This window comes from Vanessa cardui, chromosome 28 (genome assembly GCF_905220365.1).
Source record: "Vanessa cardui chromosome 28, ilVanCard2.1, whole genome shotgun sequence".
Lineage (NCBI taxonomy): Eukaryota > Metazoa > Arthropoda > Insecta > Lepidoptera > Nymphalidae > Vanessa > Vanessa cardui.
The window spans coordinates 1-284302 of record NC_061150.1 but is presented as its reverse complement, the minus strand read 5'-3'; the positions used below and the strand labels follow the sequence as shown (position 1 = coordinate 284302).

Here is a 284302-nt window from a genome sequence, read left to right as displayed (position 1 = left end):
GAGCCGGCCAAATCTTATTATTTCTTATTTTAGGGAGGAGGTCAAAACTAAGTAGTCTTACGTAAAAAAATGGTCTCTAAGTTCAACTTAACTTTGCATGTTCTTAAGAAAAAGTATCTAGACCATCGCTTCTTAACCCTTTTTGGCTGGTGACCCAAAATTAATGAAATATATTTTAAGGCTACGACCCTGGCTTTTTATTTATGTTCCAGTGATATTAAAATAATAGGAGTGTATTATTTAGTGCAAATATTCATATTTTTCAAGTGGTAGTGCCACACTGCATACCTCTCGGTTGCAGTCGAATGGGCCGGCACGCCCGGGGAAGTACCACTCTCTCACTTAAAATCGGCGTGAAGTGGTAGCTATGCTACCGCGTTTCGTCCGGTAAGTGAGAGTTCCGGAGGCCCGATCCCTCTCCCCCCAAAACATGGTTGTACAAAATTTGGTGACATTACCCCAGGAGGGTACCATCAGCGACTGCGATGGAGAATCCCTCTCTGGGCATCCATGCTCAGGACGTACACCGCCTGAGCAGGGATGCCCAGGCTGCCCTCCGAATTCTGGGGGGGGGGGGCAATTTTGCGCTCGCCACTGTTCGGGGCAAGCGGAGCAGGCATCATAAGGCAACCCCTACCACACTCGCTGTGGACTTCTGCAACATATGAATGCCGTTCACTTTCACCTTGAGACGGCGAAGCCGGCCTTGCTCTTTCTTACCGAGACCCAGATATCTTCTCCTACCGATACGTCTTTTCTCTCTTACCCCGGGTACAAATTGGAGCATACTTTTGTGCCACGAGCTGGGGTGTGCGTTTAAGTCAGAGATGATATCTGCTCTCGACGCCTCGGCAGCCTTGAAGGGCAGGACCTATCAATTATCTGGCTGCGCGTAGACTGCGACGACCATCCGCGAATCTACGCGTGCCTTTATAGGTCCCATAGCGGTAATGCCGAAACCGACCGACTGGTTGAGCACGTCCAATTGGCTACAGATTCCGTGCTGCAGCAGACTCCATCCGCAGAGATCATTATTCTGGGCGATTTCAATGCTCATCATACAGAGTGGCTTGGATCAGGCACCACTGATCATGCGAGTAGATCTGTTCTCGACTTCGCTTTGGCTTATGATTCATCAGGATCATACACCTTCCCTGTTGGACCTTCTGCTGACTTCGCATCCGGACGGCTATAAGATTGTCGTCGATCCCCCTCTGGGCTCGTCGGACCACTGTCTCGTCCGGAGTACAGTGCCAGTTACACGATACTCACGACCTCGTTTCGCGGGCTGTCGTCGCGTGTGGCACTACAAGTCAGCAGACTGGGATGGGATGCGGTCCTTCTTTGCATCTTACCCATGGGGGCGAGTTTGTTTCTCGATGGATGATCCGAGCGTTGTTGCTGACTCTGTCGCCGATGTGGTGCTTCAGGGTATGGAACTTTTCATTCCATGTTCTGCGGTGCCCACTGGTGGCAAGTCCCAGCCCTGGTTTGGTCGCCTCTGTAAGACGGCTTCACGCCGAAAATGGGAACGCTACCAAGACTGGGCTAACGCATCGGCGTCTCGTGATACAAACACCAGCACATTCAGAAAGGAATATAACTCTGCCTCCAGGTCCTTCAAAAACGTGATAGCTGAGGCGAAGTCGAAGTACATTGGCAGAATTGACGAGAGACTGGTGCGCTTCCCATCAGGAACACGTGCGTTCTGGTCTCTCGCTAAGGCTGTCCTAGGGAATTTCTGTCAGCCTTCTTTTCCATCTTTGCACAGGGACGGTGAGTCATTGGCCCATACCGCGAAGGAGAAGGCCGATCTTTTAGGGTCTCTCTTCGCGTCGAACTCGACTCTGGATGACCAAGGAAAGTCACCACCATCTATCCCGCGATGTGATACGACGATGCCGGAGGTTAAATTTCGGCAAAGTGCAGTTCGGAAAGCACTTCTTTCCTTGGACATTCACAAGTCGAGTGGACCCGATGGCATCCCTCCAATCGTGCTACGGACATGTGCTCCCGAGTTGGCACCGGTCTTAACGCGTCTTTGCCGGCAATCCTACGCATTAGGCGTCGTCCCGAACTCCTGGAAGACTGCTTTGGTGCATCCGATCCCTAAAAAAGGCAACCGCTCAGATCCGTCCAATTATAGGCCTATAGCCATCACCTCCTTGCTCTCCAAGATAATGGAGTCCCTTATTAACTGCCAGCTCCTGCGGTACCTAGAGGAGAATCAGCTGATTAGTGACCGCCAGTACGGTTTCCGTCGGGGTCGCTCAGCCGGTGATCTTCTAGTTTACCTTACTCACAGGTGGGCTGAAGCAGTTGAGAGCAAGGGGGAGGCATTAGCAGCCAGCTTGGACATAGCGAAGGCCTTCGATCGTGTATGGCTCAAAGCGCTTCTTTCGAAGCTTCCTTCCTATGGGCTTCCCGGGAAATTATGCAATTGGATTACCAGCTTTTTGGCAGATCGGAGCATCAAGGTCGTTGTCGACGGTGCATGCTCTGACTTAAAATTCGTCAATGCTGGTGTTCCACAAGGCTGCGTTCTATCACCCACTCTGTTTCTTCTGCATATCAATGATTTGTTGCAAATCGGGAACATTCATTGCTATGCAGACGACAGTACCGTTGACACCTTATACACCGGCCGCGCTAATATTTCTCGGGAAAACGTCGAAAAAAACCGAAACAAACTTGTGTCTGAAATCGAGTCTTCGTTAAACGAAGTCTCGAACTGGGTCCGGCTAAATTTAGTCCATTTCAACCCCAAAAAGACGCAAGTTTGCGCGTTAACCGCTAAAAAAACACCATTTGTCGTATCTCCACGATTTGAGAACATCCCGATAGCCGCTACAGGTAGTATCGGAATACTTGGAGTTGCTATTTCGAGCCTCGTTCAGTTCCGCGGACAATTGGAAGGCAAAGCCAAATTGGCTTCAAAGAAGCTCGGTGTGCTCAGCAAGGCGAGACAGTATTTCACGTCGGCCCATCGCCTAAAACTTTACAAGGCGCAAATTCGGCCTCACATGGAGTACTGCTCTCACCTCTGGGCGGGTGCTCCCCAGTACCAGCTCCTTCCATTTGACCGCATCCAACGTAGAGCGGCTCGAGTTATCGACGATCAAGCCCTTTCCGATCTCCTTGATCCTTTGGCTTTGCGTAGAGATGTTGGATCACTCTGCATCTTCTACCGAATTTTTCACGGGGAATGTTCCGAGGAATTGTTCGGATTAATCCCGGCTGCTGAATTTCACCTTCGGACATCTCGTCAAAATTCTAAGTTTCACCCGCACCATCTTGATGTCCGAAAATCCACAACAGCGCGATTTCTTAGACATTTTCTGCCTCGCACAACCACTCTGTGGAACCAGCTTTCGCCGGCGGTTTTTCCGAACCGATACGACATGGGAACCTTCAAGAAAAGAGCCTACTCCTTTCTCAAAGGCCGGCAACGCACCTGCAAGCCCCCTGGTGTTGCAGATGTCCATGGGCGGTGGTAGTCACTTTCCATCAGGTGAGCTTCCTGCTCGTTTGCCACCTATTCCATAAAAAAAAAAAAAAATATGTACTCAACTAGCTACCCGCCCGCAATACTGTTACTTGACATACTACAGATTTTTTTTAATTACGACCAGAGTCTGATTTAAAGGTGTGGAGGCTCCGGGGCCACAAAGCAGTGAGGGCCCTAGACAAACAGAAGCGTGAACACCCTAATAATTATATTATTATGAATTAATTAGTTTTTTTTATTTCAATAAGTAAGCTATGATTTGTTTCGTATTTGTATCGGTAGGTAACTTTTAAAATATTAAATAGTAACATTATTATAATTTGACTATATCTCAGTATTTGTTAACTTGCTGAAAACTGTGGCCCCTCTCATGTGGAGGCCCCCTCTCATATGGAGGCCCCAGGGCAGTTGCCCCGGTTGCCCTCCCCTAAATACGGCCCTGATTACAACATCACATTGGAAACTTCTAAAATTATCTGTGTTTCTTTACTATATTGTTCATGTTTTATATACACAAACCTTCCCCTCGAATCACACTTTCTATTTAAAAAAACCGCCTCAAATCAGTTGTGTCAATCATTTTAAAGATATAGGGATATAGAACAGAGAAAACGACTTTGTTTTATACTATGCAGTTATGGAACTCCTAAACGGCCCACAGTTAGGGTGCGATATGGGGCAGAAATTCTTACTGTATTTAATCAAAGTTTGTGTATGTGATGTGATATCATATGATGTACGACAAATATTAGCTTTTTGCAAAGTTTTTTTACTGAGATCGATTGCAGCTTTTTCGAAGGTGGTACCTTGTAATTTATGCCGCATGACGTATTAAAGCCGCATTTTCGAAAATCTGCCCCTGCGTTTTAAAACTGTAATATCTTCGAAAATATTCATTTAAATTACATGCTGTAAAGGGCCGTATTGATTTATATTGAATGCACAATTTATTTAAGGTACCTAATTGGATAAGGATTAATGCTATATTGCTTAAAATCGCTTCGAAAGTAAGCCATTATTTCTCGTAAAAAAAAAGTGTTTATTGTGGGTTATTTTTATCAGATAGACATATACCATCGCGGACGTTTTTGTAGATATTTTTGTGGTGTACAATTCTGTAGTACATTATTTTGATCCATCTAGTAGGATTCAGCCAGCGTTTACAATGTAAGCGCAAAAAAATTAAAAAAAATTACGACATCACAATAGAAACTGCATCAAAATCCGTTGCGTAGTTTTAAAGATTAAAGCGTACAAAGGGACATAGGGACAGAAAAATAGACTTTGTAAAGATGTGGCAAATCTTTCTTTCAAAAAGCAATTCTTCTTATAATCTAGCCGTATCTTAATACGTATCGCGTTCCGTTCCGAGTCAAGAATGACATCGATTACGGTATTCACTATGACTTTTCAAAATTTCTGGGGACAAATAGACAATATAGTGTTCAAGGGTTCCTATTTTTTATTCAGGGATACGGGGAACCCTAAAAATGAAACAAAGCTTTATTTAAAGTGATTTTTATTCAACTACAAAATCTATATTAGTAATAAATACTACAAAATAAGCCTTTGAACACAATTCTTTGTGAAATTATCAACTATATTAAAAAAAAAATTATAACATACAAAAAACATATAAATATCAATTACTTCCTTATATTATACATAATACACAAATGTCAACAATAACAATTTTTTTAAAATATATACATAAGTTATATCAGAGTGTCAAAAAAGAAAATTATTATCATGGCAAACAAAAAACCATCTGTAAATTAAATATGACATATCTGGACGAAAACCACCTTAGCTTCTAAATTCCGAACCGGTGGTAGATTTTTGACTATCAATAAACGAGTGTAAACACTATTTTGACGTTTTGACCAGTGGCGGATTTACAAATTTGCCGCTAGTAGGCTAGTAGGCTATTCAATTCTTCCCGCCCTTTCTGACTTTTGAACTTCAAATTAATTACCTTTATTTATTTGAAATTGCAACATTTATGATTTCTGTTCTATCGCCCTCATTCCATCGGTTTTTTCCTGTTAATAGTATGATTATAAACTAGGTGATATTTCTGTCAGACGTAATGTATTTACACATAGTTATAAGTATTTTATTATTTCTGTATGATAATATAATAAAATTCCGCAAACATTTTTAACTTTTCCGTTTCATACATTCAAATCGTTTGTAAAAAATTACATTGGTAAAAAAAGCATATTATTCGATACAAGATTTTATAGATGATAAAAAAGCGTGGAGTTAATGACGATTCAAAAGTACTTGTAAAAGCCTACTTAAATAAAGTTTATTTTGATTTGATTTGAATAACAAATTTGGGCTAAATTTGCCGCCCTAGGCTCTAGCCTACTTAGCCTTTTGGTAAATCCGCCATTGCTTTTGACTTTGACTTTTAAAGACACTGGAAACTCGAGTGGTATATCCACAATAATTACTTACAAAAGTCCTTATTATGTATTTATTGAGAATACATTGCAATCTGTCCGAATTACCATTAAAGATTCATGTAAATCCATTTTATAAACACGAATAAACTTGTCACTACTAAATTACAATAACACTTAATGACAAAATGAGATTCATACCTTAAAATTATTGTTAAATTATATAATTTCAAATGTACAACAGATTATACAATAATATTTTTTATCTGTATAGCGGCCAATGACGTTTTAGTAAACAGATATGTCATTAACGCGCAAAAAGTGAAGACTAGAAAACGTCCTAATTGGGACGTTTGCCATTAGTCGTTTTACGTAGGAATACGTTATAATACATCATAATTACGTAGTAATACGTTTTACGTAATTAAAACATCTAGTTGTCTCTTTTTTTCTTATTGTTTTTATCAAGCTATCCTTTTTTATTTGTAACGAAATGTAAAATAAACGGTCCCCGGCGCGGCACACTTTTCTGTTGTTTAGTATGGATATAACATATCTGTTTATTAGAATATCATTGATATCGGCCATTCATTTATTTCGTAAGACGTTTTAGGGAGGGAGGAGCGGACGACTCCTTCTAACGTAAGATAAAAAAAATGCACAAAGTTAAAATCATTTGAAAAAGACCGGGAAACCGAGCAATTGCCGAGATTGCGTACCTTTAGAATCTTTGAATTTACAAATAAACATTTCAAAAAATCGTTACTTCGAAAAACGAACATTAAAATAAACTAAATGTGTATTCATTTTTCCCTTTTAAGTGTGCCTACGTATTATCTTTCATTAATGTTAGCAAAAATCACTGTCCATAATGGCACCTAGAAACAAGTGGATATTCGATATGCTACATTGTCAATTAATACATTACTATATGTTCTGTGGCGGAGTCGCCATTCTAAAATCGAACTGTAATATCGTCGTAACAATTAAATATTGTAAATTATATTACAATACATATATCTATACCCAATTGCCTCTCATTACATGATCCACAAGACATTTAATGCAAATAAGTCTTATTTAATTTATATTATACAGAGGTTGTGCCTATTCTTATGTTTTCTTATTATAGGAGGGGGGGGGGGTGTCAAAATATAATGAAAAGTGTCAAACGTAATTAATGAATGGATCCTTATCTATAATTCGTCTATACAACGTCTGTGAAATGTTTTAATTGGATTTCTTATGTATTATAAGAACTAAAATACACACAGACAGACCCAAATAGGTACCGAGTGGGCACAATGTCAGCAACCATATATAAACATTTTCCTAATTGACACGGATTAAATACAACAACGTACAGTGCACTCTAAAATCTTTCTCACTCACAAAATCCAACGTACATATTTGAAAATGCTCACCAAGTCTTAAATTTAATTTCTAAACAGCACAATTACATAACTATACAATAAATATATATGTCATCGTAGGATTACAAAATTCGTTAGATTCAAATCTATCTCGTCAGATTGTAATCTGTCGAAATATTATATTTCGCTTAGGTAAGGGATTTATTTAATCATTCATTTTAAAGAGGGTTTTTCCTGTAAGAAAATGCTACTCTCATAGTGCATCAACAACAAAAAACAAGAGCCTGTAAATTCCCACTGCTGGGCTAAAGGCCTCCTCTCCCTTTAAGGAGAAGGTTCGGAACATATTCCACCGCGCTGTTTCAATGCGGGTTGGAATACACATGTGGCAGAATTTCTAAGAAATTTGTCACATGCATATTTCCTCACGATGTTTTCCTTCACCGCAGAGCACGAGATGAATTATAAACACAAATTAAGCACATATATATAGTGGTGCTTGCCTTCGTTTGAACCCGCAATCATCGGTCAAGATGCACGCGTTCTAACCACTGGGCCATCTCGGCTCCTTTTATAATACTGAAATTTATTTCGATAGAATGTAAACTACCGAATTACAACGGTGACCATATGTCACCGTTATAATTCGGTAGTTTACGCTTACGTATTCGCTTTTACAGTCAGGAAGAGCTTCAGGGATAGATTGTAATCTAACAGTTTAACTTAGATAGATTACAATATAGTGAAAAACAATACGTTAAATTGCAATCATATTTCACAGTTCACAATATTCCCACAATATATCGACAGATTATAATCTATGTCGTTAGAATGTAATCTAACGAATTTTGTAATCTTACGGTGACATGTATACTAGAAAAATCTCGCAAATATTGTACTGGCTGTGTATTTGAAGCGCTGCAGCGCCATCTTGTAATCGGTTGTGTTAAAATGCTATAACAATCAACTCCATGAATACATTTGTGCCATATAACGCCAAATGTTCGGTCAAACAGTATCGAAATCTATTAATATTTGAAAAACTTGTATCAATATTCATGTCATATCTATCGACCATGATGTACGAATCTCCTAACATTTTCTTGCGATATTGAGTTTCTTATACCTTTAGACATAAGTTTCAATTTCGCGTGCACTGGCCTGACATACAAGTGATTGCTATTCAAATAAAATAACCAATTTAAACTGATTAATAAAATAATTTTTCGCCTCCTGTAGATTTACATCTAAGTTAGATAGGAGATTAATTAATGAGCCGAGATGACCCAGTGATTAGAACGCGTGCATCTTAACCGATGATTGCGGGTTCAAACAAGCAAGCACCACTATATATAAGTCCTTAATTTGTGTTTATAATTCATCTCGTGCTCGGTGAAGGGAAACATCGTGAGGAAACCTGCATGTGTCTAATTTCTTCGATATTCTGCCACATTTGCATTCCACCAACCAGTATCGGAACAGCGTTGTGAAATATGTTCCAAACCCTCTCCTTAATGGAAAAGGTCTTATCCCAGCAGTGGGAAATTTACAGGCTGTTACTTTACTTTACTTTACTAGATAGAAGATCGTACATTATGTTCGATTTTACAAAAATTTAATTGGAAGGCAGTATTAATGATTAAGTGTTCACAGCTGATATTGATACTGTACCTTTTGTAGATAACAGTTCAATACATAAATATTTCCTGATTGATTTAGTCTAATATGGCCATTTTCAAGCTGTGCTGTGCTTATAAGTGCTCAAGTGAATAAACACAGTTAAACTCTCTATTGCACAGACTTGTGTCGTACTATAATCCTTTAAATTATCATGCTATCTAGGAACTAGGTGATTTTCTGTATGGTCAGTTTGGGGTCTAATCGGTCTTCTTGGCAGACTTCGAATTGGCCAGTTTCTCCTTACACTCCTGGTAGATCCCGTCGAGGTCAAAGGCAGCTTTCATATTGTCTTTCGAAAAGAGGAATCTGAAAATTCACAAATCTTAATTTTCTGTAAGACATGTACAGTCAGGGTTTTTTTTGTTTTATTCTTTTTTTTGTTTTTATTGTATAGGTTGGTGGACGAGCATATAGGCCACCTGATGGTAAGTGGTCACCATCACCCATAGACAATGACGCTGTAAGAAATATTACCTTACATCGTCAATGTGCCACCAACCTTGGGAACTAAGATGTTATGTTCCTTGTGCCTGTAGTTACACTGGCTCACTCACCCCTCAAACCGGAACACAACAATACTGAGTACTGTTATTTGGCGGTAGAATAACTGATGAGTGGGTGGCACCAGAAGGGGTAAGGGGTAAGAGAAGGTTCGTCATTTTAAGATCTAGTTTCATGTGCTCAGTACGAGCGATAATCTGCTTTATCGATCGAGAATGACATATTGCGTCGCAGTGATTCGATGTTTAGATTCAAAAGGTACTAAGAGTATAAGACTTGATAAAGGAATTAATTTGAAAACTGACGAAGGTTTTCTTACTCTGACTGTAGATGGTAATATTTTTAAAGACTGGACGTATATTGTAGAATTATACACTTTGTATATCACGTTAGCTTTCCATATAAGTATAGTACGACACAAATTAGATGTAGCATCGGAAAATGCAATGAAATGAAAATAAAACCGATTACTGCCGATTTACACAACCAATAGAAATAGCTTCCTATCACGCCATTCGACGCTATTCGTCGCTATAGATTCTCGCGTCAGAGAAAGCAAGTGCATGTAAATCGACGCGTCAAATTGACGAATATATTATGTCATGTGATATTACATGTTATAACGTTTGAGTAAAGATCATATTCGCATAAGAAATAAATATTAATAATTTGGAAGAGAGTACTAAATTTGGATGCGATCGATTTTACGAATTTTGCCGATGGTATATGTAAGTTGTGTCGTACTATAAATAATTAAATCTTACTAGTGGCGGATTTACAAAACTGCCACTAGTAGGCTAGTAGGCTATTCAATTTTTGCCGCCCTTACTTTTTTTCCCAACATTTATGATTTGTGTTCTATCGTCCTCATTACATCGGCTTTTTCCCGTTATTAGTATGATCATAAACTATGTGATACTTGTCAGTTACTAGATTATATTTCCAACCCGCTATGCAGTGACGAGTATACGGATTACGGACGTAATGTGTAAACATATAATTATAAGATTTTTTTCTGTGAAATAATAACAAATTTGGGCTAAATTTGCCGCCCTAGCCTACTTAGCCTTTTGGTAAATCCGCCACTGAATCTTACTAGTATATTATATATTTATTGTTACCTATATACTCTATTCCAATCATAAAATAACGTCAAATAAACAAAATTTGAGAGCAAATTGACGAGACGTCATTGGTAGAGCCTGTTTACTCTATGATATTCACTATGGATTTGAAAAAAAAATGGCGTTTTACGATAAAACTGTTATCGCAGTTTTGGACGTAGGATTAAAATAGGTGGGAATTTAAATAGGTGAACTGTGACGATAGGTATTAGGGGTGTATTATACAAAAATCATTCCATCACTCTATCTACCAAAAACAACCGCATCAAAATCTGTTGCGTTGCTTAAAGACCTATGCATACTTAGGGGTATACAGATGGACAGCTGAAACCGTTTTTTTTTTGCATATGGGCCATCTGAAGGTAAGTGGTCACCATCACCCATAGACAATGGCGCTGTAAGAAACATAAACCATTCCTTACACCGTCAATGCGCCCCAACCTTGGGAACAAAGATGTTATTTCCCTTGTGCCTGTAGTTATACACACTCGCCCTTCAAACCAGAACACAACAATACTGAGTACTGTTATTTGGCGGTAGAATACCTGACGAGTGGGCGATACCTACCCAGACGGGCTTGCACAAAGCCCTACCACCAAGAAGGTTTAGACAAGTTATATTCTAGGGAAGTATTCGGTCTGTTAAACTCACTTCTGTAACTTCCCGGTGGAGTCAGCGTGCGGTCTCCTCATCTTCTCCTGCCCATCTTTCAGCAGAAGCACGGTCGGCAGCTGGCGGCTGGTCGGGCCGTCTTGTATCCTGTACTTCGCTGCTGCTTCAGGATATCTGTATAAATATGAGTTTGATTTTAATTTTTAGGCATAATCCTGGTAAAGGCCACCTGATGTTAAGCTGTTATTACCGCCCCGACATTATTAGGTGAGAAATATTAACCATTAATATCTATGATACCGAGATGGGCCAGCGGTTAGAAAGCGCGCATCTTAACCGATGATTGCGGGTTCAAACCTAGGCAAGCACCACTGATTTTTCATGTGCTTAATTTGTGTTCATAATTCATCTCGAGCTCGGCGGTGAAGGAAAACATCGTGAGGAAACCTGCTTGTGTCTAATATCAACGAAATTCTGCAACATGTGCATCAGAGCAGCGTGGTGAAATATGCTCCAAGCTTTCTACTCAGTCAGAGAGAGCCTGGGCCCAGCTGTGGGAAATTTACAGCCTAGGAGAATTAATATTTCCTATTAGTTCAACTGACTGGTCGATCCTTCCAACTAGAACACTACCATACTAGGTATTAGCGCCTTCAAATCTCTAGGAAATCTTGAAAATCTTGGGATTTAAATACCTAGGCCAAATCTGTGATAGCCAGGCAGGCGTAGAGATGACTTTTGGAACATGTGAAATTTAACGAAATAACCTGAGCATGCATCATTTATCATCGGTGTTTTTTAATAATCGTGTGAGGCGTTTCTACTGGGCAAGAGAAATTCTGCGGAATGTACCAAATAACACTGGAGCCACATAGTTATGCATACACTTTCTGAATAACTCTCCAAGTCCAAGCCTTCTCATCAAATTGACACGCCTCTGCCCTTATTATTATTTTATATATAATTGTAAAATAAAAGCCCAAATTATTCCTTATTAGATAAGCTATTCCAGTGAAAGTCCCGTCAAAATCGGTCGAGTCGTTCCAAAGATTAGCCAGAAAATCTCCAATCAAAATAAAAAAAATCAAAATGTATTATAAACTTTATTCAAGTAGGCTTTTATAAGCACTTTTGAATCGTCATTAAGTGACAATTAAGTGAAGCTACCATCTTATTATATGTATAGATCTTACCCATTTCGAGGACTTCCTCGCACTTAGACACAGTCAATATAAAATGCCATAAATTATATTACCAACCTTCCAATATCGAGTTTCCCAAATTTAAAGTTATCAAGATTATAGCTAGCTGACAGTTCCGCAAAGACCGGCGCAAAGTTGACACACGCGGGGTGCCACGCGGCGTATAAACAGACCAGCCACGTGGTGTTCTTGTGATGCTTCAGTTCCTCCTCAAGGACTTGATGCCCTCGGAAATATATCACGTGCTCGGGCCCCTTGTAGGTTGGTTCGGGCAGGAGCAGAGAGACCAAAATGAGAATAGCCCCGTATGGAAGACCATATCTGAAAATAATTATCTGTTTTCATAATGAGCTCCAACTTAAAATTGATAATTACTTTAATGGCAGTCACCTACGTCGTCCAAATATGCCAAGCTATGGCTAACTATTTGTGTATTAATAGTTTCACCAAAATTGATAACATTTTTTGGAGTTCAGTGATTTTTGAGTTAAGAAAAAAATGCGATCAAGTAAATGTTTTTCTTCGGATTTATAAAAACGAGTAAACATTGGTTACTTCTCAATATTAAAACAATAATTATCAGTCCGAATTTAAAAATGCTAATACATAACAAAGGAAACCTGTTTGTGTCTAATTTCATCAAATTCTGCCACATGTGCATTCCACCAACTCGCATTGGAACAGGGTGGTGGTATATGTTCAAAACCCTCTTCTCAATGGAAGAGGAGGCCTAAACTCAGCAGTTTAGGGCTCCTCTTCCATTAAGGAGAAAACAACTTTACACTTTTTTACTAAATTAAAGTATATTTAAATAATTAATATGCAATTCAAATACAAATATCTTACCACCTTGTGTCTTCTATAACATTACAATGTTAAATCTGTGTTAAGTAACTATTTAAACAAATTATTATCAACAGACTTAGCAAAAGCAGTGGAGAATACACTTTACAAGCCGCATATGAAAATATAGCTGACAAATCAAACTGATCATTCTATTCTCAAATTAAAATGCATGTTAAATGCAATAGAGTTGTATTATAAATAAAAATATATCAAAAAAATATTCCTTTTAGTGTAAGATATTGTTAAGCTATTAGCATATAGTACATTAATCTATGGTTTGTTGTTTATCTGTTCCTTTGATTACAATAGATATAGGTCATTGCCTTTATACAAAGTTCGTCTGAACAGCTGTTTCAGTAAATAGACATATCATTCTTTATTTTTATTAATCTTTGATTTTCGTTGCTTAAACATATTCTTCTTGATAAAAGAACAAAGTAGTATGATGATTCAAAAATGTTTTTATGAGAGAGTGATTTTATTTGTCTTATAGAGTACTAGTCGTCACCCATTGCTTTCCTTGAGTTTTAGGGGTTCGGTTTTCATGTGTAGTAAGTAGTATTAGTGCTTCCTTGGAGTTGTATGAGCATATATATCATATGCTCCAACAACTAACCATTTTTTCATAACATTCAGTATTTTAATTCAAGCTCATGATTTAAGCAGGTCTCCATAAATATTTTAAACTAAACAGAGAAACTTTTAGTATAATTAAATACTCTATAGAATATACCCTACTGAGATATAATTTATTAAGAAATTGTAGTATTATTTTATCTTGTAGAATATTATATATTTGTCACTTTATTATGTACAATTCTTTTAGTTATTTAACGGTAAGTTATCTTACGGTTTTGTTATTAGTATGTACATGTATCACCTAGCATTATTCTATGGCGAATATTGAGTCAAAGCTTCAAATCATTAAGCTTAGTAGTGTTCGGTTGAAACAGAAAAAAATCATTTATTAGCTTGTTTTTCATTTATTTTATTTGTCACTAAGAATTAATTTTGTATTTTAATAATTTTATCTAAATTTATTAAAACGAAAATAATTATTTTCTATACGTAATATATTTTTATACAAATATTGGATGTTTTCAACCGACTTCCAAAAGGAGGAGGTTATCAATTCGTCTGTATTTTTTTTTTTTTTTTTTGTTTGTTACCTCATAACTTTTCACTGGGTGGACCGATTTTGATAATTTTTTTTTGTCTGAAAGGTAGTGCTTCCCGTGGGGTCCCATTTTTTTTTTAATTTTTTTCCGATGATGGTAGCCATATGAAAACGACATAAGTCTTAAATTTGCATTATGTATATGCGCGACAAATAGGTGAATAACTGAAAATCACGTTAACCAATTTTAATAATTCTTTTTTTATTATAAAATATATACTTCAAGGGTAATTTGGTGAAAGTTTGGTAAGGTTCTGAGCACAGGATCCATGACAAAGTAACGGAACGGAAGGGAACGGAACAATTCTGAGGAGCACGTTAGCGATACTCAGTCGAATATTTTATTTATAGGTTATTTGGATATTTGAGTCACCTTCCGTAATGTGGTTATGTCTATGTAATTATCATAGTCGAATATTATAATCAACTAGCTACCCACCCCGGCTTCGCACGGGTGCAATACTGATACTAAATATACTACAGAATTTGTTTATTTACGACATCACATCGCAAACTTCTAAAATTATCAGTATTTCTTTACTATATTGTTCATGTATTATATACACAAACCTTTCCCTTGAATCACACTATCTTTTAAAAAAACCGCATCAAAATCCGTTGCGTAGATTTAAAGATATAGGGACAGAGAAAGCGACTTTGTTTTATACTATGTAGTGATGGAACTCCTATACGGCTCGCAGTTAGGGTGCGATATGGGGCAGAATTTCTTACTATCTTTAATCAAATTTTGTGTATGTGATGTGATGTCATATGATGTCCGAAATATAGTTGGTCTTTTTCAAAGTTTTTTGCTGAGTTCGATTACAGCTCTTTCGAGGGATCCTTGTAGTTTACGCCGCGTGACGTATTAAATCCGCATTTTCGAAAGTCTATTTTTGCTTTATTCGTAAGTTTCCTTTGAAATTGTCCTCGAAGTAGTTTCTGACTCATATAAACGGAACGCTTAATCTATCCATATTAAAAAAAAATAGTTAGTCAACATCAGCTTCACTTAAAATCAAAAAATAAATAAAATTTTAACAAAAAGAAAAACCGACTTCAAACAAAACACTATTTTAAAACAAATGAATATGCACGATAAAGTAATAAAAATAATTGCGTATTCAACATATTTTTTAGAGTCTTCCTAAGTTAAATGAAATGAAAAATATTAGACTACTTAAAAGTCGATTAACGATTATATCATGTAGTTATAATTATTGTTATATTTGGAGTCGGTGTCAGCCAATAAAACCCTACAGTATATCTATCAAAAAACAATACGAGAATACTTTAACAAATATGTTTTTTACAAATTACCTTTTATACAATAATATACTGGATCAATCAAGGGGCTCGTATCGCTTCTTTCTTTTGATTGTTGGGGCAAGGGCACCGTGGCTGACACCGGCTCCAAATATACCAATAACTATAACTACATGATATAATCGTTAATCGACTTTTAAGTAGTCTAATATTTTTCATTTCATTTAACTTAGGAAGACTCTAAAAAATATGTTGAATACGCAATTATTTTTATTACTTTATCGTGCATATTCATTTGTTTTAAAATAGTGTTTTGTTTGAAGTCGGTTTTTCTTTTTGTTAAAATTTTATTTATATGTACTAACCTCACATCGGCGTATAACCAAAGTATCAAATTTGCTATCTTCGTGTAGACAAAAGACGATGAAAGATAATTGACCATAGTGACGCTGCCCGCCTTCCTCGTCCTCAGCATCACGACGATAATTAAGAAGAATAGGATTTCCGTTTCTCGGCTATCTAATTCACAATCCGAATCGGGGAATAAATAACTACATATTAAATTAGTTCTCTTGGAAACCACATATGAAATGCTGAGTATAATGTTAACCCAGTAATACGGTTTTAGTAATTGTCTTAGATCTTTGCTAAAAGACATTTTATTATTTCGTATTCAGATTATAAATAGGATCTCGAGATACGAACAAATTCGCACAGTGTCAAACTGTTCACTGGTGATAATTAACTTGACACTTAACTTTTTCAGCTCTTCGGGCAAAAGTCTTACACTAATCAGCTTCTGTATGTGTCACTGTTGTTGGAATTAAAAATAAGGAAACATAGTATAAAATGTAGTTATTATTAGTGGGATTAACAATGTTATGAATTAAATATATTAAATAAACTTCTAAATTACTTCGTATCTTCGTACCATAAAATCAAAATTGGTTTTCAAAATAATACAATTTTTATTCTTCGGTTAAAATTTTAATTGGAGAAGAATACATGATTTGTAAGCAATTAATCCCTTTTAAATAGCGTTCAAAATTGAATTGCGTTCCCAAAATTTAGAAGAACAAAGGTTGTTCAATATAATAAATGATTTTTTTATAAAAAGTTGTTTATTATGATTATTGAATTGAACGTAAAGCTTTCACGGGTTCGGCAATGTACTACTTTTCAGCTGCATGTGAGATGGCAAGCATTACCCATTATTTTTTCAGATTATTATCTGTCTCTAGGCCAAAGAATTTTTTTTAAATTCAATTTCAGAAATTCCGACGTGACTGAGTAATAAGTATCCATATAAACTTTCGTATTTATTATATTAACGAGAAATTTGCGAAAAAGCTCAAGTAACTATCAACAATTAAATTCATTGAAGCAACATCTCGTAACTAAAATATTTAAAGATAATATTAAAAGTTTATTGAATTAGAATTAAGTGGATATAAGCCATTGTGTGTAATAGTATTGTATTAAAAATAAAATTAATTACAATCGTTTAGCAATGCATGATATTGCTGAAATATTAGCAAATTGCATGAAATAAGTAAAGCTCAGGTTTATTTGTCTTTGTTTCTACTGCGACTGGCGTAGTCGATGGCTTAAAAGTTACTAGAAATAACGAAATATTTTGTAAATAAAACGCGAAGTCCAAAAAAGTAAAATTTAACACTAGCGAAGAAATAAAACAAAAACTTCCATTAAACATTATTAATGTATTATTTCCAATTAAACAAAACTGTAAACAACATATTACAATTTCAATGAACATTTAAAAAAATAACAGATAATTAAATTTGTCTATGAATACAGATAACTTTTTTATTTGGAGACTTAAAAATTCAATCAGTATAATAAAAAATGCATGTTTTTTTTAATATAAATTTAAACAAGTTTTTACATATAATATTATACAAAGCTAAAGAGTTTGTTTGTTACTAGGTTTCTGACGGTACGATAAAAAAAAAGTTTGTGCTAATTAAATTTATTGCTACAGATTAAACTCATTCCACGAATACTGTCAGCGGAGTAACGTTTAACGCTAGACCACTCAAATTTATTTAATAACCGATTAAATTAATTACACAATCGACTTTATTTGGTTTAATTTGTTGACAGCACATCACTATTTCGAATGTCCTGAATTGACACAGCACCATTTAAATGTATTGTCTATGGTATACATTTTAAAGCTTTTCAGTTTTCGTGATCGGGAAAAACTTCTCCTTTTTTATTTTCACCATCAAATGATTATCTGGATTATGTACTTTATCCATATGCTTTTTTAATTCATGATTCCTAACGAAACTCGCGTGGCACTCTGTGCACTGGAGCCGAGCGCCTCTATTGTGTCTACGTTTAGCGTGTTCCGATCTCCGCGACGACGATATAAACTTTTCGCCGCAATCCTGACATTCGTACGGCCTCTCACCCGTATGCCTTCGTCTATGGTACACGGCGGCCATCTTGGATACTAATTTCGCGCCACAGATATCACATTCGAAGTTCCTGACGCGCGTGTGCACAACCGAATGTTCGGCCAAACGCGCCGGTGTGTAAAAACGCTTGCCGCACCATTGACACTGATGTGGTCGTATATCCATATGTATCCACAGTATATGGTTCTTTAGCTGGGGGCGCGAGTGGTACGTTTTATTACAATAATCACAGGTGAACGTTGCCGGATCCCGAACGTTCGATCTCTTATTCCTCGGTATCGTTTTCAAGTCCGGTTTAGCGTTCGGTTCGCATTTCGACCTGTGCTCCCTGTAACAGCCGCGGTTCGCGAACTGCGCGCCACAAGCGCGGCACGTCCTCACTGCGTGCATTTGTAAGTGCACTTCGAACGAGCCCGGCCTCTGGAATGTTCTCCCGCAATCGGCGCACGTCAATACACCTGGCCCGTGACACTTCTTCACGTGTCGCTTCCGTTCCATCTCACTTTTGAAGAGCATTGGACATTCCGTACATAAGAACATATCAGTCTTATGGATCTTTGCCATATGATCGTGCATCTCTTTCCCTCTTATCACCATCGCGCCACACAGCCAGCACGCCTCTTTCTGGCCGCTGTTACGCAGATGCATATTCAAGTAGTACGGACTGAGAAAACTTTTCCCGCAGTCCGTGCAGCTGCACGAGGGTCCGGCCCGGGGGTGTCTCGGGTGACGAGGTTTCCTCTCTATTAGAATCTTCCTCGCTACGAATCTGTTCGTGAGATGGTCCAGTAGATCCTTCGCGTTACCCTCGAAGTTATTGACGGTGTGGATTAATAGGTTATCGCGTACGATCGCGTAGATAGATTTCTGGGACGTCGTCAAAGTGGGGACCGTTTGAAGCGACTGTACGCAGTTCGTCCACAGCTTCTCTGACTTTCGTACAAATACTCGGAACTCGTACGATGCGATCGCTACACTCGTACAGGATATACAAAAACCCTTTGGGAATAAATATTCTTCTTGCGGCTGAAACAAACGAAAATATATGTTATATTTAAAGTAATATTGAAACGTCTATAATAGTTGATAGAAACTCAATCTGATCCGAAAATTTTGGACGTAAAATTTGCTTTTATGTACATTCTATTCTCGACAAGAGTCGAGATGGCCCAGTGGTTAGAACGCATGCATCTTAACCGATGATTGCGGGTTCAAACCTAGGCAAGCACCATGATTCATGTGCTTAATTTGTCTTTATAATTCATCTCGTGCTCAGCGGTGAAGGAAAACATCGTGAGGAAACCTGCATGTGACAAATTTCATAGAAATTCTGCCATTTTTTATTCTTTATTAATATTCATTATTAATTTGCGAAAGAATTGTTTTTACATTTTCGTAGCTGATAACGAAACATTGAAAGTAAATTTAAAAGAGATATAAATAGTTTAGTGAAATAGTGTTGTATTATAAATCAAGACATGAATTACATCAATTAATGTTCGTAATGTAAAATATATCAGAGCTATTACCAAATCGCATGAAAGACTTAAATCTAATATTTATTTATCCTTATTCCTACTGTCATTGGAATACAATGCCTATGTATATCTAAGGGATATCCATAACGTAGCAGGGCTTATTGCCAGTATCATACATTTTTTAGTTATTGAAATTGTCGGCAATTCCTTTCGCTATATTATATCTGTATCGGTATACTCCGAACCGGGTATTAGAAATAAATATAAATAGAAGAAGCCACTTGCGTAAAGTTTGTCTTATTTCATCCCTATGTGACATTTATACCAACCTTCTTAAACCTCCTTAATTTGATTACCACTCAACAAATGCGCAGATTTGTAATGTTTCTTCAGTTCAAACGGCCTAACGAACCTAGCCTCGCATTGGTCACAACCGTGAGCCATCTCCTTGCTCCTGTGCCGTCTCTTGATGTGATCCAACCTCCTCGAGGCTGACAGGAACCTGTCACCACACACCCCGCACTCGTACGGCTTTTCGCCGGAATGTATCCTCTGATGCATGTTGAAACCGAGCTCTGTGAGCATCTTCGCGCCGCAGAAACATTGGTAGACCTTCCTCTCCGTTTTGTGGATGAGCTCATGGGCTTTGTGGTGATTTTTCGTCGAGCTACGTTTCCCGCATATCTGACAAACGTACGGCAGAACGTTCAAATGTTTCTGAACGATGTGAACTTTCAACGAAGGCTTCTTAGTGTAAATATTACCGCAGTCATTGCATTCGTATATACCCTCCGCTGTGTGTTTCGAACCGTCGCAGTGCTTCCTGTGATGAGTGTAACATTTCCTGTTTTCAAAACTTGCGTTACAGGATGTACAGTTGAACAGGGTGTGCGTGTACATGTGGGCACGGAGAGATCTCTCGTTTTTGAAGCCATTCTTACATATTTTACACTGATACGAGCTATCGCCGTGTAATGATATCTTGTGATTTTCCAATTCAAATTGGTCATCGAATAATTTCTCGCAAATATTGCAGTTCAACACAAACTTAGCGTGAGCTTTATTCAAATGCCGCGCCAAATGTTCTCTCGGCAAAATCTTCCCGCAGAGAGTGCAGGCGCGTTTTTTCGTACTCAGCAAATGACGATTCAAGAAATAGGGAACCGTGAAATCTTTGCCACAATCCTTGCAATTATAAACGTTATCGACATGATTTTTCTTATATTTCGATTTCGTTTTCTTTTTCTTCGAACCGATGAGAGAGTTGAGTCTATCGATCGCGTCCGTTGTGCGCTTGTTTTCAACACTATCCCTTATCAAGGTGTTACAGCCGATGTACAATGTCCTATCTTTGCTTGTCGGCTGAAATTTCGTTTTAGACAGTAACAGTGTCGTCTTTCTCCAGTGCTTGTTCGATTCCAGACATAGCTGTTTGAACTGCCACCCACAGATGGCGCTGTTCGTGCAGTTGCAGCACAGGCCCGTGGGTAGTTCAATTTCCTCCTCGACCTGAAACCATGCGAGCAATCAGTCTTCTTTCTTCTCTATCTTTGATTCTATTCGTGTTAAATTCTTCCATTTGTGGCTTGTTAAATCTTTTATTATCTCTATATAGTCAGTAATTAACAAAACAAAATTTCAGTAAGATTATTTTTTATTTTACATTTAATTTACATACTAGATAACAATTGACGTAACAATTTCAAGATTTCTACAACAGTTTGTAAGAATAGTTAGCATTTAAATAATTTCGTGTATATTTGTTTTTAACTCAAGCTCCACAGCTGCATATTAGTTTTATCTGTGATTGCACAGACTAATAATTTCTCAAGTCAATCCAAGTATAAGATCACTTTGAATTAATGTTTGTAATGATTATAAAAGTCACATAAATATATAATTTTTTATATGTAAACTTGCTACAATTTTCACTTATTAGTCAATTGCATAGCATTTTACAGCTTTAAAATAAATATATATACAATTTTGTGTCTTTTACCATTCTACAGTATACCTCAACATACAATAATATTTAAGTACAATATAAAATAATGAGGTTACACATATTAATAAAATTAATTTATAAATTTACATTTTATTCCATGTAATTTTATACACAATCTGTATTTAGTCCATTCAGCCAAATTAGTTCAATCGTTTTACAATTCTTCTATTAACTTATTTGGTTCACCACTGTAAACTTTGAACATGACCGATGGGTCTGGTACTGTTACATTTTGATGTTTCCGGCTATGATGTAGCAGCCCACGGCACGAATCGAATTTATCGTGGCACACTTGGCACTCAAACTGCGATTGTGTCCCATCTCCTTCATCATTGTGAACTGCTTTTAAATGCTTCTTTAACCTGTATGGCAGCCGAAACTTCGCTGGACACAAATGGCACGCTTGCTTCAATACTATATCCGAGCTTTTGTGGACTCTACGTATATGTTCTGACCTTCTGGAAGACGCTGAAAATGTTTCACCACAGATGTCACATGCGTACGGTCTCTCTCCTGTGTGGAGACGTAAGTGTTGAATGTATCCTAGTCGAGTCTTGAGAACTATACTACAATGCTGACATGTGTACGATGGATCTGACTCATGTTTTTTGACATGCTGTGTCATATGTGCTGCTGCGAGGAACTTTCCGCAGTAGACACAGGGTCGGTGGGTGTTCTTCATATGAACGATTTGTATATGCGCAGCGACAAACTTTTTCCCTGCAAACTTCTTCCCACAGTGATCACATATGCATTCCTTGGCCGCACTCCCACGGAGACCAACTTTTATGTTCCTCTTGCTGTTTTCATTCTTAACGTCTACGGTAACTTTATTCTTTGTATGATGAGTGTCTTCTCTGTTCCTGTCTAAATTACAACATTCCTTCACATGGTAAACATAGCAAGTTTGATTGCGGAACAATTTATCGCAGCTCGGACAACTTTTCGGTCTGTGTACTGAGACGTGTGCATGATAAGCGTTCGATGATTGGAAATTCCGTCCACATTCAATACACGTACATGCTCCTCGAGTGTGTGCCTTCGTTAAATGTCTAATATATTGATTATGAGAATAAAGCAAAGCCGGGCATTTTTTGCAATCATACGGATTCTTTTTATGAACATCTAACATGTGCGTAACCAAATCATTACGTAACATAATTTTTGAGCAAATATGGCAAGCACGTTTGAGATCCGTTGATTCTTTTAAGTGGTGACTTAATTGATGGCTATACTGAAATTCTTTCCCACAGTTCGGACACTTGCATAATGATAAATGATTATCTTTTTTAACGACATTCGTTTGCGGTTTTATGTGTGCGGTTAGTCTTTGAGCAGCTGAATTTATACCAAATGAATCTTCAGACATGTCATCATTAATGATAGTCATCTGGCTTTTGTCTATGATGGCAAACATTGTTTTGATTTTCTCATTACATAGCCCCGGTAAGTTTTGTAAGAGTTGAATGGTTAAGTCCCACTGGCTGATTGCATGGTGGCATAGAGTTCTGAATTCCGCTGCGTTTAAAGCGCATTTCGAGCATTCTGGACACACTCCGGCTGGCAGGTCTCCGTCTGTGTCCAGCTGCATCTGTAACCACCATTCTAGTCAAAAGGCCACAATATTTTCAATATCCCTCATTTACAATATAAGACTAAACTATTCATACCTTATTTTTTACTATAGTAACATTTATCTTTTAATAATAACATAGCTTTTTCCTAAGTGACACTAGATGTCGCTGATAATGTTTGACAGACATTGCGTACTATTTTTGCATTTACAATGTAACAATAATCTAATTAAAAACCTGTACACATAGTTAATATTATTTTATTATTTGTATAATTTCATTTGATATATTCAAGGCACTTACAAATAAATATAACTTAAATGCTATTAAATCGCAGACCGCCATTTTGGTAAAACGAAACACAATAGCGTTCCGTTATCCGCAGAAGTAATTATAAATATTATGATGGCATGTAAACATACCTGGATTCCGGTAACAGTCTCCAGGAGCTCGGAAAGCGTTACAGGTCTTTCACCGTCCATTATAACCGTGTCGTTTAAATGTACTTGTCCTTCTGTAGTATCTCCCATACATATTCGGCACCTATTTACACCGTCACCGCGAACTACGTGCGATACTAGGGCCTTTACGTCCACTTGTCGTGACATGGTAGTTGATTTTCACTTAAAACGTTTTATTGTCTTTCCAGTTTTCAATATAATTCATGAGAAATTACACATGCGGTAACCAATTCGGCAGGACAAGCGAAATATAAAATATATCATAATTGTCAATTGTCAAAATCAAATTTTACCGTCATAGACAATTAATCTACTCTATTTTTTGTCGTGTGTCACTTTGTGGAGTCTTTGGAATATCATGCAGAATCAATTTTTGTTATTATTATTGATATTTTTAATTTTGTTCGTTATTACTTTTAAAAAAAGCTACTAAATTAAACAAAAACATCTTATAAAAATCATCATCAATCAGTTTTTTTTCATTAATTTATTTTGAACAATTTTGCTCTTCATCCTACCTTTTTTAATCGATTATGTTAATCGATACCATCATAAAGAAAAAGTCATTTGACTTTCGTCACTTATAGTTGCTCTTTTAGTCTGTGGGTTTGTTTTGGTTTAAAAATAGAGAGATATTCAAGATGGTAAATTAATTTATTTTTTCTAATGTAATCGATTAACAATTTATCTTAAAAAGCATTTCATTTCATTTTAAGACGTGTTAACTTGTTGTTTATCAAATTATTTTCTTTATTATCATTGTACTTTTCGGTGAAATTTCAATCGAAACAATAGGTTAATTCTCGAGAAGTTTCAGTAATAATTTCGTTTTATTTAAAATATTAGTTTATTTCCAACAAAATTCGTAATAAACAACTTAAAAGATATAATCATAAGTAATATTTATATCTTTTATCTCCCTTTTCATTTAAAATACGATGACTAATTCGACCGTAAAAGGTTTGTTCTTTTGGAGTTTTACTAATTTTATATTAAAAAGCACTCTTTAAATTCATTAAATAATGTATTTTTCGCTATTGTAATTCGTATAGTGACAAATTTAACATTCATAATGAAGTAATATCACTATAAAATCAACTTTTAAATTCAGATGTTTTTTGACAATGATGGCCGATAATTATAAATACGAAAAAATTTAACTTTTATCCATACAAAATAAACTAAAATTGAAATGAACCTATTTAGGTATTTTTGTTATTCATTTAAATGTTTTATATATTAATAATGCATAGTTTTGATGTAAATAGTAATAACCTATCAGTCTTAAAAATGTATTTTTTTAAGGCGGTTGGCATGCTATTTTTACTAAGAGATTAAGAATATACTTTAAGTTATTTAAGTAACAGTGATGAAAAGAAAAAGAGGCTAGGTTGAGACCTTCCCTGTCGCGGTGCTTAATTGTAATTTAACCCATACAGGTTTCGTCATGAGGTTTTCACTACCAAGCAAACGCAAATTTTGTAGATGATGATTTGAGTTGCTTAAGATTTATATGTTAATTTTTTTATAGAATATACAAAAATGATATTGGTGTTATTTGATATTGAAAGAAATATTGTGTATAAGTATCTTGTTACTGCTTAAGTATCCTTAGTGTTAAATCACCATTATAATAGGAAATATGTTGATGTTTTTTTCAGCAACCACAGATCCTAGTGCTGAAGGAAGGGACGGATCAGTCCCAGGGCCGCCCGCAGCTTATCTCCAATATCAATGCCTGTCAACTCGTCGTAGATGCAGTAAGTATGTTCATTATTTTATTCGTATATTGTTGTTATGCCTGACTTCAATCTCACCTGATGTTCAATGCTTCTATGGTGGATTGATATGGTCTAAATGGTCATTCAAGTATTAAATAAGTATTAATGCTGTAAATAGAACATTCTCTTTAATTTGAGGTACATTTTTTTTTATATATCATGAATTGGGCAGAGCTCATCAACTTTCAGGCACTGCTTCCTTAAACAGATAGTATCTGTAATAGTGTTTAATGCTATTGCAATAATTTTGTTTGATAGATAGATAGTATTTTATGTTGATTGTTTTTTATCAAAACAGTTGTGGACTAAGTACATAACTATAATTAATATCAACAATTACTGCACATGATTTTGGGCAGAACTGTTTGATTTCAATTATAAAAGCAATTTATTTAGCAGCATGAGTCATAAGTATTCTTGAACTGTGTAGTAGAAAAATTCTAGGCTTCTCAAGTAATTATGTAGTCGAGAGTGCCGAGGGTCTTCACTTGTACCCATGTTTTGTGTTGGCTATTATAAAATGCTTTAATTTCACTGTCCCACTTGGTATTCATTCTACGATTTAGCTTATGTAATACTTGAATTATTAAATACTGCTAAAGTAATGCTGTAGTTTTGTCAGGCAACATTATATTGTAATTGTTACGTACAATGATTACATTCGTTCCAATTTCTGAAGCAATGATTGAAATTGAATGATATAATGAGACTGTGTGTATATTGCATTTCAATACATTACTTTGCCTATTTATAAACGAAATGTTCTTCACGTCCAGGTTCGTACAACTCTGGGCCCTCGTGGTATGGACAAATTGATTGTCGATCACAATGGAAAAGCAGTTATATCGAACGATGGTGCTACTATTATGAAGGTATGTTTAATTATTTAAAACATCATTATTCCTATTTTTTTACTGTATATGTCTATACTAATGCTATAAATATGAAATTAACAGTCATTCTTAAACTAATAAATAGATTTTTATGATCAAAATTGAAGTAGGCATAGTCTCTGGGTATTTTTTGTTGTCAGATTTAAATTTTTCACAATTAGAGTAAGTTGCATTATGTCTTAGACAACGTAAGTGGATAAGAGATATTTGTATTAAATAATTAATAAATAATAATATAATAGGGTTAGTTAATCAGAATATAAAAATAATTAAACTATATTTCATTGTATTTAGCTTCAATGCCTTTACCATACCATGTGCTTTATCAATTATATTAAACAAAAAATTTCCTTCCACAGCTGTTAGATATTGTCCACCCAGCAGCTAAAACATTGGTCGATATCGCCAAGTCTCAAGATGCTGAGGTAACTGGTGTTCTATTTTTGAGTATAATGTTATACATTTCATTACCCTTTATAAGTTTATTCAAAGTGAGTATCTTGTCTACTTTGCGAGCCAGTAGACGAGACAGCCAGTCTCTCTTGCTATTGAAATTAAAAAATAACTTCACATTCCCTCATATATGATTATAATAAACGGATCCAATTTCCGAATGTATTTGTTGACATAACGTTTAATGATATTCCACAATGATTATTTAAATATTGCTGTCATTGTGTAGATATTATATTTGGTTTCAATATTTCAGGTCGGTGATGGTACCACCTCTGTGGTGATTCTCGCTGGTGAGCTGTTGAAGAGGTTGAAACCGTTTGTTGAAGAAGGCAAGTGATGTTATTATACACATATAATGTAGGTACAATTAGGCTTAAGACGAGCTATAAGATACCCTCAGGTTTCTTAGGCCTTTTTTCTTCTGATAAATATCTTGCCAATGATTAAAAACAATGGATACGATTGCTGAACCAACTGTGTGGTTTATGATAGTAGACATGAGGCCCCTCATCGCACATCTTATTTATATTATAATTAGTTAAAATTCTAATTCAGTATGACGTATCAGGTGTTCACCCGAGGATCATCGTCCGCGCCGTGAGGACAGCAGGCCAGTTGGCTGTGGACAGAGTCAAGGAGTTGGCTGTCAAGATTGAGAACAGGTCCCCCGAGGAACAGAGGTAATATTGTTTGTGAGATTCATTCGATTCTATTTTTATACATATAGTACACTATTGTCGCACGCGGTTTAGCAGGAGTTTTAGAACTTGGCGACCATTCATTTATTACGTAAGATAATTGACACTAGTTTTTAGGGGAGGGGCCTTCTATAACAAGAAAAACAAATAATAGGCCTCCTCCCTCTCCCCTGTTTAATATTTATTACGTAAGAATTTAAGGGAAAAAAATAATACACCTTTGGTTTATTTTAATGTTAATCGTTTAATGTTACCATTTTTTTTAATTTTCATTTCTAATTTCAAAGCTTCTAAAGATACGGTACTCGAGCGAACCTCGTAAACCACACGGTTTGAACAATAATTTAAACTTGCGCATATTTTTGATCTCGCGTAACAACTATCGAAACTCCTTCCCACCCCCCTTTAAGATAACAGAAGTCATGTTCGAACCCCGTCACCCCTAAAACGCCTTACGTCATAAATGAATGGCAGATATATTATACACCTTAAAAAAAAGGCAGGGAAGGATCCCTGAGTTCAAACATGTTTTAAACCAAATTTCATCATATTTTACAAAGACCCATAACTACAAAAACGAATATTATCTATGATTAAAACAACGGATCCAATTACTGAATACTCTGTGGACAGACGAGGAATGAGATGATATCACCATAAATTATGCAAAGTTAATGTAAACACAATATGCTTAATAGTAAATGTTACTTCAAGGGAACTTCTGAGCAAATGCGCATCAACAGCGATGTCTTCAAAGCTGATCCACCAGCAGAAGGGTCACTTTTCCAAAATGGTGGTCGATGCTGTCCTGTCATTAGATGCTCCCCTCTTGCCCCTGGATATGATCGGTGAGTTTGATTAAACATTATAGTTACACTAATTGTTGATTGAATATGTTGCCGATGATTAAAACAAACGGATCCAATTTCTGAGAAGGCTGTGAGGATCATTGTATTTAAAATGAGGCAATGTTAAATAATAAGAAATCAAAACTAATAAAATTATCAAAGGGACATAACATCTTAGTTCCCAAGGTTTTTTTGGCGATGTCAAGACAGATTATGATGTTATGTTCATTAATGTTGTGTTGAGTGTCTGAACAAGAAATACACTTGTTACTAGTGCAATCTGAGATCAGTAATGGTAACTAAGAGATAGAAGTATCTACAAACAATATTAAATTTCGAGTAATTAAATAACCAACAAAACTGAAATGGTCAAATTTAATGAATCCATTGTGCGTGACCAGGGATCAAGAAAGTGGCCGGAGGTGCGCTCGAGGACTCGTTCCTGGTGGCGGGCGTGGCCTTCAAGAAGACGTTCTCGTACGCCGGCTTCGAGATGCAGCCGAAGAGCTACACCGACTGCAAGATTGCTCTGCTCAACATTGAACTAGAGCTTAAGGCTGAGCGGGACAACGCGGAGGTGAGTCGTTTGCTCACGTGGCTAAGCTTTCATATTAATGGTTACTGTGGGAAATGGAACTAAATATAAAAATGCCACCAGCTTTACCCCATGGAATCGCAATTCCTCAAATTTGACAATAGGCTATTTGACAATACGAAAAATTAATTGTGAATTATTGTAACCAGTGTATATTATGAGTTTAAAAATGGTTATTTACTAACGAAACTTGAAAATAATATTTAATTTATTGAAAAATCAATAAATAAAAATGCATTTTTTCAATCGTTTGTCACGTGACACAAAATGCTCCTGATTGGTCGGGTTTATGATGAAGCCACTTTCTTGTAAACCTTGCTTTTCTACTATATGTACCACGGATTAAAATACAGCAAAGTGACGTCACCAACCCCATTGCAGCGCCATATTGTCCAAGTAGCGTTTTCGCGCGTTATATAAATATGGAATTTTTAATATGATATTTTTCGGCAAATATGTACTAGAAATAAAAAAATCAACTTTTGCTGGGTTCCTTAACCTCTACTAAATAATATAAAATGGATTTTAAAAACCAGTCAAATAGCCTATTTTCAGCTCAATGTAAGAGATATTTAAACTTTAAAAGTGAATTATTATTCTGGAATCAGTGAAGTGAGAGATATAACGTTTCCAGGTGCGCGTCGACAACGTGAAGGAGTACCAGAAGGTCGTGGACGCGGAGTGGCAGATCCTGTACGACAAGCTGGCGGCGCTGCACGCGAGCGGCGCGCAGGTGGTGCTGAGCAAGCTGCCCATCGGCGACGTGGCCACGCAGTACTTCGCCGACCGCGACATGTTCTGCGCCGGCCGCGTGACGGACGAGGACCTGCGGCGCACGCAGCGCGCGTGCGGCGGCGCCGTGCTCAGCTCCGTGCGCGACCTGGCGCCCGCCGCGCTCGGCGCCTGCGCGCGCTTCGACGAGCGCCAGGTGGGCGGCGAGCGATACAACATCTTCACGGGTGAGAGCTAGCCTATAACCTCTCGTTTGTTGAAACACCGCCTCCCGGTATAAACACATTTTGGCCGCAACTGTTGACATACCGGGAGCCGGTGTGGCTAAGTGTGTTCTGTTATTCGCTCTGAAGTACCCTTTGTTGAAAGTTTATATATTAGCTATGATTGAGTATTTATATAGAAATGGTTGAAAGTGAATAAAGATTATTCAATTTACAATAAGATTCATAACTTGAATTGACTTGATTCGTACTAAATACGGAGAAAATCTAGTTACAATAAAAGTCTGTCTCAAAATTGGGCTGTCTGTTGACCATACCGGCTCCCGGTATAACAGGTAACACAAGGTGGGCTAATGTCATTTAACATACGAAAGGTTAACATACACTATGCTCCTTACCCCTCTATGTAATACCGTTTCCTAATCCCTTCCCTTTTTCTCCTATCAGGTTACAGTAAAGAAAACGCGCCCGAGGGTAAGATGTATTCCTATGAGATCATAGTAGTGATTGTTATATAGGCGTTATATTGCTAAAATTGTACCCATTTTCTATCTAGGCATCAATCCATCCATCCAACACATCTATGTTGAATTTATTTATTTTCTGAGTGTGACGTACAGTCGGGGTAAAAAAAGGTTTGTCAAAAGAAAAGGAGCTTGTGAAATATTTGAATGTTCTTGCTAATTATAAGAATAATTAGCAAGAACATTCAAACTCTGCCGTCTATTTCTTTATTCATAACAGATTAATAAATTGTTATTTACTACACCGAGAATTTCGGGAACTGGATTCGCTAAGACTGTTTGTTTTATAATCAGTTTTTAGAATTCATTCATCATCATTCATGTTCCACAAACAGTTGGTTAACAAAAGTAGCTACCAAAGACATTGGTCATATATTTACTTTCAGTAAATATTGTAGGTAATAACTATCGAATATTAATCATCAATTTTTGGTCACGTTAAAAGTTTTTTTATGCACACAGGTTGTCCCGCTGCCAAGACATGCACAATGATACTCCGCGGTGGAGCTGAACAGTTCCTGGAAGAGACGGAGAGGTCTCTGCACGACGCCATCATGATCGTGAGGCGTACCATCAAGAATGACGCTGTTGTCGCTGGTGAGTTGAGTGGCAGGCAGACTGCCAACAACTCATTAAATTATTTCCCACACAGTCTATGCAGCGAGCATGGTATTTGAAATATGTCTGTATTGCCCTTAATTATATTGAGTAATTGATGATAACATAACCAGAAAATGTCCAAATTCCCATACATAGATCTTAAAGCTTGTTGAACAAAATGTTGTACCGTGCAATTTGCTTGGGACTCAGTACAGTTGTGTACGGTCGGGGTAAGAAAAGGTTTGTCACATCAAGATCTATTTTCGTGTGCTCAGTATGAGCGATAATCTTCATTACCGAAGGCTTTCTTACTCTGGCTGTACTTAATCTATTGACGTAAAGTATCAACAATGTCACAAAACATCCAGCGATCTCACAAAGCAAAGCTGGTCCTGTAAGTTTACTGTTGTTATACAAAAAGTAAACCTTGTATGTCCAATCGCGTCGTCACTGGAACGTATGTCCGCAGGCGGCGGCGCCATCGACATGGAGATCTCGAAGCACCTGCGCGACTACTCGAAGTCGATCGCGGGCAAGGAGCAGCTGCTGATCGCGGCCGTCGCGCGCGCCTTCGAGGCGATCCCGCGCCAGCTCTGCGACAACGCCGGCTTCGACGCCACCAACCTGCTCAACAAGCTGCGCCAGAAGCACCACCAGGGTGAGCCTGCCCTGTCCGATCGTACCGCATTCGCTCGTTCGACAAAAAAAAATCCACAGATATTTTTAACTTTGCCGTTTGATAAATGTAAATCATTTGTAAAAAATACGTCAAGATTATGCAGACGATAAAAAAGCGTAGAATTAATACTTCGACGGGTCTCAAGAACAAAATCGTATCTGCGAAATTCCTACTTTACAGTGTGATGGCTTAAAGTTTTGTAAAACAATGTTTATGAATAATTTCGTTTGATGAATAAATTTCGAAGGTTTTTTGATCAAAGGTCATTCAATCAAATCAAACACACTACCGTGTAGTTAATGTTATACAGGTTAATAATTAACAATAAAGTCGATTTTGTCTTTCCATAAGATTTTGTTCTTGGGACCTGTCGACTTGTTGACTTCCAGGCAGGATATATTACATGCATACACAATTGTAATTAACTAACATTACTGTATTTGTAAATGTTGAAAAAGAGTAACTACTGAGTTTCTTGGCAGTTCTTTTCAGTAGAATCTATCTATAGTTGTTGATTCAAATGTGCTTGTAAAAGCCTTGAATAAAGTATAATTTGTGTTTGATTTTGACTACCTGGGTGACTTATGTGTATGTATGGGACGCTGTCCGCAGGTGAGGTGTGGTTCGGAGTGGACATCCAGAAGGAGGACATCGCTGACAACTTCGCGTCGTGCGTGTGGGAGCCCGCCATCGTCAAGACCAACGCCATCACCGCGGCCTGCGAGGCTGCCGCACAGGTACAGCTTAGCGTATAGCTTGGGAGTTGACACGTAAAGGCTTTAGTACTACTTCTAAACTTTTATTTTGTAATAAAATATTAAATATTCGCGAATATCGAAACCTACCTGTAAACTGACGACATCTTTTCGCATGTTTTACATTTAATTTTTTTATACAGCCAATTAATTATTTTAAATTGCAACAATTTAGCATAAAAATCTATTTTGATTTTCTGTACATCTGTGGCTGGAACTCTTGAAAATTTTCCTCCTATAATCAGTGGGACAAAAATTAGCTTACGCTTTTAATGTATGAGATTCTTTATCTAAAATTACCTCTGTTACCTTATTCAAAAAAATTGTTGAAGATTATTAGTATAACCGCCCGAAGCTGCTAATATTGTACATAATATATTGAAGTGCAATATTGTATGTTTAACAGATCCTCTCAATCGACGAAACGATAAAGAACGTTAAGGGCGGCGGAGACATGCCGGCGCCGGGACGCGGCATGGGCCGGCCGCGCATGGGATAACGCGCCCCACACACACACACACACACACACACACGCTGCGGCGATCTCACGCACTACTCTCGCTATCGCCCGTCTCGCTCACTCGCAACGTTTCATTAATAAACCGTGAATTAAACCTGGTGAATGTAACGTTTCACAAGGATGTTACATCAAGACGTTGCACTGTTACAACTCCAGTTAAATAGTTCGAGCGAGACAGAGCTAAACAAATATAAATAAATAAATACTAATTGTATTTATAATTCCAAACGACGTTTATCTCATCTCTTTCCCGTCTAATAATATAACCTATGTAAGAAAGAGATGGCAATGTCGAAGTATTGTTTTCAATTCTCATTTCATAACGCGTTAACTATATTTGTCAACAAATTGCTCTTATATGCATTTGTTGGCGAATTAAGATGTTACAGTAATATAAACGCATCTTTAATTTTACAAAATGACATTTTGCTTGGCAGTATTGATCAATCGTGAAAACGCGCCCCTGCATGTTAAATTAAATGTAACTTAACAAATATAATTTTATTTTTTTTTGCTGTCTCTACACACTAAGATGCGTTACTTTTGTACGAATGCAGTCGTTACTTGAACGCGCAGGGCCGCGCTTTCATGAGAATACATGTGTGGTCGAACTGTTATTTGCCTTATAAAGTGTGCCGTTGAGTCGGCGAGTGCTAGATTGCGCTAGTTTCACAAATAATACAACCACGCTTCATAAATATTAGACGTTAAGTTATTCTAGATATGGATTTACTAAATTAAAAAGTATTAACTGACATTTTTTGTTTTATTACTAACCTAAGCTATCTTTGAAGTAGAATGCCCTTTAATACTTCAAAATAGCTTAAAATATTTTTCTATGTTTGAAAAGGAACCCCTTATACCCAAGAAAATATATTTCGGTCAATCAAGCAATGTAATTTCAGTAGTTCGTGATGGCCAAAATAATATTATAGTTTTACAATGATGTCTCCAATCTCTATCTTTTGTACAGCTGAGTCATATTTAAAATAAGAAATAGTGTTACATGCCAGTATTAACATCGTGCTCCAGGAAAAAAGTAGGTATATTAAAATGAGATATAATTTATACACATTTATACACGTTCACTGCCACCTAAATTTTTCCTAAGCTCATAGCGATGCCGCCATACATAATGCCGCGAACACGCTAAGCGTGTCCCCGGCATCGCTAGATAAATTGTATGGACAAGCGTAGCGTGTCCACTGGCACAGGAACAAAAAAATGATAATTTTTTTGTTAAAACGGTCTTTGTTAGTTAATATTTCTTGTGTTATGCAATAATTAAGGTGTTTAGAATAATGTTGTCAGTGTTTTATCCTGGAATTATGACAAAAAACCGCTTTTATGGTAAGTAAACATCATAATGTAATCAGTGGTTGTAAAACTTTTTAATAAATTCCCACATATCATATTTATATTGGCGTCGAATTTGATATATACTTTTTATCGCGTTATGATTTAGTTCGTATTTCAATAAAAAAATTGTTCATGATATATACTGTTACCTGTTATCTACTGTTGTATCCCTGCAAAGGACGCGGGTCAGTTTGAAAGTAGCAAGGTATAATCAAATAAAATAAAATAGAACTTTCAATACAAATTAAAACAGAGTTTAAATTTCGCTTCATAAAGTGTCCATAAAAATCCACCTTCTTTTTTTGTTTTCTCAAATACATACTTATTAATTTCTAAAATCAATTTTTATCTCACTTGTTTCGTTCACTTTCTTATTAGTTGCTAGAAATGTTCAAAGGTCATAGGATATCGATTCGGTGCACATGTCTTGATATAATAATAAAGAACAATTAAATAAGTAATAATTAATAAACAAATAATTAAAAAATAATCAAGCTTCTTGTAAGCTAAACTTGTTTTATTGTTTCATTACTTCAATTCTTGTAACACGAATTTGAAGTTGACATGAGTTTACATTTTTAAGGTAAATCAGCCTTATTTAGTGTTTAATTTTATATATTTGGTGTATGTATGTGGTAGTTAATGATTAATCGAACTAACATATAGGTACTTGTAATACATAATCAGTATCAACATAACACAAAGTAAGACAATTTTGTATAAACTTTGTCATTAAATAGGAATGGCAGAATTACGGCTTATATAGTTTTCAACCGACTTCCAAAAGGAGGAGGTTATCAATTCGATTCAATAACTATAACTACATTATATAATCGTAAATCGACTTTTAAGTAGTCTAATATTTTTCATTTCATTTAACTTAGGAAGACTCTAAAAAATATGTTGAATACGCAATTATTTTTATTACTTTTTCGTGCATATTAATTTGTTTTAAAATAGTGTTTTGTTTGAAGTCGGTTTTTCTTTTTGTTAAAATTTTTATTTATACTACAAAGGTGTATAAATTTTTATAATAATAGATATTTGTACAAAAAAAAAATGTAACAAAGTTCCGCAAATTTGAGAAAACAATAACAAAATTAGTTCAATTTTCAACAAATTGGTAATAAGCCATAAATAAAATGTGGTTTGTTGCAAAAACAGTTTGACAATCTATGATTATCCTTAATAAGTGAACAAGCCTAGCGTGTCGCCGGCATTACGAAAGACATTTTTTTGTAAAATAAAAAAAATATATTATTTTTAACGGGCCACTTAAAAACTCAGTAGCTTATCGCTTGAAGATTGCACACAATTAGTTTGAATGAATAATTCAGCCTAGTTTTTAAGATATCACTGAAATTCTTAGAACAAGCCTAGCGTGTTCGCGGCGTGGCTATAGAAATTCGCATGAACACGCTAGGCGTGTCGCTGGCATTGAACGTGTTAAAAGACAACCGATGGCTTATTTTATGTTATAGGGGGCAAACGAGCATAAGGCTCACCTGATGGAAAGTGATTTAATGTAATGGGTAATGGGCACCCATGGGGGCCCATGACATCTGTGGGGCTTGCAGGTGCGTTACAGGCCTTTAAGGAAGGAGTACGCTCTTTTTTTTTTGGGTTCCGAAGGCGTATCGGTTCGGAAAAAACGTCGGCGAATCAGCATTCACAACCACTCTGTTGCACCAGCGTGCAACAGAGTGGTTGTGCAACGTAGAAAATGTATTAAAAATCGTGATGTTGTGGTTTTTTGAACTTAATGTTGGTGGTGTGGGTGAAACTTAGAATTTTGACGAGTTGTCCGAAGGTGAAATTCCGCAGCCGGAATTAATCCAAACAATGCGTCCGAATATTTTCCGTGAAATATTCGAAAGTAGAAGTAAGTAGCAGGTCGAAAAGGGCTTGATCGTCGATAATTCGAGCCGCTCTGCGTTGGATACGGACAAATGGAAGAAGCTGGTATTGGAGAGCACCCGCCCAGAGTTGTGAGCAATATTCCATGTGGGGTTCAATTTGCGCCTTGTATAGTTTTAGGCGATGGGCCGGCGTGAAATACTGTCATGGCTTGCTGAGCACACCTAGCTTTTTTGATGCCAATTTGGCTTCGCTTTCCAATTTTTTTTGAAATAAAATACTGTCATCTACATAGCAGTGAATGTTACAGATTTGCAAAAAGTCACTGATATGCAGAAGAAACAGAATGGGTGATAGAACGCACCCTTGTGGAACACCAGCATTGACGAATTTTAAATCAGAGAATGCACCATATAACGACTTTAATGTTCCGATCTGCCAAAAAGCTGGTGATCCAATTGCATAATTTCCCGGTAAGCCCGTAGGAAGGGAGCTTCGAAAGAAGCGCTTTGTGCCATACGCTCGAAGGCCTTCGCTATGTCCAGACTGGCCGCCAATGCCTCCCACTTGCTCTCAACTGCTTCCGCCCATCTATGACTAAGGTAATCTTCTATCACTGGCTGAACGACCCCGATGGAAACGAAACAAAGAGGTGATGGCTATTGGCCTATAATTGGACGGGTCTGGGTGGTTGCTCTATTTAGGGATAGGATGCACCAAAGTAGTCTTCCAGGAGTTCGGCTGCTTTCGTAGTCGGCGACTATTCGGTAAAGAGCGCCGACTATCTGTTTTTTAATAATATACTATGAATATTCTCAATAAAATATACAGCGCTATTGGTAATTCCGTATATCCGTTAGGAGGTGATAGGGGTGACTATTTGGACTATTGAGGAGGATTTCATATGAGGATATTTTTGTACACTTTTTCACTCCAATGAACATGTAATTATGATAGTTAGTAATCCCATCTTGATAAAGTGTAGCTTCTAATGGTTCAGAGTTATTTTCTAAATAAGACTGAATACGCGTTAAGCTCAAATTTATAAAAAATAAATTACCTTTCAGGAACTTCTGCGTGAGAATAGTAAGGATAGAATTCTGCATTATACACTGTAGAACATGCTGTTTGTGCTGTGCTCTTTTATAGAGAGTTTCTCGGATTCGATTATTAATACTTTATTTATTTTTGAGGAAAAAAAATCAAAAAAATATTGAAATAATTTCATTTCCGTTTTGCATTTTTAAATTTGGACCAATAATTATTGTTTAAATATTGACAAATATCTAGTGTTTAATCGTTTTTGTAAAACAAAAGAAAAAAAATAGATTCTAATTGATACTTTTTTAAATAAATTGAAAATAGCTAAAAAACACGATAACCGAAAATGGTTCACTTTTGGATTATGCATATGGCGGTTAAAATAATTTCAAATAGTCACCCCTATCACCTCCTAACGAATATACATCGAATTACCAATAACCCTGTACATAGAATGTATCAGAAATGTTACAATCTGTCTTACACATTTCAAAATGTAATGGCACTCTGTAAAAGGTCTTCTATAGTATCTAAAATTACTAACGTGACATTATGACATCAAAAATTAGTATTTTAATAAAATGTGAATAAGGGTATGATTATTATTGCCTCTAGTCTTTGCGTAAAATGATTCATTTTGTTTAGATTTATTGTCGTATCTAAACAAAACGACTTAATTTTCTGAAGAAATCAATAAATACTTACGTTTTGTTTGTTTAATTAGCTTTAAATTATTTTTTGATAATACGATACCGGTTAGCGAAAAAATTTCGGGGTTTGAACCCCCAAAACTCCCGCCTGCCTACGGCCATGTGATATTACAACACTAAAGAATTTCTAGTTGAGTGCACACATTGGGAATGAAATGATCGCCTCCAGGCTGTTTCCAATAACAAAATATATTTGTATTACAACCAATGATATTCTAATAAACAGATATGTTATACCCATACTAAAAAACAGAAAAAAGTGTGCCGCGCCGGGGACCGTTTATTTTACATTTCGTTACAAGTAAAAAGGATAGCTTGATAAAAACAATAAGAAAAAGGGATAACTAGATATTTTAATTACGTAAAACGTATTACTACATAATTATGATGAAAACGACTAAAGGCAAACGTCCCAATTAGGACGTTTTAGTCTTCACTTTTTGCGCGTTAATGACATATCTGTTTACTAGAACATCATTGATTACAACAGACAGTAAAGCAACAGACATTTTCTTCTTATTTATTATTTCTTATTTTTGAATTATGAATTGATTAATGGTGCTGCCATCGCTGGCTTCCGCTATTCCTTATTACTTGTTTCTTATTCCTTATCTCTTATATCTTATTTTTTTCATTCTGTAATGGGCCTTAATGACGCGATACCATTAGTCAAGGGCTCGATTAATGTTCACTATTGGTTTTACGAAGACATTGCGTTTATAAATTTTTAAACGGCGAAACTATTAGAAGTAAAATTGAAGTATATATAAGTAATTCAGTGTCACAGTGTTGATATTATAGATAAAGATACATATATTAATTATAAACTCTTAATGCACAATATAGCTGAACGAACTCGACAAATGTTATCGCGTCTAGTTGCTGTCAAATTATGTTTATTTACCTTTTTCCTGCTATGACTCGAATAGAGCATATTATGTAAGTAAAGGAATCATTAAACGTGATAATTACCCAGTTCGTAGGCCAAATTAATTTGAATCTTAGACCACTTATCAAGCACCGATGTCAATACAATACTATGGTACCATGAAGCCGATGAACGAGTTTGGAGGCGAGAGACTTCACCCTGGAATGTCAACTGGCAATCCCATCGAGTTTCAGATAGTTAGACTGTCTTAAAAAGGCCTCGTCTCGTGAATGTCCTGTTCACAAGTCTCGTGCACAAAACATTCATAGATAATGTCGAAATAGCGAGCTCTACTGGATAAAAATAAAAAACATGGTAAATATCCCGGAATTAATAACTGTAATATTAAAAATAACCATGTTAATTTAAAAAAAAAGTCTTATTATGTTTAACAATAATTGAGTATAGACTCATCTATATATTTTAACAAATTATTTGCATTTTTATATATATATATATTCTTTATTGCTTGCTTTATTTATATATATATATATATAAATGCAAATAATATATCTGAACTGTCATGTAATTGAAAAATATAATACGTAAGGCCGAATATATACCCAAGGTAGAAAAAAACCGATCTCGCGATGCCCATTGGTTTTTAGTGGGTATTCCAGTGTAGAAAACGCTAGGTATCCTGGGCACCGGCGAATTCCTCGCACCCAATATGGTTAAAACGCATAACGCGTTTATAGCAGCGAACATATGGATAAACACGTACTTACAAAGTGTGTTTTGTCAAGTATTGTAAACATCTTATCAAACCTCTGATCATTTAAATCCCGGATATTGTTCCGTTTGCTACACGCAATGATATTCTAATAAACAGATATGTTATATCCATACTAAACGATGTTTTAATTACGCAAAACGTATTACTACGTAATTATGATGTATTATAACGTATTACTGGCATAATTATGAGGAAAACGACGAAAGGCAAACGTCCCAATTAGGACGTTTTCTAGTCTTCACTTTTTGCGCGTTAATGACATATCTGTTTACTAGAACATCATTGGGTACACGTTAATCTACGCTGAACATTATCAGGGAACGTCTATTTGGTGGTATCAGTTACTGTTTAGGATCCCGTATTGAAGATGGTCTCGGGCCAGTAAATTCCGAGAATGCGGCGCAAACATCGGTTGACGAAGACCTGGATTTGGCGTGAGATGTCTTTTGTGACCTTCCACGTCTCGTACCCGTAAAGCAGTACGGCTTTGACATTGGACCCGAAGATTTTGAGCTTGATCCTTCGGGTCAGCTGTCGTGACTGCCAAACAGGTCTCAACTGCGCGAAAGTAGCTCGGGCTTTGGCGATCCGTGAGGCGATGTCCTCCTCACATCCCCCCGTTTCCGACACGACCGATAGATCATCTAACTTTGCTTGCATGTCGGCGTGGGTGTGACTCAGCAGGCAGAGATCGTCGGCATAGTCCAAATCCTCTAAGATATTGGATAATCCCCATTCTATCCCGCGGCGCCGTTTATCTGTGATGCGAAGCATTATCCCGTCAAGGACGACCAGGAAAAGAAGAGGCGATAGGAGGCAGCCTTGGCGGACACCTGCATGCACTGTAATGTCTTCCGAAATGAGGCCGTCGTGAGTAATTCTGCAGGAATATTTTCTATAAATACTCTCCAACAAGCGCCCAATCTTCGGAGGCACCCCGATGTCCAGTAGACGAGACCAGATGCTTGACCACTTCAGCGTATCGAAGGCTTTTTCGAAGTCAACAAATGTAAGATAAATCTGTCTCTGCCATTCTGTTGCCTGTTCTAGTATGATACGCAGAGTGTTGATCTGGTCTGTACAAGAGCGATTTGACCGGAAACCAGCCTGCTCCCTGCGGAGGAGAGGATCTACAGCCTTTAGCAACCTGCCCAGGATGATCTTGCAGAAAACTTTGGCGAGGATTGAGAGCAATGTAATACCTCTCCAGTTGTCACACTCACTAAGATCTCCTTTCTTTGGTACTGTTATGATAAGACCTTTGTTCCAATCATCCGGGAGCTCTTCTGAAGTCCAAATCTTCTCGATTAGAGGCGTCAGAACATTGACTGTGGAGGTCAAGTCTGCTTGTAGCATTTCCGCTGTAATCAAGTCAAGCCCTGGCGCCTTGCCGGTCTTCAGAGAGAGGACTGCTTTTGCCACCTCTGATGGTGATGGTGGTTCCGTATCAATGTCGAGTAGTTGAGGTTGTGGGGAACTAACATTCATCGCGTCAGATGTCGATGTTGCAGATAAGCGGAAGACCTCCTCAAAGTGTTCACGCCAACGCAGCAGCTGCCCTTCTGATGTCGTTAAAGTATAACAGACATAATTTACTTCCCATTTCATAATATTAATAAAATATGACTAAAAGAAATGCTAAACAAAACGTCTTAATTCTAACAGAATTGCTAAAAATTCTTATTCTCAAAATGTTATACAATTGTTAAGCAGTCTTTTGCAGCTGATTAATTAATAAAATTTTAACTTGACCAAGCTTTTATATAAATTGTAAAGTAACAGCCCGTAAATTTCCCACTGCTGGGTTAATGGCCTCCTCTTCCATTACGAAGAGGCCTTAGAACATATTCCACCACGCTATTCCAATGCGAGTTGGTGGAATGCACATATGGCAGAATTTCAATGAGATTAGTCATATGAAGGTTTCCTCACGATGTTTTCCATCACCGCCGAGCACGAGATGAATTATAAACACAAATCTAGCACAAATATATATAGTGGTGTTTGCCTGGGTTTGAACCCGAAATCATCGGTAAGATGCACGCGTTCTAACCACTGGGCCATCTCGGCCCATTTTTTTAGACTTAAATTGAAATATAACTAAGATGATAAAAGGCCCTCGTAAACAAAGTACCAGACTTGTAGTTAATATAATTAAATTAGAAACTCATTACGAATTCATAAACCAACATTGGCCCCAATTCAACGGATACAATTGTATGTTAGCCAAGAATCCTTCACAGTAGCCGCGGGAAATGTTTAATTGCAAAAAAAACTTCCGTTTGTGTCCCAATGTTCGTCAATTTCTCATCAGTCTTGACTTGATTGTGTTTTCATTCGGTATTCATTTAATTTCATATACAAAAAGTAATTAATTGACAAAAATAATTTTGGCGGCAAATAATATGTCAAAATACCCATGTGCTGTATATAGATTATAAAATCTTATTACTGAATAAGAAAAAAAAGTTCGGTAAAATGGATAAAGTATTTTTTATACTTTTGTCTGTTTTATTATTTTCTGAAGTGATTTCCTGGACCGTTGATTTGGAGGAAGTGAAAAAATTGCTTCTCGAAAACGAGGTGCAATCTTACGAAAATAGTGACGACGAAATTAAAAATATTGAAAGCGATTTACTCGAAGACAACTACGCACGAAACTTTGGCTATCAAGGTTATAATGAGAAAGAGGTATATTTGATTAAACATTATAAGTAAAATGCTCTATTCAAAATATAATAATATCAATTGGAAATGGAAATATAGTCTGGAAATTTAATTATTTTACAATTTTGTTAAATAAACATTTATGATCGGAAACGTGCTAACTTTTTCCATTATATGTACTGGTAAAGCTTTTAGAATTTCTCAAATTTAAATAACGCAATGTTACGCGTTCTACTAAAGATTTAACTTATGTTTGAGTTGATACTTGGAGCTAATAACTTGACGCCTATGTTGTGTAATTATAATTATTGTGAATGGGTATGACATCTATTAAATAAAGACTTAGTCAAAAACATCTAATCACTTTTATGTTAATAAATATTTGGATATATAGTAATATATTTTTAGGCAAGCAGTGTAATACGCAATGGTAGTGTTTACCTTGACGGCTTGAGTAAGGCCCTGATGACGTACCGCCAAACATTAACCAAGTGTAGCCTCACTAAAACTGATAACAAGGTATGTACTATATTCACAGGAATAAAAGTAGTATAGGCTATTTGACAATGCGAAAAATAAATTGTGAATTAGAGTATTGTAATCAGTGTATATTGTGAGTTTAAAAATGGTTATTTACTGACGAATGTTGAAAATAATACTTAATTTATGCAAAAAGCCATTAATAAAAATGCATTTTTTCAAACGTTTGTCACGTGACACAAAACGCTCCTGATTGGTCGGGCTTATGATGAAGTCACTTTCTTGTAAACCTTGCTCTTCTACTATATGTACCACAGATTAAAATACAGGAAAGTGACGTCACCGACCCCATTGCAGCGCCATTTGTCCAAGTAGCGTTTTTGCGCGCTATTTAAATATAGAATTTTTAAGATGATATTTTTCGTCAAATATGTACTAGAAATAAAAAAAACAGCTTTTACTAGTTTTCTTAACTTCTACTAAATAATATAAAATTGATTTTAAAAACCAGTCAAATAGCCTATTGTAAGGATATTCGGTTATTAACCGGTATCCGGCTGAATGCTTACGACTGTCGGCAGGATATGTGATACTATATTTTATAAATAAAGCATGATATCAGTTGCAAAATATTACAAAACTAAATTAATATATTTGTAAATGTTCCATGTTGTAACAGACGTCTAATTGATGTACAAAAAAAGGAAGTTCTTAATTTGGTTGTTAATATTTTTATGCATGTATGCTCGGACATAACTCCACCAAAAATATACTCCGAATATAGAATTAGCTTATTCTTTTACAGTTTCATTTCTGTATTCAAAAGATCTGATGATGGCTCTACAATAATCTAGCCAGTTAATTAATCTCAATTTAAGACTAAAACATACTATATACAAGTAATATTTTACAAGCTTTTCAAGTCAACATTTTATAGAACTATTTTAAGTAAAGATAACACTGGTTAAAAATGTACATTCTACTGAGAAGAACCAGTGGCAAGTCACTGGCTAGTTTGCAGTTATATGCTATTGGATCTTTAATTTTTGGTAAAAACTAAAGAATTTACTTATCAATGTAAGAGTTGTTATGTATTTCTTTACCAAATCTCCTCGCTGATGTAGCCGAGAGCACACTTAACACATTGCAAAATTGTTTTAGCCAAACAGTGAATCGAAGGAAAAGTCAAATGATATATTGTCCACGTGTGGGAGTGCCACTAACAATAGCGAATACGTCCAGAAATTGTCTGAACTAGCGCTGTTAACGACGAATAAGCTGCGAGACAAGGCGTATGATAAGGATTATAAGGTAACGACTTTTATTTTGGGCCGACTTGGCCCAGAGGTTAGAAGGTTCAAACCCAGACAAGCACCAAAAATTTACGTGCTTAATTTGTACTTATAATTCATGTCGAGCTCGGCGGTGAAGGTATACATCGGGAGAGGCATGTATGTGTCTAATTTCAACCAAATTCTGCCACATGTATATCCACCTGAAACTGCGTGGCGGAATGCGCTAAAGTAGAAGAACCGGCAAGAAACTCAGTAGATACAAAGAGTAACTACTGAGTTTCTTGCCGGTTTCAACATTTAAAAAATACAATCATATTAGTTAAATACAATTATATATGTATGTAGTGCATCCTGCCTGGAAGTCAACAGGTATTAATTTCAAGCTTTTTCATCATCTACAAAATCTTATATCGAATAATATGCCTCTTTTACCGATGTATTTTTATAAACGATTTGAATTTACGAAACGGCAAAGATAAAAATGTATACTAATATTGTAAATATAATAGTGCCTCCCGCTGTCCTGCGTTTTCGGACAAACCTCTGAACCTTTTATCGGTTCCAGCGACCTCTCACAGAGATTTGGCGAAGCTTAGAACGAAAATAGGTATGTGCCGAAATACATAGAGAGAAGAGATAAACATATAACATGTAATACTATACAATATGTTTATACTAAAGTTGGTGGATAAACCACACACAAGTATAAATATGTATTAAAAATTTGAATATAACACACAATTATAAACTACATATTATTCCATACTTGCTGCTACTTTATTGCACAAAAGACAAAACACTTACAGTAAAACAAATAAAACAATACAAGTGTTACAAAATGCGTTCTTAGCGCTAGACCGATCACCTCAAGGCAACCTTAGGGCGTCGGAAACAGTCTAGTGACGGTGTAGATAAGGAGATTTATAATTACACTAACCTAAACGTAAATCTTACTGTAATGTTTACGTGTAAGGTCGATTTACGAATTAGATAAAATATATATTTATCTAATTCGTAAATATAATATAATAATAGATAAAATGTAAGTTTAAATATCGGAACGCTATCCACAATGCACTGCGTCTACACTGCGCTGCAATTTTTATAATTTTCCCGCGCTTCGGCGATGTCTGTCACTCGAGATGACAGATGCATAAATACACAGATAATATATATTTATATAAAATACTAGCTGTTGCCCGCGGCTTTGCTCGCGTGAAAATGGTTATAAATAAATTAATAAACTAATTTAAAATATTACGTTAATTTAAGGCCTCTTTGTAAAGAACACTGGTGGTTCATTCATGTCCATGCAGTCCATTTTAAAGATTTGACCTTGTGTTTCGTTAATTGATTTAAGCGCGAACTGTTCCCTTTTGAACTTAAAATAAATATTACACTGTATTTCATCTATCCATCCATCATCAAGTGATAACTGTAGCCCCTATGATATTCCGATGGAGTGCCGTAACTATTAGTCTGGTGCCGTTGCATATGGAGGTCGTAAATCACTCAGTAATATTATTGACACTACAATCTTCTAACTTAAAAATAACGTATCTTAAGACTAACCTATATATAAAATTTCAACTTCTATTTCAACACTTAGGAGCAGAATATCCAAAAACGCTTAAATAAATATCAACTCATTTCCAACAACAACGAAAACAACAACAGCCTGTACATTTCTCACTGCTGAGCGAAGGCTCTTTGAGGAGAAGAATTGGAACATATTCCACCATACTGTTCCAATCCTGGTTGGTGGAATCCATATGTGGCAGAATTTCTATGAAATTAGACACGTACAGGTTTCCTCACGATGTTTCCCTTCCCGCCGAGCTCGACTTAAATTGTAAACACAAACAAAGCTTATGAATAATTATATTCAGTGGTGCTTGCCGGGGTTTGAACCTGCAATCATCGGGGTTATCTTGCACGTGTTCCAACCACTGGGCCATCTCGGCTCTTAAAATTTCTAGCCAGTTTCCCAAAAATATAGTTTCATGTCTCTAACTTCAATGATTTTTATTTCACCCCGTAGGGCTTAAATATCCAGAAAATTAAAATATGTATCAACTTATTCTTAACCGATATCCCAAAAATAATGTTTTATGTTTTAACTTAATAAATGAGGGGCTTTCACACATAATTTTAACCCTTATTTTACCCTCACCGGAGTAAAATTTCCATTTAAATAAATTTATTGCTGGTATTTATTTATTAGTAATTAAACGCCTGACAAAGTTAAGACAGACAGACAAAGTTTCATGCTTCTAACTTCAAAAATTGCACACTTCTCTATAAACCAATATAACAATAGCAACCCCTATTTCACCCTTTAAAGTAAGTAAAGTAAAGTAACAGCCTGTAAATTTCCCACTGCTGGGATAAGGCTTCCTCTTGCGTTAAGGAGAGGGTTTGGAACATATTCCACCACGCTTTTCCAATGCCAGTTGGTGGAATGCACATGTGGCAGAATTTCGATGAAATTTGACACATGCAGGTTTCCTCACGATGTTTTCCTTCATCACCGAATGAATTATAAACACAAATAAAGGGTTAAGATGCATGCGTTATAAACGCTGGGCCATCTCAACTTTTACATTTATAATATTAGTATAGATGATATCGAGTGTCATGTGTGACGTTTATACAAAGTTAGTGCATGCAGGATGATGAAAGAAACGAGAACGAGCTGTTGCTGCAGCTGGCGTGGCTGCTGGACCGGCTGGCGTACCTCACCGGGTACGAGCCCAACCCTAAGGACTTTATTGAAACAGGCAAGTCAACATAATACGTCAAGACATTAAATTAAGGACATAACATAACAGCTATGATTACAATAACACATTAACAACTTTAAATAGACCCAGGAAATTACCCAAACTTTACTAAGTGTGTAACTTAGAAAAGTTGGGTAAGTTATGTATCGTCTCTGTTTACGGTTTTAAGGTTTATTTGTACTTTTTATGTGACTTTAAATATTATTATGTTTGTTATTTTGTTTGTATATCCATCGATAACCCGATGTCTGGACTTTTTGGATAATTTTTAGTTTCTTTTATTGAAATAAGTCAAATTCTAATTTAATCGCTCCCAAGATAATACCTCTCTGTCTCGGCCTTCTATATGTCTGCTATAATAAAGTCATACTACTCTTGACTCAAGAGTCGATATGTCTGCTCGACCTGTCAGCTAAATAATAGTGCTTATTAATTTTGTATTAAAAAATCTTGGTACCACCCACTCATCAGATATTCTACCGCTAAACAACAGTACGCAGTATCGTTGTGTTCCGATTTGAAGGGTGAGTGTGCCAGTGTAACTACAGGCACGAGGGACATAGCATCTTAGTTCCCAAGGTTGGTGGCGCATTGACGATGTAAGGAATAGTTAATATTGCTTTCAGCGTTATTGTATATAGGTGACCACTTACCATTAGGTGGCCCATAGGCTCGTCCGCCAAACTATATGACAAAAAAAAATAATAGTGCTTATTAATTTTGTATTAAAAAAGAAATATAAATTAGTTGATATTTTAATTTTTAAAAAAATATTCAGTAAAGTAAATGTGTAACTGGAATGAAGACATATTCATTTTCGTTTTCAGAATCATCGACTCTTGAAAACAAAGAAAGCGACGTCACCGAAAAAGTTACAACGGAATCTTTAGAAATTCTCGAACAAACAGAAAATGGCCGCCCGCTGTCCAAAAACGCACCAACAAAGTTGACAGCTGTCAAATCGATTCAAAAACGATCTGCGGAGCCGTTGGAGGCCGTGATGAAGTATTACGTGAAATATAAAGTTTGGAATAGTTCTAATAGCAATAACTTTAATGACAAAACAGATAAAAAATTAAACTTTGATGTACAAAACGATTTGACAGTAAGGCCCATTAGCAAAAGGTCTATTAAAAGGAAATACATTATTCGTCGAATCAAAAAGAGAATGAAAAATAGTAACTAAGATTTTTTTATGTTAATTAAGCTTTTAAATATAAGTCAGAGATATATTGTGCTTTGTTTTTCTTAATATAAACTTAGATTATTTATGTCTAGTTTTTTTACGGCTATTATTTTTGTCAGCTGCAAGTGATGTGCAATAAAAAAATAACCTAAACTAACGAGCAAGCTTTATTATCATGTGTACTCGATAATAACTCTTGACAGCGCGAAACTTCATTATATTATTGTGTGTAATTACCAGCACAATTCGTGAACACAGATGGCCGGTAGTGGGATTAAGTCGCGCAGTGCATTTTCGTTCGTAGTAGTATTCGGCTAGAATGATTATGACCAGAGTGAGTCAGTTAGACGTGAAGCAATCGCGTGCGGCCTCAGCTCCTTCGTTCCCTCTAAGGAACCTGCCAGGTCAAGGTGCTCACGACTCATGTCGCTTACTATACTTAAGATCCATTTAGACGAAGAAAGAGAAAGGATCAAGGTTTTCAAATGGAAGTTTTGGCGTGAGTAGCGTGTGTGGCGATGTAAAGAGTCGTTAAAACACCCGTATCGGATGGAGTGAATGAATTTGTTGACAAAACCATACCATTGAGTCCAAATGCACTTTAATAATTAAATTGCCCAAACAGATCATGAAAAGAAATAGACATTCGGAAATAACGATAAAACATTGGTTGTTCCTCATTTCTCGTATTATTACTTCAAATTCTGTAATCTTTCTCTCTCTCTCTGTTTAAAAACCACTGAAATATGTATATCGTCGTCGGCCATCTTGTATGAACACTGAACGCGAACCGATGGAAGCCGACTGGTAGATGTGTGGAAAAGCCGGGCTGCCGTCTTTTGCAGTCTCCAAGACTTCGCTGCTATTTTTGACGAAACAGTATTCTTTGACAATGCATATAAATAATCTAAGATTATAAAACTATCAGTGTTATAGTGTATTTAATAGGCTATTTGACAATGCGAGAAATAAATTGTGAATTATTGTAATCAGTGTAGATTGAGTTTAAAAATGGTTATTTACTAACGAAAGTTGAAAATAATTCTTAATTTATTCAAAACTCCTGATTGGCCGGGCTTATGATGAAGTCACTTTCTTGTAAACCTTGCTTTTCTACTATATGTACCTCAGATTAAAATACAGCAAAGTGACGTCACCGACCCCATTGCAGCGCCATATTGTCCAAGTAGCGTTTTCGCGCGTTATTTAAATATGGAATTTTTAATATGATATTTTTCGGTAAATATGTACTAGAAATAAAAAAATAAACTTTTACTGGGTTCCTTAACCTCTACTAAATAATATAAAATGGATTTTAAAAACCAGTCAAATAGCCTATTTGATTTATGATAATCATTTGTACTATTCATTAATAAAAATTCCAAATATTATCTACTAATTAATTGAACCCAGGTGAAATAAAAAACGATAATTATTATGCAAAATATATATTCAATACAAGTAATTACGTTGAACAGTTTAACATAAGACATTTGACGGATCACACGATCGAATGTAAAATTACAATTTAATTCTTAAACACTAACTTACATAACTAAAAAAAAATTGAACAACGGTAAAAGCCATTATTTTGACAGATAAGTTCCCGCCAATTTGCAAAATACAGATTAAATACATGGAATCGATTCCGACACCGATTTGAATAAATAACAGGAATAAACTCAGTAAAATCAACGATTATATTTATTGTATTGGTGGTATTGTCTTGTACTTTGTTTGGACACAAAGTTCAGAATCGAAATCAGAGTTACTAGTCGAGTGTAATTAATCTCTTGATTATGCTTTAACATGATTAAATATCCTTATAACTAGGTTTTATTGTCAATTTCTGAATACTTTAAATATTACTGGCAGATTCGATTTAAATGCGTTTTGGAATGCCGCGTGTCCATGGAATGCTTGGAACCATTTCACATCCGCCATTTTTATTATTATGCCAATTTGTGACTTACGAAATGTAAAATTAAAATGATCTAAACATATTTTCTGAACGATTTGTATACATGAATATTTTATATAAATAACTCTTAGCGAACGATAAAAAACATCAAAAACGATTGAAGGCACGTCACTTATGTACTACGACCTGATTCGGTCAAAATATCTACATTCAAAGGCACGAATAGACAAGAACGGTTGAAGATTTAATAAATTACATAAAATGAGTAAAAGTTCTGACGGCGCTGACGTTTGGGTCAGTGTTGCCATCACAGAGAATGACTTCAAGAGTTTTCCTTAAACATTAATCGGGCTTGTTTGATTATTATGTATAATTTAGTTTTTGTCTGTTACGAGTTACATATGACTCTGCGGTCTCTTCTTCCTGCTGAATAGCCCTCCGAACACGCCCTTTTTGTCTTTCTTTTCTTTAGTCCCTCCTCCCACGGAGAGCTCCGACTCTCCCGATGATCTAAATGATATTAACATAAAGCATAGTTTAAGATCACTTATTCACATAGCTGCATGGCCCTATAATGCCTCGTATTCTATTAATAAGGTGCGGAGCGTACTCCACCATGCACCATTGCAAGCTGACACATGGTACAATAAAATCCAACACACAGTCACACATAAAAATGTTTGTATTACGACTCGCAGTTAGAGTTTGTAACTTACCGAGACGCCGGTCTCTGGTCAAGGGCCGGGGAGCCGCCGCTGCCGGCCACTGAGGCTGGCCTCGTGCTGCCGGCGCTACCGCCGCCGTACGCTGTGATGCACATAACTCATTATTGAGTGCTCACTTCTTTACATATCACCACAACCCATGCGTGACACTTGAAGAAAGCTTTCTTTTTAACATATATAATATAATAAAAACGAAATTGTTACTTTAGCTATAAATTCTAATTATGCATTAAAATAATTCTAGTCTTGTTTCTTAATTTATACGAAACGCCCAATCCAAATAACATCAGAATCGCTTACAGATAATGTACAGATACAAGCTAAAACTAACTACATAAGAAGCTTTAAAACAGATTATTATATACACAAAGACATAGCCAGCCTAGGTCGAGCTAGGTCCTAGACCTAGACTAGTGAGATGAGCTCAAAATCAAAATGTTTTATATAAAAGGATGTGTCGTCCTCGATTGGCTGCGTCATTGTGTAAAATGAAGGAATTTTGAATATAATTTATCATGAATAGATAGGCAGGCAGGCTGGCAAATGGATGGTAACTGCCATGTTGTTACTATAGTCCATTGATATTGACACTAATATTTTTGAGCACGGCTTTTATCGCCCTAACAAATTTGGAAACTAATATAGTCCCTTATAATTACACTGGCTCACCCTTGACTACTGATCAGTAGTTAGGGCATAACCAGGCCACTAAGGCCTATTGCTTAGGTTTAATATTCATTATGAGAGCTTTCATATAAATTTTATACAAATTTCCTGTTATAATGTAGAATCATAAGCTTAATTAACATATAAATATTAATTAGCGCTGATTAGTTAAACAGTACAGTATCTATAAAATATCAAATCAATACCAAAATGACTAAAAGAGAGAAGTTCAACTAAACTTGCGCCAAACAACAGATATATCGAAGGCCGCACAAGCATTGCAACATGTATAGCGCACCGCACGACCAATAACTGAAGCTTAAATAACACATTATATACCATAATTGGCTACTGGGACATCAATTAAATAATAAATATGAGACAACATCACATACATACTCTGATCCCAATGTAAATAGCTAACGCGCTTGTGTTATGGAAAATCAGAAGTAACGACGGCTCCACAAACACCCAGACCCGAGACAACATAGAAAACCAATGATCTACATTGACTCGGCCGGGAATCGAACTTCCAAATTTATAAACCAAAACAATTTAATATTTTAGTAATCCTTAGATAAATATTCTTATGATATTCACTATTTAGTTTTATATGAATAATTTCATTGTTACTATTGTTATTAATTGGATAGATCCTTTGACTGTCTGTTTGTTAGTGATTATTAATATTGAAGAGATCTGTGTCAGTTTAGAGCCAACATGTAAATTAACCCACTACTGGGTTAAGGCCTCTCCATTTGAGTAAAAAGTTTGGAACATATTCGACCACGCTGTCCAAAGCCGGTTGGTGGAATACACATGTGGCAGAATTTCTATGATATTTGACACATGCAGGTTTCCTCAACGATATGAATTATAGATACATATTTAGCACATGAATATTCAATGGTGCCTGGGTTGGAACCCGCTAACATCGGTTAAGCTGTACGCGTTCTAACCACTGGGCCATCTCGCTTCTATCACAGTATCATCTTACTCTTATCATGTCAGCAATGTTTGTCAGTCAAACTGTCTTTAGCAGTAGCCGATTATAGTAAATATATTTATAGTTAACATCAAGCGATACCACAGATAAAACAAGAACACCATCTTAAAAAACCAAAGCTACAAAATCATAAATATATATATTAATACACATATATTGTCTATTACTAAATATAAAGAAAATTAAGCTCAGTTTATACAATTAAAAAAAATATATGTTAGAATCTATAAATAATTTTAAAACAATAAAATATATTTAATAACTTAAATAACATACATTGTACTTTATGTAATACGTAAAGTAGATGGCTGGGTCCTGAGCAGCGTTGAAGGAGACACATTATAAATATAATATAGTGAAAACGCTTAAATATAGATTAGTATAACAAGAAGTGTCAAAAATGTCAAAAAAAAGGCGGGAATATTTTGACAGATAAAATAGAGGTTAGGAAAAATATATACACCGTCGATTTACGATCGAAATCGGTTTAAGTTGCAATTTTTTTTATAATATACTTTGTCAGACGCGTCACATAGCTTGGGAGCTGAGATGCTATGTCCTTATGCCTATAGTTACACTGGTTCAGTCACCATTACAATTTTTTTTTTTACAAATTGTGTCTTTGATTGAATTATGAAAATCGAATATTGAACCGACGCCGCTGAATTATTTTACTATTTCATTATTATAAATAAAAGAAACACTGTTATAACAAATCCTTGCGCATACAAACATATCATTTGAAAACCAATATTCATCTTTGTACATATTTTTGAGTGTTTAAACAGTTACATTGTGCTCAAAACAGATAAAATCAATTAGAAGTGAAATAGATAAAGTGTAAGCTGAAAGCCGTGTTAATTTCAACTACGATAAAACACCATCAAAACCGATAAAACCCAGAACTAACTACTGAAAAAAAAAACGATTAATTACAGTTTAATATTGATCCTGTTGCTAACTTATTGTGGTCTGGGATTAGTTGCATTTAATAGCATATATATTCAAAAATACTTATTGAAACTTTTTTAAAACTAAATAATTGTAATTTTATATTAACAAGTGTTCTGAAGGCCATAGATTAAAAATATTCATCAAATTTATTTGATAAAACTCTTTTCAAAGCCGTATTTATTTGTGGACCATTTTGAATAAAAAGATATTTTGAAAAAAAATTGTGCTAAATTTCTGTATCTAAATGTAGTTACAACTATTTTAACTGACCATAGATTCACAATATAAATCAGAACAAAAAACTAGTATTTTTTTGATATTTTTTTCTGAATAAATTTTTGAAGTTGCATTTTTGACAAATTTGGAAAAAGTCTAAAAAATGTGATAACTCAAAAATGTTTCACTTTTGAATCACGAGCACGATGATCTTTGTCAGAAAAAAACGGAAATTAGTTATTAAATTTAACTAACCCAGCCTCACATTATTCGATATTAAAACCTGATGCGGACATATATAATAATCTCATTTGATTTTTTTCATGTTTATAGGTCAGTGGATGGTGATGAGCTAATTAGTCACCACTGCTTATATACAGCGTGGGAACTAAGTCGTTATGTCGAAAGAACCGTATTTTTTATGTTATAGGTTGGCGGACGAGCATATGGGCCACTTGATTGTAAGTGGTCACCATCACCCACAGACAATGACGCTGTAAGAAATATTAACTATTCCTTACATCGTCAATGTGCCACCAACCTTGGGAATTAAGATGTTATGTCCCTTGTGCCTGTACTTACACTGGCTCACTCACCCTTCAAACTGGAACACAACAATATTGAGTACTGTTATTTGTTGTATCCGTTATGTCTATCTGTTGTTACATTATTCAAATTGGAAATAATGCTATTTAGCATTGCTGTGTGTGTGATGTAGTGGATGGTATTTCAGACATGCTACTTCTAAGCCCAAGGCAACTTTAATACTGCTGATCTATATTTTAAGAACTTAGCTATCGTTTCACTAAATACAGTTATAATTAATTGTAAACGAGTCAATATGTCCGCATCAGCTTCACAAAGAGCGTCCTATCGACTGACCGAGCTCGCTGGCCGAATAAAAGTGCGACGTCTCCACGCCCTGCCAGTTGTTGTTCTGCCTCTCGTAATTCTGCCAGCCGCCCGAGTTCCTGTTCGGGTCCACCTTCTCCTGGTAACTCTTCGACATCCTCTGCTGGTAGCTGTTCACAAGGGCCGTGACCGACTGCTTCTCGCCAGGGTTCTGCCTCTCCATGGAACTCTTGTCGTAGTTGGACATTCTCTCCGAGGAGCTTCGATCGCCCTTGTCGTATCTCTCGTTACTGTTGCCTCTGTCCATTCTTTCGAGAATATTCGAATTCCTCTCGGGGATGTTCGGGCCTCTTTCTGGTATAACGGGGGCTCGTTCTGGGATAGTCGGGGGGCGGTCCGGGGGGCCCGAGAGGGGCAACGGGGGGACACTCTCTGCTGCTTTTGGGTGTAAATCGTGGTTAAGGATTAATTCTATATACTTTTGTAAAACAGCTGAATATATTTATAATTTATTTAAGTATATTGTGTACAATATAATTTGTATAAAATTCCTAGACTAAATATTCAGCTATTTTAACAAATATCGACAATCACAATAATGTATTTATGTAATATATATTTATCTCTTCTCTCCTTTACGAGAGGAGACCGTCTCCTTATATAATATATCATGTACATATATAACGCAGACAGACAACAACAAACAAAATCGCTTCAACAACACAATTACAGCCAATTATTTCCTTAATTGTAATTATAATTTCAAGCACAAATGCTTTCAACACTGACACTCACCATCGCGCTGCGACTTTATAAACTCCTGGTTGATGTCGCGTCCGTTCGAGAATCTCGAGCGGCCCCAACTCTGGGAGGCGTGCTCTGAATTCCTGTGAAAAATAAAATTTGTTATATAATATTGTACTAGTTGTCACAGATGCGAGATGGCCCAGTGTTAGAACGCGTGCATCTTAACCGATGATTGCGGGTTCAAACCCAGGCAAGCACCGCTGATTCATGTGCTTAATTTGTCTTTATAATTCATCTCGTGCTCAGCGGTGAAGGAAAACATCGTGAGGAAACCTGCATGTGACAAATTTCATAGAAATTCTGCCACATGTGTATTCTACCAACCCGCTTTGGAACAGCGTGGTGGAATATGTTCCAAACCTTCTCCTCAAAGGGAGAGGAGGCCTTTAGCCCAGCAGTGGGAATTTAGAGGCTGTTGTTGTTGTTGTCACCCGCGGTTTTTTTCTCGTTTTAGGGAGTTGGATGTCATGTGTCAGACAAAAAACATAGTATCTCCTTGAAGTTTGAGTTTGCTTCCCACCAAATTTCATCAAATTCGATTTATCGGTTTGCTTGTGAAAGAGCGACACAGACAGAGTAACTTTCACATTTATTAAATTAATATAGATTTAATACTAGCAGATCTAGACAGAGACTCTGTTGATAAAATAGTTCTAGAAAACTTGAATAGAATTGAGGAACGTACCTAAATACGACTTCTGCGACGTCTTCCTGGCTCGGCGCCTGTCTTGGTGGTAACGATGGCAAAACAGAAGATTCTAGAAAGAAAATATACCAATTATTATCTTGAATATAGTACTAACAGTTTATGATAGATTTATAGATATATTATAGATTTTTTTGATAAGCACAGGTGAATTACAAATATGAAAATAACATGAAACATCTGCTGATTTTAGAAAGCATGATATGTGGGTGGTACCTACAGCTTGCACAAAGCCCTACCACCGAGTAAATGAGCAAGAACATTGAAGATAAATGTTGCTATCCCTTTCTAAATGTGTGAGGTTATTAGTTGTAAGCAGTGAAGGCACTGTAAACACTGACCGATCTGTCGCTCGGCGTCGGCGCTGGCGGCGCGCTGGCTGTCACGCTGGCCGTCACGCTGGCCGTCACGCTGGCTGTCACGCTGGCTGTCGCGGTGCTGCTGCAGGATCTCGGCCTGCGTGCGCGGGCGCCGCTGCGGCTCCGGGGACGACGCCGCCGACGACGACGACGACGCGTTCCTGTTGTAACGACACGGACACATTAGACCAGTTCGAAATAATAAGTGTTATTCACTAGCATACTTTGTGATTAAAATGGCGGATTACAGTAGCTACTGAGTTTCTTGCCGGTTCTTCTCAGTATAATCTACTTTCCGAAACGATGATATCTGTAAATGTTATTCAAATGTGCAAAAAATTGCTTTTATGAGTCTACTAAGAAATAAAAGAATATTTAGATTAATGACGGCAATGTTTGGGAAGCTACTCACTGCTGTAATCGTCTCCTGATGTCGGCGGTGGGGGACTCCCCGGGCGGCGTGTAGGGCGTCAGCTGCAGCTGCGGGGGCAGCTGCGCGTGGAAGGCGATCTTCGCGACCCACTCCCTCATCAGGTCGCGGTTGGAGCACGCGAACAGGTACTCCGCGCCGTCCGCGCACGACAGCCGGAACACGTTGGCGCGTTTGGTGTAGTCGCCGGCCGGGTCGCAGCGAGCCTGATATAGTATTACTTTTAGACAAATCTCAAATTATTGTAATTAACACCATACTGTGATGTAAATACTGCTCAAGTCTTTACAGTATGAAGGAGAGAATCATTTTGTACGTCGTCTGCTATCGGTACACCCTACGTATATGGATTAAGTTACAGCTCCAACGCCACGCCCCGGGGGTTGGGGGGGGGGGTGCGTCAGGTCGTCACTCACGTTGAGGATGGCGACGGGCGGCGCGGCGGCCTTGCTGCTGGCGAAGTCCAGCTCGTCGCGGAAGAAGCACAGCAGCTGGCCGCACAGCACGGAGTAGTACGCGCGCCACGACCGCACCGTGGCGCGCTTGCCGCCGCAGCCCGCCTCCTGCTTGCGCTCCAGGTGCCCTGCGCAGGTCATCACTTACTACTTAGTACTTAGCAGAGGTTAAGGAACCCGATAAAAGTTTTAGTACATATTTGAAGGAAATATGAAATAAAAATTCCATATTTAAAAAACGCGCGAAAACGCTACTTGGACAACATGGCGCTGCCATGGGGTCGGTGACGTCACTTGCCTGTATTATAATCTATGGTACGTATAATGTACATATAGTAGGTAAACGAGTCAAATAGCCTTTTAGAAGCATGAAAATCCGTGCTCGTCAAGTTGAAATCCTGAACCTTGAGGGTCATATGAGCTCACACGGAACCATGGCACTATGAGGGGCGCGAGCGTACCTTCGATCTCGACGGGCGGCAGGTCGTCGGGGCGGCGGTGGCGGCGGAAGCTCTGCGTGCGGCGCCGCGTCGTGAACGACGGCGTGCGCTTCGGAGTCTTCACCACCTGCACGGATTCGTAAAACATAATAATATAATGAAGTAACTGTTTGTTTGTTTTTTCTATTAGACTTTATTAGATTACATTTCTTTGTCTATATTCAGAACCGATGGTAACTACCAGTAGACGATTTATTATAGTACTTTTTATTACAATTTATATAACCGAGATACCTCTTGTACCTGTAGTTACACTGCCTCAATCACCCATCAAACCGAAACACAACACTTAGGGGTAGTATATAAGATGGTGAGTGGTGCCTATTCAGCTAATCTTACTAAATCCTTACCACCAATAAAAATATTTTGTGCGTTATTGTTGTAGGGCTTTATTGAATAGCCACAAAAAATCGTGTATATAGCGAGTGGCTGCGCTTACGCTCATGCTCTCGGCGCGCTTGACGGCGGCGTCGGGCTTGGGCAGGCGCTCGAACTGCGGCGCCGGGCTCAGCGTCTCCTCCGACGACGCCGCCGCGCCGCCGCCGCTCAGCTGCCGCTCCACCTGCGAGTGCGGGTGCTATTTAATATTGTAACAGTTTTGCCATTGCCTCGCTGATTTAGTGGCTCTATGTGGGGCCACAGATCTGGAGATCCTGGGTTAAAACCCCGATAAAAAAAAGGTTTCTATCGAAAAATTGTCAGTGTTAGACTATTTTACTGTCACTATCTTCTGCAATTGGTTGGCGTTCTGTGAAATCATCAGTGTAGACCTACAGGTCCAGTTTTGTTTCCAACTAATCGTTCCAGCCACTTACCAGCATCGGTCGTTGCTCCTGCAGCTGTCCGGGTCGGGTCTCCTGCATCTCAGTCTCCCTTCGCCTCTCCTCCGTGATCCTCTCCATTTCCCTCCTCTTGACCTGCTGGAGACGGTCCGCCTCCTGCTTCTCGGCTAGCCTTTTGCGGGCCTCCTCCTCCTCGTGTTTTTGGTCTTTGAATGACTTTTCGATCTGTAATCGATGATCATCATAATAATAATAGATCTTTATATTCCATTACTGTAAAATTTACTGCTAGATCATAAGTCGTAAGAGTTTTTGGATTACCAAAATATCAGTAACTTTATTTTCTGTACAGGGACAAAATTTCTAGGAAGCTAGGAGTACTCACCAGCGTGATCCTCTTGAGGGCGAGGAACTTGTCGCGCTGAGCGTCGATGGTCTCCTCCAGGTCCCGGTGGCGGTTGATCAGTTCCTCCGTCTGGGCGAGGCTCTCCCCGTACTTGCCGTCGCGGACCAGGGGAACCCTGGTGGAGATCCAGCGGTCGAGCGCGTCGGCGTCGCGCAGGAACAGCAGCGCGTCGAGGTGGTGCGCGTAGATGCGCGCGCGGGCGTCCCACGCGTGGGCCAGCGCGCCGCGCCGCGCGCGCAGCGAGCCCACGCGCGCCTCCACCTCCTGCGACATGAAGTGGCCCGCGCGCACCAGCTCCTCGCCGTCGGCGTAGAAGCGCTGGAAGCTCTCGTCGCGCGCGTCCATCTCGGCCGCCACGTCCTGGTGGCGCGCCACCAGCCGCTCGGCGCCCGCCACGTCGGCGCTCAGCTCGGGCGCCGTCACCTTCGCCAGCGTCTCGTTGGTCCACGCCCTGCCGGATTCACACACGTGTACTTGCTATTTACGGTGGCTATATTCTTCATGTTCAAAAAGTTTTATTAAAAATGTGATCGCTATTTTACTTCTACGGTATCTGCCTAAGGCCCCTGGTCATTGCCGGTTGTTCCCTGGACAGACCGACTACCTGCAGGTCTGAGGTGGCGGCTACTCACATGAGCTCCTGATACTTGTCGAAGTAGGCCTGCAGCTGGCCGGCGAGCTCCAGCTGGTGCTCGTTGTGGGCGGCGCGCTCCTCCAGCGCCGCCAGAGATTCGGTTACGTCTTCCAATTTAGCGAGTACGTGCTCCTTCGCGTCGGGGAACGCCGCGCCCAGCCTGTGAACAGAAGGAATCACATGAGAAAATATTACTCAGCCATTTAATAGTCCTTTTTGTAACATTTAATAAAAATCCATAATGATTAAAAACTAGTAGAATTTTGTAAGGTAAATTTGAACGGATATCACGCACTCATGAATACTATTATAACCTATTCCAGCCTCAAGAGGTGGAAAGACGTCAAAACCCCAATAGTTTAGGGTCGCGCGTCACCGGGTACATGTATAATTCTGACCCCTTCGGCTTTGTTGTTCCTACTTCTTGCACAAGCCTTAAGCTTAATTAGTGGGATACATTTAATTAATTCCCTTTAAAGGGTACAGAACCGTAGTTTTCTAATTATCTATATAATTATGGGATCATATAATAATGGCGTTTTGATTCAAAATCAAGATATTCCTTATTCAAGTTGGCCTATAAATAAAGTCATATTAATGATTAAATTTTTGTCGAGCATATTAGCGTCTGGAGATCCTGTATCTGACACGTTTTTTTATCTCAACTCTTTAAAACGCCATGGAATTGAAAGGAGTCAGTACATAATCTATTGTTGAGGCGTTAAAATAGAACACGTGTCCCATACCTCTCCGCCTCTTGCGTGAGATGCTGATGCTGGTCACGTATGGCTTGCAGGTCAGCTCGTAAGGCCCGCAGCTGGTGCAGTGCCCTCGGCAGCTGTAGGGCTGCCTCCTTCTCTGCCACCCAGGCGAGGGTCTCCTCGGCGGAGCGGTCGAATTCATGCACTTGCCGAGCTCCAGCCAGAGCCTGGTAAATAACATATATTTTAAATTAAAAAGGTTTTCAAGGGGATGGTTTGGTACTAATTTCATTGTATTGCTCATAAATATTAAGAAGAGTCGAGATGGCCCAGTGGTTAGAACGCGTGCATCTTAACCGATGATTGCGGGTTCAAACCCAGGCAAGCACCGCTGATTCATGTACTTAATTTGTCTTTATAATTCATCTCGTGCTCAGCGGTGAAGGAAAACATCGTGAGGAAACCTGCATGTGACAAATTATAGAAATTCTGCCACATGTGTATTCCACCTTTCCTCAACGGGAGAGGAGGCCTTTAGCCCAGCAGTGGGAATTTACAGGCTGTTGTTGTTGTTGTTGCTCATAAATATTAGATAGCGCATTAGAGGTGTGTCAGGTTAATTATCTCACCTCTTGCCTCGCGATTGCGAGCTCCTTGAGGTCATCCCAGAGGCCTTTGATGTCCTCGATCCTCTGCTTGACCCTGTCGGCCTCCGGGGTGTTCTCTTCCAGCAGCACGTTGCCCGCCTCGCACACGGCCTCTATGCGGCCCTCGTTGGCTGCAACATAAAGTAGGTTCTAAAATTTTCTTGATCGACATTATATTGAATTACGTTATTGATGAGAGCCGAGCCTGCATTCACGTGCTTAATTTGTGTTTATAGTTCATCTCGAGCTGAGCAATGAAGCAAAACATCTTGAGGTAATCTACATGTGGTTAATTTCATAGAATTATGCTACATGTATATTCACCAATCATTAGAACAGCATAGTGGAATTTTTTTAAATGTTGAGGAGTAACTACTGAATTTCTTGCCGGTTCTTCTCGGTAGAGTCTACTTTCCGAACCGGTGGTAGCTTCATATGATATAGTTGTTGTATGACGATTCAAAAGTGCTTGTAAAAGCCTACTTGAATAAAGTTTATTTTGATTGATTGATTTAATACGTCCCACACCTTCTCATCGAGGAGAGAAGAGTTATTATAGTAATTTACAGGCTGTTATTGTTATTGATAAGATCAAAGTATATTTAGTGAACGACGCTGTAGAAATAGTTATTATGATTGAAATATGGTTGAAATCTTTCTGAGGAGGAACTGTCACCGACCGTTCAGCTGCGTGAGGAAGTTGTCGAAGGCCTGCTGCAGCGTCTCCACGTGCTCCACGTCCAGACCGTACTCCTCGCTGGCGGCCGTGGCCATCTGCTCGCCGATCCACTCCTGTACCTCCTCGAACTCCTGGACGAATCTGGAGGCGAGAGTTGTTAACGTGATTGATATGATGACGTACAAAAACGTGCCCAATGAGACACACTCACACACACTTATCATTATCTATTATCTGATATTGATTGAATGATAAGCATTCAGCGAATGAATGCTATTAGTTTGTGTAAACGCGGGCCCTAATATAAAAAGGTGTTATGTATTCAACGGCAGAGTTTAATTGATACAAAACGTTTAAATCAAACAAATAAAATTGGATTACTACTAATGACAGCAGATAGTAAACCAACTCACTTGAAGTACTTCAGGCTCTGCTGCAAGCGCTGCTGGCGTTTGGCGGACAGCAGCTTGGTCTCCTCGTAGCTCGCCTTCAGCTCCTCCAGTTTCTTATTAACTTGCTCGTCTTCCTGACTGCGCTCCTGCTCATTGGAAATATATTTTTTTAAAACTCAAACATCAAATCACAGAACACGTTCGTCGCTCTATAATTGTAGTACATCCTATACGAACCTGTAACGTCTTTTCGAGCCTGGTGAGCGTCGGCTGGAAGGCCGTCAGCTCCCGCTGCTGGGCCTCCAGGCGCCGCATGAGCGCCAGCACGGACTCCTCGTCGCGGCCCGACTCGGCGCCCACCAGCGCCGCGCGGCGCTCCGCCAGCCACGCCTCCGCCTCCCACGCCTCGCTCAGCAGCTGCGGCAGGCAGGGTCAGTCAGTCGGAGAGGGGGGACGCGCGGGGGGGGGGGGGGGGTTGCGCGGGGCGGCACTCACCTGCAGCAGCTCGCAGCGCTCGCGCAGCGCGGCGGAGCGCAGGGCTGCGCGCTCGGTGAGCGTGCGCAGCGCGGCGCGCAGCTCCCGCGCGCGCGCCTCCAGCTCGCCGCCCGCGAAGTGTCCGCGCCGCGCCAGCGCCGACGCGCGCGCGCACACCGCCGACACCGTCGCCTCCCTGCCGGCGGGGAAACGGGCGCCCGTTAGTCGGGGACGACAGGTGACAAGGACGATGTTCCAGTCGTGGATCCCTGCGACGTACCTTCCGATGATCTCGGTCTCCAGCGCGAGGTGCTTCTTGAGCAGCGCCTGCGCCTCGGGCAGGGTGGCGCCCGACTCCTCCGAGCAGGCGGCGCTGGAGCGCTCGGCCAGCCTGAGGGCACATGTAGCGTTAGCAAAACAATATGCATATATATATTAAAACGTGCGCCGTTCCCCGTGGGTGGCTCACCAGCTGAGCTCCTCGTCGGCGTCGCGCTCCCAGCGGTGCAGCAGCGCCGCGTCCTCCAGGTTGTCTCGTCGGATCTGCATCGGCTCCTGCAGCTGCCGGTAGCTGGGGAAACGTGTTATGTTGTCAATCATACCATTTTTTAAATGTCTCTTACTCCTAGCCCAGAATAGTATTTCCAAAAATAACTATTTTTTTTTTGCAATTTTGTTTTATCGCAAAGAATATGTAACTTTAAAGTTATTTCAAGATATTTTTTAAATCATTTGACTGTAAACTCATAATCGTCATACAGCCGTCAAAATCTGTGTCTAAGATTAAGTTTTATAAGTTTACCTTACAAACTAATGACAAACAATCCTTTTATTGTTAACACTAACCGTTTCACGGCCTGGTCGGCCTTTTCGAGTATTTCCTCGGCCATGAAGTGCTGGTTGTCGGCCAGTTGCTGAGCGGTGTCGGCCAGCTGCGTGGCCACGTCGGCCTTGCCGGCCACCGCCGCCTCCAGCCGCGTGTGTCGCTTCAACAACGCTTGCACGGATGATAAGTCCTTGCCTGAAATAGAAATAACATTTTATAAAGAATTAATTATTATTTGCCATAGTATTTTGGTTTCATCACGTTTATCTATGTTTTGAGTTCCTTTAATTGATGAAGATGTGTTTAAAATCCTTGTTGGTGTTTTGTTGCCAATTAGTTTCATTTAGAAAATCATTTAGATGACATTTTTTCCAGTCTCCTCGGATTGCATTGAGCGAGAGAATATAGAGTACGCTTGTGTGTGAGCCTTGAGGAAATATCATTAATGTGTCGTAGTCTTGAATCTGGAAGTTAATGATGAGTGGTGGCTCACCGTGGTCCTCGCTGAGGAGCTGCGCCTCCACGTCGTCCAGCCAGGCGGTGAAGTCGTCCAGGCCGCGCAGGTACACGCGCGCCTGGTAGGCCTCCTGCAGCCGCTCGCGACGGAGCTTCGCAGCCGACTGGGGGCACACACACACACAGGCATCACATAACGCATCAAATATTAATTGACAAGGTGACATTTGTCGGGAATATTATTCAAACTTGTTTTGCTGTCCGTACCTTACATTATTTTATTACCAATGATATTCTAATAAACAGATATGTTATACCCATACTAAACAACTGAAAAAGTGTGCCGCGCTGAGGACCGTTTATTTTAAATTTCGTTACAAGAAAAAGGGATAGCTTGATAAAAACAATAAGTAAAAGGGATAACTAGATGAATCATGATGTATTATAAAGTATTACTGGCATAATTATGATGAAAACGACTAAAGGCAAACGTCCCAATTAGGACGTTTTCTAGTCTTCACTTTTTGTGCGTTAATGACATATCTGTTTACTAGAACATCATTGTTTATTACTGGCAAGCTCTGCGTACTATTTTCTGACTCAGATATTTATGCTGTAAGCTTCACTCACCATGAGGTCGCTCCACAGATTCTCGAGATCCTCGACGTGTCTCGCGATCTCCTGCGCGGCGTAGTGTTTCGCTTCTGTCAACGTAACATGCCAATTTAAAAAAAAAACAACTCGAAAGCGGTCTTATTTAAATTCTAATTTAAAGAAATAATAATATAATCTGTCAAGTACGTAGACACGACATATTGTTGCACAAGGTTGAATGAAAACCGTAAGTGCCATGAAATCCTCAGAACTTAAGACGTTTTGATCGTTCATGTTAACCGATGATTGTGTATTTAGCAAGGCAAGTACAACTGAATTTAAACGCGCATCTCATCTCATCGCCGGTGAAGGGTAACATCGTGAGGAAACCTGCATGTGTCTAATCAAGGAAAATCTGTCACATATGATTCCAATAATACTCATTGAAGGAGAGTAGTAGAATATGGTGCTAATCTTCTCCTCCAAAGGAGAGGCCTTTTTTATGGTATAGGTTGGCGGACGAGCATATGGGCCACCTGATGGTAAGTGGTCACCATCACCCATAGACAATGAAGCTGTAAGAAATATTAACTATTCTTTACATCGTCAATGTGCCACCAACCTTGGGAACTAAGATGTTATTTCCCTTGTGCCTGTATCTACACTGGCTCATTCACCCTTCAAATCGGAACACAACAATACTGTGTACTGTTATTTGGCGGTAGAATAACTGATGAGTGGGTGGTACCTACCCAGACGGGCTAACACAAAGCCCTAACACCAAGAAAGGCCTTAGTCCAATAGTTAAATTTACAGCTTACACATGTGTGATTTATTGCTGTGTTAAAATAGATAACACAATGATTATTGCTGCAGAATGATGGTTCCCACTTAGGTAGAGAGGTCAGGAGCAGTTCCTGTGTCAGTGGTGAGGTTACCTATGAGGTCCTCGCCGGTGGCGGCCACGTCGTCGATGCGCTTCTTGTTGGCGGCCAGCTCGGACTCGAACGCCGCGTGCTTCTGGATCTTGCTTTGCAGATTCGACAGCTCTCTGCACGTGACACAGAATAGTTTTAGAACCAGCTAACCAGTTAAAACCAGTCACATTATGGTAAGTAAGTGGAATACACCCAAGTCATCTGTGTTTGTGTCAATTGTAAGTTTTTTTTTTATGTTATAGGTTGCCGGACGAGCATTTGGGCCACCTGATGATAAGTGGTCACCATCACCCATAGACAATGACGCTGTAAGAAATATTAACTATTCCTTACATCGTCAATGTGCCACCAACCTTGGGAACTAAGATGGTATGTCCCTTGTGCCTGTAGTTACACTGGCTCACTCACCCTTCAAACCGAAACACAACAATACTGAGTAGGTACTGTTATTTGGCGGTAGAATAACTGATGAGTGGGTGGTACCTACCCAGACGGGCTAGCACAAAGCCCTACCACTCATATAATTGTATGGATGGAAATACTAGTCTTTTAAATAGCACTGATGTTTTGTACAAATGATTTACATATTAGTATTGTATGCGAATCAATAAAGTGAATTTTCAAGAGAATGGAAGTTTAGTTCAAATAATGTGATCAGTAAAATAGTGCAGCGTTGACATTGGGGAATCTACGTTTACTTGTATTGCAGTGTATATCAATTATCAATCGCCAAAATGGTAAATGTCATAGAAAAAAAATTAACAAATGTTTAATGTATCCCGAGCGTATATGATTTAGATAATTCTTATTTAATTTTCACTTGAGTTATTTCACAGACATCCTACGTAACATAGACCTAGTCTTTTTACACAGAGCTCTAGTAACCCCTCCCCCACAACTTGAGTGTAGCTTTCGCCACGAGTGGGAGTATATCGTAATGTGTTCGCAGGTCACCTGTAGTTGGTGTCGGTGGCGATCTGCATCTTGAGCTCGATCCACTCCCTCTCGTGCGTGAGGTCGCGCAGGAACTGGTGCAGCTGCTTCGACTGCTCCAGCTTGAGGCCGCGGAGCTTGCACCTCTCCTGCAAACACATAATCATACATAGTCTCTAGTCAACGCATTACAATAGGCTATTGGACTGGTTTTTCAAATTATGTTATTGAGTAGAGGTTAAGGAACAATGTGAAAGTTGTTTTTTTGTTTCTAGTACATATTTGCCGAAAAATATTTTATTGTAAAATTCCATATTTAAATAGCGCGCGAAAAAGCTACTTGGACATTATGGCGCTGCAATGGGTCGTTGACGTCACATGCCTCTATTTTAATCTGTGGTACATAGTAGGCAAACAAGGTTAACAAGCAAGTGACTTCATCATAAGCCCGGCCAGTCAGGAGCGTTTTATGTCACGTGACAGACGTTTAGCAAAAATCATTTTTATTTATGGATTTATTAATAAATTCAGTATTATTATTTTCAACTTTAGTTTATAAATAACCATTTTTAAAGTTAGTCAAGTTAGTTTCGACACATTAGTTTTTGCATTGTCAAATAGCGTATTGTGTTTAGTGTGTGTGTGTGTGTGGGTGTCACCTTGAGGCGGTCGGCGCGCGCACGGGCGTCGCCCACGCGGCGCTGGATGTAGGCGGCGTGGTGGTGCCCGCCCGCCACGGCCGCGCTCGCGAACTTCTCCAGCTCCACCACGCGGCCGGCCTGCGACTCCAGCAGCTTGCCGAACTCCGCGTGCTTGCGGATCAGCATCTCCACGGCTGGGGCAGACACAATAGTGAGAGTACAGTCAGAACAATAAATCCATTGATATTTAAAATATATTATTCTACTAACCGTCCAAGTTCTCTCCGAGGTCGTCGTTGTTGAGGAAGGCCTCCTTCGCCGCGAGCCAGTCCTCCACCAACCTCGCTTGTTCCTTAAGCAGCTGCAGCTCGTGGGCCTGCGTAAGGTACTGCTTCCTCTGCAGCCAGGCCTGGTCGAGCGTCGACGACAGCTTCTCCACGCGCTTCTGCTTCTCAGGGTCCTCGGCTTGCTCTGCCTCTTTCAGCAGCGAAGCGATCGCCTTCTGACGCCCGTCGATTTCAGCCTACGGATTTGTTTAACGGTCTTGTTAATGTCAATGTACATTTAATAAAATCGCGGGTTTTTATTACGACTATAGATTTTTTTATTGATCGTTGAAAGATAATATAAAAGTACTGTCGACAAAAAAGGTATAACAAATATCCTGTTTTGGACTGTCGGAGTCGCCATACCTTCCTCTCGTGGTGCTGCTCGAGCTGCGCCTCCGCGTCGGCCACGCTCTCGGGCTCCGCGCCGTCCATGCGCTTCACCGTCTCCGACACCCACAGCTCTAGTTCCTGCGCACCCAAACACGATCACGGATCACATTACGAGAAAAAAAAAGCAGACAAAGAGAATTTCAATGGCCCCAGCGAAAAAAGTTACGTATCTTTCTTCAAATAACCTTCAAATAACCTAATATTTCTGCTTTTCTAGGTGAACCATTAATTATTGCAGTTGATCGTTTAACTAACTGACTAGACAAACTTTCGAACATTCTCACCTTGAGATTTTCCTCAAACTTGTGCTGCGCGATCGCCTCGTCCAGCATCTTGGTGCGCTGCGCCGCGAGCTGCTGCAGCTTGTCCCACGCGTCGTCCAGCTCCGACAGGCTGGCCTCGATCCGCTCGGCCTGCTCCGGGTGGCTGCGGGTGCGACGTCACACGTTAGACACTCGCCGGACGTGAGCACATGGGGGGGGGGGCAGCATGTGTATGTGTACCTGCGCGCCAGGTGCGCGGCCTGCGCGCGCAGCTCGGCGACGCGGCCGGCGACGGCGGAGGCCTCGGCGGCGCGCGCCTCGTGTCGGCGCCGCAGCTCGTGCGCCGCGCTCAGCTCGCGCCCGCACTCGGCGCTGGCGAACACGGCCGCCTTGCGCGACACGCGCGACCTCGTCTCCTGCACGTCCCTGCGGGCCCGGGCAACATGGTCACATGGTCACTCGCTGTCTCTTGAAACACTTGTCACACTTGGTATGAAGGGACCACGATCGATCACTTATCGCTCACCTGTTGAACGAGTGCAGCTGCAGGGCGGCGGTCAGTCGCTCCCGGTACTGCTGCAGGGCTCCGCTGAGCGCTTTCCACTTGCTGAGGAAGGCATCGCGTCTCGCGGACACCGTCTCCGCTTGTTGAGTCGGTCCCTACATGATCAATATTATTTTTTAATTGTTTTGACTCACGATATATGATTTAAGTAATTTCGTCTTATGATAGCATACCTGCTGCAAGAGTTTGTGCGCGAGCGCCTGTATGGTCCGCACGTGCTTGTCGTCCACCTTCATGTCGCTGTCTAGGTCGTCGAGTTTGCGCAGCAGCGCCTCGCAGTGCTCGTAGTCCCTGCCCGTCTCGTTGGCTTGGACCTGCACATTAGAAAAGTACATTCGACATTACAACACCTACAAAGTACATCAAGCCACTACTTGCAATAATTATCATCTATTTTGTAAAATATGAGACAACATCACATACATTACTCTGATCCCAATGTAAGTAGCTAAAGCACTTGTGTTATGGAAATCAGAAGTAACGACGGTACCACAAACACCCAGACCCAAGACAACATAGAAAACTAATTATAATCTACATTGACTCGGCCGGGAATCGAACCCGGGACCTCAGAGTGGCGTACCCATGAAAACCGGTGTACACACCACTCGACCACGGAGGCCGTCAAAAACCGGTCAAGTGCGAGTCGAAACTGTTGGACGTAAGAACCCAAGAGTCTAAACCATCTCAATAATAGTCCCATTATATAAAGTGAATAAAACAGAACCTTACCATCATTTCCTTATCCCTGATCCAGGCCTCGATCTTGTCCAGGTGCTGGTTGAACTCCAGGATATCCTGTGCCTCCTCTAATCCTCGGCCTGAGAAAATTAGTTAAAACATTTATACTTTGCTTGATTCGTGTGAGATTAAAGATTACGAGTCTGATAATTGTTATAAGGTTACAGGAACCCGTTGGCGTAGTTATTATTTTAGGGAATTTTAGGGCGTTGGTAGTCATCTGATGTCACAGACGGGCATCGTTACTTTCACATTTATAATTTCAGTATATGTAGATACGGACTAGACTTAAACGCACAACGTACCTCTCTGTTCTGTAGCCGTCTCCAACCTCTCCCAGTCTTTGTGGAGCTCCTGCAGCTGCTTCTCGACCTCCGGGTCGGGGGTCAGCTGGGTCGCGAGGCTCTGGATCTCCTGGAGTCGCGCCTTGTTAGCCACCAGCTCAGCTGTGAACGCTTGGTGCTTCTGGAGCTTTTTGATCTTGTCCTCTAGATTCGTCACTTCACCTGGGATTATTATTTTTTAATTAGAATATTTATAACAAAATTTAAAAAAAATTCGGTTGGGTGTGTGAAAGACGGAAAAATGTGGAAGGAGACATGCTGCGCCGAACCCAAAGTTAAATTGGGGTAAGGGTAGGAGGATGATATGATGATGGTAAAATGCGTCGCTGCACGTGAGTGCGCGTGCGCCTCACCGTGGTGCGCGGGCAGCTGCGCCAGCTTGTCGGCCACCCAGCCGCGCGCCTCGGCCGCGTCGCGCGCGAACTGCGCACGCGCACGCGCGCGCAGCAGCGCCTCGCGACGCAAGCCCGCTGACTCGTACAGCTGCGTACGTAAGAGTAATTATAAATTAATCAGATACGAAGAGCTAGCTACTCAGTCATCAATATTAACATGAGTAAGTGAACCATTAATGTTCCACTCTTGGACAAAAACACCTTATCTTTTCTTAGAGAAATAATTTAAAATTAGAACACATGTGGCAGAATTTTATTTGATACACAGGTTTCCTCACTATGTTATCCTTTAAAGCACAAAATGAATTATAAACACAAATTGTGGTGTTAGAGTGTATTTGAACCGGTGACCTCACATTTAGTCAATGCGTTATTGTAATTGAGAAGCGGTTAGGTGTGCGACGCTCACCTTCTTCCTCCTGTCGTTGATGTTCATCAGCTCGTCGGCGATGCGCTGGCTCTCCACGTGGTTCTGCTGCAGCAGCTTGTCGCCGTGGCTGTTCAGCGTTGTCAGTTTCTCATCCTGAAGCATACATCGATTTAGATAAAAAAATATCATAAAAATATGTCGTTATTTCACTACAGTATGGTAATTGAATATCATATATTTATCCGCACATATAAAGCTATGTTATGATGGACCAAAGATGAATTTAAAAAGTTAAAAATAAATTTAATAGTTTTTGTTGACCATACACATGTACATTTTCTCCGTCATGGTATAAACAAAAGACCGTGTCGTCACCTGTGTTGCGAGTAACTTCTCGAAGGCCTCGTGCTTTTTGAGCTGATTCTCGACTTCCTCCACGCTGCTCGTCGGCGATATCTCACTGCCTGTTGAACAGTATTACATTAATATTGAGTTAAAGACACAGCCAGCAAACGTCTCACTCGTAAGCAAGGACATTATCTCCATCTGAGGAATAGGTTTAGGGCTTTAAGACTTAATGCTGCTTGTATGCAATTCTGAAGTAATGAAAAAAATAGTTTGTGTTAGTCTGTGCGTACTTAGCGCGGCCTCCTGCGCCGAGCAGAGGTCGTGCAGCTGTTTAGCGTCACGCAGGAAGCAGTGCCAGTCGATGAGCTGGTCCAGCGCCACCTGCCGCGCCGCCCACGCGCCCTGCAGCCGCGCGCGCTCCTCCAGCAGAGCAGAGCAGCGCTCCTCGATTTCCTGTCGGCACATCATTGGACGATATAAATATGATTCTCGATGGTAGGCAGTCTGGCTCGTTGAGACATTGTCGTTGTTAGGGCTGTTACCCGGTAGTATTGGTACTGTGAGACTTCAAAATAAAACCACCGAGTATGTACTGCTGGTCAGATAGTGTAATTGTTCTCACTTGATGAAATTACAAAAATTGTATTGTACTTTAGAAAAAACATTTCTATAGCGCGATGTAAAATACATGTAACGCCATCTATTGACCAAATCATAAACTAAATGATTATTTGGCATAATATCATTTGATCTTGAACAGTCGTGATAGGGCGCACCTGCGCGGCGGGGTGCCCGTCGGCGACGAGGCGCTGTCCGGCGTCGAGCGCGGCGCGGAAGCTGTCGTCGCGCGCGTCGATCTCGGCGCGCAGCGCGTCGTGGTGCGCGCGCTGCGCCTGCGCCGCGGCCGCCGAGCGCGCGCCGCCCGCGCCGCTCATCTCGCCGCGCAGCGCGCTCGACCACGATGACAGGTCGCGCACCTACGGAACACATTAGGTGAGAAAAGTAGTTCTCTTTGTTTTATGCTAAAAAATATGTACATTTTTGTAGATCATTTATGGCAAGATACGTCCAGCCGACACTGACCTCGGAGAAGAACTGGTGCAGCTGCAGGTGCTGGTGCAGCAGCCTGCGGCGCTCGTCGGCGGCGCTCCGCAGTGCGGTCCAGGCGTCCGCCAGGGCGTGCTGGCGCAGCGCTATCTGCGCCTCGTTGCCGCCGGGGCACAGGCGCTGCAGGCGGGCGCCTTCCTCCTGCAGTACCTGCGTAAGAGATATTTTTATCAAAATATCCAGACTTACAAAACAGAACAGTTAAATTATATTTATTTTCTTCCGTTAAAATAGATGTATATGATGATGTGACAGATCATTCTGTCACTCACCTGCATCTGTGCATCGATCGCCGCCAAATCGTTCTCAGCCGTATCGTGGTCTCTCAGCAGCGCGGTAGCTGCCCGCAAGTCGCGAGGCGGGGGCGGCGGTTGGAGCCGAGCCCGCCTGTCCGCCGCTCGCGCCAGCAGCTCGCTGGCGTCGCGGTGGAAGCGATGTATCTCTCCCGCAGCATGCAGTCGAGCGTTACGGGACTGAATCTGATCGACGAGACGTTGCCAGGACTCGCTGGAAAACATTATTTATTTTTTATATGCTGAACCGATGTTAAGACAATGGTAGTTAGTTAGTTTACGATTACTAGTTCTCTCGACACTCTAGTGGCTCGCGAGGCCGAAGCTAACAAGGAGCGGGACAATTAAAGACACTGGATTAAAGAGTAACAGATATTATGATATGATGATATGTCTGTGTGTGCACACATACACGTAAAAACTCGTGTGCATGCGACTCCAGCTTTATTGGTAAAAAATCTTGTATTGTAACTAATCACTGAGTCAGCGTACCCGAGCGCCTCCTGCCTCTTCTCGATGTCGGCGATGTAGGGGCTCTCCGAGGCGAGCAGCTTCTTGGCCAGCTCCTCGCACTGGTTGAACCGCTCGGCGCCGCTCTCCACGCGGTGGCGCAGCTCCTCAAACTTGGAGCGCAGGATCTGTGGGAGACACAAATCGTTAGGAAGACCAGCTCGGGTGGCTGATGATCAATGGATCGCTACTAGACATTAGTAATATGTCAAATAGGTATAATCTATTCCACAAAGAGGGATGACCTTGGGGGACTGCCTTACGCAGTGCCGATATATGCACACACCTATACTTAATGTTGTTTCCAATTTTAATGTGTCAGTAATACAAAAAGTAATGTTTATACGACGATATTATTCAGACTCCACATGTGGATACAAGGTTTTTTTTGCCATGTTTCCACTTTTCCAATATACACAACAAAAACAACAACAACAGCCTGTAAATTCCCACTGCTGGGCTAAAAAGACCTCCTCTCCCGTTGAGGAGAAGGTTTGGAACATATTCCACCACGCTGATCCAATGCGGGTTGGTGGAATACACATGTGGCAAAATTTCTATGAAATTTGTCACATGCAGGTTTCCTCACGATGTTTTCCTTCACCGCTGAGCATGAGATGAATTATAAAGATAAATTAAGCACGTGAATCAGCGGTGCTTGGCTGGGTTTGAACCCGCAATCATCGGTTAAGATGCACGCGTTCTAACCACTGGGCCATCTCAGATCCAATATACACCCCAAGAAGTTTTATTATGAGTTTGTGTCTCACCAATAGATGTTCATAATCCTGGCCGTAGTCCTCGCTGGAGGCGGCCGCGTACTGCTCCTGTATCCAGCTCTCCAGCTCCGCGCTCTCTGCGAGGTACTCGTGCCTGAAATTATTGGTTTACTACATGAAATTTTATGACTACAGGAATGAAAATGTTACAAATATGATTATTGTAAAGTCTCTCTCGGCGAGTCATGAATTGTCATTATTAAATATGTACACATATAATGTGTTCAAACTTAAAACTCCAGTCAGTCTGGACACCGAGATGACAGCAGCCTTAGTAAATGTTCCATTGCTGGACTAAATCCTCCTCTCCCTTTGAGAAGAAGGTTTTTGGAACATACTCCACCACGCTGCTCCAATGCGGTTTGATGGAATAAACATGTGGCAAAATTTCTGTGAAACTAGTCAAATGCAGGTTTCGTCACGACGTTTTCCTTCACCGCCGACACCATGAGGATATATTCCACGCGTGGGCTGTGCGCGGCGAGTGAGCAGTGTATGGCAAGTCACCTGCACACGCTCTCGACGAGCGCGGCCTGGCGCAGCGCGGCGCGGCGCTGCAGGCGCGCCAGGCTGTCGGCCAGCTGCGCGTGGCGCTCCACCAGCGCCGCGCCCTCGGGGTGCCCGCCGCTCGCCATGGACGCCGCCACGTGGCCCATCTCCGCGATGATGGCCGCGTACGTGTCCAGCTCCAGCTCGACGGCCTGAAGAATATGAGCTTACTATATTATGCCATCACTTGTAATGATGTTTCGTTTAGCTTAGATACTTAGAAGTCTTAGTCAGGTAAGCAGAGGTACGTTATAAGGGTTAGCAAATCATTTAAGTGTCCGTATCATCCATAGCAGTGGTTACTTGTTTGTCTATTTTAAACTGGTGATATAACCGCTTATTAATAAGCAATGTTAGGGCAGTGGTCACCTTGTGTCGCGTGAGCAGCTGCGTGGCGCGGTGGCGGTCGTTGCCGACGTCCGCGGTGGCGAGCGCGGCCGCCTTGTCCGCGAGCCACGAGTCCACCTCGAGCGCCTCGTGCAGGAACTGCTGCGCCTTCAGCGCCGCCTCCAGCCGGGCGGCGCGCTCCTCGGCCGCCTGCGACACGCCCGTGTACTCCTTTTCCAGTTGATCGCAAAGCTCCTTGATCTGAAACAGAACATATTCGTCGATACACTGCTTCTTACTCTTGAAATAAAAGTACAGGTGTGTAATATCAGCGCGGCCGCCTCACCCGGTGGGCCTGCGGGTGCGACTCAGTTGCGGCGGGGCGCAGCTCCCGGCCGCGCTCCAGCACGCGGCGCACAACGGGCGCGCGGCCCTGCAGCTCGGCGCGCAGCTTGGCGTGCTTCTTGCCGGCCGCCTGCGCCGCCAGCAGGTCGCCGGGCAGCGCCGCCGACGCCGCCGCCGCCGCGCGCTCCGACACCCACGCCAGCTCGCCCACCACCTCCGCCGCGAACTTGTGCAGCCTGCGGGACGGCGGCGCGTGAGTACCCGGCGGAGCGCCAACGTATCTCACGCGTGTACAGCGGGGAGCGGCACTGACTGGAGGCTGTCCTCGAGGGCGCGGCGGCGCAGCTGGGCCTGCGGGCGCAGCTCCTGCGCGGCGCGCAGCAGGGCGGCGCAGTCGCGCTCGATGGCGGGCGCGTCGAAGTGCCCGTCGGACACCAGGTCGCCGCCCTGCGCCGCCAGCGCCTCCGCGCGCTGCTCGCACAGCGACAGCTCCTGCTCCAGCGCCTAAGGGTATAAACAACATTTGAAATAAAGACGAGTAAGTACACCACCGCCCATAGACATTATACATTATTAAATTAAAAAAAATAGTATCGTCGATTTTATTCATACAATTAATATTGAAAAGCTCGTGACGTCGTACCTGATGTTGCACGAGCAGCCGTTTGCAGGAACGCAGATCCGAACCCAGCTCCTGGCTGCCCAGAGCGCGCTCCAACTCCACCAGCCGAGCCTTTGCGTCCTCCACCGACCTGCAGGGTATTCATACATAACGTTAATCAGACTATGACACAAACTCATCATTAAGTTCTATGTACAAGAACCTATTCAGACTATTCAGAAATTATTTTTAATAAAAAACAAACAACAAATCTAATCTAAGCACATTTGCATTTTTTTGCTGTCGCTACTTTTAGCCGTCTCACTTACAGCCTGGGTGATGATTGAGTATTTAGCCTTTGAAATGGTATCGACTTCAATCGAGTATCTGGTGTACTGTGTATGAGTCTCACCGGCGGAGCAGTCTCTGCTGCGAGGCCTGGCGCAGCTTGCCGCCCTTGTCCCGGGAGGCGGCCAGCAGCGCCGCCCAGTCCTCGCGCAGGCTCTGCAGGCGCGCCGACACCACGGCCGCGCGCGCGCTGTCCGACTTCTGCAGCGACTCGCCGATCTGAACAGCACGGCGACATAGCAAATATATTACTTGATATATATATATGTCAATATTTAGTTGGCTGTATTACATATTATTCTCCTACTTGTCGTAGCGTCAAATTAAATATATCTAATATTAAAAGATTTATTTTAATTGAACCAGTACTTTCTGATATAAGCGCGTTCAATGGACAATGTAATAAAAACTTTAGTTTTACAATATTATAACATGTAGACAGACATACAATGGTTCGATGTAAAATAATAATGTATATTGTTACATTAATGTTAATAGACTTCTTTGATGTACCAGCATTAAAGTCGGCACAAATAGGAGCAGTTTGTATATCATATACGTTTTTGGACCTCGCTGCTAGAGGGCGCTACAGGTCATCAATAGAGTCGCTCAACAGTCACAGCTAATAAGTTCAGACAATACATACGCTCTCCACGTTTCTGAGCTGCTTCTCGTTCGCCTGCAGCTCTCTCTCGAACGCTTCGTGTTTTTGTAATTTCCGTTCCAAGTTGGCCAAATCGCTGTGGAAAAAATTAATACATGTAAGCAAATTAATTAGTAAGTTCTTGGTCTCTTCTAAGATACCAGTGACTCAAAAGATGAAATTAGATCGATAGGGCGTCGCGTGTACAGTACCGGTAGCTCTGGTCGTTGGCCGTGCGCGTCTTGTCGCCGATCCAGGCCTGCAGCTCGTCGGCGGCGGCCACGAACTGCTGGTGCGCCAGCCCCGCCAGCAGCGCGCGCCGCGCCTCGCCCGCGCGCACGCGCACCGCGTCGCGCCGCCGCAGCACGCCCGCGCAGCGCGCCGAGATGCTGGGGGGGGGGGGGACTTGTTACTCAGCGTGCTCCTCCGAGCGTCACGTGTGTGTGTGTGCGCGGGCACTCACCGCTCGGCGGCGTAGTGCTCGGGCAGCTGCTGCAGCAGCGCGTGCGCCCGCTGCGCGAAGGCGGCGGCGCGCTCGTCCTGCGCCGACAGTCGCGCCTCCAGCTCCTCGTGCCGCTTCAGCAGCGCCTCCGCTTCGTCCACCGACGACTACAGCACATGGTTAGCACACATGGTCATTTTTTGTATCGCATATGATTTCCTTTCTTTTAATTAATGATAACTTTATGTTTATTTAACTTACAAAAAGTTATAATTATCTTGTTTCCAGAATAACTTTATAATTTTTTCAATAGACTAATTTTACCACAGATAATATCATATTGAGTGAAATCATTAAACAATAATAATAAAATGAAATAAAATGAAACTGACGCCGCAGTGCTGGTACTCGAGGAAGGCCTCGTGCGCACCGCTCGAGGCGTCGATCTGGTCCGCCTCGCGCTGGAAGCTCTGCAGCTGCAGGCACTGGCGGAGGTACTGGTCCTTTTCCTTCCACTCTGAGAGAAAGAAATTAAAACAGAAATTACCTCACTTATATTAAAATACGAGTGATTGAAAGTATATCATCGTCGACTTTACGGTCTTACTAATTAAAATAGCAATTCGAGCCTCCTGTTGATTGTTAAATTTTAGTTTTAGTTAGACGTTAGATTACTGACATAAGGAGTCCGAGACTAATGAACAAGATTAAACTGTACTCGGGATGTTTTTAACTACTAGTATGACGCCTTTGAACTACATTGTACTGTGTTCTTAAATAAATAGATCTTCACAGACAGGTTCCCTTGCCTTGGTCCAAATCTGTTCTGTGGTATTGTTTTGATGGCCGCATGCATTTCATTCTACGTTCAATTTAGTCTTCGTTCGTTAAGAGTAACTACTGAGTTTCTTGCCGGTTCTTCTCGGTAGAATCTGCATTCCGAACCGGTGGTAGCTTCACTTTATATAGTTGTAACATGACGATTCAAAAGTGCTCGTAAAAGCCTACTTGAATAAAGTATATTTTGATTTTGTTTAAGATCTGGATACTCAGTACATACCCTTGGCAATAGTGGCCTGGTCTGCGGCGAGCTGTCGCGCGGTTTCAGCCACGTCCGCGAGGGCGGGGTTGCTGCCCACCAGCTGCTGGCCCAGACCGATCACTTCTTTGAACCTGCAAGCGCACAAGTCACCTACATCTCATGACATATTTAAAGTAGCCTTATTTTACACATGGCTATGGCATATTGTGCAGTTTAATTCTGCGATCGACTGATTCGAACTATATAAATATATATATATATATATTTTTTTTTAATTGGACAACATCATATACATTACACTGATCCCGATGTATGCAGCTAAAGCACTTGTGTTATGAAACATCAGCAGTAACGACGGTATCATAAACACATGAGACAACATAGAAAACTAATGAACTTTTTCTACATACAATCGGCCTGGAATCGATTCCTGGACCTTGGAATGTACCCATTAAAACCGATGTACACACTACTCGACCACAGACGTCGTATATCATAAACACTTGTCAGTGTTCATCTGAGAGGTTCGATTCCTGAATGTAAGTGGTAAGTCTCTCGTCGTATAACTAGGGTTCGGGCTACTGACTCGTCGTCGTGCGCCCTGATGTCGTCGTGCAGCTCCTGGTGCTGCTTCAGCAGCGCCTCCGCCGTCGCCACGTCCTTGGCGCACACCTCCTGCGACACCTGCTCGCGCACCTTCTGTTTAACGCCCACACCAAACTTGTTAATGCATTAATATGTCACATGACATCACTTTCAATTCATAAATGAGCATTACATAAGATTAAATTATCATGAATTCATCACTAGCAAGCTGAAATATCAATATATTTGTGTGAGCTCTATTTCAATCAACTTCAAATCAAAATTTCATAGATGGCGCCACGATAGCCGGCCGAAATAACGATAGCGTCTTTTTTGTAATAGTAGGCGTAGGTATATAAAACAAAGTAACATATATTTTGTTTCTAGGTTTACACATTACAATAAGAGGCGATTGTCACAAACTAGCTGGGGAGGTCCCGTGAGCGAGGTTACCTGTATCCAGTCGTGCAGCTGCTTGGCGCCGTTCTCGAACACCTGGTGTCCGACGGCGCTCTCGAGGCGCTCGCGGCGCTCGGCGGCGCGCGCGCGGCAGCGCCCCCACGCCTGCTCCAGCTGCTGCTGCCGCCCCTCCACGTTGGCGCGCTCCGCCGGGTACTGCGACTTCACGCTGCGCGCACGCACCACACGTCATTACTCATTCAACTAATCCGGACTCCGGGCGCTCGGAAGGGGCTACTACGACTAATGTGCAAGTTTGGCGATGTGGGGGAATGCGGTAAGTCTAATTGAATTGAACGTACCAGTGAACACGCAACCAGTTTAAGACGCTGCATGTAAAGACAAGGCGGTTAGTAGTGGGGCGGCGGGCGCGCGGGGGCGTGGGGGGGGGGGGGTGGCGGTACTCACTCGTCGGCCAGCAGCGTGACGGTGTGCACCTTGTCGCGCAGCGGCTCCAGCTCGCGCTCGAGCTGCGCGTGGCGGCGCTGCAGCGCGCGCACGGTGCGCAGGTCGGCGGCGGGCGCGCCGCTGCCGGCCAGCTGCTGCTCCTTCTCCGACATCCACTCCAGCGCCTCGTCGCACGTGCGGTTGAACAGCTCCACGCTGGCGATGACGACCATTAATTTAATCTTGCTACTACTGAATCATTGCATATTAGGTAGTATTTATATATTTAATAAGCAATTTGTACCTGGACGCCCCCTCCAGGCTCTTCTCTTTCTGCTGCTTGAGCCTGAGCAGTCTCTCCCACTGCTGCCGCAGCTGCTGCCTCCTGGCGGTGGCCCGAGCGGCCTGGCTGTGGTTGGCGGCGACCAGCTCCTCCGCGGCTGCGTCGATGCTCTCCAGACGTTTGGAGGCCGCCGAGAGGTCGGTTACGAATTTCTGTAAAATATAACATCACATATGAACTTCTCGTATAATACAGAAGTTAAACTTCTCGTATAATACAGAAGTTAGAAAAGAAATTAAAAACAAATTGTTGGATCTTTAATCTTTATAACTATTAAATATTTTTTTAAATTATAAAGTAAAGTAACAGCCTGTACATTTTCCACTGCTGAGATAAGGCCTCCTTTTCCATTAAGGAAAAGGATTTGGAACATATTCCACCACGCTGTTCCAATGCGGGTTGGTGGAATGCACATGTGGCAAAATTTCTATGGAATTTGTCACATGCAGGTTTCCTCACGATGTTTTCCTTCACCGCTGAGCACGAGATGAATTATAAAGACAAATTAAGCACATGAAACAGCGGTGCTTGCCTGGGTTTGAACCCGCAATCATCGGTTAAGATGCACGCGTTCTAACCACTGGTCTATCTACTCTTTTTAAATTATAAAAAAATAACAATTTAAATTGTTGGGAGTGGCATTGCAATACAGTCGCCCAAATGTCGCGATCGAGCTGTGACCACGCGTCGAGCCGCACCTCGTACTTCCTCTTGGCCGTGTCGACGCTGTCGTCGCCGTCGTCGGTCCGCAGCATCTTCTCCTTCTCCTTGATCCACTTGTCGAAGTCGTCGCACTCCGCGAAGAAGCTGTACAGCTTGATGGCGTCCTCGAGCTGGAGGCGCCGGGCCTCGGACAGCTTCAGAAGCTCCTCTGTGCACAAAGCTTATATTAAGCATGGCCTATTATTTGACTACATATTCCAGACTACAGGTGAGATTCGATTTAGTTATTATACGATATTCATGTGCCTGCTTGGTTCTCTTGCCAAATTCAAAATGATTGTTAAGGAACGCCTGTGTGCGAAAGGTTACTCTACAATTAGTGAGCTTATGATCAATAGCACACCTCGGGAACGAAACGATCGTCTCATGGTTGTTTCTATTCATATTCAATTTAAATAATTTGACAAAAAAAGACCGTAAGTTTATTTCGCCGGTTCCTCTCAGGTCAAGGTGTTTTCTTTTCCGAACCGGTGGTAGTAATTTGACCACCAATAAGTAAGGGTTATGCCTCTTCATTGAATAAAGGAATTTGACTCTGCCTCACCGTATTCATCCTCGATGGTCTGCATGCGCACGCGCACGGGCGGCAGCCGGGCGGGCGGCGGCTGCGCACGCGCACGTCGGGCCGGTTCCTGCCTGCCGCGCCGCACCTGCACTACTTGCTTCACCAGCACCGTTTTCTTCACGCGCTGCACCGTGCGGACCTTCTCTGGTCGACGTACTTGCACCTGGACACAAAATGTGGTAAAGCTTCATACCTTTCCCCCAACATAAGAGAAATTCCCAGTAGTGGGATTGGGTACATAATGCCGTAATCAAGATTCCAGTATACATATATACTCACGGCTACGACTCTGGGCTCGATCTCCCGCACGTAGTTGGCGGGCACGAACCCGTCGGTCCGGTCGGCTTTGCGGACCGACCACCAGTCCGGGTTGGTCTTGCTGATGAGGAACATGACCTCGCCCTTCGCGATGGTTATGCCTTGCCCGCTGAACGCGTACAGTGCTTTCACCTTAAAACAACATTATTGTAAATCTCTTTACATTAGTTATTCTAATAAATGAATGACTGCTTCTAACACGATCCAAGAGACTTCCAAAAAAACTTTGTCATTTTTTTTAATCTAATGCCTGTACCTGCGGGACGCTCCTCTGCTCGGTGACGTTGCGGTGCTCGAGTCGCTCCACGGGCTCCTCCTCCCAGACCTCGGTGGGCACGAGGCGCGACTCGTTGACCCACTCCTCCTCCTGGTCCAGGCCGGCGGTCGCCTCCACCTCGGTCGGGAGCTGGGGGAGCGCACGGGGGGTGAGTGTGGGCCGGCGGGGGGGCGTGGCGGGGGGCGGTGGGGGTGCGCACCTGCAGCGCGTCGATGCCGCGGTCGCGCAGCGCGCGCGCGGCGGCGGCCAGCGCGTCGAGCTCGGCGCGGTGCGCGCGCAGCTCGTCGTGCAGCGCGCGCTGTCGCGCCAGCAGCGCGGCGGCGCCGGCGGCGTCGTGTCCGCAGTCCGCGCTCGCCACCAGCGCGCGCTTCTCGCGCATCCACGACTCCGCCTCGTTTGCGTCGCCGTAGAACTGCAGGGTTGATAATGAATTAGTAGCAATTTTCAACCATGGTGCGATATTTATTTATTAACATAAAGATGCAGACGGGAGCGGAACCCACCTGGTGAGCTTCGGCCGCGTCGGCCAGCTGCTTGTCCCTGGCGTCGGCCAGCTCCTGCAGCAGCTCCCACTGCGCACTCAGCGACGCGAGACGGCGCTCTATCTCGGCGCTCTTGGGGTGCTTGGCCTCGATGAGACTGTGGAGAGAGAGAGCGTTAGCATGGGTCGGCAGTCGGTCCCGATGCCCCCCTGGCGGCGCCACCGACCTGAGTCCCTTGGCGCGGTGCGGCTGCGCCACGTGCCTGCGCGCGCGCAGCTCGTGCAGCAGCGCCGTGTGCTTCTGGCGCAGCGCCAGCACGGCGCGCAGCTCCTTGGCCGCCACGTCGGCGCGGCAGATGCGCTGGCGCTCCGTCACCCAGCCTGCACACGGAAACCGACACAAAGGGTTACTCCCACGCCAATTATATATCTTATGAATTCATTAAACATCAATTTTACTGCCTTCAATCTATTTATAATATTATAACAAATAAGTAATAGTATATTTGCACTATGATGAGTTCTATATTTAAAATCATTTCGCTCGTTACCTTCCTCCTCGTCGTGGTCTTCCAGGAACTGGTAGAGGTTCCTGGCGTCCTCCAATCGCGCCTTGCGGTCTTTAGCGGCCGCGACCAGGCTGGAAATACAAAATTTAATCGAGTATTAGTTATGTAAATATTTAAACTGATCTCTCTCCTCATGATGAAGTAACCTTGCCCAGCAGTGGGCATACACAAGTGGTAAGAGACTTGCTCACCCGGTGTAGTCGTCCTCGAGCCGCTGCAGCTGGTCCTGCAGCTGCGCGGTGCTGTGCGCGGCGCCGACGGCGGCCCGCTGGCGCGCGAGGCGGCGGATGCTCTCGTCCAGCGCGCCCAGCTGCAGCTCCTGCAGCGCGTGCGCTTGCAGCAGCCGCTCCACGTCCACCAGGTGACGGCCAACGTCCTCCGATTGGAACTGTGCCTGCGGTTGGTAATGTTACTTTAAATTTGATGTCTTGTTTTTTTTTTATGTTATAGGTTGGCGGACGAGCATATGGGCCACCTGATGGTAAGTGGTCACCAACACCCATAGGCAATGACGCTGTAAGAAATATTAACTATTGCTTACATCGTCAATGCGCCACCGACCTTGGGAACTAAGATGCTATGTCCCTTGTGCCTGTAGTTACACTGGCTCACTCACCCTTCAAACCGGAACCCAACAATACTGCGTACTGTTGTTTGGCGATTGAATAACTGATGAGTGGGTGGTACCTACCGAGGCGGACTTGCACAAAACCCTACCACCAATTAAAGGTGTAGGAGCCAAATATAAAAAATGGAATTAGAAGTGCTAATTATACAAATTTACTAAAAATAATTCAATACCTTCATTTCGTTGAGGGTGTGCGCGACGGCTTCCGCCTCCCTCAGCAGCGCCATCAAGTGAGCCAACTTCGCCAGCGAGGTCCTGTGCCGCTCCAGCAGCTCCAGCAGCTCCTTCCAGCGCTGCAGCACGGCCTGCTCCGTGCGCGACACTGTCTCCGCTCCGTGGTACTTCTCCTTGACAAGCTCTGCCGCCATCGCTGACAGATCTTCGAAGCGCTCCGTTCTTGTGGATTAGAAGAAGTTATATATTATCAACAGCCACTCGGTTCACATATGGAATAATGGACAATAATAACTTTCGCTGTTAAATGTCATTAAAAAAAAAAAATTGATAGAATATCTAGAATTCTTTCGAATAACCTTGATTTATTGAAATTATATCTGACGTTAAAAATGTAATATTTAATCTTATAATAATAGCTTAAGGCATTTTTTTCCCCAGAGATTATGGGATAGTTACACATAAAAATAGGCTTTGATTTCATAAAAGCTCTTAGCTATAAGCAGAAAAATGAAGAGAATTTAAGCTGCCTGTTTTATTTTATATATTTAGGAACTGTTGAATCTGGCATCAAAGCCTAGTGCGGTAGTGATCAGTAGGGCACTCACCGGGCCAGGATGTCGGCGGAGATGGCCTCGTGCTTCTTGACGGTGGCGTCCACCTGCGCCAGGTTGGAGCCGTAGCGCGGGTCCGACAGCACTTGGATCATCTCCTTCAAGTAGCCTTTGCGGAGCACGGACTGTAACCAGTGTTATCATCATTAATATAACTAAATAAAAAGTTAGTATAGATTCATTATTATGCTTCATAAGAATGCTAGAAAACCTGCCATCTGATAGTAAAGGGTCCCCAATACCCAATTCATACCTACTCACTCTTCAAACCGAAATACAACGAAAAAGTGGTAGTGTAGTGTAATAAGTAGTATGTAAGTCAGATGGCATATAAATATTAAGATCGTTGCACTAATTAGTCAGTAATAAATCATCTTCTACCAAATACACTTATTCAATAACATAAGTCCCCTCAGTAGAATATATGACGAGGCTTTCAAATACCCCCCTTCCCGTTAGTTACTCATTCGCAACCCATTATGAATACTTTTGAGTGGATTCCAAATATAACCCTTATATAATAAATAATTGATCACAGAATGACTGTACCTTAGTGTGGAACTTGTAAGCGAGCTGTTCCAGTCTCTGCTGCCGCAGCAGCTCCGTCCTGAGAGCCAGCTCGCGGGCGTGTTCAGCCTGGACAACAACAACACACGGATAAGTCACAACATATATATATGTAATCTGAAGATATATCCAACATCCTTCATTTGAACAGATTTTTGAACTTAAGACAATGTCATATGAGGAATATATGCTAATGGGGGTTTTAACATATTATTATCACGTATGTTAACATATAATAAATTTGCTCATATATTCAAAATATATTTTCACTGGTAACAAAGGTACATAATTCTTGAATGCTATAGGGTATTATTGTGATAAATTACACAGGTGTGAAGTCACTTAAGGTCGCTAGTCTATAACGTTACCTGTTCCAGCTGCTGCCAGGCTCTCTCCAGGTCCTGAGGTAGTTGACCCTCTAGCGGCGCCCACGGTTCTCCCACCAGACTCTTCTGCATGGTGTTGATGTGGAAGTACAGAGCTTCGATCTCTGAGCGTTCAATGTATCTAAAGGTAAACATTTAATAGAAATAAATACACTGTTTTATGAAAACATACATAATTGAACTTAAGCAGACTGTTACTTTGAATCCTAGAAGAATATACAGTACACTCAGTATGTACTATAATGAAAAGAATATCTGTTACTGAGTTTCTTGCCAATTCTTTTCAGTCACATTTTCATAATAAACCGATAAATACTTTAAATTTACTACTTGAATAAGAATATATAAATTTTATTTAACACAAAACTAATTTAACAAATCGAAGCTGCTTTGTCATTTCTAAATACGAAAAATAGAAAAGGACCTAAAATGAATCCTTATGGAACCCCATTTTATCACAGATCTAGTTAAATATTGTTTTAATGAGATTTTGTTAAGCTTTTCGAATAAAGTATGAAGCAATGGGATTGAGAGGCATTTTACAATGTAACATTTAATCGAATACACAAAAGTTGTGTACAATACAATCGAATGCTTTGCAAAATTCGAAAACGCCATCGTACGAATATTTCCCATGCCCCTAAATAGGTTATATAGGCTGTAAGTGGTGAAGTGTAACTCACTTGGGTGGTTTCTCCACGGTTCTGTACTGCTTGAAGCCGAGCAGCAGTCTCTGTATCCCGTCGAGCGAGTTGGGTAAGTCCCTGCAGTTCAGCTCCTGGATCTTGAGCCGGATCCATTCCAGCAGAGCCGAGACCAGGCGACTGTACTCGGTCTTACGACCGTCGCAGTCCATGAGCTGACCGATAATCTGTAAAATAAAAACAAAATTAATTACATTGGCTAAAGTAACAGTTTTGAGTGTGTAGGTAAAGACATATTATTAAATACAAGATTATACAGACGATAAAAAGGGGTGGAATTAATACTGATATGTAACTGTAGTTAACTAACATGACGAAATTATTGAAAGAGAGTAATTACTAAGTTTCTTGCCGGTTCTTCTCGGTAGAAACTACTTTCCGAACCGGTACGCTTTACTTAATATAGTTGTTAAATGTCGATTCAAAAGTGCTTGTAAAAGCCTACTCGAATAAAGTATATTTTGCAAGTATAATAGTTTCTCGTAATGGTGCGGACTCACGTTCGCTATCCTGCGGCCGCTCTTCTGCTCGTTCTTCATGCGCGCGAAGGTGTGGTAGTAGCTCGCGACGTACGTCATCACCGACTTCTCGTCGGGGCGCGTCGTGTCCACGTCTGTAAACACGTTACACTTGTAATACTGTCCAATGAACGTTTGATTTCATTTCAGTAAGTATTATCTTCCTCTGACTAGTATTTGACTGCGCATGCTAACACAAGTGCGTAAACTAATCGAATTGGTCGGCTATCCCAGAAAACCCCAGGTTTCTGGGGCCCACGGTTTTAAATGCTCTCCGAAGTACACACACACACAAAGGTAGGTAGGTACACATTTTGTAACCGACTAGTTCGTTCTTTAAGATGTTTGATGCGAAAAAGAGCTCATGTTCTTCATTGGCGATAGATGTTCCAAATCAAATTTCATCCTAATGGGTTGAGTGGCTTGGTCGTGAACGCACAACAGACCAACAGACAAAGTTAGTCCCGTGTGGTGGGGGGGGCAAGCTTTTAAGGCCCTAATGGCACAGACGTAGTGCAGGCTGGAGACGAACCCTCGGCGTCCAGCAGGCGCGGGATGCCGAGGTGCGCGTGCGCGACGTCGAAGGCGTGGTTGAGCGTCTCCACGTGGTCGCCGGCCGGCAGCTCCGCCCAGCGGAACAGGTCGGGCCTAGAGGACACACACGCACACACTTTATACGGGAACACTTGATAAATTCTCAAAAATGCTTATATGTGTCTTCTCAAATAACGAATATTATAAAGGTAAAGATTTATCGGCACACAGCGATACTCGGGATTGTGAGTGTTCCAGTAATTTTTTTATGCTATAGGTTTGTGGACGAGGATATAAGCCACCTGATGGTAAGTGGTCACCACCGCTCATAGACAATGGCGCTGTTAGAAATATTAACCATTCCTTTCGTCAACAATGCGCCCCAACCTTGGGAACTAAGATGTTATGTCCCTTGTGCCTGTAGTTACACACAACACAACAATACTCAGTACTGTATTTTTTCGTTAGAATATCTGATAAATCAATGGCCTACCCAGAGGGGCTTGCACAAAGCCTTACCAGCCTGTGAACCCAAGTGACATAACATCTCCGTTACAAAGGTGGAGCTCCATGAGGATTGGTTAACATATCTTCCAGTCGTACCATCAGGTGGCCCAGCTGTGGGCTACACGTGTCGCACTGTGTGTGTACCTGTGGGCGTGTATGAGGGCGTTGAACCCGAGCCCGGAGCGCCAGGAGTCGGTGAAGTTGTGTATGTGCACGCCGTGGTAGCCGCTCGTCTTGCGCTGGCACCACAGCAGCAGCGCGTCCTTGGCTGACTTCTTCTCTGATGATTCATTTTCTTCGTCCTGGTGAAGATTCAAATAGGACATTAGAAGCACAGTAATGCTTGTGTAGCCTATTAAAGGTACCAGTTTAATAATAAAAGTATATGTTTTGTTTTATTTGGCAATCTCACTTTACTGTACTTAGTTATAAGGTTAAAAATTATAAATTTGTACATCAACTTACGCCTTTGTTATTCTCAAACACACAACGTCAACCTTTGTCAGTTCACATTGTATGTTAAAAGCAAATGCTTAAGATAGTTTGATTGATTGATATATAAGCTATATGACATAATATACATCATATAGATATATATAATATGACATAATATTACCTCTATTATATTGTGCACTACTGATCTTGATGAATATATATTTTTTTGTAATACAACATTATTACACGTAACTACTTATATCCACTTTAATTTTAATTCCAAAGCTCTCATAAGAACTGTCCAGACTTTAAAAAAGACTAATTTTTAGGAAACCACAGTCATTACCATAGATTACTCTAGACTCTGACCAATGATATTCCTTCAATTAAATACCAAAGTAGTTAATTTATCATAACCCCTATTTTGGTTAGAGAATAATAAAGCTTTGTGACCTTCAAATCCTTAAAATAAGTCCTTTGCCCAGCAGTGGGATCAAGAGATTTATCGCTTGATTTTCAGTGTTTGGTTAAATATTTAAAGTGCAACATACCACGTCAATCTCGATCTCTTGAATCTGGAAGCGCAGGATGATGGTCCAGATGAGACCGAGGATGAGACGGGGGTTCCCGTCCACGATGTCCTCCGCGCCGATCGATTCCAGGCGCACCTTTAAACGATAACACAAGATTATTATCCAAATATTCTTTACAAGTTTGAGAACAACTGGCGTTACCAAATATTCTGTACATCTGACGATGAATAATTTTATGACGATCTTTTATTATTATGGTGCAGGTGGCGAGTGGGTGGCTCATCTGACGGTAAGTGAATACCAAAACCCATGGCTATCTCCAACATCGGGGGCAAATGCGTTGCTTTTAAGGAATGAATACGTTCTTTCCTTAAAGGTACCCAAGTCGTATCGATGTAGAAAAACAGCCCGCGAAAGCTGGTTCCACAGAGTGGTTATGTGATTGGTTTAGTAGTTAAGACGTGCAAGTAACAAACAAACAAACAATCTAATATTCTCATTCATAATATAAGTTAAGATTCAAAAATAATCTATAATTTTCTTTAACCAGGATTAAATGAGCTGTTCAAATACATCGCAATTTATTTATTTTGGGTTGTTATATAATTGAGCGTTCGGTGTTTCCGTTATCAGGGACAATACTACTTTAATCAGGCCAAATAAAAATTCGGCCTCAATACAAATCTGTTCTTTTTTTTAATTAAATTTATATTGGTAGATTGATTTTTTAGTCCAAGTTACAGACACTATTACATACACCATTAGAAAAATAAATAAATATGAGACAACATCACATACATTACTCTGATCCCAATGTAAGTAGCTAAAGCTGTGTTATGGAAAATTAGAAGTAACGACGATACCACAAACACCCAGACCCAAGACAACATACATGTTGATGACAAAACTAATGATAATCTACATCGACTCGACCGGGAATCGAACCCGGTACCTCGGAGTGGCGTACCCATGAAAACCGGTGTACACAGCACTCGACCACGGAGGTCATGGAATTAACCAACAGTCGCAAATACACTATCAACGTTGAGACTTATTATACTTGTACACTGGCTCACTCACCCTTCAAAGACAATAATGTTAGCTGTTTGTTAAAATATACGAGGAATATTACTATGAGTATGTACCAAGTCAGTCCAAAGGGGGAGTCGTTGACATATACAATTTGAGTAACATATCATATTAATATAATGACATTAGCGACGCTAACTAGCGCATACTTTGAGAAGCCTTCTAAAGTTCTAACGGTACCCGACGAGCGGCTACACTTTTTGCTATTTTTTATAGTATATGAAATAACATACAATCTATACTATCTATATTAATATTATATATTAATGGTTAGAACGCGTGCTTCCTAACCGATGATTTCGAGTTCAAACCCGGGCAAGCACCACTATATATATGTGCGTAATTTGTGTTTATAATCCATCTCGTGATCGGCGGTGAAGGAAAAACATCGTCAGGAAACCTGCATGTGTTTAATTTCATCGAAATTATGCTATATGTGCATTCCGCCAACCCGCATTGGAACAGCGTGGTGGAATATGTTCCAAGCCCTCTCCACAATGAAAGAGTAGGCCTTATCTCAGCAGTGGGAAATGTACAGGCTGTTACCTTACCTTACCTTATGTGTATAATATATGAAAGTAACTCTGTGTCTGTCTGTCGCTGTTTCACGACCTAATTGAATTTGATGAAATTTGATACAAAAAACTTGAACCTATTTTGCCCAACACATGACAACCTAAACGCGAGCGAAGCCGCTAGCTTTTACTAGTAACATAGACACTTTCGAAGGAGACAATTATTGTATGGAAAAGAGCAGGAAAGGTAATATAACACCGATATCCGAATTCGCAAAGTTAATCCATTTCTGATGATAAGATTCCACAGTTATTTTTATACTTGGCTCTTTAAAATGTTTAAAACACCTGATAAAAAACCTTGATAAATAACACGTATTACTCAGCCTCATCGACTAGTCCTAGAGTCTAGACAACTTCTCGACTTACAAACAAATGTATCAGAAGGAATAGGTATTTAAAAAAACTTAAAATAACAGTCCCACAATTGATTTAAGGCTTCTGGAGAAGCTTTGGGAGCAGGTCATACACATGTGTATCAAACACTTGTGTCGGAATTTCATTTACATTAGACTCATACAAGTTTCCTTAGGATGATTTCCTTCGCCCAAAATAGAAATACAGTGATGGCTTCAGCGTGGATTTGAACCCGTAGTCATCGGTTAGGATGTACGTCTTCTAAGGGACCATTCATTAATTACGTTAACTGTTTTCGCTAGTTTTTGACCGCCTCTGTTTAATATTTATAACGTAAGAATCAAGAGGAAAAAAAATACAGGTTTGTTGAAAACAGTAACAACTATTTGAAATGTTTATTTGTAATTTCAAAGGTTCTAAAACATTCGAGCGTACCTCGGAATCGCGCGGTTTCCTGACCTTTTTTAAATAATTTTAACGTTGCACATTTGTCTGATCTGAAATAAGAACTATAGGAACTACTTTCAATCCTCCTAAAAATTTAAGACTTGTTCGACCCCCCTATTCGACCTACATGGTTTTATGTAATAAATAAAACCCCTGGGACATTTCTGCTCTACAGTTATCAATGAAAAATACATTTGAAGTAAATAAGTAAGTCGTTTACATAACGCGCGATAAATATTAATCTTAATACGAGATAAAGTCGATACGCTATCTGACGTGGCATTCCTCTGAGCTGATAACGACACATAACATAATAGGAAGTACAAGTTTAGCGAATTGCAAACACACACCATTGGAGAAAGGAATAAAAGTATACTAAAACTACAAAAAGGTACCCCGTGTATCTAAATGTCTGTTACACTTTTACTCTCAAACCACTGAACCCATTTTCCAATTGAATTGAATTTGAATATGAAGAAAGTTAGAATCTTAACATCTGATTAAAATTGAAAATAAATTTTTCGGCAACCTGGTCCAATAACTAAAGAGGCCCTTATTAAGTCGACAATGTGCAGTTAAGCATACGATCTAAATATAACATATACATAGATGTTAGTTATCTAGACTATTGATCGTATATGACGACATTCCAGAACCCCCTTTTTTACTTACTTAGTTATATGTTTGAAGAGTAACTGAGCTAGTAAAAGTAAAACTACAAGGTTCATAACGTATTCCTTAAAGTTTGTGGGGCATTAAAGATATTGATGATGATGTTGATGAGTGGAATAATTGCTGTATTTCGCAGTATTAATGCTTAAGGGCGGTGGTGACCACTCAAAATATAATTAAAAAAGACTTGAATTGCATAATGAAGAGAAATCAGGTCCATGGTTTCGAGGCACGCTGGACCAGAGCGCTTTTATATAAAATACTGACCTTTGTGTGTAGGAAACTAAGAGATTTGTTGACATTTTCGATCTTATGCACGCGCATGCGCCCTGAGTTGGGTCGCGGGAGCCGTTCGCCGCTGATGATCTCCAGCAGCTTCAGGAGGCGCCGGCCGTCCGCTAGGTCCACGAACAGGTCCTCCACCTCCATACGAGCCTGGAAACAAACACACAGAATTTAATTATAAAAAAAGGGGACAACATCACATACAATTACTCTGATCCCAATGTAAGCTAAAGCACTTGTGCTATGGAAAATCAAAAGTAATCACGGTATACTTTATTTTAGCCGATTTAAAAAAGCCAGATGGCTCAATTGTTAAAACGACATCATCTTAACCGATGATTGTGGTTTCAAACCCAGGTAAGCGCTGAATTTATATGCTTAATTTGTGTTTATAATTCATCTCGTGACAGAAAACGTCGTGAAAAAACATGCAAGTGTCTAATTTCATAGAAATTCTATCACATGTGCATTCCACTAACCCGCATTGTAACAGCGTGGTGGAATATGTACCAAACCATCTCCTCAAAAGGAGAGGAGGCCTTGGTTCAGCTGTGGGAAATTTACAGGCTGTTGTTGTTGTTATATTTTAGTCGGAATCATACCCAAACATTTTAATATTTTATCTCCTTCAGAGTACGTACGGTAATACCGTTGTACCCGAATAGTTCAGAACTAACAGACAGACTACAGAACAGCAATATGTCTAGGCTAGAAGATTTGAAACGAATCAAGCGTGTTAAAAACGAAAACAAAAAAAAGAGTTTTCATTTGCACAATTTGTGTTTATGATTCATTAATCTCTCGATAAGTGAAGGTGAATTTAGCGAGTTATTGTTAAACAAACCGGGTATAAAGACATATTACTCTACTACACCTGATGGTATGTGGTAATGACCTATAGTGCTTTTATGGTAATTTACTACTTGAATTAAGAATATTTTGACTTTGACCAAGAGAAACTACTAAGAGTCTAGCCTTTTGTTCTCAGTCTATATTCCAAAAGTTTAGTAGATACATTTCACTAATCTTGTAACTCATTCAAATAAAGCAAATTTTTAGTTTCGAATTTTGAACCTTAAAAAGGAATGCCTTTGTCCAGTTAAACTTTTAGCTTAAAAAAAGAACTCGATAACTTTATCTCCGGCGCGGTAGGCATGTTGGATGTGACCATTCCGTTGTTTTGTTTTATTTCAATAATGACTTATGAGTCAGTCATTTTGATAAGCGACGCTAAAACGCATATTTTATTTATCATTAACAGATCCTAAGGTCATTGGTTTAAGTCTCGGTTTGAAATAGGAATCGTTTATTGGAATTTTCTTTAAAAGCCCTGCATTCCTGCGGCTTTAGAAAGCACGTAAAGTACATGTCCAGTTCATCCAAACTCTATTCAGCCGTTTTGGATTTGAGAGTACAGAATGCTGTCGTGTTCGCCCCACCTGTGTTTGTCTTTAACAGCCCAAATCTATCCCCAACTTTATTCAAGTTTAAGATTTAATATTATTATAGTTAATTGTAATATAATAGTAATTGGATCTGAGGCTTCTTCTCCTTTAGAGAAGGTTAGCCTCGCCGAGGACATTCCACCACGCCTTTCCAATGCGGTTTAGACACATGCGGTTTTTCTCACGATGTTTTCTTTCACCGCCGAGCCCGACATGAATTATAAACAAATATTTGTTTATTTTTCTTACGCTTAATATTAAGCGTAAGAAAATTCAGTTGTACTTGAATGGGTTTGAACCATCGATCAAGATGCAGGCGCTCTAACCACTGTGTTATCCATTCCATATAATAAACTACTTGTCGCCTGCGGATTTAATCGCGTTTCATGAGTTGGTCGTGAGGTGTTAGTCATAAAACCATGCAAATGTCATCAAATACGGTTCAGTGGTTTGGCGTTGAATGATCGACAGACAGACAGCGTTACTTTCGTATCAATATATTTAAATTGGAGTGTCTGTTTCTAATATCAAAATAATCGCTTGTTATTAAACTTTCTTTTTTAATTTTTGTTTGTATGTCTGTTTGTCCCGGCTGAACCGAATTTGGTGGAAGTTTCAATGGCAGATAGCTGGTGTAATAAGGACTAACTAAGGCCTAACAATATTATTTTTGCGGACTCAGCTTTATAATATAAGTGTAGATTAAACGCGGACGAACCTTTCAGGCGTGGCTCAATACATAGAGGAACAATTTAAATTGAGCGATGACCGAAGTAATGTATATTTAGAGCATGATTTTCCGTCGTAGAGCGCGTTATCAATGCACTGATAAGGCAGGCTGACTCACGCAGGACGCACGTTCGTCCCAGCTCGGGAGACGTGCCCAATCGCACAACACATATATTTTAACTATTTAGTGTGTGTTACTATATTTCTGTTGAAGTTATTCCGTATTTAAACCTGTTTGGACGTCATGATAATTATTTATAGGATTATAAAATAAGTCCCAAAAGACTTCTATTAGAAATAATCAATAATTCACTTATAGTACGAGACAACTTAGATGTCGCATCGGCAAAATTCGTTAAACCGATCACATCCGAATTAAGTACTCCATCCCAAACTATCACTATTTATAATATTTATTTCTTATGTGAAAATGATCTTTACACAAACGTTATAACTTGTAATATCACATGACCTAATATTCGTTGATTTGACACGTCGATTTACACGCACTCGCTCTCTCGGGTTGAACCGAATCTATCGCGACGAATAGCGTCGAATGGCGCGATAGGGAGCTGTTTCTATTGGTTGTGTAAATCGGTTTTATTGAATTTGCCGATGCTACATCTAAGTTGTGTCGTACTATAACTTGGTGCTAAAGCTGTCTCAATAGAAAGCATTTAATCGATTTCTGACAGTATAGTTATAAGTGTTTGCGCAAACACAGGTTAGGACGGCGATTTAACACAACTGGAGAATACCAAATCTGCTACTTACTGAGAATTTCTTATGAGATATCCCCAATATTTTATAACTGTTATGGTAGGTTATTTACATCTAGACTACGGAATCACTAGTCTAATAATCTAGGCACCGACCCAACTAGCAATTATAAATCTAATTAATTATTCTACCACCAAACATAGTATATCGTAGAGTTCCGCTGTGACTTAATATCGTAGTACCTGTTCGCTGACAGCCGTTGACGGTGTATGGAATAATTAATATTTATTACACTGTCAATAGGTCTACAGGCAGGTCACTAACCATTTGAAGGCCTGTTCACATTCCTGTATTATAATAAAAAAAGATTTTTTTTTCAATAAAAGGGTTGATTTGAATGCTATCATAATAGAACGTTACTACATAATTTCTTGTGGATGCTGTTGCGCGCTACGAATAGAATCAGGCATGAGTGCATCGTGGATAGAAGCCTTAAATTTGAAAGTATTTTTATTAATTTACGAGCAAAATCATTGCCAGTCGTCCTACTTCCATGTAATGTATGCCTGTAAATTTCCCACTGCTGGGCTAAGGCCTCCTCTCCCATTAAGGAGGGGGTTTGGAACATATTCCACCACGCTGTTCCAATGCGGGTTGGTGGAATGCACATGTGGCGGAATTTCGATTAAATTAATCGATTAATATGCACGTGTTCTAACCACAGGGCCATCCCAGCTCTTTTGTAGATTAATAGTATGTTCTAAATAAAAATTTCTGTCTTGCTTTCTAACATATCACACAGGGTTGCTTGCATGCTATCTTGGGGAGGAAGGTACCCAGTTTAAGGTTACATGGGATCTTATACACTGAAACCAAAGCATTCGGCCTAAAATAACATAATCGGAAGGTGATTGATGTAAATTAATTTAGCTCTAAATGTTCGTCGGTTCAATGGACCGCGTGTTGCGATGTCATCCGTCCGCTCAACTGAAGTGTCACCTCGTAAACAAAACAATTTACAAGTCGCCGTCGTATCACGCGTTCTAACGCTACGGTGGTAGGTTTTTGTGTATGTTATTATAAGACTGTCATTTATGAAACGATTTCGAAAAACATTTTTTGTTTGGTTGTATAGAATCTGTTTAGTCCAAAGTGATTTTTGAATTAGAATAATGATAGGACTAAGGGGAAATAATACGGATTATTTTTATATGGCATCGTATTTTATTGCCAATTAGTCAATGGGATTTCACCGGTAAATTAAAAACACAAAAGTTTAATCCGCTTGGATGATAAATGTTATATTCAACTCATTTCCATAAGCCTGAATACATTGGTATTAAATATTTGTAACATCAGAAATAAAATCATTCATCCGGCATCAAATACATTTTGTGAAATCTCTTATTGCTGGCCAACATTCCAAACGGAATACCTGCGCAAAATTCATCCTGTTTACATTATATTATAAATGTAACTCTGTATGTCGCTCTTTCACGATCAAACCGCTAAACCGAATTGGATGAAATTTGGTGTGTAGCAAACTTGAACTTCAAGGATGAACATAGGCTCCATTTCTTGCCTGACACATGACAAAAAATCCTTTAAAACGCGAGCGAAGCCAACTAGTTTATTTTGACATACTTACGACTGAGTTTTGTATCGTTTGTAAAATGACAAAACTGCCGGACAATTGTACTTGTTAAAGTACATTTCGGTTTTGTGTGTGACAGTATCCGAGCCTCGCTATCGTCGTGTGGCCGGCCGATGCAATTGATCATTGTAAAGAGGCCGGTGAGAGGTCAGGCGTCGATATACTTAGCTTATTAATAGAATCACACTGTGCACTGGTGACCCGGCCGCTCTGGCCATATGAAAGTGTTTGTGTGCAATTCTCACACGGCAAGTGAAACTACATAATTAAATTATTTTTATTTTTGGTTTGTTTCTCATGACGTATGTTTCAAATGGCAAGGAATTTAAAGATTTACTTGAAAAGGGGAGGTGGGATCTATTCTACAGTCTCGAACATATTTTATATATATACTAAGTGGATCTGCTACATATAAACCGTAACACCGAGGGTGAAACGGCACCCTCTCGATGGGTTGAATTAAAAATAGCCTATTAATAAAGCGATTTCAGTGTGATATAACAGACAAACTAGAGACAACATCACATACATGACTCTGATCCCAATGTAAGCAGCTAAAGCACTTGTGTTATGGAAATCAGAAGTAACGACGGCACCACAAACCAGAACCAAGACAATATAGAAAACTAATGGTAACCTACTTCGACTGGGTCGGGAATCGAACCCGGGACCTCGGAGTGACGTACCCACGAAAACCGGTGTACACACCACTCGACCACGGAGATCGTCATCAAATTTAGTTTAAGATTCATAATATTAGTTGATATTAAAAATGAATTTAAGAAATTAAATTTCTATACAACTTTTCATTCAGCATTTAACCTCCCTAGGAGATTCATGAAAAAAAATATCTCTTGCTGCTGACCTGATATTCCGAAAGTTCTATGTTATATGTTCTATCTAAAATTTCATCCTATTAGACCCGACAATTAAATAAGAGCGTTGTATAACATAGAATGTCCCTCGGACGAGTGAGGACAGATATACATGTATTGGAGATTAATGGGTGCGGCGCCTTTGCTGATTGTGATGAGAGCGCGTCGACGTATCAGCATCGTAAAGATGTCGCACTCCTTTGACCCCGGGCTACAGTCACGTGGGTTTTCCAGAACTCACTGATAGGTACACAGGCTACCGATATAGGCCAGTGGTTTGCGTGTTCTTTAACAGATGATTACAGGTTCAAAGCCAGTCTAGTATCACTGTATTTCCATGGCCGTGAAGGAAAACATCCTGAGGGATCCTGCAAGTACGAATGGGAATCCATTCCTTGAAGCGAGAGAAAGTCTTTTAGTTTGAAGTTATTTCTGATGTCAAGAATATGAAAATCAGAAATCATTAATGAGTTATAAAACTTGTAAGTTTTTTGTTAACTTAATCTTGTACGAAGATGAAATTTGAGATGAAAATTTATGTGAAAAATCTTTATTAGTGTTTTTACACTTAAAAGACTTGTTAGAGAATATTAAAAATTCATCACTCGAATATTTATCGAAAGATGTAATAGGGGATGAAAGTTTATACTTATATTTTAGATATAGATAGATATAACACATGACGATTTGATTGTGTCACTGTTCTGAGTACAGAGTGACATCATAATCGCGTCACCGCGGAACAATCTTAGTATTGTATTCAATAAAATAATATTTTTCCTGTCCATAATTAACCACGACAGACTATGTTTGCACGATTTGTAAATACAGCTCAATACATGCTATTTGGCGGAATAACAAGTGCTTGGGTTTGGTTGCTCATTTAACTTACAAAAATATATTATGTCGTTCTTTATAAGCTAGCTATATTCTTTATGATGTAAGCTAGACCACATCAAAATCGGTTTAGTGATTAAAAAAGAGTTAGGTAACAGGCGGACTTACTTTCGCATTTATAATATTAGTTATTATCAAAACAATTATCTATACATATAATAAAATAGGTTTTTTTTAATTTTGTCTATCTTTCTGTTTGTGCCGGAAAATCTCTGGACCGGCTAGACAAATTTTGATGGGACTTTCACTGGCAGATAGCTTATGTAATAAGTAAGTAATAAGTAACTTGTCTGTTAAATTAAAACGCGCTCGAAGTTGCAAGCACAGCTAGTTCAATAAAACATCTGGATCTAAATTAATTGGATACATGGCCACCCCAATCGCGCGCTTATTCACAATACCAACATCCTGCAGTGACAAACGAATAATTATAATTGCGCATACACTAATCATTGAGATGACACACTCGATAGGGACCGCTCCGACACGAGAGCCACGCCGACGCCGACACGACGCCGACACGACGCCGCACGATGACGCAAGAAACATAACACATTCTGTCCTGAGCGAGCCGTGATGGCCCAGTGGTTAAGAGACATGAAAATAACCGATGATTCTGAGTTCGAACTAAGTGCATGAAATTAATTAATGTGCTTAGTTCGAATTAGAGCTTTATAAAATTATCTTGAAATAAATCATTATTAAGTCTCACATATCCATCGTAAAAGCCAAGATGGTCCAGTGATTAGAGCGCGTGCATCTTAACTGATGATTGCGGGTTCAAAGTCAGATGCTTGACATTGAGCATTGAGTACATCACTGAGTTTTCATGTGCTTAATTTATGTTTATAAAATTACACGCTGTATTTGAATTCACGCTGTATTTCCATGACAGTGATGAAAAACACCCTGAGCCGACAAGTGTGTACATACACACAGATGGAATTACATACAAACCTTTATGAAGTGAAATGAAGACTTTAACTTTAAAGTAATTTCTGATGTTTTATTTATTTATGCATTTTAAATTTTGTATTTTTTGAAATTCATCATCGAACTTGGTTTTAAAGGAAAAGTAGTCATCAACGTACCTTTTGCAAGAAGGAATTGATCCATTTCGTGAAGGTCTTCTTCTGTATGTGTAACCTCTCCTCCTGCAGCGCCTTGATGCGGCCCTGCTCGAACTTGAGCGCGTCCTCGCGTTGCGTCATGTTGGTACGCTGCTGCACTGCCGCCGCGTACCCGCCGGGCTCATACTGCGACCCTGCGCAGCGAACGGGGACTTAAGAACGGCTGCTGGTATTGGTGTAAAACAACAGCTCGGCTGAGACTTTGAACATTTGTTTATGTATATGATTGTTATACTAGCATTTCCTTAGCGAAGCTAGTTGAACGATGTAGTATGAACAGTTAGTAGGTCAAGATTGATCGGACGAAGTACACGTCATGATAAACATTTCAGAATTAATAGGGATGCTTGTGACCATGACCAAGACCATGGTCAGAATTGGAAAGTCAATTATGATGAATCGAACTCTTAATGAGCAATACATGTCTTATTATATAAGTATTATGGAACAACTTATTTTATTATACGAATATGGTCTATACCACAGAACTGGTCAAGCATAGCATTAAAATCTAAAAACGAAGACGCAACACTCCACGTTAAATTAATATTTTTTGAATTATATAAACTTAAAAAAAATATACAAATTTGCATTTTTTTGCTGTCTGTACTCTTCGTCTCACGCACACTGAGACATCTCGTAATCACGAGTGGCACTCACACATACGTTTCTATAATTTAACGTGGATTGGCGCCGTGGGTACATAGGTCTGCCCTGTATTTACCATATCTCCTCGAAGGCTGGTACTCCTGGTAGGAGTGGATGCTGACGTTACTCAACTGTCTCTGCATCGCGACATTAGCGCTTCACACTTGACACTTTCCACTTTTAATATTTACAAGCTCGACTAACGAAACGTGACTAAAACGATACACATACGTTTGAAACTGTGAGGCTAATCGATAACATCATGTGAAATGCGGTTTACAAACAACTTATTTCAACGCCTTGTTTGTGCAAGAGTGACGTCACAATGTCAAAAACAAAACGCGCTTGTTAAACAACACGGATCAGCTGCGATAGACATGATGTGACGTCACATGCGCTTACTACTATTAAACTAAGTTCTCGCGTGCTTGTGAGTCTGTCTGTCAAAATTCTCTAAGCTCAATAACTATTGAAAGCAATTTCATATGGGTTCCGCCAATGGTAAATTGCTTTAATTCAATTTTTACACGAAGCAAGAGATGAGAAGTAAATGTACATTCGAATCAATGTACTCCGATTACTAAGGGCTATTCTGTAAAAAGAAACTCGAATCTCACCGCAGGAAACGAACGTAAAATGTCAGTATGTTATATGTGTTATATTGACTACAATAGTTATCAAATTAATTAGTCTATCTCTGTAAGTTAATTGTTAAGATCTCCTATATAATCTCACTGCTGTACCCTCTTAGCTTAATTAGATCAATGAAATCGCCCTATTTTATTTTTAATTCATGTATAATTTCAGTGTAAGCAAACATGATAATTTGTTACCATATAAAAATAATTAGACTACAATTCTCTTATCATTTTGTAGTATACTAGCGACCCGTCCCGGCCTCGCACAGGTGCAAGGCTGATACTAAATATACTACAGATTTTTTCTTGTTTCTTTACTATATTGTCCATCTATTACATAATCGTTCATTTCCTTATACAAAAACGTTCCTCTCGAATCACTCTATCTATTAAAAAAAACCAGCATCAAAATCCGTTGCGTAATTTGAAAGAACTAAGCATACATAGGGACAGACAGCGGGTAAGCGACTTTGTTTTATGTGATAATTATTTTATATGATAATGATTAATAATAAAAATATATGCCGTTTGCAAGTATAACTGATGCATTACACGTTATAACTTTACATCTCGTTTACGGTTTGTAATTGAATTGTCAAAACCGTGTATCATCCGCGAAGGCCTCTTGACTCGGCACGTGTTGTATTTTACCGTAAACTTGTGTAATGGGCTACGTGAGCGTTTCGCTCTGACCGTTCGGACCGGACTCCCGGCACCCGCATCTCATGCTGGTCAAACAATATTTCATGCAGATGAGGTGTCTGACCCTCAGAAATTTATTATAATTATCTTGACGCAAAATGAGTTACATTTGGTTAGGGTAATTTTGTTTTTTGGCTAGACTTACTTGATTTTGTGTAAGCCCGTCTGGGTAGGTACCACCCACTCATCAGTTATTCTAACGCCAAATAACAGTACTCAGTATTGTTGTGTTCCGATTTGAAGGGTGAGTGAGCCAGTGTAACTACAGGCACAAGGAACATAACATCTTAGTTCCCATGGCTGGTGGCGCATTGAGAATGTAAGGAATACTTAATATTTCTTACAGCGTCATTATCTATGGGTAATGGTGACCACTAATACCATCAGTTGGCACATATGCTCGGCCGCCAACCTATACCATAAAAAATAGATCACCAGCAACATTATCTATACATGAAATACAATTGGAGTGTCTGTTTGTATTTCTTTTTTTTTACTTTTTACAAGCACTTTGGAATTAAACAACTATATTGAGTGAAGCTACCATTTTAAAATAACCGCTAGCTACTAAACGCATATGTATACATCTACGTTGCATATAACAAAATAACATATTTTACAATTTTTGACCTGTTTGTTCCGGCTAATATCTAGACCGATGGAGCAACTTAAACTAACTCAAAACAATGATTTTTATTAAATTAAAAGAACGACGTTGCGGGCACAAATAGTGTACCTATATGTATATGATCAGCCGCGAGATTCTGGACCGGATGGGTAGTTTAATTCCCTCCCCATGTAGATGTAGTGCGTCGCTAACGGAACCCACACGAGTGCACACGTCCACGAGGCGCGTGCCTCTAATTACCCGTATATAGCACGACACAACTCAGATGTAGCATCGGCTGAATTCGTTAAACCGATCACATCCGAATCGAGTCCCATCCCAAATCATCAGCATTTATTTCTTATGTGATGTGATCTTTACACAAACGTAATAACTCGTAATATGATATGACCTAATATATTCGTTGATTTGACACGTCGATTTACATGCAATCGCTGTCTCAGGTTGAACTGACGCGATAATCTATAGCGACGAATAGCGTCGAATGGCGCGATAGGGAGCTGTTTCTATTGGTTGTATACATCGGCAGAAATCGGTTTTAAATTTGCCGATGCTACGTCTGAGTTGTGTCGTAGTATACTAACGAGCGCGCTCGCTTTTATATGCGTCTGTCTGTTGAACTCAGCACCGTTACGGCGTTTTGGAACGTATTCATTGTTAGCTCGCAAAGCACTGGACGGGCCACGCAGCGCTACAATCGCTACAAAATTAATTATGGAGACTGTTTATCACACATCCTTTGTCTATATTAGTACTCTGTATTAAAAACCAAATTTCAGCAAAAACGATTTTATTGTTATTTAATACTATTTAGTACTTGTAAGCAATCTTCAAATCAAAAAATACTTTATTCAAGTATGATTTTAGGAGCACTTTTGAATCGTCATTTAACAACTATCTTAAGTGAAGCTACCACCCGTTCAGACTGATTAGAAGAACCGGCCATAAACTCAGTAGTTACTCTTTTTCGAAATTTTAGAAAACAAAGTTATGTTAGTTAAATACAATGATATATGTTAAGTATTAAAATATTCTTTACTCGTGTAGACTAAAGTGAGCAATTTCAAATCGTCATCTGCTAGTATTCAATTAAATTCGCCGGAACGTAGATTCTACTGAGAACCCGCTAGAAAGTCTGTTTAATTTGCACAATTTTAATTATAGAGTATGTCAGTAAAGTACACTTAAATCTATCTATATCGTATATCCTGCCTGGAAATCAGCAAATACTGAGTCTACACTTTTTATCGTTAATATTATCGTGTAATTAATAATGTGCATTATCTATCAACGTTTTTTGACATTTAAATTTATTAATAGGCCAAGGCTAAGAAATAAAAGCTTAAACATAGCACTTATTCTAAATACATTATGCATTCGGAATTGATGGCAGCATTGAGAATCCGTAAGAAACTCTATGATCGCTGTTTCTCAAATGTACCTAATACGAATGCAATAACAACATACATATAACACTAACGGCGTCCGTGTATCACCGTAATTCACACACACACGTACATAGTACATATACTTATGTATTATATTATGCGCTGCCTCTGTAAATTACCCATTAGGTAGATACCGCTCGTTAGCAGCAATACTTCGACAGTTGTGTTTCGGTTTGAAGGGTTGGTTGGCCAGGGGAATATCATCATTACATAGTATAAAACAAAGTCGCTTCCCGCTATGTCCCTATGTATGCTTACATCTTTAAAGTCACGATTTTGATGCTGTTTTTCTTAATAGATAGATTGGTTCGAGAGGAAAATAAATACTGATTTTAAATGTGATGTAGTGAATTAAATTTTTCTTTTTTATGGTGTAGGTTGGCGGACGACCATATGGGCCACCTGTTGGTAAGTGGTCACCATCACCCATAGACACTGACGCTGTAAGAAAAAATAACTATTCCTTACATCGTCAATGCGCCACCAACATTGGGAACTACGATGCTATGTCCCTTGTGCCTGTAGTTACACTGGCTTACTCACCCTTCAAACCGGAACACAACAATACTGAGTACTGTTATTTTGCGGTAGAATAACTGATGAGTGCGTGGTACCTATCCAGACAGGCCTTGCACAAAGCCCTACCACCAAGTGGTATAGTGTAGTATGGTATAGTGTTCACATGGTCAGTGACGTATTGGCGATAGTTTCAGCGAACGTCTAAGCGTCGGAGACAACTTGTCCCCAGGTGGCCTATGACCACCTTTTCTTAAGGTCTTTCTATTTATAATTTGCTGACTACGCGCCCCTAATGTTTATAAATAGCTTCACCAAACAAAGAGTAAACAAATCCGACGCAGAACCACAAGCCGTGACTGATTATTACGTTAGTGATCACTCGCATTAAAAAATTACCGCGCCTCTATATAACTAATTAGATGAACTTGCAGTTATAAGCGCGCGAAATTTGTAAAACTTTTCCTGTATACAAACTATAATACCTAATATATTATCCTGTTTGGAAGTCAACAAGTAACAGCCTGTTAATTTCCCACTGCTGGGCTAATGGCCTCCTCTCCCATTAAGGAGTGTTTGGAACATACTCCACCACGCTGTTCCAATGCGGGTTGGTAGAATGCACATGTGGCAAAATTTCGATGAAATTAGACACATGCAGGTTTCCTCACGATGTTTTCTTTCTGAGTTTCTTGCCGGTTCTTCTCGGTAGAACTTTACGAACCTATGGTAGCTTAACATAGTTGTTAAATGACGATTCAAAAGTGCTCGTAAAAGCCTACTTGGATAAAGTATATTTTGATGCTGATTGATTTTGATTATGTCTTCTTCACCAATGTATTTGCAACAAATGATTAAAATTTTCGAAACGGCAGAGTTGATGACGGCGAACGACAAATGTCTGCATTTGTCTACACGCGGTACAGTTCCCAGCACTCTCTCCATTGCATTCGCTTTCCCGACTTGTATATTCTACATTATAAGCCTTTCTTATCCATCGTTGTATTATTTTCAAATAATTAATCTGCCTTTACTAATAATCACGAGCAAGTACCTGATCGAAACCTTTGAACAATCCTCGTTTTACCTTTAAGGGAGAGTTCAGAAATTGTGCGTATAATAATTTCCACGATAAATTTAAGACCAAAGTTCATGAAAGAGTTATATGTTATAGGAAATATAAAGGATAGACCACATTTGTTTGGTTTTATGTACTTCACCGACCGAAGCCGGGTCGTCGTCTGGTTAAAGTTTCATATAGCGCTATTATCTATTCGTGACGGTCACCACTTAGCATCAGGTAACCTACATGTTGGTCCGCCAACCTACAGCATAAACAAAACAATCGTAACGAGAAAATACTGAAGGTTAAAAGCTTGCAGTCCCTTGTGCCTGTAGTTACACTGACTCACTCACCCTTCGAACGAGAACACAACAATACTGAGTACTTTTATTTGGCGGTATAACATCTTATGAATGAACCCACCACGCTTGCACAAAGGCCTATAAACAAGTTTCGATGTGCACAGCAACTCCTAAATGCTAACTTAGAAGCCCTAGTGACCTGGAGTCATATAAAGAAACCACGACATCATCGAAGTAGTTCCTAAATCATAATAACACTGTAGGCCTCGTCAAGAATATACAACGATTACAAATATAAAGTAGAATAATATGTACCGAAGTGTTAGTTAAAGAGGTCGGTCAAGGTGCGTTCTCATATCACTGATAACAACTGATAACATTTCAGCACACAGAAATGTACCTATATGCGTTCGTAGTAAGGACGGTTATTGTGTGTTAAATGATAATTAGATATGATTGCGAAATACGTCTTGCGAAGAGAATTTAATTTGGTATTTAGTGTAAGAAAACTTCTGTCTTTATTTTAATTATTTATTAAAAACTCGCATAGATTTTGTTTTCTGATTAATTAGAAAACACTTGATATTTTCAACCGACTTCTATAAAGGGATGTTATCAGTTCAACATGTATGTATGTAACATTGTTAGAATTGAATAATATTTGAGTATGATGATCTATATAGGCTTCCAAGCACGTGTGTTTTATTTCGTAAGTATATGTTTGTACGTTTGTCAACGAATTCCTCTAAAACTAAAAGTCGTAAGATGATCATTTTTAATTGAAATTAGGTACACTTCAGCTTAGCGAACAGTGAAAGTTTCATTAAAAACGGTATAGTAGTTTCATTGGTATACTTTTAGTAGCTTTTTCTAATTTTAAAGTCAGTTTCATTTTTTAAAAACTTATTATGTCTCTTATAACCTTCTTATTAAATAATCTTACTGACTTTTAAATAGTGAAAAAGAGTAACTACAGTAAAAAAGTAAGTATACTACATTTGGCTGTGTCTGTTCTGATGTTGTTTCCACTGCGATTACGTAGAGATTATACACTCGGAGCGTGCGCGATTGAGAAGCACTTAATTAGTATGTCGTAAACGCATAAATAGTTAAGTTGTAATCTACAAGATTCTAGACCTATTTCCTTTAAATGGCTGATAATGTGTTTAGTATGGTAAGGTCGTTTCACACGAATTAGTATTAAATTAGTATATGTACAATAATATTTAATCTATACTGATTTTATAAATGTGAAAGTGACTCTTTCTGCCTGGCGATCTATCACTACCCAAGGGCTGAACCGAATTCCGTGAAATTTGGTGAGAAGCAAGCTTAAACTGCAAGGAAGGACAGAGGCATTTTTTATTGCCGTGACAACTAAAACTAGCACGTAAGAGAAGCCTCAGGCGACGACTAGTTAGATATACATACTAGTACGATTTCCTTAAGCTTAAACTAGTACAATATTGTAGCGCATTTTTTTTGACGATATGGATGCACTTGGTGGTAGGGCTTTGTGCTAGCCCGTCTGGGTAGGTACCAATCGTCAGTTATTCTTCCGCCAAATAACAGTACTCAATATTATTGTGTTCCGGTTTGAAGAGTGAGTGATCCAGTGTAACTACAGGCACAAGGGACATAACATCTTAATTCCCAAAGTTGGTGGCACATTGACGATGTAAGGAATAGTTAATATTTCTTACAGCGTCATTGTCTATGGGTGATGGTGACCACTTACCATCAGGTGGCCCATATGCTCGTCCGCCAACCTATTCCATAAAGAAAAAACTTTCGTGCCTTAGGAATTACGTAAAGTCATTGATCTGTATATCGCCAAATTGATACTAAGTTAGATCTCCACGTAAGAGTTGCAATTATATCTGATGAATGGTTCCTATCGAAGATTAGTAGTATCGGCAGTAGTCCAGTGTGATAACCCCTTAAGAATGGCACAGAAACCGGTTCAGACCGGATTCCAGCAGCAGTTATCCTTACGAAAATGTTGAATAACAGCGAAATTTTGATGCATCGAATCGATGACAATTATTTTTTGTAAGCATATATTTTTTGTTGGAAAATCACTTTAAATTTATTTGTAATTGTTAATTTGCTTAATAATAGAATATAATAGGTGTTCACTTCCGGTACTTTGCGAGTAGACTTCACATCGCGACTTATAACTTTAGTCAACTAATGAGTCTTGAATTAACAATTAATGAGGTTTACTTAGTCAAAACAATCAAATTTTCAAATATAGCTGCGAGCATTGTTTGGATTATTGGTTATAATATATTAGACATAAACCACAGTAATAAAACTAGCTATAACGGATTTGAATCGCGTATATTAATTATTTTTGGCATCCGTTTCGAGCACTTCACAGCGTTCGTGGTCACGGGTAGACGGGTGTCTACCCGTGACCATGTGTATTCGCGAAAATTTAAGACAACATTATAAACCACAGTAAATAGATTAATACCAGTCGATACTTGAAATGTCCCAATCTATACTAATATGAGCTGAGATGGCCCAGTGGTTAGAACGCGTGCATCTTAACCGATGATTTCGGGTTCAAACCCAGGCAAGCACCACTATATATATGTGCTTAATTTGAGTTTACAATTCATCTCGTGCTCGGCGGTGAAGGAAAACATTGTGAGGAAACCTGCATGTGTCTAATTTCATCGAAATGTCACGTGTGCATTCCACCAACCCGAATTGGAACAGCGTTGTGGAATATGTTCCAAACACTCCTTAATAGAAGAGGAGGCCTTATTCCAACAGCGGGAAATTTACAGGCTGTTACTACTACTACTACTATACTAATGTCTGCCTGTCTGTCGCTCTTTCACGAGCGAAACGATGAACTGAAATTTGGTGTAAAGCAGGCTTGAGCTCTAAGGAAGGTCATAGGTTACTTTTTTACCCAACTTATGATAACCAAGCCCTAAAACACGAGCGAAGACGCGGACAACAACTAGCTAGAACAATAAATAAAATTTTAACAAAAAGAAAAACCGACTTCAAACAAAACACTATTTTAAAACAAATGAATATGCACGAAAAAGTAATAAAAATAATTGCGTATTCAACATATTTTTTAGTCTTCCTAAGTGAAATGAAATGAAAAATATTAGACTACTTAAAAGTCGATTAACGATTATATCATGTAGTTTTATGTAAAAATGGGACCCCACGGGAAGCACTACCTTTCAAACAAAAAAAAAATTATCAAAATCGGTCCACCCAGTGAAAAGTTATGAGGTAACAAACATAATAAAAAAAAAAAAAGAAAAAAAAAAAAAAAATACAGACGAATTGATAACCTCCTCCTTTTGGAAGTCGGTTGAAAAACGAAAGCTCGATATTTATCATGTTGCTTCACACATCATGACAAATTTGAGGTTAAAAGGCTCCAAATAACGGACAATTGATTCATTCATACGAGTGACCTTTGAGTGCGAGCAGCATCAATAAAAACTCAGCACGGCGACTCAAATAAGTCGATTATGTCATCCGGGACCTTGGCTTCCAAGCTTTGCATTTATCTTGCCGTTTTGTAAATATAATAATGAATACAGAATAATGTATATCTATTTATTATTAGTTTTACTTTTTTAAAGTTGTTCTATGCGCGACTCTCTTTTGTTTTCTTTTTTTAATCCGTTTGCGCGGGAAAACATCTTGTATTATTTTATACAGCCATATCGATGACGTTCTAAAATCGATTACACTTTTATTAAATCGGACACACTAAGAAAATATGAGCTGAGATGGCCCAGTGGTTAGAACGCGTGCATCTTAACCGATGATTGCGGGTTCAAACCCAGTCAAGCACCACTATATATATGTGCTTAATTTATGTTTATAATTCATTACATGCTCGGCGGTGAAGACAACATCGTGAGGAAACCTGCATGTGTCTAATTTCATCGAAATTCGCATTGGAACAGCGTGGTGGAATATGTTCCAATACCCTCTTCTTAATGGAAGAGGAGGCCTTATCTTAGCAATGGGAAATTTACAGGCTGTTACTTTACTTTACTTACTTTACTTTGAAAATATAAATTTATTAAATATATAACTATAATATAAATGTATTTACATAGAGAATTAGTTCTAATAATATTAATAATCTCCTTTCTGAGTTATCGTGTGTAAAACAGCGCGATCGATCTAAGCAAGTCACGTAAAATCAATACTAGGCAACTTGTAACCACGTGTCGGAAGTCGAAAAAAAAAAAAACGTAAGTAGCAATCGGCCGCGTCCGCCTCAACAATACCGCGCGCCGTGTCCAACCTGTCTCAAGGTCGCGCGGATTTGAATTCAAATTTCGAACGCGTTCGATAACCGCCTTCCCGCCGGAGAAACATGGCGGATTATTCACGCACCAATAACAATTCGCTAACTACTCTCTGTCAAGGTCAAGTCGTAATGTCAAACAGTCTCTAAGAATAGAACCTCTTTTGGAATTAATTATTCCTGTTTTAGACAAATCTATTATGTTCATATCAAACAGCTTCCATATGAACTTTATATAGTACACGCAGATATATCAATTTTATAGCACAGAACCTTTTTTAATGGACAGTAACAATTGTTACTTTATAAAACTTGTATTAAAAAAATCAAATTTGACATCTATGTGACCTAGATTTATCTATTTAATATCTTTCCTAGAATTAAGATCAATGTTCCCTTGAATTCAATTATAGCTGAAAAGACTTGTTGTTTAAACCGAACATATTACTTATACTATAAGATAATCAAAAAAAAGCAAAATAAAAAAAAACTTTATTCGAGTAGGCTTTTACAAGCACTTTTGAATTGTCATTTTACAATTAAGTGAAGCTACCACCAGTTCGGAAAGTAGATTCTACCGAGAACCGGCAAGAAACTCAATAGTTACTCTTTTTTCAGCATTTAAAAATACAAAGTCATGTTAGTTAATACATTTAAATTAATATATCCTGCTTAGAAGTCAACAGGTACAACAACAACAAAAATAATGTTCTATGTATATGAAAAAAAAAAGTAAAAAACTATATGTGAAATTAAAAGTCGCGCAAGTGTTTTGGGTATAACGACATCTTCCGTCTAATCATTGTGAGAAATACTGAACTACAAAACAGTCCTGCAGATTTGGATAGAATCAGTCTGTAACCATTTAAACGTTTCAAATAATAAGTCTAATAAAGAACAAAATTATTCCAAAAAAATTACCTACACAGACGTGAGTAAGCACGTGAATTGACAGTGTAAACATGTCTTACGCTGACGTCATCTGACATTCGAAGTCCTTACACTTACTCGGCTGACGCTTGAAGTCTCAGCTAGACCGAGTACAGGTCACATCATAAAAACATTACATAAATTAAATACCTAACAGCTTCTCCTCAAACGCACCCTGAGCCCAGCAGTAGGGTATTATTATGTATACAATATACACTGATATTTTAAACCCAAGTGGTTTATGGTAAGTAATCCCCATAGACATTGGCACTGTTAGGAATATCAAGCAATCCTTTCATCACCAATGCACCACCAATCTTGATAACCAAGATTTTATGTATCCTTCAAACCGAAAAACTATGCTACATACCTCAGCTAAACTAATAATTCATGTAGTTTGTAAAGTCAGTACAGCCTTGGTCACGGTGTTCGTTACTATAATATGATTTCATAATTATTTTTAACTTAACCTAATAAATGTCATGTCAAAAAACGTTGATAGATAATGCACATTATTAATTACAAGATTATATTAGCGATAAAGAGCGTGGACTCGATATTTACTGATTTCCAGAATATACGATACAGATAGATTTAATTGTACATTATTGTCATAATCTGTACTTAAAATATTTGTAACTGCTAAGTCTCTCTACGGTTCTAAGTAGAATATACTTTCCGGTTTTTAAGTCGCTATATTTGGTCGGTAATTGAGACAACAATATGAGACAACATCACATACATTACTCCGATCCCAATGTAAGTAGCTGAAGCACTTGTGTTATGGAAATCAGAAGTAACGACGGTACCACAAACACCCAGACCCGAGACAACATAGAATTCTATTAATTATTAAAAAATGGGCGTCCATAAGATGTTAATGGGGGTCCACGAAAATTTATCTGCTTTTGATAGTAAAGAGAAAGCATTTTAACTTATTAAAGTTATATTAACTTATTATTTTTTTCTTGTAATTCTTATGTTTTAATAAGTAAAGTGTTAGAAAATGTAATATTGTTCGTTTTTATTTTACCTATCGGAATATAGGGATAGAACTCAGAAGTGACATAATATTTATTTTTTGGCGACTTTAGGAATGTGGTAGAAATGCAGCAGTAGGGGGTCCACCGAAACCAATAAAATTTCGACACGAGAAAAATAAGTTTGGGAACTACTGGCCTAAATTAAGAAGGCTTTAAAAATCAACAATGACTGCACAGCTGCGAGGCACAGGCTAGTGACGTAACGCGTTTGTTTATCATTAAAACGACATTCGCAGGTATCGGGTTACAGCTTCACCAAACCAACTGTTTCCATTAATTCTGAACAAATAAAACAAACTCAAAACATATACATATAATTCAAGTGGTATTGGGTTTGATAAGGTTCATGACCATTATTTAACGCGTTATCTTTCGATATCTATATAAAGATCGATGTTTTTTTATTAAACGCATATACTGCTGAATATTTTGATATGAAACTTGTGCTATTAATAATATGGAAACGAGACGGTTTTGGGTAATAATGATTACCTATACTAATGCTATTGTGTTGGGTTATCTGCAAGAGATGGCTACTTAGAAGCTCGTCTGTCGAATAGAACATCAAATATTAGTTCATAGTGTTTTGTGATAAGTCCAAAGAGTTATTTTTATATTATGTGTGGTGTGTACAATCTATACTGATATTATAAATGTGAAGGTAGCTCTTGTCTGTCTGCCGCTATTTCAGAACCAAACCGCTGTACCGAATCTGATGAAATTTGCTATAAAGCAAACTTGAAGTCCAAGTAAGGACGTAGGCTACTTCATTACCTAACTCATGACAACCAACTCCCTAAAACAATAGCGAAGCCGCGGGCAACAAACCAGTACAGTGTATTTTGATTCTGATGCTCTCGAATATTTAAACCAGCAGTTCCCAAACTTATTTCTCTCGTGGACCACTTTCTAAACTTTATTGGTTTCGGTGGACCCTGGTTTCGGTGCTGCTACATTTCCACCACATTCTTAAAGTCGCAAAAAAATAAAACTTATGTTGCTTCTGAGTTCTGTCCCTATATTCCGACAGATAAACTAAAAACGATAAATAGTATATTTTCTACCACATTACTTATTAAAAGAATAGAATTACAAGAAAAAAATTAATAAGGTAATATAACTATGCCTACATTTTTGCTCTTTACTATCAAAAGCAAATAAATTTACGTGGACCCCCATTTTTATCACGCCTACGTAGACCCTTATCATGTCTCCCGTTGACACCTGGGGGTCCACCTGGAACACTTTGGGAATCACTGATTTAAACTTCCATAACGGTTGTCATGTTTTTAGAGAGAAACCAGAAGAACCCAGGTTTAGGTGCCTTGTCAAGCACACTGGCATTGTTTATATACATTCAAAAACTACTTATTACATAATACCTGTCGATATTTGAAGCCTGCAAAGTGTTTAATCACACTCGAATCATTTATTTATAACACTCGTTCGATACCTATACGGTCACCGGCCAACTCTAGAGAGATGTCGACTCAACTCAAGGTCACAATTGTTTATTTACCTTTTCTCCGGCGACTGTAAGACTACGTCATTGAGATACTATAGGCTATAGCTAAGTATTACAGAGTAAGCACGAGTCACTACTCGTGATGAAAAGATGCACGCGGGCCATCTCAGCTCACTAGCTGAGATGGCCCGCGTGCATCTTAACCGATGATTGCGGGTTCAAACCTAGACAAGCTCCGCTATATATATGTGCTTAATTTGTGTTTATAATTTAACTCGTGCTCGGCGGTGAATGAAAACATTGTGAGGAAAGCATGTGTCTAATTTCATCGAAATTCTGTCACATGTGCATTCCACCAACCCGTATTGGAACAGCGTGGTGGAATATGTTCCAAACCCTCTCCCTAATGGAAGAGGAGGCCTTATCTCAGTAGTGGGAAATGTACAGGCTGTTACTTAACTTTACTTTAAGTATAATATGTCTATACTAATATTGTCGAGATTAACGAGTGCATGTCCTTAATATGTGTTTATAATTGCATTGTGAAGTAAAACGTCGTGAGGAAACCTGCATGCGACCACGTGAGTCTTCAAAAAAATGATGTGTATCCGCTAATCGATATTGGACAAGTGTGGTGGAGTAAGCTCCCATCATCTCTTCAAAAGGGAGAGGAGCTTAGGCCAGCAGTGGGACATTCACAGGCTGCTACTTTATACTAATATTACGTACCATTTTTAAAAATGTTTCACCATAAAAAGCTACATTGTCCCTAAGCTATTTAAACTATATTTATAACAAAATATGTTCTTTATCAAAAAAATGAGTACATGCGAAGCTGGGGCGATTCGCGAGTACAGTAATAAATGACGTTAGCAATATAAATGGAAACGCAACAATTATTTCCAACTTCATAACTGTATTTGACTAACATAACTTTATATATTTGAATATTGGAAGAATATTTACTGATTTTGTTGTTAGTTCTTTTCGATAGAATCTACATTCCGAAACGGTGGTAGCTTTACTAAGTTTGTATAATGACTAAAGTATGTCTTAAGTTGATATTTATAGACAATAACTCTCGATCATCACAACAATGTTTGAAACGTTCTGTCGATATATCGATAGTCGATAACGTCACTAGCTTTCAAGGTCACGTGGAATAGAATATTACTTTCTAAGTCGACTTCTACGTATGTATTATAACCTTTTAGATGTGGCGGAATTTATGTATGCACATATGCAAATAGAATTGATGTCTGTCTGTGACAGCCTAATAACAGCTTATTCCAAAAGGGCCGGTTATTTAAAAACGCTGCATTTGTATACGAAAAAAGGGAGGTCACTCTCAAATTGTAATTAATATTATTTCTTTTATTTCTGTAAAATTTCTTGTTTTAAAATATATTTTTTTCTGTAGCTTAAGTAAGTATAGTCAAACTGGGATAGGTTTAAGTATAATATTTTTAAATAAAATAAGTATTGCTAGAAATAAAAACTATTTTCAAGAACTTTCAAAATCTCCTATATAAGTCATATACTTTGCTATGCTTCCGTTAATACGTAGCTATGCAAGTAATAAAGTTTCAAAGTATTGTTTGATTATACATATGATAAAAAAATCTTGGAATTAGTGATGACTTCCAGGCAGGATATTACATACACATAATTAACTCACATGACTGTATTTTATAAATGTTAAAAAAGAGTAACTACTGAGTGTCTCGCCGGTTCTTCTCGGTAGAACCTACTTTCCGGACCGGTGGTAGCTTCACTTAATTGTTAAATGACGATTCAAAAGTGCCTGTGAAAGCCCACTTGAATTAAGTATATTTTGATTTTGGAGGTAAAATAATTGTTAGATGCGACCTGTTACAAGCGAGATTCTTTAGCCACTGAACTATCACGGTCACGGAGATATCAGCTCGTAAGCAGGCGACACACGCGCGCAGTCGTGACCGGAATCGTTTGAAACTTTCACAATGAAAATAGAAATTCTCCATTTAATACCAATTTGTTATTTATAGCCAAAGCACCTTGTTATACTCGGGGCAACGAATTGTATGCAGTCGCTACTCGTCATGATATGAGCCGTGGTGACCCAGGACAGGAATGGTAGCAGGAGATTGCGGCTTCAAACCCGGACAAGAAAAGCACTTGGTGTTTGGGCTTTAAGCAAGCTTGACATCTATACATATGATAAATATGAAGTGTCTGATTGTAATATTAAAATATTTTTTTTACTGAATGCATATGTATGTATACAAGGATTTGTGATTCTGTGTCTGTCAATTTGTTCCGACTTATCTCTGAAACGACTGGAACGATTTTAACGCGACTTAAACTGGCAGATAGCTGATGTAATAAGGAGTAACTTAAGACTTATTGAAGATGAAGATTTAGTAACGACGGCACAAACAACACCCAGACCCAAGGCAACATAAAACATATTTAACTATTTCTACAACGACTCAGTCTTATCGAACCCAGGACATCGGAGTGGTGCACCCATGAAAACCAGCGTACAAACTACTCGACCACAGAGGTCAAATGACAATATGTTAGTAATGTACTATAAATTTTTATATATCCAGCCTGGAAATCTATAATTAAGCCAACATACTATATACTTTGTATGATAAATATTCCTAACAGTACAAAATTAGACTACTATTTCAAACATGTTTTGATTTGATCGTTATCTTCTATCGCTACCGCTTCACATAGCCCGTCAGTGGTAGCGGCACCACCAGTGCGGGTTCGGTTTCCGCTCAATAACATACCGGTAATAAAATCTAATTGATGTAATTTCACGTCGCGTTACACTTGTTCAATATAGATAAGATTATCAATCAGTTGTAACGATATAAATATTGATAACACTTAGTTACATAGTTAAACCATAACGAAAAGGACGACCGAATGCGTGATGGTAAGAGGTCACCATTACACTTTACTTATAAAGAACATACATCAGCCACTTATAACCCCCACGACCACGACTAAGAATGAAAAAAACTTGGTGATGGTTGCGGGTTCAAACCCAGGCAAGTGACTGAATATTTATGTGCTTAATTTGTCTTTATAAAACATCGTGAGGATCGTGTCTAATTTCATAGAAATCCTGCCCCATATATGTCCACCAATCATTGGGGCAGCTTGGTGGAATATGTTCCAAAACTTCTCCTCAAAGGGCTTAGTCCATCAGTGGGAAATTTGGAGGTTGTTAATGTTATGTGCATGCCATTGGAAAGGACTCGATAGATAACGTTATAGGTTTGACAATTATTACTATAGGACACATTACACAGTAGGTTTGTAACTGCACGACGCTGTATGCTCGACTAAATAATGCAATGATCTCTCTCAAATAGCTTTGACGTTGGATTAAAACCTTTACACGAAATTATGATAGATTGACTGAGTATTTTGGATTTTATTGGATTTGGATTGGATTTACTTGGTGGTAGGGCACTCATCAGACATTCTACCGCTAAATAACAGTACTCAGTATTGTTGTGTTCCGGTTTGAAGGGTAAGCCAGTGTAACTACAGGCACGAGGGACATAGCATCTTAGTTCCCAAGGTTGGTGGCGCATTGACGATGTAAGGAATAGTTATTATTTTTACAGCGTCATTGTCTATGGGTGATAGTGACCTCTTACCATCAGGTGGCCCATATGCTCGTCCGAAATATACTTCAGCGAATTGGGAAAGCTTGCGAAATAATCACGCAATCGATGACTACAGATAAGTCTTATCATCATCCATATAAGGACGTCATTTGCTTATCAAGTATCAAATATTTATATATTAAAACAGGCAGATATATATTTATTGTAAGTATTTTCAGCAATCTTATCTACGATCATATATAGAGGATACCTGCACCCAATGTAGGTTTCAAACTAGTGCTGTCTGCATGAATTTGAATCCGAAATCTTCGAATAAGATACGTGTCCTAAGCGCTGAGCCACTAAGCACTAATTTATTTTACAAGATTATCATTACATAGTAGAAAACAAAGTCGCTTACCGCTATTTGTCCCTATGTATCCTTGAAATTACGCAACGGATTTTGATGCGGTTTGATAGAAATCGAGCTGCGATGGCCTGGTGGTTAGAACGCGTGCGTCTTAACCGATGATTGCGGGTTGAAACCCAGGCAATCACCACTATATATATGTGCTTTATTTGTGTTTATAATTCATCTCGTGCTCGGCGGTGAATGAAAACATCGTGAGGAAACCTGCATGTGACTAATTTCATCGAAATTCTGCCACATGTGCATTCCACCAACCCACATTGGGACAGCGTGGTGGAATATGTTCCAAACCCTCTCCTTAATGGAAGAGTTTACAGACTGTTACTTTACTTTACTTTTCTTTTTATAGAGTGATTCGAGAGGAAAGTTTTTGTATATAATACATGGACAGTATCCCAATGATCCTTTTAGAAGTTTCCAGAAGCATCACAGGCAGTTACTTTCGCAGTTTTACATTGGTATGCATTGAACAGCACCCCATATATTACGACCAATACTCCAAATACAGCTTCTCTAAGAAAATCTGCCATAAATATCAAAGTGAATCGATCTCAGCTCATAAATACGTGATATGAAGAGTGTTCGTTGATACGCTTTCGCCAACAACTCAACCGATGATCTTGATTATTGTAATCAGTGTACATTATGAGTTTAAAAATAGTTACTTACTAACGAAACTTGAAAATAATACTTAATTTATTCAAAAATCAATAAATAAAAATACATTTTTTCAAATGTTTGTCACGTGACGCAAAACGCTCCTGATTTGTCGGGCTTATGATGAAGTCACTTTCTTGTAAACCTTGCTTTTCTACTATATGTACCACAGATTAAAATACAGTAAAGTGACGTCACCGACCCCACTGCAGCGCCATATAGTCCAAATACCGTTTCCGCGCGTTATTTAAATATGGAATTTTTAATATATTTTTCGGCAAATATGTACTAGAAATAAAAAAATCAACTTTTACTGGGTTCCTTAACCTCTACTAAATAATATAAAATGGATTTTAAAAACCAGTCAAATAGCCTATTTTGCACTCACGTCGTAGTATAGAGAAAATAATATAGGGTACTAACTTCACCCCTAATGAAAGCGCAGTCACTAATACGCGAATATTGGATTCTAAAGTATTACCGCCTCAGTTCGAACTATAATAGGTTTTGATGTAGTCAGTCAGATATTAATATTATAAATTTGAAATGGATGCGAGTAGCCGGAGAAAGACCAGAGTGGCGTGCACTTGGAGAGGCCATGTCCAGCACTGGGCAATAAAGGTTATGTTTTATTTGGCGGTAGAATTACTGATAAGTGGGTGGTACCTACCCAGATGGGCTTGCACAAAGCCTACCACTAAGTACTGCTGCTGCTTTTTTATCTAACACATGGCAAGCAACACGCTAAAACGCGAGCTAAGACGCGGCCTACTACTAGTAATATAACATTTTATACAATCTTAACTTATAACAAACAGAACACAAACATTGAACAACGTCACATCACATGCATTACTCTGATCCCAAAGTCAGTAGCTAATGTACTTGTGTTATGGAAAATCAGAAGTAACGACGGCACCACGTTTAACAGCATTGACCAGTTAGTTCGAGGCTTGAAAACGATTTCAGCACGCTGTAATACGAGTCGGGAGTCACCGCCTAGTATGTGAATTACTAAAAGAAAAAACATCGGATATACGTTGCACGGATTGAGAAGCACCGCGGTTGACACACTAAGGCCCAAGATTATTTTATGATAATATACTAGACATTTCAACCAATCCTAGTACCCGGTAGGATGCGCACACATGCCGGAACTCAATGACATAGTCCAACGTTAATGGGGTAGTGCAGTAACGGTCACTTGTCAAACGTATATAAACAAATATATATAAATGTTAAACAAGTCATATATCTTCCTTTAAGTACCCAATATCTTATGAGATATAAACGTAATAGGTATCATTATCATTACATAGCATAAAACAAAGTCGCTTACCGCTTATACCTTAAGTACCTATGCTTAGATCTTTAAAACACAACGGATTTTGATGCGGTTTTTTTCAGCAAATCAGTGATTATTTTTGAAGTTTCTAGTGTGATGTAAATTAACAAATTCTGTACTTAGAATATCAGTATTGCACCCGTGCGAAGACGGGGCGGGTCGCTAGTTTTTTATAAAAGTCATCATTGAAGCGATTTGACGATTCCCTGCGTTATTTCGATATCCTTTACACGACTGTCAATAAAGGTGTGTTATGTTTTCACGGCATGTGTGCCTGTGTTTCCTTATTATACTGTAACTTCTAAATGCAAAACAGATGTGTATGCATTGGATGACATTAGGATCTCATCCTGAATACTGTCATTATCTTATGTTCTCGGTAGACACTTTCCGAACCGATTGTAGCTTCAAAATAGTTGTTAAATGACTATTTAAAAGTGCTTGTAAAATCCTACTTGAATCAAAAATCAATCAAAATAAACTTTATTCAAGTAGGCTTTAAAAAGCACTTTTGAATCGTCATTTAACAATTAAGTGAAGCTACCACCGTTTCGGAAAGTAGATTCTACCGAGTAGCAAGAAACTCAGTAGTTACTCTTTTTCCACATTTAAAAAATATAATTATATTAGTTAAATACAATTATATATGTATGAAATGTATTCTGCCTCATCATCATATCATATCTATAAAATCTTGTATCGAATAATGTATCTTTTTTACCGAAGTGTTTTATAGACGAATAAAGTTTTCATTAATTATTTCGACATAAATATTGAATCATCTTAAACTGTTGTAATATTAATAATCTCCGATTAAACACTTGTTTTGTGCTTGACGTCAACACCCAGTTTCAAACGTATACGTTAACGGTTACAACATAATACATCAAAAAATAATAAAATAAAAACCAGTGGCGATAACAATCCATCCGATGTCAGAACACACACACTTCACTTGGACACACACACAGATACAACTTGTTAACACGCGGGAGATGCGCGCGCGACGGCGGTTAGACGCGAACTGGCCGGTCGCCGGCGAATTTGAAATATGCCGTAAATGGCACGATTCCGCCATTACGATTTTAGAGTATCGCTGCTTATGTATTAAAACCACACATGTATTTTATATTTATATTACATAAATTAATAAAAAATGAATATTTGACCATGTTCTAGTAGCTGTTACCCGCTTGGCTTGGATTTGATCGCGTGGAATATGAATATATTTGCGAATTAACTAAAAATATTACGTTTATGATTGGTATAAAAAAATGGTTACCTCTTTGTTTCCAAAAAATAGCCTATGTCCTTTCTATATGTTTACCAAATTTCATGCAAATCGGCTGAGTAGTTTGGACACGAAAGAGCAACAGACAGACAGAGTTACTTTTTTAGATTAGAATAATCTTCATAGTTTTGTCTCTTCCCGTTATGTAAGAAATAACTACGTATAATATAAGCCGTTATATATATGTACGCTCATGAAGGCGCGCCCCACTATGTACAGTTATTAGACAGTGCGCATAATTTTTTTACTATTATCATCATTGTATTCAAGCTGAGATTGCCCAGCGGTTACAATGCAGGCAATTACCACTGAATTTACAAGTACTTAATTTCTGTTTATGATTCATTTCGTGCTCAGCAATGAAGGAAAACATCGTGAGTAAACCTGTGTGTGTCTAATTTTAACGAAATTCTCACATGTGCATCCTGCAATGGAGCAGTGAGGTGGAATATGGGCCAAATCTCCTTAAAGAAAGAGGTCTTAGCCCAACATTGCAAAAATTTACAGGCTGTTACAGCGTGTGCATTAGTATGAATGACCGATGCTTGTGCTTACATGTCTGAGTGTGCGTGAGACAGCAGAAAAAAATATACAAATTACATGATATTTGTTAAGTTTATTTTGTTAACTTAATTAGTTAACCTGGAGAGGCACGCAATCGCGAGTGAATGGATATAAGCATACATAAAATAAAAACAGTCTTAGTAAACAACTACACTCAGTTTAAAATTAGAACTTAATTAGCAATTTTTAATTACAAAATATGTACTAACATATATCATTTGCTCTACTTGTGAACAGGTGTTCATTGTGTAATTACGAAGAAGATTAAATTAATTTACAGTTATTGGTGCGTTATGTATTATGCAATATCTTAACTAATTTTAACAACAAAGAAAATAGTGTCGATTTCTCGTGTGTAACATTAGAAAAGCGGGCACTTTAGTTCTTTACAGATCGGATCCGGAGTTTGCACAGACACCGAGCTTCAGATAGTTATCAAATGCATGTTGCTAACTGCAAAGTAATGTGGCGTTAGGTCAGTCACAATCGAGATAATACTCTCAGTCTCAACACATGATAATAAGCACGTAGTTTGAGAAAGTATTTTACATTAAAGTAAAGTAAATGAATGGAACTAGAGAAAACTTTGAGTTTATTACCCCATGCTGTTCCTAAGCATATTGGTAAATAAAGTTATTAAAGCATTTTATATGACACGTGCATGTAATCCTCGTAATGTTTTCCTTCCGCTTTTAAGCCTAAAAATTTAGCAACAAAATGTGTAACAAATTTCAAATATGAGGAAAGACAATCAAACTGGTATCTTTATATAGAATTTAATACTTTAACGGTATATTTAACTGTCAAATTCTTAATCAAATGTTGGGATTTTGTGTTATGTATGCGTATTATTAGAGCAGTGTTTTTGGGTTACTAGACGCTTGTGAGTTAAAGATACCAGCGTTTGTAGGTCCTATAGTGCAAGAAAAATTACAATTTAATTCAGCTTATTCCTATCTATTTGAACAGCGAAGTTAGAAAAGCGTTACTTTTAATAATAATCACAACTTCTTCACCGTCATCATTTCATATATGAATTTGAATTCACATATTGTCAATTACCAGTATAGGTCTCAATAAAAAAACTGTCAGAATTTGACGTTCTGTGTGTCTATTGTAACATATTTAAACAGTTTCAATAGAATTTAAATATTGTATAAATATCTACAGTATTTATTAGGTTGGATAATGTTCAAATAATAGAAATAAATTATCCAGAATTCAACTATTAAGTTCGAATCATTTTCCTGTATCTGCGTGCTATTATTATATATAGAACTGTATTATCCTTATAAAATTAATTAGAAATAATATTATGGACAGTTAATGTCAGTACATATTGTTGAATGTATTTTTAAAGTTATATTTTCCAAGGAAAGAGGACCTGGATTAACTGTTGTTAAGTTATAGTCAGTGCCCATAAACATTGACACTAAGAAATATTACCCATCACTTACATCGTCATATACCACTAAACTTGGGAAATATATTGTTGTTTATTTTAAGACTGTACTAACACTAGCTTACTCATTATTCACATCGAAACACAACAATACAAAGTATCTGGTGACGCAATAAAAAATATAAATGAATCTTATTCTGAAGTAATAACATGTAAGTCTTTATGGCAACACTCGATTATTAAAATAATACGAACGATATTACATGGAATTATTTTTTCAAAAACAACGTATAAATTGAAGTGTTGCCTAATCTCGTGTGATATATGGGCAACTCTTTAAATATATGATGTATGAGTCATTATATCCATATATAATAAACATATAAACACTTAAAGGTAAATATTAAACAGTTTGCAATGACAAGCAGATATGTGGCAACCAAATATAGATAAAGATAGATAGCTGTTGTAGCTACACAGTTTTATGTTAAATTATATTCAAATTGTACGGAACCGATGCAAATAATTCGAGTCTGACACGAAATTGTTTATAAAGACGAGCTGAAGGAATTCGTTGCCTGTAATCTGTTTACGTCCGGCGCCTGCGCGAAAGAGGGATAGTTTTTGGGTTCCGTTGTCATTACATCAAAACCATAATCTGGTTAAGGATATCTTACAGTGCTAATATTTATCGACAATGATGATAAAATTAGCTATTTTATATTTCAAATAAACTCGAGCGAATGCAAATAACACCTTTGATGTATTATAAAAAAATCACCCACCCGTACACATTGGAGAGTCGTTGGCGGGTTACGCTCTAATTAATTTGCAAGCGGACAGTGACCGCCGTGATATTGATATTACTTTCGTTGTTTATGTTACGATTATATTATTATTCTTGTATGTTTGCTGTCGGAATTAATAAGTAAGCATTTTTGAGTTCAAGCTCTATGAAGTTAGCCTTTTGAAGTGATTATTTAAGAATATTTTCACTAACTTTGTTTCCTAACAAGCAAAACGCTTCTCACGAGTCACAACGCATTGGTGCGAATAGACTGGGTGCGGCTCATGACACTTCAATGTCAGTGGCAATTAAACTAAGATTCACAGCTATCGATGCATTATATACAACTCAACAGGCTGTAAATTTCCCATTGCTGGGTTAAGGCCACCTCTCCCTTTGAGGAGAAGTTTTGTCATATTCCATCAGACGGTTCCAATGCGGGTTGGTGGCATGCCCATGTGGCAGAATTTCTATGAAAATATAAACATTCAGATTTTCTCAGATGGTTTTCCATCACTGTACTTTACTGATGTATGATAAACACAAATTAAGTATATGAGTATTCAGTGGTGCTTACCTGGGTTTGAACCCGCAATCATCGATGCCGAAGCACGCGTTCTAACCACTGGGCCACACAGACTCACTAATAATTTAAACCTATAATATTCTACTATAACAGTATTCGAGTTAAAACTATGAACAAAAGATGTTTTTACTACAGTTTTATCAGACGGAATTCCTCTTACAGAACCATGATACAGATGAATAAAGAAAGCCAATGATACGGAACCGTTAGAGCTCGGAGCGTCTCGTGTCTGACGACATGTTTGTAACGTAAAAAGATTTTGAAAAACGCGCACACATGCGCCGCCCGGCCACACGTGCGCGCCACCCGGCGTTACTCAGCTTTATAATTAAACTAGTTTATGCTACAACTTCGTTCTGCTATAGGGTTTAGGGGTTGAGAAAAAAACAATTAAATAGATTTTCTTAACAACTTAATATTGTTATAAATTGAGAGATAAATTTTACGTTGGAACAATGATGTTGTAGTAAACAGATATGTTATTAACGCGCAAAAAGTGAAGATTAGAAAACGTCCTAATTGGGACGTTTGCCTTTAGTTGTTTTACGTAGTAATACGTTATAATACATCATAATTACGTAGTAATACGTTTCGCGTAATTAAAATATCTAGTTATCCCTTTTACTCATTGTTTTTATCAAGCTATCCTTTTCACTTGTAACGAAATGTAAAAATAAACTAAAATAAACGGTCCCCGGCGCGGCACTCTTTTCTGTTGTGTAGTATGGCTATAACATATCTGTTTTTTAGAATATCATTGCGTTGGAACGAAAATTACATCGAAATTAAAAAAGTTCGATCGCAAATTAAAATTAATAAATACCTAACCTCCTTCTCTCCCGAGTCGGATAAAGCTTCTTCGATACGAGCCAACGAAGGACCTTAACAAAGAATTTCCTCATTTCAAACGATACAGCCGAGGAGGAAGTGACGTCACTCCATCTAAATTCAAGACCTTTAAAATAACTGAGAGAACAATTTAATTACAAACATCACGACTTGCTTTTTTATTCGATAAACGTTACAAAATATATGTAATGCTATATGAGGAAAAAGTTGTGTAAAGCCTCAGTGATACTACTGAACCAATATAAAAAAAACTTATACCAAAATATACAGCGCAATGATATTCTAGTAAACAGATATGTCATTAACGCGCAAAAAGTGAAGACTAGAAAACGTCTTAATTGGGACGTTTGCCTTTAGTCGTTTTCATCATAATTATGTCAGTAATACGTTATAATACATCATAATTATGTAGTATGTTTACGTTTTGCGCAATTAAAACGTCTAGTTATCCCTTTTACTTATTGTTTTTATCAAGCTTTCCTTTTTACTTGTAACGAAATGTAAAATAAACGGTCCCCGGCGCGGCACACTTTTTTCTGTTGTTAAGTATGGGTATAACATATCTGTTTATTAGAATATTATTGATACAGCGTGTTTCGGAGAAGGTTATAGTACATAATATTATTATGCAATTAAATAATACTACTACATTATATAGTGTGTTTACTAGCGACCCGCCCCGGCTTCGCACGGGTGCAATACTGATACTAAATATACTACAGTATTTGTTTATTTACTACATCAAAATGGTAAGTTCTTAATCTGCGTTTCTTTACTATATTGTCCATGTATTATATACAAAAACCATCCTCTCGAATCACTCTATCAAAAACGCCCACCCGTGCGAAACTGGAGGCCCCCCCCCCTCTAGTATAATATAAAATAGTAATATACAAAGTATAATTATGTAAGAGTATGATGATTATTATCGAGGTTTCAAGTCAGAACCTCGGGATCTGGGACATTGTATCTAGCCACTAGACTATTGTTGCCACTTGGTAGCAGCGGCAGTGGTGACCACTTACCATCAGAGAGCCATTTGCCCGTCCACATACATATAGAAGTGTACATAGAAGATCTACCATTAAGTAAATACTTTTAAAAAAATTAAAAGAATGCAAAATTATCAGTAAACTTTTTTTAATGTATATTATTTAAAGGCACAGATAAGAAAGGAACGCATCTCTTTTGTATTTCGTGATGGCGACACTGAGAGCCTAATGCTGTCTCGCACTATCGTTCTTAATTTGAAATTTAAAAAAACAAACGACCAACGGACATTCGTCGAAAGGTTACGTCATTAACGGATTACCGCGACGATGATTTTAATCTATGGCAGAAATGGCACATAGCAGAAAATGTACTCGGAGTCGTTAATATAAAATTATATATAATATGTATATTTTGATGTACAGTCGGGGTAAGAAAAGGTTCGTCACCATAAGACCTATAGCTAGTGTGCTCAGTACGAGCGATACAGATTATCGCTCGTACTTTACCGATCGAGAATGACATATTGCATCGCAGTGATTCGATGTTTAGATTCAAAAGGTACTAAGTGTTTAAGACTTGATAGAGGAGTTAATTTGAAAACTGACGAAGATTTTCTTAGTCTGACTGTGTTTAGTTTTAGTTATTACATGCGGTGTATAACTATAATTAGCTTATCATTTTGTTTCATTTTTCTTTATAACAAGCTAATGCACCACCGGATGGTAAATGGTCACCGCCGCATACATGATAGTGCTATTGACCATTCCTTACATTTTCAATGCGCCTCCAACTTTAAGAACTAAGATGTTATGTCCCTTGTGCCTGCAGTTACACTGGCTCACTCACTATTCAAATCAGAACTCAACAATAGTGAGTACTGCTGTTTGGCCGTAGAATATCTGATGAGTGGTCGTTGGTGGCGGAACGCAAACGCTTGATACCATATCCAATCGCCTCTGATCTGTGGTGTATGTAAGACCCTGTCTTAGTAACTTTTTCTAAATCCTTAATTCCAATTTAGGAGCTCGTATTGTTGTGTTACAGCGACAGAGTTTCAAATGATTTACAGCACATGTAGTCATTATAAAAACAGTTTTATTTCAAGGGCATAAGATCGCTTATCGATCACGTCACCCGCTGACCTCACTACATTCCGACTCACTAATTACTATGACTTAAAGGGTAAAAGTTTTTTAAATATTATTATTGTTGTACTTAACGCAGTTCCGAGATGGCCCAGTGGTTAGAATGCCGATGATTACGGGTTCAAAACTGGGCAAGCACCAGTGAATATTCATGTGCTTAATTTGTGTTTATAATTCATCTCGTGCTCGGCGGTGAAGGAAAACATCAGGAAATTCTGCCACACGTGTATTCCACCAACCCGCATTGGAATAGCGTAGTGGAATATGTTCCAAACCTCCTCAAAGGGAGAGAAGGATTTAGCACCGAAGTGGGAAATTTACAGGCTGTTGTTGAACAACTTTATAAAGTAACCCCATTGGTTAAAAGGACCCTCTCCGTAAGGATTAAACAACCACCTAAAAATAGGTTGTGCAATTCGAATAAAAATATGCGTCAACACACACACAGATATACCATGTATGCACACACTAAACGTCAGTGTGTAAGTGTCTTCAGACCCTCGGCCTGATAACAAAGCAATCAGTTTTGTCTAAAAATAATCGGGATTAGCGGCGACCTTGCAGCGCTGATAACGTTATCACTAATTACCGCATTACGAGTTACGTGTCTTGAGCCATTTTCGAAGTTATGTTGGTATGAGTAGGTACCGCCCATTTATCAGATATTCTACTGGAGTACTTAGGAATGTTGGTCGAGTAAATAATCAGTTAGCCAGTAAAGTAAATAAATATGAGACAACATCACATACATTACTCTGATCCCAATGTAAGCAGCTAAAGCACTTGTGATATGGAAAATCAGAGTAACGACACCACAAACTCCAGACCCATGACGACATAGAAAACTAATGATAATCTACATCGACTCGGCCGGGAATCGAAACCGGGAACTTGGAGTGGCGTACCCATGAAAACTGGTGTACCACGAACACACCTTTCGACCACGGAAGTCGTGATAAGTACTTACAATGTTGTTCAGGTAAATAATCAGTAAGTGTAAATACACTTCTTGTAACGCCAAAATCTATCTGTCTGTACATATCTCAGGATCCCTTGGAGCTGTGTAAAAATCAATCGTCCACGACTAATTATATCTGGTGATACGGAACTCTCAGTACGCTGGTTCGAATCGTACTTGCCCGGTTATTTTATACCTATAACAAAATATTTAACGTATGTTCCTATGATATAACGTCAGATGTAAAATCTCAACGCTTTTTAATTGAAAACAAAATATGTATGTATTTGTAGTAAAGCGACCTCAGAAATTTGATTCCATTGATTGAATCAATACGAGGCGAGCGCAGGGTGACCAAGAAAGTACTCACGGGAAGGACGCTGGCAATCTTAAGAGACCGCATCCTTGAGTCGATCGCCTCCTGACTAATTCTATTCAATAATGCTTATGTACTGAGTAAAGGAATTTGAGTTTATGTTTGCTTTCATGGATGGGTGCTAGACGAGTCACTTAATTTCGATATATATTATTTGTAAAACAACAGACACAATAAAATAAATTAACTATGTTTGTTAAAATTGTTATTGAAATCCCAAAAAGAGAGGGAGAAGTCGCCGTAAGGTGGCATAACGTTTTATCCGTATGTGACAGGTTACCTCACTGTGAGTAATCTCTGCTTTTTCTTGACATAAAATGATTAAGATTAATAAAATTTAAAAGTTATCATCTATAGAAATGTTATGTTCTTTAGGTTTTACGAAGTAACGTTTATATTTTAAACATTCATTCGAAAAAGACATACAACTGAACTGTCCAAAGTCAAAGTAATAAATCTTAATTCAATATTGAACTGTTACACTGGCTTATTGACAGGCGAAAATCTACCACCGGTTCGGAAATCAATACCTCGGACCCGAGAAAAACCGGCGAAAGAAATTAGCCAGATATTTTTTCGAACGTCATATTTTACAATTATTGTTTTCATGAGATAACAATAAATAAATTTTCGTTAAGAAACAGCCTGGTGGCAATCATCCCAGGACTAGGAAGGCATTGGTTTTATAATATTTTTTAATCTTTATAATTAAACTAGCGAAACGCCCCGGCTTCGCTCGGGTACAATACTGACACTATATATACTACAAAATATGTTTATTTACAACATCACATTAGAAACATCTAAAAAAATCAGTGTTTCTTTACTATACTGACTATGTATTATATACAAAAACATTCATCTCGAATCACTCTATCTATTAAAAAAACCGCATCAAAATCCGCTGTGCACTTTTAAAGATTTAAGCATACAATGGGACATAGGGACAGAGAAAGCGACTTTGTTTTATACTATGTAGTGATATTCTTGCATGTTTCCTGGGATCCTGTTGTAAATACGTATGCGTGGAACAAAAGAATGTCCGTCTGTATATCAGAGTCATGGCTACCCTGTCCGGCGCTTAGCTATATACCAGTAAATAAAACTGTTTTGTATTTAATGTTTTATTATATATCGCCATGCAAGGTCGTGTGAGATCATCTTAGCAGTTTCGCTGTTCACGTTTATAATAACAATATTTCAGGGTCAACGCTATTCTCTACGAAGTGTTTTTTTTTTAAAAATAGTTTGGCGGACGAGCGTATTGGCCACCTGATGGTAAGTGGTCACCATCACCCATAGACAATGACGCTGTAAGAAATATTACAATTCCTTACATCATCAATGTCCCTTGTGCCTGTAGTTACACTGGCTCACTCACCCTTCAAACTGGAACACAACAATACAGAGTACCTACTGTTATTTGGCGTTATAATAACTGATGAGGGTATGGTACCTACCCAGACAGGCTTGCACAAAGCCCTACCAGCAAGTTTATTAGTTGTATTATGTTATTAAGTGTATTAGTTAAGCAAATTGCGAAATTACAGAAATAACACAACAAACTTGGTCCAACTGGGAACATCGCACAGTAGTGTGTGATCTTCTACGGGATACTTTTTCAGAAGTGCACGAGAGTTACACGATTTAATAACTAATGTTAAAACAGTAACCCTAGCCTCCAATTCGGTGTCATGACATCTGATTTTCTATCATTAATGATAAGTATACATACATGATTATTATACATTATGAATAATAACACAAACTATTAAATTTATTTTCAACCGACTTCCAAAAGGAGGAGGTTATCAATTCGTCTGTATTTTTTTTTTTTTTTTTTTTTTTTTTTGTTTGTTACCTCATAACTTTTTACTGGGTGGACCGATTTTGATAATTTTTTTTTTGTTTGAAAGGTAGTGCTTCCCGTGGGGTCCCATTTTTTTTATTTTTTTTTTCCGATGATGGAATCCATGTGAAAACGACATAAGTCTTAAATTTGCATTATGTATATGCGCGACAAATAGGTCAATAACTGAAAATCACGTTAACCAATTTTGATAATTCTTTTTTTATTATAAAATATATACTTCAAGGGTAATTTGGTGAAAGTTTGGTAAGGTTCTGAGCACATGATCCATGACAAAGTAACGGAACGGAAGGGAACGGAACAATTCTGAGGAGCACGTTAGCGATACTCGGTCGAATCTTTTATTTATAGGTTATTTGGATATTTGAGTCACCTTCCGTAATGTGGTTATTTTTATGTAATTATCATAGTCGAATATTATAATCAACTAGCTACCCACCCCGGCTTCGCACGGGTGCAATACTGATACTAAATATACTACAGAATTTGTTTATATACGACATCACATCGCAAACTTCTAAAATTATCAGTGTTTCTTTACTATATTGTTCATGTATTATATACACAAACCTTCACCTTAAATCACACTATCTTTTAAAAAAAACCGCATCAAAATCCGTTGCGTAGATTTAAAGATATAGGGACAGAGAAAGCGACTTTGTTTTATACTATGTAGTGATGGAACTCCTATACGGCTCGCAGTTAGGGTGCGATATGGGGCAGAATTTCTTACTATCTTTAATCAAATTTTGTGTATGTGATGTGATGTCATATGATGTACGAAATATAGTTGGTCTTTTTCAAAGTTTTTTTGCTGAGTTCGATTACAGCTCTTTCGAGGGATCCTTGTAGTTTACGCCGCGTGACGTATTAAATCCGCATTTTCGAAAGTCTATTTTTGCTTTATTCGCAAGTTTCCTTTGAAATTGTCCTCGAAGTAGTTTCTGACTCATATAAACGGAACGCTTAATCTATCCATATTAAAAAAAATTAGTTAGTCAACATCAGCTTCACTTAAAATCAAAAAATAAATAAAATTTTAACAAAAAGAAAAACCGACTTCAAACAAAACACTATTTTGAAACAAATAAAAATGTACTAAAAAGTAATAAAAATAATTGAATATTTAACATATTTTTGAGAGTCCTCCGAGGTAAAATGAAATGAAAAATATTAGACTACTTAAAAGTCGATTTACGATTATATAATGTAGTTATAATTATTGCTATATTTGGAGTCGGTGTCAGCCAACCTACACTATATCTATCAAAAAACAATACGAGAATACTTTAAGAAATATGTTTCTTACAAATTACCTTTTATACGATATTATACTGGGTCAATCAAGAGGCTCGTATCGCTTCTTTCTTTTGATTGTTGAATCGTGTACCCGTGGCTGACACCGGCTCCAAATATAGCAATAATTATAACTACATTATATAATCGTAAATCGACTTTTAAGTAGTCTAATATTTTTCATTTCATTTTACCTAGGAGGACTCTCAAAAATATGTTAAATATTCAATTATTATTATTACTTTTTAGTACATTTTTATTTGTTTCAAAATAGTGTTTTGTTTGAAGTCGGTTTTTCTTTTTGTTAAAATTTTATTTATATTATATACAATTATTATCGTAAGTAATTTATACAACTGTAATTAATATTATTTTATGGCGAAGCATTTAATACTGGCATATAACACTATTTCTTATTTTAAAATTGAGTTGTCATTAGGATAAGTGTCAAGCTGCCATCAAAAAAGTAAATATTTAATATTATTGTGTTCCCGTTTGAAGGGTGAGTGAGCCAGTATAACTACTGTACAAAAGACAGAACATCTTAACTACAAAGGTTGGCCCATTGTCGATGTCGATGTCGATGGCGAAGAAACGGTTGATATTTTTTACAAGCACCATTATCCAGGGGCGGTGGTGACCACTTAATATCCGTCGAGCTATTTCTCCGTCCGCTTCTAGTCCACCATATTACAAAAAAAAAAACAGATCATCTTCATTCAATTAATTCACACAAAGCCTTTTACAATGAAATGAGCTTGAGTGAACTCACAATAATCGCTGCTTGCAATATATCACACACAACTTAGATAATGTTATATTATAATATAGATACTAATAAAGATAGATAGATAATTCTGGAAAAGCATTTTCTTAGGAATTAATAATGTCCATGACGTAAGGGTGTGCGTGGGCGTATTGGCCAGCAGGTTCAGTAAGATTAGAGCCTAGAAAATCTTTAAGAAGGTTACAATATTTTTGATACCACATAGTAACGAATTTTTATAAAAAGAGACACTATAAGGGTTGGGAGGCATCCTGTTCAATCCGGATATAACTGGTTTCATGCGATCTCGTCCGGTTTTTTGTGAGTTGAGTAATACGAAGCGTATGTATCACAAAATTAATTCGAATGAGTCAATTATCCCTGCTATAAAATACTTTCGGCTGAAATCTATCGGGTATTTTAATAAATCTGGAATTTACTGTAACTAACTAACCAACATTATTAATATATAATATAACTGTTTAAATATATAGTAGCAAAACCTTTGTATCTTATGGAGGTTTGCAAGATACTCCAATGGTGTTCATACTTACCCGAATTAATATTTGATTTATTAATTGTTGTACTCAAAATTTACTTTATTCAAGTAGGCTTTAACAAACTGTTTTAAGTGAAGCTATCATCGGTTCAGAATGCAGCTACCGAGAAGGACCGACTCGAAACTCAGTAAATACTATTTTTCAACATTTAAAAATACAAAGTCATATTAGTTAAATACAATTATATATGTATACAACTTGCCTGGAAGTTATGTCGTAATTTCAAGCGATTATTGAAATTTCTTTATTGAAAGCATCAGGCGCTTGCCTGGTTATACAAAATTCAGTACACTTACTAAATGCACTCATTCTAACTGCTTTTGTATCTCGGCATATATTGAACCATAATAATGACAATAAAAACAAATAAAGTTACACTTTGATCACTTGTAAACAGCAATCAACAACAACAGCCTGTAAATTCCCACTGCTGGGCTAAAGGCCTCCTCTCCCTTTGAGGAGAAGGTTTGGAACATATTCCACCACGCTGTTCCAATGCGGGTTGGTGGAATACACGTGTGGCAGAATTTCTAAGAAATTTGTCACATGCAGGTTTTTCACGATGTTTTCCTTCACCGCTGAGTACGAGATGAATTATAAAGACAAATTAAGCACATGAAACAGCGGTGCTTGCCTGGGTTTGAACCCGCAATCATCGGTTAAAATGCACACGTTTTAACCACTGGGCCATCTCGACTCTCTATAACAGCAATCAAATCAAAATAAACTTTATTCAAGTAGGCTTATTACTAGAACTTTTGAATCGTCATTTTACAATTAAGTGAAGCTATCACCGGTTCGGAAAGTAGATTCCACCGAGAAGAACCGACAAGAAACTCAGTAGTTAACACAGTTGAAACTCAGTTAGCCAAACTAACAAATCATTCAGTTCAAACATTCATTCAGTACGTATGGATATATATAAATCAGGGTCAGCTGACCCGCTGGCGGTGTTTACGCGTTCGTTATCATCACCAAAGACTGCATTAACAGTTCAATCACTGTCACCCCACCGACCTTTCTGCGGTGATCTCATCTCTGACTAACCATGTACGATACACACACGCTAAGTGATAACCCAGTGGATAAATATCGGAGAATTAAACTTAGAACTTAGTTATTTACATGGTGGTAGGGCATTGTGCAAGCCCGTGGGTAGGTACCATCAGATGTTCTACCGCTAAACAACAGTACGCAGTATTGTTGTATTCCGGTTTGAAGGGTGAGTGAGCCAGTGTTTAGTGTAAGCGATCACCATCACCCATAAACAATGGCTTTAAAATAAATGCGTCATTCCTTACGTCGCCAATGCGCCACCAACATTGGTAACTAAGATCCCTTGTCTTTAGTTACTATAATATCTGATAATCTGATTGTGGTACATACCCAGACTAGATATGATGCCCTACCACCAATGTTTTGAATTTATGTTTCATCAACGTTAACGTGTTAGGTTATGTTATGTCCCTCGTGCGTTATATTATCATACATATTGATGTGAAAAGTGTATTAGCATTGGAAAAGGGTGCGGGCGACGCGTAACGCTATTCAATGGAGATTCCGTCGTGATATAACGACGCCCGAATGCGACCAAACACAGCTGGTATTAAATATGAATTATACTATTTAGTTTCATACAGAACCAAGGTAACTCGATCTTAAGGATGCACAACACTAATGTTTACGAATAAAATAATTAGGAGTATTTTCATAACGCCTCGCCTCATTGCCTCCACTGGTGACAGGAGTGCTGGTTCGTTTGGCCAGAGGATCGGAATTGCGATTCAACGGGGAAATGCTGCTAGCATTCTTGCCACCATTCCACGCTGTCAAGATTTATACAGTAACCAATTTTAGTTCATATTTGTATATATTAATTAAAATAATAATTATTAGAAGTCATTATAACTATATTTATTAACTTTTTTGTGTCTGAGTCTTGTTGTGCTGTTGGCCCTACTGGATCTTACAGCATCACGGGCGTTGGGTTTTTTTTATATGCAACAGTCCTTAAAATAGATCGAATCAAAATCAAATATACTTAAATCAAGTACGCATTTAAAAGCAATTTTGAATCGTCATTTAACAACTACATTAAGTGAAACTACCACTAGTTCGGATAGAAGATTCTATCGAATAGAAGAGGCAAGAAACTCAGTAGTTACTCTTTTTCAACATTTAAAAATACAGTCATGTTAGTTAAATACAATTATGTATGTAATATGTATGTAATATACCCTGCCTGGAAATCAAGTATTAGCTCTACGCCTTTTTATCATCTATATAATCTTGTATTGAATAATATGCCTTCTTTGCCAATGTTTTTTTAACAAACGGAATATATGAAAATGGCAAAGTAAAAAATTACAGCGGATTTTTTTTATAGAAACGGATACCTTGTCCCAAGAGGGATATATTAATTTAAATAATTGTATTAACTAACATGACTTTGTATTTTTTTAAATGTTGAAAAAGAGTAACTAACGAGTTTCTTGCCGGTTCTTCTCGGTAGCATCTACTTTCCGAACCGGTGGTAGCTTCACTTAATTATAAAATGACGATTCAAAAGTGCTTGTAAAAGCCTACTTGAATAAAGTTTATTTTGATTTGCGGAGTCGGAATCGGAACTAATCACTTGCAGTACTTAGATAGTACGAAACAACTTAGATGTAGCATCGGCCAATTCAATAAAACCGATTAGTCCCCATTTACACAACCAATAGGAATAGCACCTTATCGCGCCATTCGATGCTATTCGTCGCTATAGATTCCCGCGTCTGATCAAACCCGAGAAAGCGAGTGCATGTAAATCGACGCGACAAACTGACGAATATATTAGGTCATATGATATTACGAGTTTGTGTAGAGATCATATTCACATGAGAAATTAATATTGATATTGACAGCGTACTTAATTCGGATGTGATCGCCTTACGAATTTTGCCGATGGTATATGTAAGCTGTGTTGTACTATTAAAACACGACTGTTAACATTTATAATAATAAGTGTAATCAAGTAAACGTCACCACCGCGTCAGCTTATTAAGTCACCTCGTTTAGTTTTACTGAACTTTCATAATGCATCGCAAGCTATTTATCGGTTTTTAGAATTGATTTCGTAAACAATTTGAATCATTTTAACGAAAATATTGGGTAATGAGGAAAAGTATTCGTATTATATATTTTACCTATCTATAGTAACATTATAAATGAGCAATTAAGTCTTAGAAGTGATAAGAGTGAGCCAGTGTAACTACAGGCACAAGGGACATAACATCTTAGTTCCCAAGGTTGATGGCGCATTGACGATGTAAGGAATAGTTAATATTTCTTACAGCGTCATTGTCTATGGGTGACTACTTACCATCAGGTGGCCCATATGCTCGTCCGCCAACCTATAGCATAAAAGAAGTCCGCACTTTTAAAACAATAAACCGAATTTGATGAAATTTGTTATGAAGCATATTTGAACTTGAAGGAAGGCCGTAACCTACTTTTTTGCCTAACACGTGACAGCCAACCCCTAAAATGTGGGCGAAACCGCGTGCGATAACTTGTATAACATAACGATAGCAACATCGTTTGAACCAGGTGCTTTCTAACACCTTTCGTGTTTTATATTATTAAATGTGCGAATTTAAGTTTAACGTGCTTCCAAGTTAAATTGTCAGCGCTGTTATCGAGAGCAACGGTCATGACGTCATCGTTTGGCTTGTGCAGGAAAGTTAGACCACCCATAAATTAGTTGTAAAGGCACAAAAATATACGTGAATACTTATCATTGACGTCCAATAAGGCCGTTATCTTTGAAAGCGATCTTCCTTTTTAAAGATAAGAAGGCAATGATAAGGTAATAATATGAATAAATTATATATTTTAAAAATATATAATTTTCGAATTTTCACACCCACACATATATGGATGTATAATGTGTATGCAGAGTTACTATTTTATGAAGTAGACCATAACAAAGGTTTACTTGGTAGGAACAGGACTTAGTGGTTTGGCTTTCGGTAACTGGGTAACTGCAACAGTTTTGTTGCGTTTAGATGAATGAGTGCCAGTGGCACTACAGACTCGAGGGACATAACATCTCTTCTGAAGGTTGGTGGTGCCTTGGAGAACAAAGTAAATGTCAGTAAATGTAAATGTAAATCGACCATCGACCACATGACCCATTTGATCTACTCAAGTATCATCTGACCGATCACAGATAGTTAAATGTATGATCGGTCGATTTCTACTATCAGCAATTTTTTTCCTGTGGAACTGTCTATAAAATCTATGCTTGTATATATTTATTGATTCTCTTTTGCTGTGATCACAAGGTTTGAAGCTACTTTAGTAGGATGCGTCCTAAGCATCTCCAGATATTTTTGAGTAGTAGGGTGGATCTCTTCATTCACCTTTGATATTATACTTATATACATTTAATGGTTAAAAATAATCGTTAGCTTGTAAATCCTTCAACGAAACTCAGAAAGATCATTTGTCATCTCAGGTCAATTAAGAGTTCATTAAACAATAATTATACATTTATAAATATCACATTTAATTCCCAGGTCAATCGTTAAGATATATCTTGTTACAGATTATTTATCTATCGCTCAGAATATAAAAGTTATAATATTGTTACTATTTAATATATATCACGATTGATGTGTAGAATGTAATTAATACCAAATACTAATGAACTAGACTAATCTGACATGAATAGTGATATTGTTATCTTCTCACACATGAAGGACAAACAGGGATGGAAATATTTATCAAATTGTAGTACATATTACAGTAATAATAAAAAAGCTTTAAAACTTTTTGATGAACTATAAAAAGTTCTTTATTCAAAACTGACATTACATGTTTCATTGAGCAAGCAGGATTACCGATGCTAAAGCGATTTTACGTCACATTTAAATAATAACAAGCAAAAGGAGTGATTTATAAAGAAAATAGCGTAAATAATCGATTCCATACACCTGTATCTATCTACAGCCTCAAGGGCATTTACACAATGCCGTTCGCACCGGATTATTGGATTACGTTACTTGCTCGCATACCTTCGTAATTACTTTTAAGTTACGGAGAAATTTAATTAAACAATTATTTAATTGTCACGTTTTAGTAATTAAGTAATAACATATTTATCTCTCGATTGGGAACGTACCGTAAGTTAAACAATTTAACTTAACACTGGAAACCTACTTTCATTTATGTGCGACGTGCGTACGTAAAGATATGCGTCGCCTATGGTAAAACTTTCAAACGTAATAAAAGTAGTTTAGATTAATTTTATATTCGACTAAAGTTTATTTCAGCTCACCTTACAACGGGCAGTTCCTTTTCTTCACGCTGTCTCAAATAAACTCATGCAAAATACACAAAAATTTGACCCACTAAAAACTTTTTAACACCTAGTTTGAATACACTATTTAACATTTATTTCTACCAGTTTACACAATAATAACAGAACAAAACATTTCTAAAGGTAAGTCTAAAACATGATTAACGAAATCCAATGCACTGATAACACTTTTTCAATTAATAATCTTGTTTCCTATCGAAAAACAAGTCGGCGTTTTTTGTAGTACGAAAAGTTGTAAGACTACTATTTGTGATGTCTTTGACAGTTCCTATCGGACTTGATTGCCATCGCGTCCAATATTATAACAGGTAAAAAAGGTGCTGTAATATTAAGTAACATTATTATAATAGCGTCTAGAATAACTGTATCAAATCTTAAGCCACTTATCAAAACAATTTTGGAATAAAATATAGTGAAACTAAGTAACTAGATGAATGAAATAATGTTTTTCTTATAACTTGGCTGAATCTTATGATACCACAGCCTTTAAAGTAGTAACGCCTCAACCAATCAGAGAAGAGGATTTAGTGCATTCCAAGCATATTTTTGCCGCCATTCTCAGCCAAAACCAGTTTCCCCTCTTACTCTCAAACTATTACGTTGGTGTCGCGACTCGCGTTGTATTGTAGTGTATTGTTTATATATTAAATGGAAACGAGAATCACTTACTGTTATGGTAGAACGTAGCTTATACGTTATTGTCATATTGTATTGTATTGTATATATTTAGTTAAGTTTTTAAATAAATTAATATACATATTTAAGATTCGTTACATTAATTCAATCGTTTATTTGTTGAATTACTTTAATATACAAACGAGGGTGTATTTAAGTAGAACTAGTATTTCTTTGTATTTAATGATTTATTAAAAAATTATATAAGCCTAGGTAGTTTTAAAAAATACCAAAAATTTAAGGACACATTTTAAAAGGACGTAGTATCAGGCGATATGGTACAGAGTTCCTAGTTCTATAATTCCTAAATAATTTGGGGATTACCTTTAATTGTATTATTAAAACAAAACAAATAAATATTAATTAATTATACTATTTTATTCCAATAGTTAAGTAACTTTATTAATTATTAAGAACCTATCTATCTTTCCACTTTACTTGACCTTTTTGAAATGACTTTTTGTGTTTTTATTGACTGGGTTACTAGTTTTGTAGTTGTCAAATATGTCGGCTTGCTGTTACGACGCAAACTACAAAATTAATTACCTTCACTCACTATAGTTTGGCATATTTTAGGCTTAGTCGTAATTTGTTCATTTACATGGATTAACAACCTGTAAAGCTGTCCAAGCCTTCTCCTCAAAAGTGAGACGGCTTGGAGTGCGGGTTGGTATTTACATGTGTGTGTATGTATTTAGATAAGACACATGCAGCTTTCCTCACGACGTTTTCCTTCACCGTCGAGCACGAGATGGGTTATAAAAACAAAGTAAGCAAAATTTAGTGGTGTTTCCGAGGTTTGAACCCGCAGTCATCAGAATATGTTCTAACCTCTAGTTTCACTTATACCTAGAATATAAACGCAATGTGATGGAAAATAATAAAAGGCCGGCCGTCGTTCTAAACTTTATTAAACATCTTTGGTTTAAGAATTTTCACATTCAATAAATATAAAGTTTATCATACAAAGCATACAATTACAAAACAGATTATATATCAGCTGACAATTGACTTTTGAAAAACAAAAATTTGGACAATTTAATAAAAAAGCTTTTAAGTTTTTTTGGTTTATGACTTTGTAAATAAGTATTTGTATTTTTTTTTGTCAAATTAAAGTATTTTTTATAAAAAAATAAATAAAGAAACGTCGAAATAAACTCGATTTTTTCAGTTTTTTTTTTTTACAATGTGAGCCTGTACATTTAAACGAGACCTAGCAACTTAGATTGCTTTATAAGTATTTACAAATATCTACTGTCTATGGTCTGTGGAAAGTAAATTATCTGTGAAACGATTTATCTAAACAATAACGCTGTTGAGAATTTTATTGAAAATACTTCGACGTTTCTCTATTTATTTTGCACAAGGATTATTTAACAATAATATCACGAATCAAATTATTTTTTACGTTAAAAATACACGCTATACGACTTCCTCGTTCAGAAATCACGCTATTAGTGTACAGATATCGTTTCTGGCAACAAAAGCAGATATTACTGATAATCGAGCTAGAAATTCGACCACAGATATAATATAATGCTAATTTCCATTGTTTTAAACGCATCTAACTTCAGTCTGGTTTTAGATTAAGGGTATTGTAAGTAGCGAATGCAATCATTACATAAAGAACTTTTAATTAAAATATGTTTCATTGATCAGGGAAAAGAAGATTTATATTAAATACAATTGTGCACGAGACGTTGTAAAGCAGATTATAAAAACTATCTACAAGTGTCATTGGAACTTTTAATGAATGAATGAATGAAAATGTAGTTCATGATCTTAAACAAAAAAGAGATCTTTGATTGTATGGTTCGCAATACAATCATAAAAATGAACAGTTATAAATGTTAAGTGTCTCGAACTCTTAAGAGTAAGTTTGTTTCAATGCGATTCATCAAATTACCTAATAAAACCTTATTGGAGGTAAACCTACTCTTTCACGTGAAAGTTCAACAGGCCAGCAGCAGTGACTGGGTCACCTCGTCTCATCGGTCATACAAGACATGATAAAGAATTTTTATATTGTTTTAATATATTTTGGCGGAAGTGACTGTACATTATTTCTTTCCGACTATTTTATTGATGTCTAATGATTTTTATGAGGATAATAATCATTCGTAATAATGATCTACGAAATGATCAGTTTGCGATCTTCATTAATTCATTCATTTAATTAATACTTGAAATTGTTTTAGTGTCAGAATTCCAAATGCTATGAAAACAGTTCAAGATAAGCTTTTAAGTTAGCGATAGTAAAATAAGCAGTGGCGTAGCTGGTTGAGGAAAGGCCCCGGTGCACAGAAAAAGAATCAGGCCTTCACCCCCTCTTTCCCATCCCTCTTCAACTAATAATTACCCTTTAAGAAGCTTAAGATTTAGTTTAGAGGGCCCCCTGAGCTCGGGGGCCCTGGTGCACTGCACCGCCTGCCCTACGATAGTTACGCCATTGAAAATAAGTTTAATTAATATGATGCCTTATTCGTTAAAAGATGTTGACTTATAAAATGTTAATATATAAATAAATTATATTTGTATAATGTACACTTATTTTGTTTCAAAAACAATTACTTATTATTAGAAATGCAATTCACAAAACCATAGAATCAAGAGTGACAATAAAAATAAAGGTTGTAAAGAATTAAAGTATACTACGACATAACTTAGATGTATCATTGACAAATTTTATAAAACTGATTAGTGCCGTTTATACAACCAACAGAAACAGCTCCCTATCGCGCCATTCGACGCTATCGTCGCTATAGATTCCCGCGTCAGATCAACCCGAGACAGCGAGGGCGTGTAAATCGACGTGTCAATTCAACGAACATTAGGTCACATAAGAAATAAATTTTGATAATTTGGGATAGCGTAGTTAATTCGGATGTGATCGGTTTTACAAATTTTGCCGATGCTACATCTAAGTTGTGTCGTACTGTAGGCTGGTTGATTGGACGGATTTACGTGCGAGAAAATAAAATTACTGAATGTATGTTACTGCTGGCGGCGAGGGTGTGAGGGCAGAAACACAACCGAGACATAAAATACTGTAAGGGTAGTTTTAGTAACACTGTCACGTCCTACAATCGAATAGATCGACTTTTAATCTGTATTACAGAAATAAATTAAAATTTCATAATCTTGTGTTTTTTTTTGTTGACCGTACCTTCCTTTATATTTTGCTAAGAGTAAGAAGATATATTTTGTTTATTTTGTCCGTATAATTTATTTTATTTCAAAAATCTTTGTATCATTTCTATTGATCCTGAATAATATAAAATTCAAATTAACTTGAAGATTATTTCGTTCAAAAAATATGAGACAACATCACATACATTACTCTGATCCCAATGTAAGTAGTTGAAGCACTTGTGTTGTGGAAATCAAAAGTAATGACGGTACCACAAACACCCAGACCCAAAACAACATAGAAAACTAATGGTAATCTACATCGACTTGGCCAGGAATCGAACCTGGGACCTCGGAGTGGCGTACCCATGAAAACCGGTGTACACACCACTCGACCATGGAGGTCGTTCAATGCCTTCGAGGATACGGCCGGTTTCTCTAGTCTGTATCAGCGTAATTCTACTGTAGGCTATAAGCGCAGTGCTCACAAATGGATAATATTAGGGATAATAAAGCTTAAGAAATTAGAGGCTCATAATTGGATACATTATAAAAAGTATAAATGTTTTTGTCCATAACGGTTTGTATAAGACCATTCCATACATTTTTAACATAAAAACAACACAAAGAACACATTCGATCAATCCACAGAACCACAGACTCTATTAAAAACTAAGATGCATTTGGACAGATTAAATAAAGCTTTGCGAACAGCCATCGACCAATCAGCATTCAATAAAGAAGCAATTGAGATAATTTCAAGCTTAAATTGTAGATGAATACAGCTCTTATTTCACGCAGCGAAGAAACATAAATATGACATTGCAACATCACAGATTAAAAATAAGTTTTATATGAAAATAATAATTTTAAATATTAAAACTGTTGCTAGATTAATTTGGATGTGTTTCCAACCAGAACGCTAGGTTATTTTATTATCTGTCGGATTACGGTTGAACACGTTCATACCCAATGATAAGTATGATACAGAATTGCAGTTTAAGACGGAGCGCGCTCGTCTGGAACATGCCTAATGACTTTGAAAATGTAAGCGTAGTTCAACAATTAAGTCCTGTAGAATGATCTGGAGCGATTAGCAAACAACACATTCGGGCTATCTAAGACGGCTAGTACAATCGCATTAAGCTGTAGCGACACAAGTTTGGAGGGAGGAGGGGGGGCAATCTTAATATTTGTTGTAACCACAATAATTATAATAGTTAAATAAATTAGTCTTTTGGCTAAACAGTCCATTCAAACTCATCACAATACTACAAGTGAAAATCAGACTTGTATTTTAAAATTTAACAAATAATATATAAATATATCCAGGCCCCCATCCGCACGGGGACTGCAGGACTCAGGGGACTGCCTGTAAACCCGACGTCGCCGTGAGCTTCGCTCTGCTACCCGTCGTTTCCTCTTTTTGTTTTACAATTAGAGTAAAAAGGTATATCGACTACTTCGGTTAGTATATCGCCTACCTAGACCTACCTACCTAGGAGAGGTATAGCCGAGTCCAATGGCAGGGCGAGTAAGACAAACAACTTTAAGCTTCAATTGACCTGACCTTGGTCGATATCTAAATAATCTAACGCGGAAAATTTGTGTTATTTTGAAAGGTAAAGTGCAGATAAGTAAATTAACGCTGCCTGTGTTGGCGTAACTTAGCTGAGCTGTTACAATCGCATAGTATATGTAAATCTAAGATTTGTTTACTCCTCCCGCCATCGGAATGTACAAAACGTATTCCCGCGTCAGCATCTGCCAATAGATGGCACCTCTATAAAACCGCGTAACGCTTACAAATAGACATTACCTGCAAGCAAATATAAATATGTTTGGCCGTTTTTTATTACAAATATAATAAATTCGAAAAAACGACGCTTCAAACATCCGCATTGGTGTCGTCGAGCGCGCCGGCGGCGGCTAGTCCGGCAGCCAGTGCTGTGCGTTCCAGAGCAAGCAGTAGAAGCCGGAGTATGTCGTCGTGTTATTCGACTGAAAGAGGAAATATGCTATACTAACAGAAGGATACATATTTTTTCGTATCAAAATTGTTTATTTATAACTCTTAGTTTAGCGGTTGTTGGTCGGAACGATAACATTATTATTCTCAGTAACACTTGGTGGCAGGGCTCTGAGCAGGTCCGTCTAGGCAGGTACCACCCACTTTTCAGATTCTCTACCGCCAAACAACAGTACTCAGTATTGTTGTGTTCCGATTTGAAGGAACGTAACATCTTAGTTCCCAAAGTTGATGGCGCATTGCCGATGATAGTAATGGTTAATGTTTCTTACATGGCCATTGTCTATGGGCGGTGGTGACCACTTACCATCAGGTGGCCCATATGCTCGTTTGCCAACCAATAGCATAAAAATCAATTTATTATTGTCTAGATGTTGGATGTTGCAAGCGGTAACTACGCACCTGTGCAGGAGCGTATCGCTGCAGCAGCGGCCGGTAGCCGGCGCCGAAGGTGACGAGCTGCGTCTGCCGGCGCTCCCCGCACGCCGGCAGCGGGACGATCGCGCGCACCTGCCGCCGCAACATCGGTGCAGGTTACTCAACTGTATCTCGATACATGTAACTGTGTCATGTCCCAGACACAGGCGTAGAGACATGATGCTCAGCGGTACAATGATAGAGGATAACACATAGTGTGTCTGTGTGTGATACGTGAGGGAGAAGTCACTCGCCTCCTCCTCGTAGGGGCGGAACACGGTGAGCGGGCGCAGCGACGCGGCGTGCGCGACCACCACGCAGCCCCACGCCGTGCCCACCAGCGCCTGCTCGCCCAGCGCCGCCAGCGCCGTCACCTGCGACACGCCGCCGTGAGTAGGCGATATACCCCCCCTCACCTCACCCTGTGCATGTGTGGGTATGGGCGCTCACCCGACAGCGCTCGACGCCGAGATGCTCGTCGATGGCGATGGACTGCAGGCTCTCGGAGCACGGCACCAGCTTGCTGCAGTCGAGGCGCGCCGTGGGGCTGCGCGTGCGCGCGCACCACGCGTACACGAACACGTCTGTACACACGCATCGCATACAGTAGCAGCACATACAAGCCAGGGGTCGTGTCGGTGCGGAGTCAGTGCGGGTACGCTACCGGCGCGGGCGGCGGCGAGCACGGTGCGCGCGTGCGGCGCGGCGCAGAGCAGCGCCAGGCGCGCGGGCGCCGCCAGCTGCTCGGCCGCGCTCACGCCCTCCGCGCGCACGGCGTACGCGTGCAGCGAGGGCCCGCCCGCCCACACCTCCACGCTGCGAGCCAGTCGCCAACATTACCAGTAAATCATCACAGAACATAAATTGATACCACCTGACATATCATAACTCAGAGCGAGTCGGGGGACTTTACAACTTATTACACTCAGTTATTATAACGCAACATGTCCGTGCAGCACAGTATTTTTCTTTGCTTTCTGTAACGAAAAGTATCCAAACGCATTGCGTTTTCTGTCCCAAAATATCCTTACTAAATATGAAATGCAGTCTGATGTTGGCACTCGAAGACCGAGCTGCGCTACTTACCCGTCCTCGGCGGGCACCGCGGCCAGGCAGCTCAGCTCGGTGGCCGCTCCGAGCTCGGTCAGCACGAAGCTGCCCTCCTCCTCCGGCCGCTCCGACGTCACCAGGAACAGTCTGTACGGAGCATAAACGATAGCTTTAACAATACACAACATTAGCGAATGAATGAGTGAATGAAAATTTAATCAGTTGCTTGTGAGGCGGAGGCGGGATAAATGAAAATGCGAAATTGAGTTCACAAAACAATATTTCAAACAAAAACAGAACAGTAATTTTGTCAGTATGGTCTGCAAAATAATGTTAAAATTATTAATTTCTAAGCGAACCCAATATTAAAATGACATTTGAATCCATGGTGTGTTACCTGCCGCACGCGAGCGCGACGGCGACCTTGGGCAGCGGGGCGAGCAGCTGCAGGTCGGCGACAGCGCTGGGGGCGCCGCCCACCACGTCCTGCAGGCGCACGCTCCAAGACAGCGCGCACGTCGATATGCTGCGAGCGGACGTCAGTCAGTAAATAGGCGGTCAGTTAGTCAGGACCGGGCATCTTCTGTTATGTTATTGAATTAATCCAACGTAACTTTAAGAAAGCCTCTTCGATTAATCTTATCGAATAAAACAATTTTGAAATGTTTCCCTTGAGAAAAGGAACAGATGTTGGTGGTGCAGTGCAGTCAGTGCAGTCGGTCACTAGCGGTACTCACGCGTAGACGAATATTCTGCCGACGGAGTCTCCGAGCCACATGTGGGCGCCCACGCGGCACATGGCCGTCACCAGCACCGGCTCCGCGTTGTCTGCAATGACGGAACTTCGTAAAGGCCGGTAGAACATTATGGAGACATTGCTGTTTTTGTTTGGGAATTAAGACATATACGCATGAGGTGAAATCATAGATTTATATGTTTCACAGTTTAGATATAATTGAAACGTGTAACGCACTCCCAATAGGCTATTTGACTGGTTTTTAAAATCAATTTTATATTATTTAGTAGAGGTTAAGGAACCCAGTAAAAGTTGATTTTTTTATTTCTAGTACATATTCGCCGAAAAATATCATATTAAAAATTCCATATTTAAATAGCGCGCGAAAACGCTACTTGGACAATATGGCGCTACAACGGGGTCGGTGATGTCACTTTCTTGTATTTTAATCTGTGATACATATAGTAGAAAAGCAAAGTTTACAAGAAAGTGACTTCATCACAAGTCCGGCCAATCAGGAGCGTTTTGTGTCACGTGACAAACGTTTGAAAATTTGCATTTTTCTATACATATAATCTTTAAGTTTTATTAATTTTCATAATTTATTTTTCACCACCGAAAGTATCCTGTGACATGCCAAATAATGGTAGAATAAATTTTGTGTTAAAAGAGATGATGTACAACACTCCAACAGGGATTTCCGATGAGAGACTTTTGCGACAGTAAAATGACATACTACCACCCTGGGAGCATTCATAAGGAGCGTGACGTCATACATGGGGGGGGAGGTCGCTCACCGGGCGGCACGCGCAGCGTGTGGTGGTGCGCGAAGGCGGCGGCGCCGGCGGTGAGCGAGTGCGCGCGCTCGGGCTCGGCGCCGGCGTACCACACGTCGGCGGCGGCGCCGGCGCCCGGCACGCGCAGCGCGGCGGCGGCGGCGGCGCGCGCGGGCCGGGCCGCCGCCGCGTCCTGCAGCGCGCGCCACTCGGGCGCCGCGCACACGGCCGTGAGCGCCGCCGCCGACGGCCGCAGCTCGGGCGCGCCGCTCCAGCAGCGCCGCATGCTCTCCAGCATGCTGCACGGGTACTCCAGGTCCTGCGGGCGGCCGCTCGGTCAGCGCGGGGCGTCGCGGTAACGTGTCCGGCGTTGGAGGGGCGCTCACCCGCGGCGACAGCGGCGGCCGGGCGCCCTCGAGCACGGCCTCCTTGACGGCCTCGTGGCCCTCGAACGGTTGTCGCAGCGTGAAGATTTCGTAGAGCAGCATCCCGTACGAGAAGCAGTCGACCTGCGGGGTTTGTACAGTATTAACATATTTATCACCCAAAATATGCACACACTCTTCAAGGTAGCTCTTGGACACTTTAAGGCCCTTTTTCATCGTCATTCATTATAAGTGCTTCCGGTTCATAACGAGGTTGTAAAAAAGGATCTAATGCAAGACTAAAAGGCCTTGCGTATATATGAGTCTCCGTGGAAGTGTAACTTCCTAACTTGGCAAGCTTGGGGGTAAAAAACGATCCCTGATCACACAAAGCTGATAAAACATGGTATGGTAGTAGTAAGACCTTCTCGGTGTACTCCTCCTCGCCGTTGTATCTCATGATCTCGGGCGCCATGAAGCCCTCCGTGCCGCCGAAGCCCTTCGTGCCGGACGGCGGCGCGAGGCGGGATATACCTGATGCGGAAATGTGTATTAAATATATTGATATTTTATATATAATGTATATAACTTTACTGCAATAGCTATTATTTAAAAACGATCTTCCGTCTTTAAAGAATTGCTAGTGAAACACAAACGTGTTTGGTGGTGATATAAAAAAACGGAATCCGAGTCATCATCTCACCGTAGTCTCCCAGCTTGACGTGCACGTCGATGGGGTCGGGGCTGCTCTCCGCCTCCTCGGCGTCCTGCGGCGCCGGCAGCGCCCACACCAGCACGTTCTCCGACTGCACAGACAGGCGTGACTGAGCGCGTGGGGGGAGGGGGGGGCGGTCCGGGCGGGGGGGCGGCGGGCGCACCTTGAGGTCGCGGTAGAGCACCCGCTGCGCGTGCAGGTACTCCAGCGCGCGCGCCACCTGCAGCGCCAGCGCGCCGGCCGCGCGCACGCCCACGCGCGCGCCGCAGCCGCGGTAGCGCCGCAGCGCGCCCTCCAGCGAGCCCTGCGGCGCCTCGGCCAGCAGCAGCGCCAGCGGCGCGGCGCACGCGGCCAGCAGCGGCAGCACGTGCGGGTGGCGCAGGCGCGACAGGATGCCCAGCTCCTGGCGCAGCCCGCAGTACGCGCGGCACGCGCCGCCCTGCGCGTCGCGCTCCCAGCGCGACACCGCCGCCTGCGACAGGCTACCTTATTACTTCGATGGAACTTTCTAAGTGATCCCGTGCAATTCCATGCCGATAACAAAGAATTCAGCAATCTACTTTTATGTAATACATTTTTTACAACAGTAGAGATACTAACATCATATGGAACTATTTATTAAGTACCATAAGTGGCACCGATATATTATAATGTCACCTTGTACGCCTGCATAGCTGCTATGTCATGCGCGGAGGGCGGGGCCACGGGCTGCAGCGCCTTCACTGCTACGGGACAGGGCTTAGCCCCTGGTCGGCGCCATGTCCCGGTGAGGACGGTACCGAAAGCCCCGCGACCGGCGACAGCCGTGCGAGTGATGTGCTCCCAGCGGGCGCGCTTTTCCTCCTCCACGTCCAGAAGGAGCTGAACGAAACAATTTAAGATTGAATCTCATCGCATCCGAACACGGCCAGTCCCGCAGCTGTCGGACCGCGGTGGTCGCTCACCGTGTCGGGCGCCACGTCGGCCAGCTGCACGTCGGGGTGGTGCGGGCAGCGCAGGGGCGCGGACGTGCAGGCGGCCAGCACGCACTCCTCCAGCGTCCAGCACGTGGCCACCAGCGCCGGGCTGCTGCACACGCCCTCCGACGAGCCCATGCGAGACGACGCTGAAATCACAGACTATATTATAGATTTTATATTGATTTTGTGTTATGGAACATTACACCATACACCCGCAATGTCTGGAGATCAGATGGAATTTAACGTTTTTGGCTCGTTGCATCTTTACGCTAGTTAAAAAATATTGATAACGTTCTCACTGTTGGACTCTGCTCCCACGCCGCTGTCGCCGTCCGAGGCTCGCGACTCCTCGGAGAGGCGCAGGCGACGCGGCTCCACGCCGCCGAGCTCCAACCGCTTGAACACCTACAACGACACAGAGCATTTGTTTTGATATACCAACATACGCCGGTTGCATCCGTTACAAGGTCTGCGCCAGCCCACCTGTGCGAAGTGCTTGTCGTGGTCGTGCGCGTGCGCGTGGTGCGGCTCGTGCGCCTCGTTCTGCGCGTCCGTGAGGCACGCGGGGCAGGGCGCCACGCGCGTGATCAGGCAGCGCCCCTCCGACGTGTGTACAAAGCGGGTACCTGCAAGTACGAGACGAACACACGGCGCCGTTAGAGGGGGGGGGGGGGACACCTGCCTTTCAATTAATAAGCGTTACAATTAATAAACATTCTCACCAAGGGATGGGTACCAATCTTCGAGCAGCAAGTCCACGTGGTCGGACACCAACGCTAGCACCTTCGTCAACACCTCGGGGTTCGGTTCCAGGCTGAGGCTCTGTTGGGGTTACAAGAAGTTGGGCCGTAGAATTAATTCAGAAGCTGATATGAAATAATGATGTAGTCATCGTCGAGGACCTGGCAGCCGGCGAGCGGCAGGCCGTCGTCCCGCCGCACCACGCACACCTGCGCGGGCAGCAGCAGCTCCACGCACGCCGACGACTGCACGTCCAGCTCGCTCCACGAGCCCTCGGCGCGCACGCGGAACCGGATCGAGTGGTAGAGCTCGTCGGGCTCGTCCTCGTCCCCCACGGCGCCCAGGAGCGGGTCGTACCGCGGCGGCAGCTCGCGCAGCGCCAGCAGCACCAGCTCCCCGCACACCAGCTTGAGGCCGGTCTTCCAGAGCTTCCACGACCAGTTGAAGTCGAGGGCCCTCGCCACGCTCTCGTCTATGTCCATCTGAGCACGGAAGGATACGTTGTACTCGTGTCAACGGGCGAGGAGGGGGCTGCAGCTAGGGACGGCGCCCACCTCGCGCGGCGCGCAGTAGAGCGCGGGCGCGTGCTGCGCCAGCGCGGGGTCGGCCAGCACGCGCGCGCACAGGCGCGCCCAGAAGCCGCGCGGCACGTAGGACAGCAGCAGCAGGCGCCGCACGCTGCGCCCGCCCGCGCGCGCCGCCACCGACACGCCGCCGCCGTCCTCTGCCACGGGACACGTTAGAGCGCCGGCGCGGGCGCCGCCTGCGCCGCGGGGCTCGGGGCACTCACGTATGAGCAGCGGCGAGTCGGTGCCGCGCGGCGCGGAGAGCGCGGCGGGCTGCGCGGCGCGGCGCGGCGTGCCGGGCCAGGCGCGCGAGCGGAGCGCCAGCTGCGGGCAGCGCGGCTCCCGCTCGGGCAGCAGCGGCGGCACGAGCAGCGAGCGCGCGTCCCAGCAGAGCGCCAGCTCGAACTTGTTGAGCAGCGAGGCGCCCAGCGAGCGCGCCTCCTCGCCCCCGCCGAGCGCCGGCGACGCCTTGAACACGTGGCACAGGTCCTCGACGCGCATGATGCCGTTGCTGGCGAAGGGGTTGACCTCGCGCACGGTCACCACGTGCGCCAGCACGTCGCACAGCCACTGCGGCCGCACGAAGTACAGCTCCTTCAGCGTGGCGTCGTCGTAGTGCAGCAGCACGCCTGGCGTGAACGGCAGTAGCATTCGGTCAAAATAAAACTTGGACCCCCTTAACGCTCGTCGTACCGTTCGTATACGGGCTGACTAACCGTTTTCGTGGAGGAACATGGTCGCCTGGTGCAGCTCGGCGGCGTCGCGGAACATTCGGAGATTCTTCTGCTGCATGTACTGAGTCACCTGCGGCATGGAAGGGGAGCGATCGTTAGTCGGGCCTCGTGCGCCAGTGTAGCTAGCTGCGCGCGGGGGCACTGACCAGGCGCTTGTACTGGTCGTGGCGCAGCACGGGCTCCTTGAGCTCGGCGGCCAGCGCGTGCACGCACTCCTCCAGCGCGAGGTACGTGGCCGGCACGCGCTGCTCCAGCAGCGGCTCCTTGCTGCCTGCAACCACACACATACGGTATCCGCACGCACTCGGGGGCTCGTTTGCTAGCTCAGGCATATCCGCTTACCGGGGGGCTTGACGCTGAAGGCCACGGAGTAGATGATGTCTGCGAGGAGTTTGATGTTGTGGCGCGTGCTGCACGACACCTGCGACAAATGCACTCGTCAGTGTTGAGACGAGGTCACAAAAGATAGTGCATCCCACGATCGCCTACAGGCCGCACCTCGACGGAGTCGAGCACGCGCGGCAGGCCCAGCTTGTCGGCGTCGGGCGCCGCCATGACGGCCCCGCGGATGAGGCGCTGCAGCGCCATCGGACTCTCGCTCTCGCTCATCTTGCTCTGCGGAACACCGGACATAAGTGTCGGATTTTATATTACACACTGAATGTAAAACGATTGCATAAGGATGCCCGAAAAAGTTTAAACTAGTGGCGGATGTGACGTATGAGGGATTCTACGACATCTCTCAAGGACAGTCACGAGTATCACATATTCCATAGCAGTGAAATAAAAGTGACGTTATACGCAGTTAAAGGAACCATCAGCAGAAGAATACGTCGCCACACGAATAAAGCGCATGCAAGCGAGGGTCGGCGGTGTAGACGTAGCGCGAGACTCACGTTGTTGACCTGGTCGTAGTGCGTGCCCACCATGATGACGGGCGAGCCCGGCGCGCGCGCCTGGATCGACCTGCGCCAGATACACTCGTCAGACAACCGGGTGAGACTCGCGTCCCTCCTCGAGGCCAAGGTTATGTTCTTGAGGTCACTTTTTTTAAGGATATATTTTTTTCTTTACAAATAAATGCTTCGACTTAGGTGGAATAATATTATAACTTAAAGTATTGTGCATGGATATATTCGTGAGTACAGGGGACGTAAGGCATGCGTACCTCAGCCACTGCAAGGCGCTCGCGAGGCCCTTCCTGCCGTCGGTCACCTTCCATACGACCAGGTACAGGGAGCGCTTCGACAGAAAGTACTGGTGGGTTGCGTAGTATCTGAACAGAGAACCTTCGTTAAAACTGCTTTCTTTAATTGTTTATTTTGACGAGGGATTTTTTTGTCTGTGACTTTATGATGACTGCCTTCAGATCTGCACAAAGCTAAAGAAAGTTAACGAATGCTTAATGGTTTAACCATAAAGACTACGACGATAGAATCTCCGGCAAAGAAGAGTGACTCACTCCTGCTGCCCCCCGAAGTCCCAGGTGCGGAAGGTGAGCGGGCCGCGCTGCGAGCGCTGCGACTCGTACACCCACGCGCCGATGTCCACGCCCACGGTCGACATGCCGCGGCGCGACGACTTGTTGCCCATGCGCTTCGCCCAGTGCTGGGGACATTCGGAAAGGATGCAGACATTTTTGCAATATGAGAATACATTTATTGTATCCAGTTAAGTGAGATTACTCACTTCCGTCGGCTTCCTCCGGTGGTGAATGGCGGACTCCTGCCTCAAGCACTCCAGCAGACTGGTTTTGCCGATGCCCTGCAATACAGAAGAGTGTAAAAAATCAAGTTCAACACCAACACTTGCGTGTGTATGTACTAGCGTGCGTACCTGCACCCCGACCACCATGAGCTTCATGCGCGTGTAGGGCTTGGCCTCCTGCAGCACGGAGCGCAGGTAGCCCACGACGTCGACGCTGCGGCAGCGGCCGCCGCGCACGACGGAGCGCAGCGGCTCCTGCAGCGAGCAGCCCACCGTGTTGAGGTTCCAGAGGCGCGTCAGCAGGCCCATCTGCGGCGGCAAGTCCGTGATGTCTGCCCGCCAGAAAGTTACTGAGTGTACAACTCGATTGCGATACATAGCGCTCGTTAAAATTATAATTTCCTGATTAAATTTATATTAAATTCCTGAATAAAAAGAATATATTCTTTCCTCTTCGTGTATATATATATATATATATAAGGTTTTTCAAATTAAGCAATTTGATTCATCTAAAATAGAGTTTAATTTTGTTAGTAACAAATAAATTTTACAATTAAAAAAAATACAATAATAAAAGCTGAGTATTACAAACCTAAAATAGAGAATCGACAATTGCAATGTATAACTACTAACACAGAGATTATATCTCCCCCCTTCGAAATAATAAAAAAAAATATATTTAAATTTTCTTCCTCTTAAGTTAAATATTTATCTGTGAGAAAAAAAAAAAAAAAAACTAAAAATCAGTATGTATAGGGATTAGCTTTGTGACATGATAAAGTCCAGTTGATCTTGTTCCACGACCAGTATTTAGTTTAAAAACTGAATCGGATATTTTCTTTTCTATTGCAAATGGACCAATTCTAATTTCATCCATCTTTTTTTGTTTAATTTGTTCCCGTAGTCAACATATACCATATCTCCTTTTTTAAAATCATATTGTAATCTATTTTTGGCAAATAAAATTTTATTATAGTCGTGCGATTTTATTGACCTTTGGAGTGCTATTTTCCTGTCTTCTTCCAAATTTTTTGTTAATAACTGTTTTTCTTTTAATTCACGTGGTAACAAGTCTGTAGATTCCCCAGATAGCAAATATTTAGGAGAAAATCCTGTTACAGAATGATTTGTTTCGTTATATCTGTTTCTACATTCTTCAGCTATTTTTGACCAATTTCTTTTTTCCTTTGATTCATTCATTTTGCATCTTATTTTGTTTACAATAGTCTGATTTAGCCTTTCGTTTAAACCATTTGAGAGCGGTGCATCTACCGCAGTAAATATTAATTGAATGTTTCGGTTCTTAAGATAATTTTTGAATTCAATCGAATTAAAAGCTGGATATTGATCAGAAAGTAAGATGTCTATTGTTTCTTCTTTAGGAATTTTTTCTATAAGTTTAATAAAGTCTCGAGCGTGTTGATTCTTAGAACATAAGATATATGCATATCTAGTAAAGTGGTCAACTAGTAGATGTAAATACTTTTTTGTTGATCTTTGCCCACCAAATCCTCCTATTGTATCCAGTGACATTATTTGAAAGGGTTTATTAGCTGGGCCTAATTGCGATATAAAGCCATATTTTCTATTTAACCTTGTTTTATTTTTTATACAAGTCTCACAGTTTTTGCATATATATTTAATATTTTCTGATAGATTCGGTGCAGTATAAAAGGGTTTTATTTTAGATTCTGTTTGATTTATTCCAGTATGACAATATTTTTCATAGGTTTTTTTTATTATAATTTTACTGTAATTTTCACTTAGAAGTATTTTTTTATTTCTCTTACCATTTTTTTTATAATAAATTCCATCTTCTAACACAATATTCTTTTCGTGTTCTTTTATTTGCAAATTTTGTGCTTGATCACATTTTATATCATGAATATCAATAATATTAACCGTCCTTAAATTATCTTCATTATTAGCATCCATGTCCAACACTGGATTTCTGCTGAGACAATCAGCTTCTGTATTATTTTTTCCTGGGAAATATTTTATTTCACAATTATATTGTGACAGATAGTATGACATATCGCCTAATTCATCATCAGGTCTGTTTCTTACATTTAACTTCTCTAAGGGTTTGTGATCTGTATAGACAGTAAAATAGTTTCCAATCAACCAATGTTGCCAAAATTTTATACTCTCTTTTATGGCTAAGCATTCCAAAAATATAGCTTTTTTATTTCTTTGTGATTCATTTATTTTTTTAGAAAAATATGCTACCGGCTTTTCTTCGCCGTTATGTTGAATTTGTTTTAAAACTGCTCCTATTCCCACAGCACAAGCATCTGTATAGATAAATATTGGTGCTTGTGGATTATAAATGGCTAGTATTGGTTTGGAACACAAATAATCTTTAATTTTCTGAAATGCATCCTCACATTGTTGTGTCCAATTAAATATCTGATCTTTTCTCAATAGTTTGTGTAAAGGGTCTAGAACGATTGAAACATTTGGAATGTATTTTCCATAAAAATTAATTTTTCCTAAAAATTGTCGTATTTGTTTTCTATTTTGAGGTGCAGGAAAATCTTTAATTGATTTTAAATTGTCTTTTAGAGGTGTAATTGTATTCTTTTGTAATATATGTCCTAAATACTTAACAGAATTACTTGCAAATTTGCATTTTGTAACTTTCAACCTGAAACCTTCTTCTTGAATAGTATTCATCAATTTTTTTAAGTGTGTGATATGTTCATCAAATGTCTTAGAAAAAACCAGTATGTCATCAATAAAATTCACTGCAAATCCCGACAGGTCATTTTTTCCTTATAATATTTCCCAAAATTTGTTGAAATATGGCTGGTGATGTTTTAAGGCCAAATGGTAAACAAGTCCACTGGTAATCCTAAACCTTCCTGTGTTACAAAACCAGTTTTGTATTTGTCTGTAATTTTTAATGGGATGGACCAAAAAGCTGAATTTATATCTAGAGTTGTAAAATAATTACAATTTATTGTTTTTGTTATTAAGTCTTCTATGAGGGGAAATGGTTGTGATTGAGGTATGATCAGTTTATTTAAATCCCTGAAGTCTATGCATAATCTACTTTTTTTTCCTTCGTCCCTTTTAAAAGCTAAGGTCACAGGTGCCGCAAACGGACTGTATGATTCTTCAATCAATCCATGTTTTAAAAGTTGTGAGATTTGACTTTCTATTTCTAGCTTGTCTTGAACTGAACATCTGTATGGTCTTTTATAACAATATTTTTCAACTTGTAAATCTATACACGCTTCATAGTTTTTCACTTTTCCAGTGTCAAATTTATTTTTTGCAAAGATATCGGTATAACTATCCAATAATATGTTTATCTGTTTTCTTTGATGAGTATTTAAGTGTTCTGTATCTATATTAAATTTGTTTGTGTCAATGCCTTCATTAAAGTTTACAGTATATTCTTTTTCTTCTATATTTATTCCCATTTTTTTAGTTTGGTCATCTTCAAAATTATTTTTATTTCTTATTTTGAAATTGTCTGTTTTTGTATTTGGATATTTAAATTCTCATCATGAGTCAACCCAAAGTTATGTATTGAATCTAACCCTAGTATTAAATCATACTCAAAATATTCATTTTCAAAGATAAATGCATTTATTTTAATCTTCTTATGCATTACCTCCGCGTCTAACGTAATTAATCCTTTTGTTTTGCCCTCTCCACTTATTGTTTTTATTGTGTTGTAAAAATAATTTGTTTTCGTATTCATCACCTGAACTAGTTTTGAATTTATTAATGTTATTCGTGAACCAGGGTCATACAGTGCCTTGGTTTCTAATCTATTATTTAACGTCACTGTAATCTCAATAAGTGGAGGAAATTTTAGTTTTTTGGATCTTCATCACTTAGTTCAACTTTTAATATTGAATTAGAATTAAGTTTTTTATCATCTGTTGTTTTTTTTTCATAGTTATACCAGCAAACACTCTCTGGATGTGATCTATTCACTTTTCCTTTATTTTCACAAATCCTGCATGATTTTTTTTCAGTTTGTTTTATTTCTGGTTTATTGTATTTATTAACAGTGTTTAAGGTCTTCCTTGTGTCGTTTTTTCTTGTTAAACTTTCTAATCCTCTTATACAGTTAAAAAGGTCATTTACTTCTTTAAGGTTTTCCCTGTCAATTCTATCCGTTACAAAGTTCGGTAGACCGGTGGCAATTAAATATATTAAGGTTGGTATATGTATGGATTTGTTTATTTCTAGTAACAGTCTCTCCTTTTTTAGAGCGTATTCTAACATTGATCCTTGTATATATTTAAAGTTCATAGCGTACCTTATTGGTGACCAGCCTTTATCAGCAAATGTTTCACTCAAACTTTTCTTCCATACCGACCAATCTGAATCTACAGTATGTTTAATAATCATTGAGCTGTACCAATCTACACAACTATCTTCCAATAGCAATCTTAGAATTTCTACTTTTTGTAAGTCTGTATCTATTTGTAATCGTGAACAGTCACTTTCAAAAGTATCTAACCATTGTTTAACATTTGTTGTATTTTTTGAAAACTTCTCTATTGAAAATTCTGATATTAATTTCATCTTATTTTCTGTTTTTTTTTTTAACAATATTGGTTCTGTTGCTAAAGACTCATTTCTTTGTTCTAATTTTTCAAGTAAAAACCCATCAAACTGTATGTTATTATCATCTAAATATGTTGATTTCATATCCTTAGTTAATGTTATCCAAACCTGTCTCTTATCGTGCCTTTTCTGCAGAGATTTTTTTTATTTTGTCAAATATTTCATGCTTTATTATTTCTTTGTGTAGGTGCACTGGTTGGTACTCTCTAGGCATAACATACGTTTGGTTTTGTGTATCCGTAATTGAAGTTATGGCATAAATACTTGTCTTATTATCATCTGGTTTGGCTTTTATTATAAATTCAAATCTTAATTTCTCCATTATGTAGGTAAAAAAATGTTACCTTTTTTTACATGCAAATTGCAATTGTCGATTTATAAGGGTGATGGGTTTTTCAAATTAAGCAATTTGATTCATCTAAAATAGAGTTTAATTTTGTTAGTAACAAATAAATTTTACAATTAAAAAAAATACAATAATAAAAGCTGAGTATTACAAACCTAAAATAGAGAATCGACAATTGCAATGTTCTTGCTTTAATTTTTAAACAACAGAGACCAAATGAACATTAATTAATAAAAATAAATACTTTTATAACATGAATGTCTTAAATCAATATTTTAAAATTAATTGACAATTCTTATGTCATTAAAAAAATATATAATATCTTTTTTACTGAGTCAACCTCCTTCGACTCAACTATTAATTACTAACTACTAACACAAAGCTTACATATATATATATATATAGTGTAAATTCAAAATTGCGAACAGTGAAAAACTAGTAATTAGTAGTTTCGTTCACCATTTACTCGCCCGCTGATGAAAGGACTATGTGACTATTTTACAACGCCATTATCGCTATCGCATTATCGGCAGCGCTATTATAGGTGGCTTATTTGCCCCATAGACAACCTATATCAACAGAATAATAATGCTCTCAAAAACTTGCAACTCAACGGACCTTTATTCCCGCTGAGGTTGAGCACGGCGAGGTTGGTGAGCAGGTGCAGCGCGGGCGGCACGGCGCGCAGCAGGTTGCTCGACACGTCCAGCATCGACAGCAGCGGGAACAGCAGGCGCGCCTTCAGCGAGCCGCGGCTGCTCTGCTCACACCGCGCGGGGTAACTCAGTATCATGGACAAACTCGTCCATGAGCCAGGGTAAACAAGCAGTAATCTCCAAGGAAATATCGGCAACTCACCCACTCGTCGTCGTTTTCGTCACTGGTGGGTTCCACCGCCGGCACGAGGCCGTCGTCGTCCGTCGTCAGCTGAATGCGCGTCAGCATGTTGTTGGCTAAAATCTGAACATAAACGAGCGGCTCATTAAGATTTAAAAGTGCGTGGCAAAGTTGTACCCTACGCGTGAACTTGTTATCTCCTACTGGCAAAGATTTTCTCGAGGGTATAGAGAAGAAGTCGTTTGTTTAACACGTTTTTCCACTTTCGGTGCGAGAATGCCCCCACATTTACATATATGTCGTAGTTGTCAGCTTTGTTAAGTAGACTGTGGACTATTTTTAAGGTCTTATGACATTGATCCATTATAAAAATGTTCTAATTATATTTTGAAATCAATATTTCAGTAAAGCCTGTTCGGCGGTAACGCTCGACATGACGGACCAGCGTGCGCAGGCCCTCGAGGCGCAGGTGGCGGCGCGCGGCGCAGGCGGCGCTGAGCAGCTGCGCGCGCACGGAGCCGGCGGAGCGCGGGCGCGCGCGGGCGGCGCGGCGCGCGCAGTAGCAGCGCAGCGGGTCCGCGCCGCCCGCGCCGAAGCTGTCCACCTGCGGCAGGCTCGGCCAGCACGAGATCTCGTTGTGGCTCAGGTCCAGCTGGCGCAGGCTGGTCGGGTACGACGTCACGTACGACATGGACCTGCGGCACGGGAGAGCGCGCTCTACACTAGCACTCGGAGACGACTGTCCCGTCACATATATGCATAAATAACGTTCAAATACCGCCACTTACGAAACTCTGTGCATTTCGTATGGCCCATTCGAGCCAAATTCAACTTTATCGCTCAAACTGTGGAAAGCAGTGTCATGATCGAATAGGCATGTTTGAAAACAGTATTAGGAGGATACTAATACGGAACACCTCACCTTAGATTATTGTAGGCCATGTTGAGCCTCGTCAGCGCCGGCGCTCGACACGCGAGGGGCGCCGGCACGCACGAGAACTGGTTGTGAGCCAAGTTGAGAGACGTGAGGCAGCTGCCCTCCGTGGGGGGCTCTGCGCCGCGCGCGGGGGACGCCGCCCGCGCCCCGCGCCACGCGTGTGCGCGCCGCGCCTCCGACCATCTGGACACAGGGGCAGAATAGAGCCGGTCACTCGGGGTTGGTTAACTGAACATGGAAGATCGGGCATCACCAAAGTAGAGCATACAATAATTGACGAAAGAAGAATAAGGATACTCACCCGACCTGGCCAACTAATAGTTATGTACTCACACGGCGTTCCCGGCGCGGTTGCCGAGCGTGGGGATGTCGTCCTCGTCGGGGGAGGACTCGCTCACGTCCAGCGATGGACTTCGGGAGGATGAATTCTGCGAGACCGGTCGGTAATGTTGATAAACATAGTTAAAGGAATACTACCAAACAACCATCATCTTGTATATTTGTATGAGTGTCCAAAACACTGGTCTTGGTTTTTATTAAAAAGCCCGTCATTATTGCTAGAGCAGAGAGTAAGTTAAATATAAATCAATCTTTTGAAGAGGTTCTGACAGTCAAAGACCTCGGGATCTGCGGCCTCGTAGCTAGTTAAAAGACCAATGAGGCACGTAATATTCATAAAATAAAACATACATTTCACATATAATGCCAAATCACGTAGCAAGTGTTATTAAAGTGAATTAGCATGAGTTAGTAGGGCTCGGTGACACAACTCACTGATTGGTCGAAAGCGAACGGTGCGGAGTGGACGGAGGGGGAGGCGCTGGGCGACGAGGACTCCGAGGGGGAGGCTGGCTGCTGCACCTCCGGCACGCCCTGGACACGACACAACTACTCAAGCGGGGGCTTCGATAGTACTGCTTGCTACGATACTATACGATACATTCAGATAACATCACTCTAATCTATGGTTATTATACAGATAATAATAATTATTGGTTGTGGATTAAGCAGTAAATATACCACCTGAAACAAATAATCTACTAAGATAAAACAGTACTTACCATAAATTAAATCACATAGGTATTTCAATAAATAAAATTATTTAGTTAAATATTTATGGATTTTCATGTAGGATCAGTGATCTAATCAGAATATCGACTAAATTCACAATTATGTCAATTTACAAAGGAGAATCCAATTGGGCGTGCAATGAATTCATTCAACGATATGGGCAGACGAATCCGTTCAAATGCGAATAGCATCTGACCTCACTATGACGTCATTTGAAGCTTATAAGTACTGCTAGCAACGACATCGTGAAAATTAACTGGTGTACTGTTTGACGAAAAAGAAACGTATGATTTTCTTTTTATCGTGTCCCATATATTTCAATGAACTATTGTTAGTAAAGACTAACGGGATTATTTTTCTATCCCTACATGATATCACCGTGCGTTACACAAAAGGCCCGCAACTAACAGATTTGTGGATAGTTAGTTATCTGTTAAGCCACAATTTAATGGAGACTGAATATTCATACTTTTAATAATTAAATTTCATTCTATTTTACAAAAGCAAAACAAATCGTTTCTAAATATGACCTGCAGGTGACCGTCTCCGATCGGTACCTCATCTCCAGTCGGCAGGTCCTTGAGGTGGTTGAGGGCCGCATTGAGGTCTCTCAGCGCTGGAGCTTGCCACATCTGCGGCGGTAACGCGCGAAGCTTGTTGTTGGAAACGTCCAGGCTTGTTAGCGAGGGGAGGGAGAAGAGTTCCGGCGGAAGTTCCTCTAGACGATTATCCTGGATAAAAATTTATTATACCAAATGCATATAAGACTAGTTGTCGCTCGTGCTTTCGCTCGTGGTGTTGGAGGTTGTCATATATTAAGGCAGAAAAAATTGCCTGGTCCTTCCTCGGAGTACAAATTCGCTTCATACCAAAGGTCATTAAATTTGTTTGATTGGTGGTAATTGAAAAAGCGACAGATAGACAAACAGAGTTAAATTCAATCATGAGCTAGAAAATCCAATACATTTGTCATTTCGTTATGTAAATAGTGACATACTTGTTTAGCTGCGAGTGATTTGGGTGAGGCGGTTGCATATTATGATGTTTCTGTATCCCTGACTAAATGTGGGAAAAAATCATGGATTGAGTAGTCAAGTCACTATCGTATTTATATTATTAGTGAGGATCGCAGGTGTCCAGCTGTGTTACGTGTCCCAACGTTTATTGCAACCGTACCTGCAAGTAGAGCTCCTGCAGCACGGGCGCGGTGTACACGTCGGCGCTGCGCTTCGGCTGCTTCCTCCCGCGCCGCCGCCCCTCCACCTCGTCCTCGAACGGGTCCTCCGCCGTCGGCAGGCGCTCCAGCTTGTTCTGCGCCACGTTGAGGTACCTGCACATACCGGGCGGGTGGGTGTCCGTGGGGTCGGAGCTAACGGTGCGACACACCGGAGCGCGGCCTCACCTCAGACTGAGCAGCGAGAACAGCTCGCGGGGCAGCAGGCGCAGCTCGTTGTTGGCCAGCTCGAGGCGGGTGATGGCCAGCGCGGCGCTGCCGGCGGCGCCCAGCCGCGGGTTGACGCGCAGCGCGGCGCTCGCCAGCCAGCTCATGCTGCACACGACACACGGTCACGCTCGCCCCTCTCCCCTCCCCCTCACGCTCGCCCCTCTCCCCTCCCCCTCACGCTCGCCCCTCTCCCCTCCCCCCACCCCCGCGCCCGCACTCACCGCAGGCGCGCCAGCTGGCAGCGCAGCTCGCGCCAGTTGACCATGACGGGCGTGCTGGGGCAGCGCGCGCTGTACGACAGCGCGGGGTCGGCGTCGCGCGCGCTCAGCACGCTCTGCGACACGCGCGACTTGTCCAGCTTGTAGTCGGGGTCGGGGTAGGCCTGCGGACGCGCTCGGTCAGTGGCGTGCTCGGCCCTACGTGTCGCGGCGTGGCGTACTACCCACCTTGGTGGCGAGCAGCGCGGCCAGCAGCTCCGCCAGGCCGTGGCGCGCGCACTCGCGCAGCGCGCGGCCGCCGGGGTCGGTGGCGCCGGCCGCCAGCAGCATCTCCACCACCTGCACGTGCTTCGCTCGCGCCGCCACCGCCAGGGCGGTCCACGGGCCGTCTCCTGGGAGGGGGGGGAGAGGTTGGTAATTGTAATGACCATTTAACACGCCTGAGCCCGGATGAGTATCGTACTGGATGATTTATCACATCAAGTACATTAAAGTTAGATAAACTAAATAAGAGCAAACTCGCAAAACTATCGAATAAGTATTGAGGGCACTCACGCTCGTCGCTGTAGGGGGCGCGCGCGGGGGCGGGCGAGGGCGAGGGGGAGGCGCGCGAGCGCGACACGGACACGCTGCGCGAGCGCCGCCGCGCCTCGCGACCCTCCGACTCCTGCGCGCACGCTCTCATTACTTGTAGCAATAAACAACCGTGACCGACCGCCGACCAAATAAATCTTCATCGGCTCACAAGGAATTACAATCCAGAATATGGAAATCGTTGTCACTGGTTAGTCACTAGATTAAGAGATTCGAATAAGCTACCATTACAAATATATTTACACTGGAAACAAACGACACAGGGCTGGTAACATCGACCTCGAGAATTAAGATGTCATCTCCCTCGTGCCCTATTGCCCCTATGTTACGCCGGCACACCCAAATTAGAACACAACAATGCATACGGTAATGCTGATAAGCAGTATGCCATCTGATAAGGGGGCGGTACTCTGATAGAGCTGTTAGTGTGATGTCTTACCGGCAGCGGCGGCGCGGCGGCGGCGTCGGGGCGCGCGCCGGCGGCCAGCAGGCGGCGCAGCACGCGCACGTGGTTGAGGCGCGCCGCGCACGCCACGCAGCTGTCCGCGCCGCGCGCCGCCTCCACGCGCACGGCACGCACGCGTTGCGCGTCCGCCGCGCCGCCCGCTCCCGCGCCCGCGCCCGCGCCCGCCTCCGCGCGGCTCTGCGGGACGACACACGCGTGAGTGACCTGACGCTACCTTACGGAATGTCCGCTTCCTCCTCGTACAGGGAGGCGCCGCTACTCACTGCGCTGGGCTTGTTGGCGGCGCCGGTGAGCTTGCTGACGATGGCGTGTATCCCGAGCGAGATGCTCGCGCGCTGCGGACTCTGCACCGTCGGCACCTGCGCCGGGACCGGGACCGGGACCGGTTCTGCGCTCGTTGTTTGAGGCTACGCAAGCAATTATGCATATAAATTCACTAATAAGTCCCTCATGACATAACAAGAAAGGCAAGCAATACTGGTATATACTAAATGAACATTTTATAAAAGAGTTTGATGCAACTAGATTGAATTAAATTAAATTAATAAACTAATTGAATACTTCAAAACTGTAAAATCAAAACAAATATATTTATCTTTTAAAAAAAAATTGTTTAGTTTATAGTATAACTTTAAGAAAATCGTTTGAGTTTCGCAGATGTAAAATTTACTTACAGACCTTTTATGATTAGTTAAGTGAGTTATTATAATAAGTAAACGCATGGTCAGTGCAAGACCGAGGCGCGGACCTGGTGCACGGGCACGGTGTGCGCCAGCAGCGCGTCGACGACGGCGGCGTTGCCGAGCGTGCACGCCACGTACAGCGCCGTCTGCCCGCTGGCGTCGCGCGCGTTCACGTCGAACGCGAAGCGGTACTGCCACTTGCCGCTCGCGTCCCTGCGGACGGCGACCACGTGCCGTTAGCACTCGACCATCATCGGGGTGCCCGAGGATGGTCGACTTGGACCAAATGTTAGACCTCAAAAGTCTTACAAATCTTTATTTAACTGATGTACCACATAGATATAGGAGTATAAAAATTTTAAAAGTATTTCTTATTTTAATTTTCTGCTCTGGATACAGGCATTTTTGGAGCTATATTAGACTTGCACAAACATTATAATACATTGAAAATTTAATTTCATAGACCAAAAATGAAATTACTAGCTTCCATCAAGAAAAAGTAGTCATAGACAATATTCAAAAAGTAAAAAAAAAAAACCGCTGATATTAATCTGTGATGAAACATTTTAAATTTAAAGCCCAATGATTGCCTTGACTGCCGACACGAGAGCTGGTTTATTTTTCGTCCAGGATCAGAATTGCGATCCAGCGAAAAAATGCCACCAACCTTTTTGTCACCACTCAAAACATTCATGATTTATATAATCTATTTTAAATTTGATTTCTATATCTTAGCATAGCACGCAGCAATCCATATTGTTTAGGGAAGTGCGGGATAATTTATATGGTGATAAGGTAATTTTTGAGATAAACTGCCCCGGCGACCCGCGCGTCACGGGGCGCGCTGGGGTCAGCGTCAGCTCTTACATCACCGCTTTTATATATCACATCACAACGAACTATTGAAACGCATTCCAAACTTGAAACCAATTGATTTTGTTGACGAGAAGAAGTAAAAAGCCGTACAATATTTCTTCTCCCTAGAAAAACATCAGCTAAGTGTAAGTTGGTCAGAATGCCGCATAAAATAGATTTTGCGTATTGCCGTCACTCACGTGTAGGTGTTGAGCAAGTGGTCGGGATAGGGGTACTCCAGCAGCAGCGTGACGAGCGCGGGGTGGCCGCCGATGCACGCCGCGTGGAGCGGCAGCCACTTCTCCACTGTCTCTTGCTGAGGACAACACAGCCATCACTTAAATCACACATTTGACATACGCGGCACACATACTCATTGATAGACCGTGCTATAGGTTACTGGACGAGCATATGGGCACTCTATCATCATCAGCGAATACTTCGGGGCCGAGGAGTTCGGGTTAATCGGGCTTTCTGAGGCACTGGAGTTTAAACAGAGTTAATTTTCCAACTTCTAACCAGACAAGCATAGGTAAACGATTACACTATTAGGACGTATTATGAGGAGGAATGAGGATATTGTATTGAATATCATCCATATTGTAAGGAAGGTCTTGCATGAATGTGGATGGATATAGAGGGGACGACCTAAGAATCGATGGATAGATTGTGTGAAATACGATATGGTTAGAAAGAATGTTACTTGTGAGATGACGTCCGACAGAGAAGTATGGAAGGGGAAGACATGCTGCGCCGACCCCAAATAAAATTGAGATAAGGACAAGCGGATGAAGTAGAAGTAAACGACGGTCACTAGTACTGGGCTATTAGTAAGTCACCTGTATCGCTTCCGGAAAGTGCTGAAGCAGCAGCTGCGCGATGTCCAGGTGTCCGTGGTAGCAGGCGATGTAGAGCGGGCCGTAGCGCGTGACGGGGTGCGCGCGCCCGTCGGCGCCCGCCTCCACCAGCGCCGCCGCCGCCGCCGTCGCTCCCAGCTCGGAGGCACTAGAAGCAAACACCGCAAGCTTTATGATCGCCTGGTACTTTGGCCTAAGAATACAAAATATTAACATAAAACAAAGTATTCATGTGTTTTAGTTAAGTTTCTTCCATGCAACAGTCCTTAAAATAGATCAAATGAAAATATACTTTATTCAAGTAGGTACGCTTTTACATTTAAATTGTCATTTAACAACTACAATTAGTGAAGATACCACCGGTTCGGAAAGTAGATAAAATACAAGTATGTTAGTTAATTCCTCCAATCGTGCTACGGACATGTGCTCCCGAGTTGGCACCGGTCTTAACGCGTCTTTTCCGGCAATCCTACACATTAGGCGTCGTCCCGAATTCATGGAAGACAGCTTTGGTGCATCCGATCCCTAAAAAAGGCAACCGCTCAGACCCGTCCAATTATAGGCCTATAGCCATCACCTCCTTGCTCTCCAAGATAATGGAGTCCCTTATAAACTGCCAGCTCCTGCGGTATCTAGAGGAGAACCAGCTGATTAGCGACCGCCAGTACGGTTTCCGTCGGGGTCGGTCAGCCGGTGATCTTCTAGTTTACCTTACTCACAGGTGGGCTGAAGCAGTTGAGAGCAAGGGGGAGGCATTAGCAGCCAGCTTGGACATAGCGAAGGCCTTCGATCGTGTATGGCACAAAGCGCTTCTTTCGAAGCTTCCTTCCTATGGGCTTCCCGGGAAATTATGCAATTGGATTACCAGCTTTTTGGCAGATCGGAGCATCAAGGTCGTTGTCGACGGTGCATGCTCTGACTTAAAATTCGTCAATGCTGGTGTTCCACAAGGCTGCGTTCTATCACCCACTCTGTTTCTTCTGCATATCAATGATTTGTTGCAAATCGGGAACATTCATTGCTATGCAGACGACAGTACCGTTGACACCTTATACACCGGCCGCGCTAATATGTGTCTGAAATCGAGTCTTCATTAAACGAAGTCTCGAATTGGGGCCGGCTAAATCTAGTCCATTTCAACCCCAAAAAGACGCAAGTTTGCGCGTTAACCGCTAAAAAAACACCATTTGTCGTATCTCCACGATTTGAGAACATTCCGATAGCCGCTACAGGTAGTATCGGAATACTTGGCGTTGATATTTCGAGCCTCGTTCAGTTCCGCGGTCAATTGGAAGGCAAAGCCAAATTGGCTTCAAAAAAGCTGGGCGTGCTCAGCAAGGCGAGACAGTATTTCACGTCGGCCCATCGCCTTAAACTTTACAAGGCGCAAATTCGGCCTCACATGGAGTACTGCTCTCACCTCTGGGCGGGTGCTCCCCAGTACCAGCTCCTTCCATTTGACCGCATCCAACGTAGAGCGGCTCGAGTTATCGACGATCAAGCTCTTTCCGATCTCCTTGATCCTTTGGCTTTGCGTAGAGATGTCGGATCACTCTGCATCTTCTACCGAATTTTTCACGGGGAATGTTCCGAGGAATTGTTCGGATTAATCCCGGCTGCTGAATTTCACCTTCGGACATCTCGCCAAAATTCTAAGTTTCACCCGCACCACCTTGATGTCCGAAAATCCACAACAGCGCGATTTCTCAGACATTTTCTGCCTCGCACAACCACTTTGTGGAACCAGCTTTCGCCGGCGGTTTTTCCGAACCGATACGACATGGGAACCTTTAAGAAAAGAGCCTACTCCTTTTTGAAAGGCCGGCAACGCACCTGCAAGTCCCCTGGTGTTGCAGGTGTCCATGGGCGGTGGTAGTCACTTTCCATCAGGTGAGCCTCCTGCTCGTTTGCCACCTATGCCATAAAAAAAAAAAAAAAAAAAAAAAAATTACAATTATATGTATATGCATGTAAGTATCCAGTCGGGCAGTCAGCAAGCATAAATTCCTAAACTTGTTTATCGTCTACATAATCTTACATTGAATAATACGCCTTTTTTACCAATGCATTTTTTTAAAAATGATTTGAATTTATGAAACAGCAAAGTTAAGAATCTGAGTATGGTTATCAGGCTTACCTACCGTAGCACCAGTCTGTCTGCATTTCGTCTAAAATCACGACGCTATATTGACCCCGCGATTACCTTTAGTTAATAAAATTTGTACCGATTCAGATCACAGAAGCCGTGAGTTAATGCGCCTTTATTTATTGTTAAATCTCCAGAGACTGCGCGTACGGGCCTTTGTTATCTTAATTTTTTTTTTTTTTTTTTTTTTTTTAATTTATTTATCAGAAAAAGAAAACAATATTACAGTACAATGTGTTGATTAGCACTATAAAAAACCACAAAGGTTTGTCCCTAATGCTAAAATTTCACTGCGCTTTATCTAAATTAGGCAAGTATGATAAATAAGTGTTTAAAACGATCATTCTTAAGACTGTTGCAAATTATAACGACGACTTACTTAGAGATTATCTATAAAGTAGTTCTTCAATATAGACTTAATATTTTTTTGTGTTAATTTATTTTGTGTACTGTGCGGTAGATCGTTAATTAATCGAGGCACTAGGTACTCTGTCGTCCTCCGGCCGTAAGTATTGTTAGCACGTTCCGTGCGCAAGTGATGTCGGGTAACTGCCCGTGTTTGTATAGGATGTTCCACTTTTTGTCGTAAATTTGAGTTAAAAAATTGTTCTTTTAATAAGATATATTTAAATTGTTCGTGAACTGGTAATGTTTTACAATGTTTGAATAAACCTAATTCATTGTTATTATATTGATGTTTAGTAGAAGATGACACAATAGTTTTTAAAATTTTTAGCTGTAGTTTATATATCTTGTTTAAATATATGTTGAAAGTACGACCATAGCTACTTAAACCGTATTGAACGTATGCTTCAGGTAACGCATTGTATAGCATAAGTCTTACTTTGTAAGGAATGCGTCTTTTTAATACAGTAATATTTGCAAGAAATTGCCGTAATTTGTTACAAACTTCGTCCACATGATTACTCCAATTTAACTTGTTATCAATTGTCAGTCCGAGATACGTTTGCTGGTCAACTACATCTATAGGTGGGCAAGCACAGTTATCATATTTACCAATGTGCAAGCACTCGTGATCGTGGGCTTTTATATTCATGTTAGGTGTTTGTTTGATATAAGGTGATTTTATATGAAGTAGTTTAGTTTTAGCAATGTTTATCACAAGGCCTGCATCATGACACCATCTACTCAAGCTATTGAAATCAGCCTGTAGTAGCTGACATGTTTTGTTTGGATCACGATCCGCAATCATTAAACATGTGTCATCAGCAAACTGATAACATGTGCATTGCCCAATACAGTTGTTCATGTCATTTACATAAGATAAAAAATACAACGGCCCTAGAACCGAGCCTTGAGCTGTACCTTCAGTCATCTTAATAGCATCACTTTTTATATCATTAATTTTTACTGTAAATGAACGATTATTAAGGTAATTTGTGCACCAGTCTAGTAATGGTCCACGTACTCCACAAGTATTCAGTTTATGTCTTAATTGGTCATGATTTAAGGTGTCAAAGGCCCGCGAAAAGTCAATAAAAAGGACCAATATATGTTTTTTATCATTTAAGTGCCTATTTACATCATCGGTAAATTTAGAGAGAAGATTTGACGTTCCCTTTCCTTGTTGAAATCCAAATTGTTTTTCGTATATGATCTTATTTTTATTGTAGAAGTTATGTATTTGTTCACATACGTATTTTTCTATAATTTTGTTTATGGAAGATAGAAGTGTTATAGGTCGATAGTTAGAAATTTCGTTGCGTTTGCCTTTTTTAAATATAGGCCTTACACAACCTTTTTTAATCTGTCAGGATATAAGCTACTTTTAACACTACAGTTTATTAAATTAGCTATTGCCACAGATATGTTTTCCCCTATCATTTTAACATGGTTTAATTTAATATTATCATCCCCTGGTGCTTTATTCGATTTGAGACATTTTATAATTTTACAAATTTTAGAATTAGATGCTCTTTGAAAGTACAAACTAGAGTTTACTGGTTTTGAATGCAAACTCGCATCTAATAATTTTATTTTACATTTCGGAATAATTGTTTTTACTGCTTGCTCGAATCCCTTTGCGAAGCTATCAGCGAGAGCCTTAGTTGTTAATCCTTGCGATTCAAAAGCCTTTTGTATAGCTTCATCGATCGATGATGTTGTTCGGCCTAACATTTGGTTAATTATTTGATATATCTTTTTTGAATTACTAAAGTTATCTTTTATTCGACAACTGTAGTATGAGTTTCTTCGATGTTCAAGAACCTTATGAACTTTATTACGAATTTTATTATAATTTAGTCTTAGTTTTGGGTCATTTGGTGTCTTTTTCCATAAACTAAATAATTTGTCGCGTTAATTGCATAATTGATTTATATTAGTATCCATCCATGGCACTCTAAATAATCGCCTACAACTATTTTTATAAGTGTTATTTTTTTTGGAAGCTTCGAGAGCATTATAATATGAGTTGTAAATAAAATCAAGAATTTGGTTTGGGGAATTCATATCATTGGTTTGTGTCCACTCAACTTTTTTTAATTCACTATATAATATTTTATTATCAATATATTTTTTTAGATCATACTGTATATTATTTGTTTTCATAGTACTAACGCAGGTAAAAATAATGGCTCGATGGTCCGCCAGTACTAAGTCGATCGCTGCGCAGTATGGACTCAATGTTCGGAATCGAGCAAAAATGTGATCAATACAAGATTTTGTGACGATTTCTTTTTTTAATTCGATTCTAGTATAATCGGTGATTCCACACAATAATCCATTTTCGCTCAGTGTTTCGAGATATGAGTCTTTGTATGAGGAAATGCATTTTAAGTCTATATTTGTGTCACCGATAAGAAGAACATTATATTTTTGATCATAGTTTGAAACATACTTGCGTAATTCATTAACAAAAATAGTTCTATTTGACGATGGTGGTCTATAAATAGCACACACAATTATATCTTGGTTCTGATTTATTTTTAATATGCCGGTTAAGTTTTCAAATGTATTACTTTTGTACTGGAAGGAGGTGAATTTTAAGAAGTTTTTTGTGTAAATAATAATGCCACCACCTTTTTTATTTACTCGTAATTGTGTGTGCATATTATAGCCCGGTATATTATATAAATGGACAATATTTTCCGATATGCCAACTTCCGTAATAATTATCATATCAAGAGGAAAAGGACAATTGTGGATTACTTGAAGCAATTTAGTATAATTTTTAATTAATGATCTTATGTTAATATGTAGACATGAAAAGTTAAGATGCCTATTTATTGGCAGCTGTTTAAAAAAATGGTCAATAGAAGTACAATCATAGATTTCTTGGATAACGGACATGTTTAAAAATTTAAAATAATATATATATAGATAGATAGGCTGGTATGCTAATTAGTGTAATAAAAATTTATTTTTGTTTTTCGATGTTCTCAATGTCTTTTAAAGATCTAATATAGTAGATTTTACTATTACTTGTTTTTCTAGCACATACCTTTCCATCTTTACACCATACAAATTGAAAAGTTTTACCTAATTTCTGTTTAGCGTTATATAATAGGGTTTTTATATGTTTAGTTAAAGCTTCTCTAATGAATACACGATCACTGGCCTTTTCTTTAGCAATTTGCGGTAAAATTTGACCTACGGAAACATTCTTGACTTTATTAGCCGCTATCCATTTACTACATGCATCTTTAGACTTCATTTCTACTAGAATAGTGCAGGGCTTGTCTTTTCCACCTGGGACACGTTGGGATGACTGGATCTCGTTTTCATCTGTCTCGAGTTTTGAGGTTATGGCGTTTAATACTTTACCAAGTTCTGATGAGGAAAAATCGGGTAAGCCCGCTATTTCGATGGTCGTAGACAGTGCTTTTTGTTCGAATTGTTTAAAATCTTGTTCCAGCACAGCAACACGAAGTTCTAAATTTTTATTTTTGTTTATTAATTCCTGATTTTTATGTTCAAGGTCCTTAATTTTGCTGTTTTGGTTACTAATTGATTTTTCCATAGTATTAATCTGGTCACTTAAAAACTCGAGTGATGCTTCTAAGCTGCCAATCTCCTCTCGAAATGTTTTTTTAATTTCATGACTTATATCTTGAACAAGCTTTCGTGTATCTATAGTAGGATGGGCGTTAATAATGTGACCTACATCAGATTCTTCGTCAGCATCTTCATCGGGAATCATGAACGACGATCTGCGAGTCATATTTTGTAAACATTCCTCACAACTCCACTCTATACCCGTCGAGTTTCGCAGGGTATTAATTTGTTTATTAGATAAGTTGGAACAAGCATTTTTAGCATGAACCACTTTATTACATCTACTACACTCAAGACCTGGTGATTTTTTCGTAATATTTCTTTTACACACAGTACACTTTTTAAGCACCATATTAGAGGGTAGAACACTTTTAAAAGATATGCTAACACGTCCGTACGCGATGAGTTCAAAGTGCAGTCTCAATTAACAATAGCAGTTGAAATGTCATGTATCGCGTGCATACATTGCAAATATAAACACAGCAGTGCACTCGTATCAATTGTAATTAAGTTCTTAAGACTCATTATCGATTTGGTGATCTCCAGTGTAGTAAAGTAAAGTAACAGCCTGTAAATTTCCCACTGCTGGGATAAGGCCTTCTCTTCCATTAAGGAGAGGGTTTGGAACATATTCTACCACGCTGTTCAATGCGGGTTGCACATGTGGCAGAATTTCAATGAAATTAGACACATGCAGGTTTCCTTATGATGGTTTCCTTCACCGCCGAGCACGAGAAGAATTATAAACATGTGCTGAAATGGCCCAGTAGTTAGAACGCGAGCATCTTAACCGATGATTACGAGTTCAAGCCCAGGCAAGCACCATATATGTACTCCGATGTAGTTGTAACACCAATACTTACGGCACTTCCAGCTAGAAGAAATCTTTCAGCAAGGTCAAACACTGGCACAAATTGCCATTGACCCCAGCTAGTTTAAAAACATATCTAGAATCCGATCGCCGTAGATACTGACACTAATGGCAAACCCTCCATGAAATTGGAGATTTCTCGTTCTTTTGCATTTATTTACACTGGCTCACTTCAACAAACCCAAAAATAACTATAGAAAGTCTCTGTAGAATGAAAATGAACTCACACATATAAGAGCGTATTGGCGCCCCCGGGAGTGAGGTTGGCCACGATGCCAGCGGCCGAGCCGAGCTCCGTCAGCCTGGTCTGCAGCGCCGCCGCATCCCCGCGCACCACCAGCTCGCGCAGCTGGGCGTGCTGCGACACGCGCTCCCTCTCCAATGCATCTGGGGGCAAACAATTAACTTTTAAAACAAAATCATCATCATCAATCAACTAGGCTCATTAAAGCAGCGCTATGGTAGCACGAAAAAGTGATCCTGTGGCGGCCGCAGAAGAGACAAGGAGGTTACCCCTGGTCTTTTAGTGGGTATTCCGGGGTACTAGATTTCGTTCTGGGCATCGGCGAGTCCCACATACCCCACACTCCATGTAGGGATACGTGTAAATCGTTTTTCCAGCGAGATAGAAAAAAGTATATAAACGCACATCATGTTTGTTCGTCATGTCGAAAAGTATATTTAATCGAGAAGAACCGGCAAGAACCTTTATAGCTACTCTTTTCCAACATGTCAATGTCCAAAATTCAAAACTTGGTCATTGATTACTAAGTCATTACATACATTTCTTCTATCATTAATATAACCTTGGGTTCGGTAACATGCCTTATTTATTAACGTTTTAATAAACTCATGACATTTTTTATTACGTATGGCTATATATAATTCAGTATCAGAATCAAAGTACATCCCTTAATTTTGAATTATACGTCTATCGGTATAAAAATCATTATGCAATAGCTTTGTGTGGGTACCAGCCATTCATCGAAAATTCTAACGCCAAACAGAAATACATGGTATTATTGCGTTCAAGAGACATAACATCTTAGCTGCCAAGAATGGTAACACATTGGTGTGATGTAAGAAATGGTGGATATTTCAGTCCACCCACCATCGGCCATTTGCTCGTCCTACCTATCATATATACAGGGTTATTGGTAACTCGACGTATATCCATTTTATTTCGATTGATTTGAAATAATTTCCTTCTTTTTATGCATTTCCGGAAAAATAAGAAAACGGTTATGTTTTTTAAATAATCTGCAGGCCAAGTTTAATAATGATTTTTTTTAGTTTTTAAGGCATTTTTGAGGAAAAAATATCAAAAAAATATTGAAATAAATTCGATTTCCGTCTCGTATTTTTAAACTTGGACCGATCATTATTCTTAAAATATTGACAAATATCCAGTGCCTAATCGTTTTTTATAAAACAAAAGAAAAACTAGATTTTAATTGCTACCTTTTTTTTAACAAATTTTTGAAGTTGCATTTTTGACAAATTTTGAAAAAAAATAACTAAAAAACGTGATAACTCAAAAATGGTCCCTTTTGCACTATATATATGGGGATTAAAATTATTGCAAATAGTCCCCCCTATCACCTCCTAACGGATATACGTCGAGTTACCAGTAACCCTGTATAAAAATAGTAAGTTCGTCTTTCAGTGCGCAAACCACAACCAGCAAGGAATATAATTACGACAGTTAATCACGTTTTAAGTGACGGCCTCTAAAAGCGATCCACCTTTACTTTCTTTTAAATTACAGACTTTCACTTTAATGTTTCATAGTGAACACAATGCTCTCGCTATTTGTTTTACCGAATCTACTTTTACCTAGGGGAAGGAGGGGGGGGGGTGATCTGAAACCTCGCCTGGGTTCCCACTCATTACTTAACAGTAATACACAGTATTGTTCAGGTTTGAATACAGACATTCGCTACTAAGTTTCGAGTTTTGGTACTACTATTAGATGACGAATGAAAGAACTATTGACCAAGTAAACTCAAAGTTTTATTTCGAACAATGCCTTACATATCGTAACAAAGCGAAGATAATATAGCGCGATTTAAAATCCTACTAATGCCATCTATTAATGACAACTAATAAAAATAATTTAATTAACATAAACATGAACAACTGCATTGGTGAATTGTTATATCTAGGAAGTATATTAAGTTACCTACTAAGCTACTAATGCTTCGAAATGTAGACTATACAGAAGACTATACGACAAATAAAATGAGTTGTAACTCGTTTGGAACGCTTGAAATACAAAGTAATGTCATTTAAATACAGTCATACATAATAATATATCCTGCCTAGAAGCAACAAGTATTAGCTCCGAGATTGTTTGTCATTTACATAATCTTGTGTTGAATAATATTATGTTTTGTTTATGTTTACTAATGTATTTTAACAAATTATTTGAATTTATGACTCAGCAAGTTAAAAATATCTGCGATAATTTTATTACAGTTCCGTCTGTCCAAAGAGCCGAGATAGCCGAATGGTTAGAAGACGTGCATCCTAACCGATGATTGCGGGTTCAAATCCAGCATCACTGAATATTCACGTGCTTAATTTGTGTCTATAATTCGTCTCGTGCTCGGCGGTGAAGAAAACATCGTGAGGAAACCTGCATTAGTCTAATTTCATAGAAATTCTGCCACACGTGTATTCTACCATTAGTATTGTAAAAGCGTGGTGGAATATGTTCCAAACCTTCTCCACAAATGGAGAGGAAGTCTTAGCCCAACAGTTGGAAATTTACAGGCTGTTATTTTTTATCTATCCAATGTCTAATCGATAGGACAATTTACGATCAGATGACCAGTTTGCAGACCGTGTGTCAGTCCGTTGTAAATAAAAAATATTGGGATCAAACTTCAACTTATGTGCCATTCGTTAAATATTTACGTCATAATGGACCGAATTTCTGCCAATTTTAAACGCAGTTCAATAATTCTGCACAGACTTCCGGCGACTCGCATTATCAATGAGATAATGGCCTGAAGGTCAGTCTTGGACCACGGTGAGTGACGTGACTTGGACGATTGTCAACTGACACACTCGATCATAAAGGAGGTCGTTAGTAACATAATAACTTAATTCACATAAGGGGCATTTACTTAGTCTAGATAAGAAATAACTTATATAATAAGTAATTGTCGCTCACGACTTGACACGACGCTCGCATTTAGGGGATTGATTGTCATCTGTTAGGCAAAATAGTAGGCAGTCCTTCCTTTGCGTTCAAGTTTACTTCAAAGAAAATTTCATCAAATTCGATCCAGTGGTTTGGTAGTGAAAGAGTGACAGACAAACAGCGAGACGAATATACTTTGACATTATTAGTTGAGATTGAAGTTTACAAAGGCATTAAGCACGCTACCTGCTTGTGTTCTCATGCTAGTAACAAGCGTGCTAGTTACTAGATTTTTTTGATGGTATAGGTTGGGACGAGCATATTATGTGCCACCTGATGGTAAGTGGTCACAATCACCCATACACAATGATGCTGTTGGAAATATTAAGTATTCCTTACATCGTCAATGTGCCATCAACCTTGGGAACTAAGATGGTATGTCCCTTGTGCCTGTAGTTACACGGGCTCACTTACCCTTCAAACCGGAACACAAAAATACTGAGTACTGTTATTTGGCGTTAGAAAAACTGATGAGTGGGTGGTATCTACCCAGACGGGCTTGCACAAAGCCCTACTACCAAGTAAAGTAAAGATATATTCATAGGAGCCAATAGTCTTAGGAGCGGTTAACTGCTTACTGGTATACAGTAATGAATACGGCATAAAAGCCGATGCCATACGGGTCTGCTTGTATAAAATAATGTTTCCAACAAAAGTTCGATATCAAAATCGCCGATGAAAAAGTCAATCGAGTTTGTCATTTTGCAAAACATAACCTCACCTTAAACGTAAAAAAAAGTAAATTTTTCGTCTCATTGGCGTCTCAAGGGCATTTTTTAGTCTTGTACGATAATTTAAATGTTTTAAAGATTTATTTTTATCTTCTACTCCGAGATCGTAAAAGGTCAATCCGACTGATAAAATCTTTACAGCACCAAATATCAGTATGAGTAATGCTAAACTATAATATAGATTTCGGCAAGTCCGACTGGGTTCGTTTATTCTACTGCCAGAGAATTAATAATAATAAATAATTAAATAATGGACAACATCACATACATTACTCTGATCCCAATGTAAGTAGCTAAAGCGCTTGTGTTGTAGAAAATCAGAAGTATCGACGGCAACACAAATATTAGACAACATAGAAAAGTAATGAATTTTTCCGCATCGCCTCCGCCGGGAATCGAACACAGGACCCATGAAAACCGGTGTACACACTACTCGATGGTCGTCCAGTTAAACTTTCTTTTGCCTTAAGTTCACCAAATCGGGTATTTCAGGGTCAGACATTTCATGTAAAAGAGACAACTCTTTGGATACCATAGTTAGATGGTGTAAGAAATAAATTATATTCCTTATGACCTTATTTTTAAGTGTTGAAAAGGTGTAACCAATGATTTTCTTGTCGGTTCTTCTCGGTGCTAGCTTCACTTTATATATATATTAAATGACGATTCAAATTACTTATAAAAGCCTGCTGAAATAAAGTATATTTTGATTTTGATTTAAAACTCCACATCATTGGAAGTAGGCGAGCACCTAGTAACTTACTAAAATACATTAAAAAAAAACTGGTCTATACTTTTGCCATACCGAGCTCATTGACGGAGCCGAGTAATTCAGGGACGTAATCGTTTTTGCAGATTCTGTAAAAAGACGTAAGGCAAACTTTCGCTTCATATTCTGTAGCGATTGCCCAACAGTGGGCCATATTTCCTACCCACCTGCTTGCCACGGATCCTTAACGTCATCTATGAAGTACTGCGCGGCATCGTACGCATCGTCCGTTTTGTCGCAGCTGTCCTGTTGCTTGCTCCTGGTTGGCGAATTCGTCGGCGGAACTATGATGTGATTGGAGGAGCGCAGCCGGCGTAACATTTTGAATGGCCAATAGAGTTTAGCGATCCGCGCGTTCTCACTTTTAATTGCTTATTTTTAACACTTTATATTTTTATTGATTGTATTTTGAACACTTTTTTTGAACATTTTTTGGTTTTAATTTGTTGTTTTAAACTTCGAGTATGAACTTTGTTAACTTTTGTATATTTGCAACTGGAAAAAATAATACGGTTTTTTTTTAATATTTCAATTGGTTAATGTATTCATAGAGCGCAATTATTAATTTGACTTATGGTTAATTAATATCTCTTAGTACTTTCAATTTTAGATGTAAAACATGTTGTGAGAATAGTCTTGAGCATGAATGTGGATGCAGAGGAAGGGGACGACCGATGATGAATCACGAACGATGGATGGATTGTTTGGAAGACGATATATTTGGAGATAATGTTACTTGTGAGATGACGTCAGATTGGGAAGTATGTCAGAAAATGATATGCTGCGCTGACCCCAAGTAATTTGAGATATTGTAGTAATGTTTTTCTAAGTTCACCAAATTATAATCGTCATTAAATCAATTTGATTTTTGTGTCAACATTCGTCCACTTAATTCTAGAACGGCGGGAGTGCAAACAAACAGTATTGACCTTGAACAGATATGACGTCATCGGTCGGTCATTAAATAATCTGTGGCACCCATTATGGATTCTTGAAAAATTGTTATCAGAAATAAATTTAAAGCGGATAAAAGCAGTTAAGATAAATAGAGAGTAAAATTATTGAGACGGTTTCAATATCGCATGCATGTAAATTAATGGTTTGTTTTGGTTTTATTATGACACTTTTAACTGACTTTTTAAGAAAAGAGGTTATCAATTTGACATGTATGTAACATTGTTAAAATTGAATAACATTTGAGTATGATCAACCATTTATGTTTACAAACACGTGTGCTTAATTTCGTTAGCGTGTTTTTGTATATTTGTCCACGATTTTCCAAAAACGAAAACCAATTCTGGATACAAAATTTGAAGTCCAGCTACTCAATTACATGTAAAGCGGCGAGGCTACTACCAGATCATCTCGTTGTAATGTAACTATATCAATGATGATGTTTTCAAATTGTTTATATTCTAATTATGGACAGTATCATATAACCTATATATATTCATACATCAAGTGCTGAGATGGCGCAGTGGTTAGAACGCGTGCATCTTAACCGATGATTGCGAGTTCAAACCCAGGCAAGCACCACTATATATGTGCTTAATTTGTGTTTACAATTCATCTCGTGCTCGGTGGTGAAGGAAAACATCGTGAAGAAACATGCATGTATCTAATTTCATCGAAATTCTGCCACATGTGCATTCCACCAAACCCACATTGGAAAAGCGTGGTGGAATATGTTCCAAACCCTCTCCTTAATGAAAGAGGAGGCCTTATCTCAGCAGTGGGTAATTTACAGGCTGTTACTTTACTTTTTTTTACTTATATTCATACACGCTAAATACACTCCAGATATAAATCCGTGGTAGTATTAGTGTTGTTCACTTACGTCTTGTACGAGGAAGACCTACAACACGTGTTCAATTAGCGTTTAAAATAAATATCTTCCTTTATTGCCTTAGTATTGTAAAGGAGAACATAAAAGTTGATCTGTTTATTTTTCTCTCTTAATATACGGCTAGCAGAGCCGAGGTGGCTCGAGAGGAGACTATGAGCGACTGATCAGAAATTAAATTAAAAAATTTGTAACGTTTTTTATTCGCGCAAAAACGCTGTCAGTCATTGGTGACGTCACATTGATAAATACAACAATTGTGCAGGTAAGACTGGCACTCGTTCAACCATACCGAGTATAAATATTGAGGTTTCTTTGGAAAAAATATTACTATCGCTATCGTGTGAGCTGCATATTTTTTATGGAATAGGTTGGTGGACGCGCATGCAGTCCACTTGATGGTAAGTGGTAACCATCACCCATAGACAAAGACGCTGTGAGAAATATTAACTATTCCTTACATCGATAATGCGCTACCAACCTTGGGAACTAAGATGTTATGTCCCTTGTGCCTGTAGTTACACTGGCTCACTCACCCTTCAAACCGGAACACAACAATACTGCGTGCGTTTAGTGGTAGAATATCTGATGAGTGGGTGGTTCCCACCCAGGCGGGCTTGCACAAAGCCCTACCACCAAGTAGTGGAAACCAGTGTACCAAAAGTATGTGCAAATACTAGCATTAAAACTAAAAAAAATGTTTCTCGAACTGCCGGAAGATATTGAGATGACAGTTCTAGCCTATCTGGCGCCACACCATGGTTAAAATATACTAGGAATGAGTATCGCGTCGAAAATTCAGTAAGGGTTATTGGGACTATATACATATATTGAAGCATACTACTACCAATTATAGATTTAAATTCTCGTGGACTTGGGTCTCGAAACCGCCCGAATACATACAAATCCGGCTCAAAGGCAAATATATTTAAAAAATATTCTGCAAGATGTTTTCCCACGTGTAATAATGAGCCGAGATCCCGTTTGATAACGTATTAGTCGCTTCCGGTTCTCGTTCCGTCTGTGTTACTATTCAGATCTATTTGTAGTCACATTGACCTCTACTTACATACAAGACCTCTACTAAATTACAATTATTTAAGTTAAAATCGAATTTATATCTAAATATTGATACACTAGCGAATTATTTAGTATTATTAATAAAGAAAATATATTTTTTTTTTTATGACATAGGTGGCAAACGAGCAGGAGGCTCATCTGATGGAAGGTGACTACCACCGCTCATGGGCATCTATAACACCAGGGGGCTTGCAGGTGCGTTGCCGGCCTTTAAGGAAGGAGTACGCTCTTTTCTTGAAGATTCCCATGACGTATAAATAATATAATATATACCCCATAGCACCTAATAATATAATTTTCTACTAGTTAAAACATTTTTATAATTGCATAATTAGTTAATTTTGCCTCTCGATTTGTGGCCTTACATCTAATTTGATTACATAATCACATTAGAATAACCTACCATGTAAATCGCTTATATAATTAGTTAACCTAGCGCGAGCAAGCCAAAAGCGCACAGATTCGTTATATATGACATGTCGTAGCGCGTAACCAATATATAACACCTATATAATACTTTGGGTATTACCTAAACTTGCGTAATGATAAGGTTTCATGGTAATAATATGGGGCAGGTAGTAGATAACATATGTTCCACTGGTGGTAGAGCTTTACGCTAGCCCGTCTGGGTAGGTACAGCCCAATCATCAGTTATTCTTCCGCCAAATAACAGTACTCCGTATTATTAACTGATGAGTGGGTGGTACCTTCCCAGAGGGACTTGCACAAAGCCCTACCACCAAGTCATTTCATGTCGATCGATTGAAAATGAAGAGTCGATAGCATAACAACAGACACTTGAGTGTATATATTATTAGTAGGGATTCGAGCACGTCGCGTCGCGGTGATTGAGAAAAACCACAACGCGCTCGGAAGCCTGGCGGCGACCGCAGTACGAGCGTCGACTACTGGGGTTGTAGGACACACTATTGTCATAATCAACATGTAATACTTAACTCTACCTGCCTAGGTTGCTACTTCATATTAACACGGTATATAATATAACAATAAGTTCCTACCTACCTCATATAAACTATTGCAAAGAGTCTTGAATCGTAATTTCGAAAATCAAACCATTATTTATTATGTAGGCTCATAAAAGTACTTTTGACCAGCTACTACCGGCTCGAAATGTAGATTCTACCGAGAATAACTGGTAAAAAACTCAATTGTTATTCGTTTCAATAATTCGAATTACAGAGAATGTCAGTAAAGTTAAATTTATTTTAAATCTGTCACCAATTCCGAAAGTATTTTCCAGAGAGATTAATCGACAAGCATCTCAGTAGTTGCTCTGTTTAAGACAAATGAACCAAATAGTGCAATGATTAGGAGACATCCATTAATTTAACCGACGAACGCGAATTCACCCACGCAAGCAACACTGATTATCATGAGCTTAGTTTGTGTTTACAACTCATCAACGTCATCGTTAGGAAACCTGCACTGGTCTTATTTCCATTAAACTCCATCTCGCATTGGAGCGGCGTGGTGTTACCTCAAGGATAACACCATACAAGAATTACAGGTTGTAACTTGCTTGCAAAACCGCGAACAGGTATGACTATGGAAGCGAATACATTCCCCATGAGTTATATATTCGCTTCGAAGCCTCGTTTGTTACATTTATGTATGTATAAGATACTAGCGATCCGCCCCGGCTCGCACGGTTACTTGATATGTGTCATTATATTACAATTAAATTACATAAAATCATCATAAATTGTATCCTATGTGTTATTTTGATGTATAACCTATACAACAACAACAACAACAACAGCCTGTAAATTCCCCCTGCTGGGCTAAAGGCCTCCTCTCCCTTTAAGGAGAAGGTTTGGAACTTATTCTACCACGCTGTTCCAATGCGGGTTGGTGGAATACACATGTGGCAGAATTTCTATGAAATTTGACACATGCAGGTTTCCTCACGATGCTTTCCTTCACCGCTGAGCACGAGATGAATTATAAAGACAAATTAAGCACATCAATCAGCGATGCTTGCCTGGGTTTGAACCCGCAATCATCGGTTAAGATGCACGCGTTCTAACCACTGCGCCAGCTCGACTCGTATCACCTATATTACTGAAAAATTTCATCCAAATTCGTTAAGTAGTTTTCTAGTTAAAGAGTAACAAACATACATACATCCTCACAAACATTCGCATGTATAATATTAGTAGGATTGCACAACGAATTGAAATTGCACGACAGCTGAACTTCATCAGTACCTACCAGCCGACCTCGAACCTTACAAACAGACATTATGGAAAATACTTTACTGCAGTAGTTATTTATTGATTTTTAATGATTAACTAGTTTTCGCCCGCGGCTATGTTGACATGTTAGGGGTTGATTGTCACGTGTTGGGCACAAAAAGTAGCGTATATCCTTCCCTGGAGTTATTTTTTGCTGCATACCAAATTTCGTGAAATTAGATTTTGTGGTTTGGCAGTGAAAGACCGACGGGCAGAGTTCACATTTATAATATAGAATTATAGAAGAAATATAGATTAATGTACAATCTTGACATTTCTATTTAGTTTAATATAAGAAGTTCTCAAACTTATCAATTTTATTCGAAAGTAATCCTAAAGTTCGATGCAGCTTATGAGTGTATCAGTACTAGTACAGTAGTATAATACATTTTACTAAACCAATATACATAGAACTCATACGATTAGCGTTAGAGTATGTACAATTTAATTTATTTGTTAAATCTATAGCAATATTATAAATGTGAAAGTAGCTCTGTCTGTCTGGCGCTCTTTCACGACCAAACCGCTGAACCGAATTTGATGTAATTCGGTATGAAGCAAACTTGAACTCCACGAAAGGACATGGACTACTTTTTTTGCCTAGCACGTGAAACGTGAGCAAAGCCTATGACAACTAGTTCTACAATAGGTTACGGTTCAAAATCTTTCGACAGATTACAAACTCGCTAGATAAATTATAATCTAACGGCACCACAATTTAACGGAGACATATCAACCACGCAGCTAATGGACTTGACGCGTTTAATTAAACTTAACTTATCACCGTAATGAGATCAATAATACAACATTCCTAATTGAGGCATTTTCTTATGTCCAAACAACAACAGCCTATAAATCTCTCCCTTTGAGGAGAAGGTTTTGGAACATATTCCAATGCGGGTTGGTGGAATATACATTTCTATGAAATTAGACACATGCAGATTCTTTGCGATATTCTCCTTCACCGCCGAGCACGAGATGAATTATAAACACAAATTAAGCACATGCGTATTCAGAGGTGCTTGTCTAAGTTTGAACCCGCAATCATCGGTTAAGATGCACGCGTTCTAATCACTGGGCCATCCTGACTAATATACACATATGAGTGCTCGATATGTCCAAACGTAGAGTGAATATTTTCCTCCGCAGTGATATAATCTCGAGCGATTAGCTCGTGTCACTCCCAGCCAACGCAACAAAACCCGTTCGTATTGCGTCGGCTATAAATACCTATAAATTTTATAACGAAACACGAAACACGATTACCCAGAACGCTGGTGAATCTTTAAGGCATCGCGCACTTTTTGTTAACACGCTTTATAAATAAAAAAAAAACCTTTAAAAGGTCACGCTAGACTATACTTTTTCCATTCGTTAATGCGACCTCGATTGATAATTATACGTCAAATGTGGCTCAGCGCTGAACGCCGGTTCTTAAGTACTTAACAAACCGGACGATAATACCGCCGATAATTTGCCGATTCATAAATTCAAATCATTTGTCAAGATTGTATACGTATACATGTAGAGCAACGGTCGGCAACATGCGGCCCGTGAATGTTATGTAAAAAAGTTGACAAATATATTAAACTTACAGAAATAGCGCCTCAAATACAACCTCAGACATCACATTAAAATTGGTGTAAAGTCAGTTTCCTATTTAGGTCGTTTGCAGTTTTCATTTCTTTATTTTTCTCTTATTTTTCTAAGCCCAAAAATATAAACATAATGGAAGTATTATGTGTACGAATTTAATTCTGTATCTTTTAACAATTTTCAATAGCATTTTTCTTTTTTCTATGTAATATTAGTAATTAACACTAATTATGCGTAAGTATATTGGGCTTCTAAGGTCAATATTATGACGGCGGCCCGCCTACGGTTTATTTTGCCACCTTGTGGCCCTTGCCTACCAAAAGGTTGGCGACCGCTGATGTAGATAAATAAACAAAGCGCAATATTCAACACCAGATTATATAATGTCAAAATATACTTGTTGTCTTTCAGGCAGAATAAGCCTTTTTTTAATCAATGTATACACATTACAATTTTTGTCTGTCTGTCTGTTTGTTCCGGCTATTCTCTGGAATGGTTGGACCGATTTTGACGGGAGTTTCACTTTCAGATAATTGATATAATAGGGAGTAACTTAGGCTACAATTTTTTTTTTGTTAAATTCAAACGCTTACAAGGTCGCGGGCACAGCTAGTATTGTATACAATTGTATTTAACTAACATAGTTTTGTATTTTAATTTTAACTGATAAAAAATAGTAACTCCTATCAATTATTTTCCTCTAAATTCCGAACCGGTGGTAGCCTCATAAAACAAAATCAAAATTAAATTTATTTAAGTGGGCTTTTACAAACACTTTTGAATCGTCATTTAACAATTAAGTGAAGTTACCACCGGTTCGGAAAGTAGATTCTACCGAGAAGAACCGGCAAGAAACTCAATAGTTACTCTTTTTCAACATTTAAAAAAATACAGTCATGTTAGTTAATACAATTATTAAATTAATATATCCTGACTGGAAGTCAACAGGTATTCATTCCACGCCTTTTCATCATCTACAAAATCTTGTATCGAATAATAAGCGTTTTTTACCAATGCAAAACCACTTAATATTGTTGTTAAATGACGATTCAAAAGTGCTTGTAAAAGCCTACTTGAAAAAAGTATACTTTGATTTTGATTCTGACGATAAAAACAAATCTGGATCATCTCGATGTCTTCAATACAAAGTAATGATTCTATAAGAGAGATCTCGCAATTCAACCACAAAATGTAATATGTGTTACAATGTTACCGGTGAGATCGCGTCTCGTAGCGCGACCGCGAGACCGCGTGCTATGACGTGACGCTCGTCTGCTTGTAATCGCTGATTAAAACCAGCTCACTTCATCTCACTGAGGAACTCGGAAGTGTATGCTTGCTGATCGGGAGGAGCGTGAACAGGGAATCTTTCCGAGTACCGATGGAATATTCGCGTAGAGGTGGCCAAGTGGTTAGACCGTACATCTTAACCGATTATGGAAGGTTCAATCGTCTGCTTAATTTGTTTATAATTCAGCTCGTGCTCGGCGGTAAAGGAAAACATCGTGAGGAAACCTGCTTGTGTCTAATTTCAACGAATTTCTGCCGCATATGATTCCAGCAGCCAGCGTAAGGCAATGTTGGAATATACTCCAAACTTTCTCCTCGAAGGGAGTACAGACTTAGTCCAGCAGTGGGAAATTTGCAGGCTGTTATTGTTATTATTTATTTATTATTAACGTCAACAATATCCAAGCGACAGTGAACTTAAAGTTATGCTTGCAATATATAACGTTGTACACGTTATAGAATACCTCATTGAATTAATCTATATTTTTTATATTTATTTATGACATATGTTGGCGGACTAGCATATGGGTCACCTGTTGGTCAGTGGTTCATTAAGTTAGTAAGTTGGTAAACTCTACAGCATTCTCGGTAAAAAAATTAAATTGTAGACCGACGTGTATGACCTCTACAGTATATCGTCCTACACCACTCTACTTTAGGCTGATGCAGCCGATAACAAGACAAATGCTCTACTTGCAACATCACCCTGAGAAATGTCTCTGAGAAATTTAAATACTGACTATTATATGTATTCTCAATTTTAATTTGAGTATTTGTCACCCCTAGATTCCTTCGTTCTGTGGCTCAATCGCCAGGCTTTCGAAAGTAAACACTGTCAATCCTTGAAGTACAAGCTTCCTGCATATTGAATTTCATCAAATTCGGTCCAGTGACCGCGACAGAACGACAGGCAGATTGACAGTTACTTTCGCATTCACAATATTGGTATATAAATATATGTTCGTAAAGATATATCAAAAAATAAATTACCTTATTAAAATCTACTTTCATCAGTGACACTGATTACGTGTATAATTAAGTTCAATGCAACCGGAAATGTTATTTAAGACATTACGCCAAAAAACTGCGCCCGCCATCGCCTCGAGGAAAACAATCGCGCTGTTTCGGCAACATTCTTTTCCGCTGGAAAACAGACTTTCAAATGGTGTTTTCACGAGCGGCTTGGGAGGTGACGGCGACCGGCGACCAAACGTCACGGTACGACGCCTCCTCGATATTATTGAAGTGTACATTTGCTTGTATTGTCGCCATATTGTGTCGTCACTGCTGTCAATATAACCGGTTTGGTACGGTCAGCAGAATAGTTGTAAATAGTAATTATACAAAATATAAAAAAACTAATTGAAGAATGCTTTAAATTGAAGTAAAATTTGCCAAATGTTCCTCTTTACGAATTTTATTTTAGAGATTTTATTTTGGACAATAACAAACCAAAGCAGTTTTGTAGAATTGTTCCGATATAGTAATGATCTTTTTACATTTATAACAGGCAGGCGACATGGCAAATGGGGCTATTGAAAAATCGTTGTACCAACATTGACAACTAATTAATGTTCCTTATGGGCACTAGCTCAATGACACTTCAAATCCAAACACAACAACACTCAATTTTATAGCTGGTAGAATAGTTAACGCATAAAGTCCTACAAAATAGTATTAATAAATAAATTAATGCTCAACAAAACAAACAATAACAGCCAATAAATTTCCCACGTCTGGGCTTAGGCCTCCTATCCTTTTGAGAAGAAGGTTTGGAACATACTCCACCACGCTGTTAAAATGCGGGTTGGTAGAATATTATTAATTATTAATTAGTGCTCATTCATCTTCAATCTTTCGACCTTAAGATTGAAAATTTGCAATACCTCACCACTAATCTTAATTACACTCGCGGTGCTAATTAGTCCATTATTTCTGGGTGTAAGTCGTCTAGGACGCCGGTTCGATAGACGCGGAACTTTCACGAAGTATAACTTTGTCCGATATGGCCGTAATGTTATGAGGTGTGTTCTTACACTGAGAATTTAATTAATCACCGAAACTCGTTTAACGAGATTTATTAATTACAAAACTGAACTTTTTGAAAAAATCTCTCGAGACAGGTTTTCTCGTTGGAAGTCGAACACAGACGCGTTGTTATTATAGTCTTTAGTAATACTAGTCTAAAGATACTAATGATGAAATAATATTTACAAAAGAAAAGTAGAATAGAGCCACAGTAGTCTAATAGTCCAGGTTCAAATCCAGGCAAGCGCTACTGAATTTTCTTGTGATTAATTTGTGTATATGTCAAATGTGTGAAATATTAGGAATTGTATACAATTTCTCGGAAATGTATAAGATATTGTTCCAAAAACTATGTAATGCATACATGTCCTAGAAAATATGTACAATTCCTAAGCATTTCCTAGATTTTTTTTCCGATAACAATCATAATAATCTCGTGTTCAACGATGAAGTGAAACTTCCTTTGGAATACTCCATATGGTGAAAGAGAATCTTCCACCTGTATCCACAACCTCAGGTCGGAGAAGCATCGCAGAATAAGTCTTAAATCTTCTCCCCGAATGGAGATGAGGTCTTTATCCAGATGTGTAAAGATAATGAAGTATTACTTTAGTTATTTTTTTTTATAAAATTCAGTGGTGCTTGCCTGGGTTTGAACCTGCTGTCATATATATCTGTATATAAGTATAAATTTTGAAATTACATTATGTAAGAGCGCTGGTATCATTGTTTACGAGGTATGCATCTTTAGTCGGATGCAGCACAGGATTGAAGCATGGTGGAATCTCCTCCATAGAAATACAGAGGCCTTTGACCGGCAATGGGACTCGGCTGTGCAACTTGCATAGATAATATATTTGCTACATACATTCCACAACACAAAATTATTATTAATAACTTAAGTTCAGATCATTGTGGACAACAAGCGTTATTTAATTTTCATGTTAAAAAAGTAAGTACTTCTGAAAAGATAATGTTTGTTCCTTTGACCACAAGTCGTATTGAGAAGTTTAGAAGTAATATTATGGCTAATCTCCCTCACCTATCTTTTAGTGACAATCCCAATGTCTTGTATAACAATTTATTCAAATTAATTAGAAACAATTTTAAATCCATATTCACTTCTAAAACAGTTAATACAAAAAACTTTTTAAAATTCAATGATTGGGCGACTATTGGAATTCATAAAAGTAGGCAACGAATGTATGAGCTTTACAATGAAAGGACATACAATCATAGTGCCACTTTTGCCAATTATGTAAGTAACTATTCAAAATTATTTAAAAAAGTGTGCTTTTTGGCAAAATCTTTAACTATAAAAAATAAAATTAAAAATGCACATGACAAGATAAAAATGACCTGGAAAATTATTAATTGTGAAACTGGTAGAGTTGGCAGTAGCAACTCCGAATTGAGCCTGAATTATAATAGTAAAGTAGTAAATAGTCAAAAGGAAGTTGCTACAGTTTTTGAAAAATTTTTTGCTGACATACCAGTTTTCACAACTAAGTTACTTATTTCTTCTCCTGATGTTGCCGAGTCATTGATGAAAGAAAATGTAAGAGCATGCAATTCTAACTTTAATTTTACCCTTGTAAACCCCAACGACATAATACGCGCCTTTAAGTCATTAGACATCAAGAAAACGGCTGATTTATGGGGTATTTCTCTAAAGGTGATAAATTCGATTATTGATGTGATTGCACCTTATCTTGCTTTAATATTCAATAGTTGTGTCCAACGTGGTATATTTCCTGACCTGATGAAACATAGTAAAGTTATTCCAATATTTAAATCTGGTAGTTCTTCAGACCCCAACAACTATAGGCCAATTTCAATTCTACCTACCCTGAGCAAAATATTTGAGAAAATAATTCTAAATCAATTATTAGAACACTTTAACAAACATAATCTGCTTCATAGTAAACAATTTGGCTTCACGAGGGGTCGCTCGACTACCGACGCAGGTATCGAGCTTATTAAGAATATCTATGAAGCCTGGGAAGAGTCACGGGATGCCTTAGGGATTTTCTGTGACTTATCCAAAGCTTTTGATTGTGTTCAACATGAGACTCTGGTCAGGAAACTTTATCACTATGGAATTAGAGAATGTGCGCTCGACCTTCTGACTTCCTATCTTAACAATAGAATTCAGAGGGTTGACGTTAAAGGAAAAAGGTCTCCTGGGGTCTCAGTTGGTATGGGGGTCCCTCAGGGATCAATTCTTGGACCTTTTCTGTTTCTCACATATATAAATGACTTGCCCTTTCTTGTTGGGAACAAACATGATATAGTATTGTTTGCTGATGACACCTCCTTAGTTTTTAAAATTAATAGAAAACAGGTACAGTACGACGACGTAAACAATGCTATAGCTGATATAGTACATTGGTTTAGCGTAAATAATCTCAAACTAAATAATAATAAAACTAAAATTGTGAAATTTAGTACGCCAAATGTACAAAATGTAAAAGCCGATGTACTCATCAATGGGGAATCGATGGATCCAATTGATTCTGCTGAGTTTCTTGGCCTTACTGTTGATGCCAAGTCGCAATGGGGCCCTCATATTGACGGATTGGCGAGTAGACTGAGTTCTGCGGCATTCGCGGTCAAAAAAATTAGATTATGTACCGATGTTGATACGGCTCGCTTAGTATATTTCAGCTACTTTCATAGTATAATGTCATACGGTATTGTGCTGTGGGGCAATGCAGCCGCTATCCATACCATATTTGTGCTACAGAAGAGGGCTATTCGCGCAATCTACAACCTAGGAGCTAAAGAATCGTTAAGGAATAAATTTAAAGAAATCAAGATATTGACTGTTGCTTCTCAATATATATTCTCTAATGTTATGTATGTACGAAAAAATATTAATGATTTCATGAGAAAATGTGATACTCATAACATTGGTACAAGGAACAAACACAAACTTGTTACTCCTGTTACTCGACTGCGTAGAGTCAGTAACTCCTTTGTGGGGCAATGTATACGGTTTTACAACAGGATCCCAGAAAGCGTTCAAAATGCCTCTGTTGCCAAATTTAAAAAAATTATTAAGGAACGCTTGTGTGAAAGGTTATTATACAATTAATGAGTTTATGATCGATAGCACACCTTGGGAATGATACGATCGCCTCCTGGCTATTTCATCTCATATTAAATTGTTTATTTACATAATACATAAGACAAACAAAAAAAAAAAACCCGCTGAGTTTCTTTCGCCGGTTCTTCTCAGGTCAGGGTATTTTCTTTCCGAACCGGTGGTAGTGTTTCAATTGACCATCAATAAGAAAGTGTAATGCTTCTATGTTGAATAAAGATATTTGAGTTTGAGTTTGAGTTTGTGCTTAATTTAACCCGAGGATTCTTTATACAGAAAAAAAAAAAAACAAAACAGACGCGAGTTGTCGAACGGGACGCGAGGACGTTCGCGTTGGGACGGCTGATAACGCCGCGTCGTAAACAAACGACAAACCGGTATAAAGCCTAGTGCGCACTGCACACACCGATAAAGACGCACAGACAAGTTTACACAGTTTGATAATGACATGCTAATTACTGTTTGATTAATATTTTATATTAATACTAGCGACCCAGCTTCGCTGATACTAAATATAGTAGAGAATGTCTAAATTATCAGTGTTTCTTTACTATATTTTCTATATATTAAAACAATGTATAAAAAACCTTCCTCTCGAATCACTCTTATCTATCAAACAAAACCGCATCAAAATCCGTTGCGTAACTTTAATGATCTAAGCATACATAGGGACAGACAGCGGTAAGCGACTTTGTTTTATACTATGTAATGATAATGACATATTATTTGTTTATTTATTTATTTGTCATCTCGAGTGACATTTGTGTGGAGAGCGAGCTGGTTTTGGAATATAATATCGATTTAATACAACTCGTTAATCGAATATATTTATATTGGCATTTATTTAATCAAGACCGACAGAAAGGCGAAGTATAAATCGTCAATGAAATAGAACCTGCACAGAGCGCAATAGCAATAGCTCAAAAAAGTATAATATTCATATGACATAAATAAATATTATAGTTTTTTGAGATACTATCTGCTAATGGTACGTCCACACGACACTACCCGACACAATACAGGCTAACAAGTCTAATTTGAAAAGTCTATCGACAAAATGTCTGTACTGACGTTACCTAAGACTTTTAGTTCTGATGATGTAGAAACAAACAAATTTCTTAACAGTACCATTGCAAACCTCGGTGAGAATAGTTGCAATCAGAGATGGATAAAATGTATATAAAAAGGAGGTTCTTTGATTTATTGTTCCAGTAAAAAAATCATCAATTAATAATTATTTTGCTCCAAAGAATACGCAGACATACATACGGCCTTTCAACTTTCATGCAAAGATCAGACTTTTCAAATACACCTACTTTCATATGTGCGCTAAGCTGCACAGACAAAATTGTATTGAATAGCGCCAAGTCTGTGTTTGGTGGATCTACCATAACGACAAATTAAACTCGTTCTTGTAAGACCACACGGCACAGAGATGCGACGTCAAACAATACTCAGCGTTCATTCACTGAGACGATTTTGATATTGTGTGCATTAAAAGTAAATATATATCTCAATGCATCAGCGTAGTATTGTTCTATTGTATTTATTACTTTGTAAATACACAGTGTATACGTTTGTTTTGTGTTGTTATTATTAAATATTATACATTAGACACTTCTAAAAATATCAGTGTTTCTGTATTATATTGTCCGTGTCTTAAATACAAAAACCACATCAAAATCTGTTGCTTAGATTCAAAGATTTAAGCGTGCTTAGGGATTTAGGGGCAGGAAAAGCGACTTTATTTTATACTATGAATGGATAATATAAGTCCACAGTGTGCATGCAGACTCACACTGAGTCAAGTTCAAGGTCCTGTGACGCTCACCGGCGCTCGGAGGTTCTCACTAAATTGCATAAATTATACAAAACTATTTATATCCGCGCGACAGCTCCTCGTGAGTACCTGCTCGCTAAGGTGACTGCTAGGAAATGCCAAGACGTGAGTTCCTTAAGTCAAAATCTTTATACAACATCGAAGCGTTACTACAGGCGAAGGAAGTAAAGCTGGTTTTCTGTTGGATACAAGTTCTGATGACCAATCGCATTTTAATAGTAAATTACTAATCAGTAGCCAAGAACTACTTAGCTTCTTGCCGGTTCTACCCGTTAGTTTAAAAATTAAGTTCAAAACATGACAATTCAAGAGTGCGTTTTGGGTGCCTACTTGATAAATAGTACTTTTGTTTTGTTTTGATAATAAATAAAAAAATTAACAAAAACAAAACACTATTTCAAAACAAATAAATATGCTTTAAAAAGTAATAAAAATAATTGCATATTCACCATATTTTTTAGAGTCCTCCTAAGTAAAATGAAATGGAAAATATTAGACTACTTAAAAGTCGATTTACGATTATATAACGTAGTTATAGTTATTGTTATATGGATACCATCATCAGAACTGCACTAAATTAAAATGGGACCACACGGGAAGCACTAGCTTTCAAACAAAAAAAAATATCAAAATCGGTCCACCCAGTGAAAAGTTATGAGGTAACAAACATAAAAAAAAAACAAAAAACAATAATTACAGACGAATTGATAACCTCCTCCTTTTTGAAGTCGGTTGAAAAAACTACCCATCAAATGTGATAACTTTGAAGGGTTCTGAGAGTTTTTGATGAACACTACAATCGTGACAGGTGTTACTTAGTGGTGGGGAATGTACTGACCCATCTGGGGACCAGCTCCTACCTAGTTATCTTATCTTACTAACAGGCATTAAAATAAATATAATATTAAGTTCTAGGTTTAATGGTGATTAACCTTGATTAACTACAGACACAAGGGTAACACATCTTATATTATGCAATCTATTCATCTGAAGTAAATGGTTTATGGGGATGGCGGTTGCATTATGGTGTTAGAAATGATTTATATTTCTTACAACACCACTCCCTCTGGAAAAAATATATAGTGAAAAAAAAAACAGTTAAATTATTGGAACGGCTGGTTGAAAATCAGTTGTTTTCTCTATATATTATGTGCTAGCTGTGTCGCGTTCGCGTACTCCTTATTACGTCAGCTTTCTGCCTATAAAAGTCCCATCAAAATCAATCCATCCATCCAGAGACAGATTGACAAAAAAATTATTTTGGTATATGTACCGTGTAGACATATGTATTAAGAAAAAGCTATTATTTTGATATTACAAAAAGGCACTCCGAATTTATCATATGTATAGATTGAAAAAAAAACGTTACGTTTTCAGGTCGTAAAGATTTTTCGTAAAAGAATTGCGTTTCAATTATCTATCGATGACGTCGCACTGCTCTAGTTTTACGGAGCAGTGTCGACAGATTTGTCGATAACCACGCACTTGGAGCCTGCGTGGGAGTCGCGCCCACCTGTCGGCCCTTAAGCCGCTTCAATTAAGGCATCACCTTCGAAGTTTCTAGGAAAAATATTTGTTACGATAGAGAATACAAAGTTACGACAAAATAACTCTTGACAAAGATCTCGAAAGGTCTAAACTATTGCACTTTGACGACCAAACTAAGCCCTAGAGCACCGTAGGAAGGACATACGCATATTTTCTTTCTACGTAAAACCATGATAACAATGATGTTTAATGAAGCTGGCGAGGAACGTTTTTATCAAGATTACTTATGGAAATATGTATTTTTTTTATGTTATAGGTTGGCGGACGAGCATATGGGCAACCTGATGGTAAGTGGTCACCATCACCCATAGGCAATGATGCTGTAAGAAATATTAACTATTCCTTACATCGTCAATGTGCCACCAACCTTGGGAACTAAGATGTTATGTCCCTTATGCCTGTAGTTACACCGGCTACTCACCCGTCAAACCGGAACACAACAATACTGAGTACTGTTATTTGGCGGTAGAATAACTAATGAGTGGGTAGTACCTACCCAGACGGACTTGCACAAAGCCCTACCATCTGTCTTCGGAAGTTAGAAGCAGGTTTTGAATTATGTTTGTGAATATAATACGAATCTTATTGTAGATTGTTTGACTTTTAGTGTTAAAAGGATTACAGGTGGTTTGCCGAGATCGAGGTGAGATGAGGTTATACACTACAGGTTACCTAAATTATATAATATTCTAATTGAGTTGACTGGCAGAAATAAAGGGTCATGATACCCAAACTTCATGGCAACCTTTATACATTTATATATAACACATATTATTCAAACGTATTTCTCTATTGTTTAATACAATTGTTATTGTTATTTAATAATCTCAAACGTTCTAAAATTATTTATGTAAGACAGCGAAGCCAACCGGGAACACGACACACACTTTTCTCAGATGAATACGTTCAGGCTAATAACTTTTACCACCAACAACGACAACAGACTGTATATTTCCCACTGCTGGGCCTCCTCTCCCTTTGAGAAGGTTAGGAACATATTATCACACGATGTTCCAATGTGGGTTGGTGAATACACATGAGGCTGAATTTCTATAAAATTAGACACATGGAGGTTCCCTCACGATGTTCTCCTTCCCCGAGCACGAGATTAATTATAAATACTAATTAAGCACATGAATATTCAGTGGTGTTTGCCTGAGTTTGAAGTCGAGTCTCACGAGTCTAACCACTGGCCATCTCGGCTCTTTATAGTTATCTCTATCACTTTAGATATAAATATATTTTGCTTAATAGTGTTTCGTTAATGATTTATTTCGTGTATTTTAATATAAAGCCGTTACGCATAAATCCGATTATGGACACGCGTACGGCTTTACCGAGCGGGCGCCACACACGGGGCCCGGCGTGACGCCTACGTCGCCTTCAGACGTCTTCGCGTACGCACAGACCGTCACGTTTATATAAAAACAATTAATTATACATAAAATTAATATATACGAGAATTTGGTAATGATCTTTCGAATTGACTGAATTATTTTTCAGTCGGCTGATTTTATTGTTGATATAAATTAAATTGTTTAAATTTTGTAAACTGTCGGAATGGATATTGAAGACGCTTCTCCAATAGATGGAGCAGACAGACTAACCTCAGACATTCACACAACAGAATGTGTCAAGAGATGACCCATTGGTTAGAAAGCGTGCGACTTAACCGATGATTGCAGCTTCACCCAGGCGCCACTGAATTTTCATGGAGCGCTCGGACACAGAAAATATCGTGAGGAAATGATTTTTTTCCACTTGTGGACCCATTGGTAGAATGGATTAGTTCTATACCATCTCCAAGGGAAAGAACCTTAGGCCAGCAGTGGGATTCCTACAGGTTATTATAGTATGTGGTAGTTATATATAAAGTTTTTAATACATGAATAGGTAAATTAATATTGGACAACATCACATACATTACTCTGATCCCAATGTAAGTAGCTAAAGCACTTGTGTCATGGTAGATCAGAAGTAATGACGTTACCACAAATACTCAGATCCAAGAAAACATAGAAAAATAATGAACATTGTACACATGTACATTGACTCGGCCGGGAATCGAACCTGGGACTTTAGAGTGAGGTCCACGAAAGCCGATTTACTACTCGACCACGGAGGTCGTCGAGGTCGTATTTGCACAAACAAACACCGGTGTCTCGCTGCAAAGGACGCGTGGAGGAGAAAAAATATCGAGCGCATACAAATCAATACGACGACGTAATTACTAGAACATGTTCGAAGCCGCTTTCGCTTTCATACCTGATCGCCTGTCGGAGACACCAGCGCGGAGTGTTATGCACCTGGTCGATTGTTTGTTTGAACGCGTGCATGTCAGGAATCTGAATGTCAGGGAATAGGGTTTAAATGTCATAAATCTTCTGAATTACATGCTTAATTGATACAGACAATTAGTATATATTCGTGTCTGTCTTAATCCAACATAAAGGAAAGTGCTACCTTTCGATGCTGTACGTAGGGGGCGCTTCCCCGATGAGGGTCTAGAGACGATGAGACTAACAGTTAAATAAACTATGTTTGATAATGAATTGACGCGATATCATTGAGAGGTCGAATATAACCGATGATATTCCTTTTTTTTAATGTGATGAGACGGCAAACGAGCATCAGACGAAAGATTCCCTCTATATTTTCGAAAACACGGTGTTTTGAATGTTGTCGAAATTGTTATCGGCAATTTGAAAGTAAACTTCATATAAGTGAATCTAATATTAGTTCATCTTCACTCATTCTTGGATTGAAATCGACTCTACCATTAAAATATTTTGGGAAGGGAGGCCAGTTCCACTGATCACTGTTTGCACTCTTTGTATTGTTGAATGTCGCGCAGATCGATAGTTTTCCGTTGAACGTGAACAATAAAATATGCAACACGCCATCGTTAATAGGCAAAATCCAAATGGGTCTCCTGATGGTAGCCACTGGCACTATAAGGAATATTAAGCATTCCTCCTTCCTTGGGAACTAAGATGTTACATGCTTTGTGCCTGTAGTTTAACTGTCGCACAAACTATTAAAAGAGAAACACAATAACACAGTGCTATATCTGCTTGATGATAGAACATCTGTTAGGTTGCAGCGGGTTGTGATACCCAAAAGACTTGCAAACAGTCCAACCAAGTCCCAACTACAAATAATACTATAAAAGTAGTTCTGCAAACTACTGAGTCTCTTGCCGGTTCCTCTCGGTAGAATCTACTTTCCGAACCGGTGGTAGCTTCACATAATTGTTAATTGACGTCTCAAAAGTGCTTGTAAAAGCCCACTTGAATAAAGTTTATTTTGATTTTGATTTTGCAGGTCACAAAAATCCAACGTACCTCGTGCTAAGGTTACTTTCGATAGCATAATTTGAATATTTCATAATACTTGTACAACTACCTATTGCAAAGTATAGATGCATATATTAATAATAGTAATACGTTCAAAATGAATAAGTTATTTTCCGACTCCGCAAAGTCAATAACTCCTTTTTGGGGCAAGGTATTCGTTTCTATAAAGTTGCTCTGCATGTCTATCTGCCTGTTGCTTTTTCACGGCCAAACCACTAAACCGAATTCGCTGAAACTTGGATGAAAATTGACCAACTAAAGTAAAGTCGTAGGTTCAGCTAGTAATATTATAAACGAGAAAGTTTAAGTGTATTTGTATTTGTGGGTTCAAACATGTGCTTAATTTGTGTTTATAATTCATCCCGCGATCGGCAGTGAAGGAAAACATCGTGAGTATCCAACCCGCTTTGGAGCAGCGTTACCCTCAGAGGGAGAGGACGCCTCCAGCCCAGCAGTGGGAAATTTACACGCAGTTAATGCAATGTTACTTACTAATAATGGATGTCTTGATCTGTTATCATAACGTCTAACGTCTTCTAGTTATAATGTGTCACCGTCATTAACTTGTATGTGTGGCAAGAGGAAAGAAAGCGGAAGGGGAAGTCAGTCCAGTGACTCAGGTGAGTCGATCGCGCAGACGTAACACAACTGTTTTTTATATTATTCTGTGTCTCTTCAATCTCTGTTCATTTCACTGATTCTTCTCGGGTCCGAGGTTTTCCGTTCCGAACCGGACTAGCAATAGGCAAGTGTAACAGGTTTTCTTTACAAAGATTTTTGAACTTGTCTGATTGTGACTTCTAATAGTATTCTAGTGCAATTATTTGGTTAAATAGTGGTCATAATTATCATATCTTAAGTAGATTGGAATATATATAACGACATATAACCAAAATAACATATTTGGGTTACAAAATAGATGTCAATTTAAGACTTTTATTTATTGATAGGAAATTTGATTGTTATTTAATGATAGGAAAGTTATAGTTTTCGATGTTTCTCTATTATTATATAGACTTCTTAAACATATAGATCTCCCTCTTGAATCACTCTATTTATTGATAAGAACCACATCAAAATCCGTTGCGTTGTTTAAAAGATCTAAGCGTACAGACAACTATCTTTTATACTGTAGAGCTGTATGCGTGCGTTGTTTACTTATTAGATAAATATTAAATAGTTTTTAGATAAGAATGACTATTTAAAATTTATTTTTTATTTTACTAGGCACCCGCCCATGCTTCGCTCGTGTGCAATGCCGATACTAAATAGACTACAGAATTTTTATTGTTTCTTTACTATACTGAACATGTAATATATACAAAAACCTTCCTCTTGAATCTCTTTATCTATTATATCTAAAAAAACCGCGTCAAAATCCGTTACGTAATGTTTAAGATAAGTGAACAGCGGTGAGCGACTTTGTTTTATGCTATGTAATGTAATGATTCATATAAGTGCTACTTTCGATACATACAGTCAACATGTTCACTCCAAAATGTACAGTCAGTAATTTTTTCACTGCCGGACTAAAGCCTCCTCTCCCTTTGAGGAGAAGGTTTGGAGTACTTGGTGGTAGGGCTTTGTGCTACCCCGTCTGGGTAGGTACCACCCACTCATCAGTTATATTTCCGCCAAATAACAGTACTCAGTATTGTTGTGTTCAGGTTTGAAGGGTGAGTGAGCCAGTGTAACTACAGGCACAAGGGACATAACATCTTAGTTCCCAAGGTTGGTGGCACATTGACGATGTAAAGAATAGTTAATATTTCTTACAGCATCATTGTCTATGGGTGATGGTGACCACTTGCCACCAGGTGGCCTATATGCTCGTCCGCCAACCTATACCATAAAAAGAAGAGTACATTCCACCACGCAGCTTCAATGCGGGATGGTCGATTCATATGTAGCACAATTTTGTTAAAATTAGACACAAGCCCGTTTCCTCGCTATGTATTCCTTCTAACTAAGAACATAAAAGATGGTGCATGCACGGCTTTGAACCCGCAATCATCGTTTAAGATGTACGCGTTGTAACCACTGAGTCTTCGGTTCTTTCTCGAGTGTTTCTTCGCGTATTCTAAATGACTCGTAACGAGGGACATAATTAACGTTTGGTCGTTTCATTGGTTCTCGTTGATTGCTCGAATTACAATCGGAATTCCGCCATTGGTTATAATTATATCGCATAATTAAGATAACTACTGTAAATATTATCTGACAACAATCCATCCTTATGATATAAATTCTAAAGTAATTCTGTCTGTATGTTACGCTGACTCAACTGAACTATTGAACCGATTTTGATTACATTCGGTACATAGGTTACTTTTTTTAATTCAAGACATTAGGATGCACAATTAGGGGTAAGGTTTGTTTGGAATTAAGTTTTATAAATTTCAGCCAATAATTCCCTGTTTCAACGAGTATGTTATGCTTATTTATATCTTATAGAAACAATGACTAAGATTGATTCGATTACTTAAATAATTTGGCAGCGCCATTGTCTATGGAGGTTGGTGACCACTTGCCATCAGGGCTACTTGCTCGTCCACCAAACTATGTCTTAAAAAAATGTCAGTCTGCGATGAGTGACTTTTGCGAGTGAGGTACGAAGTTAGTTCTCACTTCTCACAGAATGAACTCAATCGGCCGGCTCTCTGTAGGGTTTCAGTTAACACTGTTAAATGCGTTTCGTCCCACATCGCTGTGTGAACCCTACAATGAACTATTACGAGTTAACAATACAAATAACATAGATTTTGTCAAGTGACGGTGTTGCTAACCAATTAGGCTTTGAGGTCATGCTTGACATGGTCTATTCCGACGGCACGAAAACCAAATATGACACATTGAATTGACGCGATATCATTGATCGTAAGTTTGACTAATCTATGATATTCACTATGGATTTGGGAAAAATAGTTTTTATAGTGGTAGTGCCACACTGCATACCTCTCAGTTGCAGTCAAATGGGCCGGCCAGTCAAATTATTGTATTTAATTAACATGACTTTGTATTTTTTAAATGTTAAAAAAGAGTAACTACTAAGTTTCTTGCCGGTTCTTCTCGGTAGAATCTACTTTCCGAACCGGTGGTAGCTTCACTTAATTGTAAAAGCCTACTTGAATAAAGTTTATTTTGATTTTGATTTTTTGATTTTTGGCGAAGTACCATTCTCTCACGGGGACCAATTTTGCAAAATTGCGCGACAAAACTGTTATCGAATTTTGTAAGTAAAATGAAAGTTGATATAAGTAGTTAAGTGTAATAGTCTTGTATTATAGAGATATATTAGTTAGACATATATGTTATTTGTTGGAAAATCTATTTTTAATCGATATATACTGCAGTGATGTGCCCACGCAAATAGCTTATTTCTGATCTGTAGACTGCTACCGAGACCTCTTAGCAAAATCTCGATATCACTGCGGCTTGTAACCAGCCCCTCGGGCGCTGCGGCGATATGAACTGGTCCCTGGTGACTAGAGCCTTAACACAGTGACCTAAGAGAGTGTTTCACGAGATTGTTTAATTTATGTACGATAACCGATTACTCTGTTCTTGGTACTTGAAATAATTATGAAAGTCATTATCACAGTGATTATGAACAGAATAGTGTCCATCACAAATGATAAGCAAAATTAAACAATTCTAAATTATTTTGGCCTATCTCATACTACAGCATTTAATTGGTGGTAGAGATTTGTGCAAGCACCTCTGGTGAGGTACCACCCACTCATCATATATAGTACCACCAACCAGCAACACTCAGTATTACTGGGTTCCGGTTTAAAGGGTGAATGAGCTAGGGGAACTACATATACAAGGGACGTAGCATCTTAACTCCCAAGGTTATTGGCGCTGTTGGGACTGACCACTTAGCATCAGGTGTCCCATATATTTATTTTGTAAAAAATCACTCAACGAAAAATATATACGGAATCCACACGAGTGCGACTCGCACTTAACCAATGTTTCAACTTTAGTTTTCGACGAATCTACGAAACTAAGCAGATAGAGACAAAACCACGTGTCCTGTACATAATTATGTATTAAGACAAAAATCTATGAATTATTTATATATTAAATGTATTTTTATGTTCGAAGATATAATCAACCATTAACATTCCCCATCTTAGGACAGACGCCTCAGAGAGTAAATTATTGCGAATGATTTAACTTACGGTTTTGTTATTTGCATACTATTAATATTATTAACAAATATTTTACACAATATTTTTAACCGGACACGTTCAGAAACTTGTTCCACTTCGCACAGACACTGATCGCACACTTTACACGAAACATTTTAGTGGGGGTTTTTTTCATTTTATGTTATTGTTGTATCGTGTTGCTGTATCAGCCGGGCGGTACACGACCGCTCCGCAGCGAGGGCGCGTTGTCACTGCCGGTGCCGGCTTGCTGGTGCTGGTCCGGAGCCGGTGTCGCGACCGACGCTGATTAACGACCGAGTATATGGCAAAATTATTTAAATTATATATATTTATATAATACTTCGGTGGTTTGGTCACTTGGGAATAAAGACTAGCCTGATAGGTGACTATCCTCGCAGTTGTTGATATTCTTGACGCATATAATTAGTTGTTTCAAAGCTACTGATAAGAAAACAAAAAACAAAAGGGCATCGGAATTGACTTCCTAATGATACTACGTTAATTAGTGGAGATATTAATGACATTCTTGTCTTCTGTATGTACGCCTCGTTTACGATTCGGTGGTATTTACAGATAATTTTAATATTGTAACAGTGCTCATAAGATGCAACATCATTACATAGCATAAAACAAAGTCGCTAACCGCTGTCTGTGACTATGTATGCTTAGATTTATACAATTACAGATCGGATTTTGATGCTATTTTTTTTAATAAATAGATTAATTCAAGATTTACATGTATAATAAATGCACGACATAGTACAGAAACAGTGATAATTTTAGAGGTTACTAAAGCGATGTCGTTAATAGCACAATTCTTGCAAACGCTGGTTGGACCCTACGAGATAGATCAAAATAATGTTTATAATGAGATTGTCTAATGAAATAAAAGCTGCGAACGTTGTAAGACATTCATTTATATTAGGTATCAGCATGCCATCCGTGCGAAGCCGCGACGGGTCGCTAGCACAGCAATAGCTTTTGAGTTTTGAAAGTGAGAGGGTTGTGAGTTAATATTAATTTTTGTGTGTAAATAGCAAGATTTGAGGTTGCCAGAGTTCGTCTCGGGGGTCACATATTACGAGGCGGTCAACGCGCGACGTGGCGATGTGTGTAATAACAGCGCGTGAATACATTACGGCGCATACGCGGTTGTCCCACTTGGCCGTGGGAGTTCGTAACACTCTCGACCTTGGAGCCCTCGGAGCATAAGCCCATTATTAGATAAAGCTGTCAACCCTCACCGCGTGACCCACCTGTCAACTTAACGGGATGTTACGTGTCTACGAATGTAAAGTATTAGAAAAATATTGTATCGGTCATTTCAAAAACCTAAGTCACATTTTTTTCCAAGATGCTTTTTGCACTGAAAATGATTCGTTAAAGTTAAAAAAAACACGTAATTCTTAAAATTCCTTCCTCTTCAAATAATTTCGCATGAAAGACGTTCATTGCGCACGACAGGTCAGTGACTTAAGATGTTTTTGCAAGGACCACTTGGTAGCGGGAGAAGCTTATGACAATTTAAACTTTTTTTTTTCAGCAGCGAAATCGGACGAATGCATAAACATGTCTCCTTTGCGTTCTTGCGTCTGACTTAGCATGTCGTGGACGTGGCGCCTCCACGGAGGCTTCTAAGGAAATCGAGTGCGGAATTGTGCAACGGTGTAGGTGTAGATATTTTTGTATGTCGTTATTATATTGTCGTTCGTTGTGTATTGCGACAATCAATAAGAAAGTGTAAACACTTCTATTTTGAATAAAGGTTTTTGACTTTGTGTGTGTTTGTACCGTCTCGTCCTTGCTGAGGGAACATTATCTATTTAGATCCTGTCAAAATATTGGCCGATGCAACCAGTAAGTACCGGTGAACTAAAGCCTTCTGCCGTCGCTATGACAGTTCTTTGAGGTGTCGTTATTTATTAACAGAGTTGTTTTAAAATGTATCATAGACCTAATATTTTTTTATATAAACCTTACTCATAGTAATTTGTAACTGGGGGTTGGTAGGTATGGAAGTATTTAAAGTACGCGCGACACTTGCCGCATTCTCTTCGATGTTTCCATAAAGCACATGAGAGCTCTGTACTTCAATGTAAGTAAGTCTACATACAACACTGGACCGTATTGATACTTAAAAAAGTATTTCCGCTCTTACATTTACGAAGGTTACACATAAGACCGAATAGAGATAGTATATTTAAAAAGGCGGCGACATAATTGGGCTCATGAATTGGAAAGGTGTAGAGCGTCCTTGACACGGCGGGCGCGCGGGTAGCGGCGCGCGGAAAGATCGCACTTTTTACACCAACGTAAGGCACAAGTAGATCAGTTGGAAATGAGTCACAGGCGGTTGCCGGCGAGCGGGTTCGGTGGGGGGGGGGGGCAGAGTCGGATTTAAAGGTGTGGAGGCCACGGGGCCACAAAGCAGTGGGGGTGAACACCCTAATAATTATATTATTATGAATTAATTAGTTTTTTTATGTTCAATCAATTCAAGAATTGAGATTGGAAAATGAAACATTGAAAGAAAAAATATACTACCTTGAAAAACATAAAAGAGTTAACAATATCATTTTATACGGACTACATGAAAGCGAAAATTCAATTAAAACACTTATTCAACTTGTTAAAAAGAAATTTAAAGACGACTTGAATATTTTAGTGGAAGACAGAGACATTAATACGATATACAGAATCGGTAAAAGAGACAAGCAGAAAGAAAAAGGGAGGCCAATACTCATATCATTTGTCAACAACTGGAAAAAAAGCGAAATTATGAAGAACAAAAACAAATTAAATAACAATGTCTATGCTTCTGAAGATTATCCGAGGGATGTGCTTAATAGGAGAAGGGAACTACTACCAAAACTTGAAGAGGAGAGGAAGAAAGGGAACTATGCGACAATAAATTACGATAGGCTTATCGTCAAAGACGGCAAATCAGGAAACGTGAAACGCAAAAGAGACTCCCCCGCCTCGCCAAGCATATCTGAACAACCCCGTAAACAACAAACAACCAAAGCAAACAGACGCAATGCATTCGATTTGATGAGGAATAGAAGCAACTCCCTTCCTATTGGTAATCACCCGTCCGAACCAGAAGCATAGGATAAAATCATCAGCCGCCGGAACAGTAAAACTACCAATAAAGTACCAAATAAAATTAGTAAAAAAACATTCCCCAAGCCGACTGGTCCTCGTGGGGAATTAGACCACTACCCTCCATCAAATGCAAAAGATACATGCAAAGCATCAACTCTAAAAGTGTGCACATTTAATGTAAGATCCTTATTATCAACAGAAAGATACCTTGAACTAAACTATGCCCTAAAAAACGTCAATTGCGATATCTTAGGAATCTCAGAAGTCAGAAGATTGGGATGTAATATAGAAGAGCACCAAAATTATATTTTTTGCTACATTGGTCAAACGAAAGGTCTGCACGGAGTAGGATTTCTTATTAAGAAAAAATATAAGAAAAATATTACTAACTTCATAGGAATTTCGGAAAGAGTAGCATTTTTACAAATAAAATTTGAAAATTTTACTTTATCAATAATCCAAGCATATGCACCTACCGAAACAGCATCAGAAGATAAAATTGAACAATTCTACAAAGAAATGGAATCAGCGCATGAACTAGCATTTAATGACCAAGTCATAGTAATGGGAGATTTCAACGCGAAAATAGGTTGCTCAAAAGCAAATGAATATCCCATCATAGGTCAACATGGTTTTGGAGAACGAAACGCAAGAGGTGACCGCCTTATTAACTACGCTTTCGAACATAAATTATCTATAATGAATACATTTTTTAAGAAAAAACAAAATCGCAGATGGACTTGGATGTCACCTGACCAAAAAACAAAGAATGAAATCGATTACATAATGACAAACAATCCTAGGATGTACTAAACGTGGAGACAATAAGTAATATTCCTTTTCCCTCTGATCACAGACTAGTGAGAGCAACGGTACTACAAAAACATCCACCAAAGAGCAGAAGGAACTACACAACACCACCTAAGATACCGAAGTCAAAAGCAGAAATAGAAAGTTACAAAACATGCCTAAAAACAAAACTAGGAAACAATAAAATGAACTCAGATGATACTCAAATATACTACGATTTCCTAGAAAAAAGTATAGCAGAAAGTCTGAAGTTGAAAAATAAAACTCAAGCAGAAGGACATAAAATATTCAGTAGAAGTACAATTGAATTAATTAATAGACGCACCGAGTTAATACACAACAAACACAAAACAAAAGACATGAAAATTGAACTTACTAGAATATACAAAGAAACCAGCAGATCCATCAAGAAGGACTACAGTAACTATAGACATGAAGTTATCACAAGAAATATAAAAAAATTTAGAAGTACAAAAAGAGCCTTCAAGGAGCTCTCCACACACAAAACATGGATTCATAAGCTAGAACAAAACTCAGTAGAAACCAACTCAAGGAAAGATGTTCTAAAACACGCAACTAACTTCTATAAGGAACTATACCGGAAAAGAAATAAAAATGATATCGAGATAGAAGCCAACAATTCTAACGAAAATAATAAATCGTACATAGAACCAATCAAAGACATAGAAGTGTACGAACATATCAAGAAGTTAAAGGATGAGAAGAGTCCCGGTCCAGATGGAATATACAACGAAGTTCTCAAATCAGCTGCACCCATTTTAATCGACCATCTAACAAGATTATTTAACATGATAATGGATACTGAAACCGTACCAAAACAATGGCGCACATCTGACATAATTCTAATTTTTAAAAAAGGAAATCCCTCTGACGTGGGAAATTATAGACCCATAAGTCTACTTTCGAGCATGTACAAGCTGTTCTCATCTATACTTTTAACGAGAATAACAGGAACTATCGATAAAATGCAACCAACAGAGCAAGCTGGGTTCAGATCAGGCTTCAGCACAATGGACCACATACAGACGCTAGAACAAATAATAGAAAAACACCAAGAATTTAATAGACCCCTGTATGTGGCCTTCATAGACTACAGCAAAGCTTTTGATAGCATTAGCCACTACTCAATTTGGAATGCATTACAATGCTCAGATGTGCACCAAAAATACATCAACATCTTAAAAAATATCTATACAAATAGCACAAGTAGAATAAAACTAGAAACTAGAGGTGACGTAATAAAAATAGAAAGAGGTGTCAGACAGGGAGATCCTTTATCGCCGAAACTCTTTATTGCGGTACTCGAAACCATATTTCGAAAGTTAGACTGGTCAAACAAAGGGGTGCTAGTAAACGGAAAATATCTAAACCACCTAAGATTCGCTGATGACATAGCTATAATTGCCGAAACTCCAAGGGACATTGAAGAAATGATGAGGACACTGGATCATGAAAGCTCAAAAATTGGTTTAGAAATGAACTTAAATAAAACAAAGATAATGACTAACAGTTATGAGCGACCTATCATAATAAAAGGAGACTACATAGAATATGTCCAAGACTATATATATCTGGGTAAACAAGTATCATTCAACAGGACTAGCAACGAAGAAGAAATAACAAGGAGAATTAATGTTACATGGAAAAAATTTTGGTCTCAGAAAGAAATTCTAAGAGGTCATTATGGATTGCATTTAAAAAAAATCGTATTTGATACTTGCCTCTTGCCATGCTTATTATATGGATGCGAAACATGGGTATTCACAAACAAAGCAAAGCAGAAAATCAAATCCACCCAAACAGCAATGGAAAGGAGTATGTTGAAAATCAGAAAAATACATAAAGTGAGGAACGAAACTATCAGACAAAAAACCAAAATCAACGATGCTCTGAAACATGCACTCACACTTAAGTGGAAGTGGGCTGGACATATCTCACGATATACTGACAAAAGATGGACTATTGAAACCACAAGATGGAACGGCCCTGGGGGAAAGAGAAGTGTTGGTAGACCAAGAAAACGGTGGGCTGATGATATCACCAATGTGACAGGGAGCGACTGGCTAACAGTAAGCAAGGACAGAGAGACGTGGAAAAAACTGGAGGAGGCCTTTACCCAAAAAGGGGTCCATATTTCACACAATGGAGACTAACCACACTAACAATAAATTAAGAAAACTTACTAACAAACTACTAATTTCATTTGAAATGTTATATTGAAATATGGAATAAATGGCTTTATTATTATTATATTATTATTATTATTATGTTCAATCAGTAAGTTATGAATTGTTTCGTATTTATATCGGTAACTTTTAAAATATTAAATAGTAACATTATTATAATTTGACTATATCTCAGTATTTGTTAACTTGCTGAAAACTGTGGCCACCTCTCATGTGGAGGCCCCCTCTCATGTGGAGGCCCCAGGGCAGTTGCCCCGGTTGCCCTCCCCTAAATACGGCCCTTTGCCAAGGTGCTCAAGACGAGGGACTCCCACAAGTCTGTTCGATTCAAAATTCAGTATCCTCACTTCTTGTTACTCTTCCGACAAAGTTGACTGACTTGGATATTCTGAATTATAGAGTTCATTGCAGACGCGTCATACTGAATTGGAAGCCGGTGTGCCTAAACGCCGCTGACTGTTTCCGTAATATCAGAGAGAACGCTTAACGCATGTCAACAGTCAGAAGCTCGACCTATTCCGCATCCTTGCTCCTTTACTCGTCTTAGCCACGGAGGCTCTTCAGGCAGATGTTCAGGCTCGCCGGCGCCGCAATTAATAATCAATGTGCAGACCGTCCGTCCTTAACTTTGGTGTATATTTATATAACATGTTTTTACGTTATGTTTTAGAAGCATGTGTGTCTGTACATTGCGCTGACTCACCCTTCGCCTCCCGCAGCGCCAGCGCGGCGTGGCGGTGGCGCCCCCGCTCAGCGAGCGCGAGCGCCGTGTCCCCGCTGGCCGTCAGCGCGCCGAGGTCGGCGCCGGCGCTCAGCAGCGCTTTGACATTCTCGACGTGGCCGCGCTCGGCGGCGGTGTGCAGCGCCGTCTGGGGCAATCATTACACTTGCAATACGAATCGAGCTGCGATCGGGTCAAATTAATCGTTTTTATCATAATCACAGTTTTGCGAGTGTCTTTCGAAATACCACTGAGTACTAGATTGTATCAATGATAAAAAGCATGGACTTAGTGTCTGTTCAGTTTTAGGCAGGCTACATATGAATTTAATTATACTTTATTGGCATACTCTGTAGTTAAAATGGTGGGAGAGTAACTACTGAGCTGTGATAGCTTCAAATTCGAGATGCTTTTATGAGCCTACTGGAGTAAAGAATTTTTCTACTTTTTTTATGTTAGGCGATTTATTTGTATGGAGCGAGCGAGCGAAGCGAAGTATTTGTATGGAGTCCATCACAACGCTTAAAACGGATCAATTTACAAAATATATCCAGATTCAACTGGACCACGTCACGGACATCAGTCCTCAAAGCATTAACTAACTGAGCGTTTTTGGATATTCCAAAAGTTGAGCCTTAACAGTGAAGTGTCATTAGTAACTTCGCTCACGAACCATGCCCCCGGTGTCGTGGTCGGAGCGCGCGTCGACGTGGGCGCCGGCCGCGCACAGCGCGGGCAGGCAGCGGCTGCGCTCGGCCAGCGCGGCGGCGTGCAGCGCGCTGCGCAAGTGCGCGTCGCGCGCGTCCACCTCCGCGCCGCCCGCCAACAGCTCCTGCAGCAGCTCCAGGTTGTCCCACAGCGCGGCCTTGAGGACCACAATATGATGACTTGTAACCACAGCTTTCCATATCGTATTAAAAAGTTTTTGGGCAAAGATATTTGCATGTATATAATAGCATGTTGAAGATATAATAAATTTATAATGTAACAATTATTAAAAACAAATTTAAGGCAAAATCTTATAACTCATTAAAACACTTGTGGATAAAAAATCCCTAGAATTAGGCTCAAATTAAGCGTGGGTTCCATCACAAGAGTGTCTAAACAAGATTTGTCAAGAAAATAATAATATTGTAAATCTAATTTTTAAAGTAACTATGTGAAATTCATGCCTCTTCTCCCTGAAGGCTTTTGAAACTGTGGTAGTGTTTAAAAATTGTCAATTTCAAAGTGCTCTATTGTAAAATTGACAAGGACAATATACATTTGATTTGGTATGTAGTAATATATAGAATTACAGTAATTTATTAAGATTCAAATCCACAGATTTCAAGTTTTTACAAGAAATTATAGATTTTTGTAAAATTATAACAACATTAACGGCTCGGCTCAGTGCAGTCTTAAGAACTACGAGTCTGACTTGAATATTTTTTTTTGCAGTGGGTCCTTTGTTATATTATTATATTATATACACCTTATATCTATCTCTACAATCAAAAACTGGAGCGATCACACAAAAGATGTGACTGTGTTACAGTGTATGAAACAGGAATGCATATTTCAACTCTGCTTTCGAGATCAACTATAATTAATATACAATAAATCATTAAATATTATTAACATTGAAGCATTAATTATATACAAATTGAGTTTTCACACAAAAGATTGGAATTGCAATGTAATGAGGAATTGCTGCTGGCATTCTATGCAGTAATGATTTATTCAGAAACTATTTTCAATTTTAAGTACATGATACATGTTTTGTTTAGTTCAATAAACAGAAAAAAAATTAAAATCATAAATGGGTTTTAAACATGTTTTTAAAAAATTACATTTTGATTTTTTTATAAATATTACAGATTATATGTATATAAAAAGATAAGATAGATTTTACCTTAATTCGTATCATAAGATAATATTAAAATAACTAATCTATGAAAACAAAATAAGATACACATATAAAGTCTAATTAAACTGTATAGGTACAGTTTAATATAAATATATTTATTTATAAATACGATGTAATCACGCAATTCCATATTATTGCAAAACACACTCGGCCTCACACGTAAATATGTTACAATTACGACATTCTATCGCGATGAAAATTTATATTTCTAGTCGCGAAAACAAGCGCCTACCTGATGCAGGAGCCGGCCTTGGAAGTGTTCCTCGTCTGGCGACAGATCCATTGTAATACTTTAACACAATTTCACTCAATTTACTTGCATTTCCGCACCAAACAATCGCTCAAGCGTTACAAATTCATTGCGGTAAGCCAAATTCATTTTATCTTTGGAATATTCAATGGAGCCGACATTGAAACGGAAGATAGTCTAACATTTGTGTGTTTTAATTAAATATAAACTTTTAGAATGTTCTTTAAACGTAGAAATGAGAGAAAATTTCACATATTTTGGATATATTGATTTTAAATGATCGTCATTTAGAAATGACAGCTTACAGATGATTATGTTTGGATACTTGCACTTGCATCTTTGCAGATTATGAACGACAGTTATGTTAATCATATATTTCAATCTTATAAACTACACTTTTATATGAAAAAGTTTAATATTATTATTTTTTTCGACGCTATGTACGTGTATATAAGTTTTAAAGTAACTATTTATATGTAATAAAATTTTATTATATTTGATAACTACATTGTCATACACAAATGAAACTACCTTCAACATAACTTTGATATAATACAATGTGTTATACAATATATTTGTTTATATAAAGTAAGGGAAAATAAGTACAGTGTCCAAAATGTGGCGAAGTACGAAAGAAGAATGGGAGAGGCGAAAGACTTACTTGATACGAAGTTTATTTGAGGATTTACCTAGTAAGCTCTATTATAATATTCCCATTACTATAGTAATCAGTTAAAGTATTCTTTTTTTTAATTTTAGCATTGTCCCCTATAAATGAAAGCCAAGAGCCAACATCACAATCGCCAATCGATGAGATTTACAGACCAGAGAGTCCCTTGCCAGATCTGATAATAGAAAAAGAGCCTCGAAAATATGTACAAGACGAAACTGAAGAATTCTATAAGAAATTAGCGAAAGAAATGAGACGGCTTTATAAAAGAGACTTCCTAAACATGGACTACGATACAAGCAGTTGTGATAGTACAGGCTTTGAAAGAGGAGACGATATACAACAAGGTACATCTGACAGCGAAAGTAGAACTTTAGAGCTCGATAAATCAATTCGAGAAGCTACATTGGATGAAGGGGAATATTCTAAAATAACCAGCGATGAAAAAAATCAGGGGTTGACTAGATCGACGAGCTTTTACACGGAGAGTACTGAATCAGAAGAGTGTATCGAACATGAAGAAATATTGACACAAGCTGATGTCCACACCGCTGTTGTCAAAATGTCGAAACGATCGTTGCGTAGAAGGTATTCAAGCAAGGAATGGGATAACAGCAGCCGAGGCTACTTGGCAACACAAACGGATGTATCCTCTTCCACGGGAAGCAAACTAAGCTACACAGGACCACATGAAACGGAAGCTGGTCAAGAAGTGATGGAGGAACTTGTAAAAACTACAGGTCAATGTTTTTTAATGATACATCGAGATATTTTCAATTTGCTGCTCGGAGCATGGATATTCGCAGTGTAAACACTCGTGTCTCAGATAGAATGTAAAGCCACAGTGCTGCGCTTTCATTATCTTCTTCAGTTGATATACATTTATTAAAATAATTGTAATAAACTTGCTAATATTATCGATACGCTAAACTAAACGGCTCAAAAACGAAAACTAGAAAACAAATTGTATTGTTGTAATTGTGAATCTAATATTCAAAGCGACTACGGCAATTAAAAAAACTAATGATTTTATAAAATGTTACAGAAGCAAGTCCAAGGCAAGCCAGTAGCAGTCCACGACATGATAAAAATGACGAGTGTACACCAGAACTAGTAAGGCGGCGTCAAACAATATATTCTGAATATTCTTTATCGCACCACGAAATCCCCATTTGTGGAAGTAACGATAGCAACGTTAACGAGAGTTTTGGAATCGATATTGCACACGCGATCGCTTCAGGCAGTGAAATGGAAATAGCCAATTCTTCACTGTCTGATTTCAATATGTATTGTACGGTAACATCTACACCGAAATCATTAAAGAAAATCAGCAGTCCTCGGTCAAGGATAATTAAAAGATACAGAAAGCGTTTAGTTTCGTACTCAACTTCTTCAATTGGAAGTAAAGATGCAAAGCGCCAGGCAGCACTCCAAACGTCGTTTTCTGACGATGAACCGGCTTGGAAAGACCTCTGGAAAAACTTTTTTGTAGGCTTACCCGTCGTTTATAATATTTGCTCTTGTAACAATCATGTTTGTTCGTAAAGAATAATATTTCGATTGACTGATTTATTACTAATTTATATATTCTACTCAATGTAGACATTTTTTGTTTTTTTTTTTTGTTATAAAATATACTATTTCGCATTCGCGAAATTTTTTTTATTTATTCTTAATATATTTAATTTAATAAAGCACCCAAAGACAGATTCTTAAAGAAACAGTGGTGAATTACTTCGCCATAAGTCATTGAAAATCTTGAGATTAGCTTATTTCATTCGATTTAAATTTTCTATAAATGAAAACTTTACGTTAATTAAATATTAAAAAAAAAAACCTCACTATATAATAGAACACTAGATATACTTGAATTACAACGACGAGTTTATGCCAGGTAAGATTATATTAACTAACATTATGCATATTATAATAATTAAACTTTTACCTGTTAATAGTAAATTTTAATTTTTTAACGCAAAGTGTAAACGACAGTCGACATGTCAATTGTCAGGTTGCTGGCATAACGTCATAACATGAGCGTTAGAGGTTAGAAGCGTAACAATTCTCAGACAGTATTCGTAAATACTAAAATAAAATTTATAAAATAAACGATGGCACCTTCTGAAGGTAATTTGAAGGATTTAGATGAGAAAACTTCAGACATTGTTGTAAAATTTGTCTCTGATGTAAGGAATGGGTAAGTGGACTCAATTTGAACTAATAATCCGATTGTACTTGTTGCTCTCATAAGAATTATTACGGATATTAAATTTAAGTTACTATTTTAAATTACAAACTTAACAAAATGTGGCATCTAACTAATGCATATTAGTTGCAGATTGCATTCTGACACTGTTATAGCAATGATGGTCTCGTTAGTAATTTGGTTTGTTTGTAATGATCTTATTGAGTTTTTCCATCAAGAAAGTCTTAGTAGCAGTCTGAATGAGACGTGAGCTGTTTAAACACTCCCAAATCTTGAAAAAAATGTAAACTTGTACACTTGAACCATTTGTTCGGCTCATATTGTCCTATGGTGTTATACAATTGAAGAAATATAATAATGACTTTACTTCTGGTAGTTGACTGATCTTTGAGAATACCGCCACAAATGAAAACAATCAAGACAAAATAAGTTTTATTTGTATCATATTTAATTCACATAACCTTTCCTTTTTACAGAAAAATTCAGGGATCTAAGAACATTGCAGTGGCAACGGTTGATGTGCTGGAGCAGATCATCAGTGAGTCTGAAAGCACAAATGCACTGTAAGAGTTTAGACATTAATTATTTATAAGAGTAGAAAGATAGTTACCTGAGTCCAATATCTGAGAGTCAGTTTATTTTTATAAACAAATACATGGTGTATTTGTATTTAAAAATAAATTGACTCAACTGAAACTGACTTTCCCAAGATTGGACAAAAGACTGGCACAAAAGTCATAATATCTAAGGAAGGGTTAATATTCATACTGTGTCAATGTTTATGGTATACATAACCTGCGTATAACCTGCTACTGAAAATACATTTCATTCTAAAGATATTCTTGAAATACCTACAAGTAATTTAGTTGTTATTATTTACCACAACTTTTACATTATAGGGACATGCTTATGAAACACAGAAAAGATTTATTAAACTATGTATTATATTAAGGTGTAAACATTTTGACATCATATAACACAACTGACAGATGTTGGAAAAGCTCCAATGAATGCCTGTGTCTATTTTTCAAAGGGAATACTTAATATCAGAAAACCCAAGCATTATATCCACGCTACAAAATGCTATCTCTTCCAGGTCATTGTGCAATTTAGTTCGTGCAGTAGGTCGGAACATAGTGCAGGCGCTGCCGACAGAGCTGGCGGCCGGCAACATGGTGCGCCGCGTGCTGCGGGCCATACGAGACGAGCAGCGCGCGCATGCTAACCAGGTGGAAACTAACTCTGGGATATGTGTAACAACTGGCTCCCAGTGGACCAACTTAGTAGTGGGATTGTACTGTGGAACATATCTATATTACCTTATTGGTGTCGTATTCCAGAGTGTGGAAGGCGCGGGTGACTCCCTGCAGCGCCTGGTGCTGGCTGCGCCGAGCCGGCGCGCGACGCTCGGGCCCGCCGCCAGGGACTTGAAGGAGCCCATTAGGGATCACATCGCTGAGGTTTGTATATAACAAAAATGTTAATTATGTCTATTGCATATATTTAAGATTAAGATTTTTATATTTAATTTAAATTAAATCAATTCTTTATATAATTTACGAATCTATTACATATATATGTCTGATTGACTGATTTAAATAACTGTAGATTTTTTAAAATAAAACTATTGCATCTTTGGTATACATTTTACAATTGTGAGCTGAGATGGCTCAGTGGTTAGAACGCGTGCATCTTAACCGATGATTGCGGGTTCAAATCCAGGCAAGCACCACTATATATATGTGCTTAATTGTGTTTACAATTCATCTCATGCTCGGCGGTGAAGGAAAACATCGTGAGGAAACCTGCATGTGCCTAATTTCATCGAAATTCTGCCACATGTGCATTCCACCAACCCGCATTGGAACAGCGCGGTGGAATACGTTCCAAACCCTGTCCTTAATGGAAGAGGAGGCCTTATTTCAGCAGTGGGAAATTTACAGGCTGTTACTTTACTATACTTTACTTACAATTATTGTAACTGATTGGTGCATTGTGCGCGTTGCAGCTGCGCGGCGAGCTGGACGCGAGCGCGCCGGCGCTGAGCGCGCAGGCGCGCGAGCACGTGCACGCGGGCGAGCTGCTGCTCACGTACGGCGCCAGCGCGCTCGTCGAGCGCTTCCTGCGCGCCTCCACCACCAAGCGCTTCCGCCTGCTGCTCGCCGAGGGGCCCGACGTCGCCGAGGTGCACACGCTGACCCCCCGTCCCATTGTGCCATCTACGATCTCACGTCTCCGGTACCGGTGACGGTGCTGGGCCACAGACCGCACCAGTTGGTGAAAACTAATAAGCGGGTGTGCCAAACGACAACCTAGAGCTGATATTTTTTCTGAATAAAAAACGGTCTCAGTTGGATAAATAAAAACTTTTTCAATATTATCTGTATAAATAGCATTAACTGACTATGTCTGTCGGATCAGAGCCACGCGATGGCGGCGCGGCTGTCGGCGGCGGGCGTGTCGGTGACGGTGGTGGGCGGCGCGGCCGTCGGCGCGCTCATGCCGCGCGTCAACAAGGTGAGCCGCCGACCACGCTGTGTCACTGTCACAGTTCACTTGCTCTCAAAAATATTAGGACCCACATTGCTAGACAATATATTTATACATTTATATGTACATTCGATATTATGGTGTTCGCAGGTGGTGGTGGGCGCTGCGGGCGCGCTGGCAGGCGGTGCGGCGCTAGTTGCAGCCGGCACCCTCGCCGTCACCGCCGCCGCCGCGCACCACTCCGTCACCGTCAGTATACCACAAACTCTCGCGTTACTAACAACACACTACTAGAAATTACTTTATTAATTATAACCAACAATCACAGAAATTTTATAAATATTTCTTTATATATAAATATATAAGGGAAAAAGAAAATGGGGCACTTGATGGTAACCATTGCCCGTAAATATGGGAACTATAAGTAATATTAACTATCCCTTAAAAAACGAATTCTCTTTAACCATGAGAACCGAGATGTTATTTATAACTGAACAGTTTTTATTCGGATATCCGACCATAACCATAGCTAGTTCTGGAATGATATACCCGAGCTAAACCACGATAATGATATTTATTTATTTAGGGACAACCAACAGAAATTACAACATTAGTAATTGCATAAAATATGTTCTTAGACTAAGAATTAATTGCTATAAATATGATTAACTTACAAGAGACATCAAAATTATTAATTACTAGCGGTCGCCCGCTTTTTTTGGCATCATACGCAAAAAATCAACTTTTTTGGTAGATTTTTTCCTTTTTTGTCCGAAAAACCCACAATATCTTACGGAACCCTATTTTTTTTTTCAAAATAAAATTTAGCCTATGTTATGCGGGATTAATTTAGCTTTCGAATCTCGAATCGAAAATCGGTCCAGTAGTTTTTGAGCCTATTCATTACATCCAAACAAACAAAGTTTTCCTCTTTATAATATTAGTGTAGAAGTATAAAGCTGTCGTCCGCGTGGCAGGTGATCGTGCTGTCGCCGCTGTACCTGCTGTCGGCGCTGCACGCGTGCGGCGGACAGCTGTTCGAGGCGCTGGCGCCGCCGCACCGCGCGCTGCCCTACTCGTCAGTACCTCAGCACCCACCGCGTACTCCCAGGAGCTCCTATTGTTACTATAAAATAGTTATCCGTGAACAATTTCTATGAGGTTGACTCACGAGACTGGTCCTAGCTCACTGGGACCCTGAATCTGTCTTACGTTTACTTGTTGTATGTTGAATTAGCTATTTCTATACCAATATATGTTTAACTGTTCATTTATAAATATGAGACAACATCACATACATTACTCTGATCCCAATGTAAGTAGCTGAAGCACTTGTGTTATGGAAATCAGAAGTAACGACGGTACCACAAACACCCGGACCCAAGACAACATAGAAAACTAATGGTAATCTACATCGACTCGGCCGGGAATCGAACCCGGGACCTCAGAGTGGCCTACCCATGAAAACCGGTGTACACACCACTCGACCATGGAGGTCGTCAACTACTACTAGTAAAGGTACTAGTAGTAAATTTTGAAAAGAGTCCGACCATCGTACAATTAAATACTTTGGGACTGAAATTAAGCTCCAAACCCTCCTAACTTTCCTCCATTGCTTATTTTGTGCTGTTTGTTGCAGAGGCTTGGAGAGCGCGTACGTGCGCGTGGAAGCGCCGCTGTACGATGTGGTGCCACCCGACCACATCACACTGTTCATTACCAATCTGTGAGTTTTTTAACATTCTGTTTATTTCTCGAGTATTACTTGAGTACATATAATAGAATTTCAATATAACAATAGGCTATTTGTTAATCCGAAAAATAAAGTTTCAACTTTTGTAATCAGTATTATTATGATTTTAAAAATGTTTATTTATCAACGAAAGTTGAAAATAGTAATTGTTTTATTCGAAATTATATTATCATTATTTTTAAATGTTTGTCACGTGACACATAACACTCCGTATTGGGCGCATTTATAACGACGTCACTTGCTTGTTAACCTCGTTTTCCTTCTGTGTGTGGACTAAATGTATCACATATTATAATACGGGCAAGTGACGTCACCGACCCGATTGCAGTACCATATTGTCTAAGTAGCGTTTTCGTCCGGTTTTAAATGGTCCGGTTTTTATAATTCGATATTTTTCGGCAAATATGTACTAACCACTAGAAATAAAAATGAACTTTTACTTGGTTCCTTAACCTCTACTAAATAATATAAAATGGATTTTAAAAACCCCTCAAATAGCCAATTGTATAGATTTGTAATTTTTTTTAAATTAAATCTTATCCCTTAACATAAAAAATCAAACTACCTTAAAGTCCTTACATGAATATTATATGTGTCTAACATCAGCTGCCATTTTTTTGTTTATTTATATTTACTCCCTGAATATAAAGAATGTTTAATTATATTTCCAGCGGAGGCAGTTCTCCTTCCTACATCTACCGCCTGCTGTCAGAGCTGTATGACCCAAACGACTATCAATTGTAAAATTGTTCAGTATATGTATATATTTGTCTCTAATAAAATGTTCATGAGAAATTGTATTTTTTTCTAAATTATATGATCGGACGATTAAATATTACTTCTGTTGTTTTTTTTTTTCTTTTTCCAAATTCGAATATCTGAATGGTTAAATGTAATTTTTAAATAAGACATTTCGAAAGCTTATATCTCAGGTCAAAATGAAAAAATTAAATTATCTGTATTTAAATGGCGATATATCTACTCATATATTTAATTAAAACAAAATAATCTTCTACATATAAAAGTTTTATCTTTTTTGTCATTGGTAAAATTGGCAATAAACTTTCGATAGATTAGAGTAAAAACAAAATAATAAAAGAAAAATACGTATTTGGAAATCAAGCAGAGTATTAATTATATTACATTCTCACAAGAAATTTTCGGTTTTGTCTAGCGTAAAATAATGAGAGAAATTTAAAAATAAAATACTTTAACAATTATAATTATAAAATACTTCAATAAGTACGTACATAATTCATTAAATAAATAAATTTTTTTATCACATATATGTTTTTTTTTTTAATAAAATCAAGTCTAATTAAATGTTAAGTATTGTCCCTGAGCTTTAAAATAATTTCTTGTCGTATTATACGCCAAACACCAGAACAGTTGCGACACAAATATGAATACCATTAGTTTGGTATTTCGAGGCTATATCTACAAGTTTAAATTAGGACAAGACTTGCTTACTGTGATAATTTGTTTTTAAAGCATATAAATTGATTCGATCAACTCGATAGTGAATATTTTATTATATAAATTAGAATCAGTTAAAATATTAACTTTCAACTTTGAATTCAGGAAGTTTTTTAAGAACAAGAGTGCTGGCAACCCTGAGCTACAATAAAAAGCACGTAAAATATTAGGTGTATTTAATCTAATCGGTAATATTAAAAATAAAAAAATATTAAAAACACAGGTAAAAATAATAAATAAGCACGTATGTATTTATTTATTATGCGACCAATTTATCAATTTTTTCCAAATAAATCGGGTTTGACTGCGCTCTCAGACTTGAACGGCCATTTTGCTCAAAATATTCATGCTGCAGTTAATGCTTACAAGTAGTAATGATTAATAATGTCTGATATTTAAATGATGAGTTATTATAATACTTAAATTAAAATCACAGTAATTAAATACTCTGTATTTGAAAAAAAGTATTAAGTTTTCAAACCGATTTTAACATAAAACATTTAATAAAATTGCGACTAAATCAGAAATCATATCGACAATTTTATGTCGAAAGTTTGACGTCATATTATATTTGCATTTTAACATAAATAGTCATTAAATACATTGTAGTGTGTAAATTGATGACACAGTCAATGTGTTTCACAAGTTATTCAGGATGAATATTGTAATCAAAATTAACACTACAAAGATAATTAAAAATAAATCACAAAACATTTGTTAATAAAAGGTATTTGTGTAGGTATATTATTATAATCACGTTTTTTAATAGACTACCTGCAACTATAATGATTTACATCTATTGCTGTCTTTGTCATATCCATTACTGAGAGAGAGAAAACAACAATATGACATTTTTAGTATAGCTATCTTCACACTACACTTTGTGCGTCATGTTGGCTGCATTATAATAACAATGGGTGGGGCATTGGAGTTATAAAGCGCTTAAGCGCTAGAAAAAAAAATAGGTCTACGACTATTACAATTTCATAAAATAATTTAAGCGCTGACAGCGCTATATTAGTTAAAGAAGACGAGTTGTGTAAAGTTTTTTATAAAGCTTACGTATTGTGTAGTCCAAATGAGGCACAGCGTTTCTTTTTATTATATAAAATAGAAGTATTTCCTACCTTTTCAGTACTGTGAGAATAAACCTGGTGTTGTTTTATAAGTTCAGACGGTTAGATAAAGTGAAACTCAAGAAAAGTTAAAATGCTCGGCAGTGCGTAACAGTCGCAGCATGATAATCGCTGATTCACATTAATTATGTGAACATTTGAAGTGCGCGATAACACGCCCAGCCTTTGTACCTTGTAACCTTTGGCTAATTTGTGTCGAGCTGTGAAATATAAATGAGAATGTACTTGTGTCTAATATAAAATCAATACTCGGAGCGACCGAAGCCTAAAACGGATTAATTTGTGTCGGTTATCGCTCTTCAGATTCGCCGAACATTATTTTATCACCGGCAGCTCATTACTTTAAATAGCTGTGAGGTAATCGTAAAATAATTTTCATTAAAAATTTAACTAAGTTTGGCGGTCGTTTTTGAAATCGACTCGTGAAGGTTCCGCCAGGGCGCGCTTCCTCTATCCGTGACGTTGGCGCGCTTGCGTGCCTCCGCTCAGTCTGCGCGAGCTTCGCGCTGTTGCAGTCGTCTCCAAAACAATAACGCAGGGGCTCCGTAGGAGTCCTTAAATAATTTTTTGAGTATTTATCGCGAAGTGACAGTGACGCAGTGCAGTGTGTTTGTGGTTTTGTGGTGCAGTAAAGGTGTACAGAAGCGGGCGATACAGCCCGCAGCGGCGGCGCGGATCGATACGGTGTGGTATGGCGCAGCAGGTATGAGCCAAGGGGGCTCGAGACGGCCCTACTCGCGCGGGGGCCCGCGCTGGCACCCGCGTTACAAGGACTACTGGGATTACGAACAAAACTACAGGTTCGTGCGCCAGTCAGATTTTTAAATATTTTCTAGATGACGTGCATAAACGTGACTTACTGGCTTTTGAAGGCAGTCGTCATTGTACAAGTTATTTTCCGAGTGCGTCGCCTGCAGCATCGTTAATCCGTGCCATCGCGTACAGAAAACGGCCCCTCGTGCATACGTGATCGTACTTATCATCGCCGAAGTCGTCCATATGTATTGTACCTCTATAGTCGAGTAATTTCCGCCCGTCGGATGGTCGACGTGTTTTATCTATCTTTTCACGCCTACCGACACTATCTCGAGAGCCAGCGAATAGCACAATAGATGTGTAGAAATGTTTACATGCCGTGTGTCATACATATAGATATTATACTAGTCATTTAGCATTTCCACATAATGTGCTGTTAATTATACAAATAAATTACACGACATTATATGTATTTTAAATCTAATAATGCTGCATTACTTGTCGTCCTGACTTACAATTAGTTATTTAAATTATTAATCCTGCAAAAGTAACTTATTTGGTGAAGAAGAGTAACTGCTGAGTTTTTTTATTGGAACCGCAGGTAGTGTGATGGTCAGTGAAAAGTAGTGATATGTTATTCCATAAGTACTTGTATGTGCCTCTTTGAATTAAGTAGGTTTTGATTAACTTAGTTGAGTAGTTTGTGTATTATTAAAGCATTCATGAGAAACGTCTCGTAACACCCGTTAAATACTCATTACTGCAGGCCAACTAGTTCCGTAACTCTGCGTTAGCACACCGCTCAATCATAAATGTGATGTTTCTGTAACTATTAAATTAGTTTTAGTAAAGCAACACTTGTGTATAAATAGCAGTCTCTAAATTAGTACCACTATATACTAACACTATTCTATGCTTTAAATTCCTATGAGCAATGCATGTAATCATTTTGATGTTGTAGTTTCCTTTACCTATTTTTCACTCATACTCAATGAGGGCTGAAAGAGATATCTCAGTAATTAATAAGCTTTCCTGTGTAACACAGTTTTGTAAAAAAACAAGATATTATATTTATCAGAGAAATAAAACTGATAATAAATAAAACAGTTCTTTGAAAGTAAACAAGTCCTTCAACATTTCTCACAAATATAATACTGATGAAGTAATTAAATAGGTGTGTAGCTAAGAGGTGCAGACAATACTAAGCAAGATGTAGATGTCACGCAAGAGGAAAACAAAAGTATTAATTATGTAGCAAATACGAAAGTATGTTCTGTAATCGTCAGAACTGAGTAGAAGTATTATTATATTATTCAATACAGATGACATTTGAAAGGTTGTTGGTTGGCACGGTGAGTTGTCTAATAAAAAGTAATACCATGTTATGTAAGAAAATATTAACATTCAATTTTATGTAAAATAATTCCTAACACATTTTATAAATTTAATGAATTTTGTCTTAAATTCAAGATAAATATTTTTATTTATTGTTGTTGTTACAATAAATGATACTTATACCTAAATATTAACACATTTTGAAAGAAGTTTGTTTTTATCATTCAAGGACCTCACTTTTTTATTTTATTATTTAATAGGCTATTAAGGCATCACCTTAAATTATGCCATATCAATCTGCATTGTAAGCCATAACAAGGCAGCACATCTACTTTTAAACTGCACTAATTAATCAAGAAAGGTAACACCTACAAAATAGGAATTTGGCAGGTAGATTCCTTATAAGGTGTAGAAATCAGCTGAGAATGGAATTAACAATATTCGGATGGAGTGGGGGTAAAACAAGGTTTTGCTAATATGGTATAATTATGTATCTAATACCTTAACTTTTGATAGTAAAACAAGGATTACAGAATAACATCTACTGTGGGAGGAAGCAAATTCATGCATGTGTGATGATTATTTACAACTACCCACCAATTTGCCATTTATCTGAAAGTACACAATAGTTTACAGTATATGACTTTAATAGCAGATTGAATGAATATAAGTGTTTTATGTTGAGGCTGTGTATGTATTTGTTGTACATAATAAGTGATCAGTTGTCTGTATTGCAGGAAATAGGAATCAGTGACTTATTACACACTAATAATTGTGTTACAATTTACATTGTAACTCAACTATTTACTGGAGGCATTTTTTAAATCATTTTCATAGAATTGACAGATAATTATGAATACAATGAGCTATTTATTTCGTTCTATGTTCATTGATAGCCCGTGGTTACTCATATTTTAGCAATGAAGTTCACATTTCGCCTTTAACAGGCTTTGAGACGTCTTATGAAATCCAACATGGCGGATACCACATGCGAGATCTTAACAGTCCGTTAAGAGTATAATTTGTGTATAAAAATGACTTGAACTTTTGGCTTTAGTTTAATACTATGTATAAACTCATACGCGTGAGGAGCTAATATCGAGCAGCTAATTCCAACAGGCATATCATGAGGCTAGGGCCGGCGGTCGCGCCGTCGTCCACACATCCGCGTGCCACTATATTTAGGACGGGCCGTTGAACCCAAAGGTCGGCGTTACCTGCGCCCGCGCAGACCAGAACGTTACTCGACTTGGAAAAAATATATACCTGAGTCACCGCGTTCAATACACTTTTGTACTGCACGCGGGTAGAAGGTTCTGTTTTTTTATTTTATTTTACAAATGTAACTTGATGCTCTCTCGGTTGTGATAAAAAATAGCGACGCGGTATCGCGTTTGGAGCGCGAGGCGTAAACATTCGGTCGCTGCAAAATTAATACACAATAATGTCTACGTAAATACGACCGTTTAATATGAATTCAAATATAGGGAATATTTTCTATAATCTTTATATATTACTTTTTATGCTACACTACACACACTACACTATTTGATAGATTCGTTCTGTGGTACGAATAATATTAACGAAGTAGTCTCTCCTCGGTTGGTACAGCTACACGCTAAACGAATAATTGAAATAATATTAACAATAAAGTACACGTGCGTGTTGTAAGTCCTGTACCCTTGGTGTGTGCGGGGCTGAATCACAAATAGTCCAGTCAAATTACGAAATGAATAAACATGAGCGAACACAGTTTGGGCATTTTGAGGATCGAAAGGGGGGTGCACCCTGAGCTTAAATTCCAATTTGAGGGGCTGTAGTGAGGTCAGCTCAAGGTCATTTCGACCGAAACGCGTTTAATTCGATATCTCGAGAATGATCACTGTTAGCCAAAAAATTATAGAGACCTTTTCTTTTCCAAATTAAATTTACCAACTTTTTTATTTAAAACTTTTTTTTTCTAACATTAATATTTTTCAACTTATGACTCCCGCAAGGCAAAAATTTCATTTTTTTTCCTATTTTTCGTCGTTTTCTCCCCAACCATTGGATTTTATTGAATTTTACCGATCATCAACGTAAAGATCTTTTAATTATGAACAATTTTGTTCTTAAACTTTTTTCTGTAGTGTCAATACCTTCGTAGTTATATATCATTTTACCGAGCGAAATCCGCGCCACTGTCGCAATATAAAAAGGTCAATCGATGAAACTATTTAAAAATAGGGTATTTAATTTGGGTAAATTTTTCGGTTAATTTGGGTAAGAAGTAAATTAACAATTAAAACTGTTTCACACATTTATTGATAAAAAAAATAGGTTATAAAATTCGGAAAGTTAAGCACCCGAGGTCGATGGAAGTGATTCGTGAATATTAAAGGCCCTGGCGGTATCGGGGCATACGTCGTCCTCGTCCATTACGTCAAGATCATCATCGTCGGTAATCTTGGCCATATTGGAACAATAGTTCTCTTGGCAATTATTGCAAATAACTGAGCAAAAGAGGCCGGCCTTTCTGCATCCGCACGCTTTGCCGCAGTTGGTTTTGCATTTGCACGCAATCGATCTCAGTAAATTATCCGGAGCTGGTTGCAATGACATCGTTATTGGCTCCAATCCACGGGGGGTGCGACGCCAGCCCCACTCCTCGGGTTCCAGATAATTTTCCAGCCAGTATTGTACTTGGTAGAAACACCTCAGCGAGTGAAAAAATGCCGCATCAGAGGTAGGAGGAAGGGATTCTAATTTAACCCTCCCACTGCCTGCCATTTTTTTATATCCCTTATATCGGAGCTCGTTGAGATTTGTACAATTCGTGTCACCCGCCTTGCGATACAAATTCAAAATGAATTGTTCGCCGTTTGAAGCGATAGTTGTTTTATCTGCTTTGTCTTGCAGAAAAACTTCAGTTAACGAAACCAAATCCGGAGATTTTTTCAATGCGGTCATTGTTTTCAGCTTGCCTAGGTTGAATGGTGCCGACGTTGTGTCGCAACCACTAATGGCGTGCAAAAATAATAGGTTTTTTGCGGCATTCGGCCCATATATCGGTTTGAGGCAGTGTGGGCTATATGTAGCGTCCGTCGATTTGCCTCGGCCAGGTTTTCTCAAGAAAATGTTGTTGCACGCGCCGGCTGTTGCAGTCAGCAAAACCAGCAAATCCACGTCCTCACCAATAACAACCGCAGCACTATACTCCTGCGAAATTCTCTTAGCCGTACTGATAATTAGACCATCCGCATCCTCTACGGCTTGCTCCACCTCTATGTCTGATTTGATGAGAACCGTTTTCAGTAGTGAGATGAATCTGGTCTTATTGCTCTCGTTGCCTAAAAACTTATCTTGAGTTGCGGTGACGGTCATATTGTCGGTGAAAATTATATCCACACATGGCTTCAACTGGGATCGGCGCAGTCGTTCGGCAGATTTGGTGCCAAAGTTGGAAATATCTTCGGGATAGCCATCGAATACAATTACTACGTCTGTACCGTAGTGTTTTTTTGTGTATGCTACGTATTTCTGGCATATATCGGAGTAGGTAACGTTGCTGCCCCACACAACCCTGTGTAGAAGAAATCCACCGTCAATAATGAATTTTGGGTTCGGCCCTAAGTCCGGAGGTGTTTTTAACGGCAGGAAGCAATCATACAACGTAGATTTTGTGCCGTGGCGCATTCCTTCCTGTGTGAATAACGACATCGGATAAGGTGCCAGCTCGTGTTTTAAGATTTCTTTTAATTCCGTTGGCAAATTTTCAGACAGAGTCATTCGTTGGAATAATAACAGCGGCTGAACTGGAACAACTGGCGCATTGTCATCCACGCGGATGCTGTTGGTAATTGCAGCTAATGGAAGGACTTTTTTTTTTCGTTGAAACTTGTACGTCGCGAATGGTCTTCCGATCATCTCGTTCAACATTTTCGCGCCAACTTCATCGCAAAGATGACAGTTGATTGTCGAGTCGCCGATGGCACCAGTACTTAGTGACCGCAAGTTGCATGCCTCGATGAAAGGTTGGCGCTCACTCAACCAGTTGTCCAGTTTTTCTGAGTCGCTGTTATCTCGCACAATGCGCGACGGTCTAGCATCAACATGCTGCTCAGTAGTTGCGCTGAATACGCCGCAAAAATTTTCGACTTCGTCACAAACGTGTAGCATTGAGATCATTCCTAGAATCCATCTGGATGTTGTGTGAGAGTTTATCCCACGTCCTTGCGTTAGTCCACCAGCTACTTTCATAGGTCGATTTAATCTTTGCTCAATTACCATGTCGGACATAATTCCTGACCACGACTTGTCCGTAAAGTGCATCGTAAAGAAGCCATTAACAAAATCTTGCAGCTCGAAATCAAGAAATTTATCTTGCAAATCCATCATTCTCTGCAGATATATATGTGCTGCTTTTGCGTACAAGAAATGGCCACTAGCGTGGAAATATGGCAACATTTTTTGGATGGTGTCAAGATGCAAGTTCCAATTTCCCGATCTTTCGGCTTCAATGAAGTTTTTCATGAGCGTAACCATACGAAAGTATTGTATCCAAAGTCTTCCGGTCGGGCTCAGCTCTTCAAGTACTTTCAGTTGATTTTCGAATTTCTTATACGCGGCTTCAACAACAGGATTCTCGGCTTCTGCGAGGATGTAGGATCGTTCGGGCCCGGATAAAATCGAATCAAGTTCTTCTCGCTCTTCTTCCGTAAATTCGCTCTCCATGCTGTCAATTATCATCTTGGCTAGCGATTGGTGAACCAGTGTGTGTCCTCTGACAGCCCGAGAATATGCATGTCCAGACAAAATATGGACGACGCTGTTACCAGCGTATATCGTCTGTAGAAGCTCTGTCAGGCCACTGCCATCCATAATGTTTCCTATTGAGCCTAAGAAGGACATCAATAAATGAAACCCGCCCAAACGGAGGACTATTTTACCGACAGGTGAAGTCGAATCAACGCCAGATATAATATCGTGAGCTTTCATGAAAAGCGGAAGGTCGAAAGTGACAACACATCCTTTTTGCCCGGCATCTTTGCATTTTTCGGTAGCCAAACGTAACGCGGTATAAATAGTGTCTTCTTTGGACGGATGAGCATCGATGACTGGTAATGGAATCACCCTCGTTTTCTTGAATGATCTTTCAGCTATCACTTGCTGCATGAAGCCATTCCATCCACCAATATCGGGTCGAACAGTCCACTTGCCATACAACCATAAAAAGTCGGCAAGCGTTGGAGAAATCGTCAGATTTATCGGACGAATGGAATTGATGTTGAGGGCACAAAGTTCATTCGGGCCACAACGGTTTTCGTATGTCTCGATAGGGATGTGTCCGAACTTTGCTATCTCCGCCGCAGTTAATTTCGTAGATTTCCGCGAGGCAGGTGCTTCGTAAGAGACGGCTTCGCAAGGAGTAACGCACTGTATACCCCCCATTACATGAAAAGTATTGTGGCCATCAATTGTATTAACATTGAAATCGGAATTATCGAAGACAAACTGGGAAAAACCATATACCCCGATTTTTGGAGAATGATTCTGGATACAGCATGATTCAAATAATAACACTTCATTGTAGGAAGAGCAAAATCCAAAAGCTGACAGTATGTCGATGAGATGTTTTGACGCAAATTTCCTGTACAGAAATGTTGCAACTCCCAATTGCAGGGGAGAATGAAATCGGCGAGGTCGAACTGCAGTCATGATGGCATGTGCGATGGTAGTGCAGATAGTTTCCCACTTATTGGTCGTTGAACACTTGTATTTCATTATTAAAGTGCGAAGAAAAACTTTGAGCGATTGTGGAATTGTCGACTCAATATTTTTCATGAAATCGTCGATCGGAGGAAATTCGTCTTGCAGCAAAAGGCCTCGAATATCTTCTAGTATTATTCCTGCTGCTTCTTCGACAACACGTGATCTCTCTTCTGCTGGATTTCCTTTTTTCGCCTTATAAAACGAATCGCTCAAAATTTTCGCACCTGCATTCGTTAAGCAAATAAATGTGCCAAGACGTGGTCGTTCGAATATCACGATATTATCGCGGTACTTGTTTATTAAGTACTTTTTTATGGTACGGAAGTCTACTTCTTCAGCACCCTCGATTTGGTGGGTTATGTCGGAAAGTTTAAATTGACAATCATCATCATTCGATAGCATGTAATTGTATATTGCGTCGACAATGTCTTCGATATTTTCACAACTGCGTCTTCTTTTTACTCCCCTTTTCGGTTTAACTTTTAAATCGAGCCAGCATTTGTGATGGTATCTTGCGCCAGCACCAACATCATCAGAAACTTCTCGTATACGCGCACTCACCGACTGTGACACTTGATCATTTCGGCCCTCCAATATCGACAATATGGATTTTTTCACCGCTGAAAATGATTTTACCGAACTTATACGAATTCGTTGTTTGAGGCGAACGCGTTGGTTCGTTTCTTGAACGTTTTCCGGAATCTTTTCGGTGCAAATAAAGCACGAGTTTTTGAAATCGAATTCCTCTTCATGTGGCACGGGTAAAGGTGTCGGTGTCCGCGATGACGACGAAGAGTCTGACGACAGACTTCGCCGTACAACAGCCGCCGCAGCTCTCTCGTCTCCATAATGTCTTTGACACGAAGAATGCACCCTAATAAATAATTAATACCAGGAGTAAATACTGGAAAATTTTGTGATGATGAAAAGTAATTTTTATAACGGTCAAAAAATAATGAATATTACCTTATACTCGATAGAGAGGTTAACATGCGCTCATGTTCCTTATTTCCCCTTATCACGCTGGCTTTTATAAGTGTTTGTATCCGTTTTTTTTGCACCGTTATAACTTCTCCTTCACTCAACGTTTTGCTGCATATAAAGCAATGTTCCATTTTTATTTTTTACAGCAGCACAACATTCTAAAACCGAAAATACACGATTTTTGATCCTCACTGCGTAGAAGCCAAGAAAACACTGAACAACTGAACGGTTATGCTCACTTCCACTCCCCTTTACCCCGACCCTTTCTTAGGCTAAAAATAGATTTCATGGGACGAGGGTTACCCCAGGTATAAAAATCGAGGACAGATGTTCCTTACTTGCACTAATACACGCAACAGTGTGTCTGTGGATACACGTTGCGACAATGGCGCGGAATTCGCTCGGTAAAATGATATATAACTACGAAAGTATTGGCACTACAGAAAAAAGTTTAAGAACAAAATTGTTCATAATTAAAAGATCTTTACGTTGATGATCGGTAAAATTCAATAAAATCCAATGGTTGGGGAGAAAACGACGAAAAATAGGAAAAAAAATGAAATTTTTGCCTTGCGGGAGTCATAAGTTGAAAAATATTAATGTTAGAAAAAAAAGTTTTAAATAAAAAAGTTGGTAAATTTAATTTGGAAAAGAAAAGGTCTCTATAATTTTTTGGCTAACAGTGATCATTCTCGAGATATCGAATTAAACGCGTTTCGGTCGAAATGACCTTGAGCTGACCTCACTACAGCCCCTCAAATTGGAATTTAAGCTCAGGGTGCACCCCCCTTTCAATCCTCAAAATGCCCAAACTGTGTTCGCTCATGTTTATTTAACCCGTTTTTAGCCGTAATTTGACTGGACTAAAACAAGTACGGCAAGGCAGGCCCTTTTGTCCATATATACGAAGGTATCAGCTTCGTCTGTAGTTTATTGTTGAGGTATTCAGTTTAAGACAATTGATAAGTATTGTCCACGAAATCCAATATGCGGAACAATGGAGTAGATGTATACGAATATAGAAACACGGTAAAATCATTTCTATTCTCTGAAGCCATTTGTGTGAAAGAGATGGCATGCCTTTTATTCCTTTATCTTTTTTTAGTCTAGACTAGTGACCCGACCCGGCTTCGCACGGGTTCAATGCTGATACTAAATAAATATACTACAGAATTTTTAATTGTTTATTTACTATATTATTCATGTATTATACAAAAAAAGCTTCCTCTCGAATCACTCTATCTATTAAAAAAACCGCGTCAAAATTTGCGTAATTTGAAAGATCTAAGCACATAGGGACATACAGCCGTAAGTCACATTGTTTGATAGTATGAAATCTGATGATTGGTACCAATGGACAGCCATTGGTATAACAGGACTTGTGAGAGCTGACGATTTAAATTGATCGGTCCTAAAGTTGGGCTTGGAGATGTTCAGTTCAACTTGGAGGGCAGCGAGAATAATATCTACGACGACTATTTACGTAGGTCTGGAGCATGGAAGTGGATGGACATTGAGGTAGAAGACGACCAAAGAAACGATGAATGGATTGTTTGAAAGACGATATGGTTAGTAAAAAGGTTACTTGTGAGATGACGTCAGACAGAAAGCTATGGAAGAAGAAGACATGCCGCGCCGACTCCAAAAAAAATTGGGATAAGGGCAGGAGAATGAGAATGATTTACGTATGTGTAATCGCACTTGCGAATCTGTCAGTGGTTTAACTGCCTCTTTAGAAACGCCGATGAAAGTCAGATTAAGTAATTTGAATTCGATCTGAGCGCTCACTGGTCGCTATGACGTCATCAGCTGCCAACCAATCGCTATTCAGATCGAGACTAAGTTCGTTATTTGACTCTGATACGCCTGTCGGCTACCAGAAGTAAGTTACTACATGTTTAAAAGCGGGTCATCTATCTAACTAGTTAATAAGGGATGTTTGTATGTTTGACCTCGTCGGCTTTCCTTAAACATTTGACCAAAGATTAGATAGGTTCTTCTGTATAGGTACTGTCAAGGAGGTATCTGATACCAATAAACATAAAATTTACTCTGTATGTATGTCCTGATCCATACAAAGCGGGGATATTATGTCTTGTGCAGCGATTCTCACACCACGTCATGGTACTGTACGAAACCAAAATCTTCTGTATCAAGGAGGCACACAAAAGCTTTTTGAATCGTCATATTCGGAAAGAAGATTGACCCGAGAAGAATCGGAAAAAAACTCAGAAGTTGCACTTATCGACCATTTTATTTACAAAGTATGTCAGTAAAGAACAGTAGAATTTTTATATATCCTGCTTAGAAATCAATAAATACTAAATCGTCATAATTTTTTAATTTCAATGTAATCTTGTATTGAGTAATGCGTCTTATTTGGCATATGAGGACTTATCTCAGTAATTAAATAACACTCACAAGTACTATTGAAGATAATTATTACTTAGTTGAGCCAACTCGAACAAAACTTTGATTGAGGTCGAAAAAAGTACTCCATATTCATGTGATGTGGGAACCGCTAAACAATATACGGGGTATGGTAATGCGTTTATAATGCCGGGGTATAATGGCCACGCTCGGTCTGCCAGGTGTGTCGCCAGCCGCCCGGCTGAAGACCCGCACTGGTTCATCGACCAGCTCTAAGTTTTTTTTTAATCGGCCAGATGTACTCGCGACGAGTTCGCTCAGGTTATTTCTGCTGTGTCGTGGTCGCTATGATTCATAAGTTTTGCGTTTTGTTTGTAAACTTGTTTTTGTGCTTGTTTTGTTTGTCTATGCGAGCGTTAATAGCTCGACGATATACGGGCCGCCGAGTGATGCGCTGTCGTCCCCGGAGCTGGTATCGCAGCTTCTAAAGCACTCGACGACTTTTAATCTCGGAATATACTTTTGTTAATCTCTTAATTTTTATTGAAGATTATTAACTATTTCCCTTGTCAAGAAGTTTCTGAATTCCTGATAACTTCGAATTCCTGATAACTTCATTACTCATTTTCTCCGTAAAACGTTATTAAAAATTACCTAAGTATAATTGATTTATACAAAAATAATCTTTATTACAGTAGACACTTTTACAAAATGGATTAGCGGGTCGAATTAGACGCAATTTCGTTAGTTTATTAAGATTTGGGTGCTCATGAGTATACGAATCCGTGTCGAATGACTGTGGTGTAAAGCTAGTACCAGTTCCATCCCTTCTAGTACGCCACCAACCTATCTTCTGATGCCTTTTGTCCTTCAACACCGAACACGAGATGAATATGTTGCTACCCTGCTTCGATCTCGAAACCATCGCTGTATATTTTTGCGTTTTCATAATTTCAGTCAGCTGTATGTAATTAATAGTAAGGACTAATTTGATTAACAGGCAGGCGACCTCTCCGTCGGAGGTTAATTTGTAATTCATAGGGGTTTGACAAGCGACAACTAGCGACCGGTCTAGCGGTAACGCCGCGCATGCACCGGCTACGTGCCCCTTCCGGCAGCGTTCGCGAACGCTATAATGTTCGGATGTACTGTATATGGGTATATACCATATTATATTAAAGGTATAGACACTTATGTAGAGGCATATGTCGTTCATTTGGGTTTCTCTCTCGTTAAAATCTCTATCAACACCGAGTCTGCAAGTGAGTAGAGTTGTAGCTCTAGGCGTCAGATCGTACGTAATGCCTTTGGTTCTCCGCATAAAATCTTTCTAGTTGTGACGAATTTGCCATCTTTTTTATGTCATATAGGCTACTTGATGGCGGGGGTCATCATTGCCCATGAACATTACTAGATATTTTTTAGATATATTAATAGATTCTCATATTACCAATGCACTACCAACCTTGGGTACTAAGATGTTATGACTCTTGTGTATGTATTGGCTCACTTAACTTTCAAACGGGAACACAACAAAACTCAGTATATCGGTTTGGCTGTTGAATATGTGATGACAACTTAAGGCACTTGTGTTTGTGCAAACACTTGAGAACTATAATTCGTGTCGTGCAGTCTGCCGTGGTCGTTGTCGTCAGTAGGACATATTTATATTTACGACATAAATAAAAAATATAACCTCAGTATTGTAGTGTCTCTTTGCTGACCATTTCTCCGCACAGCGATGTATTTAATTGTGTAACTAGAAAGAGAATGTCACTTCGTAATTACAGGGAAGGTAATATCAGGCGAAAGCTAATAAATTAATTGCACGTAGGGGTGGCAATGGCCGCCCACCTGTGTCGGGCAGCTGGTGCGCTAGGCCGCCTATTCGTTTACATAACCCGACTTAGAAGGTATCCTATCTTATATTAATACACCACGAGCGGTTTCTTGCAGTAATAAACGTCGCGTCGAGTTCGTTGCTAAGTTTTAATGAAACTCGTACCTCGAGGTGTTCCTTCTCCTCCATTGGAGTTGAACTTCGAGATGGGTTAGGGTTGCTCCCTCTCGTTTAAATGTAAATTTCAGAAAATCCTTCCCGAATGTCTATACGTTACGAAACGAAGATCTCAGAATAAGCTTGTATGCGTATATCGCTCTATAACTACTTAAGCCTCAGGGTATTGCCTTTTATATAACAGCAACTAGCTTCTGCTCGGATTGCGTTGCGTTGTAAATTTGTTCGTAAACTACTTAAATACGACTTGAATCTATACCAATTGTGAAGGGATAGTTTAGACACTATTTAGTTGATGTGTTGCATGATATAGCTGAGATTTATAACAAAGTAGATGAAATCAAAATATTCATGGCACGTTATATGTTAGTCGTTGTCCACTAAGCAGAATATTTGATTAATATATACTTTATTATGATATTGAATCAAAATATACTTTATTAAAGTAGGCCTATACAAGCACTATGAATGGTCATTTAACAAATTATAGTAAGTGATTACCGGTGCAAACAGACGCATTCTCCATTCTCATAATCTAATGGGACAGCAAATCATACACAAACGGAGAGACTTTAAGCGCTGGACCGACGGATTTACGTGCATTCCGAGGAAAACCCAAAAACGTTATCGGCCCGATTTGGGATCCGAACTTAGGACCTCGGTATTTGCGGTGATATATCGAGCCAGTAGCCACTAGATTACATGTTTGTCGAAATTTATCTTGAATGGTCAAGCGATGTCGAAGTCAATTAATCGCATATGTACATTTTTACGTATACGTTGAGAGGCGCGCAAATGGCCGCCTAATAGTCAGTTGTCACGTCTGCTCGAAGTAAATGGCGACGCGGCGAATCTATTATCCGATTGGGCTAATGAAAGGTACGGAACTCTGACGACTTGGACGAATATCACATCGCATTTGTACCAATTGGAGGTTTTTTGTGAGACAGATGTGTTTCCGCTGTTACGTCCCTTGCGTAGGTAACCTTGTCGGAAATTTGATCAGCAGTGATCTACTCTTTGTCACTTTTTCATTCTTAGATTCTAAAAACGCACTTTTTTATTACGAGTATCCTTTAAATGATTTCATTTTATTTTAGACCATGTCGGGCACAATACCTGACATTTCACGATCGCATTGCGGTTGTGTTCCGAATTCTGTTCTTCTAGCAAAGTTCTCAACAAAGGTCTACTGAAACGGCGATAAGTGACTCAACAACGATATAATTAAATAATATTATTAATAATAAACCGCGTAGCCGATGAGATATCCTTTTAGCAACACAATGCACAATCCCTCAAAGTTTTCTTGGTTTTTAGAGTTTTTAGTAGCCTTCGTTGGATATAGACATATTGCTAACTCCCATACAAACCGTTTTCAACCCCTATTTAGTCTCCCTATGAGATGTATTTTCATAAACAATGAAACTGAATTTTAATCATAAGCCAAAGGTTTCATACTGAATTCCAAAGTTCTTACTTTCAAAAAAGCAAAATTACTATGTTAACTTTCGTTTTCAAATTTAATCTTCCCAGATGACAATTTCTTAAAAGTTTTCCTCTAAAACAGAAGCCTAAATATTGACTTTCATATATTTCAGATATGAAGAATTTCTTAAAAAATCTTTCCTTAGTTTTTAGTTTGTTTCCTTCCTAAGCCATTTTAAATTTGTTGAAGTAGATTCTTGATACTTATCAACGCGAAGATTCCAAATACCACCATTGATTCAATGAATATTTTGTTTACAGTATATTGTCTGGCGTGCCACAGTGGCAATGCAAGAAATAGAAACGAGACGGGCCAGCGAGCACCGCTGAGCTCTAAGTGCTTAATTGTGTGTTTATTCATCCAGTCCGTGATAAAGGAAAACACCTTCGCAAAACAATTTCCTTACCTCTGACGACTGGCCGGCAGCGCCGACATAATATATTCATTATTCAAGTAGGATTAAGTTGAATGTTGAACTACTACGGTTTCCTAATATTAATTCTACTTATACGTTGTGTTTTCTCTCTTCTCAAATGAAATAACTATCAAGTACTGTTCCTCAGAGACATTATTTTTGCCTTTACCCCATGATTAGTATTCAGTTTATTTAGTATAGTGTTCTATGCGTTACCTAATCGAATAAGCACGCAACTAATATGGTCGGTACGCAAGTAATATTCGTCTCGGATGCGTTGCACAGTCCAATGGTATTTATAGAGGCAAGGGATTTTTTTAGACCCCCTGCATCTGTGTCGACTTGATTCTTGACACCCTATTTGAATTATTCGTGACTCCCACGGAAATACTCAAATATTTTCAAGATATTCAAGTAATTTTAATCCTTATGCGACGAGCCATAGGGGCGATATTATCATAAAAACACATTAACGCCGCAATACGACAAAAACTTAAAGAAACGGTGCAAAAACCCGATCTCATGCTGTGGACCGTGCTACCTTCACCGTCTAATTTGCGCTCGTGTCATTTTAAACTCAAACACGTCGGAATAGAGTTGTTTTTTCTTCGAAGTGGTCGTGTTCGTGAAGCGTCGCTAGCTGCGTCTCGCTCGCACAGCAGGTAACGCAAGCCTCACACGTCCCGGCGTGGAGTGGGCTGTGATTGTTGTGCTCGAGACAGAATCCACACTTCGGGGCCGAGTTTGCCATTTAGAACTCGGAACGACGAGGTTTCATTTCGGACTCGTTTGAGATGAAACCTATACGAAGATATGAAATCAATAAACATCGCCATCAAATATTTAATCTCTATAAAATGCTAATTCACAATCTGCTTTACATTCAGTTTAGTTAACAAATTTAAAACAAATCAGTCAATAGATATCTACAAATAGCTTTCAATAAGGTTATTTTATTCCTGTGCTCATTTAAATTTAAAATAATGTTGTGTAAGGTTTTGATAGTGTTTTGACACATTTTGTAACGTAATTAATTAATCAGAAGGTCTAACACGGCTTTTCTTAACCAATGATTTCAAGTACCGCTGTGACTATTTGTAAAATAAATATATATGTATTTACAAGTTATCTAAGTTGTGATAAGAACCACAAAGAAATCAGCTGCACGTGTACCCTCTAACCTGCGTGCGAATAACGTGGTAGAATAACCTGGGACTTCATTTGCAGGTTACTTTTAAGATTGGTCAGTGACTGAATTGGTTTTGTGCTGAAGGTCAAGTGGGTGTCATTGTATCGATACCTACTGACACAGCACGTACTTCCCCACGCATGTCATGCTGAGGGTTTTTGGAGTAGTTAACATATCAGTCATAAAATTATATATTATATTGTTTATTATATATCGTACAACTAGCGGACCGCTCCAGCTTCGCACGGGCGCAATGCTGATACTAAATATACTACAGAATCTTTCTTGCTTCTTTACTATTATGTCCTTGTATTATATACAAAAATATTCCTCTCAAATCACTATATAATAAAAAAAACCGCATACCGAATTTAAATAAAATCCGTTGCGTAATGTTAAAGATCTAAGCATACATAGGGACAGACAGCGGTAAGCGACTTTGTTTTATGCTACGCGATAAATAAGAGGGCGGCTATTTTATCTAATTTCATCATTGTGTACAATGTACCATCTCAAAGTCAAGTTACACGTTAAACATTCGGGGTTGGGTTTAAAGGAGCCGAGAACTCGTTGCGGCGGCTGACCGTTACCTGCGCCCGAAATTCTGAGAAGTGCATTAACTCACTCAGCGTTTCGTACTGGTTTGTCGAAACTGGTCCGCTCGCCCTCCCCAAAATGTTCGCTCCGAATGCAATATTAAGAGTCCGATATACATTTGTCGACATCGCTAAAATAACAGGTTCGTACGAGTATTTCGTCTTAAATCTTCAAATCAAATCAATTTTATTCAAGTAAACTTCGCAATTAAACGTTTTTGAATCGATGTTTAAATGTTACCGTTTCGGAAAGCCTTCAGCGAGAAGAAATTCTCTGCTGCTTACGGTAACAATTAATGGTTTATACATATTTATATTGGAAGTGATCTGTTATATACTTATTGCAGAAGTGTGTTTGCAAATACATGTGCAGTGAGCACTTTGTTTCCTCACTCATAATGCCAATGATGATGGATCAGCAATTGCGTACGAACAGAAAAATGGCCAGACGCAGAACTTTACTTGCTTCATGTAATTTAGAAGTGGTACTGTCCACTTCTTAACTCCTGATTCCTTTTACAGGGGTTTTTATCTTAACTCAGGACGATGACCTCGACCGGGAGTTAATTTATTTTATTAATTCGCCTTAATCTGCATTTGGGTTTGTAATGTAAACAAAATATTGTCGTTTCGGTAGAACCCACACCCGAACCGGTCGTAACGGTTGACGTTATAAAAGTACTTTTAAAACTCCATTTGAATAAAAATATCTCGATTGTGAAATGCTTTCGTATTTCGTTTTTCAAACGGTTTCGCCGTCGACACATAACTTTTAATTTGTCGTTTATTTTCTTAATTACACAATAATGGTTGTGTGAGAGTGTTTGTGTGAAGCAGAGGCCACGTGTGTTGCTGTGCGTGGAGTCCCAGAGACGGATAAGAACTCGTATTGTTTATTGTTGTTCGGTTGCATTGTGATCGGTTTTTGTCGCACGTTTTGTTTCTCGCCCGGCTCGATACGAGCCGCTGAGTTCCTCGTTGTTTCTTGTCAGCTAACTTCACATTCCCAATCGATGGATGATTTAGAAAGATATGTATTAAACTAGCGCCCCACCTCAGCTTCGTTAGGGTGTAATGCTGATTCTATGTGTACTACAAATTGTCTTTTTATAAAGCGTTCACAGCTTTTTCTGTCATTAGAAAATATAAACCGCTATGTCCCAGCATTTTAAATTTTCGAAAATGTCCATTTAAAATACAGGACGTATTTAAATTATGTTGATCTATATTAAATGCAAAATATATACTTAAGTTACTGAATTCTGTAAGGATGAATACTGTGTTGTTTCGTTTAAAGCCATTAATTTCCGTAAAACATAAATGATAAGAAATTGTCATTATGGGTTATTCCTACACAGACCAACGCGGACTTTAAATTATCAGATTTTCTCCACTATACCATGCACGAATTATACAAAAAAAATAAATAAAAATCGTATCAAAATCCGCCGCCTATATTTAAAGATCTAAGTATACATAGGAATATACAGACAGGGAAAAAAGACTTGGTGTTACTATATACATGATGTAGATATATAAAATAAAAAATAATTGTATTTTTGAAAATATTTGTAATATTTATTAAGTCGCGCTTATAATAAGTTAATTTTGGCTTCAAAAATTGTCAACTTCGATGATTGAAGTACACCAGCCTTGGGGACTTAGATGGTACGGCCCCTGTGATTGTAGATTGTGTCGCCTCACTCGCCCTGTCATCCGCAAACGGAACACAATGACACTATGTACTATTATTTCGCCTTAGAATATATGATGAGGAGGTGACGCACCCGACAGAGCCCTGCCAAGCAAACGTATAATCAATGTCAGCTCCTTATTACTACTATATATGCTCTGCTTCTTTTTTTTTTTACCTGCCGTTACTAGTACTCGTTCTCATTTATATCGACTGAAACAACCTTTCCCCTTTCAAAAGATTTCAAGAGCCGCAAATTTGAAAGTTACGACCTACAGTGAAAGTACCAATACGCGATACATACCGTCATGGGTGTGACGGTGAAGCAACACCGGTACAGTTCGCGCTGGGTTATACGTGCGAGGAAATACTTTTAACCTTTCAAATGAATTTACTGAAATGCTTGGAATAATGATATCATCTGATTTCGACTGTACAGGATCAAGTAACGGCATCTGGCCTCACAAATGATGGATTGGTAATGGATGGACAAATTGGTATTGTGTGATGTGAAAATACATTTTGAAATTGAATCCTAATTGAAGGTGCTCAGCATGGCTTCGCAGGCATTAAATGTGACCAATAAATAATCTATCCAACGACAATTATTTCTTTGAAGTCCCATCGGTTAATCTTGTGATTAGTGATTCATTTTTACTTGATAGGGCTTTGTGCGTCAGGTTACCAACCATTATATCTCTTTACAAGAATACCTACTTGCTATTGAGGCAGCCCGTGTCACAAGCGACAACATCTTAGCTCCCAAGTTTGGTGGCGTGTTGTTAAAGCGCCATTGTCATTGGCATTAGCTGACCCGCCTATAAGTAATAAGATATATTAATGAATTATAATGGCAAAATTCAATAGTAAAATTCTGTCAACGCTTTTGTTTGTATATAAGTTTATTTGATCGTAAGACTTTAACAACTAAGACCGATCATTTCCTAGACGTTGCTAATACTCCTTTTCCAATCCCATGGCTAAGTGGTCAGTTCAGCTGTCGCGGCCTAACGCCACCGCGCTGCCAAACATGGCTACTGAACGGCGGTTCATGTCAGACCGGTAATTACAGTAAATACTCACTATTTATACCGAAGCACACGAGTGGGCTCGTTGCCGTCGCTCGGCGGCTTCAATAATCGACGTTATTCAAGATTTTCTAATCTTGAATAACGTCGATTATAGTTCTTCTGAACTGGGTGCGAGGTTAAGTGTTCAAGTGTGTGAGCAAACACACTCTTAACAACGAGTTAAACTACCAAAGGCTTTCTTGCAGAGAAGTACTATTTAGCAGTCGATTTCCAAACATCGCTGCTACTGATAATATGTTAAATGAAAAACCCAAAAATTTTATTGGGAGTGAGACAAGGCATTTACGCCCAGGTCTATCAGATCTGTATGACTACAAGTAGTAAATTTTTGCACGATCAAATAGTAACTCCGTTTGCCTGTATGCCATATCAGGCAGGCCGGTATAATTTGATGATTAATCTTGGAGTTTGTAATTATAACGCGGAAGCGACGACGCCACGACCGCGAGTGTGATTACGCGAATATAAAACAATTAAATTACGCTTTAGTTCTGACGTATTTGTTTTATCTTATCGAGATTAAGACGATCGTACTTTAAATTAGATTTCTTTATTTGATAAAGTAGCGTTGTACTCGTGATGAATCGAACACGATTGGAAAATTACCACAGGTCCAGAATGTAACATTGATTCGAGAGGAATCGGCAGCTTCTTGACGTATTGGATGGAGTTTTCTATCTACGTCACTGAATCCATTTTTAAGCCGATAAATTATTTTATCCAGCAGCTATGTTATAAATGGTCATTAAAGGTTGTAACTTTAAGCTATTGAGTTTAATTGAATCGTAGAGTAATATAAATTTAAAGGAGTTTTGTCTGGAGTACTTTATAAATAAATAAATAAATAAGTAAAAAAGATATTTTGAATTCGATATTAAAGGAGGGGTTTTGGTTGTTACGAGAAAAATATATACGCTGTCAACTGACATCAGAAAATAATTATAGAACTAAACAATACATTGTATTGCTTGGTAACGAAGCGTTACGTACACTTATTATTAAGCTTGCAGTGATATCGCTATCAGTGCCAGCAACATTGTCTATCTGTGACCGGAGCGTGCGTCAAACTTGATTTATTCGAATGAGACTTGGCTGGGTCGGCGCGTATCCTGGATCAACACGACCGGGAGATTAATGAATGGATTCCTCGGTTGCAGCCAAAACTCTCCGAGTTCAATGTCCCCACGCGTCGTGGACCGAGCGCCGAGTCGGTACATATCAGATAAGGGAATATATCTACGGTAGACCGTAAAGACGCTAAGTATTCGGGTGATTTCGTAAAGTTTTCAATATCTTCGTAGCCGTAGGACGCGTTGGAGCATTCACCATGACACATTGCGTGTTGGTGGGTGACACGCTTTGCAGACAAAGCGCCGGCCTTGTAACACTTGCGGCGCCACTACCTGCGCCCGGCGACACGGCTAACCGCAGACCACCATCGCCCAAACGCCGATCTAAACCAATACGAAGTTATTTCAAACAGAATTCACAAGTATTACATGGACTGTTTATTCTAGTTCGTATAAGGAAATACGTCGCGGACGTAATCGTCTCTGAAATAAACATCCGTCGGTTGACTTATATAATTGACATTGATACAGTCATTAGTCATTTTCGCTGGAATTGCAGAATCGTGAATTGTTTCCGTCCAATAAATGTGTCACATCGGGTATTTACACGTTGGTGTAGCGACGCCACTGTTGCTTCGAACATAATTAAAACAAATATTTCCCAAGCGCGGAAACGGCTATCTGGTGGTGCGGGCGAACGCGTCAGTACTTTTGTAACGTGGCCGGAGCTTCCTGCTGCGCCAATGCTAACGATTCAAAGGTTCCTCGGTAGCGTTTCGCGAGCAAAAACTATAATTGTTGCGCAGAGGCCGATTGTGAAACCAACCTTCACCGACTTGTGCACCCTTGACCGTGCCGTTTCTTCATTGTGACGCGCTACTCGGTGCCGATTCCGATAGCTCTGTGTGTCGACCTTAATCTTTCCATTGTGTCCAAATTATATTTATTGTTTTAAGGGCAACGTGTGTATTTTGCGTTAGGCTACCACTTCACAACGTGTATCAAAAATTTATTCAAACATTCGAAGCGTTACATTTACCTATTCTTAAAAACCAACAATGAAACTCAGTTAATTTTTTATCAATCTTACTGTGTTCAATTTTCATTATTTTTTCCACGTGTGATTTCTCTATAAATTTGTAAGTCCATAGTTCCTAATTGTGTGTCATTATGATTTCCTCATTCCTCACACCAGAAGCGAACAATGGCCGCCATTGTTGCTCAACGCAGGACATACGATTGAATGGATTTGCTTTCCGAGTTGTCTCTACAAGGCCCTGCTGGCGTTCGGTGTATCTCCGCTCGGCTTATGCCGTCGCCAGTTGCTAACCCCGATACGATCACGTTTCGAACAAATCTCGTCAGTAGGTCAGCTGCGATTGCTGTGTTTTTTGTCGTATTTAAATTTCTAGACCAAATTTGTTGAAATATATTTTTGATTATGTATTTAATTTAATAGCAGATCGCTTGGATATGATTTTGAATGTTTTGTAGCGAGATTAAATGTCAAACACGAGTAATCGTGTAATAACTTAAACATAGCTAAATGTGTTACGTAAAAGTTGCTTTTGCGACAGCCTTCGATAGTTATTTACGGACTTTTGTTATACTAAACGTGTTATCAGATCACTCGTATCTGTCGCAGACGTTTCTCCGATTTTTAGCGACTTAATATCCAATACCCGGTTCTTATGTTATATGCTATTTAACGAACCGTAGCTTTTCGATAACGCCTCGTAGACAATCTTGCCATCCGTAACGATCGCTTCTTGAATCCCAATCGAAAATATATTAAACACACCGAACGTGTTGCGTGTGGCCGAGTCATTAAGTGTTAAGCTAGTAATTTTAATTAGCGTGTACTTTAAATATATTAGAAACTACAATATTTTCTTACAATTTCGATTATTCATGAGGACTGGACGAAATTACTTCGAAAACGAAGCTTTTTATAAACAAAACGTACTTATATCTGTAAAATGCACGTTTGAAGAATCTGCTTTATAAATTCTTAAAAACTTGCCAAATATTTTAATTCATCTGTTGATCGCATGCCAGATATTTTTGTTCGAGTTGATTGGAAGACCGATTTGGCTGCAGATAAGCAACGAATAGTGGCTACGATGCATATCGATGAAGAATTAAACTGGAGGCAGTTGGCCTCGCGATGGAAATTGCTTTTGTAGTTTGTTATAAAGCATGGCTTTCGACGCTCACGTGCTGGTGTATTTTGATTAAAATAGATTTAAAATGGTTTTTGAGCGGAGTTTTCTCAAAATAACTCACTATAGAGTCTACAAAACGCAATAAGTGGTAAGAAACGTTTAGTAGCTACTACCGGCCAAGAACCTATTATTTTTTTAGTTCAATCGAAGGCCGTAGTCATCAGTAACTGTGATGCTTCCTTTCATTAAAATCCAACAGGTATTTTTTTAAAAAAATAATCTCAAATTCCTTTATTCAATATAGAAGCATCACGCTTACTTATTGATAGTCATATTGAGCACTAGGTATATCATCGATTCGATAAGGAAATGCCCGAAAAGAACCAGCGAAAGAAACTCAGTACCGAACGCTCAAATACACTCAAAACGATAGAATAGATACAATAAAGGCGCGCACAATGCGTTAGTGGAGATATTTGTTTGTTTATTCAATCAATCATTCATTCAAAATATTCTTTATACAAGGCTCATAAAAGCACTTTTGAATCGTCACGTAACAGTGCAGAATTAAATGTAAAGTTAGCACCGTTTTGGAAAGTAGATTACAGAGAAGTAAACAGTAGTATTAGTTACATTTACATAGATAGCTATTGTTTAAAGTTACCTCTAAGTGCATTTTACATTATTTTCGGTAAGGCAAAGAAACATTCGGGAATGAAACTGAACGAAATTATTACAAGGTAACAATTTAAAACAATCAATTTTCCACGAAGAGTGATATGAATCAGATTGTATAGGAATATTTATTGTCAGTGGTATCGCTAGCGTTTTAGTTGTGGGGTATGAAAAGGAACCTATATGCTTCCTTGGAGGTCAAGCTCACATCAAATTCAATTCAGTGGTTTTGGGTCGAGGAAACATTTCAAAAATAAACCTGTTACTAGAAATAGAGGACGACGAAGTTTTTGCAAGTCACACAATAGATTAGGGTATAGTCAGTCAAATCATGTTACGTACAACTAATATCATGTTTAAGTAGATTATAGTTTTTTGTATTTATTTACAGAAATGAAAAACTTACAACTTGAGATCTTTCCATTATCATATAGATAACTTTCCAATGCTCGCTACGCGTGGATAAATTATGACAAAAATGCTGCTCGGGATGACTTCGCGTGAATAAACAAAGCCTTCGTGATATAACATTAGATCGTGAGTCGCGTTGATATCATAAATAAATAAAAACAGCTGACCCATTTTGGGCATCGTCCGTGAAGCTTTATGATTAAATTCCTCGGGAGTTTATGGGAGCCGGCTCGCGCGTACTTCGCATCGATAACTATGTGTTCAACGGGGTATTGTTATAACTTTTATCGCATAGAAAAAAAAAACTACGTACAGTTATTGCAATTATAATGAATTAGTTTTCGTCCGCGTTTTAGGGTTTGGTTGTCACGTGTTAGGCTCATAAAGTATCCTATATTTATTTGGGATTCAAATTTGCTTCATACCAAATTTCATCAAATGTAATTGAGCTGTTTGGTAGATTCTTTACAAAATATTAAGCTGATATTAAAATAAGGTAAATAGAAAGGAACTATTTGTCACACACTCACAAAATATTAACCAAAGTTGATATCGATGCAATATGATCGAGTTAAAGTGTCCATTTTGGGCAACATTTCCCACTCGTATGGCCAAACTTAGATGGTACGCAAAGAGCTGCCAGGTAAATCGTCTCCAGTCGACTTGATGCATATCTTTCCTGTATGCACATTAATACTGACTTGAAGGATTAAAAAGTTTCCCTGCTCTCAGTATGCAATGGGACACAGAACTAACACGACCGGATATAGTTCAGGCGTAGGATCAACGACTTAACGGCTAGGCCGTTTGCGTGCTCGTGGCTCGACGCGTGGGGCTCTATGCTGACTATTTCGAACCTTAGGATTATATCTGAAAGATCATGGGAATAAATGGCTTGCACCGTTGGCTATCATTAGAACATAGGTTACCTTTTTATTTTCCAATTTATTTCGATTAACCAAACCCCCGATCACGGCGACACGTACCAATTTATCGTTTAATTGCTCGACGCCGTATCTGCACTTGCCAGTGTCACGTGGGCGGGGCGCGCGCGGTCGCATCTCGCCCCGAGAGCTTGATGTGTTCTATTGTTTAATGTTTCTCAATGAAATGATTCATCTAATGATTAACTACTCGGTTAAACGTACGATTTCGTTTGAGAGAATCTTGATCGAGCCACAGCGCTTGCATTTATATCTGGGATCATTTTATTGTTCGAAGTCAGCACAGTTTTTATGTACCGAATGTATCTCAATTTTGCTGCTTAATAGTTTTAGATTTTCTCAACAGAGATTAAAAAAAGAGTTCGGAACACAGTTAGATAGGAAGGCTACATTTAATTCAATTTCTTTAAATTTTTGTGCAATTTAAGGAGTTGCAGATAGATCTTATTCTGAGTCAGTGATACTTTTTCATAAACATTTTTAAAAGTAAATCAAAGATTTTAAAAGCCTTATAGCCTACATTGCTTATAAAACCTTTTTAGGAAAATAGGTTTACATGTCTTGATTGATTTTTGCGATATACGAGTCAATTTCCTTAAAGACTATTGCCACTAAAGCTTGCTCGCACCACATCCACGCTCTTTGTCTGTTATAACGTCTAGTAGGTGCGAACGTTTCGTTTTATTTAAGGATTAGGACTTATCTTTTGTTTTGCGGTGCTCGCCGTGTGCGAGTAATCTCTATAGCGATGAATCTAACACAAAGCGTCCGCACAACGGGCAAAGCTGATCTCATAAATTCTTAAGTTATTGTCATTTATTACATTTTACAAGTTTTATTTAAATAATACGTGCCGCATAATACTACTGCTTGGGTACAATTTTTTTAATCCATAGTAAGACTAGTTAATGGGGGTCATATTTCGCTAAGTGGTCACTAACATTCGTAGACATTGGTACGGTAAGGTATATTAACCAGTCCGTAGTAGCTGACACTGATGTTTAGGAAACGATAAGCACATCTAGAATACTCTCAACACCGGCTTCTAGGCTTATCTAAGAGACATAATTCTGGAACTGGAACAGAGGAACTTATAATACTGAGTAAATGTACAAAGGATCCTGTGGTTAGGCAAATCGATTTGTTTCTTAAATATCAGTATAACTATACTGATATGTGTACTCACACTGCATTGATGATGTATTCTGGCTGCAGTAACGGAGCTCGTTTTTATCTTCCTCAAAATCATATTTATGAGTTTCCGTCCCACGAGGTTATGTGGGACTTACTGATGCTGAGCGAGCCGGAATACCCACTAAAAAAACCAACGGAACCCACTCCGTTTGTATGGAGGCATTACGGTATCGCTCGCGCATGCTACCGTGACGCCCCGACTTATAAAATATTATATTATCCAAAACACAGCGAAAGCTAGTTTGGAATTCAGGGCTGGCATTTAATAATGTAAACATAAACTTGTGTGTGAAATAAATAAATAAATATATATCGAATCTGAAGTTAAAGCAACTTAAAAAGTACTTTCTTGAGCCAATAACGAGAAAAAATCGTAATTTGGTATGTTTTTATATGAAAGACGATATGATTTCCAAATGTCTATTTATAAATCAAGTCACTATCGATTCGAAAGTGAAACGAGCAGCCGCGATCGAGCGCGGGCTGGCTACGCGCTCCTCGCACACAGATACAGGTTTAGTTTCGCGTAAAAGCCTTGAATATTAAAATTTCGCGTCTAAAAATAATGGCAAGAAGCGGAGAAACAATCGCCTCACAATTCCGTGAGAGGAGGTGGAGACAAAGGCTTCTTATTTGAATGTCTGCGGCTGCTCCGCCGGGCTATTGTCTGCTGCGAAAGGAGATATTAAAAGTAACGCTTCTTGCTACACTACAGCCCACGACTTCGCTGCTTCACACTGATATTACTGCTGGTGAAAGTTACGTAATAAAATCAATTTTGGTCGCTTGGATCTGGTCATGGCAAGCAAAGTAGGACAATATTACCAATATATCAAGATATTACCAATCCGTTTTTTCCTTAATCATTAATTTGTCATAAACAACATTAGTAAGTAAACATCTTGCCTCACGCTCTCCTCTAACTCATATCACTCATACCCAAATGGAAAGGGACGGAAATGGGTAACAGCAGGAAGTGTTCGCCATTTTATTTGACCAATGAGCGCTCGTCATATGGTAGCAACCAGAGCTACGAGAGTATATAATATTGATGTTCCTCATTACCAACGTTATATATCACAAGTTGCACATCATATGGGAATACTGTGTGTAGTTTTCTATACTTCTTTTTTAAATTAAATAAGTTAACCTCGAATCTCGATAAAAATATAATTTTTGTGTAAACATAGTGATCTTTCGTGATAGAAAAAAGTAAAAGTCATGTATTTAAACAGGTTCGAAAGTGGTTTAATTTTATGTCGTTTACATTGTCCTCTGTTTTGGTAATACTTTGAGGAAGTAACGCCAACGGTAAACAACGGCACACTACGTTATAAACACAAACTGGTCCTCAATTATTGGGACCTTGAATGTAGTGTTCGTGAAATTTGACGTAGACAATCAACAAGGATGAGTTTAATTGGTCGATTTTAAGAGAATATTTCTGAAAATATCCGACTGTTGTTCGGTTGTAACAGAAAGCCGAGCTCATCCCCCGTCCCTATTGTGCTCTCAACCTCGCCATGCCAGTCCCCATGGCGCCGTAAATAAATGTTAAAATATCCCGGAGATAGGGGGTCGGAATCGATAATATACTGTTATACTCTATGTTATATAATATGTTAAAACGTTGAGGAAATCCACAATGCTATGTGTTACGTTATTTAAAAGTAAAGTTCGCTTTTAGAACCGACCGACGCGAACCAACTTTGTAAGATCTAAGTTGGACTTAAGTTGTCTCCTTAAAAGCTTTTCATTGGACGAATTACGAGCATCTAAAATAAGATCGCGCGAACGCGATACACATCTATGTCTGCGAGGAGATTGTGAAATAGCTCCGAGGATCGTGCCCGTGCTCCACGGCGGGGTACGCATTCCGACCCGCTAATAGCATCACGTAGGAAGTGGCCATAGAAAGGAGCCGCGGATTGCGTTGTGCTAACCCGCCTGGCCGCCACCCTCACCTCATCAATTATTCCGTCCATTGATGTGATTTGGTTTGAAGGAGAAAGAACCAGCGCGTATATCCTCACAACGACTTAGATGCTTAAGTCGCTGTAAAGCATACCAAGTTAAGTGTGAGATTGATCATGTATTTTTTCTATAATTTTCATATTAAATTCGAATTTCCTCATTCAACATAGAAGTAATACACCAAGTGATTTTTCAATACCGCTGACGAGTCGGCGAATCTGTTAATACAATACCAAGAAGGTCTTCCGTTAAATGAGATATGCTCGAAGGTAATCTCGCCGCGTCGCCGCGCGCCTCTAGAGGCGCAGCCTGTACTATCAGAACTATTATTGTTTACGCTTTGTATTCACATATTCTTTACTACGTCACCGAACAATGAATAAATTACACAGCTCTTATACGCATCGACATAAGAGCTACAATCGTTTGTCACGAATAAAATACCTCCTGTGAGTCATGATATAAAATGTTTCGAGTGCTCGTACAGGATATTGCTCTTTATTTGTTACCCGATAAGAGTTAATTTACCCTGCCATTGTTTACGGGGATAAAGTCACGACGTATTTCGAGAGCAGCCATACAAATGTCAACTTTATTGCCCAAGTGTTTTGGTGTGTTTCGCAACGTAGCCGAGTTATTTCGCAGCGTGGAAGTTCGGTTTACAAACAACGTGACGTCACGCACACACACGTGCCGCCGCGCACACGTGCGCGCGTAATCACGTTACGTAGACGAGCGAGCGTACAGAGGGCTAGCTTTTATCGCGGGACCGAGTCGTACTCTGATAGAGACACATCACATTGATTGATAAAGCATCTACACGATTATTTCTTATCTGTTCCTGTAGTATTTAGATATTTCAAGAAAATGACGAGGCTAATTTCAGCTTGGAACTCTTTTCTAATATCAGGTGACTGGACAAACCTTCATGTTCCATGCGATTATAAAAGCCTTATTAATAGTACAACAACATATTTTTTTTATTCTTTCTAAGATCTTATAACAACTTCGCCTGCGTTCAATATTCTGAGAGACTCAAATATCTCGACCAATGCTATCATGTCAATTAAATATCAAAGTTGTTCATGGTGGGAAAATGTAGTTCCTGTTGGGTGAGTACCGCTCGGCGATCGGGTAATACCGCGCTGTCGTGCGTGCGATGTTTTTTGTCGTTGGGTGGTGGCGCGGACAATCGGAAAGCCAGCGTACCAGAACAAGGTTTTTTGTTGCATACTTTGATGTTTTTATACGAACTACTCGTGTTGCTCGCATGTGTCTATCGGGACAGTCGTTGCAGTTGATGTTGGAGTAAGGAGCGCTTGCATCTGAAACGATATGGAGTATCTTACGTCCTTTGCGACAACGCAATCTCCGGTGACGCAAACTACGCATATAGAATGTGCGAGCACGACCCCCCCCCCCCCCCCCGTGCGGTGCGTGCTCACGCACACAGCTACGCGGACGAGATATACTTAAATTGCATATACACGGGTTGACATTGCGGGCTACCTTCCGCCTCGCTAGTGACTTCTATTTCAAATAATTCTGAGATGGTTAATTAATACTTACTTACTTATATACTTTAATCAATCTTTTGTACAGTTCTGAAATTAACTTCTAAACACACAAACGAACGTTTTTTTTTAAATTTGGTTAATAATTTGTTACAGCTAAGTTTACTTAATATCCCCATTTTTTGTCACTGAAAAATGCATTTATGCTTCCACCGCAAACGGGAGGGCGTGGCTGTTTGCCATACTATCCACTAAAAACCGGGCGACACCACCAGATCGCTTACGCAAGCTACAGTGAAACAAATTTGACACTTACTTATGATTAACTTAAAAAATCAATTATAAATTTATATTACTTAAATAATAATAAAATATATATTAACTATGTTCGTCGTTGAAGTCTGTAGACGAGACAAAAACTGTATAATTCATTATCTGTGGTTAGACTTTCTACTACAAATTATGCATTGGTTTCTTATGATATAGATTAGTTTTACCTAGAGTGTTAACTAAAGGGTATGAGTGTCTCAAACTTCCCCTAAGCCTGCAACTTTATAGGGCAAACAGTAATACATGAAATAGACGCAATCAATACTGTCAGAGGCTGAAGTCTCCGAGCGCGATGCAATAAATTTGATTATTAACTACCAGTTGCTCCGCGCGTTCGGCGTCACGCGTAAAACGTGACCGCTCCCAATCGCTGGGCCGTGCCGTGATTTACTGCAATCTGTAACCACTCTCAATCATTGCTCAAAAAAAAATATGCAAAAGTTAGTCCCTCATGATGATGATGACGCCCTGATCGATTTCCATCAGATTCCGGATTGTTGCTCATTTTTAGACAGAAAATCTTTTTATCGGCCCAACCAGGGCTCCACAACGAAACAACGTGAGTTTGGCCAAACAAACAAACTCTTCCACTTAATAAGATTGTTATGGATAAAACCTATACTATAATATTATAAATGTGAAAGTAACTCTAGTCTGTTTGTTTGTCTATCGCTCTTTCACGACCAAACCAATGAACCGAATTTTACGAAATTTGGTGTCAAGCAAACTCGAAGTCCAAGAAAGGACATAGGTAACTTTTTTGCCTAACCAACTCTTAAAACGCGAGAAAAGGCGGCAACTAATATTTTATACATAAGGAACATACTGAGCCTGAAATCATCTGGAGCCTTAATGAATAGAACCCCTTCTTAGTTGTTCCGATGACGTCAATGCAGACTAATGAGAAGATGAAGAGAGCTCTATGATCTATTATTAGAATCAATAGACATCACAGACGACTGGAAGAGGAACAGGTCTGTTATTATTTTGGCAATTTTGTAACAATTGTCGTCCAGTGGAGGGCGCTCGGTTCAAGCGCGTCTGGGTGGAGTTTTGTAGTCGGGTTTTGGTTTTTTTAAGGGTGATTTATAACTACTTCGTACCTGTGATCTCGACCGCTTGAGAATTTCGGTTTTATTGTGCACTTCTCTTTAAAAAGATATTTTAGTCTCCAAGCTACGCTTAGTCTTAATTTGACAACCGATTACCTTAAATCCGTGCAGTAATTTTTTAGTTTTCTTGTATAATATTAAATGTACAGACACACGGTTTGTTCTGATTTATGTTATATATCTATGGATACGGACACATATGGTTTATTTACGAGCAGATAACTACATTGGTTGTATGTGGCGTGTGTTACAAATATTCCATGGTGTGCGGCGGCGTGTTATGTAAGTGCTGAGTGCAGCCGTAACACATTATCGAACTTACAATTCTATGGAAGTTACGAATTAAGTCACCTGACACCTTTGGAATTATTTCAGCTGTAATTGAGTTTCGTAAATAGTGATTTAATTGTAATTGATTATGTTTCAATGTTACATCGTGCTCTGAGGTTACGGATCGGGTTACGTGATGTTTTCATCAGACCGTTGGAAATATAGCGCAACTGCGGCGCGTGTTGCTCTCCGCTCAAGGCTCGTTAGAAATTCTACAGGGATGAAGAGGTGTTCCCGTTACCGACCTCAAATTCTCGTGAATTAGTACAGTATCGTACTTGAGGCCATGGTATCATGTCCTTCTCAGAGTCGTCACACATTACGTCTTGAAATTTTGAACATTATTTGAGGCGGCTCTTTACTTGCTCGGGGTGAATATCATTTGACCAAATATTTAGTGTCAACATGTCTTCAGTGTACTGTTACGGGCTGCTTACGGGCTGTTTATTTGCCTAAACGATGTCGTCCTATCTTTTCACTACCGTCTCACAGATACAGTAGGAACTGCAAACGATTCACCACACGAGACTGCAAACAAACTTAACAAATAACAGTTTGGGCTTTTAGTTTGTGTTATTACGTCACAACTCGAGTCCAAGTATTACCGAAGAGTGTAATGAGACCTTCATTGTAGTTAAAACAACCACGGCTACTAAATTCATTAAACATTTAGCTAACGCGTCCGAAAATCCAACAATAGCACGATTTTTAAGACAAGAACCAGCTTTCGCCGGTGAGGTTATCTGATATGATTTAGGAACCTAGAAAGAACGTACACATTCCTTAATAGGCACGACGCACCTGCAAGCCCCCAGTGTTGTAGATGTCCATGGGCGGCTATAGTCACTTTCCTCTGCTCGTTTGTTACCTAAATCAAAAAAACATTTCGCAAGTGACCAACAATCCGCTAAATATAGAAAGTCAGTGTAAGTACCTTAACGAAACAAAAGACGTTTAGTCTTCCAATGAGCAAATGCTTGGGAAGCCGTGCCAGCGACGGTGGTGACGAGCGGCGTGACGCTCCGTCCGCTGTGACGTCACGCGCCCGGACACGTGCGGGCCGCACACAATGGAGCAATATCGGACTCATTGTAGAAGCCGTTATGTAAGACTAACATACTACATCTGTAACATTTGTCAGTTTTTATTTCAATGTCTGAAGTTAGCTTTTATGTTCTAATGATAGCGCCACACTGCATGAATCTAGTCACTAGGTAGGCTAAATTACTTGGCTGGTTTCTGAAGACTCTTCTGGTTAGGCACAACCCTCTCATCGGATATTCTACTGTCAAACGGCAGTATTCAGTATAGTTTTTTTTCGTTTTAAAGGCTGAGTGAACCAATGTAACTCAAGGGACAAGGTTTCCATGGTTGTTAGTGCATTAGTGATGGAAGAAATGGTCAATATTGTTTGTACGCTGTAGTGATTAACTGTCAGGTAAACCGTTTGTTCCTTCTACCCATTAAATTAAAATATCTATGATTAGACTAGAGATAGATTAGAGATTATATAAATAATAATTTTGTTTTAGTGGCTAAAAATCTAAAATTGAATGTTTTGGAGATTTTTTTAATAACTTGCACTTTTATGACAGTGGCTTCCACTTGCCAACTGCGCAAGAGATGTGAATTGTACTGTTCCCTTTGACCTGTCTCTTTATAGAAATAAATGCTCAAGAATCAGACTCAAAACGTTTTTTTATCAAAAGTTTTGAACGAGTCGTTTACCTTCTTAAATAACCGGGTCATAGTAATTAAATTAGTTAAAGAAAAAATAATCGCAATGCCCCAAAAAATTCAAGTTTTGCGTGTATGACATGACCTGTCTCTTTAGATCTCTGCAGTCGACGCTATAGAACATGTTACTCCTTTAAGATTTGCTACATTTGTCTGACTATTTAACCTGTACCGCGCTGCTTTCAACGAATCATGACTGTGACGTTCTGCTTCGAAACTGTCAAAAACAGTGCGAGAATAACTAATCATGTCAATGCACTACCAACCGTGGGAGTTTAGATGATACATCAATTGTTTTGTAATTACACTGTCCTCATCATCCAAACCGCAGCGATGTAAATAACGATGGTAGAATGTATAGTGTAGGTAGGAAAGTGTACCATCAAGCTGAGACTCTAATTTCAAGCGACCGAGTTTGCGGGTCAAGCGACACCTTTAACTTAAATCATGGCCAAAATACACGGTGAAGTTGTTCGTAGGTAAACAGTTCGCCTTTCTCGATGTTTTGCCACTCGGCCCGAGCAGGAAACGCGAACAGCCTTCCTATACCAGATAAGCTTGGGTTACTCGGGTCGAGCGGTAAGTAACTCTAACGCTCGACCATAAGATCCATAATACAACGGCTCGTCTGCGGAATCAGCTTTGATGGGATTATATCCCGTCCCCTTTCCGCGGGCGCCTGTGAGCGTGCGCGTGAAAGAGAGCGCTACACAAATTGGTTGTGGTCGGTTCATTTGGCGTTATCACGTTTCAACAGCCAAGTGAATGTGATCCGGTAAATTGGCTCTTATTCAAACGAAAAAGGGTATGTTTTTGTTTGTCTCTTTGGTGTAATGAATTCACAGCTCGATTTGTGTTTTGTAATTATAGACTTTATGTATTAAACCTTAATGTTCAAAAAGGAAAGTCAAGATTTTTGTACCCGCTTCGAATTCCGTAGATTTTTCAAATAACGATGATTTTTTTACGAAGCCTAATAGTTTTCTACCTAATTGCTTACGAGGCAAGGCTCATTGTCGCCTGCGTTTTTTTCTCAGAGCTTTTAAAGTTAATTTTAAACCCTCCCTCGTTGCAATAGGGGTCAGTTCGGTTTGCAGCTGATTAGAATTGTACCCCAAATCGCGGGTTCGTCGACCTTATCTCCCCATCGTGTTGATGCAGGCAAGCGAGGGATGGTTATAGAAGCTGATAGAAGTATGAGGTATTTGAAATTTTTTGTGAGAAGCTCGAAAAAATAACAAATCATGAGTTAAATGATGGCACCCCCCGCACTGACTTTCTTATTGCGTGTGATTACAATAGAAACATTAATTAGAAGCCATTTCGAAAAAGATAGAGCACGACAAGATGGCGGAAATTTGTGAATATCGTCAAAAAAAGACGCGACGCAAAAAGTAACAATAACCTACACATTACTTCATGGGTATGTAACAGTGGACTTTGATTGCGAAACATGTTTTTGGTAATCGTAGGGCTTGTGCTAGCTCGCTCGAGTGGGCGCCACGCACTCATCAGCTACGCTACCCCCAAATATGTATATCTCTATGTTAAGGTTTGAAGGGTGAGTCAGCAAAAGTAAAAGCGCTTCAGCTAGCACCGGAACGCATTCGCAAACATCACACTTTTGGCCAGCAGTTGAATTAACTGTCTTGTCTCCGTAGAAATATCAAAATCAAAATATTTTCATTCAAGTATTCCGCTCCAAGCTTTATTAAATCGTCGAGAGGAACCTTTGATCTTTGAAGTCTGAAAATATAAGTGTGGATGGAATTGTGAAATAAATTATGGCAATCCATTCTTCATCTAATGCTTAAAACGTAGCACCACCGAACCTTATCTCGCGATAAGCGTAAGATACAGAACAGAATCTAATGCGTCGCAAGATTTTCGGCTTCGTTGTACACGGTTCAGTAATTCATCCGCCATAGTCAACACTCAATGGAGCTTGGTGGGGTTAGCTGTAATGTTTCACCGTAATATAAAGCTTATTATCCGTATATTTTGTTGCTATATGGTCTTGTATTGTGTAACAAGCCTTATCATTTCATGTTTTACTAAGATATTTATTTAGAGAATAAGTAAGTAGATAAATGGTTGGATAGATGGGGATTTTGACGTTTCAAAAGCACCCATACAATCTAGGTAACTAAGATGTTATGTCCCTTGTGCCAGTAGTTACACTTGCTCATTCATCCACTCACAACTATACTAAGTATTGCTGTTTAGCGGTAGAATACAAGATTGGTGTGTGGTACATAAGCAGACTCATAATGTTAGGTTGTCTTAATCAAAACTTTAAAGTGAATGAAAAACCACCTCTTATCCCACTGAGTTGAATACTTAAATCTTGATTAAGTTTCTATGAGAATATGTTTTGTAATAAACATTACCTGACTTCGCGAGGTTAAGTTCCGGGCAACTCCACAGCAACAAGGAATATTGTAAAAAAATACATATTAAAAATATTTTTGTTGACGATGTTGAAATTAACTACTACGCAGCTCCCTAAATACTGCGTATTCGACAGTAAATTTGCATACGAAACTTGAGACGAAAACAATCGCGCCGAGGAGCTGCCACCGTACGGTCGACCTTGTGGCCATCCGCACAAGGTCGACAGTCGCACGAGGTCGCGCCAGCAGTTTCCGCGATACGCCTCGCCAACAGAGTCAATATGATGCGGGCTCGCTGATACGACACGAATTAACTTATCTGCGAGCTAATGCGGCGGCTCTGGCGTTGAATTGGGAAAGTGCTAAGTACTAACGTGCCCTGCCCGGCCGCAGGCACCGCTCAATGTGCTTGGGCAGGATAAGTTACACACGCATATAATTGTAATTAACTAACACGACTGTATGTTTAAATATTGAAAAAGAGTTACTACTGAATCTACTTTCCGAACCTGTGGTAGCTTTACTTAATATAGTTGTTAAATGAACAAAAGTGCTTGTAAAAGCCTACTTGAATAAAATATATTTTGATTTTGGTAAATTTAGAATTTTACTTTAATTTCTGGGCGATGCGGTACGGGCTTTTTAAGAAAGTATATTTTTATTTGAATAGCGAAAGCGAAGCTGGTTCTTATCGTTAGTGACATTACGGATCATATGAAAGGCGCAAGAGGATAAAGCGGCTCATTACAGGATGACCGAATTAAAATCGCAAAGTCCGCTCGGTGCTTTCACCGCGCGGCCGCGTTGCGACACCGCGGGTCACGCTCCGCTCTCTCCGAACAGGACGCAGGCGCGATGCGACCGGCGACCGGTGTAATTGAACACTTATGAATCTCTAACCTCTATTGTCGAGATATAAACAATTATATTTTTGTTCTTGTTTTCATATGTGAGCTGGGTGTTACGAGTTACGACTATTTGACTGGTAGAGTCCACTTTCCTCTTTCATTTGAATCCTCTGTGTTTGTGTGCTTTAAGGGGGCATCATATTTAGTGTACTGTAGTTATACATGTAACTGCGTCGCCTGTCTAGTGGCTATCGGCAGCCGACTTCGCACGCACTTCTGAGGGGTGCCCGGAGCCCCAGATCACTCTCCCTCTCTCATCTCTCTGTTAGTGTTTACACTCGGTAGTCACGTAAGTCCTTGATTGGTCCAGAACTCTCCTATGCGGTCTGATTGCCCTGCTATGCGTGTCTGTGTTAACGCAAAACACTTGTGCAATATAATAATAGCTCGTGCGCAGTCAGTCTCCCTTGGGAATGATCAAAAGAGAACATCTCAGTGCTATGTGCAAATAACAATAATTTTTTTAATTTGAACTGTAGACACGTGGATTCTGAGGGCTCACAGTCAGGTCTTTATGAAGTGGCTAAGAGTGCGCATTTTTTAAAATTATGAACTGTGTAGAGGTTCCTCATCACGAGCTCTGAACTTGGATCAGCGATTCCTAGTGGGTTCAAAAATACGTTTGGTTTCATTAGAAAGTCGATATCTTAATATCGACCAAATATGATTATTGGTGTCAAATAACCAAATGGTATGCAAATATCTTCACATTTACACTTTTGTTTAAATGCGATATTAACCTCTTAACTTCAATCGTAGCACCGATTTATATATAATTTGGTATGGGTTATTTTATTCACCCCTCGAGGGGTGTAAATGTTTTGTAAGGTATAACTGGAGTTTTGTAAACTTGTGGGTACATCCGCAGGTTCAGCCAGTACTAGCACATTTAAATATTCACGAGAATATTTACTTTGATTCTAAGCAATCAAAGCGTCTTATTTCATAATGCAGAGGCATGGCCCTCGCTTAATGGCCGAGGAATGGCTGCCGTAGATGGTTTCGTATTAAAGTTATCGTAGCCTTAATCTCCGGCATTAGTTTACTTTGTTTTAAGGTCGGCGAAGTACAGCTGTGCGCCGGTATCACTGGTAGTAGTAGTTGTGAGCGCTAACACACTCAGCAATTATACCGACAATGCAAACAAAAAACTGTATTGTTGCGTAAAACGAGACAGCCTGGCTTTAGATTTGCGCAATAGCAAAGGATTTGTCGATACGTGTTGTGGAGTCGTTGGGGTTATCGCTTAGCAAAAGATTGCCCTGGATGTAAGTTAGTCCCCAATTTAATAGTAATAATAAAACAATGAGTCACTCCATTGTTTGGAAACATCGCCGTAAAGCGATTCGCTCGCTTCGTATTCCGAACGCGACCCCGATTCAGCGTTCTCCAACTTATCACGGGGATAATATTGAATATGTTAAGTTGACTTGGTCGAATGCCAGCAGCCATAGAGAGACGACGGCAACCTTACCCAACCACACCGATCGGCGGTGACGCAACGCGTGACGTCACCGCCGACCGACTCGCGCCTTTGTCTTCTCACTGTACGAGATTAGGGCCGCTCTTTGTGAACTTATGAAATTATTATGCTTCGGAAGTGGACGAGCCGACTCGAGATTTCTCAAGAGTTTAGAACCTTGAAGAGTGTTTGCCTTTCAGGGATAGGGATGCCTTTTGGAATGTACAATGACTATTGTGTAATGACCGCCAACCTTTGGAAGGCAAGGTCATTCATCGTCACGGCAATAATGTCCTTAATACCACTGATCATAGGAACTAAAATGTTGTGTTCATGACGAGTTCACTTACATTCAAAAACGTAAGACAAAGTGCGGCTCTTGCCTAGAATACAGAGATGAACGAGTAGGCTTCCCGGCGTGCTGCGCAGCTTATCACCAACTTGCAGTGATTCGATATAAAGTGACGTCTTTAAATCGGCTTTAGAGCGCCCTGACACTCGGCGGTCCCGTTGCTATGAATTAGGACAAATTAAGGCGAATGAGGTCGGGGGCAGCCCTGCGTGGTTACACGTGGAGGTGACTTGTTAGGTTTCTGGCTACCACGAGACTGCTGTATGGAGTCGTGACTATATTTTATAATAAGAAAAATAGAAGAACTATTTCACTGTCTTATACTGGATGTCGACGTATGAACGAGATCGTAATTAACAATTAGCTCGTCAAGCAGTGTGCTCATCTCTGAGGCTATTACGGATACGATTTATTTATTATAACACTAGTCGCCGCCTGCGGTACAGCGCGATTCAGGGGTAGGCAGTGTTATATACCCACATATCCAGACTAGTACTAGTATTATAAATGCGAAAGTAACTCTGTCAGTCAGTCTCGCTTTCACGCCAAAAGTATTGAACTGATTTAAATGAAATTTATTACACACACAATAGTCTAGAGCCTGAGAAAGGACATAGAACATTTTTAATTGTATAAAAGTGTTCCAAACAACTAAGCAATATTTTAAGTTAATTTCTAAATATATTAACAAGCGGGTAACAGCTAGTGTACTAAATATCTATTCCATCGTTACCATCACACGTCACACCACACCACCTACTTTATTGGAGTATTTTATATAGTAGTTTAGAATATAAGAATTGTCCCTACATAAGCAAGAAACAAAACACTACTTTCTGTTACTTGCTCATGTAGGGCTTTTGTAAGTCGATCATTCCATTTCAAGGGTTTACTATCAGTTATGAATTAACTGATATAGTATTATATGTTTAGTATCGGACTTATATCGTACAGTTTAAGTTAGCCTTGTCTCCAAAGCGGCTAATTTCCCTGAATGACGATCTGGCACTGTGTCAAGAGGCTTGTCTTTGGCGCGCGGGAGGCTGCGGCGCGAACATCTGCAGCGCCACCTAATGGATTGTTTCCCTCTGTTCAAAGCTAACGCCGATTTCTTGTATGTTTCGTTGGAGTCCGCAACTTCGGTAATGGATATTATATATATAGATTACTGCCAACAGTTCAGTCTAAAGGAATCTAATAGCGATGAAATGATTTTATGATTTCTGATGAATAATCGAATGTTTTTACGATACGATACCACCATATTGATGATGATCGCTTTGTCTAGTTCTTGGAATCCCAATCAGCTCATGATGAGCTTTTGATGTGTTGTCGCATACGAACAAATAAACGCTCACTTTGATGTTTTAGACATCACCACACAAGACGCGATTTGCAGACGTTAATGTCAATTCTAAGTGTTCTGGCACCTTACGCAATCATAGAATGAAGGTTGTACGGCGAAGGTTACGAAAGTGAACCGGCTAATGAGCCGCCATGGTGTTCGTCAGCGCCCACAGACGTTAGCACAGGGAGCGCCCGTAGCTACACTATAAGTATAACTAAAATATGATATGCGTCGTGCAAATCGTTGGTGTCTAATTCGGTTCGCTTGATGTTTGGCGACGCGGCGGCCGGTGAGCGGTTGGCCGAGGACTCCTCGCCTTTGCAAATGACGTTGATTATGTTTATTCGTATTCGCGTACCCCTCACTTGCCATCTCGTTCTTTCGTCTATCTAAGGGTGCCTTGAAGAGATTGCTGTCTCAGCGACGAGTCCGCCTCTTGTATATTTCATGATTCTTTTACAGTATCGTCCGTATTATATTTATAGTCTATCAAGGAAATTTGTTGATTAGTAATTTCAGTGAATAAGCACTCTTATGTATAAATTAAACCATATTTCATATTTTTATAAATTCATGAATATAGTTGATCTAGTCACAGTGTAACATTGTTTTACTTAAATTAAGCTTCGATAACCTATACTTTACGGGGCACCGCACGATGCACAAGTCGTAGCACCCTTACCCCTTGGGGTATTGTCGTCCCCACTCCTAGTACAATCTTAAGCTTAGCTTAGTTGGAGGGGTAAATAAGAATAATCCCGTAAAAAACGTAATTAGGATTAGGATTTTAAATATCAATAATATTTTCGCAACTTCTTAAGAGTATCTGTATCGAATGCCTCTATAATGTATGTTTCGTTTGTTACAGTGATGGCAGCAGCGCCGGCAGCCCGAAGGAGGCGTGCGTGGCGCAGTCGCCGCCGCCCGCGCCGGCCAAGCGCCACCCGCACCACCACCACGAGCAGAGGCGGCTGAGCGTCGGTGAGTAGCGCTTGCTTTCGATATATTATGTGGTATTCTAGTGCCATGGCGAAGAGTAATAAAGAAGGAGACGCCATGATATAAAATGACAATATCTGTTTGATAAATGAGGTATACGAATCAATACAAGATTTTTTGAATGATTATAAATTTACACTAAAGAAATTAACTACTGTGTGTCTCGGTGGTTCGGTATTTTCAGTAGATTCATGAGCCGGCGGTAGCTACACAGGGTAGTATCATCCTGTAGTAATCAAATAATTGCGTTTGAACGCAGCTCATTTTGACTTTCGTAGCAATTACTGGGTGAGAAGCACAGGCAGCGCACAGGCGTGTGACTTTAATTTAAAGCGAAACCACTCGGCGCCGACATGTACGCGCGTCGCGGGTCGTTGTAGAAGTCGTGTTTCACTTGTGACGCAAAGTGAAATAGAGTTTGTGTGTTCGCACATATATAACTAGCTGGTCCCCGCGACTGCGGCGCCATAACTTACACGCCCGCGTCACACCCGAGTCTCAATTTACGTCCATGTGTTTCGTTACGATGGGGTCAGAGATCCATGGCATATTCAAAAAACTATTCGTTTTGCCTATAAACTGAGGCTATTTATCATTTTTGGAGTCTGTGTAAGTTCTGAATTACTAAGTTCTCGTCAATATATTTTTCCTGTTATTTAGATAGAGTTATATCGCTTCGTGATTATGTCACTCATAGCATACATAAGATAAAAATAAACTAAATTAAGATCTATAAGATATTACATCTATTTTGGTTTTACTATGTGATGTTGTCACTTCCTGTGATAAAATTCTTCAACAATACTATCAGAACTATGAAAATAATTCTTATTGTGACATTTATTTATTGTGCCTAGTAGGACATATCTGGCCAGCGCGATTCAGTAAAGTGACATTTCCAATCAGCGCCATCTATCGCTACCGAGTTGTAAATACAGTACTGCTTATCCATCATTAGTCTGAAATCTTATAAAGTTGAATACATAAATATCAGTTTATTAAAGTTTTGGGTTATGAAGATTTCGAGTTTTACCTGAAACGCGGAAACGACGAAGGCTGTCCAATGTTAATGAACCGGTATCGCACACGAGATTCACCTCCGGGTGACTTAGATCCTTTGTTAATTACTTGCATTGTTGTTACGTACGTAACTCAAGGAAATGTTAAGTGTGTTACAATTTAAAACAGCAGTTGGTCGCTGTGTTCCTCTTTTGTGTGTGTGCGTTGAATAGTGAGAATATAATGTCCATTATGATGACACCGCAATTTTTGGATTTCTATTAAAAAAATTGTACTGAAATGTGCCCAGTATGTGCTATGACGTGCCGCTTGAAAAAATAAATTTGCTCAAAAATATATTTTTTATGAGGAGGTCCTTCAAGTTACATTAACATGCACATGACAGCACATGTCGAGCACATTACGGCACAGTGTTAATAAGTTCGATAAAGTAAAGTAGCGGAGCCAACCGGATATAAAAAGGACCTCCTTATAACAATTGTATTTTTTGAGTAAATTTTATTTTGCTTTAATAGAAACTCAAAATTTTCGGTGTTGTGATAATGGACATAAGAATATAAAGAGTGTTTGGTCTATTCCCAGAGAGTTACAAGTGGTTTGTATTACGATTTTGAGTGTGCTTTGTGTTGTGCGTATATGGTAGCCTTATTGAGTATGTTTTGATTTTGTAACATACACTATAGTAATGCTTCAGTTTCGTTGTGTCTTAACTAAAATGTGGTAATACAAAGCAGGCGAGCTATTAGGATTACGGGCCGTAAGTCACGTTCACTCGAGAATAGATAATTGTTGTGTAAAACTGTTAACTGATGTCATACATCAGTTCGCCTTCGGGGTCTAAAATGTCCAATACAACAACAACAGATAGCCTGTAAATTTCCTACTGCTCCCTCTACCTTTCAGGCCTCCTCTCCCTTTGAGGAAATGGTTTGGAACATATTCCACCACGCTGTTCCAATGCCGGTTGGTGTTGTACACATATGGCAGAATTTCGATGAAATTATGGTTTAAACACATGCAGGTTTCCTTACAATGTTTTCCTTCACTGACGAGCACGAGATGAATTATAAACATAAATTAGGCACATGAATATTCATTGGTGCTTGCCTGGGTTTGAACACGCAATCATGGGCTAAGATGTACGCGTTATAATCACTTTCACCATCACCTCGGCTAAAAACGACGATCTGAGCGACTGTAAAATGTCCCACGTGCCAGCAATTACACTGGCTCACTTAACATTCGACCGGAACGCAGCAATAGTCTCCTCCAGCTTATCGCTCGCTGCTCGCCTATCGCGTCGCCGCTGACGAATGCTCGTTTAGATTAAACACTAATTAGTTCATTTGAAAAAGGGTTTTGAGTTCACATTACATAAACGCGACAGCTTTTTCAAAATAAATCACATCAGATGCCATGCAGATTTCCTCACGATGAATTTCTTCACCGACGAGCCCGCGATTATTGATAGATAGATAGGTTTTACTCCGTGGTAAGCCTGTTTGGGTTGATTATCACCTACCAAATTTGGGAAGACACTTCCTCATCATATATTCAGCCTCTAAGCAGTAATACCTATTATTGTTGTGTTCTGCCTTAAAGAGTGAGTGAGCCGTTGTTACTAAAGGTATAAGGGATGCAACATGGCAATTTCGAGGCAGTCGGCGAATTGGTGATGTACACTAATAGCGATGGTGACCATTTCCCATCAGGCGATACATATACTAGTTTCTAATTATTTTAAAAAAGATTTGAGTCTCCTTATTCAGTCTGACCCAAGCCCCTATCGTGGTAAATATTTTATGTAAATTTAAATTGTCATTATTGGTTAAGTTTTGTAGTGGAGCTTTGATTAACGCCCGTTCGGGCATATCCGCTTAGAGGCTTATTAAGCACCAATGTGAAATTTTGTCCAACGTGTCGCTGTGCAAATCTCCATGACGTTGACGACCGGTTCAGCAGTTTAGATGTGAAAGGCTAAAATTAACTTTCGCACTGACACAATGTGCACACACCTTTTCTTGAATACATTTACTGTGAATTCGTCAACGCAGTGATGCCGTATCTGTGCGGGGCGCGAGGCAGATAAACTCGACCGTACTGTCGCAGCGCGCGGTAACGCGGCCGTACAGAAATAGGCCCTTATCAGTCCGCGGGTCGGCGCGCCGGCAGCGTTGTAGGGCTCGCACGCTCGTAGGGATTACGACGCCCTTTGTGTACTTTTAAGTTTTTATAAACGACATTCTAAATATGCCTCATGATTTAAAAAAAAATGTTAACTGTTTGATTTGATATGCTGAATGTAATAGAACCCGCAAGTAAGAAACTAATTAGTTAATCGTTTGTTTAAATATAATACTCTGGTAATTTTCGAACCCAACCTCTTTTTACTCGTTGATCGTAATATGTCAATAAAGAGAGATGTTGTGAGGTACTCAGAACGAAATAGCTTTTGCTAATTAAGACAATAACAAAAATTATAGTATATAATAGAAAGAGATGGAGTAAAAGTAAGAGAAGGACAGTTCGAAAGAATATAACGCTTTGTGTACGTGTCGATTTCTGCCAGGTCAACTGAACATATAGTAGCTAGGAAAAATTCTTACAATTGTCTTGAGAAATTAACTGTGCTATTTTTTTTATATTTGCGAGTACCGGAACCGTAGTGATATGACACGGTCACTAAACGTAGAGCCGAGACGCGCGGGGGATGCGCTGCTGATACGTCTTAGTGACCGCGACCGGAACTGTCACGGTCGCACCCGTAGCGCGGCCATTGTAAGACACGTTTGACGAGTGCAATGGGCAGTCTCCTTTTAAGACCGCCGCAGATTCAAGCTCTGACTAGTACCACTGTTTTTACCACAGACTGGGTTTTGTCTATTTCGGTTCGGAGGAATGGTTGGATTTGGATTCAATGCTGTGCCAATGTGAAAGAAACACCATGTCTGAGACACTGTCTTAAACAATTTTGATATAATTTGGTCTCGAAATAGCTTGATCTCTGCAGAAGAATATAGAATAAATTTCTCACACGCGGGAGAACTAGTCTTAAGTGTAATATAATGATAAATAATTGAAATTGTCAATCAAGGAGTTTCCTACGAGCCTCTTGAAGTAGATCCTATCGAGAGGATTTGAAAGGAAACGCAGTAGTTCCTCTTATCCAACAATTAGGTGTGTCGATTAAGTACAATTAACAGATTACTTGCTGGGCGTGCGGATGAACGACAATTAGCCCGGCAGTAATTACGAGTCGGGAACCACCCCACCCCTTAACCCCGATTGTAAAATTAACTGCTTTAGTATTATGTACATTAGAGTATTATTACGTAAATTTAAGAACATTTAGAAGAAAAGTATTTTATTTTTCTATATCTCCTTTAAAGAGTTTACAGTCTAAAGAGTTAATATAAATAAATAATAGATACATTTAGTATGCTGTGATTGTGTAATGGAGGTTCTCGTGTTTCACCCAGGCGGAGGAGCGGGCGGGTCGCGTCGCGCCGAGCGCCGCGCCGCGGGCCCCTCCGAGCGCCGCCGAGCAGGTACCCACTGCAGCACTCGTAGCGAGAACTCACTCGATACTCGATGTCGAACTCGAACGCAATATAACGGAAATGATAATAGGGATTCAAGCGACACAAACAATAAGTCAATAGTAATATTATAAATGGGAAGTTATTTCGTCTGTCTGTTTTGTTGCGCTTTCACGGATAACCCGATGAACCGATTTTGATGTAATTTGTTATGAAGCGATTTAAAAGATTGATGTAAGAGGCAAGTTACTAAATCTTAAGTAATGTAAATATTACCAATCGAAACTTGTGTAATTAATATGACGCGAGTTGGCATGTCAGTTTTCACGTCACAAATACACATCCGACCTTACTTCATTTGAATAAAGTTATGAGGGGCTCAGAAAGGGACGAAGGGCAATGTCGAACCCTCAATCGCGAGTGAAGTCGCGGCCGTTAGACTAGTCGTTTATACTTTCAGTTAGCGAATTATTATATTTAACGGAATTCAACTGGAGCAAGAACCAGTGAGTTAGTCAGGCCCATCGGTGACGCAAAACAACCAGCCTGACATGCCGGCGGACAAGGAAAGCGTCAGAATATTAACATTGTCATCTTTCGAACTGATGCGACCGTTCAAATTTTGAATAATTGGACCGGAGTTTCAACCCAGTGACCTCGGAATCTGGATTCGTGTAAAGGACCCACAAGTTCGCCGGGGCAGTCGAAACCGTCATCACATTAAGATCTGGTAGCTCGGCTGTGTGTTCATTCATCTCGTAATGAGAACACGATTCAAAGACGCTAAGGCGGAGGGCACATTGCGAATCTTCTATATCAACAACAACAACAGGCTGTCAATTTCCCACTGCTGGGCTAAGTCTCCTCCTCTCCCTTTTTAAACAGAAGGTTTCTTAGCATATTCCACCACGCTGCTTCAATGCGTTTTCGTTGACAGGCAGAATTACGTTGAAATTAGCCCCATGCAGGTTTCCTCACGATGTTTTCCTTCGCCGCCGAGCTCAAGATTAATTATAAACACAAATTAAGCGAATGAAAATTCGGATTCATCGGATAAGATGCACGCGTTCTAGCCACTGGGCCATCATCATCATCATCTAGTATCACGTTTCAGTTGTCTTCGCTAGTTCTGGGCAGTGGATTTGGATTTCTAATTAGCCAAGTGCAAGAAAGTTACCATGGAGCACTCGGCGTGCGAGGCCATGTGACAGACGCGTGTTTTTTCAGTATAAATTATATCAGCGGCGGCGCTCCGCATGCGATGCTTCGTGTCGCTGATACAATCTGCGCAGACGCGATCGCACGTTATATTGCAATGATTGATGTGTAAATTACTGAAATCAATTTGATTATTAAATGGGCAGGACGGCAGGCAAATAGGTCACCTGATCTCAACGTCACAAATCGGTGCATTTGTACCGTAAGGCATTTTAACCCCTCCCCTTCTAACGTTGCCAATGCGTCGCTGATCTTGTGTGATGCTGTTTCCTCTGGCTGTGTACACTCTGTCACTCACACTTTAAACGGGATTGCAAAAATACTTGGTGTTGCTGATTGAGGCAATCACCACCACCCCCTCCTACCAAGTGACTGAATTTTTTGATGCGCGCACGCGGTGACATACAACCAACACGGTGAAGTTGTTCCCTAAACCGACAAATATTGTTTTGTCACTTACAATCAAGTGGCTCATTTGCTCGTCCGCTTTGCTATCTTATTTTGAGTTTTGTTTGTGCTAACAAACAAAACTCAAAATAAGATAAAATTTATTTAAAAAAGAGAAATAGTCAGCGAAACAGCGAGTCGTCAGTATTAGTGTAAGTGGAGCGATTCGGTGCGAAACCGCCAGCCGGCAGCGGCTGCGCGGGCGCCGCGTTGCGCAAGAGGGAAAGTTGCTCCCGCAGCCGCGGATGCGCGAGTGCGGGGCCCGCTGAGTCACGGCCGAGCGGATGAACTTGAGTCGTCATCGAGTAACAATTCATTATTTCCTTATATTATTAAAATTTGCTTCTGGAGTCGGTCTCTAGATTTTCTTTTACTTTTTTTGGAGTCGCACCTTTGTCGCCCGCTTGTTCACCCGCTTGCACACGGCACGGGGGGAGACCTATACCTATCTCTCTGCCAAATTTCATTCAGATCCGTTCAGCCGTTCCGGCGCGATTGAGTAATGAACGTTAATCGACCCAAACTCTCGCATTTAAAATAAGAACTACTTTTAATAACCCACTTGTACGGAGGAACAAGTCGCAAAGTTGATTATACTTAATATAAGTACTTATTTTAATTTAAGTTAGGTAAGAGGCAATGTTGGAAACGTAGAGAACACTAATGATTGATTGAATCGATCTATTCGTCAGCGGAGTGCTCAGTTGTCGTGACAGTTCATTTTTATTAAATTAATTGTCACGACAACTTAGCGAATTTGATAAAGTTCATTTTAATCAATCATAATCAAGATATTACTTTTTCAACCAAATCTTGAATTGAAACAATTGAATATAAAGTTGTACCGAGAAAAACCAACTAGAAATGCAGTAGTTACACTTTTATCTCTATAAAAAGTTATATCCTACTCTATATCTGGTAGTTTTATATAAGAACTATAGATAATAATTTGTTATATTCACAATTACTTGATAAAATTTCTACTTGTATAAAATGTGTTGTAGTGTTGTCTTCAAAAAATATTTGTCGTTTCACAGAAATGCGCGTGAGCCCGGGCGCGGGCGCGGGCCCGTCCGCCGAGTCGCCGCACCTGCACCACGCGACGCCTCACCACCATATGGTACGTGGGACACTTATGGTTCACTTTATTAAACATTTCGCCTGCGATCAAAAACTCAAAGACTAACTATGGGAACGCTTGGCAAAAGTCGATGTCGCTTGCAGATATGACTATCTCCGTGGTCGAATTGTGTGTACACCGGTTTTCATGGGTACGCCACCCCGAGGTTCCGGGTTCGATTCCCGGCCGAGTCGATATAAACAGTTCATTAATTTTCTATGTTGTCTTCGGTCTGGTTGTTTGTGCTACTGTCGTTACTTCTGATCATCATAAATGCTTTAGTACTTTTGTTGTCCAATATTAAAAAATATATATCTAGAAACAAACCTCTAGAAAAGTCTGAGTTATAGAAGATTTACAGCCGAGATGTGCCGTCAGCGCGGTACTTGTTTAGAGACGGCATCTGGTGAGACGACAAAGGTCTTCATTAAGGGCATGTCTAAATTATTCAGTCGGAATGATATATTCATTAGTGTAACTAATTAGAGTAAATTAAACTTAATATTTAATTCATCTTGTCTCCTAATTAGCCGTGACGCGGACCTACTCTACGATAAATACGAACACGCTACACATGTATTGAAAAATACCATGAAACGACATAGTTAGACTTATATTGTGTTTGTGCCCCACAGGGTCCATAATGATCAAACTCAAATTTCTTTATTCAATACAGAAGCATTACACTTACTTATTGATAATCAAATTTAACACTACCACCTGTTCGGTAAAGAAAAAGCCCTGAGAAGAACCGGCGAAAGAAATTCAGTGGGTCTTTTTTATTTTGTCAAACTAATGAAACACATATATATCGAATATGAATAGAAACAGTCAGGATGCAATCGCTTCATTCTCGAGATGTGCTATCAATCATAAACTCACTAATTGTATAGTAACCTTTCGGACACAAGCGCTAAGGTTTCAGAGTCAATATTATGGAATGCAATATTTGATTAATTATTAAATGTGTCCTGATATTACTTGTTAGTCATAAGACGCGGTAAGTGGTCAAACTGTCGCCACCGAGGAACAGTTCGTCTGAAAAGCGAAAATGAAACAGATTTAGCACCAGCGACGCGCTCGCCGCATCACAGCGTCATCGTATAACATTACACGAATCGGAATTAATTGTATTCTGTTTGGTTTAGAGTGAAATGTGTGCTAATGTATGCAGCGCGACCGTTAATGGTAGCGCGTTGTGCAATACGTGTGTTATAGCATCGTGAGCCGTTATATATACTCGGAATATTATCATGTTTATATAAAATTGCAATAAATTAATGTACTTAAAAAATGGGGGTGCCACAAGGATGTAAATCAGGCCCAATTGTTTATAATATACATTGATGACGATTTATTTCAGGACTTTGACAGAAGTAATTGTTAGGTTAAATTTTGCAATATTGCAACATTTTTCTATTCTGTTTATAGCATGTAAACAAATTAAATTGCTGTATCTAATAATAGTATTGTTTATGTAATTTATTACAGGACACAAACCCTCTAGAAGGTACCGCCCCGATCGTGGAGTCGGTGGTCAGCGGCGCCGGCTCCTCGGACGGAGAGCTGTCCAGCAAGCCCGGCGACAGTCCCACGAGGAAGAGGAGGAGGATCTCCAGGCATTTGTCTTCCGGTACGTGCACATATCATTATCCTTACTTGAAACACAAAGTTTTGCCTTCTGGTAAATTTATTGTACCATGTCTAGGGCTTTTTTTTATTAATGTGCAGTAATGTCACTGTCTGAGACTTTAAATTTCAAACGAATGTTTATTTTATCTTTTCGGAGATCTAGTATCCTAGACTAGAATAAAGGGCCTCAAGGGCCTTAGCAAGTATTGGCCCAGAATAGTATTTGATACTTTTAATCTCACGAAATGCGTGTATTTTGTATGTTTTTGATATATTCACGTGCATTGTAATAACGTTCCATATGTCCATTGTAAACAGGCCGTTATCGTTATCAGAGCACACAGCTCACATCGGCGATAGTCAGGCGCGCGTTGAATTTTAATATCGTCATTAACATCTCGACGCGTGCGGACGAATATTTCAATATGTCAATAGCAGCCAGCCAGGGCACACAGTTGGCCACTGGGAGCGGAGCCCACTGAGTTAACTGACTCGCCTGGCTCAGGAAAATGGCAGTACAGGACGGGCAAGGGTGGGCCACGCGACGGTAGTGGTCAGCATTGCCCAGAGACAAAATTCAATGTAACGTCACTAACAATAAAAAAAAAACAGAATGTACTTTATCCTAGTAGGTTTTTTCAAGCACTTTTGAGCCGTCATGTAACAACTATGGCAAGTGAAGCTACCAACGGTTCGGAAAGTAGATTCTACCGAGAAGAACCAGAAAGTAACTCAGTAGTTACACTTTTTCAACATTTAAAAGTACAGTCATATTAGTTAATTACAATTATATATGCGCTTTTTTATCGCCTGCATAATCTCATACTGAATAAATAATAATATGCCTTTTTACTAAAGTATTTTTTTTACAAAATTTTATATTATATAATTTTAATTTATGAAATGGAAAAGTTTAAAATCTGTGTAATGTTATCACAGTAGTTATTGATATGAAAAATCATAGCTTCTGTCTGGACATCGACGAGTTAAAACTCCACTCGTTTCTACCAACTAGCTATTCTCGTATTAGGTGGTACGCGTCACCTGTTAAATCTTTTAACGCAACATTTAAATTTAATTCTCAAAGTTAAAAATAATCGCGGAATATTTCCGCCTCGTGTTATCGTTTACCGTCGATAACGTGATCATGGACCGCCACTGCTGTATACTGTACCAATTGCTAACTGTTGATTGGTCTCTCTCTAACTCGAACTCGAAATCCCTATGTGGACTGGCTTAGACTCGTCAGCAAACCCGGTTGCGTTAGAGGGCACTGATTGAAAATGTCACTTTCCTGATTCGCGCTGACCAGATATTCGCAATATCAACAAAGCTGTGAGCAATGGAAAGCATGTCTCTAGATATATTCACTGTTAGGTCTACCAATATTGCTTCGCCGTGAACATATATAAATATATAATTTTGTATGTTTATCTATGTAATGTGTTATTGATGACCCGTTGGTGTTACCCTTGCAGGCGAGAGTAACGTGTCGGTGGCGGCGCCGCCGGTCGAGAGGCGGACGCCCCGGCACCACTACCAGCCCCCGTGAGTACCCCCCACTGCAATCCTCGCTAATCCATAGTTTTACCCGTACATATACATATAGTTAGTCATATATAATATTGTTAGTAATTCAGGGGACGACTAAGGCGGTACACACGACTTTCTCCCGTTCATTTAAGTTTCAATTCTAGAATAACAGTCAGCGGTGCCCATTCAGCTTGCAAAGACAAAACGCTTAGTTTATTTATAAGTAGAAAATGCATATTGTAATTCGTATGTGTAATATAATATAGAAGTGGTCGCGACGCACTCGTTGTTTTCGTTTTAACGTCCGCGTTGAATATTCATGAGGCGCCGCAGCGCGGGCGCCGCCGAGATGCTTACCTTTCCGTGGCACTTTGATACAACTACTAAGTCGCTCCCCGCCTTTTGTGTCTTTATATATATTTTTAACTTGGATAGATTTTAATCTCCATATAGTCGAGAAAAGCCGAGAATTTCAACTGTCCTAGCCCAAAACACGAAACTTTCTGTGAGAAAAACTGCCAAGAAACTTTTTATGTAAAGACGGAGCAGTATGGAACATGACACCGTTTAAGTTTATATAATATGTAATAGAAATACATTATATTAATAAAACAATATATTCAAACACACTACTATGCGTCCGGCATACACACATGTATAGGTATTACATATGCCTAGAGCGGTCAATTCACGTCGTTTATTGGTTGATGGTGCTGACCAACACGCGGGTCGTGGACGAATGCTACAATTACGATCAGAGGCTCCGTCTCGCAAGAGTGGTGGTGGCACACGACGCGCTCGACCACCACGTCGAGCGCGTCGTCAACTAACCGCTGCGTGTGATTGCAGCCGCCGCGTCCGCTACTTGAGCGGCAACGGCGCGGGCGTGTGGCACGAGCGCCTGCTGGACCAGCACCCGGCGCACCCGACGCACCCGGCGCACCCGCACCCCGCGCACCCGGCGCACCCGGCGCACCCCGCGCACCTGCCGCACGCGCACGCGCACCACACGCCGCTGCTGCTGGATATCAATCAGGTCAGTCTCGCGGACACATGACGCCCTCGTACTCGGTCGGACTTTATTTCAGTACGTTTACATGTTTTTGGGAAACACACATGTGGTGAACAAAATCGCCACTCGGCTCTGACTCGGGATATTTTTTGCCGTCTGGGGATTCGTCCAGTGGATTGTAGGCTTCTTCTAGAGTCTAATTGGTAAAACCTCGTGCGCTCAACTGGCGCCCCGGTACGCAAGCCAAGTGTGCTTCGGTTATTCAAGAGTGGAGTTCCAATCTGCAAGTAGGTCGATGAGCTCATACTGGCCTCCCGCAGATGTCGCTCCGCGGCGCGCGGCTGAGCGCGCTGGGCGGCGGCGTGGGCTGGCCGCACCACGCGCACGCGCACCACGCGCACCACGCGCACCACGCGCACCACCCGCCGCCGCACGCGCACCGCGACCACCCCACGCGGACGCAGGTACGTCGCGCGCCATTACCACACTCGCCCGTACTCATCAAGTACTGACAGTTCTGCGAAGCGCACCTCCGGCAACTAAAATCTTTGACCTCTTGCAGGATATTACGACTTGTCATTTTTATTTTCGATTATTGGAAACACACACCATACTGTCAATGTATCGCCCACGACTGCCGGTACCGTTAGTGTTATGTGTAACTATGTATAAGTCCACGACATGTCCAACATCACACCACACTCGGATTGTAGTCCGTTACTTCCGTGATACGAAAATAGTTGACACTGAGACCCCCCGCGACGGAGGCGCGGTGTGAATTATTTTCCAAACGAACTCGCTGTTTAGTATGTAAGTTCGATGTGGTTGTTAGTTAAGGAAACCAAGAATTAATTTTTACATCTACTATGTATAATTTTATCTTGTAATTTAAATTTGCTGAGAAAATACATCCTGTAGTCGTCTTGGCGCGGGCTGAATTTGCTATAAAAATTGTTTCGTAACTGTTGTTCAGTGACCGCGCCCTCGGCGACGCTACGGATGTAGGTTTCCGGCCATATTGTATGACTTTGGTCTAAAAGTATGCGACAAATGTTTCCGTGTCAATCTGGGCATAGCATAACCGACGAAGAATTGTTCTCCGGAATCAAAACTTCGGTATTGTGCGGTAGGGCCGTCGGCGATGTCGATGAAGCATCAAACAGGACCTGGGCGTCGGAGAGCATCGCGCGACTTGCGATTTTGATATTTGTCGAGGACGAAACGACATTCCCGGTCGGTAAATATTGGTCTGAGTGATCCGAGCGCATCGTGCTCGTGCGATGTTCTTCGACACGATGGCGCGCGAAACGTAGAACGTAACCGCAAATGCATTTTCGTCCTGTAATGCCGTACGAGCCAATCACGGCGCGGCTCCGTCCGGAACGGTCTGTGTCGTGCGCGTTGCGTTTTACGGTTCGCGCGGTGGGTGGCGTGCCGATCGCCGAGGTACAAGCGTGGCGCTGCAGGTGGCGGGCGTGGCTGCGGGCGAGCTGTGGCCGGCCGTGCTGCCCGCGCTGCCGCACGCTCACTTACGCTATCAGGTACAGACAACGCGCCCCCCTCCCCTCACCACACACACACACACACACACGCCCCGATGACCTCGCGCCTATCGCGTTCCGTCTACAGTGACTTCCGCTTACGAGTCTCGCCCACTTCAATGGGCATATGATTCCATCTCGCTCTAGCTTACGTTTCTTACGTTGCTGAATTCGATCAATTCCCAAAACTTCACCAGTAATATTCCTTCTAACTAAACATTTTATTTTTAAAGTGACCGATCGTCAAGTTCCCTTTGACTCCGACAGCTTTCCAAGTTCACAACAAATACCCGCAAACTCTATTGCTTGCGCAATTTCTTATCTTACTCAATTTAAGTCCAAACACACGGTATCGGTGTGCTCCTGCCTCGATAATCCCTCGTCGCCGCCGCCGAGGCGCTAACACCACCGGGGTCACACCGAGCTGGTGTCGCGTGCATGCAAACGTTGATTTGGAATCTCTAGAACCTTCCGTGCCGACGTAGCTTGGTAGCCGTTCCTCAGCGCGTTTTTGACTTTTTCTAAGTAAGAGATTTTAGATCAATGCACCGACTCACATCTGCACCGCTAATTCCTGTTACAATAGACATGGTTGGTCCGCTACGCTTCCCTGGCCTGTCGGGTTTCAGTTTTGGCGTCTGACGTTAGATAGTGTCTAAACTTTTAACTTAGTGTATTGAGGTCTTTTGTATTGACTGAGCGCGGCTGGACCGGCGGCTTGTCGGACGCGTCGAGCCCGATTCCCCTCGGGCGACCAGCTCGTGAGCCTCGGCGCCCGGTCGAGCTCACGGCCTGGTCCCACTCGCGATTTGGTTCCGCCGTCGTCCCGGTTACAGCTTCAGGTGTCTGGTGCGTTGTATTGCTTAGTTGGCCGTCCGGTCCGGGTTTATGTTTGGGAGTCAATGCGCCTTGTGAGTTTACTGTACGCTTTTTTTTTATATTCACTAATAAACTTTCATCAATTCCGCATAACACAGGCGCTTTGAACGACATGGTTTTAAGTGCATTGGAATTTTGTGGCTAATGACTGACTTCCTTCTGTTATAGTTGTAATGTACAATACTTTATATCACGCACCCGCGCCGCCCGCCGCCCCGCCTCCCCGCACCCCGCCGCCCCGGGGGCGCGCGGGGCGCGCGGGGGCGCGGGGGCCGGGCGGCGCGGGGCTGTAGTTGCGTAATGTTAGACGTATGTTTCCTTGCGCTGCAGTGTCACGGCACGCGATACGATCCACCGGCGAGGAGGACCCACACCCGAGCTTTCATTTATATTTTAGTTGTTAACTCGATGTCTCGACCTAGCTGAGTAATGTATCTGTACACACGTCAACTCTAGCACGGACTGATATGCATGCCCAGATTATATATATCGATACTGTGATTGATATTGGTAACTTGCGGTGAGGAGGGTACTCGTGTTAATCTTATGTGATAAACATGTAAATGTCGCTTGTATAATGTAAGCTTGCGGTCACAGCCGCGGTAGTCGCGCGGCGGGCGGCGAGGGTCTGCCCCAACCGGCGCACTCGTTGTTATAAACGAGCGATCGTCGCCGCCCGCCGCGCCTCGCATTCTAAGCTCGTTTTCTGTAAGAACTCTTTACTACTACTATGTACCGGACGCTGCGCGAGCGCCGCGCCGCGCAGCGTCCGCCCTCTGGAGGTTGAGACGGCGTGCGGGGGCGGGCTAACTAATGCTGCACTCTCCGCGTGTCTATCTGCCGCCGGGACGCCCGAGGCGGCGCCTGTACGGAACCACCGACATGCTCGCTTGACCTCGGAGATGCCAAATATTCCACGGTTTTGCCATCTTATCATGGAGTTGCTTGAGTTTTCATTTACGATCGAGGTGAGCTTTCGGATCGGCCGTACAGTCCGCCGGCGCGCAGACGGACGCGCGGCGAGTGTCCGCGGCCGGTTCGCACTTGGCAACCTTCTCGACGTCCGCTACTCTGAGCACCTGTCATGTTAGACATTTTGATATAAGCTTGGCTCGTGTGATTGTGGCCCGCGCATTGCAAACTAAACTCTATTGTGTTAGTGATTAAATATATTTTTATATATTCCTAATATGTAATTAGTTTTCAGTGCGAACGGTATTTTTATATAATTATATATGTAAAGCAGGCAGATGGATTGTGTTTAACAGAGCGGCTGCTAGACGCAGTGTGACTTAGCGAGGTGGCGGTAGGCTGCTGGTGTGACGTGTGCATCACAATTACCTTATATACCTTACTTTATGTAATACATAGACTCAGTGCACAATGCTTGGTGACATATAGGTACCACGTGCCGATTCCGGGCGTCATGGGCCGACGCGACTTTGATTCGACCAATCAGGGGGCGCGATTCTGACGCGATTGCCTCGATGCGATTGGACGCCTCGGCCGATGACGTCTCGAGTCGGCGACGCCATTCTGTTGTCGATGTTTTATTCTGTTACACTTCCGAACTGACTCCGATATTTTTCGTTTATTTTAATATTAACACAATTTATTTAAGAACTGTGCTAAACCCGGCGCCACTCACAGTAACGAATGCCGTGGCGCCGGAGTTGGGTCATACAGCATGCTTCACTGAGCCCGTTCCGTTCCGTTCTGTACATGTTTCGATCTCTCGCGACGAACGGACGATATGGCCTCGAGATGTGCTGTATTTTTCATTCGCTTTGTACTGTAACTTCAAAATGTCTTAGTGTATGTAATCGAGCCCAGAGCGCTGGGACGAACTGATGTGGCGTTACTTGCTACCACAGATTATGCCTTTATAACAGCGTCAGCGCTCTGGCCCACGTAACTCCACTCAGGCCCGGTCGCCAGCGACCTCCCAAATATTTTTCCGTCGACTAACCCTCACGTTTGACTATTATGTATATTTTTATTATCCGTGTGTCGCATGCATCGGTCTCCCACTCGATACCCTGTGAATGTGCTCCGTGTTCTTCGTGTACGATAATCTTACTGGTCGCCGGGAGCTCCCGACCCGTGTGAGACGGCGCCGGTCGCGGGCGCGGTCTCACACGGGTCGACTCTTTCGGCGCCCTCGCCACACTTTATTTACCATTTTTGCCGCTAGCAACTCAAGCTTTGGTATTTTTGTAGATTGGTTTAAATTATAATATGAAAATATTTGGCTGGTCGCTTCCATTATTAGACTTGGCTGTTTCCTACGATGCGCTCTGTTAATGTGAACACGAATAACATCTGTTTCTGGTTGAGTGACGACGGCGCGTTGAGGGTGCGGTTATTAACACGGGCGCGACTGTTCGTTCTGTTGCCAGAGCTTGGCTGGAGATGTTACCTCGTTCCGCTTCCATCCTCTTACCGTCGGCCGATTTGTGTTTCATTCATTTTATGATTAGTGTTATATTCAGTTCTTATTTACTTTAAGTCTCACGATTGGCAATTAAATAAACCATCTGTTATTGTTTTGTTGTTATTTTCTTAACTCTCAATGTTTTGTCCTCTTTCGTCGATTCCCTATTCCGTTCCACATGCTTATCAATTATTTTGTTTAAACGAACGAGATGAACATCTAAGCTTCGGTTAATCAACGAGCGCCCGCGGCTACTCTGTGTTCTGGTTTACGGTTTTTTTGTCCGACGGAACCGATTACATCACTATCGTAACAACATTTCAGACCTCTGTTGTCGGTCAGATATTTCATAATATATTTCAAGTTTAATTCGAAGCCAAGCGCAAGTGATGGAATCGCTTCGGTACACACGGGCGATCGCTGCGACGATGCGATTTTTAAAATTATATATTTTTGGAACCGTCGGTGTTTCACAGCGACTTCATTAGATTGTCCGTATTGAAGATAATTTATATTAATAAGAAAAATATAACTTAAAATAACGTTGATCGTGATGCAGCTCCCCTGTATTACGAATAAATTGTAAACGACCAGTCTCTGCGCGGTCGCTCTCGGTCGCGTGTGTCGTTTGTCGCTTGTCGTCACTGTAAGCACCGTCGGCTCCGTCGCACCGTCGGGCGCGCCCGCGTCGCCCCCCCCCCCCCTAACGCTCGCGGTTGCGGCAGATGGGCGGCGTGTACGCGCACGGGCTGCAGTACCACGGCAGCTTCGCGCCGCCGCCGCCGCCGCGCGGCCCCTTCGCGTCCCCGCCGCACCCGCACACACACTACATCGCCAACTCGCAGGTGAGTCCCACACTGAGATCTGTAAAAGTAACAGCCTGTAAATTCCCACTGCTGGGCTAAAGGCCTCCTCTCCCTTTAAGGAGAAGGTTTGGAACATATTCCACCACGCTGTTCCAATGCGGGTTGGTGGAATACACATGTGGCAGAATTTGTATGAAATTTGTCACATGCAGGTTTCCTCACGATATTTTCCTTCACCGCTGAGCACGAGATGAATTATAAAGACAAATTAAGCACATTAATCAGCGGTGCTTGCCTGGGTTTGAACCCGCAATCATCGGTTAAGATGCACGCGTTCTAACCACTGGGCCATCTAAATAGAGTATAATTAGCCTCGTAGGAGTTCTGAGCCGCACTCGCGTGCGATTTTGTTTTGTTTATAAAATGGCTTTACGTATGTTGTTTTACAGAATCATCTTTGATACTATTATTTATGATTTAGCTCAAAATTGTCGTATAAAATGCCATCTATTAGTATTTGCAATTAAATAATGCCATTCACGTTTGAGTATAATATTCTCTTGTTATTTATACGATCAATTACACCATAAGTAGCCCTCCTAAATTAATGAACAAAACGAGGCACGAGTAGGCAACTTGCTGGCGACTAGTGCAGCTCATTCTTCTGACTGTACTGGTCGTCCTCGCGTTTGGACTCCACTTCTAGTTTAAACCAGTGTTTGTTCGGTTCGTACAATGTGTCCGGTTGGTGGTATCGTAACCCCACCGGCCGCTGCTCCGCCGAGCAACAAGCTCACCCGTGTCGGTCCGCAGCGCGCGGAGGGCGGGCGGCTGGAGATGCTGAGCGGCGACGGCGCGCTGTCCCCGCTGCAGGCCGCGCCCGACCTGCACCACGCGCCGCTGCTGCTCGCCACCGAGGCGAGTACTGCCCCGCCCACACACTGACACACTGCATAACTGTGGCAGAAGCATAAGGCTCTGCTTTAAACATTATTGCTAAGCTTGTACTTGTGTTTTTTAGATGTTTATCCGATGATTTAGCAAAATCTTTGTGATACACCCGGAGTTAGTGTTGAGTGTTCGGAATCGTTTGCAGGCTCGAGGCACTCCTCTGGAGCTGATGGCGCCGCACCACGCTCGGCACGCGTTGTCCCACCATCACCACGTGAGTTATTATTCACGCGAGTGACACATACTCTAAGTGAATCATGAAATCATACATTATTTCACCACATCAGCAGCGCCGCAGTGGCACCGGTGTCGGCGTGGGTGGCGGAGTGGGCGTGGGCGTGGGCGTAGGCGTGGTGGGCGCGGGCTCGCGCGCGGCGCGGCCCTACGTGCGCGCGGCGCCGCGCTGGGCCGCGCACCCGCACCCGCACACCGTGCACCACATACACGCGCAGGTGCGTCTCGCTGCTCGTGTTATAAATGTGTAACTCAGTCAGGTCGTACATACTCTGACTCAACTCACCCCACCCTGGTTGCTAACTAATAGATATAATTTCCATGTGCGCGCGCAGGGCGGCGGCGGGCTGGTGTCGGCGGCGCTGCCGGCGCAGCTGCACGTGGCGTCGCCGCTGTCGCTGCCGCCGCCGCCGCCGACTTACCAGGTGATTGTGTGACTCGTCTCCTTTGGGAGAATAATTCGGGTCATGCTGCTCTTCGAACTAAGATCAGATTATTAAACTTCTTCAAAGTAGCGAAACGATTACTAGCCTTGAATTTGTTTATTTTTGTAATTTGTCGTGAATCTAAAAACATCGGGGAAAACGAGCCAGGAAGCTGAAAGCGGCCGCGAGGTCCACAGGACGCGGAAAGTGGACCTCAGATGTCATAATGTGAAATGTGCGCAACGCAGGTGTTCCTCAACCTGCTGGCCATGTTCCCGCTGTCGCCGTACGCGGAGGCGCGCGACGAGGCCGGAGACTCGCCCGAGACGGAGAACTACGAGGCGCTGCTGTCGCTGGCCGAGCGCCTCGGCGAAGCCAAGCCGAGGGGCCTCGCGAGGCACGAGATCGACCTGCTGCCTTCCTACAAGTACTCCGAGCAAACGCACCAGGGTAAGGACGCAGCGGCGCCGCCCGCCGCCGGCCCGTACCGGCCCGTACCGGCCCGGTGCCGGCCGGCATCGCTAACGCTGGGCGTGCTTGCAGGCGAGCAGACGTCGTGCGTGGTGTGCATGTGCGAGTTCGAGGCGCGCCAGACGCTGCGCGTGCTGCCGTGCGCGCACGAGTTCCACGCCAAGTGCGTCGACAAGTGGCTGCGGGTACGGACTCCCTGACCTGAGCTAACTCACTGCGGCCGCCTCGGTGGCCCTACTCCTCGCTTCCGAGGAGAAAGTTTCCGGCAGATAGTTCAGGGTCTGTTTTGCTCTCGTTTTCAGTCAAACCGGACGTGTCCGATATGCAGAGGGAATGCGTCGGAGTACTTCAACAACTCGGAGTGACTCGGGCGCGGTCGTCGCCCCCCCGGCGTCGGCGGGAAGCGCGCCGGCGCCCCCTAGCGCCCCAGCGCCCCCAGCGCCCCCCGCGCCCCCGGACGCTCCCACGTCGCCGACGGACTGTTCGCCGCGCCGCGGAGGCGATGATCCCATTGTACAATGTCTGCCAGCCGTGTGGTGTGTGTGAGCCGTTTAGTCCGTATTAGTGTCGACCTTACGAGCGCAAATTCCATAATTTAGTTTTAGGGCGAAATGGATTGTCGTCGAAGGCGTTGATAGTTTTAGTTTTTGTGTAATTTCAAAGTTACCCGATGATGCCCGATGTGGAGACTCGAGGCCGGCGCGTGCGCAGGCCGGGTCGCATCCTCCTTAGTTACGTCTCGTTTGTAGTTAGCGCGTCGAGCGCCGCCGGTCGCCGATTCCCCGGTCGCGTTGTAATCGTTTTGTATGAAATAGTCGACGCGAGCGGCCGGCGGCGCGATATTGTGGACAGCATGCATTTTATTGTTTCGCTTTTAAAGTTGGGAGTGATTGAGTGTTTCCGTAGCGTGGCCCGCAGCGCGTCCGGCCGCCAGCGGGGGAGCTCGCCCGCGTAGAACGAAGCCCGACCTCGCGATGTCGGCCCGAGCGGCGGGCGTTTCTCCCGCGACCTTAAGCAATAATTGTCGCCGTGCAATAAGTGTTCGTCTGTACGTCTGTATATCTTAAATGCATAGAAACTTGTAAATAGTTAATGGTTTTCGCGATTGAGCTGAAGTTTGCTGTGTGCTTGAAGGGACCGCTCTCACTTGACCAAAATGTTGGATTGAATATTTTTGAGTCTGCGGTCACGCCCTTTGTGTGTGCGTATGTGCGTGCGTGCGTGCGTGCGTGCGTGCGTGCGTGCGTGCGTGCGTGCGTGCGTGCGTGCGTGCGTGCGTGCGTTAGCGTTAGACGGTGTCGGGTCGCGCTCTTTAGTCGTAATATCATCACATATTTTTTATATAATTTAAATAAAATTTTTGATCAAAGGAAACTAACAATATGTTCGGTGGAGAGGGTGCGGGGCCGTCCGCCCCCCCCCCCCGCGCTTACAACGAATATTCGTCTCGTTTCTCGTATTGTTGCGTTTTACTACTAACTGTTTTAGCTTGCACTATGTTGCAGTTTCAGTTTCAATATATTTTGTTAACTCGTGCGCGTTGCTCGCAGGCGCGTCGATACTGTATAGGGGTATTGTATGGTTGGGAAACAATTCTTAATCGATTTTGAAGTAAATCTATCTCCCGTACGGTATTCAACTCTACGAAATAAAACCGACCTCTTATCAAATTATATATATCCATTTCATATCCTCGCGATCTTGCCTAAACTTACATGTACCGACACAATAACAATTACATCGTCAGGGTAATACGTCGCGAGTGCGGTTTCAGTGCGGTAGTTAGCGCATGCGCGACTCTCCCGCACGAGCGGGACTGCAACACAGTGCGAGCCAGTCGCGGTGTCGGTGTGTGGCTTCCATTACTTAGGTTACGTTAGTTGTAGACTAACTGTTATGTTTAGTTAACGCTACTCAGCTATGGGCGAGCCGAGGCGCGTCGCGCGGAGCGTGCGTGTCAAATTCTCCAACATAATTAATATCGGTTCAAAAACACAATTTGATTACTAATTGTTTCACAAAGTACCGCGACGCTCCCGCGCGCCGCGCCCCCTCGTGTCGCAGTGCCATTGGGCGCGGCGGGGGCCGCTCCGGCGCGAGTGAGCTCAACCCCGCTCCCCGCGGGTTGCGGCCCCCCGTACGCGCTCACGATTCCGTTGTTGTTGCGTGTTTGAGGGCTCTTCTGGTTCCGTGAAACATTGATTGTCGGTCTGACTGTCTTGCCAAAGAAGACAAAAATTAACTCCAAATCCAGTCGTGATAGTTTTTTAAAGTATCTGCACATTTATTGATAGAGGAGCCAAATTTTTCACGATCTTAATACTGTTGAATGAGAAATAAATCCAATCGTAAACCTGCAAAAGTTCCGAAGCGATCTCTTGTACATTTCTAAGCAGTCGACCTCGCCGACGGTCCCATGCTAAAGAAGTCGCCCTCAGCCCTTCCCTAGTTAACTATTAGTCTGTTACAGTTAGGTTCGTTTTAATTTTATCTCGCATTTGACAACTCTTGAGGCAATTTTAGGTGATTGAATATCTGTGTAATATTATTGCGTTTAGTTATTGTTATCTGCTGTACCATAAGCGACACTTGCGTCAGGGCAGTCACTTCAGTAAATAATTTTGTATCTGCTCAACTGTACTATGTTCTATTCGACAATAAGATCTGAACCGAATTATCTAAAATCACTGCAAACGTTCAGAGAATAAGCATAATGCTCGAATGAAAGTTCAATTGCAATCGGCGAGTTTCTGTCGACGGTACAGACAGACGAGACTCCTACACAATGTGTCCGAAGGCACCGAACGCGGTCTCGTCGCGGTGACGCCCTATCCGCCTTGCATGCGTCTTGGGTTGCTTGTATCGAGCTGGCGGTACTGACCGCCTGTGCGCCTGTCGCCCCCTGGGATGACGCCCAGCGCTGTTAAAGGAATGCAAATCAATTAACCTTAGTTTTATGTTTTCTCGTAACAATGTTTTATTTTATTATTCTTTTGTATCGTTACTATGTTAGTCCAATTTGTATACTTTACTTAAAATTGTGCCTTATTGCAAACATGTTAAGTTTAATTTCATTTCACTTATTTTAAGTTTTAGTTAATTAGAGGCGAAATTATGTATAATTATGGCTTTTTGTTTATATACCTATACATCTATCTCGTCGGCCTATCTAGCGCCACTGTAACAGTACAGACTATGATTGTATGTCTTCGTTTGAAAGTAACTGTGATCAGCGCGCACGCCAGCCATGTACCAAAGTACTGTAGGGACAGGGCCCCCGGGCGCTGCATCCGCCTCATTGTGCTCAGTCGTTTTTATTTTTATTAAATGCACTGCTAATTTTTTTTATTTTTTTATTTACTTTTGCCCCCCACCCCCGTACCCACTCTCGTCACCCGCAGCGCTAACGGTGTTGCTTGCTTATGATATTTAGTTAATGACTAAACCACACATGTTCTGTGACTAACGTGAAAAACAGACTAACGTGTCCTACGCCTATTGATATTTAGGAGACCTTCAAGTGTTACATAAGCAAGCGTAGGGCGGAGTTAATGTTAATGTTGCCAGCATATGTAACCCACGTTATTTTGCTATATGAACTTCATAAACTGGCAACACTCACTGCTTACTTATTCTCCATTTCTCCCTTCTCTGATTTTAAGGATTTATATAATAGACGTGGGTGGTCATCAGAGATAGACTCACTTAACACCGGTAATGACAACGATTGTATTGTACACGAAATCAAGCCAAACTAATTTGATATAACTCATCGTGTTGCTGTCTTAATTTGACATAATTTTGGATACTAATGTTTTGCATCAGTTAAATCAACGGTAAGGATAGCTCGTTTGGTAATATTTACAAGCTACCGTCACATGTTGCGTTACGATTAAACGGATTAAAGTGCGCGAGCAGCACCGTACACGTGATAGTATTGAACGTAGCGTCTCAACGAACAATGCGGCTGGCTTCATATCGTTATGCATACGTCCCTCTCTTATCCCCTTATGTATACATATAGCTGTCCTTCTCCTTCTCTCTATTCATATATCGTTATACTTTCAAGCCTCGTCCGCTAACGGACTGTGTCCACAAGCCGCCTAACCAGTCTTACTAACCTCTTCAGATCAATTCCAAAACAATTTAAATAAAAAATGCCGACGTAATTATTATTACATGTATCAATTTCTCAATCTGTAATCGTATGTTGTCATTGGTACTTACATATCAAAGTCTTATTATTAAAGTTTCATCTTGTCGGTAATTTCGTCTCAATGTCTACGTAGAGATATTTAAAAGGATTAGCTTAACTAAAAAAAAATACTAAATTTAAATTATAAGAGATTCAATCGACTCCATTTTGACCCCCTGGTACAAGTCTCACGTCTAACACGGAAAATATATATGTTCGTGTTTAGACATCTGATCTGGACCACGGATTTTGCGCGACCTTGGCCTTTTATTGTTTGCTAGAGGTGTTACCTTCGTTTGCACTCGAGAGAGGATTCCCCGTAAGATGTGTAGCAGTCGGCTTAGGTTAAGTGAGATCCTGTAAATTATTAATGTATAGAGAGTGAATATATAGGATTCTGCATTATTGTCGTGAAAAACTTTTATACTTACTTGACGGCTGTCGAATTTTAATCCTAGTTCTAAAAGCACTGCGTCTCTAAAAATCTATGCATTCCACATCCGAACCGACGTACAGTCCACTCGTCGGGTTCCGTCGAAGCGGACTCTACGTCACTCGTTAGATGGTGTTGCCAAATTTACATAACTCACTGACAGCTGTCCCTGCGTGCCCTAAAGCGCGCGACGTCGTAACAGCTTCCTGTTGTGAAATACCAGTCCACGTAGAATAGAGCGGTGTAAATAGCCCGTGTACCGTAATGTATAGTGATCATATAAAGCGTATTTTTGCATGACTTTAATATTGTGAGCGTTCGTGAGTAGCGGACCCGTTGCCCCGCGTAGCGCGCCCATCGCTTCGTCCAGTCGTCCGCCCCCCCCCCCCCCGCGCCACGAACGCAGTCACGTGGCGTTTCTGAGCCTGCTTCATCGAATCTCAAATCCAGAGCGGGTAGAGACTCCTAGATACTTAAGTAAATTTTATAAAAAGAAAATATGTAAGAAAAGCACGTCGTGCGTCCGGCGCCGCGACGCCTTATCCCATGCAATAACT

At 39.8% G+C, this 284302-nt stretch overlaps 8 protein-coding genes across 12 annotated transcripts; 4 read left to right on the top strand and 4 right to left on the bottom strand.

Moving 5' to 3' along the window:
• Positions 1 to 8974: 8974 nt before the first annotated feature.
• On the bottom strand, positions 8975 to 16451 carry LOC124541556 (thioredoxin-related transmembrane protein 2 homolog). The gene is made up of 4 exons (XM_047119474.1): positions 16063 to 16451; positions 12466 to 12729; positions 11246 to 11380; positions 8975 to 9275 (listed from the first exon to the last, which is right to left on the bottom strand). Exons 1-4 carry the CDS (start codon positions 16353 to 16355, stop codon positions 9167 to 9169), a joined length of 801 nt encoding a protein of 266 aa, XP_046975430.1. The 5' UTR covers positions 16356 to 16451; the 3' UTR covers positions 8975 to 9166.
• Positions 16452 to 17502: 1051 nt separating this feature from the next.
• On the bottom strand, positions 17503 to 23944 carry LOC124541345 (zinc finger protein 91-like). Its single transcript, XM_047119197.1, has 4 exons — positions 23621 to 23944; positions 21782 to 23215; positions 20028 to 21128; positions 17503 to 19167 (listed from the first exon to the last, which is right to left on the bottom strand). Exons 1-4 carry the CDS (start codon positions 23804 to 23806, stop codon positions 17890 to 17892), a joined length of 3999 nt encoding a protein of 1332 aa, XP_046975153.1. The 5' UTR covers positions 23807 to 23944; the 3' UTR covers positions 17503 to 17889.
• A 281-nt stretch (positions 23945 to 24225) lies between these two features.
• On the top strand, positions 24226 to 33721 carry LOC124541562 (T-complex protein 1 subunit eta). The gene is made up of 13 exons (XM_047119481.1): positions 24226 to 24303; positions 25321 to 25419; positions 26217 to 26312; positions 26693 to 26758; positions 27043 to 27118; positions 27358 to 27469; positions 28202 to 28335; positions 28737 to 28912; positions 29565 to 29889; positions 30873 to 31007; positions 31480 to 31668; positions 32302 to 32426; positions 32851 to 33721. Exons 1-13 carry the CDS (start codon positions 24301 to 24303, stop codon positions 32941 to 32943), a joined length of 1629 nt encoding a protein of 542 aa, XP_046975437.1. The 5' UTR covers positions 24226 to 24300; the 3' UTR covers positions 32944 to 33721.
• An 8334-nt stretch (positions 33722 to 42055) lies between these two features.
• On the top strand, positions 42056 to 48513 carry LOC124541344. The gene is made up of 6 exons (XM_047119195.1): positions 42056 to 42286; positions 42671 to 42781; positions 43904 to 44053; positions 46709 to 46817; positions 47648 to 47832; positions 48340 to 48513. Exons 1-6 carry the CDS (start codon positions 42074 to 42076, stop codon positions 48511 to 48513), a joined length of 942 nt encoding a protein of 313 aa, XP_046975151.1. The 5' UTR covers positions 42056 to 42073.
• A 925-nt stretch (positions 48514 to 49438) lies between these two features.
• On the bottom strand, positions 49439 to 137443 carry LOC124541405 (spectrin beta chain). Of its 5 annotated transcripts, none has more exons than XM_047119259.1 (82): positions 119261 to 119380; positions 99344 to 99514; positions 98581 to 98753; positions 91152 to 91319; positions 87763 to 87879; positions 86921 to 87078; positions 86268 to 86383; positions 85718 to 85830; positions 85197 to 85384; positions 84496 to 84634; positions 84110 to 84196; positions 83555 to 83685; positions 82946 to 83168; positions 82336 to 82538; positions 82127 to 82215; positions 81803 to 81956; positions 81598 to 81733; positions 81294 to 81506; positions 81074 to 81223; positions 80779 to 80949; positions 80479 to 80662; positions 79910 to 80082; positions 79173 to 79363; positions 78890 to 79084; positions 78784 to 78810; positions 78476 to 78650; positions 78024 to 78136; positions 77456 to 77568; positions 76788 to 76912; positions 76417 to 76562; positions 76166 to 76342; positions 75957 to 76050; positions 75375 to 75529; positions 75005 to 75113; positions 74675 to 74865; positions 74363 to 74597; positions 74059 to 74277; positions 73648 to 73841; positions 73132 to 73234; positions 72344 to 72489; positions 71831 to 72065; positions 71535 to 71708; positions 71228 to 71428; positions 70742 to 70904; positions 70479 to 70567; positions 70143 to 70256; positions 69692 to 69821; positions 69300 to 69500; positions 68986 to 69074; positions 68427 to 68567; positions 68215 to 68348; positions 67929 to 68114; positions 67710 to 67851; positions 67399 to 67503; positions 66977 to 67229; positions 66725 to 66900; positions 66087 to 66214; positions 65133 to 65245; positions 64231 to 64304; positions 63638 to 63764; positions 63165 to 63339; positions 62788 to 62889; positions 62599 to 62709; positions 62340 to 62514; positions 62082 to 62261; positions 61866 to 61990; positions 61454 to 61593; positions 60756 to 60904; positions 60172 to 60353; positions 59424 to 59585; positions 58771 to 59242; positions 58419 to 58610; positions 58043 to 58165; positions 57565 to 57670; positions 57065 to 57231; positions 56631 to 56854; positions 56201 to 56379; positions 55839 to 55911; positions 55142 to 55233; positions 54377 to 54784; positions 50644 to 50734; positions 49439 to 50437 (listed from the first exon to the last, which is right to left on the bottom strand). In XM_047119259.1, the coding sequence occupies exons 2-82, from the start codon at positions 99408 to 99410 to the stop codon at positions 50323 to 50325; spliced, it is 12579 nt and encodes a 4192-aa protein (XP_046975215.1). In that variant the 5' UTR covers positions 99411 to 99514; positions 119261 to 119380; the 3' UTR covers positions 49439 to 50322. The 5 variants fall into 5 exon arrangements, with proteins under 5 accessions (XP_046975215.1, XP_046975214.1, XP_046975217.1 ...); XM_047119258.1 differs by having other exon boundaries at positions 99344 to 99480; XM_047119261.1 differs by lacking the exons at positions 99344 to 99514; positions 119261 to 119380 and adding an exon at positions 137118 to 137443.
• A 3276-nt stretch (positions 137444 to 140719) lies between these two features.
• On the bottom strand, positions 140720 to 209830 carry LOC124541398 (leucine-rich repeat serine/threonine-protein kinase 1). The gene is made up of 50 exons (XM_047119251.1): positions 209503 to 209830; positions 208035 to 208226; positions 207344 to 207509; positions 171918 to 172077; positions 164639 to 164804; positions 164000 to 164115; positions 163010 to 163157; positions 162530 to 162668; positions 162235 to 162401; positions 161757 to 161868; positions 161430 to 161593; positions 161205 to 161365; positions 160942 to 161088; positions 160716 to 160869; positions 160097 to 160270; positions 159243 to 159341; positions 158802 to 158896; positions 158454 to 158651; positions 157974 to 158226; positions 157553 to 157654; positions 157313 to 157454; positions 151888 to 152090; positions 151741 to 151815; positions 151514 to 151659; positions 151220 to 151327; positions 150948 to 151017; positions 150550 to 150666; positions 150394 to 150472; positions 150198 to 150322; positions 150034 to 150121; positions 149306 to 149946; positions 148913 to 149233; positions 148733 to 148832; positions 148494 to 148636; positions 148310 to 148415; positions 147996 to 148156; positions 147709 to 147912; positions 147215 to 147523; positions 147040 to 147142; positions 146761 to 146870; positions 146358 to 146480; positions 145993 to 146290; positions 145197 to 145287; positions 144857 to 144985; positions 144496 to 144606; positions 144074 to 144225; positions 143860 to 143993; positions 143664 to 143783; positions 143395 to 143502; positions 140720 to 142964 (listed from the first exon to the last, which is right to left on the bottom strand). The coding sequence occupies exons 1-50, from the start codon at positions 209551 to 209553 to the stop codon at positions 142893 to 142895; spliced, it is 7653 nt and encodes a 2550-aa protein (XP_046975207.1). The 5' UTR covers positions 209554 to 209830; the 3' UTR covers positions 140720 to 142892.
• Positions 209496 to 211768, top strand: LOC124541397. The gene is made up of 3 exons (XM_047119250.1): positions 209496 to 209634; positions 210280 to 210930; positions 211236 to 211768. Exons 2-3 carry the CDS (start codon positions 210441 to 210443, stop codon positions 211733 to 211735), a joined length of 990 nt encoding a protein of 329 aa, XP_046975206.1. The 5' UTR covers positions 209496 to 209634; positions 210280 to 210440; the 3' UTR covers positions 211736 to 211768.
• A 417-nt stretch (positions 211769 to 212185) lies between these two features.
• Positions 212186 to 279572, top strand: LOC124541401. The gene is made up of 26 exons (XM_047119252.1): positions 212186 to 212387; positions 212873 to 212959; positions 213493 to 213625; positions 213737 to 213856; positions 214405 to 214581; positions 214818 to 214913; positions 215037 to 215135; positions 215864 to 215964; positions 216526 to 216612; positions 217311 to 217379; positions 219881 to 220051; positions 259725 to 259837; positions 264355 to 264423; positions 267117 to 267199; positions 268691 to 268832; positions 270310 to 270379; positions 271214 to 271400; positions 271697 to 271840; positions 276956 to 277075; positions 277850 to 277954; positions 278133 to 278201; positions 278278 to 278439; positions 278557 to 278646; positions 278895 to 279096; positions 279190 to 279302; positions 279420 to 279572. Exons 1-26 carry the CDS (start codon positions 212302 to 212304, stop codon positions 279480 to 279482), a joined length of 2958 nt encoding a protein of 985 aa, XP_046975208.1. The 5' UTR covers positions 212186 to 212301; the 3' UTR covers positions 279483 to 279572.
• Positions 279573 to 284302: the final 4730 nt, after the last annotated feature.

Excerpts from the sequence above, each read along its gene's own strand:
- LOC124541562 (XM_047119481.1), top strand. Across the intron at positions 27,119-27,357 it reads GAAACCGTTTGTTGAAGAAG|GTGTTCACCCGAGGATCATC; the intron begins GCAAGTGATGTT and ends ATGACGTATCAG. Across the intron at positions 31,008-31,479 it reads GAATGACGCTGTTGTCGCTG|GCGGCGGCGCCATCGACATG; the intron begins GTGAGTTGAGTG and ends GTATGTCCGCAG.
- LOC124541401 (XM_047119252.1), top strand. The coding sequence starts at position 212,302 with ATGGCACCTTCTGAAGGTAATTTGAAGGATTTAGATGAGAAAACTTCA. Across the intron at positions 214,914-215,036 it reads TCATGCCGCGCGTCAACAAG|GTGGTGGTGGGCGCTGCGGG; the intron begins GTGAGCCGCCGA and ends TGGTGTTCGCAG. Across the intron at positions 264,424-267,116 it reads CTCCGAGCGCCGCCGAGCAG|AAATGCGCGTGAGCCCGGGC; the intron begins GTACCCACTGCA and ends GTCGTTTCACAG.
- LOC124541556 (XM_047119474.1), bottom strand. The coding sequence starts at position 16,355 with ATGTCTTTTAGCAAAGATCTAAGACAATTACTAAAACCGTATTACTGG. Across the intron at positions 12,730-16,062 it reads TGGTTATACGCCGATGTGAG|ATATGGTCTTCCATACGGGG; the intron begins GTTAGTACATAT and ends AATTATTTTCAG. Across the intron at positions 9,276-11,245 it reads TCCACCGGGAAGTTACAGAA|ATTCCTCTTTTCGAAAGACA; the intron begins GTGAGTTTAACA and ends GTGAATTTTCAG.
- LOC124541397 (XM_047119250.1), top strand. The coding sequence starts at position 210,441 with ATGAGACGGCTTTATAAAAGAGACTTCCTAAACATGGACTACGATACA. Across the intron at positions 210,931-211,235 it reads GGAACTTGTAAAAACTACAG|AAGCAAGTCCAAGGCAAGCC; the intron begins GTCAATGTTTTT and ends AAAATGTTACAG.
- LOC124541398 (XM_047119251.1), bottom strand. The coding sequence starts at position 209,553 with ATGGATCTGTCGCCAGACGAGGAACACTTCCAAGGCCGGCTCCTGCAT. Across the intron at positions 159,342-160,096 it reads ACCTGCCGACTGGAGATGAG|GGCGTGCCGGAGGTGCAGCA; the intron begins GTACCGATCGGA and ends TGTCGTGTCCAG. Across the intron at positions 150,122-150,197 it reads ACGACCAGTACAAGCGCCTG|GTGACTCAGTACATGCAGCA; the intron begins GTCAGTGCCCCC and ends TCCATGCCGCAG.
- LOC124541405 (XM_047119259.1), bottom strand. The coding sequence starts at position 99,410 with ATGCAGAGACAGTTGAGTAACGTCAGCATCCACTCCTACCAGGAGTAC. Across the intron at positions 98,754-99,343 it reads CCAGCCTTCGAGGAGATATG|GGTCGCAGTATGAGCCCGGC; the intron begins GTAAATACAGGG and ends TTCGCTGCGCAG. Across the intron at positions 67,230-67,398 it reads AGCAGCACCACGAGAGGAAG|GCTGAAATCGACGGGCGTCA; the intron begins GTATGGCGACTC and ends ACAAATCCGTAG.
- LOC124541344 (XM_047119195.1), top strand. The coding sequence starts at position 42,074 with ATGGATAAAGTATTTTTTATACTTTTGTCTGTTTTATTATTTTCTGAA. Across the intron at positions 42,287-42,670 it reads AAGGTTATAATGAGAAAGAG|GCAAGCAGTGTAATACGCAA; the intron begins GTATATTTGATT and ends ATATATTTTTAG. Across the intron at positions 47,833-48,339 it reads AGGCCGTGATGAAGTATTAC|AGTGAGTCAGTTAGACGTGA; the intron begins GTGAAATATAAA and ends GATTATGACCAG.
- LOC124541345 (XM_047119197.1), bottom strand. The coding sequence starts at position 23,806 with ATGTCACGACAAGTGGACGTAAAGGCCCTAGTATCGCACGTAGTTCGC. Across the intron at positions 23,216-23,620 it reads AGACTGTTACCGGAATCCAG|ATGCAGCTGGACACAGACGG; the intron begins GTATGTTTACAT and ends TGGTGGTTACAG. Across the intron at positions 21,129-21,781 it reads ATAAGTTAATAGAAGAATTG|GTCGAGGAGGAAATTGAACT; the intron begins TAAAACGATTGA and ends GCATGGTTTCAG.